The following is a 288358-nucleotide window of genomic DNA, read 5'->3' as shown; positions in this document are numbered from 1 at the left end:
CATTTAAAGTTATTTATAATTCCACATCCAAACACAACTACGGTTAGCGTTGTGGTGTACGGTGCTTACTTCCATTCTTTTCTTTGTATGAATTTGCTTTATCAATTAGTGGAAAATTTGACATATATTCAAATTTGTATTCTGCCTTTTTGTATTAACATTCAGGATATATTTTGTGTTGCTACCACATTTCTGTGTAATGTTTTTTTAGATTGACAAATTTGTGATGGAAAAAATGAATGACTTTTATACAAAATGCAACAAAGGTGTTTATCGGGACACCGTGGGTGACCTGCTGAAGTTCATCCGGAATTTGGGAGAGCACATCAATGAAGCAAAGAATCGACAGTAAGTCATGTATGAGGAGTCATGTATGAGATGAGATGAGAATAATTGAAAAATAATTTATATCTGCTAATTTGATAGAAAGAAGAAAAGTTATTTTGATGAAAGCCATTCCTCCTTCTGTGTGGAAAAGGGCCATCACAAGGGTCTTACAGTCAACAGTGGACATGCCCTGCAGGTTCTCCTCTTCCTTTTCAATTTTTGCTGAGCCCCCTTTAACAGTAGGCTAGCAATTCTTGTGTGAAGAAACACAGGGGACTGCGTGGCTGGGTAAAGCGAATGTAGCATTAGAAGAGTAGCCCTGTGTTAATCCAATTAGCTTTCGCTACCAAAATTCTTAGCTCTAAACTCACAAAATACTTGCAGTTTTGAGGGATTTTTTGGATTTCAGCATTGTAGATAAGGGATTGTGGGATAGTATTATGTTCATTTTATGGATAATAAAACTAAGGTTCATAAAACTTAAGTTGCCAAAGTTTAGTCCATTAGTTGGAGAGTCAGGAGATGAATCTTGCTCTGTCAGATTCCAAAGTCCTCATTTATTCTGCTATAGAAACCAGGGGAGCAAAAAAGATTTCCAGGGCCATATGCTATAAAGGGGGGATGCAGAGTTTGGGGCAAGCATATCAAAATATTTATGTTTCATTTCAGGATGAAGTCAATAATTGGAGAACCTTCCCAGTATTTTCAGGAGAAATTTCCCGATCTGGTCATGTATGTCTATAGGAAACTACAGAACACAGAATACACAAAGCATTTTCCAAAAACTCACATCTAAATAAGCCTAGGTGTGATGGAGGTGGTGGTGGTGAGCAGGCTGGCCCGCCCTAGGGCCTCTTGAATTCAGGGAAGTACTTTTTTACTGTGTAATCCTGGGCGAGTCACAACTCTCTGGGCCTCTTGACATTTTTTTTTTTTTTTTTTTTGCCCACACCACGTGGCATGTGGGATCTTAGTTCCCCTACCAGGGACTGAAGCCATGCCCCCTGTAGTGGAAGCATGGAGTCCCAACCACTGGACCACCAGGGAATTCCCTGAGCCTTTTGACTAACCTGGTTGCTTGTGAGCAATGAATTGGATAGCTGATGTGTCAGTTCCTGGTGCCGTGCTCAGCATTCTCCACGTTTATAACAAAAAAAAGCATATGCTCAAACTACTCTAGTCCTTTTTAAGGGTCAAGCTTAGTGGCAGGAGCTGGGAGAGCATCCTGCTAAGATTCCTCTTGTCAACTGCACCAAAGGAGTGAGTTCCTAAACCTCTAATGCTTTATGTTTTACATCAATTATCTCATGTAATTCTCCCAACAACCTTGCAAGATAAGATTAATATCCCCTTTTAGGAACTGAAGAGCCTGAGAGACTCAGGGAAATTGAACTACTTGCCCCAGATTATACAACTTGCACAGAGCGCGGTATAAATGGACACGGTGTTATTGTTACCTCTCACTCGGCACCTTAGAACTTAATTGCTAGCTCAGAGCTCTTCTACATGAGACCCAAAAGGTCAAATGGGCTCTGGGTGGCTCATTCATTCATTCAATATTTGTTGAGCACTAACTAGTATAAGTCTAAGCACCAACTGGATGAAATGCACTCCTTCTAGAATCACCTGTGTTGGTTTTCTATTATGTCAAGGCTGTATTTCTCAACTGTAAGAAATCTTGCCCTTCAGGGGCCATTGGGCAGTTAAAATGTCTGTCAAAGCTGAGGGTAGGGGGTTGTACTGGCATCTAGTAGATAGAGGTCAGGGATGCTGCTGAACGTTCTATGATATGCACAGGATAGCACCCCCGAAACACAGAATTATCCGGAAGAACAGAATTATCAGTGACACTGAGGTTGAGAAATTCTGCCTTAGCGGGCTGTGCTACCTTTGAACTGGCTGGGAGCCCAGGACTGTGGATTGTGTGGCTCACCTCACAGAGGACTGACTCGAGTTTGATGTCTTGCTTTTTGATCTGCAGTGAGACAGTTCCAGTTTCACCCCCTCAGGAAGTCCTCTGAGTGCCCTCACTTTCCACACCCCTGTCTGAGTGTCCTCTCCGGCTCCCTAGCACCCATGGCCACACCAGAGCATGTTTCTCTCCACCCAGGGCATGATTCTTCCCCACTGGAATGACATATATATATATATATATATATATATATATATAAAATTGGCTCCTTAGGGCCAATGACATATATATTTTTTGATGTGTATCGTACAGCCTAGCAAAATGTCTGCCACATGGTAATGACCAATAAATATTCATTGAAAAATGAATGATCCATCTTCATACATGAGTAATAATGCTAGGACACATTTTGATGGTGTTTTATAGGTTATAAATTACACCTGCATATTTTACTTCTTTTAGTTTTCAAAATAATCCTGTAAGATAAGTGTTGTGATCCTCATTTTGCAGATGAGGAAACTAAGGTTAGAGACATGTTGATTTACTCTAATGCATAGGAAGTGTCACTGTCTGAATTTGAAAAGATTTTCTGGCATGAAGTCTGATGTTCTTTCCATTTATCCTCACTGTGGTGGTGAAGATGAAGCTTTGTAATGAGAGGAGCTGTGAGAAAAAACAGTGTCTTAGGTTCTTTCTGAAAAGGAGATGGTCTTGACTTCCCTGGTGGTCCCGTGGTTAAGGCTCTGCACTTCCAGCGCAGGGGGTGCGGGTTCGATCCCTGGTTGGGGACTAAGATACCATATGCCGCAGGGCATGGCCAAAAATAAATAAATAAATAGAATTTACAAAGGAGGTTGTCTAAAAAGGGTGTCACTGAATGAAATTAACAAGTACTGGAAGAAACAAACTGAAAACTTTTCTTTAAGGTTTTAGGAGCAGCAAGGTTGCTTTAAGTTTTAAAAGTAAGATTTGTTTTTCTGATTTGTAGTGAGTACTTCGAGATGACAATCAAATGCCCATTTGTAAAGCATATTCAATAAAACTTTGAATTACCTGAATGTCTGATTTTCTCTGAGTGACATTTCTACTTTAGAGAGTAGTGATATCTACAGTAGAAAATGCTCAGTGATTAATTCCTGGGTAAGTTTTAAGAAAGGCACCCTGCTCTTTAAAAATGGGAAAAGGAGCCTCATTTCAGCCCTCCATTAATTCGGGCACAATACACACCTTGGGGGCCCTTGTAGAAAAGGAAGGGTCTGATCAGTGCTCTCTACTTTAATCCTCTAAGGGTTTCTGTGGACATGTTGCAAATATTTCTTATTCAGTTGCCATTATCACAAACATTTAATTGAGCTTGTAGTTCATGTTAGGTACTGTGTTAGGCAAAGTGATTCTGTGCTTGGGCTTGTCAAGCAGAAGTGCCAGTTACACAGAGACGAGGGGAGCTTGCCTGCCTAGAATGCACTGAACAAGCAACACAGGAGAGGAAAATTATGGTAAGAATAATAGTTACCACCTCTTGAGCGCCTACTGCTTTCCAGAGCCTAATGCTTTTATATCTGACATCCCATAACAAACACGACAATGCCATAAGATGTAATTATTCCCATTTTACAGAAGAGGCAACTAACGCTCAGAAAGGATTGCTAAGTTGCCCAAGTTCGTATGGGTAGTAAGTGGAAGAGCCAGGGTGCAAACCCCGGTCTGCAAGTCCAAAGGGTGTGGTTTTTCTGGAGAGCCAAAGATGGGGGGTTCAGGTAGGCTGGATGGTCTTTGTGAGAATGTGTATCGGGGCTTTCATCCATTCCTTCCTATTAAAGCCTAGGAGGTCAAGGTTACCCATGGCCTTCATGGCAACCAAATCCAATGGTCATTCTCTGTCTTCGTCAACCTCACACCACAGTTGATTCAGCTGACTACTCTTTGGCTCTTGCACCTGTCTTCTTTAGCACCTGCAGCACCACACTCACCTGCTTCTCCTCCCCAATGGTTGCTCCTCCACAGTGTCCTTTGCCAGCTGCTTCTCTGCTCAACCCCTAAACCTTGAGTGCCCCTGAATTAATCCTCAAGCAATTCACTTTTCCTCTTTTCTCCGTGGATGATCTTTTCAAGTGCCGTGACAAGTATCGTCATAAATAGACAGATGATATCCATGTCCTGAAATTTATCCACATAATTGCCTACAAATTATCAGTCTTGTTTGCTTCTTTTTTCCCATACGCCCTACATCCAATCTATTAATAAGTCCAGTTGGTTCTCTCGCCAAAATAAATTCTAAATCTGTTCACAACCTTTTTGCGTCTGCTGTGCTCAAGCTACCGTCATTTCTCATTTGGACTGAAGCATGAGCCTTGTAACTGACTCTTGTGCTTTCATCCTCATGCCCCATCTTTTCTCCACAAAGTGATCTTGAAAAAATAGTCCATGGTGAGAAAGTGAAATGAGCTCTTCCCCCGGTCCCTCTTTCAGCCTTGCACATGGCCAGACCCCCACTAGCTCAGTGTGAGTGAGGAAAGATGTGACCAGTGAGATGAGTTGGGCCCTGATTATGTGGTGCTTTTGAAGCTAGGCACCAGACCCTCTAGTGACATTCATCAAGTGACATGGGATGGACATAGAAGTATGTGTACAATCCGCAGATCAAAGTTACCCTCCATCGAAGGCCCCTTGCCTTCTATGGTCCCTAGCTGACAGCGATGTTCCCAATACATATCAATGTATTGAAGGAGGGAGGTGACTACAATGGGCGATTTGTTACAACATTTTACTCAGTGGGATCTCCGGAATCTTAACGTTCCCTGGTTTCCTTTCTCCTTTGGCTAGTTGAGCTGAGAATCAAGTTGTCAAATCAACCCTAGATGGAAATCTTATTCATTCATTCTTTCAACAAATATTTATTATGTGCCTACTAAGTGCCGAGTACCATTCTAAGGGTTTGGGATACATCCACAAACAGAACAAAAATCCCCGCCCTCAAGGAGCTTATACTCTAGCAGAGGAGAGAGACAATATACAATAAGCATAATAAATACATCCTCTAGTGAGAATGAAAGTTATAAGCATTACAGGAAAAAAGGAAAGGAGGATGTAGGGAGAGCTAGGGCAGGGGTGGATGAGTGGGCATTGGGCCATCAGGGTAGCCTTCAATGGGGAGGTGAGAACTGCCCAGAGACTTGAGGTGAAGGGAGGTCCATGTGAATACATGGAGGAGGAGCCTTCCAGGCAGCGTGAACAGCCAGTGCAAAGCCTTGAACTGGGAATGTGTCCACTATGTCTGAGGAACTGCAGGGAGGCCAATCTGGCTGCAGTGAGGGAGCAAGAGAGAAGCAGGAGATGAGGTCAGAAAGGCAATGGCGCCAGGTCTCTAGGACCTGGAAAGGCATTTTAGGGGCGCTGGATTTCACACTGAGATGGGAGCCATTGGTGGTGGTGGTGGGGAGGGTCAGCGAGCAGAGGAGTGACATGAACTAACGGAAGTTTTAAAAAGCTCACACGGGCTGCTGGGAGCAGAGAACAAGAGCAGCAGTGAGGAGACTGATTCAGAGATGATTTCAATAGCCAGGCGAGAAATGATGGTGGCTTAGGCCAGGTGATAACAGTGAAGGTGGTGCTACCTTTGATTCTGAACATATTGTAGGCAATTTGGCCGTCATTAACTCTCTCATGTCTGGCTGCAATGAGACAAACAGCCCAGCCCATCAGACTCCTGCTTGTTGCTCTTGGTTCCGATTTTTCAGCCTAAGATTTCGCCACAACACAGCCTGAGCCAACCATACATCTAAGGCTATGAAGGCAGCCCGTATCTGTACCTTACTGTAGGACTGACAGGCACGAGATGCTGTGCAACCTAGCTGCCCAGGTTTCTCCACACACACACCCTCTGGCTTACCTCCTTCTGGGGACCGAACGAAACTGATGAATTCCTGACAGAATGTAATGGAAACACAAGTTGGTTTTACAGGAGAAAGGTAATCGGTATTTTTCCAACCAGGTCAATAATCCTTTGTACTTTTCAATCTAGAGTCCAAACAAATAAGGAACAGAAAAGAGAAATGGAACTGAATTGCTAAGAAATGCAGCTTAGCAAGGACAATAAATAACCTCATGCTTGTAGTATTTGGCCCAGAGGAGAGGTGTGTTGATTAAAAATAGTATCTAAGGGAGGTGGAGACTGGGGTTGAGGTTCTCAAAGGACTGATTGGTAGGAAAGGAAAGGCTTGTTTTTTCATCAGAAAAATCTTTCTCATTCCTGGGTGAGGTTGTTTAAGAAAAGGTCAAAGTAAAAAAAAAAAAAATCTAAGTTTTGTTTGAGAGAAGAGAAGCAGGAGAGATGTTGGTCTGTTGTGTCAAGTCATAACTCTGCTCAACTTGCTTCTTTGTAAGCACACTTACAATTTCTCACAAGCTCCCAACCCATATCACCTACACAACACAACAAAAACACACAAACACTCACACATAACATCATTTAGAATATGGGACGGATCCCTGAAGGATGTAACTACCAGAGAAAAGAAAAGAAAAGAAAATTGTAAGTCTTGGAGTTCTCCTAAGGAAACCAAATATAAGAGTCCAAGTGGAGTGTCTTTCTCAGCTCTCCAGATCCCAGAGAAAAATAAAACCTTGTTGTGAGAATGGCTGAGTGATCTTTCTGATGCCATATGTCACAGGTAGGGCATGAGGAAGCCATTGATGAGTCCAAGGTCTACAGAGTGGAAAAGGAGAGCAGGAAGGGGGGAAAAGGAGAAGAGAAAGACAGTGAACAAGGACAAGGAAAAAACATATAAAGAGAAAAAATGATTGGGAGAAAGATATGTCTCATGGTCAAGCAGTCATTAGGAACTTTCGAGTGTCATCTTGACTTGAGCTACACCTTACAATGCAAATAATTGCTATGTGGCCCATTGGCTGCACTGCCTATCTCACACCCATGGCAAGCATTGCCAATCAATTCTCAGACTCCTTCTGGCTTAGGTGTGGCCTCTGAGTTCTTCTCAACACAGTCCTCCAAGCATCTACTACCAAACGACCACAGTGGACACGAGAGGTTAATCCCTTTTGCTAACCATGGACTAAAATATAGAGGAAAGAACTCACCAGCAGTTGCTTGCCCAAGTGGTAAAAATGCAAAAAGCAGAAATGTCTACCTGGCTTGATGCTGTTTGTCCTACTTACCTGCTTTATAGTTTCTTCCACAGTCACCCTCAGGAGCTCCTATCCCCCTCTCTCTCCAAATACACACATCAAATTCAGCTGCCTCTTCCCCCATCCCGAACCATACACCATTCAAGAATCATACTCACCAAGTCATGGGGTATTTCTGGCCACAAGCTCCACTATGAATTTTCAAGAGTGTAAAATGGTGTCTGACAAAAGACCTGCAAAAGAAAGCTAAGAAACAGCCAAAGGGGTCTAGAGTTTCTCTTCATGAAAATGTCACAGTCCATCTGCAGCCACGGGCGAAGAGAGGTTCCATTGCGTTCCTATTTCAAGGGACATTAATTCTTAACTTTATTGCACTGAATCAACTTGCTTTGTGCAAAACAACCAAGAAAGATTAAACCGCAAGATTCACTTATCTTTTGGCTCCATTCTGCCCCGACCTGGGAGTTATCTTGCCCGTGTGCAAAGGCCAAAGCTCATGACATTAAAAGGTATTTATTTTGTGTATTGCATTATTCATTTCCACAGGACTTAGAAAGAGCAAAGCCTTAAAGCCTTTTCATAAAGAGAAATACCTTTGGATTTGCCTAAATTCTTTAAGTGGAGAAAGTAGAGAGAACAGAGGATGTGAGGATTAAAGGTACAAATTACTTAGGGGGGCATTAAGAGTGTCCAAAATTGATGGAAAATTCTAGGCTACTGTCCTCTTTTGTCAAGGAGAAGGGTCTGTGACCTAGGCAGTTTTGGGACTAATGTGAAAGGGCTTCTATGTTTACAGGTAGCTGTGCTTAGCGGTCTCACTGTAGGCATCAGAATATCTCAAAGTGCCCCCAAAGTATTTGTGATAAACCAGAGGGGCTAAAGTGGACTCTCAGCACAGCACGTCATCCTGACCATCTCCCCGAGACCGGCAGCCCCAAGCTTTTGTCAGTCTGCGGCCCCCTCCTTCTCTTCCCTTGTCCTTGGCTGTATCGATGGAAGGTGATGGTGTTGCCTGCACTTCACAAATATCGGTCTATGAAGGAGACTCAATCCTTCGTGACCCCTCCCTGCTCTGCACTCAGTGTTGGACAAGACACGCCCTGCCTGGCTTGTGAAGTTACCTTTATGGGATGTGCAGTGGGACTGTGAAATCGTGAGATTTTGTGGGAGTAGTGCGTGGGAGCATTTTCACCATGTGACATTTGTGCCATTCAGGGCAGGAGGCTGATGAGGAAAACATGCCAGGCCTGGAGCCACAGGACCTGGTCACTCTAGGACTGCCCCAGATTTGCCAAGTGATCTTAGGCAAGTCATTTAACTTCTGAGACTCATCTGTAAGGAGGGAGTGATGTTGACCTGACAGGGTGATTATGGAAATTAAATGGTAGAAATTTGTAAATTGACAGCAACACTCAACATGAAATACCACTGTCTTCCTAAATAGACCACAGCCACCTAAATGGCCAGGACATTCTCAGGATTCTACTTCCCACATTACGTTCGCCATTTCTATAACATTATTGTGGGCTGCATAATTAAGTTGACAAACTGATTAGCTAAAATGCCTTAAGGTTACTTCTGAAACCTTTCATTAAGACAGTGGCAGATGCTAGAGTATGAGTGCGGATCACCCCCAAACACCTGCTCTTCGAGGCTTTTTCCTCCTTCCCTTTTTTACCATGTCACTGGCACCACCATCCACCCAGGCACCCAAGCCTGCTACCCTGATCCCTCTCTTCTTGTTACCACTTCTCTCTGACATTCAAAGTGATAGGTCCTGCGTTTCGCTTTGTGAAAAATCTCTCCTATTTATCCATCCTCTTCATCATTTTGCCTTTAGACTCTCATCACCTCTCACCTAGACTCTTGAAACAATCTCCTGACTAGTTTCCCTGTCTCCACTGTGGCCCCTTGACAGCGCTATCCATGGCCAGACTTCTGCAGAAATAATTTTCCTAGATGAAAGTCTGATCATGTCACTCCTTTACCTAAACCTCTGATGATTTTCTATTGCCCTCAGAATAATGTCCAGACTCCTAAGCTCGGCCTACCTACTCTCGGAGGCCTGGCTCTGCGCCTCATCTCTTGCTATGTCTGCCTCTCACAACTTTTTCTTCAGCCTTAGAGTTTCCCCCAAGGTGCCATAGGACTGTATTCCATGGTGCCTTTTCTTACTCTGTCCTGTCCCTAAGGCCCCTGCTTCTCTTGATACTCAACCCCCGTCTTTTCCTCTTGCTTCTTTATCCACCCTTCCCTCCCCATCTTCGTCCCCAGACAATTGTCAATAACTAGTCTTCTTTCCAGGCTTGGCTTGTGTGACCTCTTCACTGGCACCTTTCTGACTCCTCCAGGTAGGAGTGGCCTCTTCCTCCAATGTACCCCACTGCCTCCTAGAGACTTCAATCATGTCACTCACAACCCTTTGCGCACTCACATTAGACTGGAATTCCTTGAAGACACAGATGGTATCATTAATATCTGTGTCGCCAGGACTAAGCTCAGTGTCTAGCACAAAGTGGCCACCCAATAGCTGTTTGTGGAACAATAGTGTTTTTTTCCTAGTTTTGTGAAATTTCACCTATTAACGGGCAGCATCCATGGAAAAAGGTGCACTGAGATGAGCAACTATTTATAAGGCACCAGCATTCAGATGTAACCAAATATTTAAACCAAAAAAGAAGCAGGATTAGTGTAGGTTTGGTTTGAAGAATATTTTGATATTTTAGGTTTGTTTTAGTTACATAGATTGAGAATATATATAAATTTGGTTTCAGTTAACAACTCAGCAATTGCTATCTGACAAACACCGGGTGAAGGGAGTAGAGCAGAATGAATAATCCATGGTCCTTCTCCTGGAGGAATTCACAACTTCACAGTCCAGTGGGGCAGATACACACATATAACACAAGAAAGGTGCAAAGTGCCAAGGGGCACAGAGGCAGGGAGAAATAAGTTCCTATTGGGAGGACCTAGGAACTCCTTAAGCAGAGCAGGATTTAACTAGAGATCTGAAAAATGGTTAAGAGTTTGGTGAGTGAAACTATGGAAACTAAGAACACAGCCAAGGAGAAGCGTAGAGGTGGGAGAACGCCAGGTGTGCTTTGCACGGGTAGAGCGGCCATCACTGCAGCACTGGGTACCAGCAAAGGGTGTGATGAAAGATAACTGTGTACAGGCAAAGGCGATCAAGGAGGCTAGGGATTTAGGATTTCATTATATCAATAATTGGAACTCCTGGAGATTTTAGAGGATTTTCTACTTCATATTTATTTGCTCAAATTGAAATAGTTTTGATTTGGTAAGAAGTTTATTTTTAAAAGAATGCTGGAGAGGGTGTGGAGAAAAGGGAACCCTCTTGCACTGTTGGTGGGAATGTAAATTGATACAGCCATTATGAGGAACAGTATGGAGGTTCCTTAAGAAACTAAAAATAGAATTACCATATAACCCAGCAATCCCACTACTGGGCATATACTCAGAGGAAACCATAATTCAAAAAGACACATGCACCCCATGTTCATTGTAGCACTATTTACAATAGCCAGGTCATGGAAGCAACCTAAATGCCCATTGACAGACAAATGGATAAAGAAGATGTGGTACATATATACAATGGAATATTACTCAGCCATAAAAAGGAATGAAATTTTGGGTCATTTGTAGAGACGTGGATGAATCTAGAGACTGTCATACAGAGTGCAGTAAGTCAGAAACAGAAAAACAAATATCATATTAACGCATATATATGGAACCTAGAAAAATGGTACAGATGAACCTGTTTGCAGGACAGAAATAGAGACACAGATGTAGAGAACAAACGTATAGACACCAAGGGGGAAAAGTTGGATGGAGGTGGTGGTGGTGGTGGTGGTGGTATGAATTGGGAGATTGGGATTGACATATATAGACTGATGTGTATAAAATGGAAAACTAATAATAACCTGCTGTATAAAAAAAAACAAAACTTTTAAAAAAGGCACTTAGCTCAGTAAGAGTCACTATTCAGCTGTAGATGAAACATTTGGATTTAAGTCTGAGAATGCTTACTAGGAGAGAAAGAAATGTGTTGAAAAATCAGCAAAGGTTTCAGCCTGTAGCAGAATTATAAGACTTGTAGAACCAATTACTTCTATATGGGGAGAAAAAAAACCTCTCATAAGCAGGATTGCTTTGAGGATGGGAAAATGAAGCAATTGAATGGATCATTTCACAAGGGTAAATCTCAGCATGATGATGGCTTTTAGGGTCATCTAACTCAATATCTCCCCTCTCCAGGACCCTCGTCTGCAACATCGCATTGCTTAAACACTCCCAGCTGTGGGGAGCTCCCCGCCTCACAGGACTGCCCGTTCCATTTATGCAGAGAGAAAATAGTTTCATAAGATCTTTCCTACCGTGAACTGCCTTCTTTTACCTTCTTTCCGTTTGTTGAAACTCTGCCCTCTGAAGCTTGATTGAATTCATCTAAGTCCTCTTTTAATGGACAGAGATCCCATATTTACAAAGTCATTACAACCTTCTGCCTACCTTCACCCCCTCTGGCTAGTCACTAAGCATTTCTTCAATTATTCATCACATGACCTCCTTTCCATCTGGTTCTCTTCTCCTTGGCTAGAGGGGCACCCACAACTCAAGCATTCCACATCCTTCTCAGGGAGGAGCATAAGACAACTATTACCCATGTTCTATGTTATATTAGCATGGTCGGAAACGGGGTTAGCTTTTCTCACGTTACACTATTAACTCCACCATCTTTAATTTATGCAGTCACTTTTCAGAAACCAAGTCAAATTTCATCTTGTAGGTTTGGGCCCAACATTAAAGCCCCAAAAGAGGTTTTCTGAATATATTGGTAATGCAACATATTTATTATTTCTCTCAAGCTTGATCATTGTGCTGCCCAAGTTAATCTCAGGAAATAAGTGTTGACTGTCTCAAAGTCAAGCATAGAGACCACAGGTAGACTAGCTGGTCTCTCTAAGTTTACTCTAATTCACTGTCTCTGCTTTTTAGTGTATAATGTCAACTCTTTAATAGTAATTTAATTGTTCTATCAAGGGCCCAGCATTTTCCCATCATACCTAAAGTGTATAATGAAAGACTTACAGGGCTTCCATGGTGGCACAGTGGTTAAGAATCTGCCTGTCAATGCAGGGGACATGGGTTTGAGCCCTGGTCCGGGAAGACGCCACATGCCGTGGAACAACTAAGCCTGTGCACCACAACTGCTGAGCCTGTGCTCTAGAGCCTGTGAGCCACAACTACTGAGCCTGCGTGCCACAACTACTGAAGCCCGTGCGCCTAGAGCCCGTGCCCTGCAACGAGACAAACCACTGTATTGAGAAGCCCACACTGCAACAAAGAGTAGCCCGTGCTCGCCACAACTGGAGAACGCCTGCACAGCAACAAAGACCCAACACACCCCAAAATAAATAAATAAATAAATTTATTTATTTAAAAAAACCCAAAACACTTATAAAATGAGAAACCTAAATATTATACACTAGTCCTATCTCTCAGTCCAGCTAAATATCTGGTGAGAAGAGTATGTGCCACTCCTCTAGGGTGAAGTTGTAATAACATAAGAAAACTAAACAATCCCTTTCATTATTTTTCCTAATGACACTTTGGTGGTTATTGTCATCTTACAATAGAAACAGAAATAGAAACCCAGACAATCAAACACTATTATAACAGAACTGATGCCAGTTCCTGCCCTCTGCTCCATAGATGTCTTTTTTTTTCGGTACCTAGTGTTGTAAACATTTATGTGTTTTTGTCTGTCTTCCTCCTCAGCCTTCTGCTCATCTTTTTATGAGAATTCCCTGATTCTTTTTTTTTTAACATCTTTATTGGAGTATAGTCGCTTTACAATGGTGTGTCAGTTTCTGCTTCATAACAAAGCGAATCAGTTATACATATACATATGTCCCCATATCTCTTTCCTCTTGCATCTCTCTCCCTCCCACCCTCCCTATTCCACCCTTCTAGGTGGTCACAAAACACCAAGCTGATCTCCCTGTGCTATGCGGCTGCTTCCCGCTAGCTATCTATTTTACATTTGGTAGTGTATATATGTCCATGCCACTCTCTCACTTTGTCCCAGCTTACCCTTCCCCCTGCCCATATCCTCAAGTCCATTCTCTAGTAGGTCTGCATCTTTATTCCCATCTTGCCCCTAGGTTCTTCATGACCATATTTTTTTCTTTTTTTTTTTAGATTCTATATATATGTGTTAGCATATGGTATTTGTTTTTCTCTTTCTTACTGACTTCACTCTGTATGACAGTCTCTAAATCCAACCACGTCTCAACAAATGACCCAGTTTCATTTCTTTTCATGGCTGAGTAATATTCCATTGTATATATGTACCACAACTTCTTTATCCATTCGTCTGTCGATGGGCATTTAGGTTGCTTTCATGACTTGGCTATTGTAAATAGTGCTGCAATGAACATTGGGGTGCATGTGTCTTTTTGAATTATGGTTTTCTCTGGGTATATGCCCAGTAGTGGGATTGCTGGATCATATGGTAATTCTATTTTTAGTTTTTTAAGGAACCTCCATACTGTTCTCCATAGTGGCTGTATCAATTTACATTCCCACCAACAGTGCAAGAGGGTTCTGTTTTCTTAACAGCCTCTCCAGCATTTATTGTTTGTAGATTTTTTGATGATGGCCATTCTGACTGGTGTGAGATGATATCTCATTGTAGTTTTCATTTGCATTTCTCTAATGATTAATGATGTTGAGCATTCTTTCATGTGCTTGTTGGCAATCTTTATGTCTTCTTTGGAGAAATGTCTATTTAGGTCTTCTGCCCATTTTTGGATTGGTTTGTTTGCTTTTTTGATATTGAGCTTCATGAGCTGCTTGTAAAATTTGGAGATTAATTCTTTGTCAGTTGCTTCATTTGCAAATATTTTCTCCCATTCTGAGGGTTGTCTTCATCTTGTATATGGTTTCCTTTGTTGTGCAAAAGATTTCAAGTTTCATTAGGTCCCATTTGTTTGTTTTTGGTTTTATTTCCATTTCTCTAGGAGGTGGGTCAAAAAGGATCTTGCTGTGATTTATGTCACAGAGTGTTCTGCCTATGTTTTCCTCTAAGTGTTTGATAGTGTCTGGCCTTACATTTAGGTCTTTAATCCATTTTGAGTTTATTTTTGTATATGGTGTTAGGGAGTGCTCCAATTTCATTCTCTTACATGTAGCTATCCAGCTTCCCCAGCACCACTTATTGAACAGGCTGTCTTTTCTCCACTGTATACTCTTGCCTCCTTTATCAAAGAAAAGGTGACCATATGTGCGTGGGTTTATCTCTGGGCTTTCTATCCTGTTCCATTGATCTATCTTTCTGTTTTTGTGCCAGTACCATACTGTCTTGATTATTGTAGCTTTGTAGTATAGTCTGAAGTCAGGGAGCCTGATTCCTCCAGCTCCGTTTTTCGTTCTCAAGATCGTTTTGGCTATTTGGAGTCTTTTGCATTTCCATACAAATTGTGAAATTTTTTGTTCTAGTTTTGTGAAAAATGCCAGTGGTAGTTTGACAGGGATTGCATTGAATCTGTAGATTGTTTTGGGTAGTCATTTTCACAATGTTGATTCTTCCAATCCAAGAACATAGTATATCTCTCCATCTATTTGTATCATCTTTAATTTTTTTCATCAGTGTCTTATAATTTTCTGCATACAGGTCTTTTTTCTCCTTAGGTAGGTTTATTCCTACATATTTTATTCTTTTTGTTGCAATGGTAAATGGGAGTGTTTTCTTAATTTCACTTTCAGATTTTTCATCATTAGTGTATAGGAATGTAAGAGATTTCTGTGCATTAAATTTGTATTCTGCTACTTTACCAAATTCATTGATTAGCTCTAGTAGTTTTCTGGTAGCATCTTTAGGATTCTCTATGTATAGCATCATGTCATCTGCAAACAGTGACAGCTTCACTTCTTCTTTTCCGATTTGGATTCCTTTTATTTCTTTTTCTTCACTGATTGCTGTGGCTAAAACCTCCAAAACTATGTTGAATAATAGTGGTGAGAGTGGGCAAGCTTGTCTCGTTCCTGATCTTAGTGGGAATGGTTTCAATTTTTCACCATTGAGAACAATGTTGGCTGTTGGTTTGTCATATATGGCCTTTATTATGTTGAGGAAAGTTCCCTTTATGCCACTTTCTGGAGGGTTTTTATCATAAATGGGTGTTGAATTTTGTCGAAAGCTTTCTCTGCATCTATTGAGATGATCATATGGCTTTTCTCCTTCAATTTGTTAATATGGCTTATCACATTGATTGACTTGCATATATTGAAGAATCCTTGCATTCCTGTAATAAACCCCACTTGGTCATGGTGTATGATCCTTTTAAAGTGCCGTTGGATTCTGTTTGCTAGTATTTTGTTAAGGATTTTTGCATCTAAGTTCATCAGCGATATTGGCCTGTAGTTTTCTTTCTTAGTGACATCTTTGTCTGGTTTTGGTATCAGGGTGATGGTGGCCTCATAGAACGAGTTTGGGAGTGTTCTTCCCTCTGCTATATTTTGGAAGAGTTTGAGAAGGATAGGTGTTAGCTCTTCTCTAAATGTTTGATAGAATTCGCCTGTGAAGCCATCTGGTCCTGGGCTTTTGTTTGTTGGAAGATTTTTAATCACAGTTTCAATTTCAGTGCCTGTGATTGGTCTGTTCATATTTTCTATTGCTTCCTGGTTCAGTCTCGGAAGGTTGTGCATTTCTAAGAATTTGTCCATTTCTTCCAGGTTGTCCATTTTATTGGCATATAGTTGCTTGTAGTCATCTCTCATGATCCTTTGTTATTTCTGCAGTGTCAGTTGTTACTTCTCCTTTTTCATTTCTAATTCTATTGATTTGAGTGTTCTCCCTTTTTTTCTAGATGAGTCTGGCTAATGGTTTGTCAATTTTGTTTATCTTTGCAAAGTACCAGCTTTTAGTTTCATTGATCTTTGGTATTGTTTCCTTCACTTCTTTTTCATTTATTTCGGATCTGATCTTTATGATTTCTTTCCTTCTGCTAACTGTGGGGTATTTCTGTTCTTCTTTCTCAAATTGCTTTAGCTGTAAGTTTAGGTGGAAATAAAAACAAAAACAAACAAATGGGACCTAATGAAACTTAAAAGCTTTTGCACAGCAAAGGAAACCATAAACAAGATAAAAAGACAACCCTTTGAATGGGAGAAAATATTTGCAAATGAAGCAACTGACAAAGGGTTAATTTCCAAAATTTACAAGCTGCTCATGAAGCTCAATATCAAAAAAACAAACAAACCAATCCAAAAATGGGCTGAAGACCTAAACAGACATTTCTCCAAAGAAGATATACAGACTGCCAACAAACACATGAAAGGATGCTCAACATCACTAATCATTAGAGAAATGCAAATCAAAGCTACCTGTCAGAATGGCCATCAACAAAAATCTACAAAAATAAATGCTGGAGAGGCTGTGGAGAAAAGGAAACCTTCTTGCACTGTTGGTGGGAATGTAAATTGATACAGCCACTATGGAGAACAGTATGGAGGTTCCTTAAGAAACTAAAAATAGAACTACCATATGACCCAGCAATCCCATTATGGGGCATATACCCTGAGAAAACCATATTTCAAAGAGATTCAGGTACCACAATGTTCATTGCAGCTCTATTTACAATACCCAGGGCATGGAAGCAACCTAAGTGTCCATCGACAGATGAATGGATAAAGAAGATGTGGCACATATATACAATGGAATATTACTCAGCCATAAAAAGAAATAAAATTGAGTTATTTGTAGTGAGGTGGATGGTCCTAGAGACTGTCATACAGAGTGAAGTAAGTCAGAAAGAGAAAAACAAATACCGTATGCTAACATATATATATATATATATATATATATATGGAACCTAAGGGAAAAAAAAGGTTCTGAAGAACCTAGGGGAAGGACAGGAATAAAGATGCAGATGTAGAGAATGGACTTGAGGACATGAGAAGGCGGAAGGGTAAGCTGGGACGAAGTAAGAGAATGGCAATGGGCATATACACACTACCAAATGTAAAATAGCTAGTTAGCGGGAAGCAGCCACATAGCACAGGGAGATCAGCTCACTGCTTTGTGACCACCAAGAGGGGTGGGATAGGGAGGGTGGGAGGGAGATAAAAGAGGGAGGAGGTATGGGGATATCTGTATATGTATAACTGATTCACTTTGTTATAAAGCAGAAACTAACACACCATTGTAAAGCAATTATACTCCAATAAAGATGTTAAAACATAAAAATAAAAGCATAGTGTCTTAAGAAATGTGGGTATATATCAGTGCTGTATAGAACACTCTTCTAGGAAGAGAACTAAAAGAATTTCCTTTGCTCAGGTTATGATCTCTATTTTCCAAAGGAAGTGATAATCTAAGGAATAAAAGGTGATTATTAAACTATTCAGAGTTTCACCCTGAATTGTCTTAAGATGTGTGCATGTGTGTGTGTTACCCTGATTAATGAATGAGGTAATTGATGATTGAAGAAGCATGGTAGGCTACAAACTCATCTTGGAACACATGAAACATCAAGACACACATGCAAATATATTGTACTTTTAAAAAAATGTGTGCTATTTTGTGTATGTTGTTTTTTGTACAATAAAATGCGTAGATTTTGTTTTGCATTTTAAAATCTGACATTAAATTTACAAGAGCCTTTTTAAGTTCTTAGGAGAAACTTCTTTGTTAGGTTTGTAAATCTGCCTTGTTAGGTATGTAAAGTATTTTTAAAAATCATATTTTCACCTTATAATATGAAATGCCTAAGGAATTTTAGTTAACAAAATATAGAAGTGGTATCTGTTTAGGAAAATTTGATTTATCAAATGTATGATTTTATTGAAAAATAAGGAAAAAGTGAAAGCAATTTAAAATAAAATTACATTTAAAAGTAACTGTATATGCCAAGTTTAAAAGCTTAACAATTAGTTTATAAATGTGTACCATAATACGTTGAATATTGATTATAACACAGCAATTGCCAGCATTTTGTGGTTGGCACCACGCTCCACTGGAAGAGCCCATTAATAATCGTCTACCTTACATCTGAAATGCAAATTAACGAACTTTCCATAAAACAATTTGTGTGGTTTTTCCTTAGCCACCCTTCCTAGGGGATAGGAACTCAAGAGTTTTCTCTAGTACCATCGGGCCATGAAATCCCATCACTGGAACTGCAGTGCTGGGCTTATGAGTACAGGAACATATGACCTCAGAGTGCCTGCCCTGAAATCCTCTAACAAACTCCTGCGTATCCCTCAAAACCCAGATCAGAATTAAATTGACATTTCATCCATGTTACACCTGTACTAGATGCTTTATTTACCCATTCACCAACTATTTATTGTATGCCTATGGAATGAGCTAAATGAGCATTTTGATGATTTTTATAGAGTTGCTAAAAAACAGCCATTTTAGCTCAAGCATTTTGACACTGCTGTGTTTTTGAGACACACAAACATATATATCTATATATTTATGTATATACAGCTATCTGTATCTATCTATCTATCTATATATCCATCTATGTATCTGTGTATGTAGATCTATACATATATACTCTATATCAGTTGAATTTTATGCTTATTCATGTCCACACATCTAAGTTTAATAGGAAACAAACAGACCTTCATTATGCTTACTAGATGCTCGGAAAACACTGGCTTATGTATTTTTCTACCTTCCTCTTCATCCTTCCCTCATTTCTTTTAAAATTGATACCTCAGCACAAATGGAGAGCAAGGGCCCTTTCCTAGCTCATGCAAAGATGGTGCCCTCTGGTGGATGGTGGTAGAAATTACACCGCTCTCTCCAGAATTCTGTTTGGGTTTTTTATTTTTCTTTTTTTCCCAGATTTATCTTCAGTTGATTTTACATTCCAGCGTCATTAGGATTACTGTCAGAGTGCTCATACCTACTGTGATATGAGGAATGCAGAAAGTTCCTTATCACCCAAACAGCAGCCCTGCCCATTCCACCATTATATCAGGCCTCAGTAACGATCCTTTGTGGCTTTGAAGGTCCCTGCTACTATTTATTATTTTACCTCAAAGGTACACATTGTGAGACATAATAATATTTTGAGGCATTAATTTACTACAAGAGATGAGCTCATCAGTATCTGATCTCAAAAGTACTCAGAAGCAAGACAGATCTGTCAAAAAGTGGCTTAGGTATCTCTTCAACTTCTACCTTTGTAGAGAGAAAATACCTTAAAATAGTAATATTTTGTCTGTTCGTTTCTGCCCTTGTATATAACTTTTCTCCCTATTAGTGAAAGGCATTGCCTCAAGATGAGGTCAGATTGCAATACCAAAAAAATAAAGTCAATTGTTAGGTTAAAATAAATCGAAAATATGCTTTTAATATGAAGAAGAGGAGGCCTGCATGAAGTAGAAAACAGTTTTGTCAAATCACTAGGAACGAATATAGAGGAAAACCAGACTCCCTGCCACCCCAAACTCAAGGCACTAGGGGAGTTCGAACGAGGCCACAGGAAGGAGGAGCTGCAAGGCTGGGCAAGGCCTGAAAAGGTACCCAAGGTTGTGGGTAAGAAACAGGGAGCTGGGACCCAGAGGTGACAACCAGTAACAGAGAAGAACCTCCAGGGGAAAGTGCAGAGCTCCACAGTCACCAGGAGCAAGGAGAAGCACAGAAGCTGAACTAATGTCTGGGGAATATTTTATTTCCACCCCGGGGACCATGGCTCATCTCCCGTGGACAGCATCATTACTTGATCATCCCCCTGGTGCAGGGTGTAAGCCTCCCGTGGAGAGCTGCCCGCTGCTCACACACTGCACTTTCAGCACATGCATGCCAGCCTGCATCCTGAGACACTGCTGAGCCCCCTGTAGATAACACTTGGTAGTACCTCCATCCTTTGCAATGTTCAGAATGCTCACAGATCCCCAAAACCAGAGAGTAGAGGCTCTTAACAGCCAGACAACAATTTACCCCTGCTACACCTTAACTTTTGAACAAGAAAATTAACACGGAAGAATAGCGCCAGAACCAAAGGAAAAGGGTTACATCTTGTTTTCCTAGGAACTAGAAGTAAGGGGGAAACTAGAAGGATAATGGCTCTCTAGAATCCTTGTCCCAGCCTCATTCTGTTCGAAGCATAAATATTTTAGCCGTGACCACAAGTAGGGAAGCTTAGATTCTCCACATCCTGGGGACAGCAGGGAGAAAAGCAGAATGGGTCACATAAAGACATTCTTTTGCAAGATCCCAATACTTGAACTCTACCCGCACAGAATTCTATTCCCTTTGACTCGCAGCTATAGCATTATGTGACATGGCTAAATGTCTACCTACATTAAGCCACTTTGTTACAACTTTGGAGTTTTAGGTTATCATCTATAAGTCTACTTCATAGAATAGTAGTGAGGATTAAAAAGACAAATATGCAGAATAAACAAGCCATTGGATTTTGTATTGGAGTATAATTGCTTTATAACGTTGTGTTAGTTTCTGCAGTTAGCTGATACAATGAACTATATCAGCTATATATATATATATATATATATATATATATATATATATATATATATATATATATATATCCCTTCCCTTTTGGACCTCCCTCCCCTCCCATCCCATCCATCTAGGTCATCACAGAGCACTGAGCTAAGCTCCCTGTGCTATACAGCATTTTCCCACTAGCTATCTATTTTACACATGGTACTGTATTTATGTCAAACCTAATCTCCCAATTCATCCCACCCTCTCCTTCCCCTACCCTGTGTCCACATGTCCATTCTCTACGTCTACATTTCTATTCCTGCACTGCAAATAGGTTCATCTGTATCACTTTTCTAGATTCCACATATATGCATTAATATACGATATATGTTTTTCTCTTTCTGGCTTACTTCACTCTGTAAGACAGTGTCCATCCACATCTCTACAAATGACCCAATTTCCTTTCCTTTTATGGCTGAGTAATAGTCCATTATATATATGGACCACATCTTCTTTATCCATTTGTTTATCGATGGGCATTTGAGTTGCTTCCATGACCCAGGTACTGTAAATAGTGCTGCAATGAACATCGGGGTACATGTGACTTTTTGAATTATGGTTTTCTCAGGGTATATGCACAGTAGTGGGATTTTGGGTCATATGGTAGTTCTATTTTTAGTTTTTTTAGCAACCTCCCTACTGTTCTCCACGGTAGCTGTATCAAGTTACATTCCCACCAACAGTGCAAGAAGGTTCCCTTTTCTCCACACGCTCTCGGCAGTTAGTTTGATGATGGCCATCCTGACTGGTGTGAGGTGATACCTCACTGTGGTTTTGATTTGCATTTCTCTAATGATTAGTGATGTTGAGCATCTTTTCACGTGCCTCGTAGCCATCTGTATGTCTTCTTTGGTGAAATGTTTATTTTGGTCTTCCACCCATTTTTGGATTGGGCTGTTTGTTTTTTGATATTGAGCTGCATGAGCTGTTTGTATATTTTGGAGATTAATCCTTTGTCCATTGTTTCATTTGCAAATCTTTTCTTCCATTCTGAGGGTTGTCTTTTCATCTTGTTTATGGTTTCCTTTGCTGTGCAAAAGCTTGTAAGTTTCATTAGGTCCCATTTGCTTATTTTTGTTTTTATTTCCGTTACTCTAGGAGGTAGGTTATAAAAGATCTTGCTGTCATTTATGTCAGAGTGTTTTTCCTGTGTTTTCCTATAAAAGTTTTACAGGGTCTGGTCTTATATTTAGGTCTTTAATCCATTTTGAGTTTATTTTTGTGTATGGTGTTAGGGAGTGTTCTAATTTCATTCTTTTACGTGCAGCTATCCAGTTTTCGCAGCACCACTTATTGAAGGGGCTGTCTTTTCTCCATGGTATATTCTTGCCTCCTTTGTCATAGACTAAGTGACCATAGGTGCATGGGTTTATCTCTAGGCTTTCTGTCCTGTACCATTGATCTATATTTCTGTTTCTGTGCCAGTACCATACTGTCTTGATTACTGTAGCTTTCTAGAATAGTCTGAAGTCAGGGAACCTGATTCCTTTGACTCCATTTTTCTTTCTCAAGATTGCTTTGGCTAGTTGGGGTCTTTTTTGTTTCCATACAAATTGTAAAATTTTTTGTTCTAGTTCTTTGAAAAATGCCAGTGGTAATTTGATATGGATTGCATTGAACATGTAAATTGCTTTAGGTTGTTTAGTCATTTTCACAATATTGATTCTTCCAATCCAAGAACATGGTATACCTCTCCATCTGTTTGTGTCATCTTTGATTTCCTTCATCAGTGTTTTATAGTTTTCTGAATACAGGTCTTTTGCCTCTTTAGGTAGATTTATTCCTAGGTGTTTTATTCTTTTTGTTGCAATGGTAAATGGGATCGGTTCCTTAATTTTTCTTTCTGATCTTTCAATGTTAGTGAATAGGAATTCAAGAGATTTCTGTGCATCAATGTTGTATCCTGCAAATTTTCCAGATTCATTGATTAGTTCTAGTAGTTTTCTGGTGGCATCTTTAGGATTTTTTACATATAGTGTCATGTCATCTGCAAGCAGTGACAGTTTTACTTTTTCTTTTCCAACTTGTATTCTTTCTATTTCTTTTCCTTCTCTGATTGTCATGGCTAGGAGTTGAAGAACTATGTCGAATAATAGTGGCAAGAGTGGATATCCTTGCCTTGTTCTTGATCGTAGAGGAAATGCTTTCAATTTTTCACCATTGAGAATGAAATTTGCTGTGAGTTTTTCATTTATGGCCTTTATTATGTTGAGGTAGGTTCCCTCTATGCCCACTTTCTGGAGAGTTTTTATCATAAATTGGTGTTAAATTTTGTTAAAAGCTCTTCTGCATCTATTGACGTGATCACATGGCTTTTTATCCTTTAATTTGTTAATATGGTGTATCACATTGATTGATTTGTGTATATTGAGGAATGCTTGCATCCCTGGGATAAATCTCACTTGATCATGGTGTGTGATCCTTTTAATGTGTTGTTGGATTCTCTTTGCTACTATTTTGTTGAGGATTGCTGTGTCTATGTTCATCAGTGGTATTGGTCTGTATTTTTCTTTTTTTGTGATATCTTTGTCTGGTTTTGCTATCAGGGTGATGGTGGCCTCATAGAATGAGTTTGGGAGTGTGTTCCTCCCTCTGCAAATTTTTGGAAGACTTTGAGAAGGATGGGTGTTAGCTCTTCTCTAAATGTTTGAAAGAATTCACCTGTGAAGCCATCTGATCCTGGACTTTTGTTTGTTGGAAGATTTTTAATTACAGTTTCAATTTCCTTACTTTTGATTTGTTTGTTTATATTTTCTAATTCTTCCTGGTTCAGTCTTGGAAAGTTGTACCGAGACTGAACCAGGAAGTTGCTTGTAGTAGTCTCTTAGGATGCTTTGTATTTCTGTGGTGTCTGTTGTAACTTCTCCTTTTTCATTTCTAATTGTATTGATTTGAGGCCTCTCCCTTTTTTTGTTAATGAGTCTGGCTAAAGGTTTATCAATTTTACTTATCTCCTCTAAGAACCAACTTTTAATTTTATTCATCTTTGCTATTGTTTTCTTCTTTTTCTATTTAATTTATTTCTGCTGTGACCTTTATGATTTCTTTTCTTCTACTAACTTTGGCTTTTCTTTGTTCTCTTTCTAGTTGCTTTATGTGTAAGGTTAGGTTGTTTATTAGAGATTTTTCTTGTTTTCAGTTTCAGAAACAGAAAAAGTATTCCCTTTTTCAGTTGTAATAGATACTGATAAATGTCCCATCAAAGTGGTGGTACTAATTTTTATTCAACCTCACAGCCCATTAATCAACAAGTTCTCAGATTCTCCTTCCTAAGTAACTTTTCTGGTCAGTTCCTTTCACTCCATCCCCACCCACCGCCCTTGTTCAGGCATCACCAACCCTGCATTGTTGCAATATCCTTAACGAGGTTCCAGTCTTCATTGATTCCTATCCACATTACAGCCACAGTGAATGAAGACCTAATCTTGGGAATAAAGATCTAATCATGCCACTGGCTAATCTGAATTCTCTAGTGGCATCCCCTTGACTTGTGGATAAAATCCACGTCCTTAGAATGAGCTTCAAGTCCCCTCGTGTTTTGGCCTGGCCTCATTTCCTCTCCCTTCCCACATTCTCTCCAGGCATATCAGAAGCTTCCAGCTCGGTCTGAAATGGGCTTCCTATTGCACATTTTTTCTCTATCAGAGAAACTCTGCCTTTCCTTCAAGGCTTAGCTCAAGCACTGCCTCCTCTCAACTGGGAAGGATATCTCTCCATGCAACTTCTAGCCATCTCTATCGGTACACTTGTCACCCTGTTTCACCAGTCTTTTATTACTGGGAAGTCTTTGAAGTAGGAAACCATATCCTGTCTTGTCTCTTTAGAATCTAGCCCTATGCCTGGAGGTGCTCAATGGATGTTTGTTGGATGAATGAATACATGAACACATAAACACGTGAGCTCCACCATAAAATGCTTATGTTATAGTAATAAAGACAGAACAGATACATACAAATGATGCAAGTCACTAATGCTAAGAGTGAAATACCAAATGAGTGGAACTATTGACCAGAGCTATGCAATTACAAGGGAGAATTCACCCCAGCTGTCAAAGGCAGGGCAAATTGGATCATTCCCAAAGAACAGCTGGAGAGACTAACATAGGTGTGTTCAAAGTTTATCTTGACTCCTTTCTCCTCAATTAAACACAGAAGAGGCCGAATGAAAGGGTGTGGATGACTTGGCATAATTATAACTTCCCAGAGACATAGACCCCTTTTGCGTAAACCAGTGTTTTTCAACCCTTTTTTCATTTTTGTCCTCCTTAAGGAAGCTTTTCAACATATGTTCCCTTATCTCGTCCCCCCCGCCGCATGAAAATTTAATAACGAAATATACTGTCTATCTGTTTTATGTCCTATAGCCCTCTGGAAAGCCACACATCGTTGTAATATCTAAAATCACAAATGTGTACTTCCTTGGGGGTCATAATGCCCCCTTTGAGAGCACATGGTGTAAACCAAAGGCAGAGCGTGATCCCAGCAAAGAGCTTGGTGGCGCAGCACAGAGCTCATCTTCAAACACACTGGTCTTCAAGAAATGTGTTCTTAGCAATAGGCAGTGAGGGTTCTTTAGTGAGAGGCAGACTAGATGGCCTCAGAGGCACTTCCAAATTCTACATATGGAGCTGTCAGAACCCAGAGATCTCAGGGGGAATGTCCTGGTATTTAATTAGAAAACTAATGTAATTTGGAAAGAAAGTAATTAGGAAATTCATGTTCTATTACAGGGACTTGAATGAAAATCGTTTTCCTCTTACTCTTCTCCAGTCAATAACCAGGGTGACAACTATAGGAGAGAGGGAAGTGTTATCTAAAAGGATGAAAGGGATAAGCATACCTCTGGTTTAGGGACTTGTAGCCCAAAATAGATGAAATGTAAATCAGGAGACTGAGCTTGCCCAAATGTGGTGGAAGCAAGGAGCTCCCTTCTATTCAGCCACACATAGCACCGATGGGGTATCCAACTAGGACGGGGAAGGAGCAGCTGTCAAACTCACTAACTGACGTTCTGTGATCTGCAAGTAAGGCCTCCTCCGGAGACAACACTCCTGGTACTGTGGTGGACACTTGGCCACTCACTGGCTTACCCTCAGGGACAGCGTCTGATGGGCACTTGTCTCAACAGTAAAGTATGCGTCTTGCTGCACATCAGAATCATCTCAGGAGAGCTTTTCTAAAATACAGAGTACTAAGTTTCGTATGACCCTACCAAATAAAGGCTCTGGGCTGGGGCCCAGGAATCTGCAGTTTGAATCATCCCCCCCTCTCCCACCACTGGTGATCCCAATGCAAGGGCATCTTTCACCTGATGTTTGGAGACCATTGCCTTCGACTGGAAAGCACCACCCTGGTCATCAGGTCACACCTGGAAGCTATCTTCCTGCCCTCACTGACCCACAGACTCACACAGGAGTGTGGGGCAACATCTTTGTAAAAGCAGAACCCAAAAGGATTTCCCAAGAAAGGCTAGCATGCAGGAGGAAATGGAGGGAGGGGGAGGGAGGTGGCTAAGAGGGGATGGAGAGGGAAGGGAGAAGGAAGGGAGGGTGGAGGAGAGAAAGAGAGATGGAGAAGGCTGAGGGAGAACATGGAGAACTCCGCAGAAAGAAGACAAAGAGGGTGAACGCAGACCAGACCCTGGAAAGGAGAGGTGAGGAAAGGAGGAAACAAGGGAGCCAGAGGCCTGTGCTTTCCTCTCAAGGTGGGAGAGAAGTAAAAAGTCCTCATGTCCAGGCCAAGGAGATAGTACCAGTTGGTGATTAAGAAAATGTGTGTTTGGCCAATTGCTAGGCGGGTGTTCTAAGACAAGGTACTTACTTTCTCTAACATTCATTCTCCTCACAGGTAAATGTGGAATTGTAATCGTGAGGACTCCATGAATAGTGCATCTTAAAGCAGGTTATAAATATAAAGCACTTTAAGTTGTTAATCTTAGGGCTGGATGAGACCATTGGGTCTATTTCCTCCAAACCCCTCTTTTCACAGAAGAAGAAACCGAAACCCAGAGACAAGTGACCCACAGGGTCAGTGACAAAGTATATGGTGAAATACTCGGTCACCAGCTGTCAAGAGGTACGAGAGAACTCCAGCCCACCCTCAGGCAAAATGGGAGGTAAGTGGGCGAAAGCTGTGAGCCTCTTTCCCAATCAGCCCCCTCGGCTGACGGCCCCCAGGCCACAGGAGAGCACAGCACTCGGGCCAGCCCACGAGCTGGATCTTGGTCCGTCCCACCCTGCCCACCCCCTCAGCAGTCTTGTCAAGAGGAGAGGCCAAAGGAGGCATCCCCAGAATTGGGGGACGAGGAGAGTCAGCAGCAAAGAAGCAGAATGGTCCCTGCAGGAGCACCCCACCCTAAGAGGTACTGGGCACCACACACATGTCCACCATTAAAATGCTCACTTGAATGTACCCTCAAGACTGGAATGCAGCTAGAAAAAGCAAGAATAAAATCAGTTATTTTGAAGCTGGGCTTCGTGGTAGAAGGATGTGTTGGCTGAAGGGGAGTGGCTGGTCAATATGGAGTCCAGAAACACATATAGTTAGAAGCAAGAATTTATCGTCTTCATCCAGTGCTAACCAAGGAGAAAGACTGTACTAGGGAGGAAATAAGTATTACAGAAATGAAATCCTTTTGGAGAAGGGGCAACTTGTCAAGCTTTTCCTTTACATGCTTTATTTTCCTCGCGAATACATTTAGTTATCTATGTTCTGAGTCAATGTTCTGAGCTAAGCTATCCCTTGCTACTTTGATCTCAGGTGAGGGGCAGGGTGGGGGGCGGAACGTGGATGGGTGGGGGCGGGGAGCATCTCATAAGCAGGCACAAGTAATTCAGTCACTGCAGAGACATATCCTTTAATGTTAATGAATACACGGGGCTTCTGGTTTATAAGCATCGGTCAGTCTTTCGGAACCTAAACACACTGATAAACGTGAGTTTCTGGATCTGTAAAGCTGAGGTCTTGGTCCTACTCAGGATTTATCCTGCCTTGCTGCGAGCCCCAAGCCCTGCCCCACCCTACTTGCCACCATCTCAGCTACAACAATACTCTAATACTGCCCAGATCACACACTTACATTTAAGGGAAACACCCCAGAAACACCAGTGCCTTAACCCATTTCACTTCAACAAATGTGTATTAACCAGCTATAATCAGCCAGACACTACACTAAAAGCCGGTATTAAAAAGATGAGTAAGACATGGCACCTGCCTTCAGGGAACTTGGAGGCAGAACCTTGCCACTGCAAGTGTGGTCCATAGGCCACCAGTGTCAGCATCACCGCACAGCTCGTTAGAAATGCAGATTCCGAGGCCCTACGCCAGACCTCCTGATTCTGAATCTGTATTTCACTACGATCTCCAAGTGATTTGTATGCATATAAAGTTTGAGAAGCGCTGATCTAGTAGCAAAGATTCAACTAAAGCCATCTTGAATTAAACTTTATGACGATGAAGTAAACTAAGTATGGTGGGAACATCGAGAAGGGTTTGGTTAATTCTGAGGGAGAAGTAGCCATTTGCACTGAAATTGAACTGGCCAACAAGTTGGGGCTGGGGGCAACTGAGAGTAGGTAGGAGCACTCACTGTGGAAAAGGGCATGAACAAAGCTGTGAATGTGCATTTTGTGTCGGTGGGGGAGGGGGTGGTGACGGGGAGGGTAGGCCATGTGCAGAGCCGGACTGGGACAGACTGGAAGAAAGGTCTTTCAAGGGCTCCTAAATCTCACCCCAGGATGGATGGCTGCCCAGCCTATAGGTGCCGTGTTCTTTGCACCGCCCTTGTTACCAGCCCTCCATGCTAGGATCTGACCAGTGCCTGGACAGGGAGAGGCCTCTTCCCAACTTCTGGCCCTCAGTGATCCCTTGGGGATGGGGGGCTGATATTTGCAGACAGCAAAGGATGCCGAGTCTCCGATCTCACGCCAGGACACCTGGTCCCTGGCAACAGCTCTGCAGAACGACCTTGGTAGGAAGTGGATGCACAGATTCCCACGGACCCCACGGATTACTGGCAGCCCAAAGAGCCTCTGAAGAGAGGGCTTCCCCCTTATTCAGCTCGTAAGAGAAGCTGACTCTGGAGAAAGTTGAGAAAGTAATGACATGTTATGGAAGAGGATTGAGTCAGAGTCTGGAGGCTGGCTTCCAGTTCCGACCTGGCCTCTAGCTGTATAACCATGAGGAAGTCTCTGGGTCTCAGCTGTAAAATGAAGAAGATGGACAAGGTGATTCCCAGGTCCTTTCCAGCCCTGATAGTCTGTGATTCTGGAACCTTCCAGTTTTAGAAAGGTCTGCCATGTTCCCCTTTTTCAGACTACTTGGATTCTTGTGGAATTTACTGCTGAGTGGCAAAAATAAAACATCCTAAGGACAGGATCTCCATCCAACTAACAAGGGCATCTGGATTATATTGTCCATTGGGTTACATTTAGAGGACTAAATAGATAGATAGATAGATAGATAGATAGATGACACACAGGCAGATGGGTAGATAGATAAATTATGAAACTGACATTAAACCTCTACCATGGGTTGTGTTTGGCAACTGAGTTCAGCACCCAAAATGCAAAACCTTTCATTCTGGCCAAAATGTTGTCATATATATTTGGAGAAATATGACACATATTAACAAAGAAGAAAGCACTATATAATTTCATAATAAAGTGTTCTGTTAATGATAATTGTTAACGTTTTACAGTGCTAAACACTTTATAGGAATTTCCTCATTTATCTCCCTCAAATCTGTAAGGTAATAAGTCATGTAATATGTTTTTGCCTGTAAACAATAGAAAACCCTGATGATGCTGGCCTAAGCATTAAGGAATTTATTCTCTCACTTAACAAGAACTCCAGAGGTAGTGTAGCTCCAGAGCTGGTTAATACAGTGACTGAATGAAATCATCAAGGGTCCAGTTCATTTCTCGTTTTTCTCTCTGCCATTCTCATTGGCCTTGTCCTCAGATTAGCGACCATAATCGTTTCAAGATGCTGTCACACTTAAAGATGCCGTATCCTCATAGAACGTCCAGAGGCAGAAAAGACAGCTCTATCATATACATAAAGTATTCCTTTATGATGGGGGAGCACTTTACCAGAAGAACCTGAGCAGGCTTCCCCTCGCATCTCCCTGCCTGGGCTTGCATTTCACGCCCACCCCTAAACCCACCACCAGCGAGGGAATCACTGCGGGGCTCAGCCTGCTTTACTGTTGTTTTACTCCTTGCCTGTGGTGGGCACGCAGGCCCACCTTCCTCGGAGAGGGAGTGGAGCTAGTGAAAAGAAAAGGAGGGGGTGTTCTACAGGAAAAAAGAAAGGCAAGTGGTTTTAAGGCAAAAAAAGAAAAAATATCATTTTACAGCGTAAGAAATGGAAGTTTCGAGAATTAAGTAACTTGTTCAAAGGCATGCAACTTGCAAGCAGCAGAGTTGGGATTCAAAACAGAGCCCCTACCCTGACACATTCCAAATCAGGTCAAAGTCACCTGCCCCCTGCAGCCTCCTGCATTCCTGATCTCAGCCCCCAGGCAGTTACTCACTCTGGGGTCAGAGGCTTCTTGCCCCATCAAGGTAACAATGCACAGATGTTATTTGCTCTCCCAGCCTTCTCCAGGGCAGGGACTAGATTTCATCCATCTTTTTATTTCTCTTTAATCCTCACCCTCTAACACCATGCTTAGTTTCCTTTTTTTAAAATTAATTAATTAATTTATTTTTGGCTGCCTTGGGTCTTCGTTGCTGCGTGCGGATTTTGTCTAATCGTGGCGAGCGGGGGCTACTCTTCGTTGCGGTGCGCGGGCTTCTCACTGCGGTAGCTTCTCTTGTTGTGGGGCACGGGCCATAGGCACGTGGGCTCAGTAGTTGTGGCACGCAGGGTCCGTAGCTATGACTCGCGGGCTCTAGAATGGAGGCTCAGTAGTTGTGGCGCACGGGCTTAGTTGCTCCGCGGCATGTGGGATCTTCCCGGCCGGGAAGTGGGATGTGGGGATTAAACCCTTCTGCTATATTGCCAAAAAATGGAAGTCCTTGGACTAGCTGTTCAAGAAAAGCTCATTTTCTAATTCATTTATGCAAATGAATTACTTTTTAGTGACAATAAAACCTGTTTATTTGCCATCAAGTTGTCTAGAAAACTGGAATTAAATTCGGCATTTAGTTTCAGTTTTTAAAATAATTTTAGACATGGATATTGCTAAAATATGTTGAAACTTCTCTGCTACCTTTAATAAGGGATGGTGAAAACAACTGAAGTTTTTATTTTTTATGGCTCAGTTAGTTATCTTGTTGTGCTATCACATAGGAAGGAACACCATGAGGTAGGGGGTGGGATACAGAGGGAGCTCTGTGATTATCTACACTTAACCCCAAACTGGTAAAATCGTTCAAGTTTTGTTTTGCTTGTCAGAGTTTTTTCTCTTAGGCTACCAGCTAGCTCTTCTCTGCTGTCAATATGTCAATTTTCTCTTCAATCAACATACTATTTCTAACTTATGACCTAATAAATGAATCAGGAAGATACACTTATTAACATTGCATATAAAAGAAGAGCGAATTGGCGCTGAGTGAGGTTTCCAGGTGCCTCTCTGCGTGATTGCCACTGCTTGAACTTTAGAACGTTGATTCCAGCTAAAGTGTTTAAGGGGGCTCTTTTCTCTTGGACCTTCTCTGTATTCTGGATACTTGAGGTTTCCCATCTATAATCTTCCAGAAGTGAGTCAAGTATAAGTATGGACATTATTCTCAGAGATTCCACTCTTTAACACCTAACTCCATGTGTAAAGGTGTGGATCTGAGCACTCTTTCATCTTTCCTTTCTGTGTTCCCTCCCTCTCCCGGCTAATATTGCCCTGTCCCCTTCTCTCTAAGCATTCATGCCAGCAGCATATCGTCAGGAAATAAAATTGGCCTCTGAATTTCCACCACTCAGTCGAATTCCTAATTTTTCTTAGGACGTAAATTTGGAACGTCAAATGGCTGCTCTGAACCTCAATCACCTGATTAAAAAGAGTGATAATTCTTCTTAGATGGGAAAACTGAAGGTGGTAATGCTGTGAAAGCATTTCCTAAAAGTATCGTCATTAAACAGTGTAACCTTCTCACATGTCCTTGCTAACAATTATTGACAATTATTCTGTGACAGACACTGAATTAGGCTTCATAGTGTTTTCTCATTTAATCTTCACCAAAAAATCCTAATTTATGCTACAATAATGCTAATTTTATCCTCATTTTGAGAAAGAGGAAACGTGCTTAGAAAGGCTAATTAACCCAAGTTGATGCAGGTAGTAAGTGTTAGAGTTAAGGTTTAAGCTCAGGCAGGAGGACACCAGACCCCCAATCTGAGTCTCCATACAATGGCAGAATTCAGATATCTTGTCTGGTGGGAGGAATCAGGGAAAGAGGAGGGGTGAATTAGGGGAGCAGATTAGCAAAGGCCCCTCAGACCACAGCCCCACCGGTGGCTATCTCTCCATCATTCTCCATTCAGGCCCAGGCAGCCCTGGCCCCGCATTCCCACGACAGCTTTCAGAGTCCCACTTCAAGAATGATTCAAACTCCCTTCCAGGTAGAGGTCGGACCACCTCCCTCACAGGCCATGCTGAATTTCTCTGGATTCCTGTATGTAGCTGGCATTGCAGCTTTTCGGTGGTGAAGTGGGGCAAGCAAGGCCCTAACACCCATGGAAACACATCTGTGTCTCCATCATGCCAGCCAGCACTTGCTGACCTAAGAGAAAGCTATAGCTCTATAGAGTTCCACATCTCTCCAAGCTGCTGATGGAGCCCAACGTCACTGGTTTACAAGCACTTTCTTTGCCTGCTCCTTCCCTCTGGCTATGCACCTGCCTGATCTCTCTATGTGAAAAGCCCCAGGATCAAAAAGGATATTGAGTCATTACCTAATAATCTAACAATCTAAAGAATTCAGCAATGACTGCAATCTCCTGTGAGAGCTTTCCTTGTAGCTTGGACCATGTAAACAAAGTAGGATTACCAAAGAGGGGACTATAATCTGGGGCTAAGTGGGATCTAACTAGGTGGAACTGTCACGTTCTGGCCAAAAAGTACTGGCGCTTCTCTCCATTTACCCCATCGTTTATTGACTCCTCACAACTGGATGGCATTTAAACATAAACTAATGGCATAACCCTTCCTTTGCAACACTCTCTGTGGGTAGCAGATCCTTACAATAAGCGTCACCCTATTTGACAGATAAAGTAATTGAGGTTTAAGGACTTGTCAGAGGTCACATAGGCAGGAGGTGAAAGACTGGGATTCAAACCCAGGTTCAGCTGGGACCAAAGCCTGGTGCTTGCCCCAGGACCACATTGCCTCTTGGACTGACCGTCACCACTCATTCCCTGGGTAATTTGACTGTGCCAACCATGCCTGGTCAGAATCTCAATACCATACGTGATAAGATGAATAATCCTACCTCTAAAATACCCAGCCGGCTAGCTGTTTTCTCGCCCTGATTCATTGGAATGAAGAGGCATTGTTAAAGCATATATTAGGCCCCTGCCTGAGAAACAGAGCCTGCTGCTAACAGGCAGCTGACAGCAGTGCCTGGCTTTCTGCAGACACAGGCTGCTTTAAAGCCAGCATCAAATGCACTCATTCAGGAGGACCCCTTCTTCCCACCCCTCCTTAGATCCCTGGTGAGTTTCTATTCCCCATTAATCTTTATCCCAAGAATTGTATTCCCAGGATGGCCCTAACTCAGGAAGGAAACTGAAGGTTGGATTAGCATAAAAATATGTGCTTTTCATTAGATTGTCCGCAGGCAGCATGAGTTGTAACCTGCCCAACTTCAACACTTGGAATAGAAGCATAGCTCACAGTCTGAGAAATACAGTCAGTGCTAGATTCCCACTATGCCCCTGACTGTTCGGGATCTCTGGCTCCCTACTGGTGCATCAGACCCAAAATAAATGCCACAGTCTGGCATTCAAGGTTTTCTGTCTGCTGTCTCCAGGGCTCCCTAGTCAAGCCTGGCTGCTCCGCCCAAAGCTCCCCGGCTTGGCAGGCAGCTGCCCCCAGCGCCTCTCCATCTTGGTGCCTTGGCTTATGCCTGAAACACCCTCTCATCTCCATCCTCCCCTTCTAAGCCCATCATTCCTTTTAAGACTCACAAGTCTCCAGGAATGTCTTCCTGACCAGCCCCTATGTCTGCATGTCTTTCCATTAGCCCTTACTCGGTAGACCTCCCATGGGTCATCAAGCCCTTCTTTGGCCAACATTTTCTGAGCCCTTTCTGTGTGCTAGGCACTGGGATAAGTGCTTTGCGTATGATCCTCTTGCTCTGCTCCCGTTTACAGGAAACCTCCTCAAAGAAGTTGTTTAAACTTGTGTCTCAATTCCTGTCCCCTCATGCTCTTTTGAACCAACTTCAAACAGACCTTGTCCCCACCTCTCTGCTGAAATTGTTCTTTTCAAGGTCACTGATGATTTCTACACTGCTAAATCCAATGATCACTTTCCAATCCTCTTCCTGGTTGACGTTTCAACAGGATTTGATGTAAGCATCGGACTCTATCATACCTTCTCATGTTGAGTAAGTTTTACTAAAGAGAAGTTAGATAATACCCCACCAAAATTGTCTATTTCTTCCTATTTAACCTTAAGAAATAAAGGCTGAATATAAATACACACACTCCCCTACAATTACTATAATTGTTTCAGCTGCAACTGTAATCTCATATGAGGTGTGACTACTCAAATAATGGGTCTTGCTGCTAACAATGTATTTTTCCCCCCAAATGGTAACTTTCGATAATATTCTGAACAAAGCAAAGTACAATGTTCCTTTGATTTAAATGATTAAATATTAAGCATATATTGCCATACTAAAAAGAATTTGTTTTTTTTTGTGTGTGTGTTACACGGGCCTCTCACTGTTGTGGCCTCTCCCGTTGCGGAGCACAGGCTCTGGATGCGCAGGCTCAGCGGCCATGGCTCACGGGCCCAGCTGCTCCGCGGCATGTGGGATCTTCCCGGACCGGGCCACGAACCCATGTCCCCTGCATCATCAGGCGGACTCTCAACCACTGCGCCACCAGGGAAGCCCTATAAAGAATATTTTGTAAAGTAGAAAGAGAGTCGAGGTTCAAATAATTCAAAGAATTATAATTTTTTTCATTTCAGTGAATGCTTGACAAAACATTCAAAGTTGTGTGGGACATGAGATCGTTCTCTTTGTGTGATACTTGTCTCGCACATTGCAGGATATCGAATAGCCCTGGCTCCTGCCTATGAAGTGCCAGTAGCACCCCCAGGCATTGCAAAAGCCAACAGTGCCCCTTAAGAATTCCACAATGCTGCTTCAGGGGTGACACCATGTGGGGAGACAATTGTCCTGCACTCCTGAACAGCTCATGAGCAGAGATGCCGACTAGCTTTATTCCGGACTGTCTTTCCAAGGATCTTTGTGTAGCAAACAGCTTTGGAACATACAGATAGTGTCCGTCTCCGAGCAAAGGATAGGCGTGCCTATTGCCTGTTACAAAAGCTTCAGGCTCCCTCAGCCTGGGGTTCCTTTCCTGTCATGCAACCCACTGTGTGTTTGCAGGCACCTCTGGCCCTCTCCACATTGCCTTAGGCAACTGAGACTCAGGGAACAGGGCAGGGAAGGGTGGGTACTCTGGCTACTGCTGTTGCTGAGAGTAATAATGTCCTTTGTCTGTGACCCCAGGAACTCATGTTTTCTGCCAGCATCCGTGAGGCTGGGGTAAGCTGACCTTAAATAGGGTCAAACTCAGATCCTTCACACTTCCTGACAATCACTCCACTGAAAATCAGAACTCTACACTAACTCCCATTTCTGTACACTAGTCCTGACCCCTTCCTGAAGTCCAGACACTTATAACCAATTACCATCAACACTTGAACGTGCAACAGGCATCTCAAACTTAAAGTGCCCCCCAATACACTCCTTAACTTTCCCCCAAATCCTTTTCTTCCTGAAGCCTTTATCATCTCAACGGAAAGCAAATTCATCTTTTCTTGCCTCAGGTTGAAAATCTTGGCGTTGGGGTTTGGGGAGGTGCTTTCCTTTCTCTTGTATCACACATCTAGTCAGTCTCTTAGTCCTCTTGACGCTGCCTTCAAAAACCATACAAACTCTGAGCACTTCTCACCGTCTTCACCTCTCTCACCCTGGTCCACACCACCATCACCTGCCATCTGGATAACTGCCATCGTCTTAACTGGTCCCTTCCCCAGACAGTGCATGACTCACTAGCTCATGTCACTTCTTTCAGGTCTCTGCTCAAATGTCACCATTATCGCACAGGTTTTCACGTATGACCCCATTTAAAATAGCATCCCCTTGCAGGCCTGGTGAATCCTATTCCCTTTCTCTGCTCTATTTTTCTCTCTAGACTTTACTAGCATCTCATATATACATACATTGCTTGCTTATCTTTTATGATCTATTTCCTGCCATTAAAATGTCACTGTCTGTTGAATGGGTGAATCGATCGATACAATGTTCACAGCACACCCCTAGAATTCCAAAAGGAAAATTTGCAATAGTTGCTAGAACTGAACTGCTCATAACCTGTGTGGAGGGAGAGGATTAAATGCCATGAAACAACTGACAAACAAAACCTGAAACCAGGAAGCCTAGGGTCAGATCCTAGTTACATCGTTGGCTAGCTCTGTACTACTGGGTAAGACAATAACACTGACCTACAGTTATTTCATTTGTCGAACAAGTACATTCCCTGCTCATCTCGTGGGTTGCGGTGATTGTCAAACTTAGTAAGTTATCCTCCAAAGCTCTGCAAACTGTAAAGGACTGTAGGATTTGTTTTTTGCTGTTTATCTTTAAAACATACCACATTTTTCATTCCCATTGTCGCAGTTACAGCCTGTATGATCTTGATCGGCAAGCATTCCTGTGCTTTGTTGTACACCTGGATTGTCTCAAGCAGTTCTGTCTGTTTTACATGCCTTTGCCCCGCCCTTGCCATTTGCCCTGACCCAGATCCCCTGCTACAAAGACTCCAGGTCCTAAGATGGAATGTCTTTCCCATCCCTATACTGCTTTGGAATGGTACTGTCAGGCTTCTCAGGGTGTGAGTGTTATTAAAGGTGTTACTGCTCCTTAGCAGCTCCTAGGTTGCAGGTATTGGGCCTATTCACTTTTGTGACTCCCTGACTCCTAACACAGTGTGGTTATAGCACAGCCTCTACTTGGCTGAATGAGCTCAACATGTCAGGGAGCAAGCTGGAAGCAATTTATGATTTCTCACTGACATTCTCTGTAAAGAAATCACCACTTTCCAATCTCTTGTCAACCTCAGCTTCTTACATGGGCTGCGTGATGGACAAAAGCCAGCAGTGTGACTCCAAGCCTCCCTTAGAAAGTCTTTCATAGGGGCTCTAGCCTCTACCCTTGGAATGACAGCAGGCTTTCCCATCAACGGTTGTATTACTAACCATTGAAGCCTCTGCCGAAACTTAGAGACAAGAGTGAGTTACAGTGAAGATCTTATTTCAAGCATTTGTTGAATTGAATACCAAAAATTCAAAATGACAAGATATACCTCCAAACGAGGTGTATGACACTTGAGACGAGTCCAGAAGACCTACTCTGCTAGGAACAGAGCAGCTGATGAACTCTTAAGCTCCTTTCTGGAAATGTCTTCAAACAGAAGACTGGGAAAGCAGTGAAGGAAATGTCTTTGAAAGAAGAGCTCTTTGGTGATGCGGATGTGAGAAGACACTTGGAAAAGATGCTCATGCCATCCTGCAGTTTGTAACAAGATGGGAACAGTTCAGTCCTGGACCCAAGGGCCCTTTGATGACAGGGAGGAACTACCTCTGCTAGGGACTGCCTGTGGCAATCCTAAACCTCCTCAGTTAACCCTCAGTATTGACCTGCCGATCCCTCCTTTTTTTGCCCCCAAATTCCATGTCCCAGTAGAAGTTCCTGGGAATCTGCTTCTCACCAGTGTAGGGACCTCCGTGAAGGGGAGAAACAGAAACAGGCATGAGGGACACTAACTTCCCTTATTCAAGCACATACAACGATCTACACACTTGCCTATTTTAAGCCATTTAATCTTTACAATTATTCTGAGGAGTACACAGAACTAGCCCCATGGGGAAACCGAGGCTCAGGTTGCTGAAGACATTGTCCCATGAAAACACAGCTAGAAGAAACAGGGGACGTACAATTTGCTGTTCCCAGAACCTTCCCTGGACTGCCCTGCTGGCACTCACCCTGTGTGCTCCACCTGAAAGACCGCTGCTCATCTCTACTGGTCCAGAGCCCACTCTTCTTAAAGGGGCAGCTCTCATCTAATTACCTGCATACAGCAGTCTTGGTTCCTTCCAAGGTGGAAACAGCGGCTTCTTCTTCCATCAGATGAAACTTTGTACCTTTTATCCAACATGTCACAGTCCCCCGCCTCCTGCCCCCAACGTGGCCATTTGTGTACATCTTAGTTCCTCTACTAGAAGAAACAATCCTTGTGGGCTATGACAGTGTCTTATTCACCTTGGTATTACTCAAAGCATATAATCAAAGCATTAGAGCAAGTTTCTTGCTCATAGTAGGTATTCAACACATGTTCGTTGAATGAGGAACACAGAGACATTGTAAAAGGTGAAATCCCAGGTATTCTGGTCCCAGAGCCCCTTGTTTTCAGCTCAGATGAACAAGATCTGAGGGTTCGCTGTCATCAAAAGCAAACGCTGGCCCAATTCCAGAGGGCATCTACCCCTTCCTGGCTTCTGCTTCAAAGTTTCCCCTAAGTCCCAGTCGCAGCCCTCTTGATCTTTCCCTGTTTGCTCATTAAAGTTAATTTGGGACATGAAAAGATCCAGGACTGAATATTTCACTCAGGCCAGGTCTCCTTAATACAGCAACTGCAGACAAAACGTACCAAGATGGCAGAGGTTATCAGTACGAGGCCAGTGCACGGAGCACCTGTTTACACCCTGGACCCTCTGTTCATGGATATAGATCTTCAGTCAGCTTTGGGATGCTAAGAATAGCAGGAGAAGTAGATTATGTCTCTTCATAGAGATGTCAAGAGTCTTCAAGAAGTTCCACAGCTCTCCTTCTGGGAGGGATTAAGAAAATGCCGATTTGTGTGAAAATGGTCTTATGTTGAGTCCTGGGTATGGAGGAAGATCATTGTTAAGAATATCAGTTGTTGGGACGTCCCTGGCAGTCCAGTGGTTAAGACTCCATGCTTCCCTTGCAAGGGGGCACAGCTTTGATCCCTGGCTGGGGAACTAAGGTCCCCCATGCCGCATGGCGCAGCCAAAGAAAAAAGAAGAAAAGGAATATCAGTTATCATCTTCCGAGTTCTTACAGTGTGGCGAGGATTGTGCTGAGTATTTTCACATGGATTACCTCTTCCAATCCTCCCAGTAATCCGTATTATAATTGGCCTTGTATTTCTTATGAGGAAAGCATGGCCTAGAGAAGTTAAGTTACTGGACTGAGATCTTATAGCTATCGGACGACAGGGAAGGTGACAAAGCTGAGATTCCAGCTGTAGAATCCTAGCTTTTAAGAAATCAGAGTGGTGAAATGGGGTAAAAGAATGACTGGAAATAGAGAGACCAGGAATCTGGTCACCATTTCCCCCTAAATAGCAGAGCTTTGGTTTCTCTATGAAAAATAAGAAAGAGCTTTGTCACCTGTCTTGTCTAAGGATGGGCGTTGTGGGGTAGGGGGTTGGAGAGCAGAGAAGGGAAAAGAAAAGGGAGGGAGAGAGAGAAGGAGGGAGGGAAGCGTGGGGTTGTTGCCTAGAAGGGAGTGATTGTGTAACCCCACAGTATTTCCTTTTTAACTAGTGACCAAAACACCCAGAAAACTTCAGAAAGCTAAATGCTCAGGGAGAGGCGGTACAAAGGGAAGCCATGCACGTGACACTGTGATGAGTGAACCAGGGAGGAGAAACCTCCAGTATTCTCTTTCGTTCTTGCCGGCGCTCTTGGGAGCTGTGGAGCTGCTGTGAGCGGAAGTGGCCCTCTGTGTAGGCAAAGGCCATTGCTCCGCTGAGTATTCACCATCAGCAAGGAGCCAGTGCACGTTTCTGGGTAGCCCAGCTCTGCCTAGATTGGACTGCAGGTGTCCAAAAAGGCTGTTTTAGGTTGCTCCTAATGATATCTCCAGCACCTCAGAGCTGTAGATCTAAGGGACAGAGTGGACACTCAGGGACAAGCAGACACCAGTCATCTCCCGACCACCACATTTCTCTCCACCTCTTGGCCATTTCCGGCAGCTGATTGCCAGTGGCCGGAGGAGAGAGAACAGCAGCACTGAGCCCACAGCAGTGTGAGGGTGCAGGTGGCATGCATGAGGACCAGGGGCCCCTCTTCAGGTCCCGTCCGGGTTGCGCAGGCCCCACCTTGGCCAGGCACCAAGGCTGCATGGTGTTCATTAAAATAGGAACCTCCTGACCAAGACTTTGAAGATAGGAATCACCCATCCCAAACCAGACACGGCCCACCAGTTGTCAGGAGGAAGCCAAAGATGGTGAATGATTAGCAGAGCTGGCAGACAGCTCCAGAGTCTGTGGACACCGAGTGCCTCGAAAGAGTTTCCTGAGGAAAACTCAGCTTGACCACAGGAGCCCACGGACGTCCTTCATGGCCTGGCTGCTCCATGGCGAGACTCCCCCTCAGACCTGTCTCCCTGACCACCACCCCACGTGCTTGAGGGGCCCCAGGCACAGCCACTGCCACTTGTCTGGCATGAAATGCCAGGATGAGCCAGAATGCCTTCAGGAATTCAGTACATATGAATTTACTAAATGTTTGAGATAATCTTGCCCTCACAAAGCTTATGATATAGTTAAAGGTGTAGTAGACTCAGACACGCACAGGAAATACACAAATTACACACTAATGAGAGAATGTCACGCTGAATGAGGGGTTGATTGCAGATTAGAATAGTTCCATGACAGGAGGTGTTCCTGGGGGAGGTTCAAGGTTGGCCAGAATCATCCCTGGATATGTCTTAGAAAACTGCCAGAAACTCAGGGAAGGTTCTAGTGTCAAGTACTTTCAAAAGCCTTTATACCAACTTGAAAGGAATCCGTCAGTTCTTATCGTTGCAGGGCCGACATGGCTAAGAACCCAGTGCTGTACGGGGTGTGTTGTAGAGTGGCAGGGCCAATTAAAGGCCTGCTCCCCCTGTCTCTAGCGCTAAGACAAGGCCCTGTGGAGGAAGGCATGGGACCTTGAGATCTGGAATGGGGAAACAGGAGAGGCTGAGGTTTGAACTCCCGAATTCCATAGGACCTCTATTTCTGATGGAGGAAACCCGTCTTCCCACTTGAGAGAAAATGTCTTCCTCTGCATAAACACCTTTCAGTGACTGCACCCGGGAGGATCCCGTCACCGGGGGATGCCAGTCTTTGTAGGCCCTACTCCCACCACTCTTAATACCTGCATGTCCCTAACAAGAGTAGATCCCAGCACAGCCCAGACAAGGGGTACAAGACCTGCCCTGAGGTGAGAGAGGGAATTGACCCACTAAAAGTGTAACAAGACCTCACCAATCAGCATCGGCAAGAGTATGGGGAACGTGAATGTGAATGAATTCTAAAGGTGTTTGACTATGTAGAGTGCAATTGAAGAGTTGATTGAGCCTCATTTATCAATATGAGTTGACTCTCCTGAGATTCTAGGTTTAATACGTGGCTTGAGCATCTGGGAATGGTATAAATATCGATAGTTGGCTAGTTTGGCCAATTGAAACCTGGGCTCAATGGCGGCCTACAGTCAGCAAAGTTGACATACTGGAACTTCTCTGGCAAACTCTAGAGAAGCACTGCCAAGCAGAACATTCTGCAAGGATGAGAAGTTCCTAAAATCTGTGCTGTCCACTATGATAACTTCTAGCCACTTGTGGCTATTGAGAACTTGAAATGTGGTCAGTGCAACTAGGGAAGTGACTTTTTCATTGTAATAGATTGAAATTTAACTAGCCACATGTGGACAGTGGCCACTGTAGCAAATGGTGCAGTGCTAGTGTAAAGAGCCTGAAGGCTCAGGAAATGGCAAGGTGACTTCTTTTTGAGCTGAGTCCACTCTCGCTGCATCTCATGGGTTTTGGTACATAGAGCGCTTTCACTGTCATTCACTTCTGAATAATTCTACCATTTATATTGTCATTATTACTTTATTTATTTTTTATTTAACCCAAAAGTTATCTGGAAAACATTTCTCTTTTTATTTCTATCGGTTTTATTTTATGCATATAGAGGCCGCAGTGTTAACGCATTACAATTGATAATTGTTATATCTTCTTTGTACTTGAAGGTGACAGAAAGGACAAAATATATTTGTCCCTTTTTTTTTTTTTTTTTTTTTTTTTTAACATCTTTATTGGGGTATAATTGCTTTACAATGGTGTGTTAGTTTCTGATTTATAACAAAGTGAATCAGCTATACATATACATGTGCTCCCATGTGTCTTCCCTCCTGCATCTCCCTCCCTCCCACTCTCCCCCTCCCACCCCTCCAGGCTGTCCCAAAGCCCCGAGCTAATATCCCTGTGCCTTGCGGCTGCTTCCCCCCAGCTATCCACCCCACCACGTTTGTTAGTGTGTATATGTCCATGACTCTCTCTCGCCCTGTCAAAACTCACCCTTCCCCCTCCCCATATCCCCAAGTCCGCTCTCCAGTAGGTCTGCGCCTCCATTCCCGTCTTATCCCTAGGTTCTTCATGACATTTTTTCCCCTCAAATTCCATATATATGTGTTAGCATACGGTATCTGTCTTTGTCTTTCTGACTTACTTCACTCTGTATGACAGACTCTAGGTCTATCCATCTCATTACAAATATCTCAATTTCATTTCTTTTTAAGGCTGAGTAATATTCCATTGTGTATATGTGCCACATCTTCTTTATCCATTCGTCCGATGATGGGCGCTTAGGTTCTTTCCATCTCCGGGCTATTGTAAATAGAGCTGCAATGAACATTTTGGTACATGACTCCTTTTGAATTTTGGTTTTCTCAGGGTATATGCCCAGTAGTGGGATTGCTGGGTCATATGGTAGTTCTATTTGTAGTTTTTTAAGGAACCTCCATACTGTTCTCCATAGCGGCTGAACCAATTCACATTCCCACCAGCAGTGCAAGAGTGTCCCCTTTTCTCCACACCCTCTCCAGCATTTATTGTTTCTAGATTTTTTGATGATGGCCATTCTGACTGGTGTGAGATGATATCTCATTGTAGTTTTGATTTGCATTTCTCTAATGATTAATGAGGTTGAGCATTCTTTCATGTGTTTGTTGGCATTCTGTATATCTTCTTTGGAGAAATGTCTGTTTAGGTCTTCTGCCCATTTTTGGATGGGGTTGTTTGTTTTTTTGTTATTGAGCTGCATGAGCTGCTTGTAAATTTTGGAGATTAATCCTTTGTCAGTTGCTTCATTTGCAAATGTTTTCTCCCATTCTGAGGGTTGTCTTTTGGTCTTGATTATGGTTTCCTTTGCTGTGCAAAAGCTTTGAAGTTTCATTAGGTCCCATTTGTTTATTTTTGTTTTTATTTCCATTACTCTAGGAGGTGGGTCAGAAAGGATCTTGCTGTGATTTATGTCATAGAGTGTTCTTCCTATGTTTTCCTCTAAGAGTTTGATAGTTTCTGGCCTTACATTTAGGTCTTTAATCCATTTTGAGCTTATTTTTGTGTATGGTGTTAGGGAGTGATCTAATCTCATACTTTTACATGTACCTGTCCAGTTTTCCCAGCACCATTTATTGAAGAGGCTGTCCTTTCTCCACTGCACATTCCTGCCTCCTTTATCAAAGATAAGGTGTCCATATGTGCATGGGTTTATCTCTGGGCTTTCTATCCTGTTCCACTGATCTATCTTTCTGTTTTTGTGCCAGTACCATACTGTCTTGATTACTGTTGCTTTGTAGTATAGTCTGAAGTCAGGGAGCCTGATTCCTCCAGCTCCTTTTTTCGTTCTCAAAATTGCTTTGGCTATTCGGGGTCTTTTGTGTTTCCATACAAATTGCGAAATTTTTTGTTCTAGTTCTGTGAAAAATGCCAGTGGTAGTTTAATAGGGATTGCATTGAATCTGTAGATTGCTTTGGGTAGTAGAGTCATTTTCACAATGTTGATTCTTCCCATCCAAGAACATGGTATATCTCTCCATCTATTTGTATCATCTTTAATTTCTTTCATCAGTGTCTTATAATTTTCTGCATACAGGTCTTTCGTATCCTTAGGTAGGTTTATTCCTAGATATTTTATTCGTTTTGTTGCAATGGTAAATGGGAGTGTTTTCTTGATTTCACTTTCAGATTTTTCATCATTAGTATATAGGAATGCCAGAGATTTCTGTGCATTAATTTTGTATCCTGCTACTTTACCAAATTCATTGATTAGCTCTAGTAGTTTTCTGGTAGCATCTTTAGGATTCTCTATGTATAGTATCATGTCATCTGCAAACAGTGACAGCTTTACTTCTTCTTTTCCGATGTGGATTCCTTTTATTTCCTTTTCTTCTCTGATTGCTGTGGCTAAAACTTCCAAAACTATGTTGAATAAGAGTGGTGAGAGTGGGCAACCTTGTCTTGTTCCTGATCTTAGTGGAAATGCTTTCAGTTTTTCACCATTGAGGATGATGTTTGCTGTGGGCTTGTCATATATGGCCTTTATTATGTTGAGGAAAGTTCCCTCTATGCCCACTTTCTGGAGGGTTTTTATCATAAATGGGTGTTGAATTTTGTCAAAATCTTTCTCTGCATCTATTGAGATGATCATATGGTTTTTCTCCTTCAATTTGTTAATATGGTTTATCACATTGATAGATTTGCGTATATTGAAGAATCCTTGCATTCCTGGAATAAACCCCACTTGATCATGGCGTATGATCCTTTTAATGTGCTGTTGGATTCTGTTTGCTAGTATTTTGTTGAGGATTTTTGCATCTATGTTCATCAGTGATATTGGCCTGTAGTTTTCTTTCTTTGTGACATCCTTGTCTGGTTTTGGTATCAAGGTGATGGTGGCCTCGTAGAAGGAATTTGGGAGTGTTCCTCCCTCTGCTATATTTTGGAAGAGTTCGAGAAGGATAGGTGTTAGCTCTTCTCTAAACGTTTGATAGAATTCACCTGTGAAGCCATCTGGTCCTGGGCTTTTGTTTGTTGGAAGATTTTTAATCACACTTTCAATTTCAGTGCTTGTGATTGGTCTGTTCATATTTTCTATTTCTTCCTGATTCAGTCTTGGCAGGTTGTGCATTTCTAAGAATTTGTCCATTTCTTCCAGATTGTCCATTTTATTGGCATAGAGTTGCTTGTAGTAATCTCTCATGATTTTTTTTATTTCTGCAGTGTCAGTTGTTATTTCTCCTTTCTCATTTCTAATTCTATTGATTTGAGTCTTCTCCCTTTTTTTCTTGATGAGTCTAGCTAGTGGTTTATCTATTTTGTTTATCTTCTCAAAGAACCAGCTTTTAGTTTTATTGATCTTTGCTATCGTTTCCTTCATTTCTTTTTCATTTATTTCTGATCTGATTTTTATGATTTCTTTCCTTCTGCTAGCTTTGGGGCTTTTTTGTTCTTCTTTCTCTAATTGCTTGAGGTGCAAGGTTAGGTTGTTTATTCGAGATGTTTCCTGCTTCTTAAGGTGGGCTTGTATTGCTATAAACTTCCCCCTTAGAACTGCTTTTGCTGCATCCCATAGGTTTTGGGTCGTTGTGTCTCCATTGTCATTTGTTTCTAGGTATTTTTTTATTTCCTCTTTAATTTCTTCAGTGATCACTTCATTATTAAGTAGTGTATTGTTTAGCCTCCATGTGCTTGTATATTTTACAGATCTTTTCCTGTAATTGATATCTAGTCTCATGGCGTTGTGGTCAGAAAAGATACTTGATACAATTTCAATTTTCTTAAATTTACCAAGGCTTGATTTGTGACCCAAGATATGATCTATCCTGGAGAATGTTCCATGAGCACTTGAGAAAAATGTGTAATCTGTTGTTTTTGGATGGAGTGTCCTATAAATATCAATTAAGTCCATCTTGTTTAATGTATCATTTAAAGCTTGTGTTTCCTTATTTATTTTCATTTTGGATGATCTGTCCATGGGTGAAAGTGGGGTGTTAAAGTCCCCTACTATGAATGTGTTACTGTCTATTTCCCCTTTTATGGCTGTTAGTATTTGCCTTACGTATTGAGGTGCTCCTATGTTGGGTGCATAAATATTTACAATTGTTATATCTTCTTCTTGGATCGATCCCTTGATCATTATGTAGTGTCCTTCTTTATCCCTTTTAATAGTCCTTATTTTAAAGTCTATTTTGTCTGATATGAGAATTGCTACTCCAGCTTTCTTTTGGTTTCCATTTGCATGGAATATCTTTTTCCATCCCCTTACTTTCAGTCTGTATGTGTCTCTAGGTCTGAGGTGGGTCTCTTGTAGACAGCATATATAAGGGTCTTGTTTTTGTATCCATTCAGCCAATCTGTGTCTTTTGGTGGGAGCATTTAGTCCATTTACATTTAAGGTAATTATCGATATGTATGTTCCTATTCCCATTTTCTATATTGTTTTGGGTTCGTTATTATAGGTCGTTTCCTTCTTTTGCATTTCTTATCTAGAGGAGTTCCTTTAGCATTTGTTGTAAAGCTGGTTTGGTGGTGCTGAACTCTCTCAGCTTTTGCTTGTCTGTAAAGGTTTTAATTTCTCCATCAAATCTGAATGAGATCCTTGCTGGGTAGAGTAGTCTTGGTTGCAGGTTTTTCTCCTTCATCACTTTCAGTATGTCCTGCCACTCCCTTCTGGCTTGTAGGGTTTCTGCTGAGAGATCAGCTGTTAACCTTATGGGGATTCCCTTGTGTGTTATTTGTTGTTTTTCCCTTGCTGCTTTTAATATGCTTTCTTTGTATTTAATTTTTGATAGTTTGATTAATATGTGTCTTGGCGTATTTCTCCTTGTATTTATCCTGTATGGGACTCTCTGTGCTTCCTGGACTTGATTAACTATTTCCTTGCCCATATTAGGGAAGTTTTCAACTATAATCTCTTCAAATATTTTCTCAGTCCCTTTCTTTTTTTCTTCTTCTTCTGGAACCCCTATAATTCGAATGTTGGTGCGTTTAATGTTGTCCCAGAGCTCTCTGAGACTGTCCTCAGTTCTTTTCATTCTTTTTTCTTTATTCTGCTCTGCAGTAGTTATTTCCACTACTTTATCTTCCAGGTCACTTATCCGTTCTTCTGCCTCAGTTATTCTGCTATTGATCCTATCTAGAGTACTTTTAATTTCATTTATTGCGTTGTTCATCGTTGCTTGTTTCATCTTTATGTCTTCTAGGTCCTTGTTAACTGTTTCTTGCATTTTGTCTATTCTACTTCCAAGATTTCGGATCATCCTTACTATCATTATTCTGAATTCTTTTTCAGGTAGATTGCCTATTTCCTCTTCATTTGTTAGGTCTGGTGGGTTTTTATCTTGCTCCTTCATCTGCTGTGTGTTTTTCTGTCTTCTCATTTTGCTTATCTTACTGTGTTTGGGGTCTCCTTTTTGCAGGCTGCACGCTCGTAGTTCCCGTTGTTTTTGATGTCTGTCTCCAGTGGCTAAGGTTGTTTCAGCGGGTTGTGTAGGCTTCCTGGTGGAGGGGACTAGTGCCTGTGTTGTGCTGGATGAGGCTCGGTCTTGTCTCTCTAGTGGGCAGATTCACGTCTGGTGGTGTGTTTTGGGGTGTCTGTGGCCTTGTTATGATTTTAGGCAGCCTCTCTGCTAATGGGTGGGGTTGTGTTCCTGTTTTGCTAGTTGTTTGGCATAGGTTGTCCAGCACTGTGGCTTGCTGGTCGTTGAGTGAAGCTGGGTGCTGGTGTTAAGATGGAGGTCTCTGGGAGATGTCCACCGTTTAATATTATGTGGAGCTGGGAGGTCTCTTGTTGATCAGTTTCCTGAAGTTGGCTCTCCTACCTCAGAGGCAGAGCCCTGCCTCCTGGGCTGGAGCACCAAGAGCCTTTCATCCACACGGCTCAGAATAAAAGGGAGGAAAAGTAGAGAGAATTATTAGAAGTATGAGGAAAGAAAGAAGGAAAGGAGGAAAGGAAGGAAGGAAGAAAGAAGCAAAGAAGGAAAGAAAGGAGGGAGGGAGGGAGGAAGGAAGGAAGGAAGGAGGGAAAGAAGGGGAAAATGTAGAGAGAATTATTAGAAGTTTGAGGAAAGAAAGAGGGAAAGGAGGAAAGGAAGGAAGGAAGAAAGAAGCAAAGAAGGAAAGAAAGGAGGGAGGGAGGGAGGGAGGAAGGAAGGAAAGAAGGAGGGAAAGAAGGAGAAAATGTAGAGAGAATTAGTAGAAGTTTGAGGAAAGAGAGAAGGAAAGGAGGAAAGGAAGGAAGGAAGAAAGAAGCAAAGAAGGAAAGAAAGGAGGGAGGGAGGGAGGAAGGAAGGAAGGTAGGAGGGAAAGAAGGAGAAAATGTAGAGAGAATTAGTAGAAGTTTGAGGAAAGAAAGAAGGAAAGGAGGAAAGGAGGAAAGGAAGGAAGGAAGAAAGAAGCAAAGAAGGAAAGAAAGGAGGGAGGGAGGGAGGAAGGGAGGAAGGAAGGAAGGAAAGAAGGAAAAAAGACAGAAAGAAAGAAGATACAGTAAAAATAAAATAAAGTATAATATAGTTATTGTACTAAAAAATATTTAGAACAAAAAAAAAAAAAAAAAAAGAAAAAAAAGAAAAAAAAAAAAAAAAAAAGAACAGATAGAACCCTAGGACAAATGCTGGAAACAAAGCTATACAGAGAAAATCTTACACAGAAGCATACACATACGTGTTCACAAAGAGAGGCAAAGTGGGAAAAATCATAAATCCTGCTCCCAGAGACCACCTCCTCAACCTGGGGTGATTCGCTGTCTAAAGGAGGGAAGGAAGGAAGGAAAGAAAGAAAGAACGAAGGTAAAGTACAATAAAGTTATTACAATTAAAATTAATTATTAAGAAAAAAAAATTTTTTTTTTTTTTAAAAAAAAAACCATGGACGGATAGAGCCCTAGGACAAATGTTGGAAGCAAAGCTATACAGAGAAAATCTTACACAGAAGCATACACATACACGTTCACAAAGAGAGGCAAAGGGGGAAAAATCCTAAATCCTGCTCCCAGAGACCACCTCCTCAACCTGGGGTGATTTGCTGTCTAAAGGAGGGAAGGAAGGAAGGAAAGAAAGAAAGAAAGAACGAAGGTAAAGTACAATAAAGTTATTGCAATTAAAATTAATTATTAAGAAAGAAAAAAAAATTTTTTTTTTTTTTAAAAAAAAAACCATGGACGGATAGAGCCCTAGGACAAATGTTGGAAGCAAAGCTATACAGAGAAAATCTTACACAGAAGCATACACATACACGTTCACAAAGAGAGGCAAAGGGGGAAAAATCCTAAATCCTGCTCCCAGAGACCACCTCCTCAACCTGGGGTGATTTGCTGTCTAAAGGAGGGAAGGAAGGAAGGAAAGAAAGAAAGAAAGAACGAAGGTAAAGTACAATAAAGTTATTGCAATTAAAATTAATTATTAAGAAAGAAAAAACTTTTTTTTTTTTTTTAAAAAACCATGGAAGGATAGAGCCCTAGGACAACTATTGGGAGCAAAGCTATACAGAGAAAATCTTACACAGAAGCATACACCTACACGTTCACAAAGAGAGGCAAAGGGGGAAAAATCATAAATCCTGCTCCCAGAGACCACCTCCTCAATTTGGGGTGATTAGTTGTCTAAAGGAGGGAAGGAAGGAAGGAAAGAAAGAAAGAAAGAACGAAGGTAAAGTTCAATAAAGTTATTACAATTAAAATTAATTATTAAAAAAAAAATTTTTTTTTTTTTTAAAAAAAAAAAACCCATGGACGGATAGAGCCCTAGGACAAATGGTGGAAACAAGAGTATACAGACAAAATCTCACACAGAAGCATACATGCCCACATTCACAAAAAGAGGAAAAGGGAAAAAAATCACCGATCTCGCTCCTAAATTCCCCCTCTTCAATTTGGGCTCACTCCCTGTCTATTCAGGTATTCCACAATGCAGGGCACATCAAGTTGATTGTGGAGCTTCAATCCGCCGCCTCCGCGGCTGCCGGGAGAGACCTCCCCCTCTCCTCCCTGCTCTCACAGCTCACAGGAGCTCAGCTTTGTACCCGGCCCTGCCCCTGCGCGCTGATCGCTGGAGGGCGTCTGTTTTTTTTGCTCAGACAGGACGGGGTTAAAGGAGCCGCTGATTCGGGAGCTCCGGCTCACTCAGGCCAGGGGTTGGGGGATGGGGGAAGGCGGGGCACTGCGTGCGGGGCGGGCCTGCGGCGGCAGAGGCAGCGTGACGCTGCGGCAGAGGCCGGCGTGACGCTGCACCAGCCTGAGACCCGCCGTGCGGGAAGCTGTCCCCAGATCCCGGGAACCCGGCAGTGGCGGCCTGCACAGGCTCCGCGGAAGAGGGGCGCGGAGAGTGACCTGTGCTCGCACACAGCCCCCCTGGTGGCGGCAGCAGCAGCCCCAGCGTCTCCCGCCCGTCTCTGGGCTCCGCAGTTTCAGCCGCGGCTCGCGCCCGTCTCTGGGGCTCGCGCTTCCCGCCGCCGCTCGCGCCCGTCTCGGGGGCTCGCGCTTCCCGCCGCGGCTCGCGCCCTTCTCGGGGGCTCGCGCCCTCAGCCGAGGCTCGCGCCCGTCTCTGGGGTTTGCGCTTTTTAGCCGCGGCTCGCGCCCTTCTCTGGAGTTCCTTTAAGCAGCGCTCTTAAACCCCTCTCCTCGCGCGCCAGGAAACAAAGAGGGAAGAAAAAGTCTCTTGCCTCTTCGGCCGGTGCAGGCTTTTCCCCGAGCTCCCTCCCGGCTAGTCGTGGCGCACCAACCCCTCCAGGCTATGCTCAAGCCGCCAACCCCAGTCCTCTCCCCGCGCTCCGTCCAAAACCGAAACCCGAGCCTCAGCTCGCAGCCCCGCCCGCCCCGGCGGGTAAGCAGACAAGCCTCTCGGGTTGGTGAGTGCCGGTCGGCACCGATCGTCTGTGCAGGAATCCCCCCGCTTTGCCCTCCGCACCCGTCGCTGTGCTCCACTCCGCGGTCCCGAAGCTCCCCCCTCCGCCTCCCGCAGTCTCCGCCCGCGGAGGGGCTTCCTAGTGTGTGGAAACTTTTCCTCCTTTACAGCTCCCTCCCACTGGTGCAGGTGCCGTCCTTATTCTTTTGTCTCTGTTTTTTCTTTTTTCTTTTGCCCTACCCAGGTACGTGGGGAGTTTCTTGCCTTTTGGGAGCTCTGAGGTCTTCTGCCAGCCTTCAGTAGGTGTTCGGTAGGAGTTGTTCCACGTGTATATGTATTTCTGGTGTATCCGTGAGGAGGAAGGCGATCTCCACGTCTTACTCTTCCGCCATCTTCCCGCCCACCTATTTGTCCCTTTTAATGTTAGTGATTCTCATCTTTAGTGTTCTTTTGTCGGATGTTAGTATTATAACATCTATTTTCTTTTATTATTTTTCTAGTCTACTTTAATGCCTATGTTTTCAGCCTTTCTGTGCCCAGTTGTTTAAGCCTATGTCTTATAATCAGCATATAGCTTGACTTTGTATTTTGACCTGTTCTGAAAATCTATTACTTTGACGGGAATTTAAGATACTTACATTTACCGTGATCATTGATATATTTGGACTTATTTGTAGAATTTTATTTTATGCTTGCATCGTTTCTTATTTTAGTCCTGATCCCAGTTCCGCTTTTAAAAATATTTCCATAGGAGTGAGTAACTTACATTGACTAGAATTACAATTTCTTCGAAAACAAATATATGTCTGTTAGAATCAAAGGCAATGGGCACTTGAGACTGGTGATACTTTACTGTGCTTCTGTGTTCGTCCACTTTCCTCACGCTCTGGCTCCAGTTTGTAAACTTTACAGACCATCCCGTTGAATCCTGAAACCTTGACATGCCATGTAGGCATGTCACAAAGGCAAAGTCGTCCTTGGGTTCTCACGGCACCAACTGTTTATGCGACAACCTCTGTTCTTTCATTCCTCAAATAAATCAGTTTTATATGTGAAATTTCACAAAAGCCAAGGCCTTACCCCACTCTTCAGAGCAGCACCATCTAAGGGAGCAGTTATTGGTTCGTATCTTTTCTGCCTGCTAAAAACTACACTTTGAGACATCCTAAGACACAATAGGATGTGGTGGTTAGTAGTCCAGACCCTGGGGCTATTCTGCCATGGCTGGAATCTCAGCTTTGTCACCTTCCCTGTCCTCCGATAGCTGTAAGATCTCAGTCCAGTAACTTAACTTCTCTAGGCCATGCTTTCCTCATAAGAAATACAAGGCCAATTATAATACCACTTGGAGGATTACTGGGAGGATTGGAAGAGGTAATCCATGTGAAAACACTCAGCACAATCCTCGCCACACTGTAAGAACTCGGAAGATGATAACTGATATTCCTTTTCTTCTTTTTTCTTTGGCTGCGCCATGCGGCATGGGGGACCTTAGTTCCCCAGCCAGGGATCAAAGCTGTGCCCCCTTGCAAGGGAAGCGTGGAGTCTTAACCACCGGACTGCCAGGGACGTCCCAACAACTGATATTCTTAACAATGATCTTCCTCCATACCCAGGACTCAACATAAGACCATTTTCACACAAATCGGCATTTTCTTAATCCCTCCCAGAAGGAGAGCTGTGGAACTTCTTGAAGACTCTTGACATCTCTATGAAGAGACATAATCTACTTCTCCTGCTATTCTTAGCATCCCAAAGCTGACTGAAGATCTATATCCATGAACAGAGGGTCCAGGGTGTAAACAGGTGCTCCGTGCACTGGCCTCGTACTGATAACCTCTGCCATCTTGGTACGTTTTGTCTGCAGTTGCTGTATTAAGGAGACCTGGCCTGAGTGAAATATTCAGTCCTGGATCTTTTCATGTCCCAAATTAACTTTAATGAGCAAACAGGGAAAGATCAAGAGGGCTGCGACTGGGACTTAGGGGAAACTTTGAAGCAGAAGCCAGGAAGGGGTAGATGCCCTCTGGAATTGGGCCAGCGTTTGCTTTTGATGACAGCGAACCCTCAGATCTTGTTCATCTGAGCTGAAAACAAGGGAATCTGGGACCAGAATACCTGAGATTTCACCTTTTACAATGTCTCTGTGTTCCTCATTCAACAAACATGTGTTGAATACCTACTATGAGCAAGAAACTTGCTCTAATGCTTTGATTATATGCTTTGGGTAATACCAAGGTGAATAAGACACTGTCATAGCCCACAAGGATTGTTTCTTCTAGTAGAGGAAATAAGATGTATACAAATGGCCACGCTGGGGGCGGGGGGTGGGGAGGACTGTGATATGTCGGATAAAAGGTACAAAGTTCCATCTGATGGAAGAAGAAGCTGCTGCTTCCACCTTGGAAGGAACCAACACTGCTGTAGGCAGGTAATTAGATAAGAGCTGCCCCTTTAAGAAGAGTGGGCTATGGAACAGTAGAGATGAGCAGCGGTCTTTCAGGTGGAGCACACAGGGTGAGTGCCAGCAGGGCAGTCCAGGGAAGGTTCTGGGAACAGCAAATTGTACGTCCCCTGTTTCTTCTAGCTGTGTTTTCATGGGACAATGTCTTCAGCAACCTGAGCCTCGGTTTCCCCATGGGGCTAGTTCTGTGTACTCTTCAGAATAATTGTAAAGATTAAATGGCTTAAAATAGGCAAGTGTGTAGATCGTTGTATGTGCTTGAATAATGGAAGTTAGTGTCCCTCATGCCTGTTTCTGTTTCTCCCCTTCACGGCGGTCCCTACGCTGGTGAGAAGCAGATTCCCAGGAACTTCTACTGGGACATGGAATTTGGGGACAAAAAAGGGAGGGATTGGCAGGTCAATACTGAGGGTTAACTGAGGAGGTTTAGGATTGCCACAGGCAGTCCCTAGCAGAGGTAGTTCCTCCCTGTCATCAAAGGGCCCTCGGGTCCAGGACTGAACTGTTCCCATCTTGTTACAAACTGTAGGATGGCATGAGCATCTTTTCCAAGTGTCTTCTCACATCCGCATCACCAAAGAGCTCTTCTTTCAAAGATATTTCCTTCACTGCTTTCCCAGTCTTCTGTTTGAAGACATTTCCAGAAAGGAGCTTAAGAGTTCATCAGCTGTTCTGTTCCTAGCAGAGTAGGTCTTCTGGACTCGTCTCAAGTATCATACACCTTGTTTTGAGGTATATCTTGTCATTTTGATTTTTTGGTATTCAATTCAACAAATGCTTGAAATAAGATCTTCACTGTAACTCACTCTTGTCTCTAAGTTTCTGCAGAGGCTTCAATGGTTAGTGATACAACCGTTGATGGGAAAGCCTGCTGTCATTCCAAGGGGAGATGCTAGAGCCCCTATGAAAGACTTTCTAAGGGAGGCTTGGAGTCACGCTGCTGCCTTTTGTCCATCACGCAGCCCATGTAAGAAGCTGAGGTTGACAAGAGATTGGGAAGTGGCGATTTCTTTACAGAGAATGTCAGTGAGAAATCATAAATTGCTTCCAGCTTGCTCCCTGACATGTTGAGCTCATTCAGCCAAGTAGAGGCTGTGCTATAACCACACTGTGTTAGGAGTCAGGGAGTCACAAAAGTGAATAGGCCCAATACCTGCAACCTAGGAGCTGCTAAGGAGCAGTAACACCTTTAATAACACTCACACCCTGAGAAGCCTGACAGTACCATTCCAAAGCAGTATAGGGATGGGAAAGACATTCCATCTTAGGACCTGGAGTCTTTGTAGCAGGGGATCTGGGTCAGGGCAAATGGCAAGGGCGGGGCAAAGGCATGTAAAACAGACAGAACTGCTTGAGACAATCCAGGTGTACAACAAAGCACAGGAATGCTTGCCGATCAAGATCATACAGGCTGTAACTGCGACAATGGGAATGAAAAATGTGGTATGTTTTAAAGATAAACAGCAAAAAACAAATCCTACAGTCCTTTACAGTTTGCAGAGCTTTGGAGGATAACTTACTAAGTTTGACAATCACCGCAACCCACGAGATGAGCAGGGAATGTACTTGTTCGACAAATGAAATTACTGTAGGTCAGTGTTATTGTCTTACCCAGTAGTACAGAGCTAGCCAACGATGTAACTAGGATCTGACCCTAGGCTTCCTGGTTTCAGGTTTTGTTTGTCAGTTGTTTCATGGCATTTAATCCTCTCCCTCCACACAGGTTATGAGCAGTTCAGTTCTAGCAACTATTGCAAATTTTCCTTTTGGAATTCTAGGGGTGTGCTGTGAACATTGTATCGATCGATTCACCCATTCAACAGACAGTGACATTTTAATGGCAGGAAATAGATCATAAAAGATAAGCAAGCAATGTATGTATATATGAGATGCTAGTAAAGTCTAGAGAGAAAAATAGAGCAGAGAAAGGGAATAGGATTCACCAGGCCTGCAAGGGGATGCTATTTTAAATGGGGTCATACGTGAAAACCTGTGCGATAATGGTGACATTTGAGCAGAGACCTGAAAGAAGTGACATGAGCTAGTGAGTCATGCACTGTCTGGGGAAGGGACCAGTTAAGACGATGGCAGTTATCCAGATGGCAGGTGATGGTGGTGTGGACCAGGGTGAGAGAGGTGAAGATGGTGAGAAGTGCTCAGAGTTGGTATGGTTTTTGAAGGCAGCGTCAAGAGGACTAAGAGACTGACTAGATGTGTGATACAAGAGAAAGGAAAGCACCTCCCCAAACCCCAACGCCAAGATTTTCAACCTGAGGCAAGAAAAGATGAATTTGCTTTCCGTTGAGATGATAAAGGCTTCAGGAAGAAAAGGATTTGGGGGAAAGTTAAGGAGTGTATTGGGGGGCACTTTAAGTTTGAGATGCCTGTTGCACGTTCAAGTGTTGATGGTAATTGGTTATAAGTGTCTGGACTTCAGGAAGGGGTCAGGACTAGTGTACAGAAATGGGAGTTAGTGTAGAGTTCTGATTTTCAGTGGAGTGATTGTCAGGAAGTGTGAAGGATCTGAGTTTGACCCTATTTAAGGTCAGCTTACCCCAGCCTCACGGATGCTGGCAGAAAACATGAGTTCCTGGGGTCACAGACAAAAGACATTATTACTCTCAGCAATAGCAGTAGCCAGAGTACCTGCCCTTCCCTGCCCTGTTCCCTGAGTCTCAGTTGCCTAAGGCAATGTGGAGAGGGCCAGAGGTGCCTGCAAACACACAGTGGGTTGCATGACAGGAAAGGAACCCCAGGCTGAGGGAGCCTGAAGCTTTTGTAACAGGCAATAGGCACGCCTATCCTTTGCTCGGAGACGGACACTATCTGTATGTTCCAAAGCTGTTTGCTACACAAAGATCCTTGGAAAGACAGTCCGGAATAAAGCCAGTCAGCATCTCTGCGCATGAGCTGTTCAGGCGTGCAGGACAATTGTCTCCCCACATAGTGTCACCCCTGAAGCAGCATTGTGGAATTCTTAAGGGGCACTGTTGGCTTTTGCAATGCCTGGGGGTGCTACTGGCACTTCATAGGCAGGAGCCAGGGCTATTCGATATCCTGCAATGTGCGAGACAAGTATCACACAAAGAGAACGATCTCATGTCCCACACAACTTTGAATGTTTTGTCAAGCATTCACTGAAATGAAAAAAATTATAATTCTTTGAATTATTTGAACCTCGACTCTCTTTCTACTTTACAAAATATTCTTTATAGGGCTTCCCTGGTGGCTCAGTGGTTGAGAGTCCGCCTGATGATGCAGGGGACACGGGTTCGTGCCCCGGTCCGGGAAGATCCCACATGCCGCGGAGCGGCTGGGCCCGTGAGCCATGGCCGCTGAGCCTGCGCATCCAGAGCCTGTGCTCCGCAACAGGAGAGGCCACAACAGTGAGAGGCCCGCGTAACACACACAAAAAAAACAAACAAAAAAACAAATTCATTTTAGTATGGCAATATACGCTTAATATTTAATCATTTAAATCAAAGGAACATTGTACTTTGCTTTGTTCAGAATATTATCAAAAGTTACCATTTGGGGGAAAAAATACATTGTTAGCAGCAAGACCCAATATTTGAGTAGTCACACCTCATATGAGATTACAGTTGCAGCTGAAACAATTATAGTAATTGTAGGGGAGTGTGTGTATTTATATTCAGCCTTTATTTCTTAAGGTCAAATAGGAAGAAATAGACAATTTTGGTGGGGTGTTATCTAACTTCTCTTTAGTAAAACTTACTCAACATGAGAAGGTATGATAGAGTCCGATGCTTGCATCAAATCCTGTTGAAACGTCAACCAGGAAGAGGATTGGAAAGTGATCATTGGATCTAGCAGTGTAGAAATCATCAGTGACCTTGAAAAGAACAATTTCAGCAGAGAGGTGGGGACAAGGTCTGTTTGAAGATGGTTCAAAAGAGCATGAGGGGACAGGAATTGAGACACAAGTTTAAACAACTTCTTTGAGGAGGTTTCCTGTAAACGGGAGCAGAGCAAGAGGATCATATGCAAAGCACTTATCCCAGTGCCTAGCACACAGAAAGGGCTCAGAAAATGTTGGCCAAAGAAGGGCTTGATGACCCATGGGAGGTCTACCGAGTAAGGGCTAATGGAAAGACATGCAGACATAGGGGCTGGTCAGGAAGACATTCCTGGAGACTTGTGAGTCTTAAAAGGAATGATGGGCTTAGAAGGGGAGGATGGAGATGAGAGGGTGTTTCAGGCGTAAGCCAAGGCACCAAGGTGGGGAGGAGCTGGGGGCAGCTGCCTGCCAAGCCGGGGAGCTTTGGGCGGAGCAGCCAGGCTTGACTAGGGAGCCCTGGAGACAGCGGACTGAAGACCTTGAATGCCAGACTGTGGCATTTATTTTGGGTCTGATGCACCAGTAGGGAGCCAGAGATCCCGAACAGTCAGGGGCATAGTGGGAATCTAGCACTGACTGTATTTCTCAGACTGTGAGCTATGCTTCTATTCCAAGTGTTGAAGTTGGGCAGGTTACAACTCATGCTGCCTGCGGACAATCTAATGAAAAGCACATATTTTTATGCTAATCCAACCTTCAGTTTCCTTCCTGAGTTAGGGCCATCCTGGGAATACAATTCTTGGGATAAAGATTAATGGGGAATAGAAACTCACCAGGGATCTAAGGAGGGGTGGGAAGAAGGGGTCCTCCTGAATGAGTGCATTTGATGCTGGCTTTAAAGCAGCCTGTGTCTGCAGAAAGCCAGGCACTGCTGTCAGCTGCCTGTTAGCAGCAGACTCTGGTTTCTCAGGCAGGGGCCTAATATATGCTTTAACAATGCCTCTTCATTCCAATGAATCAGGGCGAGAAAACGGCTAGCCGGCTGGGTATTTTAGAGATAGGATTATTCATCTTATCACGTATGGTATTGAGATTCTGACCAGGCATGGTTGGCACAGTCAAGTTACCCAGGGAATGAGTGGTGACGGTCAGTCCAAGAGGCAATGTGGTCCTGGAGCAAGCACCAGGCTTTGGTCCCAGCTGAACCTGGGTTTGAATCCCAGTCTTTCACCTCCTGCCTATGTGACCTCTGACAAGTCCTTAAACCTCAATTACTTTATCTGTCAAATAGGGTGACGCTTATTGTAAGGATCTGCTACCCACAGAGAGTGTTGCAAAGGAAGGGTTATGCCATTAGTTTATGTTTAAATGCCATCCAGTTGTGAGGAGTCAATAAATGATGGGGTAAATGGAGAGAAGCGCCAGTACTTTTTGGCCAGAACGTGACAGTTCCACCTAGTTAGATCCCACTTAGCCCCAGATTATAGTCCCCTCTTTGGTAATCCTACTTTGTTTACATGGTCCAAGCTACAAGGAAAGCTCTCACAGGAGATTGCAGTCATTGCTGAATTCTTTAGATTGTTAGATTATTAGGTAATGACTCAATATCCTTTTTGATCCTGGGGCTTTTCACATAGAGAGATCAGGCAGGTGCATAGCCAGAGGGAAGGAGCAGGCAAAGAAAGTGCTTGTAAACTAGTGACGTTGGGCTCCATCAGCAGCTTGGAGAGATGTGGAACTCTATAGAGCTATAGCTTTCTCTTAGGTCAGCAAGTGCTGGCTGGCATGATGGAGACACAGATGTGTTTCCATGGGTGTTAGGGCCTTGCTTGCCCCACTTCACCACCGAAAAGCTGCAATGCCAGCTACATACAGGAATCCAGAGAAATTCAGCATGGCCTGTGAGGGAGGTGGTCCGACCTCTACCTGGAAGGGAGTTTGAATCATTCTTGAAGTGGGACTCTGAAAGCTGTCGTGGGAATGCGGGGCCAGGGCTGCCCTGGGCCTGAATGGAGAATGATGGAGAGATAGCCACCGGTGGGGCTGTGGTCTGAGGGGCCTTGGCTAATCTGCTCCCCTAATTCACCCCTCCTCTTTCCCTGCTCCCCCCACCAGACAAGATATCTGAATTCTGCCATTGTATGGAGACTCAGATTGGGGGTCTGGTGTCCTCCTGCCTGAGCTTAAACCTTAACTCTAACACTTACTACCTGCATCAACTTGGGTTAATTAGCCTTTCTAAGCATCAGTTTCCTCTTTCTCAAAATGAGGATAAAATTAGCATTATTGTAGCATAAATTAGGATTTTTTGGTGAAGATTAAATGAGAAAAATCTATGAAGCTAATTCAGTGTCTGTCACAGAATAATTGTCAATAATTGTTAGCAAGGATATGTGAGAAGGTTCCACTGTTTAATGACAATACTTTTAGGAAATGCTTTCACAGCATTACCACCTTCAGTTTTCCCATCTAAGAAGAATTATCACTCTTTTTAATCAGGTGATTGAGGTTCAGAGCAGCCATTTGACGTTCCAAATTTACGTCCTAAGAAAAATTAGGAATTCGACTGAGTGGTGGAAATTCAGAGGCCAATTTTATTTCCTGACGATATGCTGCTGGCATGAATGCTTAGAGAGAATGGGACAGGGCAATATTAGCCGGGAGAGGGAGGGAACACAGAAAGGAAGGATGAAAGAGCGCTCAGATCCACACTTTTACACATGGAGTTAGGTGTTAAAGAGTGGAATCTCTGAGCATAATGTCCGTACTTATACTTGACTCACTTCTGGAAGATTATAGATGGGAAACCTCAAGTATCCAGAATACAGAGAAGGTCCAAGAGAAAAGAGCCCCCTTAAACACTTCAGCTGGAATCAACGTTCTAAAGTTCAAGCAGTGGCAATCACGCAGAGAGGCACCTGGAAACCTCACTCAGCGCCAATTCGCTCTTCTTTTATATGCAATGTTAATAAGTGTATCTTCCTGATTCATTTATTAGGTCATAAGTTAGAAATAGTATGTTGATTGAAGAGAAAATTGACATATTGACAGCAGAGAAGAGCTAGCTGGTAGCCTAAGAGAAAAAACTCTGACAAGCAAAACAAAACTTAAACGATTTTACCAGTTTGGGGATAAGTGTAGATAATCACAGTGCTCCCTCTGTATCCCACCCCCACCTCATGGTGTTCCTTCCTATGTGATAGCACAACAAGATAACTAACTGAGCCATAAAAAATAAAAACTTCAGTTGTTTTCACCATCCCTTATTAAAGGTAGCAGAGAAGTTTCAACATATTTTAGCAATATCCATGTCTAAAATTATTTTAAAAACTGAAACTAAATGCCGAATTTAATTCCAGTTTTCTAGACAACTTGATGGCAAATAAACAGGTTTTATTGTCACTAAAAAGTAATTCATTTGCATAAATGAATTAGAAAATGAGCTTTTCTTGAACAGCTAGTCCAAGGACTTCCATTTTTTGGCAATATAGCAGAAGGGTTTAATCCCCACATCCCACTTCCCGGCCGGGAAGATCCCACATGCCGCGGAGCAACTAAGCCCATGCACCACAACTACTGAGCCTCCATTCTAGAGCCCGCGAGTCATAGCTACGGACCCTGCGTGCCACAACTACTGAGCCCACGTGCCTATGGCCCGTGCCCCACAACAAGAGAAGCTACCGCAGTGAGAAGCCCGCGCACCGCAACGAAGAGTAGCCCCCGCTCGCCACGATTAGACAAAATCCGCACGCAGCAACGAAGACCCAAGGCAGCCAAAAATAAATTAATTAATTAATTTTAAAAAAAGGAAACTAAGCATGGTGTTAGAGGGTGAGGATTAAAGAGAAATAAAAAGATGGATGAAATCTAGTCCCTGCCCTGGAGAAGGCTGGGAGAGCAAATAACATCTGTGCATTGTTACCTTGATGGGGCAAGAAGCCTCTGACCCCAGAGTGAGTAACTGCCTGGGGGCTGAGATCAGGAATGCAGGAGGCTGCAGGGGGCAGGTGACTTTGACCTGATTTGGAATGTGTCAGGGTAGGGGCTCTGTTTTGAATCCCAACTCTGCTGCTTGCAAGTTGCATGCCTTTGAACAAGTTACTTAATTCTCGAAACTTCCATTTCTTACGCTGTAAAATGATATTTTTTCTTTTTTTGCCTTAAAACCACTTGCCTTTCTTTTTTCCTGTAGAACACCCCCTCCTTTTCTTTTCACTAGCTCCACTCCCTCTCCGAGGAAGGTGGGCCTGCGTGCCCACCACAGGCAAGGAGTAAAACAACAGTAAAGCAGGCTGAGCCCCGCAGTGATTCCCTCGCTGGTGGTGGGTTTAGGGGTGGGCGTGAAATTCAAGCCCAGGCAGGGAGATGCGAGGGGAAGCCTGCTCTGGTTCTTCTGGTAAAGTGCTCCCCCATGATAAAGGAATATTTTATGTATGGTAGAGCTGTCTTATCTGCCTCTGGACATTCTATGAGGATATGGCATCTTTAAGTGTGACAGCATCTTGAAACGATTATGGTCGCTAATCTGAGGACAAGGCCAATGAGAATGGCAGAGAGAAAAACGAGAAATGAACTGGACCCTTGATGATTTCATTCAGTCACTGTATTAACCAGCTCTGGAGCTACACTACCTCTGGAGTTCTTGTTAAGTGAGAGAATAAATTCCTTAATGCTTAGGCCAGCATCATCAGGGTTTTCTATTATTTACAGGCAAAAACATATTACATGACTTATTACCTTACAGATTTGAGGGAGATAAATGAGGAAATTCCTATAAAGTGTTTAGCACTGTAAAATGTTAACAATTATCATTAACAGAACACTTTATTATGAAATTATATAGTGCTTTCTTCTTTGTTAATATGTGTCATATTTCTCCAAATATATATGACAACATTTTGGCCAGAATGAAAGGTTTTGCATTTTGGGTGCTGAACTCAGTTGCCAAACACAACCCATGGTAGAGGTTTAATGTCAGTTTCATAATTTATCTATCTACCCATCTGCCTGTGTGTCATCTATCTATCTATCTATCTATCTATCTAGTCCTCTAAATGTAACCCAATGGACAATATAATCCAGATGCCCTTGTTAGTTGGATGGAGATCCTGTCCTTAGGATGTTTTATTTTTGCCACTCAGCAGTAAATTCCACAAGAATCCAAGTAGTCTGAAAAAGGGGAACATGGCAGACCTTTCTAAAACTGGAAGGTTCCAGAATCACAGACTATCAGGGCTGGAAAGGACCTGGGAATCACCTTGTCCATCTTCTTCATTTTACAGCTGAGACCCAGAGACTTCCTCATGGTTATACAGCTAGAGGCCAGGTCGGAACTGGAAGCCAGCCTCCAGACTCTGACTCAATCCTCTTCCATAACATGTCATTACTTTCTCAACTTTCTCCAGAGTCAGCTTCTCTTACGAGCTGAATAAGGGGGAAGCCCTCTCTTCGGAGGCTCTTTGGGCTGCCAGTAATCCGTGGGGTCCGTGGGAATCTGTGCATCCACTTCCTACCAAGGTCGTTCTGCAGAGCTGTTGCCAGGGACCAGGTGTCCTGGCGTGAGATCGGAGACTCGGCATCCTTTGCTGTCTGCAAACATCAGCCCCCCATCCCCAAGGGGTCACTGAGGGCCAGAAGTTGGGAAGAGGCCTCTCCCTGTCCAGGCACTGGTCAGATCCTAGCATGGAGGGCTGGTAACAAGGGCAGTGCAAAGAACACGGCACCTATAGGCTGGGCAGCCATCCATCCTGGGGTGAGATTTAGGAGCCCTTGAAAGACCTTTCTTCCAGTCTGTCCCAGTCCGGCTCTGCACATGGCCTACCCTCCCCGTCACCACCCCCTCCCCCACCGACACAAAATGCACATTCACAGCTTTGTTCATGCCCTTTTCCACAGTGAGTGCTCCTACCTACTCTCAGTTGCCCCCAGCCCCAACTTGTTGGCCAGTTCAATTTCAGTGCAAATGGCTACTTCTCCCTCAGAATTAACCAAACCCTTCTCGATGTTCCCACCATACTTAGTTTACTTCATCGTCATAAAGTTTAATTCAAGATGGCTTTAGTTGAATCTTTGCTACTAGATCAGCGCTTCTCAAACTTTATATGCATACAAATCACTTGGAGATCTTAGTGAAATACAGATTCAGAATCAGTAGGTCTGGCGTAGGGCCTCGGAATCTGCATTTCTAACGAGCTGTGCGGTGATGCTGACACTGGTGGCCTATGGACCACACTTGCAGTGGCAAGGTTCTGCCTCCAAGTTCCCTGAAGGCAGGTGCCATGTCTTACTCATCTTTTTAATACCGGCTTTTAGTGTAGTGTCTGGCTGATTATAGCTGGTTAATACACATTTGTTGAAGTGAAATGGGTTAAGGCACTGGTGTTTCTGAGGTGTTTCCCTTAAATGTAAGTGTGTGATCTGGGCAGTATTAGAGTATTGTTGTAGCTGAGATGGTGGCAAGTAGGGTGGGGCAGGGCTTGGGGCTCGCAGCAAGGCAGGATAAATCCTGAGTAGGACCAAGACCTCAGCTTTACAGATCCAGAAACTCATGTTTATCAGTGTGTTTAGGTTCCGAAAGACTGACCGATGCTTATAAACCAGAAGCCCCGTGTATTCATTAACATTAAAGGATATGTCTCTGCAGTGACTGAATTACTTGTGCCTGCTTATGAGATGCTCCCCGCCCCCACCCATCCACGCTCCGCCCCCCACCCTGCCCCTCACCTGAGATCAAAGTAGCAAGGGATAGCTTAGCTCAGAACATTGACTCAGAACATAGATAACTAAATGTATTCGCGGGGAAAATAAAGCATGTAAAGGAAAAGCTTGACAAGTTGCCCCTTCTCCAAAAGGATTTCATTTCTGTAATACCTATTTCCTCCCCAGTACAGTCTTTCTCCTTGGTTAGCACTGGATGAAGACGATAAATTCTTGCTTCTAACTATATGTGTTTCTGGACTCCATATTGACCAGCCACTCCCCTTCAGCCAACACATCCTTCTACCACGAAGCCCAGCCTCAGAATAACTGATTTTATTCTTGCTTTTCCCAGCTGCATTCCAGTCTTGAGGGTACATTCAAGTGAGCATTTTAATGGTGGACATGTGTGTGGTGCCCAGTACCTCTTAGGGTGGGGTGCTCCTGCAGGGACCATTCTGCTTCTTTGCTGCTGACTCTCCTCGTCCCCCAATTCTGGGGATGCCTCCTTTGGCCTCTCCTCTTGACAAGACTGCTGAGGGGGTGGGCAAGGTGGGACGGACCAAGATCCAGCTCGTGGGCTGGCCCGAGTGCTGTGCTCTCCTGTGGCCTGGGGGGCCGTCAGCCGAGGGGGCTGATTGGGAAAGAGGCTCACAGCTTTCGCCCACTTACCTCCCATTTTGCCTGAGGGTGGGCTGGAGTTCTCTCGTACCTCTTGACAGCTGGTGACCGAGTATTTCACCATATACTTTGTCACTGACCCTGTGGGTCACTTGTCTCTGGGTTTCGGTTTCTTCTTCTGTGAAAAGAGGGGTTTGGAGGAAATAGACCCAATGGTCTCATCCAGCCCTAAGATTAACAACTTAAAGTGCTTTATATTTATAACCTGCTTTAAGATGCACTATTCATGGAGTCCTCACGATTACAATTCCACATTTACCTGTGAGGAGAATGAATGTTAGAGAAAGTAAGTACCTTGTCTTAGAACACCCGCCTAGCAATTGGCCAAACACACATTTTCTTAATCACCAACTGGTACTATCTCCTTGGCCTGGACATGAGGACTTTTTACTTCTCTCCCACCTTGAGAGGAAAGCACAGGCCTCTGGCTCCCTTGTTTCTTCCTTTCCTCACCTCTCCTTTCCAGGGTCTGCTGTGCGTTCACCCTCTTTGTCTTCTTTCTGCGGAGTTCTCCATGTTCCCCCTCAGCCTTCTCCATCTCTCTTTCTCTCCTCCACCCTCCCTTCCTTCTCCCTTCCCTCTCCATCCCCCTCTTAGCCACCTCCCTCCCCCTCCCTCCATTTCCTCCTACATGCTAGCCTTTCTTGGGAAATCCTTTTGGGTTCTGCTTTTACAAAGATGTTGCTCCACACTCCTGTGTGAGTCTGTGGGTCAGTGAGGGCAGGAAGATAGCTTCCAGGTGTGACCTGATGACCAGGGTGGTGCTTTCCAGTCGAAGGCAATGGTCTCCAAACATCAGGTGAAAGATGCCCTTGCATTGGGATCACCAGTGGTGGGAGAGGGGGGGATGATTCAAACTGCAGATTCCTGGGCCCCAGCCCAGAGCCTTTATTTGGTAGGGTCATACGAAACTTAGTACTCTGTATTTTAGAAAAGCTCTCCTGAGATGATTCTGATGTGCAGCAAGACGCATACTTTACTGTTGAGACAAGTGCCCATCAGACGCTGTCCCTGAGGGTAAGCCAGTGAGTGGCCAAGTGTCCACCACAGTACCAGGAGTGTTGTCTCCGGAGGAGGCCTTACTTGCAGATCACAGAACGTCAGTTAGTGAGTTTGACAGCTGCTCCTTCCCCGTCCTAGTTGGATACCCCATCGGTGCTATGTGTGGCTGAATAGAAGGGAGCTCCTTGCTTCCACCACATTTGGGCAAGCTCAGTCTCCTGATTTACATTTCATCTATTTTGGGCTACAAGTCCCTAAACCAGAGGTATGCTTATCCCTTTCATCCTTTTAGATAACACTTCCCTCTCTCCTATAGTTGTCACCCTGGTTATTGACTGGAGAAGAGTAAGAGGAAAACGATTTTCATTCAAGTCCCTGTAATAGAACATGAATTTCCTAATTACTTTCTTTCCAAATTACATTAGTTTTCTAATTAAATACCAGGACATTCCCCCTGAGATCTCTGGGTTCTGACAGCTCCATATGTAGAATTTGGAAGTGCCTCTGAGGCCATCTAGTCTGCCTCTCACTAAAGAACCCTCACTGCCTATTGCTAAGAACACATTTCTTGAAGACCAGTGTGTTTGAAGATGAGCTCTGTGCTGCGCCACCAAGCTCTTTGCTGGGATCACGCTCTGCCTTTGGTTTACACCATGTGCTCTCAAAGGGGGCATTATGACCCCCAAGGAAGTACACATTTGTGATTTTAGATATTACAACGATGTGTGGCTTTCCAGAGGGCTATAGGACATAAAACAGATAGACAGTATATTTCGTTATTAAATTTTCATGCGGTGGGGGGGACGAGATAAGGGAACATATGTTGAAAAGCTTCCTTAAGGAGGACAAAAATGAAAAAAGGGTTGAAAAACACTGGTTTACGCAAAAGGGGTCTATGTCTCTGGGAAGTTATAATTATGCCAAGTCATCCACACCCTTTCATTCGGCCTCTTCTGTGTTTAATTGAGGAGAAAGGAGTCAAGATAAACTTTGAACACACCTATGTTAGTCTCTCCAGCTGTTCTTTGGGAATGATCCAATTTGCCCTGCCTTTGACAGCTGGGGTGAATTCTCCCTTATAATTGCATAGCTCTGGTCATTTGTTCCACTCATTTGGTATTTCACTCTTAGCATTAGTGACTTGCATCATTTGTATGTATCTGTTCTGTCTTTATTACTATAACATAAGCATTTTATGGTGGAGCTCACGTGTTTATGTGTTCATGTATTCATTCATCCAACAAACATCCATTGAGCACCTCCAGGCATAGGGCTAGATTCTAAAGAGACAAGACAGGATATGGTTTCCTACTTCAAAGACTTCCCAGTAATAAAAGACTGGTGAAACAGGGTGACAGGTGTGCCGATAGAGATGGCTAGAAGTTGCATGGAGAGATATCCTTCCCAGTTGAGAGGAGGCAGTGCTTGAGCTAAGCCTTGAAGGAAAGGCAGAGTTTCTCTGATAGAGAAAAAATGTGTAATAGGAAGCCCATTTCAGACCGAGCTGGAAGCTTCTGATATGCCTGGAGAGAATGTGGGAAGGGAGAGGAAATGAGGCCAGGCCAAAACACGAGGGGACTTGAAGCTCATTCTAAGGGCGTGGATTTTATCCACAAGTCAAGGGGATGCCACTAGAGAATTCAGATTAGCCAGTGGCATGATTAGATCTTTATTCCCAAGATTAGGCCTTCATTCACTGTGGCTGTAATGTGGATAGGAATCAATGAAGACTGGAACCTCGTTAAGGATATTGCAACAATGCAGGGTTGGTGATGCCTGAACAAGGGCGGTGGGTGGGGATGGAGTGAAAGGAACTGACCAGAAAAGTTACTTAGGAAGGAGAATCTGAGAACTTGTTGATTAATGGGCTGTGAGGTTGAGTAAAAATTAGTACCACCACTTTGATGGGACATTTATCAGTATCTATTACAACTGAAAAAGGGAATACTTTTTCTGTTTCTGAAACTGAACACAAGAAAAATCTCAAATAAACAATCTAACCTTACACATAAAGCAACTAGAAAGAGAACAAAGAAAAGCCAAAGTTAGTAGAAGAAAAGAAATCATAAAGGTCACAGCAGAAATAAATTAAATAGAAAAAGAAGAAAACAATAGCAAAGATGAATAAAATTCAAAGTTGGTTCTTAGAGGAGATAAATAAAATTGATAAACCTTTAGCCAGACTCATTAACCAAAAAAGGGAGAGGCCTCAAATCAATACAATTAGAAATGAAAAAGGAGAAGTTACAACAGACACCACAGAAATACAAAGCATCCTAAGAGACTACTACAAGCAACTTCCTGGTTCAGTCTTGGTACAACTTTCCAAGACTGAACCAGGAAGAATTAGAAAATATAAACAAACAAATCAAAAGTAAGGAAATTGAAACGGTAATTAAAAATCTTCCAACAAACAAAAGTCCTGGATCAGATGGCTTCACAGGTGAATTCTTTCAAACATTTAGAGAAGAGCTAACACCTATCCTTCTCAAAGTCTTCCAAAAATTTGCAGAGGGAGGAACACACTCCCAAACTCATTCTATGAGGCCACCATCACCCTGATAGCAAAACCAGACAAAGATATCACAAAAAAAGAAAAATACAGACCAATACCACTGATGAACATAGACACAGCAATCCTCAACAAAATAGTAGCAAAGAGAATCCAACAACACATTAAAAGGATCACACACCATGATCAAGTGAGATTTATCCCAGGGATGCAAGCATTCTTCAATATACACAAATCAATCAATGTGATACACCATATTAACAAATTAAAGGATAAAAAGCCATGTGATCATGTCAATAGATGCAGAAGAGCTTTTAACAAAATTTAACACCAATTTATGATAAAAACTCTCCAGAAAGTGGGCATAGAGGGAACCTACCTCAACATAATAAAGGCCATAAATGACAAACTCACAGCAAATGTCATTCTCAATGGTGAAAAACTGAAAGCATTTCCTCTACGATCAGGAACAAGGAAAGGATATCCACTCTTGCCACTATTATTTGACATAGTTCTTCAACTCCTAGCCATGGCAATCAGAGAAGGAAAAGAAATAGAAAGAATGCAAGTTGGACAAGAAAAAGTAAAACTGTCACTGCTTGCAGATGACATGACACTATATGTAAAAAATCCTAAAGATGCCACCAGAAAACTACTAGAACTAATCAATGAATCTGGAAAATTTGCAGGATACAACATTGATGCACAGAAATCTCTTGAATTCCTATTCACTAACATTGAAAGATCAGAAAGAAAAATTAAGGAACCAATCCCATTTACCATTGCAACAAAAAGAATAAAACACCTAGGAATAAATCTACCTAAGGAAGCAAAAGACCTGTATTCAGAAAACTATAAAACACTGATGAAGGAAATCAAAGATGACACAAACAGATGGAGAGGTATACCATGTTCTTGGATTGGAAGAATCAATATTGTGAATATGACTAAACCACCTAAAGCAATTTACATGTTCAATGCAATCCGTATCAAATTACCACTGGCATTTTTCAAAGAACTAGAACAAAAAATTTTACAATTTGTATGGAAACAAAAAAGACCCCAACTAGCCAAAGCAATCTTGAGAAAGAAAAATGGAGTCAAAGGAATCAGGTTCCCTGACTTCAGACTATTCTAGAAAGCTACAGTAATCAAGACAGTATGGTACTGGCACAAAAACAGAAATATAGATCAATGGTACAGGACAGAAAGCCTAGAGATAAACCCATGCACCTATGGTCACTTAATCTATGACAAAGGAGGCAAGAATATACCATGGAGAAAAGACAGCCCCTTCAATAAGTGGTGCTGCGAAAACTGGATAGCTGCACGTAAAAGAATGAAATTAGAACACTCCCTAACACCATACACAAAAATAAACTCAAAATGGATTAAAGACCTAAATATAAGACCAGACCCTGTAAAACTTTTATAGGAAAACACAGGAAAAATACTCTGACATAAATGACAGCAAGATCTTTTATAACCTACCTCCTAGAGTAACGGAAATAAAAACAAAAATAAGCAAATGGGACCTAATGAAACTTACAAGCTTTTGCACAGCAAAGGAAACCATAAACAAGATGAAAAGACAACCCTCAGAATGGAAGAAAAGATTTGCAAATGAAACAATGGACAAAGGATTAATCTCCAAAATATACAAACAGCTCATGCAGCTCAATATCAAAAAACAAACAGCCCAATCCAAAAATGGGTGGAAGACCAAAATAGACATTTCACCAAAGAAGACATACAGATGGCTACGAGGCACATGAAAAGATGCTCAACATCACTAATCATTAGAGAAATGCAAATCAAAACCACAGTGAGGTATCACCTCACACCAGTCAGGATGGCCATCATCAAACTAACTGCCGAGAGCGTGTGGAGAAAAGGGAACCTTCTTGCACTGTTGGTGGGAATGTAACTTGATACAGCTACCGTGGAGAACAGTAGGGAGGTTGCTAAAAAAACTAAAAATAGAACTACCATATGACCCAAAATCCCACTACTGTGCATATACCCTGAGAAAACCATAATTCAAAAAGTCACATGTACCCCGATGTTCATTGCAGCACTATTTACAGTACCTGGGTCATGGAAGCAACTCAAATGCCCATCGATAAACAAATGGATAAAGAAGATGTGGTCCATATATATAATGGACTATTACTCAGCCATAAAAGGAAAGGAAATTGGGTCATTTGTAGAGATGTGGATGGACACTGTCTTACAGAGTGAAGTAAGCCAGAAAGAGAAAAACATATATCGTATATTAATGCATATATGTGGAATCTAGAAAAGTGATACAGATGAACCTATTTGCAGTGCAGGAATAGAAATGTAGACGTAGAGAATGGACATGTGGACACAGGGTAGGGGAAGGAGAGGGTGGGATGAATTGGGAGATTAGGTTTGACATAAATACAGTACCATGTGTAAAATAGATAGCTAGTGGGAAAATGCTGTATAGCACAGGGAGCTCAGCTCAGTGCTCTGTGATGACCTAGATGGGTGGGATGGGAGGGGAGGGAGGTCCAAAAGGGAAGGGATATATATAGAGAGAGAGATAGATAGATAGATATAGATATAGATATATGGCTGATATAGTTCATTGTACAGCAGAAACTAACACAACATTATAAAGCAATTATACTCCAATACAAAATCCAATGGCTTGTTTATTCTGCATGTTCTTGTTTTTAGTCCTCACTACTATTCTATGAAGTAGACTTATAGATGATAACCTAAAACTCCAAAGTTGTAACAAAGTGGCTTAATGTAGGTAGACATTTAGCCATGTCACATAATGCTATAGCTGCAAGTCAAAGGGAATAGAATTCTGTGCGGGTAGAGTTCAAGTATCGGGATCTTGCAAAAGAATGGCTTTATGTGACCCATTCTGCTTTTCTCCCTGCTGTCCCCAGGATGTGGAGAATCTAAGCTTCCCTACTTGTGGTCACGGCTAAAATATTTATGCTTCGAACAGAGTGAGGCTGGGACAAGGATTCTAGAGAGCCATTATCCTTCTAGTTTCCCCCTTACTTCTAGTTCCTAGGAAAACAAGATGTAACCCTTTTCCTTTGGTTCTGGCGTTATTCTTCCGTGTTAATTTTTCTTGTTCAAAAGTTAAGGTGTAGCAGGGGTAAATTGTTGTCTGGCTGTTAAGAGCCTCTACTCTCTGGTTTTGGGGATCTGTGAGCATTCTGACGATTGCAAAGGAGGGAGGTACTCCCCAGTGTTATCTACAGGGGGCTCAGCAGTGTCTCAGGATGCAGGCTGGCATGCATGTGCTGAAAGTGCAGTGTGTGAGCAGCGGGCAGCTCTCCACGGGAGGCTTACACCTTGCACCAGTGGGATGATCAGGTAATGATGCTGTCCACGGGAGATGAGCCATGGTCCCCGGGGTGGAAATAAAATATTCCCCAGACATTAGTTCAGCTTCTGTGCTTCTCCTTGCTCCTGGTGACTGTGGAGCTCTGCACTTTTCCGTGGAGGTTCTTCTCTGTTTCTGGTTGTCACCTCTGGGTCCCATCCCCCTGTTTCTTACCCACAACCTTGGGTAACTTTTCAGGCCTTGCCCAGCCTTGCAGCTCCTCCTTCCTGTGGCCTCATTCGAACTCCTCTAGTGCCTTGAGTTTGGGGTGGCAGGGAGTCTGGTTTTCCTCTATATTCGTTCCTAGTGATTTGACAAAACTCTGTTTTCTACTTCATGCAGGCCTCCTCTTCTTCATATTAAAAGCATATTTTCGATTTATTTTAACCTAACAATTGACTTTATTTTTTTGGTATTGCAATCTGACCTCATCTTGAGGCAATGCCTTTCACTAATAGGGAGAAAAGTTATATACAAGGGCAGAAACGAACAGACAAAATATTACTATTTTAAGGTATTTTCTCTCTACAAAGGTAGAAGTTGAAGAGATACCTAAGCCACTTTTTGACAGATCTGTCTTGCTTCTGAGTACTTTTGAGATCAGATACTGATGAGCTCATCTCTTGTAGTAAATTAATGCCTCAAAATATTATTATGTCTCACAATGTGTACCTTTGAGGTAAAATAATAAATAGTAGCAGGGACCTTCAAAGCCACAAAGGATCGTTACTGAGGCCTGATATAATGGTGGAATGGGCAGGGCTGCTGTTTGGGTGATAAGGAACTTTCTGCATTCCTCATATCACAGTAGGTATGAGCACTCTGACAGTAATCCTAATGACGCTGGAATGTAAAATCAACTGAAGATAAATCTGGGAAAAAAAGAAAAATAAAAAACCCAAACAGAATTCTGGAGAGAGCGGTGTAATTTCTACCACCATCCACCAGAGGGCACCATCTTTGCATGAGCTAGGAAAGGGCCCTTGCTCTCCATTTGTGCTGAGGTATCAATTTTAAAAGAAATGAGGGAAGGATGAAGAGGAAGGTAGAAAAATACATAAGCCAGTGTTTTCCGAGCATCTAGTAAGCATAATGAAGGTCTGTTTGTTTCCTATTAAACTTAGATGTGTGGACATGAATAAGCATAAAATTCAACTGATATAGAGTATATATGTATAGATCTACATACACAGATACATAGATGGATATATAGATAGATAGATAGATACAGATAGCTGTATATACATAAATATATAGATATATATGTTTGTGTGTCTCAAAAACACAGTAGTGTCAAAACGCTTGAGCTAAAATGGCTGTTTTTTAGCAACTCTATAAAAATCAGCAAAATGCTCATTTAGCTCATCACATAGGCATACAATAAATAGTTGGTGAATGAGTAAATAAAGCATCTAGTACAGGTGTAACATGGATGAAATGTCAATTTAATTCTGATCTGGGTTTTGAGGGATACGCAGGAGTTTGTTAGAGGAGTTCAGGGGAGGCACTCTGAGATCATACGTTCCTGTACTCATAAGCCCAGCAGTGCAGCTCAAGTGATGGGATTTCATGGCCCGATGGTACCAGAGAAAACTCTTGAGTTCCTGCCCCCTAGGAAGGATGGCTAAGGAAGAGCCACACAAATTGTTTTATGGAAAGTTCGTTAATTTGCATTTCAGGTGAAAGGTAGAAGATTATTAATGGGCTCTTCCAATGGAGCGCGGTGCCAACCACAAAATGCTGGCAATTGCTGTGTTGTAATCAATATTCAACATATTATGGTACACATTTGTAAACTAATTGTTAAGCTTTTAAACTTGGCATGTAGAATTACTTTTAAATATAATTTTATTTTAAATTGCTTTCACTTTTTCCTCATTTTTTAATAAAATCATACATTTGATAAATCAAATTTTCCTAAACAGATACCATTTCCATATTTTGTTAACTAAAATTCCTTAGGCTTTTCATATTATGGGCTGAAAATATGATTTTAAAAAATACTTTACAGGGCTTCCCTGGTGGCGCAGTGGTTGAGAGTCCGCCTGCCGATGCAGGGGACACAGGTTCGCGCCCCGGTCCGGGAGGATCCCACATGCCGCGGAGCAGCTGGGCCCGTGAGCCATGGCCGCTGAGCCTGCGCGTCCGGAGCCTGTGCTCCGTAACGGGAGAGGCCACAGCAGTGAGAGGCCAGCGTACCGCAAAAAAAAAAAAAAAAAAAAAAAAAAAAAAAAAAAATACTTTACATACCTAACAAGGCAGATTTACAAACCTAACAAAAAAGTTTCTTCTAAGAACTTAAAAAGGCTCTTGTAAATTTAATGTCAGATTTTAAAATGCAAAACAAAATTTAAGCATTTTATTGTACAAAAAACAGCATACACAAAATAGCACACATTTTTTTTTAAAGTACAATATATTTGCATGTGTGTCTTGATGTTTCATGTGTTCCAAGATGAGTTTGTAACCTACCATGCTTCTTCAATCATCAATTGCCTCATTCATTAATCAGGGTAACACACACACATGCACACATCTTTCCTTAGATTATCACTTCCTTTGGAAAAGAGAGATCATAACCTGGGGAAAGGAAATTCTTTTAGTTCTCTTCCTAGAAGAGTGGTCTATACAGCACTGATATATACCCACATTCCTTAAGACATATGCTTTTATTTTTATTAACATCGTTATTGGAGTATAATTGCTTTACAGTGGTGTGTTAGATTCTGCTTTATAACAAAGTGAATGAGTTATACATATACATATATCCCCATATCTCCTCCCTCTTGCATGCCCCTCCCACCCTTCCCATCCCACCCTCCCTATCCTACCCCTCTAGGTGGTCACAAATCACTGAGCTGATCTCCCTGTGCTATGTGGCTGCTTCCCACTAAGTAGCTATTTTACATTTGGTAGTGTGTTTATGCCCATGCCATTCTCTTACTACGTCCCAGCTTACCCTTCCCACTTCTCGTGTCCTCAAGTCCATTCTCTACATCTGCATCTTTATTCCTGTCCTGTCCCTAGGTTCTTCAGAACCATTTTTTTTCTAGATTCCATATATATGTGTTAACATATGGTATTTGTTCTTCTCTTTCTGACTTACTTCACTCTGTATGACAGACTCTAGGTCCAACCACCTCACTACAAAAAACTCAATTTAGTTTCTTTTTATGGCTAATAGTCCATTGTCTATATGTGCCACATCTTCTTTATCCATTCATCTGTCAATGGGCACTTAGGTTGCTTCCATGCCCTGGCTGTTGTAAATAGAGCTGCAATGAACATTGTCGTTCCTGAATCTTTTTGAATTACGGTTTTCTCAGGGTATATGCCCCGTAGTGGGATTGCTGGGTCATATGGTAGTTCTATTTTTAGTTTCTTAAGGAACCTCCATACTGTTCTCCATAGTGGCTGTATCAATTTACATTCCCACCAACAGTGCAAGAGGGTTTCCTCTTCTCCACAGCCTCTCCAGCATTTATTGTTTGTAGATTTTTTGTTGATGGCCATTCTGACAGGTAGTTTTGATTTGCATTTCTCTAATGATTAGTGATGTTGAGCATTCTTTCATGTGTTTGTTGGCAGTCTGTATATCTTCTTTGGAGAAATGTCTGTTTAGGTCTTCAGCCCATTTTTGGATTGGGTTGTTTTTCTGATATTGAGCTGCATGAGCAGCTTGTAAATTTTGGAAATTAATCCTTTGTCAGTTGCTTCATTTGCAAATATTTTCTCCCATTCTGAGGGTTGTCTTTTTATCTTGTTTATGGTTTCCTTTGCTGTGCAAAAACTTTTAAGTTTCATTAGGTCTCATTTGTTTATTTTTATTTCCACCTAAACTTACAGCTAAAGCAATTAGAGAAAGAAGAACAGAAAAACCCCACAGTTAGCAGAAGGAAAGAAATCATAAAAATCTGATCCGAAATAAATGAAAAAGAAATGAAGGAAACAATACCAAAGATCAATGAAACTAAAAGCTGGTACTTTGCAAAGATAAACAAAATTGATAAACCATTAGCCAGACTCATCTAGAAAAAAAGGGAGAACACTCAAATCAATAGAATTAGAAATGAAAAAGAAGTAACAACTGACACTGCAGAAATACAAAGGATCGTGAGAGATTATTACAAGCAAGTATATGCCAATAAAATGGACAACCTGAAAGAAATGGACTAATTCTTAGAAATGCACAACCTTCCAAGACTGAACCAGGAAGAAATAGATAATACAAACAGACCAATCACCAGCACTGAAATTGAGACTGTGGTTAAAAATCTTCCAACAAACAAAAGCCCTGGACTAAATGGCTTCATAGGTGAAGTCTATCAAACATTTAGAGCAGAGCTAACACCTATCCTTCTCAGACTCTTCCAAAATATAGCAGAGGGAGGAACACTCCCAAACTCATTCTACGAGGCCACCATCACTCTGATACCAAAACCAGACAAAGATGTCACAAAGAAAGAAATCTACAGGCTAATATCACTGATGAACATAGATGCAAAAATCCTCAACAAAATACTAGCCAACAGAATCCAACAGCACATTAAAAGGATCATACACCACGATCAAGTGGGGTTTATTCCAGGAAGGCAAGGATTCTTCAATATACTCAAATCAATCAATGTGATACACCATATTAACAAATTAAAGGAGAAAAACCATATGATCATCTCAATAGATGCAGAAAAAGCTTTCGACAAAGTTCAACACCCATTAATGATAAGACACTATGCTTTTAGACTTGTCTTCAATGAAGTTATGTGAAGCCACCCTCTACTCCTAATCACTGCCCTGCTATCTTCCCTGCAGCTCAAAGAGGCTGACTACTGGAGCTATTAGCAACCAAATGGAGTGTTGTCACCCCAATAATAGCAAGGACTAAAAGCCAACAATGCTGGCTAGAGGCTTGAATTACATGATAGTTACATCCCTGATCCTTTCAAGACCTTCTAGTTCCCAAAGTGAAAGGGTACCAGATGTCTCCCTTACTTGTGTGATGATAAGAATCACCTGGGGTGCTTGCTAAACACATTCATTGGGCTTCCCTGGCGGCGCAGTGGTTAAGAATCCGCCTGCCAGTGCAGGAGACACGGGTTCAAGCCCTGGTCCGGGAAGATCCCACAGGCTGCGGAGCAACTAACCCCGTGCACCACAACTATAGAGCCTGCAAGCCACAACTACCGAGCCCGCATGCCTAGAGCCCATGCTCTGCAACAAGAGAAGCCACAGCAATGAGAAGGCTGCGCACCGCAAGAAGCAGAAGCCCCCACTTGCCACAAAAAGAGAAAGCCCGCGCACAGCAACAAAGACGCAACATGGCCAAAAATAAATAAATAAACAAATAATAAAACAAAACAAAAAACACATACATTACCATGTCCATGCTCTGACAACTCTAGCTTAGAAGAGCCTGGGTGAGGCTCAAGTGTTTTGTATATTTTACAAGTGCCCCAGATGATTATTATTATCAGGCAAATATAAAATATATTGTTTTTTAAAAAATTATACCTAAGTTCATGTCTCAGCTCTACCACTTACCAGTTGTGTGTTGGAGCGGATCTAGTGTGCAATGATTTCCCAAAGCTCTGGGCATCTCCTTTACTCCAGTGAACCCTTACCCTGGAAATGGCGGCAGATCTCTGGCAAAAGTTAAGAAGAGACTCCCAGGAAATACTTGCAAAAATATTACAAGGTTCTTCCTAAGGGGCAAAATGCTTTCTTTTCATTTAAGAGCTTCTAGTTCTGACTCAGGACTGAAAATTGGATGAGGGGTCTGGAATTCTACCTGACGGCTCATTTTTGGTTCGTATTCATATTAATTCATTCACTCAAATATTTACTGAGCACTTCCACGTGACAGAAACTGCTCTAGATGTTGGGGATGCATCACTTGAAAAAAGGGTAAAAAATTCCTGCCACCATGTAGTTTATGTTCTCAAGTAGAATCTCACTGAGGCTGCCACACAGTTTTTCCAAGGGACCCTATGATCATTTGCCACCACAAAGAATCTGTGTGTTGGATCATTCTGATATCCATACACCATAGCTGCTATTATGATATCCACATATACTTTGGTGGTTAGCACCACCTCCCATTGCAATCAAAGGTAATTTTCAACTACAGCATCTTCTTTCAGCCTTTGTGGACACCTCCACTGTGCCACTACTGCTGGCACCATCACCAATGAGCCTTTGCTGTAATAAGCGCCACCATGCATAATCTCTCATTGCCCCTAAGCTTTTTCCTTTTGCTTTTTAAAATTATTATAATTATTATTGTTTATTGGAGTATAACTGCTTTGAGTCACCCCTTCAAGATGAAGAGCCCTGGATGGAGGATCTGACTGCTGAGTCTAGGACAGGTGCCTGTGTCCTTGCGGCCAGGACAGGAGAGGGACTGTCCGGCCCCTCTGGCAGGAGACAGTCCCTCCAAGACTCACACAATTTTTCAGCCCAAATAAGAAGGATGGTCAGAGACTGAGTGACCAAAACAAAGCTACACAAAACCCTAATAAATGCACTTGCCCCTGGCCCACTCAGTGTTCAGGAGCCTCTTTGGGCTAATTTACAGGGATCCTAGGACAGTGTAAGGAGGGATCTAAATGTGGCAAATCAGACCCAAACCCGGGACTACCCAAAATCATTTGCCTCTCCTTCAAGTGAACAAGAACTTACTCTGCAAACCCATTTGAAGGCAATAAAAAATGAGTATCAAAAGTTAATTTCCACATTAAAATCTTCTGAACACTTGTCTTATAACCAGCTGTTCTCTGTGAGCAAACTCATGCTGAGCTCCACATTTCCAACTTGCTACCAATGTTTTAGACCTTGCTAGAAATTACTTCCGCCTCCTTTCTCTTCAGTTATTATTGTCCTTCATCTCTAAAGCTCTTTCTATGTGGATCAAAAGTGTTCTGCTCTTTTCTTTGAGCTACTCATGATCCCAGAAGTAGGCCTGGCCCAGTTTACAATAGAAAATCATTATACCATCCTGAGAAAAATTAAAATGAAAGAATTATAACTTCTTTCCCATATTGCCTCTTGCTTGCCTCTATTTTTCTGGAGTGACTGGTCTAGATGAATGAGGGATTGATCAGGGTTAGAACATTTCTGGTCAAAATTGGTCACGGAAAATCTGCAGTTCTTTTGTATGCTATGATTTGATGAAAATATTAAATGACTTTGTCTTAGTCTTATGGTAAAATTCTTAGATATGTGGGGTACCTTTTTCTAAGTAGCTCCTTTCCATATAGATATTGTTTATGTCTTCCTTTATAACATCTGTGGGAAAGAAAGTCTAATTAAACATATAAGGATACGCACAAGAAGTGGCAGGAGAAATTATACAGAAAAACACATCATTGTGAGCAAGTCCAAGAGACTTATTTCTAAGCCCATTAAAACATGTTTTTCATGTGAAAGGGAGGTTTGATTTACTGGCACATTTGAAATAAGATGGGCTCTTGAATCACATAGGCAGAGTCCAATCTCAGTGTTGCACTTACTATCTTTCGTTGAAAAGGAGGTGATGATAATCCCTATTTTGCATGGCTGAGAATGGAATGAGAATCAAGTATAAACACCTCATCTAATTCTTCCTCATGGAAGGCATTCAGCTAATGTTTATTCAATCTTTTTTCAAAGCCAGTGGATAGTAACCCACAGCCAACCAGAGGAAACTATTTGGGAAGGAAGAGAAGGGGTGGAAAACAGCATGGATATTAGGTTGAATTTTCCAGCTTCTCTGAGAGACAAGTCATTAAACATTCACTGTGTACCTGTTAAATTTCTAGCAGGATATTGGATCCAAAAGACACGTGAGAAATGAATGAACAGATTCCTACTCCCTCGAAGCATAAAATCAAGTTAAAAAGACAGAACTTAAACTCAGGATCTAGAATTAGACAACAATTTTAAAGAAACTGTCGAACCACACCAAACAGTATGGACTAAAGCCCTAAGTATGGGAAGAGTCTGTACGGTTAAGGGAATCCAGAAGATTAGGTAACGTAAAGACTTATTTTCAGACTGAGGTCTCTACCAGAGGTATAGAATCTGGAACCCCTAGGAGAAAGTGTCATTGTGCATTCATAAGGAGCAGGGTTCTGTTGACTGGGGGCTAATTCTGCTCCTAATCAATCACAGTGGCAGGAAGAGCAAGGCCACATGAGCAATGCTGGTGAGTCTCTGAGAGGGATGTCTCCGTGGCTTTGAGCCCCCCAAATAAGGCAAACCACTCACCTTCGTGGTTGTTGACAGGAATGAGTCAGTCATTCAGGGCCACCACATGTAGATTTTATGTTATTCATAACAGTTGTTTTTCTTCTCTTTTCTCCCTTTAACCCACCTTATGCCACCACATCTTTTAGGATCAGATAGAGTCCCATTCATAAGACAACTAAGGCAACTAGGCGGGATAAGTAAGAGGGAAGAATTAAAATGCATATTGGCCCATTTTGTGTCATACCGCCTCCAGGGAGAAGGCTAGCATGAGGTTTGGGGTTATCCAACAATTTCTTTGTTACCACATCAGTATCACTATTGTGTGGAACGAATGTTGAAAGCCTGCTCAGATTATTATGAAGTTTGAAGGCAAAACAGGTGAGAATGGAAAAACAAGAATGGAGAAATAGGACAGGGAAGTGGAGGATATGGAGAGCCTTGTTCCTATATCCTGTGAAGACTGTATTGTTAATGCCAAGCACTGCTCTCAGTCAAGCCCCTTGTCACCAACAGTATGTGTGACTATAGAAAACAATCGATTGAGAAATTTATCCAAAGCCTTGCTTTCCTGCACTCAGATCGTCTCAACAATCTTATTCAGCAAATCCATGCCAGGATTTATGAATAATAACAAATGAACAAAAGTCCAAACGATTGAAGATCTTTTCTTGAAAGAATAATTCATTCAACATTTACAGAACTTAGACACTGTGCAAACACTCTTAGTGTCTAGAGGAAGAAAGATGAAAAGACAGAAATCCCACCTCTCATGGAGCTCAGTCTGTTGAGGCAGACAGTTGAGGAATACTCCTCCACTGCATAGGGGAGTATTGAGAGAGAGAGAGAGAGAGAGAAACAGAGCAACAGGAATCAAAGATGATTTTCAAGTTTCTGGTTTAGACAATTGGATGGTGGTTCCAGTAACTGAGACTGGGAAAACAGGAAAAGGAGAAGGTTGGGAAGGAAAATTATCAGATCAGCTTTGAAAACGTTGAGATGAAAGTGCTTGACAGGTGTCCATGTGGAGATGTCCCATAGCTCATTGGATATTTAAAACTAGAGCCAAAGAAAGAAGTCTGGACTGAGAACATAGATTTTGAAATTATCCATGTGGAATAGATAAATTAAATCAGGGAATTATCATAAAAAGATGAGCAGAGGGCTGAGGAGGAGGAAGATAGAAAAAAACACATAAATATTTACAACACTAGGTAGCAAAAGAAAAAGACATCTATGGATCAGGGGGCAAGAACGGGCATCAGTTCTGTTACAATCGTGTTTGATTGTCTGGGTTTCTATTTCTATTTCTATTATTAGAAGACAATAACCACCAAAGTGTCATTAGGAAAAGTAATGAAGGGGATTATTTAGTTTTCTTATGTTATTACAACTTCACCCAGGTGGAGTGCCATGTACTTTTCTCACCAGACATTTAGCTAGCTGAGAGATAGGACTAGTGTATAATATTTAAGTTTCTCATTATATGAGTGGGTTTTTTTTTATAATTTTATTTATTTATTTTTGGCTGCGTTCAGTCTTCGTTGCTGTGCACGGGCTTTCTCTAGTTGCGGTGAGCAGGGGCTACTCTTTGTTGCAGTGCATGGGCTTCTCAATACAGTGGCCTGTCTTGTTGTGGAGCATGGGCTCTAGGCAGGTGGCCGTCAGTAGTTGCGGCACACGGGCTCAGTAGTTGTGGCTCGCGGGCTCTAGAGCACAGGCTCAGTGGTTGTGACTCACGGGCTTAGTTGCTCTGTGGCATGTGGGATCTTCCTGGATCAGGGTTCAACCAGCGTCCCCTGCATTGGCAGGTGGATTCTTAACCACTGGGCCACCAGGGAAGCCCCGTAAGTCTTTCATTATACACTTTAGGTATGATGGAAAAATGCTGGGCCATTGATAGAACAATTAACTTACTATTTACCAGTTGACATTATACACTAAAATTAGGGGCAGTGAATTAGAATGAACCTAGAGAGGCCACCTTGTCCACCTGTGGTATCTATGCTTGGTTTTGAGGCAGTCAACATTTATTTCCTTAGATTAACTTGGGAAGCACAATGATCAAGCTTGAGAGAAATAATAAATATGTTGCATTACCGATATATTCAAAAAAGCCTCTTTTGGGGGCTTTAATTTTGGGCCCAAACTGACAAGTTGAAATTTGACTTGATTTCTGAAAAGTGACTGCACAAATTAAAGATGGTGAAAGCTAACCCCATTTCTGGCCATGCTAATATAACATAGAACATGGGTAATTGTTGTCTTATGCTCCTCCCTGAGAAGGATGTGGAATGCTTGAGTTGTGGGTGCCCCTCTAGCCAAGGAGAAGAGAACCAGATGGAAAGGAGGTCATGTGATGAATAATTGAAGAAATGCTTAGTGACTAGCCAGAGGGGGCGAAGGTAGGCAGAAGGTTGTAATGACTTTGTAAATATGGGATCTCTGTCCATTAAAAGAGGACTTAGATGAATTCAATCAAGCTTCAGAGGGCAGAGTTTCAACAAACGGAAAGAAGGTAAAAGAAGGCAGTTCACGGTAGGAAAGATCTTATGAAACTATTTTCTCTCTTCATAAATGGAACGGGCAGTCCTGTGAGGCGGGGAGCTCCCCACAGCTGGGAGTGTTTAAGCAATGCGATGTTGCAGACGAGGGTCCTGGAGAGGGGAGATATTGAGTTAGATGACCCTAAAAGCCATCGTCATGCTGAGATTTACCCTTGTGAAATGATCCATTCAATTGCTTCATTTTCCCATCCTCAAAGCAATCCTGCTTATGAGAGATTTTTTTCTCCCCATATAGAGATGATTGGTTCCACATATCTTATAATTCTTCTAGAGGATGAAACTTTTGCTGATTTTTCAACACATCTCTTTCTCTCCTAGTAGGCATTCTCAGACTTAAATCCAAATGTTTCATCTACAGCTGAATAGTGACTCTTACTGAGCTGAGTGCCTTTTTTTTTTAATTTTATATTATTTATTTTTTATACAGCAGGTTCTTATTAGTTATCCATTTTATACATAATAGTCTATATATGTCAGTACGAATCTCCCAATTCATCCCACCACCACCACCACCCCCAGCCACTTTACCCCCTTGGTGTCTATACGTTTGTTCTCTACATCTGTGTCTCTATTTCTGCCCTGCAAACAGGTTCATCTGTACCATTTTTCTAGGTTCCATATATATGCGTTAATATATGATATTTGTTTTTCTGTTTCTGGCTTACTTCACTCTGTATGACAGTCTCTAGATTCATCCACGTCTCTACAAATGACCCAAAATTTCATTCCTTTTTATGGCTGAGTAATATTCCATTGTATATATGTGCCACATCTTCTTTATCCATTCATCTGTCAATGGACACTTAGGTTGCTTCCATGCCCTGGGTATTGTACATAGAGCTACAATGAATATTGTGGTACCTGAATCTTTTTGAAATATGGTTTTCTCAGGGTATATGCCCAGTAGTGGGATTGCTGGGTCATCTGGTAGTTCTATTTTTAGTTTCTTAAGGAACCTCCATACTGTTCCTCATAATGGCTGTATCAATTTACATTCCCACCAACAGTGCAAGAGGGTTCCCTTTTCTCCACACCCTCTCCAGCATTCTTTTAAAAATAAACTTCTTACCAAATCAAAACTATTTCAATTTGAGCAAATAAATATGAAGTAGAAAATCCTCTAAAATCTCCAGGAGTTCCAATTATTGATATAATGAAATCCTAAATCCCCAGCCTCCTCGATCACCTTTGCCTGTACACAGTTATCTTTCATCACACCCTTTGCTGGTACCCAGTGCTGCAGTGATGGCCGCTCTACCCCTGCAAAGCACACCTGGCATTCTCCCACCTCTACGCTTCTCCTTGGCTGTGTTCTTAGTTTCCATAGTTTCACTCACCAAACTCTTAACCATTTTTCAGATCTCTAGTTAAATCCTGCTCTGCTTAAGGAGTTCCTAGGTCCTCCCAATAGGAACTTATTTCTCCCTGCCTCTGTGCCCCTTGGCACCTTGCACCTTTCTTGTGTTATATGTGTGTATCTGCCCCACTGGACTGTGAAGTTGTGAATTCCTCCAGGAGAAGGACCATGGACTATTCATTCTGCTCTACTCCCTTCACCCGGTGTTTGGCAGATAGCAATTGCTGAGTTGTTAACTGAAACCCAATTTATATATATTCTCAATCTATGCAACTAAAACAAACCTCAAATACCAAAATATTCTTCAAACCAAACCTACACTAATCCTGCTTCTTTTTTGGCTTAAATATTTGGTTACATCTGAATGCTGGTGCCTTATAAATAGTTGCTCATCTCAGTGCACCTTTTTCCATGGATGCTGCCTGTTAAAAGGTGAAATTTCACAAAACTAGGAAAAAAACACTATTATTCCACAAACAGCTATTGGGTGGCCACTTTGTGCTAGACACTGAGCTTAGTCCTGGCAACACAGATATTAATGATACCATCTGTGTCTTCAAGGAATTCCAGTCTAATGTGAGTGCGCAAAGGGTTGTGAGTGACATGATTGAAGTCTCTAGGAGGTAGTGGGGTACATTGGAGGAAGAGGCCACTCCTACCTGGAGGAGTCAGAAAGGTGCCAGTGAAGAGGTCACACAAGCCAAGCCTGGAAAGAAGACTAGTTATTGACAATTGTCTGGGGACGAAGATGGGGAGGGAAGGGTGGATAAAGAAGCAAGAGGAAAAGACTGGGGGGTTGAGTATCAAGAGAAGCAGGGGCCTTAGGGACAGGACAGAGTAAGTAAAGGCACCATGGAATACAGTCCTATGGCACCTTGGGGGAAACTCTAAGGCTGAAGAAAAAGTTGTGAGAGGCAGACATAGCAAGAGATGAGGCGCAGAGCCAGGCCTGCGAGAGTAGGTAGGCCGAGCTTAGGAGTTTGGACATCATTCTGAGGTTAGGAGAAAATCATCATAGGTTTAGGTAAACGAGTGACATGATCAGACTTTCATCTAGGAAAATTATTTCTGCAGAAGTCTGGCCATGGATAGAGCTGGCAGGGGACCTCAGTGGAGGCAGGGAAACTAGTCAGGAGATTGTTTCAAGAGTCTAGGTGAGAGGTGATGAGAGTCTAAAGGCAAAATGATGAAGAGGATGGATAAATAGGAGAGATTTTTCACAAAGCGAAATGCAGGACCTATCACTTTGAATGTCAGACAGAAGTGGTAACAAGAAGAGAGGGATCAGGGTAGCAGGCTTGGGTGCCTGGGTGGATGGTGGTGCCAGCAACATGGTAAAAAAGGGAAGGAGGAAAAGGCCTCGAAGAGCAGGTGTTTGGGGGTGATCCTCACTCATACTCTAGCATCTGCCACTGTCTTAATGAAAGGTTTCAGAAGTAACCTTAAGGCATTTTAGCTAATCAGTTTGTCAACTTAATTATGCAGCCCACAATAATGTTATAGAAATGGCGAACGTAATGTGGGAAGTAGAATCCTGAGAACGTCCTGGCCATTTAGGTGGCTGTGGTCTATTTAGGAAGACAGTGGTATTTCATGTTGAGTGTTGCTGTCAATTTACAAATTTCTACCATTTAATTTCCATAATCACCCTGTCAGGTCAACATCACTCCCTCCTTACAGATGAGTCTCAGAAGTTAAATGACTTGCCTAAGATCACTTGGCAAATCTGGGGCAGTCCTAGAGTGACCAGGTCCTGTGGCTCCAGGCCTGGCGTGTTTTCCTCATCAGCCTCCTGCCCTGAATGGCACAAATGTCACATGGTGAAAATGCTCCCACGCACTACTCCCACAAAATCTCACGATTTCACAGTCCCACTGCACATCCCATAAAGGTAACTTCACAAGCCAGGCAGGGCGTGTCTTGTCCAACACTGAGTGCAGAGCAGGGAGGGGTCACGAAGGATTGAGTCTCCTTCATAGACCGATATTTGTGAAGTGCAGGCAACACCATCACCTTCCATCGATACAGCCAAGGACAAGGGAAGAGAAGGAGGGGGCCGCAGACTGACAAAAGCTTGGGGCTGCCGGTCTCGGGGAGATGGTCAGGATGACGTGCTGTGCTGAGAGTCCACTTTAGCCCCTCTGGTTTATCACAAATACTTTGGGGGCACTTTGAGATATTCTGATGCCTACAGTGAGACCGCTAAGCACAGCTACCTGTAAACATAGAAGCCCTTTCACATTAGTCCCAAAACTGCCTAGGTCACAGACCCTTCTCCTTGACAAAAGAGGACAGTAGCCTAGAATTTTCTATCAATTTTGGACACTCTTAATGCCCCCCTAAGTAATTTGTACCTTTAATCCTCACATCCTCTGTTCTCTCTCCTTTCTCCAGTTAAAGAATTTAGGCAAATCCAAAGGTATTTCTCTTTATGAAAAGGCTTTAAGCCTTTGCTCTTTCTAAGTCCTGTGGAAATGAATAATGCAATACACAAAATAAATACCTTTTAATGTCATGAGCTTTGGCCTTTGCACACGGGCAAGATAACTCCCAGGTCGGGGCAGAATGGAGCCAAAAGATAAGTGAATCTTGCGGTTTAATCTTTCTTGGTTGTTTTGCACAAAGCAAGTTGATTCAGTGCAATAAAGTTAAGAATTAATGTCCCTTGAAATAGGAACGCAATGGAACCTCTCTTCGCCCGTGGCTGCAGATGGACTGTGACATTTTCATGAAGAGAAACTCTAGACCCCTTTGGCTCTTTCTTAGCTTTCTTTTGCAGGTCTTTGGTCAGACACCATTTTACACTCTTGAAAATTCATAGTGGAGCTTGTGGCCAGATATACCCCATGACTTGGTGAGTATGATTCTTGAATGGTGTATGGTTTGGGATGGGGGAAGAGGCAGCTGAATTTGATGTGTGGATTCGGAGAGGGAGACGGATAGGAGCTCCTGAGGGTGACTGTGGAAGAAACTATAAAGCAGGTAAGTAGGACAAACAGCATCAAGCCAGGTAGACATTTCTGCTTTTTACATTTTTACCATTTGGGCAAGCAACTGCTGGTGAGTTCTTTCCTCTGTGTTTTAGTCCATGGTTAGCAAAAGGGATTAAACTCTCATGTCGACTGTGGTGGTTGGGTAGTAGATACTTGGAGGACTGTGTTGAGAAGAACTCTGAGGCCACACCTATGCCAGAAAGTGTTGAGATGTCCTGCTTTCTGTTCTATTGGGTCCAGTAGTTGATGAGTCTAGGAAGCTGGCAGCACTGGCTGACATTCCTGTTCATCATAATTAAATTTCATGGAGGAACAAATCCTAGTTTAAAGGTGAAATTCTGGATCACCATGGATCAGGCAGGGAAGAACTAGACCGACTGTCTCACAGTTTGTCACTCAGACTTCTGCCCTGGCAAAGCTGTGAAACAGGGAATGCAGTCTTTGGCACCTTTTGGCTCCAGTGTCCTCTGCAGGCTGCTCTGAGACATGATCTAGGAAATGTTCTTTTACCCCTGATCTTTATTTTTTGGACAAAACCTAAATGTCTAATGATTTATTCTCAGAGTCTCGTGGTTTTCCCTAAACTGACAGTTTTTCTAACAACCAAAAAAAACTCATGAAAGACTCCTGTGTATTAAGTCCCTTTTTTCCATGCCTCCCATCAGCTCCTGCATTAGGACGTTTCTGGAGGTGATGCCTTAAGCCAAAGGAGTGGCTGAAGGTGATGTTGGAGGCACTAGAGCAAGCTGGTGGTTGGGGGTGGGGGGATCAGAGGCCACATGCAGATGCAGCCGCTGAGGGGCAAGATTGGGGTGCAGCTTGGTGCCTATCCTATCCTGTCCGACCCACAGGTGAAGAGCTGGTGGATTTCTGGATTCTTGCTGAGAAGATCCTGAGCATAGATGAGGTGGACATGGAAGTGAGAGACTACTACCTGTCCCTCCTCTTCATGCTGAAGGCCACCCATCTGCAGGAAAGCTCACGGGTGGTGACTCTCTACAACATGAACATCAGTGAGAATTATAAAGCATATCCGAAGTGAAATCCCTGGGAGATATAAGAAAAAAATCAATCCAGTGTCTGATAGTCCCCAGTCTCTTGCCTTGCAGACTGCTACCCTCTCCATCAGGGATATCAGTGGGAACCCCAACCCTAAACAGGGAAGGGCTTGAGAGAGACCAGTTGTCCTGAAGCTGGTATGTGCCTGTTCCTGAGATAGTACTTGTCAGTGAAGGGTGGCTGGCAAGAACGAAGGGGAATTGGGACAGGGTAATTGAATAGCTCCTGCACTTCTAAGCCTGCATGGCGTGTTTTTGTTGTTGGTTTGTTTTATTTTTCAATTGGGATTCTTGAGAACAAACTACAGTCCACAGGCCAAATGCAGTACATGTGGCCTAGGAGCTAAGAGTGTTTTTGTGTTTTTAGAGGCTTAAAGGAGAAGAAGACTGTACAACAGAGATTATATATGGGTTACAAAGCATAAAATACTTACTACTGGCTCTTTACCGAAAAAAGTTTGCCAACCCCTTCCCTAGAACATCAGGTTCATTCAAATGTATTTATTTATTTACTGAGAAGGTGTTCCTAACCCAAATACAAATGTGTTCCAGAAGACTCGCTGTTTGGGCTTTGTCACACTCCTCTTTATTCATGTAGATAACTGAGAATTGATGACATTAAAATCAGGGCTAGTTGGGATTTTTTCAATTTGTCCAGTCCAAACTCTTTCCTTCAGTCAGATCTAACTTTGAGAAACCCCATTCAGAGGTACATGTTTCCTGTTCTTGAACATGTTTTTGTGTACCTCTTGCTTTCCTTTACAATAACTTTCAGTAGTCTGAAAAGTAACTTGAGGAATCCCACAAAACGGTTATTTCTCTGGGGAAGAAGGAAGGTAACCAGAAGAAGGGGTCACTGTGTGTTGAACAAACCCTAAAAACATGTTCACTATATATCTGACCTGTCTACACCCCAGGACACAAAAACATTTGGAAAAATTCAAAAACCTCACCATTCCACATCATTTTCATCCTTTATCTTTCTTTCCAGAGGCCCTTCTGAAACTTTCCGTCTGGCATCCCAACCAGTCAACCACCAGGAGGGAAATCCTGAGTCACAAGCAAAAAGTGGCTCTGTTCAAACTCCAAGCTATTGGCTCCCAAACTTTTACACCCACGCTAAGACGATCATGGCCAAGGAGGAATTGTGCCAGGCTCTGATGCAGGAATACGAGACTTGCCTGTACAGTATCTGCTATACCCACGTAGGAGGGCTCCCTCTGAGTATGAGCATCAAGAAGGGGCACCACCCCCAGAAGCGGTACTCGAGCGGGAAGGCCAAGAGGAAGATGTGGCAGTTGACAGACCATGGCTCTTGGTCTCTGGAAGTGAGTACCAGCCCAGATATCAACACTTTGCTCCCCCAGGAGCTGTTTCCTCAAGGCAAGTTGGTTATACAAATGCCTTCCCCGAAAGAGACCTCTTTAAAGGAGAGAATTATCAGTTTCTGGGAAAAGGATATTCTCTGTGCCAAGAAGTCCAATGTGAAGAACAAAGCCAAGAGCCACCTCCACATGGAGGGCCTCTCTGAGACATCATTCTTTACCCACCTGAGGACTGTCACCCCCATCATCAATTACTCCCCCCACATGACAATTAAGAAGGCCGTGGAGCAAAACCTCTCCTTGGGGTACAGCCACTGGGCCTTGTGTGCTGATGCCTTGCAGGGAGTCCCTTTTGGGACCACCCGAAGAAGCAAAATTTGAAAGTGGAGGTCCAACTCCTGGACCTATGGCAGGACCTGCACGATTTCCTCAGTGTCCTGATGAGTAACAGGAAGACTGGGAAAGCCATCTTTTGGCACATGCTGGGCAACCGGATCTGTGAGCTCTGCCTTAATGAGCAGATTGGTCTACGCCTACCACTAAAATCCCAAACCATCAAAGGCCTGAAGGAGCTGCTGCCATCTGGGGACGTGAACACCTCTGGATTCCCAGAGCCCAGAAGGAGATCGGCAATGCAGGCCATGCCTCACAGAAATGGGTCGGTATCTGGAAGATTAGGTCAAGACTGACCAAAAATCCTATCTGGCCATCTATCCTGGCTAACTTAATGATATAACTACCCACACAACACTTTCCATACTGAAGAGTTGGTTGATCACTTAGGAGCAAGTTATATAAATTCCCAAGAAGAGCCAAAACTCCAAAGTAGGATGGAGGCAGAGGAGTGGTCTTCAATTCCCCCTTATAGGGAGTCACCCAAAACTGTGAACCTCAGACTGTTCTATTGAGGGAAGTTTTAAGAACTCTGTTCTAAACCTCATGTACTGAAATACAGGGTCTCTGTTTCCTAGACTAGCCATCACGGAAATGGCCAAATGGGAGGGTTTATTCTTTATTATTATTTTTTTGCGGTACGTGGGCTTCTCACTGTTGTGGCCCCTCGCGTTGTGGAGCACAGGCTCCTCCCTGACCGGGGCACGAACCCGTGTCCCCTGCATCGGCAGGCGGACTCTCAACCACTGCGCCACCAGGGAAGCCCGGGAGGGTTTATTCTTATCCCCAAACAGTAGATAAAAGCATGGGACTATCCTGGAGACACAGGAAGTAATAGTTTGATGATTGTAAGTCAAGATCTTGGCAGAAAACAAATGGTGGAGCTAAATTGGTAACAGATGAGAGCTTAATAAAAAGGCACTACTTACAAAGGAGGGTAGGGAAACCACAGGGATACCCCGTGCAATACCCCAGGGCCAGTAAGGGTGGGCCACCTTCATCACTCTTAGGCCTGAAGAGTGGAAGAGAGGGAGCAGTTACCAGAACCAGGGGATAAAGAGCTGTGTAGAGTGGAGCACTGGTCAGGAGCTGTGACTGTCAGTAGAGGGACGTCTGGAAGGATCGGGGTGGGGGGGGTGGGGGAATAGGTATTCCAAGCTCACTCTCCACCTTTTGTTTCCCTTTTCCTACCAGCTCCGGATATATCCAATGAGAGGTCAAGGGAGTGTGTTAATGTGTCCATACAGGTTAATTTCCCCAGGCACAAGCAGGGTGAAGAAGGGTAGAGAGTGGATCTGGAGGGCAATGGCTATGAACAAAGAGCTATTTGGTGCATTATAACATATTTACCTGATACGCACACTCATTACCTCCTTTGGGCTTCTTAGCTCCTCCAAGCAGCAGACAGGGTAGTATTATTGACACTACTACACAACTGAGGAAAATGAGGCTTAGAGAGGGTGTGTGGATTATCCCAAAGGCATGCAGCAGACTAGCGGAGGAATCAGGGTTAGAACTCAGGAGTCCTTGGCTCTAAATCCAGCACAATTTCTAATGCACCTTAATTATCCAGGGTTGCACATCTGGGCAGTGTAGGGATGAGATTAGTCCAGTGGGTCCACAGCCAAAGCTGTTTGCACAGTTCTCGAGTAGTAGAAGCTCCAGAGAAGTCCTCCCTCCCCTCCCTTCCCCACCCTTTGTAGAGGCATTTGGGGCTAAAGGCTTAGATAGGCTGTGCTTTCTGGATCAGCAAATCCACACAGTAAAGCTCCCTCTCTAGGCCTTTGGTCTTCAGCAAAGATATTGAAGGTATTTGTGTTATCGATAATGCTGGACTATCACAGTTTCTAAGATTAAAAATCTTGATATCATCTATGACTCTCCTCTTTGTCTCATACTCACATCTAGTCTACCAGTAAATCCAGTTGGTTCAACCTTAAAAATATATCCAGAGTCTGGTATTCTTCCCCTCACCTGTTACAACCACTCTCATCCAAGTCCTGTCCAAACTCGCCTGGATCACTACAGCGGCCTCCTACCTGATGCCTCTGGGTCTGCTTTTGGCCCTCAGCAGGTTCATTCCCAGTGTGGCCACAGTGATTCTGCCAGAACATAAACTGTGTAATTTAACTGAAAGTAAGTAAAGGAAAGTCAGAGAGGACCTTGAAAAGAGATGGCTGTCTCCAGTAAAAGCCCTTGCTAAAACCAAGGTCTACACTATCTGTCCTCTGCCTCTCCTCTCTGGCTTCATCTTCCTCTGCCTCTGTGCTCATCACATTGGCTAAAGCCAGACACACCCCTAGCTCAGTTGTGCTGCTCCTGCTGTATGTAACGTGCAGATTCCTGCACGGCTGAGTCCCCCACGCCCTCAGGTCTTTACTCAAGTCATCTCATGAGGCCTTCCCTGCCCACTTGATATAAAACTTCAACCCTATCTCCATTTCACTTTTCTCCTTAGCACTTATCACGATCTGGATCAATGCATCCATCCTTCCACACATACATACATACACTTTGCCTGCATTCATGTATAATACATGTATAATCCTTACAATGCACATGTATGCATTTGTGTATACAATGTACACCTATCATATACACATATAATACACTTGTACTATATTTCAAATAAATACACTATATATGTTATGTATGTTATATATATTGTGTTATATATATGTATATATAAATACATATATATTTAACTTAATTTGCTTATTTTCCTTCTCCCTATGAGGGCAGAAGTTTTCATCTGATTCGTCACAACTGTCTCCACAGCATCTAGAAAACTACTGGCAGTGCAGTGTTTAGTTCTCAGTAGGGCTGATAGACAGTCAAATGCCAACAAACATTTGTTGAATCAATCAGTCCTAGTTGGAGATGACCCTTCTTTGGGCTTTTCCACAATCTTTTCTGGTCTGAGACACCTGTCTCAGCGAGAACTCTGATTTTCATCCACCTGTTCAACCATCCTCCAATTATACAATCAGCTTTTGTTGAATGCTGATAGCATGCCAGTTAATATGTCTATATCCTGACTTTTGACTCACTGATGTGGAAACAGAGTCCACGTGGAATAGAGGAAATTACTCTAGAATTTGTCGTAATTCTAGAGAATTGGGACAAAATCATATTTTGTTATTATATTTGTGAATTCAATAAGTTTATACTTATGTTGAGAATACTCTAGTGTAAAAGATAAATAAGCAGAGAGAAAAGGGTGTGAACCTGGAAGACGCAGCATCAGCCTTAAAGTCTGCTCTTGCTTCTAACCAAAGAGGGGAAGATTGAGAGATGGTGCTGAAGATGTCTGGGGTATGCAGTTTCATAGACACTGATCGGAGACCAAGTAGGATGACAAGAAATTTAACTAAAATTTCCTTAATTAAATAAAATCTAATGGAAAATAGATTCATAGTTACCAGAGGCTGGGGGAAAGGAAAATGGGGAGTTGTTTCTTAATTAATACAGAGTTTCCATTTGGGGTGATAAAAGGTTTTGGAAATAGATGGTGGTGATTGTTGCATAATGATGCATGTAATTAACGCCACTGAATTGTACACTTAAAAATGGTTAAGGGCTTCCCTGGTGGCGCAGTGGTTGAGAGTCCGCCTGCCGATGCAGGGGACGCGGGTTCGTGCCCCGGTCTGGGAGGATCCCACGTGCCGCGGAGCGGCTGGGCCCGTGAGCCATGGCCGCTGAGCCTGCGCGTCCGGAGCCTGTCCTCCGCAACGGGAGAGGCCACAGCAGTGAGAGGCCCGCGTAACGCATAAAAAAAAAAAAAAAAAAAAAAAAATGGTTAAAATGGCAAATTCATGCTATATATATTTTTTTTTTTTAATTTTTTTTTTTTTTTTTTGTGGTACGCGGGCCTCTCACTGCTGTGGCCTCTCCCGTTGCGGAGCACAGGCTCCGGACGCGCAGGCTCAGTGGCCGTGGCTCATGGGCCCAGCCGCTCCGCGGCATGTGGGATCCTCCCGGACCGGGGCACGAACCGGCGTCCCCTGCATCGACAGGCGGACTCTCAACCACTGCGCCACCAGGGAAGCCCGCTATATATATTTTACAACAATAAAAAGTTTCTTTTTGAAAGAAAGTAAAAGATACAAAGGACACTGAGTTTTAGTGAGGAGAGCAGACAGCAGTGAATTTGAATTCTAGCTTCTCCACTTTCAAATAATTTGATCTTAAGCAGAAGGCTGCCGGGCCCCTTTGATCCTTGTCTCCTCATCAGTATAATGGGGATCATAATGGCTCCCTCAAAGAAAGACACTGTGTATTTAGTGTCTGGCAAGTGGTAGTACACAAATGTTCACCTCTTACGACCCTTAATCAGAACCATAGAACCTTAGAATAGGACGAAGCCCTCGAGGTTCCCTCAGCCTCCCCTCTCATTGTACAGATGATAGAGCAGGGTCTAAGGTCCCACTGCTGTTTCCTGACAAGTTTGGAGCCAGTGTCCAGATTCCCCCAGTCTACGGCAGAGTCAGCAAACTTCAGTCTGGGAGCCAAATCCAGCTTACCTCCTGTATTTGAATAATCAGTGAGCTAAGAGTGGTTTTACATTTTTTAAATGATAGAAAAATATCAAAAGAAGAATTCATCATGCCACATGGGTATTATATGAAATTCAAATTTCAGTGTCCATAAATAAAGTTTTATTGCAACACAGCTATGCCCATTTGTTTACATGTTGTCATGTGCTCTAACTACACAGTTGAATCATTGCAACAGAGACCGTTTGGTCTGTGACCCACGCAGACTAAAATATTTACTATCTAGCTCTTTACACACTGTTCTGAGGAGAGACCAAGAAGGTTTACCAAGTGATGGACAAACACAGTTCTGAAGGAAACACTAATACATTCTAACAAAAAACAATTACAGAAAAATAAAATATAGGGACTTCCCTGGTGGCACAGTGGTTAAGAATCTGCCTGCCAATGCAGGGGACATGGGTTTGATCCCTGGTCAAGGAAGATCCCACATACCGCGGAGCAACTAAGCCTGTGTGCCACAACTACTGAGCCGGAGCTCTAGAGCCCACAGGCAACAACTACTGAGCCTGTGGGCAACAACTACTGAAGCCCGCGTGCCTTAGATCCCATGCTCCACAACAAGAGAGGCCACTGCAATAAGAGAAGAAGAGAAGCCTGTGCACCACAATGAAGAGTAGCCCCCGCTCGCCGCAACTAGGGAAAGACCGCACCCAGCAATGAAGACCCAAAGCAGCAATAAATAAATAAATAAATTTAAAAAAAGAAGAAAAAGAAAAATAGTTCAAATTTTATTTAGGTCTTCTGCCCATTTTTGGATGGGATTGTTCGTTTTTTTGTTATTGAGCTGCATGAGCTGCTTGTAAATTTTGGAGATTAATCCTTTGTCAGTTGCTTCATTTGCAAATATTTTCTCCCATTCTGAGGGTTGTCTTTTGGTCTTGTTTATGGTTTCATTTGCTGTGCAAAAGCTTTGAAGTTTCATTAGGTCCCATTTGTTTATTTTTGGTTTTATTTCCATTTCTCTAGGAGGTGGGTCAAAAAGGATCTTGCTGTGATTTATGTCATAGAGTATTCTGCCTATGTTTTCCTCTAAGAGTTTGATAGTTTCTGGCCTTACATTTAGGTCTTTAATCCATTTTGAGCTTATTTTTGTGTATGGTGTTAGGGAGTGATCTAATCTCATACTTTTACATGTACCTGTCCAGTTTTCCCAGCACCACTTATTGAAGAGGCTGTCCTTTCTCCACTGTACATTCCTGCCTCCTTTATCAAAGATAAGGTGACCATATATGCATGGGTTTATCTCTGGGCTTTCTATCCTGTTCCTTTGATCTATCTTTCTGTTTTTGTGCCAGTACCATACTGCCTTGATTACTGAAGCTTTGTAGTATAGTCTGAAGTCAGGGAGCCTGATTCCTCCAGCTCCGTTTTTTGTTCTCAAGATTGATTCTGCTATTCGGGGTCTTTATTTCTCCAAAGAAGATATACAGACTGCCAACAAACACATGAAAGAATGCTCAACATCATTAATCATTAGAGAAATGCAAATCAAAACTACAATGAGATATCATCTCACACCAGTCAGAATGGCCATCATCAAAAAATCTAGAAACAATAAATGCTGGAGAGGGTGTGGAGAAAAGGGAACACTCTCGCACTGCTGGTGGGGATGTGAATTGGTACAGCCACTATGGAGAACAGTATGGAGGTTCCTTAAAAATCTACAAATAGAATTACCATATGACCCAGCAATCCCACTCCTGGGCATACACCCTGAGAAAACCATAATTCAAAAAGAGTCATGTACCAAAATGTTCATTGCAGCTCTATTTACAATAGCCCAGAGATGGAAACAACCTAAGTGTCCATCATCGGATGAATGGATAAAGAAGAAGTGGCACATATATACAATGGAATATTACTCAGCCACAAAAAGAATGAAATAATGCCATTTGCAGCAACATGGATGAACCTAGAGAGTATCATGTTAAATGAAGTTAAGTCAGAAAGAGAAAGACAAATACCATACAATATCACTTATATGTGGAATCTAAAATGTGATAAAAATGAACTTATTTACAAAGCAGAAACAGACTCAGAGACATGGAATACAAAGTTATGTTTACCAAAGGGGAAAGGAGGTGGAGGAGGGATAAATTAGGAGTTTGGGTTTAGCAGATACAAACTATTCAATACTATATATAAAATAAATAAACAACAAACTCCTATTGTATAGCACAATATATGTAACGTACACTCAAAATCAATACCCAGATTATATAGACAAAACATTAATAGGCAAACAGAAACACAACTTAGTACAAAAAAATAGTAGGATATATAAGTAACTATGACTCAGAAGAAGAGCAAATGATTAATAAAGATTAAAAATATGTTAACCTAAGGACTTCCCTGGTGGCACATTGGTTAAGAATCCACCTGCCAATGCAGGTGACATGGGTTTGATCCTTGGTCTGGGAAGATCCCACATGCTGTGGAGCAACTAAGCCCACGCACCACAACTACTAAGCCTGCGCTCTAGAACCGACGAGCCACAACCACTGAGCCCTAGTGACACAACTACTGAAGCCCGCGTGCCTAGAGGCCATGCTCCGCAACAAGAGAAGCCACCACAATGGGAAGCCTGTGCACCGCAACGAAGAGTAGCCCCTGCTCACTGCAGCTAGAGAAAGCCCGTGCGCAGCAACGAAGACCCAACACAGCCAGAAATAAATAAATAAATGAATAGGCAGACTGAAATAGAGCTGTTCAAAACACAAATAAAAAACTAGTTTTTTGAATTTTATTTTATTTAATTTTTTATACAGCAGGTTCTTATTAGTCATCAAAAAATTATTTTAAAAAATGTTAACCTAAACAATTTTGAGAAAAACAGATTTAAATAAAGTAGGATCTTTTTTTCACCATCAGGTTGCCAAAAATTGTCACAAGTTTTGAAGAAACAATATTATCTACTGCCGGAGAAGATTAGGGAAAAAGGAATTATCGTACACTGTAGGTGGAAATATGAACTGGTCTACATTTCCTTGAAGTCAGCTTGGCAGACTTTTGGTGTGCCAGAATTTAAAGTGCATATATCCTTCAAGCAAACAATTCCACTTCCTGCTACCTGCAGTGGACATTTGTCATGTGAACCTAACAACATCTTTGAAATAGCCTCCCAACACTTTCATCAGTTTCCACATTGTCAGGCCTGCCTTCCTGATAGATTTCTGTTTTTAACCCCTGACCTCCCTTGTAGCCAGCTAGGGTACAGGCATGTGACCAGTTAGACACACCCACTTAAGATTTCAACTGAGAATTGAGCAATGTAAGAAAACTGAATCTGCATGGGGTCTCTATTCTGTAATAAGAGTAGTGGCAAAGATGGCAGCCTCTGTTCATCACCAAGCTGGTTTGCCCTGTGGTTCTGAAGTCAGTGCCAGAAGCAAAAACCTAAACCCATCTGACAGTGAAGTCCTGGGCATTGGTCCTTCAAACTTAACCTGGAGCCTTTCTCCAGCCTTCCTAATGATTCTGTGAACTAACATCTATTTTAATAAATTTCTTTCCCTTAAACTAGCCAGAATGGATTCTTGTCTGTAGCTAAGAACTCTTTCACAGTGTCTATTCTAGAAATACTCACATATCTACACAAAAAACATGTACAAGAATAGTCACTGAAGCACTGTGTCCATAGGTAGCTTTATTTATTTTTTATAAATTAATTTGTTTTTATTTATTCATTTTTGGCTGCATTGGGTCTGCATTGCTGTGCTGGCTTTCTCTAGTTGCAGCAAGCAGAGGCTACTCTTTGTTGCGGTGCGTGGGCTTCTTATCGCGGTGGCTTCTCTTGTTGCACAGCACAGCCTCTAGGCATGCGGGATTCAGTAGTTGTGGCATGCAGGCTCAGTAGTTGTGGCTCGTGGGCTCTAGAGCGCAGGCTCAGTAGTTGTGGAGCATGGGCTTTGTTGTTCCATGGCATGTGGGATCTTCCCAGACCAGGGATAGAACCTGTGTCCCCTGCATTGGAAGGTGGATTCTTAACCACTGTGCCACAAGGGAAGTCCCCATAGATAACTTTAAATAATAAATGTTCACCAGTAGGGGAATGGGTAAATAAATTATGGGGTACTATGAACTAGTGAAAAGGAATAGGGGAGATCTGTGTCTTAAAAGATCTCCAAGATGCAGTGAAAAAAGTTAAATGCAGAAAATATGGGGCATATGATCCAGGTTTTGGAGACAGTTGTGTTCTTGTTAACTTCAGAAAGTCTTAAATTTTCTCCTTACACCTGTCAAGAATGGCTAGGACCATAGAGCAATCAAGAGAGAGGACATCTTGATGGGTGTGACTTGCTTTACTTAACATACCCTACAGCAGATTTTATCTCCATTTGAATAATGATCCAATTGGATTTTAACCTATAATTAATGTGACTATATAATTTATTATTTAAACTTGGACACAAGAGAGAAAAGATGCAAAATTAACCCTTCCACTGAAACAACAGGTAAACACCAAACTACTCCAGGTAAATCAGGATCTATGGTTACCCTACCGTAACCTAAAAAGAGATGTGCCGTATATTTTCAATTTGCCCCTCCAAATCCATCTTTCACCTCCACCCTTCTCCCTCTCCCAGGAGACTGCCCTGGTCTGTAACACATCATTGAGCCCCCTTATCCTCTGGCTTCGGGCAGCACTTGGCCAATGACCAGCCCCAGCAGGCGGATGGAAAGAATAGTGAGATTAGGGTAGTATCCTCTTAGCTACTATCTCTGGGGTCACCTCAGGCTGGCTGTACCCTGCCACCACAACACCATCAGTATTAGTTTCCCAGACTGCCACAACAAATGACCACAAACGTGGTGGCTTAAAACAACAGGAATTTACGCTCTCACAGTTATGGATGCCGAAGTCCAACATCAAGGTGTAGGCAGTACTGGTTCCTTCCGGAGGCTCTAGGAGGCTCTGTGCCATGCTTCTCTCCTAGCTTCTGATGGCTGCTGGAAATCCTCAGTGTTCCTTGGCTTGTAGACGCATCACTCCAAGCTCTGCCTCCACCTTCACATTGCTCCTCTGTGTGCCTCTGTGTCTCAAAAATCCCTCCGCCTTTCTCTTATAAGCTCATCTGTCATTGGTTTAGAGCTCACCCTAAATCCAGGATGATCTCACCTCGAGATCCTTAATTATATCTACAAAGACCCCTTTTCCAAATAAGGTCATGTTCACCGGTTCTGGGATTAGGACTTGGAAGTATCTTCTTAGGGGCCATCATGCAACCCACAACACTGTACTTGCACATACCCAGGAACTTCGCTCATCCCATGTCTCTTGGGGCCTAGAGGTAGTAATAGCTCCAACAGTTACTCAACTATTCCTTGTGGTGTCCTTACACTGTACCCATGTCTATGTAAGAAGTACCTTTATCAAACCTTCCTTGAACTATCCCAACTTGGGTTGCCATCAATTTTCTGTTAGGACCCTATCTGAAACATCAGTGGAGTACTTGCACAGGAGGCCATAAGCCTTAAACAGAATTTACTCCCAGATATTTGGAACAATGACAAGAGAAAAAAATTTACAACTGAATTTCACAAAAGTGCACATACAACGAAGGAGATTAATTTGTAAATTTGCAGGTAATACATTAAGGAGGTCTTCCAAATTCAATCAAGATGACCAAATGATTAATTAATTCATTTAAAAAATCCTAAAATAGCTACTATTTTCCAGGTACTGTGAAGGTATTAGCAATATAATAATGAGAAAGATACAAAGATGTGCACAATTGTATTGCAACTTACAGTAATGAACAAAAACAAGGATTGGATGGTCTGGTAAGCAGAACTCTAGATGGCCCCCAAGATTCCTGCCCCTGGTATACATGCTCTGTACCCTCCCCTTGAGGGTGAGTGGGACCAGAGAATATAATGGAATATCACTCCCATGATTAGTTACTGATCAGTTGAGTTACGAAGTAGTGAAAAAGAAGTTTGTCCTGAATGGGTCTGACCTAGTCAGGTGAATCATCTAGGAGATGTACTCCAGTTGGCCTGGAAGAAAGCAAACAGCCATGCTGTGAACTTCCACTGAGGGCCACATGGCAAGGAACTGTGGGCAACCACTAACAGCCAGCAAGAAATGGGAGCTTCAGTCCTAGAACAGCAAGGAGCTGAATTTCAGAAACAGCCAGTGAGCTTGCAAGAGGATCCTGAGCCAGACAACACCTTGATATCAGCTTGGTGAGAGTTTGAGCAGAGGACTCAACTAACCCATATTGGATTCCTGACCCATGGAAACTGTGAGATAATAAATTTGTGTTGTTTAAGCTCCTAATTTTATGTTAATTTGTGGCATAGCAATAGGAAACCAATTACAGGTGGTATTAGTTTGGCGTGAAGCACTGGTCAGTGAGGAGAAACACCGTATCTCATTAAGATGTGCGGCCCTGTTATTGGAAGATTGTATCCAAAATGAAGCAGAGGTCCTAATGAGAATAAGAAGCTTCAGGACCACCAAGATATTGTGCTCCGTATCCAGAATCATAAGGCACCTTTGTGAACTCACTTTCCTGGGCCCCAGAAGCAGTGGCTTGGACAGGGTATGTGAGAATTCTAGACTTTGGGATACTGGAGGCAGAGGAGGGAGTTGGATGGGAGTAATCAACTTAACCCTTCAGGTAGTTTACATCAAAGGTGATGGCCAAGAGTTGCATATACATGAGCTCTCAGTGGGCCTGTTAGAGGCCTGGTAGACAATGTAGTTTCATTAACTGATTTCAAACAGATAAACCCTTAAATCATACTGGCTTAACACAGCAGAAGGTTATTTCTCCCACATTCATAAAATTAAATGCCAACACTTCTAGTTAGTAGGCAGCCTTTCACCTGGTCCTTCAGAAGCCAGACTCTTCCCATCTTGCAACTTTGTCCTCTAGTGCCTCACAATCTTCTGTATTCAGCCAGCAGATACGGAGAAAGAAAGGGTGAAGAATGAGGAGAGAGGTTTCTATGGGCCACGTCTTGAAGTGCTGTACATCACTTCCACACACATTCCACTGGCCCAGACTCAATCACTGAACACGCAAGTAACATGGTCCCTGGCTAGATGGCAACTTCCCAACAACACCCTACATTGTGGGAGGGGAGCAAAGATATTCAGTGGGGAGATAGATGTGTCTCCCACAGGGAATTTTGAAATTTACAGTGGGGTTCCCAAATTGCAGAGTTAAGAATCCTGCACAAGAGGGCACGAAGGTTAACTCCTGATTTGGGGATGCAGATTCCGGTTTGGAAGAGGATTGATCTATGGAGAAACAGACTCTGGGTCCTTGAGTTCTCTCCTCAGCCACAGGTGTGAGTTAATACCATAGTCATAAGGGAAGAAATAGGTATAACAGAGGTAAGGTGAGTATGTGCTTCCACCTTGCCAAAAGTTTCCAGAAGAAAAAGAAATTTGCAGCTGTTGAAATGTGATCACCAAAAGTAACTGAAATCTATTATATGAACTATGAAACCTAAGTCATGGTTATGCAATGAGGTATAAAACTCCCATTATAGGAAATTTCAAAGAGGAAAATTATGAGCTGGTGTGCCAGGAGAAATAAAGCAAATATGTCCTTTCAAACTAAGAAATGAGAATGTTGTTTTCCATCTCTCATGAGCTTTGTTTTGGTAAGTTAGTGACAAACCCCAAGGTTTAGTAACCCCTACTTGAAATAAGATGAAAGTTTGGCACATAAACAAATGGGCTCTGACCTTGTTCTGATTCCATGGACCCACTCCCTGTGTAGTTCTGCTCAAGCACCTACCTCTGGCTTTCTCCCTTCCTGTGGTGTATTTCTGCCTAGCAGCAAGGTGAGTTGTAATCATTTTTTGATGATGATGATGATAATGGTGCCCCTCCCAAACAGAAAGGAAGTAAATTAAAAGATGCTTTTGGAAAGCACCATACTAAAATCCTGCAAACATTAAGTTTATAGTATAGCTGTCTAGATGCCATTTCTGAAGAAACCTCTACCTCCACCATGAACTATTCCTTTCACTAAAACTAAAATTCACTCGACATGTCATTCTATACTGTCTAAATCTGTGTATATCAATATAGCAGCCACTAACCACATGTAGCTATTGAGCATGTAATATGGCTCTTCTGAAATGAGATGCACTGTACATGTTAAACATAACACTGGTGGGACTTCCCTGGCAGTACAGTGGTTAAGACTCGGTGCTTTCACTGTGGTGGGCCCGGGTTCAATCTCTGTTCGGGGAACTAAGACCCCACAAGTCCTGACGCACGGCCAAAAACAAAAAAACAAAACATTGTAGTTTGTAGACTTAGTATGAAAAATGGAATCAAAAGTACTTCATTTATAAAAAAAAATACTTCATTTATAACTTTTATATTAATTACATGTTGAAATGATATGTGGGCATATTGAGTTAAATATCTCATTAAAATTAATTTCATCTTTTTATGTTTTTAATGTTGCTGTTAGAAAATTTGTTTTTGCTTTTTAATTCTTTATCGAAGTATAGTTGATTTATAATGTGTTAGTTTCTGGTGTACAGCAGATAAATTCATATATATATTATATATATGTTCTTTTTCATATTCTTTTATATATATATAAAATATATTATATTTTATACAATAAAAATATAATATATATAAAAATATATATTTCATATTCTTTTTCAATTCATATATATATTATATATATGTTCTTTTTCATATTCTTTTCCATTACAGTTTATTACAGGATATTGAATATAGTTCCCTGAGCTATACAGTACGAGTTTGTTGTTTATCTATTTTATATAGTTTGTATCTGCTAAACCCAAACTCCTAATTTATCCCTCCTCCACCTCCTTTCCCCTTTGGTAAGCGTAACTTTGTTTTCCATGTCTCTGAGTCTGTTTCTGCTTTGTAAATAAGTGCATTTTTATCATATTTTAGATTCCACATATAAGTGATACCATATGGTATTTGTCGTTCTCCTTCTGATTTACTTCATTTAACCTGATAATCTCTAGGTTCATCCATGTTGCTGCAAATGGCATTATTTCATTCTTTTTTGTGGCTGAGTAATATTCCATTGTGTATGTACATATGTGTATGTGTATATATATATATATATATATACACACACACACCCTACATCTTCTTTATCCATTCATCTGTCAATGGACATTTAAGTTGCTTCAATGTCTTGGCTATTGTAAATAGTGCTGCTATGAATGTTGGAGTACATGTATCTTTTGAAATTATAGTTTTCTATATGCCCAGGAGTGGGGTTACTGCATCATATGGCAGCTCTACTTTTAGCTTTTTAAAGAACCTCCATACTGTTTTTCATAGTAGGTGTACCAATTTACATTCTCACTAACAGCAAAGGAGGGTTCCCTTTTTTCTACACCCTCTCCAGCATTTGTTATTTGTAGACTTTTTAATGATGGCTATTCTGACCGTGTGAGGTGATACCTCACTGTAGTTTTGATTTGCATTTCTCTAATAATTAGTGATGTTGAGCATCTTTTCATATACCTATTGGCCATCTGTATGTCTTCTTTTGGTGAAATGTCCATTTTTTGATTGGGTTGTTTGTTCTTTTGCTATTGAATTGTATGAACTGTTTGTATATTTTGGAAATTAAGCCCTTGTTGGTCGACACATTTGCAAATATTTTCTCCCAGTCCATAGGTTGTCTTTTTGCTTCATTTATGGTTTCCTTTGCTGTGCAAAGGCTTATAAGTTCGATTAGGTCCCATTTGTTTATTTTTGCTTTCACTTCTATTGCCATGGGAGACTGACCTAAGAAAACTTTACTATGATTTATGTCAGAGAATGTTTTGCCTATGTTCTCTTCTAGGAGTTTTACAGTATCATGTCTTATATCTAAGTCTTTAAGCCATTTTGAGTTTATTTTTGTGTATGTTGTGAGGGAGTGCTAACTTCATTGATTTACATGTGGCTGTCCAGCTTTTCCCCACTTGCTGAAGAGACTGTCTTTTCTCCATTGCATATTCTTGCCTCTTTTGTTGAAGATTAATTGATCATAGGTGTGTTGGGCTTTCTGTCTCATCCATTGATCCATGTCTGTTTTCTGTGCCAATACCACAGTGTTTTGATTGCTGTAGCTCTGTAGTTTTGTCTGAAGTCTGGGAGGGTTATGTATCCAGCTTTGTTCTTTTTCCTCAGGATTTCCTTGGCAATTCTGGATCTTTTATGCTTCCATATAAATTTTAGGATTACTCGTTCTAATTCTGTGAAAAATGTCATGGGTAATTTGATAAGGATCACATTAAACCTGTAGATTGCTTTGGGTAGTATGGCCATTTTAACAATATGAAATCTTCCAGTCCAAGAGCATAGGATATCTTTCCATTTATTTGTGTCCTCTTCAGTTTCCCTTATCATTATTTTATAGTTCTTGGCACATAGGTCTTTCACCTCCTTGGTCAGGTTTATTCCTAAGTATTTTTTTTGGATGCGATTTTAAAAGGGATTTTTTTTTTAACTTTCTCATATTTCATTATTAGTGTAAAGAAATGCAACAGATTTCTGCATGTTAATCTTGTATCCTGTTATCTTGCTGAATTCATTTATTAGTTCTAGTAGTTTTTGTGTGGAGTCTTTAGGGTTTTCTATATATACTATCATGTCATTTACATATAGTGACAATTTTACTTTTTCTCTTCCAATTTGGATACCTTTTATTTCTTTTTCTTGTCTGATTACTGTGACTAGGACTACCAATACTATGTTGAATAGAAGTGGTGAGAGTGGGCATCTTTACCTCCTTCCAGATTTTAGTGGGAAGGCTTTCAGCTTTTCACCATTGAGTATTAGGCTGGCCATGGGTTTGTCATAAATGTATTTTATTACGTTGAGATATGTACCCACTTTGGTAAGAGTTTTCATCATGAATGGATGTTGAATTTTATCAAATGCTTTAGAAAATTAAAAATTACATACATGACATTTGATTTCTATGGAACCAAGGTAGTCTAAATAGTTCTCTATATGTTGTGTGTTTGTGTATGTGTGTTTGAGTGTGTGTAGAGATGTGTGCCTTCAAATTGTAAGCCCTTTGTGGATAAGAACTACATCATATACTTTTTTATATGCCTGCTGTATTCAGCAGAATCCACAGCAGCTAGTAAATTCACATGTACTGAATTCCTGAAGGCATTCTGGCTCATCCTGGCATTTCATGCCAGACAAGTGGCAGTGGCTGTGCCTGGGGCCCCTCAAGAACATGGCGGTGGGGGAAACAGGTCTGAGGGGGAGTTTCGCCATGGAGCAGCCAGGCCATGAAGGACCTCTGTGGGCTCCTGTGGTCAAGCTGAGTTTGTCTTAGGAAACTCTTTCCAGGTACTTGGTGTCCACAGACTCTGGAGCTGTCTGCCAGCTCTGCTAATCATTCACCACCCTTCGCTTCCTTGTTGGCTACTTGTGGGCAGTGAGTGTCTGGTTTGGGATGGGCGATTCCTATCTTCAAAGTCTTGGTCAGGATGTTCACGTTTTAATGAACAACATGCAGCCCTGGTGCCTGGCCAAGGTGGGGCCTGAGCAACCCGGACGGGACCTTAAGTGGGGCCCCTTGTCCTCATATGTTCCACTTTCAACCTCACATTGCTCTGGGGTCAGTGCTGCTGTTCCCGCTCCTCTTCTGACCCCTGACTCACAGCTGCAGGAACAACTGGGGAGAGGGGGATAGGAGCTGGAGAAAGCTCTACTGCACCCACCTTACTAGGGCCACAGCCTCGAAGTACTAGAAGCAACATTAAAAGCAACCAAATGTGGCTCCTCTTGAGGCCTGTAACCACATGCTTCCTGTCCCGGTCCTGCTGATACATAGAGGAGCGATGGACCCTGTGCCTCTCCCAGAGCAAATCCAAGAACCTAAGAGAATCCCTCGGGTTCTCTCCTCCTGACGACTTCAGAAGCGTCACTCAGATTCTCCCTTTGAATCTCTTACCTCTGAGCATTGAGCACTACAGAGCTCTCCCAGTGTTTTGATAATTCACCAAAAGGGAGAAGACAGAAGATAAACATGTTCACTTCTGTGCAACCATATTCATGCCCTTTTATTTTCACTTTAATAGAAAGTTAAGTTCAACACTCAGCTTTTTTTAGATGAGGGGTATGACATGCAGCAAATCAAGGGGAACTGGAGTGAGAAGGCAGATTTCTGACTTCCATCGATGCATTTTCCATTCTTCATGCTGCTTTCTTAGAACTGTGTTTCTACACCTCAGTGGTAAAAATGGTCACCTCCAGATTATGAAATTAGATGATTTGTAACGTTCTTCTTTTTGCTGATGCATTTTATCTGACTTTTCTATAACGACTGTATATTAATTGAATAAAAATACTTAATTTTAAAATTTAAAGTTAGAAAATTCCCCCAGAAAGATGAATTAAGTTTTGCTTTTCTAATTTCCCTTCACACTCAAATCCCTAGCCCCACCAGACCTCTAAATAGCAAGAAGAAATGTGAATTATTGTCATCCTCAAGGTCAGAAAGAGATTTAACTTTTTCTGGAATTAAGTGGACTTGCGGAAGTGTAGGTAGTTGGGTAGGCGTGAGGTCTCAGAGGCAGTGCTGTGACCTGTAAGTTCTCCTCCTCTTCACTAGGGGCACTGTCAGCATACAGGTGCTGCCTCTCTGCCCCACAGCATTACTTGTACCGTAAGGACAGATGATTATGCAGAAAACTGTGATGTCAGTACCATTCACGTTGAGCAGTGAACTTCTCCCCTCAGCATTATTATAACCCCCAGAGAAATTCCTATTCCATGTACCTTCCACAGTAAACCCAGAACCACTATGAGCTTCACATTATCTGTACTTTGTTCTTCACCATCCTCTCTGCCTTATACTCAGCTGGCTGTTACCCAATACCTAGGACTCTGTCTTCTGAGGTGCATTAGACACTAGCGGAGTCATAGATAAATGAAGCTGATGGGCTAATTCACATTAGAATCCAAATGGCCAACACTAGCTCACTGGAGTCACTCCTCTCAACGGTATCTACATTTTAGGGATTACACCTTAATCCCTTGCATCAGTTAGGGATAGATGGGAATATGGATTTCTTATGGATATTAGACCTTACACATTTGTAGTGAGGAAGTCTATGGAAGGCTCTTGCCTTTCTGTGTGATGGGGTGGAGGCCATTTCAGCTCAAATTGGCAGCAGTCAGGAAGAAGTACATTACATGAAGTTGGGGAAGAGTAAGGACAAACTGCAGCTTACGAAGATAGACTGAAGCCTCTGTCTTCCTCTCATCACCTCATACTTCAGTGGCAGGTGGCCTGCAGAAGCAGCTGGTGCCCTTCGCACAAAGAGAAGCTGAGGGAGCTGTAGGCCTGGCTGTCCATGCCAAAAGGTTGAGCCAGCAGATCAGTAACTGAACGCGTGAACTGCAGTGGCGCCTGGTACCCTACACCTTCAGAGTGTCTTAGGTTGCTTCATTTCCGTCTTTAGGTTCTCTAAACTTCTCTTGCAGCCAACTCAATCTGGAATCATAGAGGGAAGGTAACTCTAGGAAACATGGCTCAAGCTTAGTTAGGTTGACACAGTACAAAATACCCACTGTTCCTGAAATCAGTATCAAAAGTTAGCTTTTCAGATCCATTTACTGGCCAGTAGAAATGCTGAAGTGGGGAGACAAAGGTGGGGGGGTGAAAAGATAAGGGGAAGAGAGGAAGGGACCTTTCTCGGTGATCCTCAGAACGTGTCTATAAAAGAAGAAAAGCCAGATAGGTACGAAACATGCTCATATATCCAAATGTTTTTAAATATATTTGTCCAGAAAGAAAACTTTGTAATCAGGCCAAAGTTATGTCTGAGAGATACCAAAGGAAACCTGAGGATTTGTGAGTGCCCAGGCTTCCTCTGGAGACCATGGCAACCCCTAACCCCATCCCATGCTTCTGTGCCCTTCTCTGAATGCTGGGCAGTACCAGGGGAAGGAAGCCATAGGAGAAAGGGACAAGTATGACCAGAAGCACCCCAAGGGCCCTAGAGGCCCCTAAAGGCACATTCACCAGCTGTCTTCTTTGGCTGAAGCCAGTTAGTCCCCAACGTCCCAGAATGGAATGGAGCAATGAGGCTTTACACCACCAAAGTCGTAGGCTTGTTTCAAGAAGCATTTCCTCTCTGTGGGGGAGCAGTGGGTGGGGCGAAATGATAAAAGTTGGTGGAAGGCAATTCCTTCCAAAGTCCAGATCTTGAAGTGGCCCCAGAAGGTGTGGACGTGCCTTGGTTTTACTCTTCTCACCTTCTTTAGAGGGATTTCTAGTTCAATGGGAACCTTTATCGGTCATGCGTACCCAGGGCTGTTTCTACTCTCATATGGACTGTATCAAGCAGTAGTGGTCTCCAAAGCTGTGATATTCAGTGACTCCTTCCTGTATCCTTCATCACCTCCCAGGAATAAGGGGAGATGGGCCAGGCTGTGGAAAATATCCTACGGTGGTTTGCTGAAGACGCTGGCTGGCTCCGGCTTGTGAGTGTGAGATAAGCTGCATGAAGAGAGGGCTGACACTGATGAACGGGCAGCTGCCCCTGAGAGTTATGTACGCCAAAGAGTGGCAGCACGTCACCATGTACGTCCTTCTCACCCTCAACGGCTGTGTAGAGGTCGTGAGCAAGAACTTGCTGCCTCAGCACTGTGTGCCCCTAGAAGAAGGGACCTTGGTGCTGACTTTCTATGTGCTCCTGCTGTTGCTGGTGTCACATGTTCAGGACTCAGCAGGGGTGGAGCTGCAGGTTCACTCTGTGCTCATCTTGGTGGTGTTGCTGCTGATGCTGGTGTTGACCGTACAGCTGTGGGTTCCCGACACGTTTCAACTCTCAGTGATCGAGACCTTTCTGTTTCAGATCATGGGCTTCTGGCTGGTACAGGCCGGCTTCATTCTGTACAAACCAGGCACCGGCTACCTGGGGCAGGATGATGACATCATTGACATCATGTTTGTCCCCACCTTCTTCTGCTGGCATGTGATGATCGATGCTTTGTGCCTGTTGGGAATCTATGGTGTCTCTTCCTTTTGGCATTGTTGTTACCTTCCCAGCTGGAAGCTAACAGGGTCCAGAGAAGCTCCATGTTACACGACCACCATGGGACCTCTCTACAAATTGTTGCGGGAAGGGGATCAATCAGAGTCTGACAGACTCTCAGCCTCTAGCTGGGTCTTAAATGTCTGGGCTCAGATCCTAGTGAGGGCTGAGGATAACAACTGTTGTGACCAAGTTTTCTGATCCCTGCTATTTTCCCTTAATTCTTGGTCCGTAGACTCTTTCCAATTACCTTTGTTGGGGGAACCCCTTTTTTGTCTACCTCTCATACACACTGATGTCAGATGATGAAAAAGCACAGGTGCTGCCAGCTGCCCATTTCTAGTCATTTGAGGCCTAATTTTATAATGATAAACCTCAAGTAATCAATTGATATCCCCCACACAATATCTCTAAAATATCCAGTGTAGGTAATAAACTTGCATGCTATTAATTTACTATAGTATTTGAGATGTAACAGAGAAGCCCTCCCCTTGAAGGCCAGCCAAGAAAAGAATTCTCAAACACTCTTAAGGTTGGGGGGAGAAAATTGCAATTCTCACAAAATTCCACCAGAGGGCACTATATTCACATCACCCCAGCCAAGCCTCTAACTCTCCAACCCAGTAAAAAGTCTCCTAAGAACCGGTTCAAAAAAAGTGGGGGGAGGGGAAAGGAGGTCAGGAAAAATATAGAGCCAAGTGTACGTATTGTCCAAATATCCAGAAAATGTACCCAAGCGCTGTTTGCTTCCCGCTAATATTTGGCGTGGAAATGTGAAATAAACAAGGATTCAAATCAACTAATGGGATAGGAGTGAGGGAGGATGAGCTGTGGATCCAGTTGAGGATATCTTTGGGAAAAGTACCAACTCAAGGACACACTCTGATCCTAGTCAGTTTTTGACCACAATGCTAAATTTCCTAAACTTCTAAATAAGCTTCAATAATGTTCCAATCAATCTAGAGAACAAAGATAAATCCACACATACCTTGAGAATAGGAAGAAAATTTCTCTGTGAAGATCCCAGATTCACAAAACAACGAAAGAGGTTATTAAATACACAAAATGATCTCCAGAGATTCCTTTAAAAAGAACCTGTCATACAGCACTTTTCCCCCTGGTAATCTAGTTATTCACAAAGAATATATTGAATGTCCATTGTATGTAAGGCACTGGGTAAGCCACTATGCAGGATTCAGAGGTAAACTAGTTGGTTCCTGGACTGGGTACTTTCCTTAGCGGGTACAGTAGGGATTTCGGAGTTTAGAGGTGGTGGCCCAGGAATGCATCATCCACAGCCCGAGAAGGCTGAAGGAAGGGAAACAGGAAAAGGCTCTCAAGGGAATTGCACCTTGTAAGCATATTAGCCTGTGAAATACTTGCACTAAGGTGAATCCAGCTAGCTACTGCAAGTGAGCACGTCCTCAGCTTCCTCACTGGTCAGCTAGAATGATTTGAAGGTTCATTCTAGAATTATACAGCTGTAATTTTCTCAGTAGCACTTATTTTACCATGTCGTTAGCTAAGATGAACTTAATTCCTCCCAACTCTCCAAGCAGTTTCCTATTAGAGACAAGATTTGGGGTAGGGCTCAGACCCAAACCTTCAATCATAAGGTGTAGGCTGGGAAACGAAGAGTTCTCTATATTTGAATGGTTTCCAGGGGCCTTCAACAAAACTCAAATCAGACAAAAAAAAAAAAAAAAGCTGAGACTTGAATTTCTGAGCTTAAGAATATCAAACAATCAGAAAAGAGATAAAGAACAATTCCTCTGGGTTCAGTGTTAGGTACCAAATTGACGTAAAACCTGGTCTTTCCTTCTTTAATTGTGTACTGTGAAATTTGAAGGCTTGGTCAATTGCAGCTTTTCCCCAAAATGTGCTTTAAGAGTAATGACATCAACTTCCAAGGCTGTTTCTTTTTCTTTTGTTTTATTTTTGTTTTGCTTTAAGATATACAATGGTCTATTCTTTTGGAAAGAACTGGCGTTGGTTTATTGAAAAAAAAAATTTATAATTCTGGGTTGGGTTTCCAGGGTGTTCCTCAAGCCTGAGTCTCAGCTATGTGTCTTTAGTCTAAGTTAAGGGTTTTGTTCAATGCCTACTGAAATCATTCAAATGTTGGAAAAACTCCATTTCCCAAACTACATGTTCTGGTTGAAGGTTTGAGTACATTTGAGCCTTACCCCAAATCTTCTCTCCAATGAGTGCAAGGCAACCAACCACACAGGCCCTGGGAAGGCACGCTCAGATCACTAGATTAAGGGCTTACGACCTGCAGAGTGAGAACGGGTCCTTTAAAAGAGAGTGAAAGAAATTGAGAGAACTCACAGGTAAAGCCCACCCAAGACAAGGCCTTTATTTCAAGCAGCAGAACAACACTGAAGAAATGCTTTTTTTCAGTCCCCAGTCATTTCTGCAGATTTGGAACCAAATTTTTACCTGTGATATTTCTCTCCCACTCCACCCACCCCTTGGACACAGCTGCTCTATCATAAGAGAGGAAAAACCTGACTTCAAAGCACACGTAACAGAATCCCCTGTGTGCTTTGATACTGGGTGTACCAAGAGACAGAAGAGTTCATCCGTTCAAGTGCTCTAATGCTTTTTAGGGAGCGAGTGGAGAATGTGGGCGGGTAGCAATTTAGGGAAGAAGGAGAAAGAGAACAAAGGGCAGCAGACACAGCAAAGTCAAACAGGATCAAACAGTCCATTCTACTTCTAACTTCTCTAAAAGTACAGTCTGGGTTTCTGGGGGCGAACCAGTTAGTTTAAGGACTTGCTTCTGCTTTTTCTTCCCTCATACTCTTTTAAGGTTCCCTGAACAATCACTGGACTCATTTGGGCCCTAATTCGGTTGGGTTAAGTAAGTATGGTGCTGACCAAGGGGGACAAGGCTTCTTGTTCTGCCTGAAAAAGTCAGTAGTCATGTACCACCTTCCTAACCCTCACAAAGTACGCCCCCGTCACGTGAATGGATCAAAGCAAATCCATTTCCATTCTTGGAAAAGCAGCTCAAAGCACATGTTCTCTTGATGGTGCCGCTGTCATTTCTGTGTGGTCAACAAACATCGGTTATTGACCACTCACCCTGGACACTCCTGGGGGACACTAAGATGAATAAGCTGCTCAGGGAGGTTAAGACACCAGCAAGGGCGGCAGGCACCCACAGACTAGAAGCTTTAAGAACTGCACATGCTTCCTACTTTTCCATTTTCTATTCTGTGTGCCATCCCCACCTCGGGTGCTGGTGGTGACGAGTACAGTAAAAAGCTCTGGCTCACTTCTGGCAGTTTGGCAACTGGAAATTAACATTTTTTCAAACAAGAACATGACTCTTCCCCTCCCTCACGCCCCCTCCTCAACAATTTAAACTCAAGACCTCACAGAAAGAAACGGAATGAAGACATCTCAGTTTGCTACCAGGTCTAAGCCCACTCTCATAAAACCAACGGTAGAGCATTACATGAAGTTAGGAAGTTGTACTTCACAGGTTGTGGTGGGGAAAGAAAGAATCCAATCCCATCAGATTATCTTGACCTATAATAATTATTATTGCCCTTTTCTAAAAATTTACTATATGCATGTGCCATCACAATTAATCCTTACAATATTACAAGGTAGCCGTTATTCTTATTTTGGAGGCAAGGAATCTGAGGCTCTAGGGCTAAGTATCTACCCCAACACAAAGCTGGTAAGAAGTAAAGCCCAGATCTGAACCTGCGTTGCCTGAACTGAAGCCCAGCTTTTAACCATCATATCGAAGGATCACATAAAGGATGGAATCCCTTACACTTGCAAGGCGACTGACCTGGTCCACAATGTTACCTGTCTGAAACATACCAAAAGCCCCTGTTTGAGATGAATCTTGCATCTCTCATTTTAAATCACTACAGTGTTAGACACACTCTCACAGGGAAGGGATGTTGACCAAAGAAGCCAAGTTATGTGTGTGTGGTCACAGGCAACATTTCTTTTCCATATTTGTGGTACAAAAAATAACCAGAAGTGCAAACTTCTTCCCTTCCTCTTCCAAAGGCCCTGGAAACATGACTTCTTAGTCTTCAAATAGAAAACCTCGAAGTCTCAAATACTGGGGCTCTTGAAAGATGCAATAAAGGCTAGACACCATCAGATGGATTCAGGCAATAAAAATAGTATGATCAAGTAATAGCACTGGTAGAAATGAAAACATTATATTCACGTGTGTGTTGTGTATGTGTTGTATACGTATATATATAGTTATTGTGTATCTGTTGACAAGCATCCACTTCAAGACTGTGTTCACATACACATACACGTTTTCTCAACTATCATAGTAAGGCTATAAGGAGGAGGAGGAAGGGGTACTGATTCTCATTTTCCATATTACAAAAACATGCAGTAAATTACTTGACAAACAAAAACAGACAGAATTCGTTTCAGGAATTCTAAATTTTTGACATACCCTGAGCTTCGAAGAGGAGACGCCAAGACTTCACCTTCCTTTCAGTTGTCCTCGGGAAACAGTTTGCACACAGAATTTCAAATCTGATGGGCAACTCTTAAGGTCCTTTCTTGAACCGCTTTACTGAACAGAATTTCAAATCTGATGGGCGACTCTTAAGGTACTTTCTTGAACCACTCTATTTATTTTTTTAATTAATTTTATTTATTTTGGCTGCGTTGGGTCTTTGCTGCTGCGCACGGGCTTTCTCTAGCTGCAGAGAGCGGGGGCTACTATTTATTGCGGTGCGCGGGCTTCTCATTGCAGTGGCTTCTCTTATTGCAGAGCACGGGCTCTAGGCGCGTGGTCTTCAGTAGTTGTGGCTCATGGGCTCAGTAGTTGTGGCTCGTGGGCTGTAGGGTGCAGGCTCAGTAGTTGTGGCTCAAGGGCTCTGGAGCGCAGGCTCGGTAGTTGTGGCGCACGGGCTTAGTTGCTCCGCGGCATGTGGTATCTTCCCGGACCAAAGCTCGAACCTGTGTCCCCTGCATTGGCAGGCGGATTCTTAACCACTGCACCACCAGGGAAGTTCCGCTTTATTTATAGATGAGGGAACTTGGGCCCAGAGGCTGCGAGAGTTGCCTCAGGTGTGGCAGAGGCAGAATCAGGTCTCCCGACTTGTGTCTCCGCCCGCCAGGATCCCTTCTATGGAATGAGACAAAACACAGCACTTTCACTACCAATGTGAGATCCTAGACTTCTGTTCACATCCCCAAACCCGCCGAGAGACCTCCGGCAGCCCCCTGTCTGCGCCGCCCCCTCCGACGCCTGGCCACGGCTGCGGCGAGCCCAGGGCTTCCCCCACCCCGCGAGCTCCCTCACAAACTTGACCCGAGGGCCGGGAAAGGGGGCCGGGGGTTCTCTAACAACAAAAGGCAAAAGCGGGTGCCCGTGGGTCAGAATTTCCTCTGGGAGCTCTGGGGCGTGCAGTGTGACCTAGTAAAACAGAGAACTCTCCCGCAAAATATCCGACCTGAGTGCAATACTGGGCTGCGGGGCCGGCCCCAAGCCGGGCGGGCGGGGGCGCCGCGTCGCTGCGCGGCAGCCCGGGCGGTCGGGGTCCTTCCCGACAGGCACTGGGCCCTCCGCCGCCGCCGCCGCCGCCGCCGCCCCGCCCTTCCTCGCTCCCCTCCCCCACACCCCCTTCCCCCACCGCCCTTTCTCTTTCTTTCTTTCCCGGGCCGGCTCGCCCCCACCCCGGCGGCGCCCGCTCGGCGGCTCGCCCAATGGCCGAGTTGCCGGGACGCGCATCAGCTGATCCGCCCGGGCTCCGGGCCTCTGGGAGCCAATCAGGGCGCCGGGGCGGCCCCGGCTGCAGATAAAGCGTGCTGGGCCGCAAGACTGCCCTGCAGAGCTGAGAATGGGAGAAGAGCCGGCTGTGTAAGCAGTTCTTCCGGCCTCCTCGCCTCTCCTCTCCGCACCTCGCTCTCGCGGCCTGCCCACCCTGCCGCCTGCTCGCCGCATAGGTAAGCGCCTGGCCGGCCCGGGGGGCTCGGAAGTGTCGCGAGCCGCCGCGCTCTGACCGATCGGCTGAGCTCGGTTCGGCCCCTTCCCACCTCCAGCCTCTACTCTGCGCCCCGGCCTGCGGGCCCTCCCGCTTGCTTCCGCCGCCCGTGCCTCCCGGCGGGTCTGGGTCGGCGATGGCGGGGCGCGCGAGTCGCCAGGGCTTCGAGAAGGGCGGGGAGTTGTTTTGATCTTCCTTCAGCTGCTTGCAGCCCCAAGCGCCGCCCCTGGATGTCGCTCGGCAGGGCGAGCTGTGGAGGCACTGCCCGGGCCCGGCGCCCCCGGCTCGGCCATGTGGTGTGCGTGGTGGATGGAGTGGTCCCCTGCTGGAGCCTCGCTCTCTTCCTCCGCGGAGGCGGGCCCTGGGGCGGTCGTCGCGGTTAGCCGCCTGCGCGGAGGCGACGGGCAGTGAGCGTCTGTGTTGCGGCCCGCTCCCGCCGCGGGCTCCCGGGGGCCTACCCCTGTGACTGAACAATGGGGAGCCCGGGATGCGGCATGGCCGGCGGGCGCGGCGGGTGGAGAGGACTGGCCGGCCGGACAGGGGCAGCAGCGGCACGCTGTCCCTCAGGCGGATGTCCCCATCCCCCGCCCCTCCTAGCCCTGTCCTTGGAGAGGGATGGCCCCCTCGGCTAGGCCCTGAGATCCAGACGGGGGCCCAAGGGGCGGGGCGCCGATTTTCGGGACCTTTCTGTGGGAAAGGGCTGCTCTCAAAGTGGATTATCCTAACCACCCCGGGGGCGGGAAGCGGGGATCCTCCCCTGGCCGCAAATCCGTGAAGAAGACCACGAACGAAGGTGACGACCTGGAGTCTCGGTCCTCGGGGTCCCCCTCCAACTGCTTCGGCTTCGTCGCCTACTCAGTGAACGCCAGAGAGAAACCGCGAGTCAAGATCGAGACGTTGACCCACCAGCCTTAGCATTCCAGCTCGTCCCGGTCCGATCCCTACCGCTCTCCAACTCCCTCTCCCTCTCCGTCTCCCTCGCCCAGAAAGCTCCGGTGCCTGGACCAGCGAGAGCCGGAGACCCACGAGAGGCGCGAACGCCACTCGAAAAGGAGAAAGGCTAAGGAGGGCATCGATACCGTTGACCTTATGTGGCTGGGGTGAGTGAGGAGCAGGGATGAGGACCCCGGCTCCCACTGCAGCTGCAGAAACAGCTAAAAACTGCAGAATCCCATCCCTCCCAGCACCCACCACGTAATCTTGGCACCTCGGCGGCACCAGTTGATATAGTAGACTAGGCTGTTGGCATTGCAACTCGTCACCAAAAAGAGCAGGATCTGAGGCTTAAAAAGAGACAGCGTGGTTTGAAATTGGAGGTGTGACAGGTTGGGGACGAAAGCCAGAGACCGGGTTATAGCTTTTAGTGGGAGCTGAAAGGGTCAGGGATTGCTCCCTCTGGCTTTTAAAGGCAGGATGGGCGTCGGGGGTGGGATTTGACTGACCAAGTCTTCTACAGGGAGCAGGCAAAGGTAGTGGTTGTCTGGTAACACTGTTTGACAGACAGCTTCTCCGCTTTGGGGGGGGGGGGGAGGGTGAGGCTGTTGGAGGGAGAAGCAGTTATGTTTTCAGCTGGGCAAACATGGACGGTTGCCCATAGAAACTTTGCCACTGTACTTCAGAAAGTTACCCAAGTCATTGGAGGAGAACAGTGTGTTCCCTTTCCAGCCACCCTGGGCTGTCGACAGCAGAGGGAGGAGTAGAACGTTTCCTCTTAATGTTGAGGTTTGGTTTTGTGGCTTCAGTGTCTCTTCTTTCAGGGGTTTTGCGGTGGAGCCTCGCAGTTTTTAGCATGCCTCAGCTTTTGAAACCCCAGAGCTTTTTGATTTAGAAGTGGGAATTTCTTAATTACTTGAAAAGCTCTCTGGTGGAATCTGGTCAAACTTAAATCTCCTGTCTGAAGTGAGAACTTTGCCTCAGACTGATGCAAATTATGCCATCGTGTATCTTAGAATCCAACTTGGATTGGCTATTTTTACATCTTGGTAATTGTGATAACTGCTGTTCTTCTAGGAAGCCACCAGTCTCTTAAATCTTCTAGCTAGCCCCCTTGTTTCATCCTACCAACTAAATGGGGGGGGGGTGTTTGTTTTTTGGAAGGGTGGAGGAATCTTCAAAAGCACTCTTTACTGAGATATCCTCTGGGGTGTAAGGAAAAGGGAAGACTTAACCCAGAGATCATAGCAGCCAAGCCTTTCTGTGACTGGATTTTACTTGGAGACGATGTCTGTTTGGCAGACTTTCTGTTTCAGAACTTTTGTATCTTCATTGTGTTTTGGGGTTTTTTTCTCCCTCTAGTATCTTAGGGTGAAAAATGAAACAATTCCTCTACCTCTGATAAACTGCAAAAAGTAGAGCTTAGTGCTCACAAGTTTAGATTCTGGCTTGAGGAAGCTTATAAGGAGACTTTTGTCTAGTATAAAAGTTTAATCTCCCTGAAAGCAAGTTAAATAGGGAGGGGCCACCACTCCCGCTGCTTCTTGATTTAGTTGTCCTTATTGCGTCAGAGGATCTGTTTGGAGTTGGTGTTCTTATTTTATTTTGTCTCTCTCCAGAACACCTTCCACCATGGCCACCTCGGCGAGCTCCCACTTGAACAAAGGCATCAAGCAGGTGTACATGTCCCTGCCTCAGGGTGAGAAAGTCCAAGCTATGTATATCTGGATTGATGGTACTGGAGAAGGACTGCGCTGCAAGACCCGGACCCTGGACTGTGAGCCCAAGTGTATAGAAGGTGAGAGACTGAGCTGGCTGGGAGCAGCGTGAGGGTGGGCGGCAGCCTGAGACCAAGCCACTAGATTTGGCCTCTGTTTGTGAAGCTTTTCGAAGGCGGGACTTTTCAGACTTCATTCAACCAACATTAAGCTCCTACACTGCCTCCAAGCATAACAGCAATGGACCCCTTCATTTAAATGAAATCTTGCGTGTAAGCCAGTATATTGAAGGAAAAGAGACTAAGTCTGGGGGCGAGAGGGGTTGGAAACTTTGTTTACTTGGGCAGTCCTACTTAATTGGCCCTAAGGTACGGCCAGGAACCCAGTTTGAAAACCACCTGACTATGCCATCTACTTTACAAACTCTTTGAATGCTGTTTCAGACTCATGTGTCACTGAGGTTCTACATGCAAAACAAACACCCTAAAGTGGTCTCTAGGACCAGCCGTCATTAGTTTTTAGTTGATGCCACTTCTGGAAATTCTTCAGCTGGCTGATTGCTTATCCTACAGGAGCTATTATATGAGTTGTGACAACCTCATTCTTTTGGTCTAGAACAAACCGTAGCCACTCTCCTTCTGGAAAGGGACCGTGGTCCATCATCTTTTACCTGCTTTTAGGTTAGGTTACTCTTCTGATAATGTTCACATTTGAGCGAATGAATGAATGACTGTAATATAAAGCATATACTGTGCACCTGCTATGTGGCAGGTATTGGATAGGCCCTGGGAATACAAGATGAGAGTCTGGTCTCTGCCTTGGGAGACCTCATAGGCAACTGGAGTGATGAAGGAACTGGCCTTTAAAACATAGTGTGGATACGTGACATGGGAGCGCCATTGAATAAGTCATCCGGCTGGTGTCTGTTTCCTCATCTGTTAAAATAAGGACACCACTTGAACTAGGACAGTCCGTCACACAGTGGGCGGAGGAATTAGAGAAAGAAGCAACAGAGTTGGCTCTCAGAGAATCTTTATTTCTCCGATTTCAATACTTTAAATGAGGACTGACTGACTGACTGGTGATATCCAGTTTGTCTCCTTGGTGTCCAGTAGACTTATTTACAGAGGAAACGTCATTCTTAGGTTGTTCTTGTGACTGTTACTTCTTTTAGGAAAGTGATGCGGTGGTCTTACTTGGAACTCAGATAGGAAGGACTGTAGGGCTACCTGCAAACATCAGGGTTTGCGTGTAATAGTGGCAGTCATGCATGCCTCACGGGCTTTCTGGACAAGAGAGTATAGATCTTGTGAAGATCTGAAAAGTTCCTGTGCGTTTTAACTATAATTTCCCCCTCTCTTTTTTACCCCAGAGTTGCCGGAGTGGAATTTTGATGGCTCTAGTACTTTTCAATCCGAAGGCTCCAACAGTGACATGTATCTCGTCCCTGCTGCCATGTTTCGGGACCCTTTCCGCAAGGACCCCAACAAGCTGGTGTTCTGTGAAGTCTTCAAGTACAACCGAAAGCCTGCAGGTGTGTATAGGATAGGTATGGATACCCCAGTCCATGAATTGTAAAGGTGGGCGGGAGAGGATATTCCAAAATCGGTATTGGAAAGACAAGCTTATCTCAGAGCTGTCTTAGAAGTCTGAAGGATTGGACATGGACCTCTCCGTCCTGAACTTCCTTGTTCAGAGAGGTTGTATGGTCCATCCTCCCATTGTTGGTTCCATAAAACGACATTGGATTCTTCTAAATCTGCTGGGGGAGTGCCGCATGTCACAGTCGTCCTGCTTGTAGATTTTAAGAACACGGATTCTGAAGTGAGAATGTTGGGTTTGAGTTCTAGATCTGCCACTTATTTGGTATGAGCTTGGGCAAGTTATTTTTCTCCTATACTTTTCACTTCCCCGATTTTAAAATGGGGAAAATAATGAAATCCGTCTCATAAAGTTGTTTAGAGGATTAATTGAGTTAATATGTGCAAATGATTGAGAAGAATTGTATGTTAAATATTGGTTGCCTTTTCATTCCAGAGAGCTTGTCTTCTTTCTCTGTCCACTGACTAAAATAAGAGCATCTTGGTTCACTGATAACATACGTTTGCCTTGAGGTTTGCTGTAACTGCACCTTTGGTTTTTGTCTGGCATACCCATTGCTCCCAGTTCTCCACCATTCACCTTTTTAAGCTCAGCTGGAGTCTCACTTCCATGAAGTCTCTTGCTACACTCAGCCAGTGAGACTTTTTGGCAAGTCACTTAGTGACTCTGGACCTTACTTGTCTTTGTTTTGAGAGGCATTATCAAATTGTGGTAAAGGGCCTGAGCTCTGAAGTCGACAAGCAGGGTTTCCTGACCTTGCTGCTTGTGCTGTACCCTGGGCAGGCTACCTACCATCTCTGAGCCTCATTTTCTCGTTTGTGAAAATGGAGACTCGTAATACCTACCTCAGGGCTGTTAGGAAAACGAAGTTGGGGGTTTTCTTTGATGTAACGTAGAGATCTTAAAATGGTTCCTGGGACATAGTGAAACAGCCATAATGAGTCTATAAAGTTCCGGTCTGGGTTAGAAATTGTTCCCAGTTGAGCTCGTCGCATTTTATTTTATTTTTATTTTTTTGTACTAAGCAGTACTATAGAACTTAGCACTTTATCTGCTCTCCTGGAATGTAAAGCTCTTAATAGGCAAATGATTCTCTCAATAAAAATTGTAGATTTGGCTCTAAATGCTTGAGAAACTAGGAATAAGTCTGACAGCTAGAAGCAGTTCTTTTGTGAATAGAGGGTTTACGTGCCTGACATTTGGTATTTGGGAAGGAGCCAGCTTGCAGATAAGGTGAAAACTTGCTCTGTTCTGGATCCACTCCCATGTGACTCTGTTGTAACCCAGTTTAGTTATAAATAAAGCCTTTTGAGAGTCTCCCTGCAGATATATAATCATAGCTTCTCTCATCGTCCCCTTTTACACCGACCGACCGGGGCACAGAAAGGTTAACACTGGGTCAATTCAGCTTACAATCAACATCTCAAGTACCTGGAGTCCAAGGAGTATTTCCCACCAATGCAGGGATTCAGTACATTTGTCCATATGTCTCTAATAGTGCGTTGACTCTTTCTTTTTCCTAGAGACCAATTTAAGGCACACCTGTAAACGGATAATGGACATGGTGAGCAACCAGCGCCCCTGGTTTGGAATGGAGCAGGAATATACTCTCATGGGCACAGATGGGCATCCCTTTGGTTGGCCTTCCAACGGCTTCCCTGGGCCCCAAGGTAAGTCCCCTTGGTGAGGGGTGAATCTTGCTCCTCCCCAAGTGCTTAATTAGCAAGGAAAGTCTCTCTCCCCAGAGATGGGAGTGAATCCTTGTGGATCAAAAAGCTAAGGGAGTATCTGTGAGATTGGCTGAAATAATACCGTAAAGAGAGAGAGCCCTCGTGCTACCCAAATCCAGACGTGGATGTTGAGACATGAACATTGCGGGAAAACCTTTGGCCCTACCGAGAATGTGGCCAGGAGGGCCCCCTGCACTCCACTCCTGCACCTCCAGGTGAAGGCAGGGATGGTGATTCCAGAGAGCAAGTGTTGAGAGCTTTCTGACTTCTGACTTTGGGCCGTGCATCTCACATAGATAGGAATTTTCTTGATGTCCTGCCTCTTGACCTTCCATCTTGACGCCTCTGCAGGTCCCTACTACTGTGGTGTGGGAGCAGACAAAGCCTATGGCAGGGATATCGTGGAGGCTCACTACCGGGCCTGCTTGTATGCCGGCATCAAGATCGGGGGCACGAATGCCGAGGTCATGCCTGCCCAGGTAAATGGCTCTAGTCCGTCACCTTCCCCACCTAGAGGCGAGTGGGGACTTTTGCTAGCAAGTGCTGCTATGGGGCCCCGCTCCTTAACCCAAAGTCCTCAAGGTGGCTTGGAGTAGGGGTAAGAAGGGTGCACGTGTCAGAGCTTCTGGTTGGGGGGTGAGCAGTGGGTTTTGCTTTAAAGGCCAGTCTTCTCGTTCTCTCTAGTGGGAATTCCAGATAGGGCCCTGTGAAGGAATCGACATGGGAGATCATCTCTGGGTGGCCCGCTTCATCTTGCATCGTGTGTGTGAAGACTTCGGAGTGATTGCCACCTTTGATCCTAAGCCCATTCCTGGGAACTGGAATGGTGCCGGCTGCCACACCAACTTCAGCACCAAGGCCATGCGAGAGGAGAATGGTCTGAAGTGAGTGCCGCCTCCTGCTGGGGCTGTTTCACTCTCTTTGCAAGAATACTTGCCAAGGGTTTGATGTATCGGGGATGAGTCAGCCGCCTTCTCAGTTCGTACCTTAGCCCTTGGCTTCAAAAATTGTCTTCTGATCCTGTCATTTTGTTTCTATTTGAAAAGTACCCCAAAAATACTCTAGGAGTAGGATTCAAGGATGGTGATAGGGGAAAGTTGACACAGATGAATGCATTTGAAAGTCTTTAGTAAGAACTAAATTAGTAACCGTACAGGCTTATGAATGAATTCAATGCCTGTGGGTGGGAGAAAGTCCTTGATTGGGATCTTTTCATTCAACAAATGCCATCTACTGCATGTCTAGCACTCTTCTGAGCACTAAGAGACACAGGTTACAAGGCAAAGTGCTGCCCTTGTGGAGAATTTGTTCTCCTGGGGCCATGTTTTGGTGAAGTAGACCCTGGACAACAGTCTTTGGTAGATGAGTCATTCCATTCTTGGATCCACACCTGCTCCTCTGCCCTTGAAGGGTGGGTTTCCTGGTGGCAGGTTGGACCCTCATCTTAACTGTCTCCTCCAGGTACATTGAGGAGGCCATCGAGAAACTAAGCAAGCGACACCAGTACCACATCCGAGCCTACGATCCCAAGGGGGGCCTGGACAACGCCCGGCGCCTAACTGGATTCCACGAAACCTCCAACATCAACGACTTCTCTGCCGGCGTGGCCAACCGTGGCGCTAGCATCCGCATTCCCCGGACTGTCGGCCAGGAGAAGAAGGGTTACTTTGAAGACCGTCGCCCCTCTGCCAACTGTGACCCCTTTGCGGTGACAGAAGCCCTCATCCGCACGTGTCTTCTCAACGAAACTGGCGACGAGCCCTTCCAGTACAAAAACTAAGTGGACTAGACTTGCAGCCGTCAAAACCCCTCCTAATCCTACATCCTGCTGCCACTCTTGCCCCTCTCACCTGTTATAATAGCTGTTAACTCAAAGGGTGGGATGTCAAGGTCTTTTTTTATTCCTCACTCTTGCTTTCTTTGGCCAGGATAGAGGGGTCAAGTTCTTAATCTCCTCACAACCACCTACCCCCCCACCATTTTTTTTCCTATCACTGAAGCTTTCTAGTGCGTTAGTCGGGGTGGGGTTGGGGAAACATAACCACTGCTTCCATTTAATCAGGTGTGTTTGTCCAATAGGCATAGCTATCCGGACAGAGAGCATAGTATTTGTGAAGGGAGGGGGAAGACTTTCTCTGCGTGGTAGCTGAGTGGGGGGCAGGGGGCATGATTCTGTGGTAAGGTTAGGATTTCCCTTTCTTGGTGAGAAATTCCATTACTTATAAGGTTATAACCAACTTTCTATTAAAAGTGAGAATTAGGGGAGAAGGAATGGTGGGAAATCAGGTAGGAAAATGCCCTACATCTCCTAGTGTGGTGCTTCCCTTGCCTGGGGCTGAATGCCCTGACAAGCTCAGCATAAATGGATGGATAGCCCTACCTTAAAAGAAAGAGTTCCATGTTGTTTGGTCCTCCATTTATAACACAAAGCAGAGTAGTATTTTTATATTTAAATGTAAAAACAAAAAAATTATATATACGGGTGTGCAGATAAATGTGTGTTTTCTCTTTAGCAAGTAAAAACCATTCTGGTCACAGGGAGCCAAATTTGAGTTGAGTAGTCTGGTCTCCTTTTGGTGGGGGGAGGGGGGTGCTTGACAAGTTGGCTACCGGGCTCTCATCCCCTCACTACCACTTCAGGGCTTCTCTGCCCTGCTCACCCTTCTGGGGAGGCTGGCACGGCTTGGCTGTCAGCCCGCGGGAGCAGCAGTCACCTGAGCCCTGGGTCTTTGGTTCAAAAGACACACATGTACTTGTACACACAGGGGTTTGGAAATATGAGTTGGCTGGTCAACTTGAGCATGTTACTGACAAGGGGGTTTGGGGGTTATTTTCTGGTGGGACTAGCATGTCAGTCACTAAAGCAGGCCTTTTGATATATTAAAAAAAAATTTTTTTAAAGCAAAACAAGTTTAGATTTTAATCGTATTTGTAGGGTTTCTAAGTCTTTGTTTTACAGAATTGCTTGTTTGCTTCAGCTGTCTTCTTCCCATGTCTGCTGTTGGAGAGATGAGGACAGGTCTGGAGTCAAAACACTTGTAATTTTGTGTCCTGGTGTCTATTCTCTGAGTGTGAAATATTCCCTTCCTTTGTTTAGATTCCTGAGGAGTTTTTTTTTTTTTTTTCTTTTATAATAAAAACAAACCCCACCTTTGTCCCTACGTCTCCCCTACTGTTTCTGGCTGTTTTTGTGTTGGCTGCAGCAGGCAGGCTATGGTTTTTTCTTACCATGACAACTTCTAATTGCCATGTACATACAGTATGTTCAGAGTCAGATAACTACTCATTGTAAACAAACTGTGTTAACTGCCCAGAGCAGCTCTTATAAACCAACCTAACATTTATAAGATCTCTTCTGACTTGATTCTTTGTGATTCTTTTAAATCGCTATGTGCCTCTTCATTCCCTTTTACTACCAAAAAAAGGGGAGTTTTTTAAAAGAGGCAAAGTAAGTTCAGGTTTACCTGTTCTTGGAATTAAAAAAAAAAATCTTTCCTGAGTCTTGTTGCCAACGAGATCTTTCCCATGCTTTGGGAATTTGGATATGTGGGTTAAGGCATATCCCAGCCTTAGAATTTTGCAGTAGGGTACAAACACCAGCCGCCCCCTGCCTGTACTCCAGAGCTTGCCTTTGACCTATCGTGCTGTCACATTGTTCTGAATACCCCTCTGCCTTAATTTTATAGCAGCCTGAAGTGTTTAGTGTGCTTTCAACTGGTCTCACTATCCCTACTGGTCTCCATTTCATCCTGTGCCCAGCTGCCAGTGATTCATCTAAATAGCAAATATTGACCACGTTGCTACGCTGGTTAAAGCCTTTTTTTTTTTTTTTTGCGGTACGCAGGCCTCTCACTGCTGTGGCCTCTCCCGTTGCGGAGCACAGGCTCTGGATGCGCAGGCTCAGCGGCCATGGCTCACGGGCCCAACTGCTCCGTGGCACGTGGTGTCCTCCCGGACCGGGGCACGAACCCGTGTCCCCTGCATCGGCAGGCAGACTCTCAACCACTGCGCCACCAGGAAAGCCCTGGTTAAAGCCTTTTGAGGCTGCCTGTGCTGAGGGCAAGCCAGCCCCAGACATGCCTTGGATATGCTTTTCCTTGCAGCACCAGACCAGTGAGCTGCTTGTGATACCCTCAAAAGCACTATGTTGACACCTCAGTGCCTTTGCTCCCTGTCCCTTAACCTGGAAATTCTTCCACCTCGTCCTGGCTTCTTCCTACCCTAGTTTCATTTCCACATCAGGCTGGGTAGGAGCTCCCTCCCGCTCTCCGGTGCTGTGCACATACCTCTAGCAAAAGCACTTATTCATCCTTTGTCCTTGTAAGGTACCAAGTATCGTGGGCAATCGTAATTAGCTTTTTAAAAAGTAGCGTCCTCTATCAGTTTGGAGGTAGCTGGTGCCTGTTACAGCAAATTTATTATAGAGATGGGTTTTCTTTGGGCAAGTGCTTATTGCTCTAGTCTTAGGTGATCCTAGATATCTGCATTTTTTTTTTCTAGGTTATATCCCATTTTCAAAGTAGGATGATCTTACCTGTTGGTTTGCTGGGAGTGGTCCCAGTTTGCACCATGTTTTGGCATGATTTAAGAGTGCCCTCTTGCTCTCGGTGTTTTCCAGGTTTTGCTGATAAATTATTTATTTCAACTGAAGCTCTATTTCCCTCTCTCCAGCCGAAGTTGGCTTCCCTTCCCTGGGTCACCAGCACAGTTCTTGGTGAGGGGGTATTCTGCACAGCACAAGCACTACATTAAGGAAATAACCTGAGCACTTTGCTTGTGTGCTCATTGTAAGCAATTCTCTGACAGACTACATAGAAAGGAATTCTCAATGTGATCAGGATTTAGGTGGAAACAACTAGTATATTTCCTTCTCCAACCTCTTACATAGAGTTAGCTTTGACCTACAGGTCGCAGTGCAATCCCCTTGTATTTCTAAGGTGTTTTTTATAGCTCATTTAGCAGACACTAGGTTACGTGATAACTTTATCAGTGATAGATTAAACAGAATGACCAAGCCTTCAGCCTTAAAGAGACAGGCCAGTATTCACAAAAGGAGTTTCTCCATTTTAAACACGAGTTCCCTTAATTCCATCCTACCAGTTATTGGATAAGAGCTAAATGACAACACAAGCTAGAAGAAGAACGTCAAGGAGTTGATAAAGGATTCCAAGGAGTTCCTTGGATGGTTATTACTGGGATCATTTAACAAGCCAGATCTGCGCTGCTGGGTAGAATTTTACCCTAGTGGATAAAAGAACTTCCTAAACAAATACTTGGTGCTGGGGCTCCAAATATCTCGCCAAAGGCTGCACTTAGGTAATTCCAGCTACTCCTTGGCCCTTACACCAATAAAAGTACAAAGTTTGAAAAGTAACTTGCTATCGCAAAGAAAGCCCTTCACTCACTAGACTTTTTGATTGTAAACTTCATGAAGGCAGGGATTCTGTTTTTCTTTCTCAGGGCTGTATCCCGACCTGTCATGGTGCCTGCAGGGCTTGTTTCATGAATTATTTTTAAGTACCAGTTTTGCAAGCTTTAAGCCCACAATTCTATTGGGTGGTGTTAAACCCACGAGGTCTTGGTGGTTTGGCTGTGTTTTAACTCTGGTCATGGCACTAAGGTGAAGTTCTGTTTTACTGAATTTTTAATGACTGCTGGCGTGGTTGGTTCTGGCTGGAGTCAGGCTGCCAAGAGCCTCATGTTGCTTTATGAGTAGTGGCAAGTTACCGTGTCATTCCAAAGGCTTCAGGTAGATTGCTACTGTAACCAATTTGACTTGATTAGAGCCCTATCATTTTATAGGCTTTAGCTCAATCACCACCTACTCATTAAAAAAAAAGGTCAACTTGATTTTATCATATGCAGATATATGCACATATATAAAATATAGACACATACCATATTGGGACATATGCATATATGTACACATTAGAACACAATCTAGGTACCCTACACGAACCTTCTGCAAAAGCTATAGCACCTTATAAAGGAGACAGGAACTTAAGAATATCTCTTCCAGAAGCAGTACATATTCAAGCAGATTCACTGGTCTGAAAAGCTGTCACTAGGAGTAGGGGGCAGGACATAGATGCTCAAAGCATGGTTCTACCGCCAACCCTTTCTAATTCTACCCTCTCCTGTGCTTAATGGACAAGAAGTTTTGGGGCACTGTCAACTAATTGTTTATCTATGATTCACTGCCTGGAGCCCCTCTGAAATAAAGGGGGTGGTGTCCTAGTCCCATGTTACAGAGGAAGTGTCTGCAGTTCCTATTGTTATTTGATGACTTTCTTTTGCAGGGCCTTGGACCTCAGCAAGTTGTCCTCTTTCTCATGGATTTCAGATTAAGTTACTTGCATTGTCTTGAGGTTGTGACTGTCTCAGCTTCCTCTACTCCTCCACCTTATGGCATAGTCAGCAGATCTATAGGCTTGCACACTCGTCAAATCTAAACTCCGCATGACAGCCTTTCTGCACTTGCCTTTCAAGAAAGATTCAGAATAACTCCTCCTTTGTGACTATTATTCTGCTCTACTGACGTTAAATGGAAGAGGCATTCAAGATACCTCCAAAATTTAATAGATATAATGTGGACCAAATAGGCACTACTTTTTGGTGTTTTGGTGCAAACATAGGAATGAGGGTATCAACTGAATAGAAATTCTTCCTCTTCTTCATGCCCCTCCCTCTTACAGCTAAAAGAGTGTCATTGGCATCATGAAACAGTATGAGACTTCAGGACATATTGCTATGTATACTAGCTTATCCTCGAATGATTTTTTGAGCTGTTTTGATAACTCCTCAAATAATGCTATATAATGAAGTACAGTATCATACTGGTAGAAGGGAGGAAAGAGGATTGGGGGAGGGGCAGAGAAGTGAGTTGTCTGGTCTCTGGCAAGGAATTTGTGATATGTTAAGAGAGACAGTATAGTAGGAGAATCCACTTCCCCAGGGCTTTGTTTATAAGAGAGGATCATGAAATGAATGTACTGGGTTTCTCCTCCCCAAATAACCTACCTCCAGACTCATTCCTAGGTGGGCTTAGGAACCAGAAACTGCCACCCTATTAACATCTTTACATAAATACATTATGGCCTAACCTACTTAAGGCACTGTAGCCATGTAAGCCTTTGGTAAATGTTTGTCGAATTAACTGGAAAGGTCATTATCTGTGTCAGTGGCTAAAAGAAGTGAATAGAGGGTGGAGGATGGGGGTGGGAGGGCAGTTTATCACAAGCATGAATCTTAGATGTTTATGATTTGTGTATGAGCTTCCTTACTCCTGCAGTTCATCCCAAATTACCTGGTCCAGAAATAGTCTCCTCTCCCTGGTCCCAAATGCAGGGCCTTCAAGGATGATCACCCCAACCGCTCTATCCTGGAAACAGCTGAGACTTGCAGGTTCCTCCCTTCCCTAAGGAGGGAACAGTTGGGAACACATTGATACCTAGACTATCTGGCATTAAATGATTCATTTCTACAGAAATTGACACCATCCTAATAGAATCAGCCTGAGATAAGCTATGGACATCCATGAAATTCCTTCTGGATTTAGAATTCCATGCAGTGAACCATGTTCTACCGTGAAATGAAGCAGTTAAGGGTTACATTTGCTTTCTTGGAGGATGACTGCTTTCAATGTACAGTTATTTATTTGTGATCAAGGTTCACAGCTAAATTCAGAAAGTCAGGGATGTTGGAGAAGTCTGAAAGAAATGAACAAGTCACACCTTGACACAATGTTTCTTTGGGGGTAAAAAATATGAGGCAACATTTTAGTATGAGGAATGACAGGAACAGTTAACCTATTTAAAACTCATTTCTTCTAGGTTAGAGAGAACACTTTCTCTCTGTTTGAAGACTCCTGCTTCATGTACAGGAATCTTAAAGCTGGATGACAATCTTTCCCAGGAAAATTAGCCCAGTACTCTCCATCCCTGAGGGCTATATATAATTTGAAAGCATTGAAGTGTGTTACCCATCATTGCATAACAAATTACTCCAAAAATATAGCAGCTGAAAACAGCAAATATTTATTATCTGATACGGTGTCCTGGGGTCAGGAATCCGGGAGTGATGAAGCTGGGTGGTTCTGCCTCAGAGTTTCTTTGGAGGTTGAGTCAAACTGTCAGAGCTGCAGTTTATGAAGATGTGACTGCACTACAGGATCTGTCCCCAAGCTCAGTCACATGACTGGGTAGGAGGCTATAGTTCCTTGCCACACAGGCCTCTCCACAGTGCCACTCGTGACACATCTTTCTTCAGAGTGAGTGAAGCAAGAAAGAAAATGAAAGCAAGAGAGAGAGAGATGGAAGACACAGTCTTTTTATAACCTAATCTTAGAAGTGATATCCCATCACTTTTTTTTTGCGGTACGCGGGCCTCGCACTGTTGTGGCCTCTCTCGTTGCGGAGCACAGGCTCCAGCCACGCAGGCCCAGCGGCCATGGCTCACGGGCCCAGCGGCATGTGGGATCCTCCCGGATCGGGTCACGAACCCGCGTCCCCTGCATTGGTAGGCGGACTCTCAACCACTGCGCCACCAGGGAAGCCCCTCCCATCACTTTTGCTGTGCTCTATATGCTGGAACTGAGTCACGAAATTCAGTCCACGCTTAGAGGAAGGAAAAGCTCCACCTCTTGAGCTTAGGCCAATCTTTAAATGTATCACGGTGAGCAGCTTTGGCCCTAAGACAATAGTAAAGATTAAAATATTATCCTGGGGAGAAAGTCTTTTATTTACAGTTTCTGGTTTCATTTCTTTGATTCCTGTTTTTAATGATTCTCTCTTGTCTGTCAGAGAGTGGAATTAAGGATTTCCAGTCCAATGCCTGCACTTAATTGGGAGCGAGGAATAATTTGGATATGTCTTTCCCTTTCTCCATCCCAAACCGCAGGAAGGTCCTCTGGGAGCTATACAGGGAACACGGAGCAGGCAAGAAAATAGAGGCAATGTTTCCAGGGACCAAAAATGCCCCCAAGTGTGTGTGCATATAAAGTAAATTCCCAGACTGGACTCCTATAGGCCTTCCAAAGCCAGGTGCAACCTCTCCATTCATATTAGCTCCACTACAAGCCCAAACCTGCATGCTCCTCTGTGAGATATCGCCTTCCTGTCAAAGATGCCCTTGATGGTCATTGTAATCCACATTTCACCTGGATTAAAATGTTTGGAGAAGATATATACACAGTGTGATTGATTCCCCTTTAGCCTGGGCTAAACTTTCTCTAATCCTAAAAAATGACATTATGGATCAGCCCTTCTCCTGATCCATATACTTAGGAAAAAAAGGCGAGTCCTCAGCAGAATGAATACAAACCCAGAAACCGCAAAAAAAACTATGTTCTTAGCACAGCATTCCCAGGAGAGACCCCTGGGGAGGGCTTGCATTAATATTTCTGCCTGAATAATCAAGATCTGGGAGCCAGGGACATCTCCCAGGGGACGAGGTTAACTTAAGTCACTTCTGGGAGCTTGAAACTATTGATATGGACCTGCCGTTTGTCCTCCCATCTATTGAGAAACCAAGAAATACATCTAGGGGCTAGTAAACTAGTGTGTATTGTGCAAAGTTTTCAGCAGAGACGCCAACTTAGAATTCCAGAGGTGGTGACAGAGTATGGAAAGGATGGAAGGTTCCTGTCCTAGTTCACACGTTTATTTAACCATTGAGTCTGTCTTTGCCACCACTCACTGCAGCCCCACCTTCCCTTGTCTCTGACCTGTTCTGCCTCTGCCTTCTGGAAAGCTCCAAGACCTGACTGAGTTCATCTCAAGAGAGACTCAGCTGTCTGGTGCCCTCAGAGCACGCAAGCCCTTTTCTGCTGACCCTCCTTGCGAAGAATCCAAGAAAACCCAGAAGTGCCGAGCACCAGGTGCTTTTTTTTTTTTTTCATCTGGGTTTCACCCAGCCTGGCATGGCAGGCGGCAGGGTTATTTTGCTTTCATAAGCCATGTTATGTAACTAAAATTTTGAATAGTGACACTGAGCCAACTGAGATGTCACACAGAAGGGGAGGGGAAGAGCAATCAAAGAAGTGGAGAGAGAATACGGAAAGAGAGTAAGAATGGAGGAGCAGAGAAGAGAGAAAAACTGGAAGGGAGAGTGGGGATAAGGAGACTATTTATTTCTCCTGCCTGTTCGTATGTTCTTGGTCTCCAGTGACAGGATATGCTACCTGAAAAGTTCTCCTCCCCTCATTAGAGCTGGGCTGGAGGCCTCCTTCAGGTCCCAGTCTGTGGAAAACCTTGCTGAGTGCCAGCTGTCTGCAGGCATCACCCCGGGGCCCACTGGTGTCCTATTGGAGGCTGCAGCTGCCTGGCATGGTGTAGCACAGAGTGTTCTAAGTGGAAGACAAACAGGCATGACACTGTCTCCAATCATGCAGCCTCCAAGACAATTCCAGGCTGACTGCGGGAGTCAGGGGCTGGTGAGTAGAAAAGCCCCAGAGGGTTCTGGAGACCTGAGGCCTTTTTCTTCTGCCATATTTCAGAAGATTAGAGCCTACTCTCACCCGCTTCCAGGAGCTTGGGTAGACATCAGGAGCAGGTATCAAAGAAGGCTAAAGGGTTTTGAATTTGTACCCACAAAATGTCACTTTGTTTCACTTACTACAGATTAGATCTGAAGCCAAGGGAATTCCCTGGCGGTTCAGTGGTTAGGACTCCAAGTTTCCAATGCGGGGGGCCTGGGTTTGATCCCTGGTTAGGGAACTAAGACCCTACAAGCCGTGGTGTGGCATGGCCAAAAAATGAAAAAAGATCTGAAGCCAAAAGTAGTGATACTGAGGTAGGGATGGCCCACATCTCCATCCCAGGCATCCAAAGAATCCTCTTTGCTTGTCAATGCATGCTCATTGGAAGTTTCACTGACCTTTGGCACACAAAGATGCTGGTGCAGGAATTTCAATCCTAGAATCAGAGGTGGAAGTCAGCCTAGGGCAAATCACCCTAAACTTTATTTTGGGTTATTCCTTTCTTGGACACTCTGGTTTAAACATACAAATAGAAGCAGTTATGGATAGATACAGATGCCTCCCTAAAATAAGCTTTATTTATAATTTCAGTGTGTTCAGAGTCTGCCTGAAGCCTACCCAGGGATTCAGGTTAAAAACTCCTGCCCAACGGCTGATTTTGTGCAGGCTTCCAGGTTTAGAAACTGTTTTTACAGCATTCATTATAGGCTGTCATGTACTTTATGCTCAAACTCTCTAGGGCAGGGAGATCTCACTATATCATAAGGAAGCCCTTTCCATTTATGCAATACTTTATGCTTTTCTTTATGATGAGGTAGAAGTTGCTTCTCTGTAGTTGTTGTTTGTTCTTTCCTTTCTTTTTTCTTTTCTTTTCATCTTTATCCTCATTCTGCCCTCTGAAATTACACAGACCCAGGAGGCTAATCTTTCTCAGATGAAAATTCTTCAGAGTTGAAGACAGGACTCATGTCTCCATTGAGTCGTTTCTTTTTCACATTGAACATTCCCAGTTACTTCTGTCCTGCAATGACTTCTAGATCCTTCCCCAGCCTGTTCTCATTCCTCTAGATATTTTCTGGATCACTGATCCAGTTCTAAAAGGCTGATTCTCTAGGACAATTCTAATGGATATGATTTTTAAACTGGTGTCTTGGACATCCCTGATGGCACAGTGGTTAAGAATCCGACTGCCAATGCAGGGGACATGGGTTTGTGCCCTGGTCCGGGAAGATCCCACCTGCCATGGAGCAACTAAGCCCCTGCGCCACAACTACTGAGCCTGAGCTCTAGAGCCCACAAGCCACAACTACTGAGCCCACGTGCCGTAAGTACTGAAGCCCACGCCGAGAGCCCATACTCTGCAACAAAGAGAAGCCACCGCAATGAGAAGCCCGCGCAATGCAATGAAGAGTAGCCCCCACTCACCGCAACTAGAGAAAGCCCACACACAGCAACGAGGACCCAACACAGCCAAAAATAAATAAATTTAAATTAAAAAAATTTTTAAATAAAAAGCTTGCCAGTCTCACTACCAAAATTTGTATTTTAAAAAATTAGGGCAGCGTTCACCCAGTGTATAGTATCCTGTCTACCCTTGTGCTAAGGTTACTGAGGGTGGTTCCAAGAGCACTTTACCAGGTAGTCCTCCCCTCCCCCACCCCCAGCCGACCCCACAGCTTGGCCAACGGTTAGCTGGGATTTTTGTTTCTTTGCCTCAGGGGAAGGTTGGGTTGCTGGGTGGAAACCGAAGCTGGGTGGAAATCTGAAGCTACAGGGGAGACTACTTCCCCAGTAGTCCTTAAATGAAAGCTCAAACACTTTAAATCTTACTGGGGGAGGGCACAGAGGGCTCTCCAAGAAAGGGAGCCTCTGAGAAGACTTAAAGGAAATACTCCCCAAGACATAAGGGACATTGATATTGTTTTGGGGGTCCAGGAAGGGGGCAGGTTTCACCTGAAGAGGCTGGGTCAGAGTGGCGAGGAGGCCACCTGCTTCCGGGTACCATGGGCAGTGATATCGCGAGCAGCAGCCACTTGCCACCTTTTCCTTGTGTTCTGGGCACCAGGTAGTTCTCCTGAATTTATTTCCAGCTCTGGGCAGGGCCAGGGACCCAGCAATGCAGGCTCGGAGTGCAGTGAGGGCTCCATTGAAAGGAGGGGCACAGGGCAGCTCTTTGGTCATCAGGGCAGCCTGGAGACTTGTCCCTGAGTTTAGAGAACAGGGACACTTTTTACATAGCTTGTAAATCTATTTGGAATGGCTGAGTAGAGATTCTGATGGAGGTTATGAGATTGCTGAAGCCACCTCAATACCACTACTATTGGCCTCAGATGAAGTAAAATACCATTTTATGGGTGTAAATTCAGAACCCTCTACCTCATCTTTGGCATTCTTTCTGATATCTATCCAAGTTCCTAGTAGATACTCAATAAGTGTTGTTGAATGCATGGATAAATTCAGGGGCTTTTTGTTTGTTCTTTTTGGCCCTGCTGCTCAGCTTGTGAGATCTTAGTTCCCTGACCAGGGATCGAACTGTGCCCCCTGCAGTGGAAGCTCAGAGTCTTAACCATTGGACAGCCAGGGAATTCCCATGTGGATGAATTCTTAATGGAGCTGAGCTACTCATTTATATTCCTTTATCTTTTCAGCATGTGCTTTAAAAAAAGTATAAACTCAGGACTTCCCTGGTGATGCAGTGGTTAAGAATCTGCCTGCCAGTGCAGAGGACATGGGTTTGAGCCCTGGTCTGGGAAGATCCCATATGCTGTGGAGCAACTGAGCCCGTGTACCACAACTACTGAGCCTGCATGCCACAACTACTGAAGCCCGCGCGCCTAGAGCCCGTGCTCCACCACAAGAGAAGCCACTGCAATGAGAAGCCTGCACACCGCAACGAAGGGTAGCCCCTCCTCGCCGCAACTAGAGAAAACCCGTGTGCAGCAACGAAGACCCAACGCAGCCAAAAATAAATAAATAAAAATAAATTTTAAAAAATATAAACTTTACAAAAATCTCTATAATAAAAGACTATCGGTAAAGGATTTTTTTTCCCTATTGGTAATTACTGCATGCCAGGTGCTGCTGACTCACTTAATTGCACAACAATCCTATGAGCTGCTGTTGCTATTATTATTCCCATTTTGCAGATAAACAAGTTGAGGCACATAAAGATTAAGTCACTTGCTAAAGGCCACACACAAGTAAGAGGCATAGTTAGGATCTGATCCCAGACAGTCTAGTTCCACAGCTTCCTGGGACTCTGGTCTGTCATCCTTAAAATGGTAGTGATAGCTGTCCTGTGCCCACCACTACGGCTGCACGGACACAGTGAATGTGGAAGTGCTTTGTAACTTGCACTATGTGGCACTGGCGTACAGTAATTTTAGCTACGAGAGTAACAGAGCCCTTTCTCTTGTTGTAACTTTCTGTGATGTGGCCACAGTTTTATTTTAGAGCCTGTGTTCTTGGCTCCTGCTCCATTGCCTTTGTGTCTCAGAAAGGGAACATTTCTAACTCAGGTTAAGTTTGACTTCTTGGTTGCCTCGGTGTGTTCCTCTGAAACCTTTCCTAAGAAGTCGAGATGGTGTAACTCACAGAAGCAATCACCTTAGGACACATCTAAATTGAGATCAAGCACAGACGCTCACAGACACAGTTCAAAGTTATGGCGGTTTGATGCTGAGATGCTGAGTGTGGTTCCCAGGAAATAGCTTGCTGGGGCCACTCTCACTGCTTGGGTGGGGTGTGTGCTGCTCTACAAAGGAGGCTCCGGCAAAACAAACACTGAACCCTACTTTCACTTTTCCACGTTTTTTGTAAAAGCAAAAATCCTCTTCGGATTTATTTCAGTTAGCAAAAACAGGTACTACCGTAGGTCTTTCCTAAAATCGGAGAGGTGTAAAGGTACCTGGAATAAAGTGAACTTTTTTTTAGAAATTTTATTGATTGATTGATTTTTGGCTGCATTGGGTCTTCGTTGCTGTGCGTGGGCTTTCTCTGTTTGCGGCGAGAGGGGGCTACTCTTCGTTCCAGTTCGTGGGCTTCTTTTTTTTTTTTGCGGTACGCGAGCCTCTCACTGTTGTGGCCTCTCCCGTTGTGGAGCACAGGCTCCGGACGCACAGGCTCAGCGGCCATGGCTCACGGGCCCAGCCGCTCCACGGCATGTGGGATCTTCCCGGACCGGGGCACGAACCCGTGTCCCCTGCATCGGCAGGCGGACTCCCAACCACTGCGCCACCAGGGAAGCCCCGTGGGCTTCTTATTGCTGTGGTTTCTCTTGTTGCGGAGCACGGGGCTCTGGGCGCACGGGCTTCAGTAGTTGCAGCACACGGGCTCAGTTGTTGTGGCTCACGGGCTCTAGAGAGCAGGCTTGCTATTTCTGGCACACGGGCTTAGTTGCTCCGCGGCATGTGAGATCTTCCAGACCGGGGATCGAACCCGTGTCCCCTGCATTGGCAGGCGGATTCTTAACCACTGCGCCACCAGGGAAGTCCCTAAAGTGAACTTTTGAAAACTGGGGGATACCTGTATGTGAAATCCATTTAACTTTTCCTTTGTGATATGAAAAGACTAAGTGTAATGATAATAACTCTATAGTTTTGTTTTTTTTTCTTTTCTGGCTATACCTCACAGCATGCAGGACCAGGCCAGGGATCGAACCCGCGCCCCTGCATTGGAAGGGGGGTCTTAACCACTGGACCGCCAGGGAAGTCCCTCTACTGTATTCTTAAAGAACTGCAACAAGGGTTAAAATGACCAGATGGATGAAGAAGAAAAACAAACAGCTTGAATTTTCCACTATGATTCTCACAGTTTCCTGAGCTCTTCACACCTAAGGACATACTAGCTAACGGGCAACCTTCAGGACATCCCTAATAGGCAGGTGGACATGAGGTTCAAGTAAAGAAAGGAGCAAGGAAACTAAGTGTGATGTCCCTGAGAAAAATGATTAATAGATCTACAATTGCTATACAGCTAGTGTATTCGTTGACCATATAATTCTTGCTTTCAAAAGGCAAAGGACTTATTTGTATGCTGTCTGTTTTTAATTGGTGGGGATACATGAGACTAAACCAGAGCCAACCTTTCACTTCCCCTCTACCTTTTCCTCAAACATCACAATCATATAAAAGATCGTCCTGTAAAATTCCAAACTAACCAAAGAGTTCTGTGTTCCCAGCAGCATCTTCTTTCCACAACTGCAGTCATGCGGCAAATTATAAACTTTCAGAATTAGGGACCCCACCGTAGACCTAACTACATAATAATCTCCAGAGGAGGGAGAGAGGGAGTACATATTTTTAAGAACCATTCCAGATGACTCTTCTCAGTCAAGTTTAGGAAATACCTCTGAGCTTCGGAGTGCCGGGCCAAGCCCAGATTTTGGACTCAAAGGACCTAGTTCACTCTCCATCTGGCATCAATTTTCTCAAACTCATCAAGTGTAATTTTCTACACTTGTAAAGCGGGACTCATAATACCTCAAGCTTCACAAGGGAGCTTGTTGCTACAAAGCCTACTCTCCTCACTCAGACATTAGGAATATTCTGGAGTGTACTTTGAACTGATTACCCAATACGAATTCCATCCCTCAGCCTTTATCGCAGGGTCTCTTATATCCATGCTGTCCCACACATTCCCTAATGTGGACCAATTTATTCCTCCCTTCCTCACATCTGACCCCTCCACTGTGCTTGCTAGAACGCCTGGCTTGTGATCAGCAGACTTTCTATACATATAGTCCTAGCTTATTCCTTCCATTTCATTGCCTGGACTAAGGCTCCCCTTCAGGGCTAGTTGGATATGAGTCCGGAGCTCTTGGTTCCCAGATGTTTCTGTGAGTTCTTAGCCCTTTCTCATTCCCTACATCTCACCTGGCCTTTCCTTTTCAATCTCTTTCACTGGTTCCTCCTCCTCCCTTGACTGGCTCCAATGTCTGCATTTTGGAGAGTTTCTAGGGCTCTATCCTAGACTCTTTTTTTAATGTATATCCCTCCCCTGGTAACCCTCAGACTACATGTCCCAACTTTTACCTCCAGCCTAGATCTTTCCCTTGAGCTCTTGACTTCTATATCCAACTACATACTTGAGAACCTCACTTGGTTATCAATAAGAATCTAAAACTCAAGTATGTCCAACAAAGAGCTCTTCATTTCAGAGCACCATTTCTAAGACTCTTCCTCCTCTTCTCTCTGGTACCAGTCATTGTTGCCCCAAACCTAGCAACTGATCTTGCTTCTTCCTCTTCATTTACGGCATGCTCTTTCCCCATCTTGTCTATCAGCAAATCCTCTATGTTTTATTTACAAATGTATTGTGAATCCTCCCATTTTTATCTATCTCCACCATTACATTCCTAGTCCAAGTCACCATCATCTCTCACTGGTCCTTCCACTTAAGCCTTGCAAATGGTCTTCCTCCTTCAACTCTAAGCTCTGATGAATGCATTTCCCAACAGCAACCAGGGAATTCTTTCAAAAACCCAACCTGGATTATGTCTCATCTCTTCTAACACTTTTTAATGGTTTCACATTGTTGTTATGGAATTCAAGCTCCATTCTGTTGTCTCTTAGGTCTTGCTTTGATCTGGACCCTTCCTGCTTCTCCAACTTCATCTTAGACCAGTCCACCCTCACTCCCTCTGCTCAGTCCCTCCGTTCTGCTTTCTGTTCTGTGAACACACCAAGATGGTGACCTCTGGGTGTGCTGCTTCTTCATTCAGAAGAGGTGCTTCCTCAAATTCCAAGCAGAGCTGTCTTTTTCGTAAGTCTCAGCTCAACTGCCACCTTCTCAGAAAAGCCTTCCCTAACCATACTCTCTAAACCCTCTACTCTGGCCTCTGCTTTATTCTAGCACATCCATCTTAACATTTCTTTCATCACAAGTATCATAATTAGCATAACATTATAATGCTAATCTATTTATCTGTGTGTTGATTATCTGTATTCCTTATGATAACTAGTATTTTCAATATGAGATACTAGAAAGAGTTTGGGATGGAATTCAATGCAAGGCATAGGTTAATTTTAGGTCTCATTACTTACCTACTATATGATCTTGGCAATTTACTTTCTCTCTGTCTTATTTTTCTCATTAGTAGATGGGATTAACATAGCAATATAAAGTCATTACAATTAATGAGCTAACATCCATGAAGGGCTAAGCAAAGTTTTTCCCGTTACTATGCACTGGACGTGGCATTTTTAAAGACGTTCACTTTCACAAAATTACTTCCCAAGTAAAATCATTTTAAGGTTTACCTAAGGGCTTCCCTGGTGGCGCAGTGGTTGAGAGTCCGCCTGCCGATGCAGGGGACGCGGGTTCGTGCCCCGGTCCGGGAGGATCCCACATGCCGCGGAGCGGCTGGGCCCGTGAGCCATGGCCGCTGAGCCTGCGCGTCCGGAGCCTGTGCTCCACAACAGGAGAGAGACCACAACAGTGAGAGGCCTGCGTACCGCAAAAAAGGAAGAATTACTTAAGAAGTTTTTTTCTATAGTTCACCTCCCATTTTTATGATATGAATCAGGGAATGCTCTGGGCACCTGTATCTTGCAAACCAGTAGAATGGACACAAGGGCCCTCACTCTTGGAGAACAGACACTAGGGAAAGAAGGCAAAGCTTTATGGACCCACACAGTAAAAACTTCAGAGCCAGACAAGCCCAGTGAGGCCCAGGGAAGGCCTTGGAGAGATTCAGTGGAGACAAGGTAGTACTATAAAGTAGATCCATGCAAGCGCTGGACTTCTGAGGCTCAGAAAGAGGGCTGGCCATTGGACCTTCGGTTGTTTAGTGATTTGTTCAAAAGTTTGTATTGCTTTCTTTACTCCTAGGAGCTAAGCTCCAAAGGTAGAGACACTATCCCTTCTGTTTCATTTAAATTCTGACTTTCTCCCACCTCCTTTAGACTATGTCTATGTGGAAGGTAATTTTGCATAAAAGGAAAAATAAACAAATACTAGAATTAAAAACAGAAGTCCTGGGTCTGGGCACTGGTTCTGTCAGATACAATGTGGAAAGGTTCTGGGTCTTATGGCAGGTTGGGAATCACCAGCAGTCTCTCAGACATTGTTACTGGAGGTGGAAGTTGGGACATCCTTTTGGGAGGGCAATCTGGCAATTTAAATTACTATTTCCCATACGTGTACCACAGTGTTCATTGCAGCTCTATTTACAATAGCCCGGAGATGGAAACAACCTAAGCGCCCATCATCGGATGAATGGATAAAGAAGATGTGGCACATATACACAATGGAATATTACTCAGCCATAAAAAGAAATGAAATTGGGTTATTTGTAATGAGGTGGATGGACCTAGAGTCTGTCATACAGAGTGAAGTAAGTCAGAAAGAGAAAAACAAATACCGTATGCTAACACACACATATGGAATCTAAAAAAACAGTACTGATGAACCTAGTGGCAGGGCAGAAATAAAGACGCAGACGTAGAGAATGGACTTGAGGACACAGTGGGGAAGCTGGGACGATGTGAGAGAGTAGCATTGACATAAATACACTACCAAATGTAAAATAGATGGCTACTGGGAAGCAGCTGCATAGCACAGGGAGATCAGCTCGGTGCTTTGTGACCACCTAGAGGGGTGGGATAGGGAGGGTGGGAGGGAGGCTCAAGAGGGAGGGGATATGGGGATATATGTATACATATAGCTGATTCACTTTGTTGTACAATAGAAACTAACACAACATTGTAAAGCAATTATACTCCAATAAAGATATTTAAAAAAACTTAAAAAAAATTACTATTTCCAATGCACATATCCTTTTGACACAGCAAATATCCTTCTAGAAATATATATGCTTGTATATATGCATAAATACATGTAAGGAAAGATCATTGCCCTACTGTTTATATTAGCAAAATATTGAAACCAAGTGGTTAGATAAGTAAGGCCCATTCATAGGTATTACGCAGCTGTTAAGAAGAAAGAAGGAGGTCTATGTGTACTGATAGGGAAATTGGACCTATATTGTTAAGTGAAAAAGCAAAGGTGGGAGCACACCAAAAGCAGACACACACACTCCCAGGCACAATTATATGCTTATATTCGTAAATTATTCCTGGTAAAATTTTCAAGTACTGATGGTGACTTCCTTGAGACAAGGATAAGAGCAAATTGTTTGTGGTTGCTTTTCTCTGCAGTTTGGAGTTTTAAAAAAATCATGCATTTATCATCTTTTCAGAAGAAAAAGTCTACACTCTTCAGCCCCATGGCCGTAAGTCTACAGCACTGAGTCAGTGAAGGAGTGATGTCTGATCCTTTTACCTTTGGGCAAATCATTTAATCTTGCTGAGATTTTTCATCACCTACAACATGTTTGCTCGTTAGCCTCCCTTTCTGTCCTTGCCACAGTAGGTAGAGCCGTGGGCACATCGTCTCTTGTGGCTTGGGTTTCCTTTCTTAGGCCAGGAAAGTTGCTGCAGATGCCACAGCTATTTAAATCAACTGACCTTTCCTGCTAAGGCTGCAGGGCAGCCTCTATCTTAGGCTGGGGATGACTAAAGTTGCTGATGATGGAGGCTGCTGACGGTGGGTGTGTTGGGAGGTGGGGCAGGGGTGGGGCCATTCTTTCCTCAGACCCTTCTGACCTACTGGCTCTCATGCTCTGCAAATTTCTCTTGACAAGAGATGCCTGCCAGCCAGACTGGTAATCTCTGGGAAGATAGAAATAGCAGGGCTCACGGCTCCACCTCCCATTCTTTGGGAAGGGGACTTTGGCCTGAAGTCTTTTTTCACTTTTGCCAGAGTTTTAATTCCCTTTATTGCCTTGGCCGCCCCAAGCCCTCTCCTGAGGGTGATGGAGCTTTGTCAAAGCAGTAGGCTGGGCTTGCATGCTTTCCAGAGGACACGATCTAGAGAAACACCCAAGAACATTTCATTGTCTCCTTAAGAGGTGCTGTCAGGATGTCATTGTCCCACCTGGTTCCTTCAAGTCAAGTGACCTCACTAAGGAAAGTCATGTGATTTAACCACCTCCATTCACAATTTCCATCAGCTCTACTGCGAACTCCTATCCTCATCACACAATCTAAACAAAAGTCATTCCAGGGAGTAAAGCACTCCACGCATACTACCACACCCACTAGAAAACTCTTCCTAGAATTAAGTAAACTTGCCCAGGGTTCAGCACCTGGCATGATTTCCACAAATACCGTTATGGTATGAGAAGCAGCTTACACAGAGCTCCATTCGACCCTCAGAACTTTTATTTATAAAAAACTTTTACAAAGTGTTTTTAATTTTTGACCACATTATGTGGCATGTGGGATCTCAGTTCCCCGACCAGGGATCGAATCCGCACCCCCTGCAGTGGAGGCACAGAGTCTTAAGCCACTGGACGGCCATGGAAGTACCAAAGTGTTAGCTTTATATATCAACTAGTCTGGGCCATGGTGCCTGCCCGTGGTTTCTGTGAAGGTGTTTTTGGATGAGATTAACATTTCAATTGGTGGACTTTGAGAAAAGCAGTTTACCCTTAATAATGTGGGTGGGTCTCCTCTAATCTGTTGAAGTGGGACAAAGAGTAACTTCCCAGAGCAAGGAGGGACTTTGCTGTGACTCAAACTGGAACTCTTCCCTCAATCTCCACCCCCTTTGGGTTTGCCAAGCCTCCATGATCCTGTGAGCCAGTTCCTGAAAATAAACCTCTCTCTCTCCCTCCCTCTCTCTCCCTGTCTCTGTCTCTCTCTCTGTCTCTCACTCTCATATATATATTTTATATATTTATATATTATATATTATATTTATTATAGATATACATATATATATTTGTATTTACAATTTTGTCCTAGAAGAAAATAAAACCTAATTAGGTTTTATCAGCATCTTACCAAAGTCAAAACCAAAAAAAAAGCACACATTGAAAAAAACTGGAAAAAATATGTTAAAGTTAAATGGTAGAACTATGGGTGATTTTCCTACATTTTAAAATGTTTAGTAATGAGAATGTAGGACTTTGTAATGAAAATGTTAAAAATTAATTTTTTAATAGGGAGGTTTATGTTATGACAAGATAGAAGTTTTAAGTAAAACAAACAAAAAAAAAGGGTGTGCTTCCTAAGCAAATAGAGCTTCAAATCAAATATCCCAGAGCTCTCTTTCAACCATGCTGCCACTAAGACCCTGTAGCTAGGAATCTTGCTGAGGTTTTCCCTGAGAGCTGGGGCTGCCCGTCTCCCAAGATTCAGATGTGACCAACAGTCTATGAAGGCCAACTACATGCCAAACTTGAGCTGGGTGCACTTGCTCACTGCACGTGTTCATCTGATTCTCACAACTCCTCTACGTGAGAGGTAAGTTATTCTCAACAGATGAAGAAACTGAGGTTCCAGGACTTCCCTGGTAGCACAGTGGTTAAGAACCCGCCTGCCAATGCAGGGGACATGGGTTCGAGCCCTGGTCCAGGAAGATCCCACATGCCATGGAGCAACTAAGCCCATGAGCCACAACTACTGAGCCCGCGTGCTGCAACTCCTGAAGCCTGCTAGCCTAGAGCCTGTGCTCCGTCACAGGAGAAGCCACTGCAACGAGAAGCCCGTGCACTGCAACCAAGAGTAGCCCCCACTTGCCGCAACTAGAGAGTCTGCTCAGCAACTGAACTCAACGCAGCCAAAAAGAAAAAAAAAAAGAAACTGAGGTTCCAAGAAATGATGTGATTTCCTTAAGGCCTCACAGTTAGTTAAGTGGCAGAGCCAGGATCTGAACCCTAATTTCCTAACTCCAGCCTCAGTGCTCTTGCCTCTATCATGGCTGTCTTTTCCGGGATCCCAGGAGATGTGGGAGAGGGCAATACGCAGAGTCTGGTTCATTCTACAGCAGCTTTTGTACTGGAGGAGGTGTAATGTGAAAAAATGCATATGATCAAAGTTTTGCATACCATTTCCCCGGGCTTGTCATCCCCGCCTCACCAAGTCTCTAGGAAACCCACATTCCAACTTTCTGTTCCAAACAAGAGAGGGAGACGAGGCCAGTTCACCCCGGGAGCTCAGCAGAGGCTTAGGCCCTGATCCTCGTTGGCTCATGTCTCAGCCCCTGCCTGGCCTCCATGGTGGCCATCTGCCCTTTACTCGTACTCTGCCATTTTCTTCACACCACAGGAAACCAGCCTTCTCTCCTGCCTCTATCCGAACATGAACACAGGAGAAAGGCAAGGACATCCTATTGACATTGAAAGGAGATGGTAGGCGGGGGTGGTGGTGGTGGGGGTGTGGATAGTACTGTCGAGGAAGCAGAGGGATGGGGGGTGGTGGAGGTAGCTTGGGAGAGTGGAGAAAAAGCTACTGAGGAAGCAATGGAATAAAAAGTGGTTAAGAGAGCACAGACTCTCTGGAGGCAGATTATGTGGGTTCAAACCCCAGCTCTGCAGCTTACTGTCTCTGTGTGACCTCAGATGAATTACTTTGCCTCAGAATATCCACTTGATAGGGCTGATGTAAAAATTAAATGAATTAGTGGATGGAAAGTGTAAAGTTCCTGGTATATGTGCTCTGTGTTTGCTTTTATAATACCCAAACTAGCTGTGTGACTTGGGCTACTCACTTCCTCTCTCTGACCTTCAGTTTTCTCATTTATAAAGTAAAGGGGTTGGATTAGGTGGTCCAAATTCCTTTCTCACTTTCAAGTTTTAGGCTGCTGACCTCTCTTTAGTCATTAGGAAATATTCTCAAGTTTCTATTGAGAGCTGGCTCTGTGTCTCGTCCTTTAAATGATCACAGTACCGTTGTCACTTGGCATTTACCATTATAACATGTCTTTGGACATTAAAAATGTTTCATTTTTAAGATTGTCTAGCTGCAGTTCAAATTCTCTAGGAGATCCTAAAAGCAAAAAGGATTAAAGGACCCTAAGAGCAAACAAAAGGATAGGAGGCACCCAAGGAGATGGGGTGGCAGTGCAGGCATGGCTGCAGCCTGCCACCATCTAAAATTCCCACTCTGTGTGCCCCTTCGGTCCTGCTGGCTACCTCTCTTGCCTGGACCTCCCTTCTTTCCTCAACTCCACCGTGTTGTTAAAGCTGCTGCTACCATATTTGTTTCTTTCCTCACTGCCAGACTTTAGGAAACAATGGCCAACCCCACCTGCCTACACGGCCTGGCCGACTGGCCACACCACCATATTCCCGGGCCTCTCTGAGTAGCTCCACCCAGTTGACTCCTTCTCAAAAGGTTCCTCCCCTTTCATGTCAGTGACTGACACTTTGGTCTCCTTTTGACATTCAAACAGCCTCCAGTCTAGTCTAGCTCTAGTCTGGCTGACCCTTGGCTGAGCCCAGGTCTAGGGTGTGGTCAGGCTCCGGGAAATCCCATCAGGGGAGATTTGGCCCATCTGAAAAGACTAAGATTGCCTTGGGGAATATAATCCATTTCAAGGGTGTGTGCCATTCCTTTCCCTTCTCCTAAGCTCTTTTTTTCCACCCCTGAAATGTCCCCTTCCCTTGCCTGCTTTTGAAATAAATGTTCAGGGAGCTGCCCAGGCAGGTTCAAAACCAACAGCTGCCCAAGCACCAGCTCTTCCCCCACACTTGCTGCTGCTATATGTAGAGTGGGATCTATGGCCCTAAATGCTGGAGTCAAATTGCAGGTACTCAGCTCTTTAGCAGCCTGTCCTTCTGCCCTGTGTTTTTGCTTAGGGGGATCTGAAACCCGCGCACCCCCGCCCCCTTCATTCCATGTTTCCCCGAGGCTTTGAGGGCTGTGGCTCTATCTGATGCCCAGTGTGTCTGGCACATGCTCTGGGCCTGGTGGTCCCAGGGAACCTTGGAGTGGAGCAGCAATTCTCTTACATTTTCAAAGCCATGCTAGGCTAATGCCTTTCAGGGACCTCTATTCTTTCCCCAAAATGAACCTCTCCAGAGTCCCGTGTGTTTGTTAGACAACACTTGTCAGCATGGAACCGAACTGTGGGCTTAACCAAAAGGTTTATTTTTCTCACAGAACAAGAAGTTGCAGGTAGTGGCCCAGGCTATGCAGCAATGCCAGGATGTAATTAAGGTACCAAACTCCTTAGATGTTTTTGCTCCACCATCCTTAGTAAGTGGCTCTTCTCATGGCCTAAAGATGGCTTTTGCATCTCCCAGCATTATTGAGAAAGGATGCTACCTTCTCCTTTTCTCTGCTTTTAAGTATGAAAGCAACTATTTTAACTAAATGAGTGATCCATAAATTCACAGGCCTTGTAAAAATTTAGAAAATTACAGAGAAGGCTAAAGGCATCCCTTCACCGTTCCTTTTCCCAGTCCCTGGAAGTGAATATTGTTATCACTTTTTGGTTTTCCTTCAGACCTTTTCCTGCATATTGCATACACGTATATGTGCACATGGAAAATACAAAGTTTTAAAATAATTTTACTTGTATCATATTGTATGGATAATCCTTCAACTTTATTTTTCTTTCCAATTCAACCATAAATTTTGGCAATCTATTCTTTTATTACATGTAGCTTTCTCAAGTTGTCTTTTATTTTCTTTTTCCAAACCGCTTCCTGGTATTTCCTACTATGAATACATAATGCTCTAGTTTCTTTAGCCAGTCAATCCCCTATTAATTGACATATAGGTCATTTCCAACTTAGGATACTGCAGAACAATGACGCAAAGATTATCCTTATACATATGCCTCTTTTGTACATGTAGATACCATAAAATGAAATTTCTGGGTTTTAGGATGCACGTATTTTTAAAAAAATATTTATTTATTTGGTTGCACTAGGTGTTAATTGCGGTATGCAAACTCTTAGTTACAGCATGCATGTGGGATCGAACCCGGGCCTCTGCATTGGGAGCGTGGAGTCTTATCCACTGCGCCACCAGGAATGTCCCAGGCATTTTAAATCTTTACAGATATTGCCAAGTAACCCTCTCCTCCCCCGCAGAGAGAGCCATATCTAAGAATTTGGTTTGTTCATCTTTAACTCCGTTCTACCTTTGGGTCTAGCATGGTCTAAGCTCAATAAATGTCTGTTAAATTGCATGCTCCACCAAGATTTTATATGGAGATTACACAGGCAATTAGCTACTCCTCCCTTAGACTGCTTTCTCTGTTAAAAGTACATTCTATTGAGTCTTATGTTCTCTCTCTCTCTTTTTTATTTATTTATTTATTTTTGTGGGATCTTACTTCCCCAACCAGGGATTGAACCTGGGTCCTTGGCAGTGAAAGCATGGAGTCCTAACCCCTGGACCGCCAGGGAATTCCCCTCTCTCTCTTTACCATTAAATTACTTTGGTTCTTTCCTATCCCTAAGATCCAGGGAGAACAAACCTAATTCCTGTTTCATGTGACATGCCCAGCCTGTATCAGACTGAAGATTCCTGCTTCCCCCTCCCCCATGCCCATTTTTAATTTTTCAGGGTTTTTGTGAAGATAAATGAGATAATCTTTGTGAAAGTAGTCTGAGTTCTCTTCAAGGCTGGAATGTAACTATGGCAACAACATGTCCCCAGTTTTTGAGGACAGATTCGTTTCTATCTGATGAACTCTTATTTCATACATTTAAGTTTTTGAATATGTAATACATTCACAGGGCTCAAAAATTCAAAAGTACAAAAGGGTATACATTGAAAAGTCTTGCTGCCATCCTTATCCCTCCCCCCCATCCTTTTAGTTACTGACTTCTGTCTCCATGCCCCCCACGTAACCACCTTAATTCATTTTTGGATAGCATTCCATAATTTCCTTATTTAAGTCCTTACAGATGTATGTTTCCCCACTGTGTCCCCCCATCCTGCTCCTCACTTCTTTCTGTTTACATGTATATCTTGAAGATATTTCCATATGAAAACATAGAGTGCTTCCCAATGATTACTTTTGCCTTTTTCTATTAATAGAAAATTTAAAACTTAGTATATAGAAAAGTTAACCTTTCATATAACCTCCATCCAGCTTCAACAACTATTGACAATTCGCCAATTTTTAAATCTACTCTTCTTTTAAAATTTTTGTTGTAGGATCCTAAAGCATATCATATTTCTATTTTCATCTTTATTATTTTTAATGGATACACAAATACTCTGATATAAAGATATGCACCATAGTTTAATTTAGCAGTCCTTCACTGATGGATATTTGTTTCCATAGTATAATTCTTTTTAATAAATGGGATTATATCTACATATGTATATATGTGTGTATATATATATATATATATATAAATACAGATATAGATAAACACATACATACACATGTAGTATATTTTTTACTGTTTAAAATGTTCACATAAATTCACTACTCAGAAAAGGAAAATTTTTATCAAACCATGGCTTCAATTTGGAGTTCATAAAATAGAATCACTGCAGAACCTGAACAGCAACTATGGGGTTTCTAATCTGCTCTTCTCAAAATGCTGCAGGATCTTTGATTTTAAGTATTAAAATCATATTAACACTCTTCTCGCAATTTCATGATTAAGAAAGCTATGGATTTCCTGAATTTTATTTTCTCTTTTTTCTTTTCAAGGCTTTTCTCAACTTACCCAGACTTTGTCCAGTTTCTCAACCTCAGCACTACTGACATATTGCATAACTTTTTTGCTTATCCAATTGTTCTGTGAATTGCAGGATGATTAGCATCATCCCTGGTCTCTATCCACTACATGCCAATAGCACTTCCCACCCCCCTCCATTTTAACAATCAAATGTCCCAGACACTGCCAAATCAAGTGTCCCAGACACTGCCAAATGTCCCCTGGGGAGCAATTTCCCGACCTTGAGAACTATTGCTTCAGACTTAGAGCAAATGGAGGAAAATTGGGCAAGATGGCCAGTAGCAAACATAGAAACACATCATGCTCTACTAGCTGATATCCAAACAAAAACAAGTAAACTGAATTATGCTTCTGTTTCATTTTCCATTCTGAGCTAATTACTTCTTTGTTTATCTAATCAAAAAGTTCTAACTTAACTAGTTTAAACAACGTTTGAGGATATTATTAGAAGCAGAGGGCTAATGAATGAATTTTCTAATTCCTCTTTCCAGCCAGTGACCTTGGTTAATATTTCTTAGCAGTGACATGTCTCGAGTACTGTTTATCTTTTTACCTCTGATAAGTCATATTTTGTGTATTTATTTTGTGATTTAAAGCTGTATTTTCCATTGAATGCCTCAAAGTGAACTCTATGAAGTTGAAACATTTTTTATATGTGAATTTATATATAAGTCTTGATTAATTTCTGCATCAAAAGTTCTCTGTTGTGGTCTAGGTGGCTCTCAAGATGTGTATTCAGTTTTAGAATTGGATACTGACTTCAGATGAGAAAATGGAAGAGGAGTATGGAGTCTCCTTTATCCTCCTTTTTGAGAAACAACTTGTCTTCTTTGCAGAGGGAAGAATGTAACCAATTTTTCTCAGCCTAGACTATAAACATGCTGTCAGATGCCTAGAAATCCTGCCTAGCTAGCCAGGGTCAGTTCACTTTCCTACTTTTCTATGAGTTCCTGCACCTGCTAAGCCACACTGGCCAGTCTCATCCTCTTTGCTCTGACAGAGTTTTAAAACTCTGCCTGACATCATGGTGAGGTGTGGACACATGTCCCGTTTTGTTTGTTTTTTTAAATGAAACTGTGTGACTTTATTAATTTACTTGTTTATATTTTGGCCATGCTGCGCAGCTTGCAGGATCTCAGTTCCCTGACCAGGGATTGAACCCGAGCCACAGCAGTGAAAGCACCTAATCTTAACCACTAGACCACCAGGGAACTCTCCACATGTCCCCTCTTAACCTGTCACCTCCTCCATTTGATTGTGAGCAGCTTAAGGGCATGAACTCATTTATATGATATGCCCAGTATCTGTTATCTTACTTGGCACACACTATTTGCCAAGTAAATCTCAGTTTAGTTTGAATTAGTTAAATAATTGAACCCTTTCCCCTCAAATCTTCTGACTGCTTGAGGAGCATTTATTGCTTATTCCTTTTGGAGTTTATGCCTTTGGGATATTCCTTCTATGCCCAGTGACCAGCGTTGCTGTGTTGCTATCAGTGAAAGATGACATTCATTATCATCATCATCATCATCATTACTATTAATAAGAGTCTCTTATGTGCCAGATATTTTACACATAATCTCATCTGTTATTTTGTAATTACGTTGCAAAGTAGGCATTCTTATACCCATTTTTCAGATGCATTAGAAAGCAGAAGCTGGGACTTCCCTGGTGGTGCAGTGCTTAAGAATTTGCCCGCCAATGCCGGGAACACGGGTTCGAGCCCTGGGCCAGGAAGATCACATGCCACGGAGCAACTAAGCCCGAGTGCCACAACTACTGAAGCCCACGCGCTCTAAGGCTCACGTGCTACAACTACTGAAGGCTACTGGCCTAGAGCCAGTGTTCCACAACAAGAGAAGCCACCACAATGAGAAGTCTGTGCACTGCAACGAAATGTAGCCCCCGCTCACCACAACTAAAGAAAGCCCACACTCAGCAAAGAAGACCCAATGCAGCCAAAAAAAAAAAAAAAGAAAGCTGAAGCTCAGAAAAGTTAAGAAACGTACCCAAGGTCACCCAACTCATAAGTGGACAAGTTAGAGTACAAACTCAAATGTCTGATCTCTAAATATTTGCTCTTTCCATGTGTCATTTCACTATGTGATCAAGGAGAATCTCTGGGGGAGAACCCATATGGGGTAAAAGCTTTGGTCAAACAGGACATTCAAAACCTTGGTGGTCTCTTAGATTTCTCCTCCACAGGAGAGAGTCCTTTATCTGTTAGGGTTAGAAGGTCGTGGGTCTCCTGCTTGGAGAATTAGTTTGCTCACAGTAAGGCAGGGATCCACTGGAAGGGTCATCTGGGGTCATAAGAATCCTCCGGCATGTTCCAGCCTTATTTCCTCCTGTCCTGTAGGTCATAGCTCTGGCATTGTGCAAGGAGGGGTATGAGCATTTTGGAAGAGAGCATCTGAGGCAAAGCCGGCGGGAGTAGCAGGGGTGGGGCAGACCCTGAGAACAGCAAAGCCCTAATGAGGCCTTTTCCATGCCTACTGCTCAGTGACCTCTTGAGCAATTCTTTTTGTAGTTTTTTCTATTCCTTTGCTCCTGGTCTATCTTGGATAGGGTGACTATGTAACATTGTCCAAACTAAGACAATTTTGAGAAGAGGACAATATTAATAATAATGCTGGGATATCAGAACCTCCTGGGGAAACCAGGATGCATGATCTCTCTATTTAGTTTGTAATCTTTTTATTTTTTTGGCTGCATAAAGTGGCATGTGGGATCTTAGTTCCCTGACCAGGGATGGAACCTAGGCCACAGCAGTGAAAGCACTGAGTCCTAACCACGGGACCACCACAGAATTCCCTGGTCTCTCTATTTTTGAAGTCCTATTTCCATAACATTTCAGAAACCTTTCAGAGGTGAATGTCCCTGACACCCTTGAACACAGAGAACACATCTGTATAGGCTAGATAGGAAATGTCATAAGGCAGTAAAAATTGACGGGGCCTTTTCCAAACTACATGACCTTGGATAAGCCACTCAATTTCACTGAACTCAGTTTCCTCATGTATGTAAGAGCATAATGGTATTTATCTCAGGGGGGCTTACATGGAATAAGTAAGATATCATAGATACTATCTGCATAGTAATCCCTTTCTCAGCTGAGTTGGGAACCCTTGTGGCTTTGGGGTGATGGTGGGGACCCCTGAATATTTGGTCCAAGGTCAGGGGATCTCTGGAAACCTTGAGAGATGGTCTGAATTTCACGTTCCTGTGATCTGAGGATTCTTGGCCCACCCTTAGTTAATGAAAGTGGGGCCCACTCATTTTTACTGGTTAAAGAATATTCATCCACCAGCTGGGAATAAGAAAGGAAAAAAAGAAAAGAAAAAAGAGCTTCAAAAACGTGCGTTTTGTACTGCCCTGGAGATAGGGCAGAGAAGGGTCCGGGGAGACTCTGACATGATCCCACCCATAACAACGTGGAGAGAGTATGAGAGTTCATCTTGGTTGCTGTGTTTGCACTTTCTGTACAAATAGGAACTGAATAAATAGGAAGTGAAGGAAAGAGCTGAGATCCTAAGCTTAGGGCTGGAAATGACCTCAGTTTTGGCCTTTTACCTGTTTTCTTGGCCCTGACAAATAGGCTTGCAGTTTCCTGATTGGACAATGATCCGTCAGGCATCCAAGCTCAGGGAGCATTTTCCAAGACTAATTAGAGTTTAGGAGAGACTTTTCCTGGTAAAATGGCCTCCACCTTAGGTTTCCTTGTCCTGAGGGGAGGAGAGAGGGAGGCCTTGCTTGCCTGAGACCTACTAGTTTTGCTTAGAAGGGAAGACTGTTGAGTGCCATGCTTGCTTGGTCGGTCCTGACTTCATTAGTTTTGCTGGAACAGCTACAAGATGGGCCACATGACATCTGTTCCCTGAGAGTAAGCTGAGAATACCACGTAAATAATGGTCACGAATTCCATCCAAAGAGACAAGGACACAAGTGACTCCGCTTACTGGGCTTCGAACAAAACACAGCAGGCCTGGGCTGGCACCCGGGGGGCTGGGAGATTGTCATGAATTCTCATCTTCCCTACCTTTGAGCTCCTTCTCAAGGCCTGGGGCTGTGTCTCTCTTTTCAGCCCTCCAGGCTCCTCTGCTCTTCCAGTGGGATGAGGACCAGATGTGCTGAAATGCTGGAAGGCACATGGGGCGCTGCGATGCTATTTCTGGCTTGGGCTGAACTCACAAGTCCTAGAAAGAATGTTTCTGACACGACTTGCCTTCTGAGAATTCATGATGCTCTGCCTGGTTGTTCCTGGTACTCATTCAGACAATAAGCTTGTGGACCGTGGCATCCAGAGGGGCCAGGGCAGAAGGGTGATAGAGGTGGTGACCCAGCACACACCGAAGCAGCTTTCTAGTGGCTGGCTCAGAGCAAGCCACACCCTTGGCTGCTTCATTTATTTATTCATTTGTGCATTTATTAAGCAACTATACTTGTCAGACATTGTTCTGGGAACTTGACAGGCGTAAGAGAAAAGATCAGACTTAACATTCCTGCTTTCATGGATTTTATATTCTAGCAAGGGGAATATAGATAGTAAATAATAGGTATCATAAATAAGTGAAATGTTTAATGTTAGAAGATGTTAAATGCTATAGAAAAAAGAAAGAGCAGAGCAAAGGAGACCAGGAGTGCCAGTGGGGATGTTGCACTATTAGCCAGTGTGGTCAGATTAGATGTCATTGAGAAAGTCTTCCTTCAAAGACCTGAAGGAAGTGGTTAACTTAGGTTATAGCTGAGGGAAGAGTGATCAAAGTAGAGTTAACTTCTAGAGCAAAGGTGCAAAGATGGAAGATGTCTGGACTGTTCAATGAACAGCAAGGAAACCAGCGTAGCTGGAGGGGAAACAGCTAAGAGGGGAAGAATAGAAGAAGGGTTCAAAGAAGTGAGGAGTATGGGGGGAGGCACTGACCTTACAGGGTCTTGTAAGCCATTGTAAAGACCTTGGCTTTCACTTTAAGTGAAATGGGAAGTCATTTCAGGATTTTTGAGAAGTGGCATGATCTGACATGATTCAAAAGGATCATTCTGGTAAGATGGCAGCAGCAGTGGTGGCATACTTTTTAGATGTTTCTGAATCTCCACATAAAAACAGACAGAGAAACTAGAATGAAAATTATAAACCCTTGGACGTCATTTAGCTCAAAACTAGGTGACACTCAGCTTGGTGCTCTCTGATGACCTAGATAGGTGGGATTGGGGGGTGGAGGTGGGGTGGGAGGGAGGCCCAAGAGGGAGGGGATATACGTATGCATATAGCTGATTCACTTCATTGTACAGCAGAAACTAACACAACACTGTAAAGCAACTATACTCCAATTAAAAAAACCCCAAAAAACTAGGTGACAAGGTGTTTTCACAACTCCCCAAAAAAGAAATGGACAGAACAAATCACCAAAAGCCACAAGACCTGCATAGTATCAGCTTCTCTGCAGAGGAAAGGAAGGGATTTGATGGACCTGAGGACAGGAGAATCACAAAATAGCCAACAGTTATTCACTGGAAGACACAGGAGGCCAGTCTGAGAACAGCATTCGGCTGGTGGGGGACTTCAGGGCCTGCGTTAAGGTCAGGGCTGGAGCACACCAGTCCCGTTGAACTTTTGAAACTGCCCATTCCAGGCTCCCTCCCTGGACACAGTCCTGTTTGAGGAGAACCTGCTGGGAGTGGATTCAAAATACAACAAAATAGGACAACAGAGATGCAGAAAGAGAAGCCAAGTGGTAGAGGAAAATGGAACCAGGAAATCTCAGAAAAAAAGCCACCATGGCTCATTTTGTTTTGGTTTGCTTGGTTTTCAATATTGCCCAAAACAACAGAGGAGGAGGTTCTTCGAAATTAGAGAAGCTATCTGAACCAAGGCTCCTTCTAACAATTCTAGAAAATTTAACTCACATCAAAATGAGCAACAGAAAAGTATCAAATTTAAGTCCATACAAAACGGTTATAAGAAAAACAGAATATGGATCATGAAATCATGCCAGAAAGGCGTGCTCAAAAAGCAAAAAATCAAAGCAGTAGTATATATTTTTTCAAAATGAAATAAAAGATGCTAATAAAATGTCTTACATTTGAATTAGAGAAACGGAAATCAAAATTACATAAGCTCAGAAATGATGTGGCAAAACTCAAGAACTAATCAGAAATGAAAAGAAAAAAATTGAAATAAATATCATAATAGAAAGACCACAAAAGCAAATTAAAAAAAAAAAAAACCTTAACAGAAATAGAAGGTAAAAAGGCAGAACACTTCTAAATATCAAAAAGTAATGGGGCTTCCCTGTGGCGCAGTGGTTAAGAATCTGCCTGCCAATGCAGGGGACACAGGTTCGTGCCCTGGTCTGGGAAGATCCCACATGCCTCCAAGCAACTAAGCCCGCGCACCACAACTACTGAGCCTGCACGCTAGAGCCCATGAGCCACAACTGCTGAGCCCGTGAGCCACAACTACTGAAGCCCATGTACCTAGCGCCTGTGCTCTGCAACAAGAAAAGCCACCGCAATGAGAAACCCGCGCACCGCAACAAGGAGTTGCCCCCACTCACCGCAACTAGAGAAAGCCCACGCACGGCAATGGAGACCCAAAGCAGCCAAAGATAAATAAATAAATAAATTTATATATTAAAAAAAAGAAGTAACGAAGAAGATAAGGATTTGAGAGAATGTGACAAATATTTCAGATTGGTAAAAAGATACAAAATAAAGGTAATGGGAGTCCTGAAGAAGAAAACCAGAGCAAGGAAACTAAACACTATAACTTAAGAAAATTTGCCTAAATTGCAAAAAAAAAAAGAAAAAAAGATTTAAAACTACATATTGGAAGAGCATATAATGTGCTGGAGAATAAACATATCTTAGTAAAATTTTTAGATTGTGAAGAAAGTGAAATGAGCATGTTACTTATAAGGGAAAGAAAATTTGTTTATCATCAGACTTTTTCACAGCAATGCATTATGCTAGAAGCAAGTGGAGTACCATTTTTAAGGTACTCAAGGAAAGTAAATATGAACTGAGGATACTAAATCCAGCTAAATTTACCTTAAAATAGAAAGGCCCTGACAAATCTATCAACATGCAAGAGCTCAAGGAATATTGTTCCCATGAGCCCTTCCTAAAGAATTTTCTAAAAAATGTGCTTCAGACAACCACAATGACTTAGGAATAATTAATATAAGGACTGTTGGTCAATATTAAATATACAGTTACTTGTAGAATTAGATTAAATGAGAGTTAAAAGGCGTAAGGCATAGTGAATGCAATAGCTATATGCTCTGACACCGTAAATTTAATATAACCATTAACAAATAAGAAAGAAGAGAATAGGAATGGCATCAGCAAAAGCGATTGAAGGGCGGGGGTGGAAAAAATATTCTTACAAAGGAAAATATATCCTTTCTACCGCTTCTCAGGAATGTCTCCTACCCTAGCCAGTCTTCTATTTTCATCTATAAAGGGGCCTGACTGAAAGGAGCTTTGCTTTCGCAGTGAAGTTCAAACAGCCACCCACCCACATTTTTCTAGCCCACAGGCTGTTTCCCTGCCCAACAAACATTGTCCTGTGTCACTGCACTGTTGTCTGTGGCGCTAACAATATCCTGAAGACATATCTTAGACAGTTCAGGAGTTCACATTTTTATGAAGTTTCTCATTTGCCACCTGTGTTCTTTTTGGCCTGGCTTAACATTCCCCAGCCCTGGAGAACAGGCTTCAAGGAAATCGTGCGGACTGATTTAAAGCTAGAGGTCCTTGTTCCTGTTGTTCTCTTTAATCTGTGTCTGTAATCCCTAGCAATCCTGACATGGCATGTACCCTCTCACGATCTCCTGGGTCCCCAGCGACTTCCTGGCACAGATAGACTCAGGGTCCCCAGGACTACCACCTCCCGTGCCCTCCACTGCCCTGTGCCTTGCCTCTTTCTTCCCTGCCCCTGGAGCTTGAGCCTGATGTCCAAACACTGAGAATCCCACTTGTTATGTAAGTTTCCTGGTCCCTGAACTGGGTGACTCAGCACGGCATGGTGCCCCGCTGTTTCCCAGCCTGGGGCAGCACGCTAGCAAGCTGCAGTGGAAAACAGGCCTGCTGATGGGGTCCAGCCCTGCAGCCTTCCTTCCCAGTGTGTCTGCTGAGCCCAGGAAACCCATGGGAACCACCTGAGGGCTGTAGCACACTAACCCATGGGTGGAGTTCTCCAGCTCCCTGCCCACTTCCTGTTTCATCCTCACTCATCTTTGGCTGAGCATCACAGAAGCTGCACATTTGGTTCCCCTCTGCCCTGAGGCTGCCACTTTCTGGGTCCTTGTTAAGAACTGAATGGTCCTTGTTAAGAACAAAATTTGCATGGTGAAGCCCTAACCCCCCAATGTTAAGAGGTGTTAAGAGGTGGGCCTTTGGGAGGTGTTTAGTTTAGATGAGGTCATGAAGGTTGAGAGTCCCTCTCCTTCTCTGCCATGTGAGGACACAGCAAGAAGGTGGCCATCTGAGAGCCAGGAAGAGGGTCCTCATCAGAAACCCACCCTGCTGGCACCCTGATCTTGAACTTCTAGCCTCCAGAACTGTGAGAAAATTAATTTGTTTCAGCCTGAGCTAAGACAGTCCCACTGACTTGAGCCCTCACCTCTGAGTTCTATCAAGGCTCAGGCAGGCAGCAATGTTGGTGCAGGAGGAGGTCCCTTGGGTGCGGTTCGCCTGGACCCAGACTCTATCTCTCCTCTGCCCCAGGTCCCAAGCACAAAGGAGGAAACCCACTGGGAACACTGGTCATAGAGAGGACAGACTTTGGCTGATTTTGGTCTTGGGTCTGGTTCTTCCTCATTTCCCTTTCCTGCAGGCATATAATTGAGTTTTCTTTCCCTTCTAGGACAGGGACAGGTGCTGGCATCCTGCTAACTGTTGGATTAGGAGCCAGAGACCCCAGATTCTAGTACAGGTTTTGCCACTAATCAGGTGTTCAGGGTTATAGGCAGCACGCTTTTTCTCTCTGTGCCCCGGGGATTCATCTGAGCGACACCCGCCTTAGAACTATTACTTGTTCATTAATAAAAATTGTGTGCCGGCTCTTCTAGTGTTGGGATATGGTGCCAAACAAGATAGCTATGATTGCTGCCCTCCTGGAGCCTGCATTCCAGAGTGAGGGGCACGAAGGAAATAGGTAAATAAGACAATTACTGATAGTGACAAATGCTCTGAGGGAGATAAAGAGAATGATGAAATAGACAGCCACTGGGAGGAGGTGACATTTATTTAAAAGACTCCTCCACCTGCAAACTGAGAAGGCGCTAGCCCTGCCACCAGGGAAGAGCATTTCAGGCAGAGCTCTGAGCTAACAAAAGTAAACATGCTCTACAAACTGTATAGTGCAATGCAGATATCAAGTTTAATAGGAGTTAAATCGCCTTCATCCTCTGTGGCTTTGCCGCATATTCCTTGATCACAGCCTGGAGTTGGCACCACTGGCCAGTGTCTGGAAAGCAGTGTGAGGACAATTTAAGTCCCAGAGTGTGGTAAAAAGAAGGGTGGACTGAGTTCTGCTCTCTTTGAGGACGTGATGATCCAGTCTATGTAGGCAGACCCTTCTCCTCCCACAGACTCGTGTCCCCAAATGCTTCAGTTCTCTGTCACCGTGCTTGCAACATTCAGCTGGCATTTATGGAGCACCTTCTGAGAGACAGGGACTCTCCCCTCCTCCAAGCAGGAACTCGGGCCTGTGGGAGGCCCCTTCTCCCAGCCTGTCCATGTTAGGGTCCATGTTGCCTGCTGTCCACTTGGTTTATTATTTTGCTGTCCAGCTAGATCCTAAGCATGTGGCTCCGAGCATGCTGCGATTGTAAACTGATGCCATTTACCACCCAGAGGGGCCATTTGGGGCTGGAGTGTTTCCACGTGTGTCTTCTCTCTGTGGACAAATATCCAGGGGCATGTGGAGCAGTCATGTGGTGCATCGCCCTCAGGGCACCCCGGCAGAAAAGTTCCCCAGCTGACCGAGTGAGCCAGCCTCAGCACAGTGGCACAGCAGGGCTGCTGCTTCACATCCTTTCTGGGCACGTCCCCTCAGAGCCAGGGACGCTGGACAGAGTGCCATAACACCAGGGTCTCCACCTGCTAAGCGTGGAAGCTGCTCTGCAGTTTTATGTTCTTTTGGTGCTAACATTCTCTAGCTGTGTGACTTTAGGGGGACAGTGGTTTTCAAACTCCAGCGGGCATCAGAATTCTCTAAGAGGTTATAGAAGCATAGCTCCTTGGACCTGCTAAATCAGTAGCTCATTGAGTAGCAGTGCAGGAATGTTCGTTTTTAACAGGCACTGAAGAGCGATTCTGACTGCAGGTAAACTGCAGCTGAGGAAACATGGCTGTTTAAAGACATAATTCAGTTCACTCCTCCCTTAAAGGACTAATGGTTCCTCAGGGAGCCTTGAAGCCAGGCTGCCTAACAGGGTCTATGCAGGCAGCAAAGGTGACAGTGCCTCCTCTCAGGTGGCACCGATGCTTCACAGAGTGCAGGGCTCAAGAGTGTGTGCTAATGTCGGCTGAATGGATGAAGGGCCCAGAGATGCAGAGAGATGGGAAGGGCAGCTGGGGGTGGGCTGTTAATTATGTTTGTGCTGCCAGAATGCAAGTTCCAAAAAAGTAGGGAAGTAAGAATAATAATTCTTAATTATTCCCAGGGCCTGATCCATACTGAAAATGCTAAATGAATTAATGACACCACCACTCTCCCTTGGGAAAGAGAGAATGTCTAAAAGCCCAGTGAAATAGACCTACCATATCTAATGAAATTCCCTAATTCCCCAAATACTTGATTTAAATAGACTCCCATAGGATCAGCATTGTGTGATTAAAAACCAAGTTCAGGGGACTTCCCCGGCAGTCCAGTGAATAAGTCTCCACACTCCCAACGCAGGGGTCCAAGGTTAAATTGCTGGTCAGGGAACTAGACCCTGCATGCCGCAACTAAAGATCCTGCGTGCTGCAACTAAGACCTGGCACAACCAGGTAAATAAATCAATAATAAATAAATAAATATTAAAAAATAAATCAGGTTAAGACTTCAAGGTTTTTAAAATTTATTTATTTTATTTATTTTATTTTTTGTCTGCGGTGGGTCTTCGTTGCTGTGCGCGGGCTTCCTTTAGTTGTGGCGAGCGGGGGCTACTCTTCTTTGCAGTGCACAGGCTTCTCATTGAGGTGGCTTCTCTTGTTGCAGAGCACGGGCTATAGGCATGCGGGCTTCAGTAGTTGTGGCTCACGGCCTCTAGAGCACAGGCTCAGTACTTGTGGCACACGGGCTTTGTTACTCCGCAGCATCTGGGATCTTCCCGGACCAGGGCTTGAACCCGTGTCCCCTGCATTGGCAGGAGGATTCTGAGCCACTGATCCAGGACTTCAAGCCCCATGACGTCAAGATATTTTTGATACCCAGTGACAGGCAAACACATCAACTGGGCATAACAAAGTGAGTCATGCAATTTCTATTGTAATGAGAAAGGATGGAGTAGCTGATTTCCCATTCTTCCCCTTAAAACACCAGGGCCAGAACAGCTGGGCCATTAGGAAAAGTTACTAAATAACAAACCTCATTAGAAGCAAAGAAAGAGTAAATTAAACTGATAATGGAAAACCATTTTAGAACCACCAGGTGGACAAAAAGTAAAGAGTCTGACAATAGCAAGTGTCAGCAAGGATGTTAGTATGATAAAAACTAGTTGACTGAGGATGGTCAACCACTTTGGAAGAAGAGTACACATCCTCAAGCAAAGTTGCAAATGTGCCTTCATGTTTTATGACTCAGCATTCCCACTTCTAGGGAGTTACTCCATTCTTGCACGTATACAAGAAACATATAAGAATGCTCACAGCAGCACTGTTTTATATGGCAAAAACCTGAAACAAGCAGCCCAAACGTACATCAATGGTAGAATAAAGAAACCATTAAGCACATACAATGGCAAACTATATGGCCGTGAAAATAAATGAACTACAGTCGTGCATCAATATAAATGAAATTCAGTAGTATAGTACTGATTGAAAAAAGCCAAGTCACAGAAGAATTTACACTATGATTCCCCTGATTTAAAGATCAATAACAGGACTTCCCTGGTGGTGAAGTGGTTAAGAATCCACCTGTCAATGCAGGGAACACGGGTTTGATCCCTGATCCGGGAAGATCCCATGTGCCTCAGAGCAACTAAGCCCGTGTACCACAACGACTGAGCCGGCACTCCACGAGCCACAACTGTTGAGCCCGCATGCCACAACTACTGAGGCCCGTGTGCCTAGAGCCCATGCTCCGCAACAAGAGAAACCACCACAATGAGAAGCCCGCGCACCACAGAGAAGAGTAGCCCCTGCTCTCCACAGCTAGAGAAAGCCCGCACACAGCAACGAAGACCCAATGCAACCAAAAAATAAATAAAATAGATTCTTTAAAAATAAATAAAGATCAATAACAGAACAAACAAAACAGGTTATCAAATTTGGGCAAAACTCTATGTTCTAGAATCTTTGGGGTTTCTTTCCCTGGAATTCCCTTCCTTATTTTATTTAAGAACTTCTCATTCTTTCCTCAAGATAAAACTTAAAGGCATCATCTATGATGCCTTCCCCAAAGGCTCCAAGTAAAGCTATTGCCCACCTCTCTGTCCTGACATATCTTTCCCTTGCACATACACTGTCACAGCTCTTGTCACATCATGTTGGCACAAATGTTGGCAATGTCTGAGCCAGTCGTGTGCTGGTAGCTGGTTACTAACTGGATTTCCATGGCTATCTTTCTATCTATCTACCTATCTATCTATCTATCCATCTATCATCTATCTACCTGCATATAAATTTATTACAAATTTTACTGATATAAAGGGTATATAACACATAATCTATAAATAATAATAAAATATTCAGTCTCCTTATGTGAATTCTATGTAGCCAAATTGATTCTCACAGAATGTTTTTTATTGTCTGCAGAATCTTGAATGCATAGCCAGCCTTACATTAATTAATAAGAAAAAGTAAAATAATAAAGACATTAGGACTTCATTTGTTCGTTTGCTGATGACTTTGCTGAAATGGATGATAACTTTTGAGTACTGGAAGAATATTTCCTCAATTTTCTGAGCCATTTACAATGTAGTAGCTATAGACATGAGACACTTTGAGTTTTTATCTGCATTCTTAACATTTTCTCCATCGCTCAGGTCTGACAGCCAACCAAACAAGAAATGAAGCACTGATTTGTAGTGTTTGCCAATTTCCATGGTGTAAATTCTCCCACCATGGAAAATTCAGGGTTTTAGGGTGATGTTGAATGAAGAGTTGGAAAGAGATGCATGGGAGCATAGCATTATACATACTTGTACCACATAGACACAGTACAGGTAAGTCATCACAGGAGCATAGATAACAGTGAAATGTAGTAAATAGTAAAAGACCCAAATGAAGCTATAAGTAATTAGGAAGTGATGAGTACTACTTTTGCTTGTAATATAATTTACTTAATGGTAAGTTTATATAATTTTAAAAATAATGGCTGTGTTTAACAACTGGCTCTTAAAATTCCTGAAAATGTAACCACCAGCATTTGTATAGCATTTGTCTGCATGAGTCAGCTCCAGCAAGTGTCACTGTGTGTCTCCCAACCGAAATGTAGCTCCTGTGTGGTGTGGATGTGCCTTATTAGTTTTGTCTCCCAGTGACTATCATAGTCCATGGAACATAAGAGTCATTTAATAAAAATTGGACAAATGAATGAATGAACTCATACACTGCAGGCCATTTTGCAAAAATTCTGGGAGTGTAAGTGGCTTAGTTCTGGTATCACACAACATCTAGGACTTCTGAGTCTCCTTTTTGTTAAGGGTCTCCCAGCTCTAGGAAGCATTCTCATATGCTCACACCCAGAGAACAGTGCAGGTGTGCACCTGACTTATATGGCAGGGAGAAGGGTCTGTAACTGGCAACTAGAAGAGTGCAGGGAGAGCCCAGGACTCTACCTGAAAGAAAAATTTGTAAGATATAAGTTCAAAGGCAGGCTGGGTGCCATGTGCTGAAAAATGTGTGTTTAAGAGGCAGAGGTGAAGGGGAAGGGGTGCCATCTGAATTTCCTCTTGTGGCTTTGAAACACAGCATGTAGGCTTTCCCCCTAGTGATTTACTGTCCTCATGATCAAATTGCCTGTTTGGCTCAGTGAGCCTTAAAAGAGGTTGTTTACCCTTGGCCCACCATAGCAAGAACTAAGGACAGTAGTTTGTTCCTAGAAGAAACCCATCTGAAATTAAATACTATGTTTTGGGCTTTTTGTCTGTTTTAAGGGTCAGACCCAGGAGCAAAACCAATAGCTGAACACATCCTTGGTTCTGGCAATGCACCCAGAACAGAAACCAGCCTACATGACTCCCTTCATGAGCTCCCACTGCTGTCGGAGTAAAATCTAACTGCAATCTGACTGCAGCCGACCGTGCCAAGCCCCTAGTATATTTCTACCTCTCTGCCTTCTTTCTTGTCCTCTGAAACCCTGCGCTCTTTCTTTCCTTGGTGGTTTGACATTGCTGCCCCTGCTGTCTGAATAGTTCTTCTTCTGGTTCCTTAAAAGGATGGCTTATCCTCGTGCTGCAGATCTCAGCTTAGATGTTACCAACTTACAGAAGCCCTTGCTGACCTAATTCACCCCCCTCATTTATTTGCCTACGAGCCTATTTCCTTCGTCACGCTCACAGCAGTGTTTAATTATCTGGTTTATTTGTTTATTGCTGCTTCTCCCATTAATGTCCTTTCCTTCTAGTTAAGGACCTTGTCTGTCTTGAACATTACTCTAGCCAAGGCCTTCAGCAAATATTTGTAGAATGAGTGAACGAAAATGTAAAAGAGGATTCCTCAAGACAGGGGTTCTCAAACTTCAGCATGTAAGGGAATCCATGGAAAGGCTTTTTAACACAAGATTATTTGACCTTCACTCCCAAGGTTTCTGATCCTGAACATCTGAATGAGCTGAGGGGTTTCCAACAAGTTTCCAAATGCTGCTGGTCCAGGGACCATAGTCTGAGAGACACTGCACACCCCCATCTGTACCCCATTAAAATGTATCTGTTGACCAGTCACAGGAGGAGCCTGGGAGGGGGGAGTTCATGTTGAGGGAGAGGAGAAATCAAGACAAGTTGACCTCAGAGGTACCGTGGAAAAGGTAAGGGGCTCCAGGACAATGGTTGGGTCTCTTTCTACTCAGAGATCCTGGACTTCGGAGATAAAAGGCTGCTTTTCCAATGAGGAAGCCATGGTGGATAAACAGATCTTTCCTTCCTCGGCTGCCAGAACAAGCAGGGCTAAATAGTGGTTTGTAGGCTCCCAAACTGTACACCCATCATATTCTTGACTTGCAGTGGTGATTTGTGCTCTAAGTGAGTTCTGCCTCCAACAATCCCCAAAGACCTAACCCAAAGGTTAAAAAGTGGAAAAAGGGGGAATTCCCATCTTCATCCAAAGTCAGCTTTTCCCAAAGGGTACTCTGAAGAATATTTGTTCCATAGAGTCACACCATGACAAAAGCCTTCCATAGTCAGATGAAATGAGAGGATTCTGAAAGCCATATCCCTTTCTCAGAGATCCAGAGGACATGTCTGAGAAGTCTTGTGGTCAAGAAATCAACTTAAGATCATTAAACTCAGTCTTGGGAAATAGGACCAAAGAGCATTTTTGCTTATAACACATGTTTTGTGGCACATACTTAGAGAAGCGCTGCTTTTGAATGCCTTCTTTCTTCAAAGAGAGGAACTTTGTTTTGTTGGTGATGGCAACTTCATGTAGGCATACAAGACCAATCTGATACACACGCGCGCGCGCGCGCACACACACACACACACACACACACACACACACACACACACACGCAAGGCTGCCTCCAGCCTCAATCCCTAGATAGGCAGGAGAGGAAGTATCCAGAATGACCACTTCAGTTCTCTTTCCTTCCAGATGTGAAGCTGCCCCAAGGTATGACATTAATTGCTGCCTGGGTGGGGCACAGGGGCTGCTTTCTGTTTGTTTGTTTGTTTTGCGGTACGAGGGCCTCTCACTGTTGTGGCCTCTCCCAGTTGCGGAGCACAGGCTCAGGACGCGCAGGCTCAGCGGCCATGGCTCACGGGCCCAGCCGCTCCGCGGCATGTGGGATCCTCCCGGACCGGGCACGAACCTGTGTCCCCTGCATTGGCAGGCGGACTCTCAACCACTGCGCCACCAGGGAAGCCTGGGGCTGCTTTTTAATGGGGCAGTTCAGGTGGGTGGAGGAGGAGGAAGCTCTGGGCATAAGTGATAGGCAGCCAGGAAAGTGCTGGCCTAGGGAACAGCAAGTGGAATTTTCCTCTGGAAATCCTTTTGAACTAAGTGGATTTGAATGTTGCACCCCTGGTTGCTTAGATCCCGTGGCTAAGTGATTTTGTCTTCATTTTCCAGTAATGATTAACATTGCTGTAGTCACTGCAGTTTGGGGACAGTTTATTTAACTGTGGTGATGGAAACGAGGAGAAAACCCTTCCCCAACCCCCTCAGCAAAATCTGCTTTCCACTTCTGACTGTTGGTGGGAAGAGGAAGGACACTAAAATGTTCCTGTGTTTGGAAGGATTGTTCTGCCTTTTCTTAAATCAAATACTTCTCAGTGTCTTATTATATTCTTGTAACAAAGCACCCATCTGGGGCTGATGGGTGACGTTTCCATTAGTCATGCTAGTGAAACTCCGCTAGGAAATGGTGTTTTTAGATTAGGAAGCAGAGGCTGATAGGCCCAAATCTTTTGGGGGCAGGAGTGGGGAAGAATGGGGTGCCTTGTCTCCTAACCTGTTGGAGACCTCTGACACCACCTGGCAAGCTGTCTGGGTTCCACATTTCACTTTGAATAAACAAGTGGGATGTGATAACCAAGTGGGGTCAAAGAGTCATGGCTTATAGGATGTAATGCCACGTACCCAGCCCCTGAATTGCAGGGGAGCACTGCACCTCCTACCCCCAGCAACCAACCAACGCTAAAAAGCATGGCTCTGTAGTGTGATTTTTTATTTTGTTTCCAAGAGCTTTTCTCTCTCTCCCTCCCTTCTTTCCTTCCTTCCTTCCTCCCTTGCCTCTCTCCTTCCTTCCTTCTTTCCTTTCTCTCAATGAAAGAGGAAAGGATAACAAAATATTGCTCATTTGAGAGAGGTAACAATAGAAAGCCATCAGAATCTGCATCTGGGAGTAAGGGGAGAGCTTCCTCTTCCATGACACAGCGGATGCCTAGAATGTCAAAATAAGGAGGGACCTCAGGCATTGTCCTGACCCATCCTGTCAAAGAAGATGGAGGCCAAATGCTGAGCTCTTGCACAGGACTCTTCATCACAACACTGCCCCTTTCTACTGCTCCAGGCTAGAAGTGGGAATACAGTTTGTTAGGCAATGTCACCAGTTCTGCTGCAGCTCTCTCTGAAGCATGGCATGCATGACATGACACTTTTTGGAAACTTTGAGCTGGAGCATCCTCTGGATCGTGCTGAGGACTTGGTCAGCTTGGTCATATTCGTGGGTGCACAGGGTGGGCTGAGATAGGGATGAGATGACCACCTGCAAATAAAGGCTGCTTATCCTAAAACCTAAAGGTATTGAAAACATGCTTGATGCATTTCTGAGCACTCTGCCAAAGTAAGTCTGCCAAAATTATAATGTTTGAGGTTTCTACGATGGAGAAAGAGGGACACAGAGCAAGGTGTGGAATACCCCAGGCACAGGAAAACCCACCAGGACTCCGACATCATTTGAAGCCCCTGTGTAACTCCATCTCTCATGAGGTGATGGCTGAGTTTAAATGCTGGGCCTCATAGTTTCATGTCATTCGATGCTATGGAACCACTGATGAAAAGCATGGCAGTGTTTCTTCTAGATAGTTTATTCCTTATTCTTGTGACAGTGGGATAAATGTAGACTTTTTTATCATTGGGAATATTATCAAGTATCAATTATTTGTTAACCATATTCTTAAAGTTAATATGCAATGACGGGGACTTCCCTGGTGGTCCAGTGGTTAAGAATCTGCCTTTCAATGCAGGGGATGCGAGTTCAATCTCTGGTTGGGGAACTAAGATCCCACATGCCGTGGGGCAACTAGGCCCGCGGACGGCGACTACTGAGCCTGAGCACTCTGGAGCCTGTGCGTCACAACTAAAGAGAAGCCCGCGTGCTGTGATGAAAGATCCCACATGTCACAATGAAGATCCCGTGTGCTGCAACTAAGACCCGATGCAGCCAAATAAAGTAATTAATTAATTTAAAAAATCTTAAAAAAATATGCAGTGATGGGAACTGTTAATTATACCCGTGACTACAGTAGTAAAAGTCATTTTTAAGGTAGAGTATAGAGATCGAGTGATGGAGGGGGTAGGGAGGATAAGAGCAAGGAAAGGGGAAAAGACACAGAGACAAGAGAGTTTTGCGGGTGATTGAGGTTGTTGAAGTTTGTGTCTCTAAACTCTCAACCAAGTCCTCATCTAATCATGTATGTTGTTTCCTCTGGATCTAAAGTAATAACAACGTATGAACAAGAATTAAAAAGCCTGGGAAAGTGCATTTCCCAGAGCAGGGGTATGAATATGTGGTTTAGCGCCTCAAAGTGAATCCCCATGTTGGGACTGACTCATACCAGGCAGAACACAACTTGACATGTTCCTCAGTTACAGCTGCAAAGAAGGGTGGCTATCAGGAACCTAAGATTGCTCAGGACATAGACACCACTAAATGCTAGGGCTGGGAGGACTTTGTAGGTCATCTAGTCCTTTCTTCTGCCTTCCAGCTCTCAGACAATGAGTCATTTGGTTGAAGGAGGGGGTGGGTGGGTAGGGGGGAACTCCTGCCTCTGATTTTGTCCTAAATATCCCAGAAATGAGAATGATGTCTTGGCCACCAAGATGCTATCAATCTGTTCTAGTGTTTATTTATTTATTATTATATTTTAAAATATTTATTTATTTTTTGGTTGTGTTGGGTCTTTGTTGCTGCGTGCGGGCTTTCTCTAGTTGCGGCAAGTGGGGGCTACTCTTCGTTGTGGTGTGTGGCCTTCTCATTGCAGTGGCTTCACTTGTTGCGGAGCATGGGCTCTAGGCACACGGGCTTCAGTAGTTGCAGCACGCGGGCTCAGTAGTTGTGGTGCATGGGCTTTGCTGCTCCGTGGCATGTGGGATATTCCTGGACCAGGGCTCAAACCTGTGTCCTCTGCATTGGCAGGCGGATTCTTAACCACTGCGCCACCAGGGAAGTCCCTAGTGTTTAGTTTTAAAGGGACGCAGTGCATGGATAAGAGTGATTCATATTATCGAGGGCACATAATGTTGTGTCTGACACCCTGCTGAGCACATGCAATGCATCCTACCTCATTTAATACTCACACCAGCCCTAATGAGTCAGGCACTTCATTATACAGATCAAGAGACCAACACAGAAAGAGTAAATAACTTACTCTAGATCACAGTTAGCAAGTGGCCGAGCTAGGGCTCAGACCCAATTATGCCTGATTCACACTTCAAACTCTTAACAGTCCTATTCTATTCCCCATTGGCAAGGAAGTCCTACCATTATGAAAAGTTTCTCTTTATATGCTGAAAAATTGGTTTTGATTTATGGGTGAAGAGACCTTTCCCTTACAAGTAATAAGAGGTTCATTATTAGGGTTGCTAGATTTAGCAAATAAAAATATAGAATGCCAAGTGTTTTTCATTTTCTTTTTTTAAAATTTTTTTTCTATTTGTTTTATTTATTTATTTATTTTTGGCTGTGTTGGGTCTTCGTTGCTGCACGCAGGCTTTCTCTAGTTGCGGTGAGTGGGGCTACTCTTCGTGGCAGTGTGCGGGCTTCTCATTGCGGTGGCTTCTCTTGTTGCGGAGCATGGGCTCTAGGCACTCAGGATTCAGTAGCTGCAGCACGCAGGCTCAGTAGTTGTGGCACAGGGGCTTAGTTGCTCCGCAGTATGTGGGATCTTCCCGGACCAGGGCACAAACCCCAATCCCCTGTGTTGGCAGGTGGATTCTTAACCACTGGGCCACCAGGGAAGCCCTGAATTTCTGATAGATAATTAATTTTGTAGCTTAAATATTTTTAGTATAAGTACATCCCAAATATTACAAGGAATAGGCTTCACACTAAAAAACTATTCTTTGTTTATCTGAAATTCAAATTTACTGGGCATCCTGTGTCTTATCTGGCATCCATATTCATAATGAATGAGACCAGGTTGGTGAGTTTAGTCTCTCTGTAGGACACTTTATGTTGCTCTGTTCCATGGCTGACCCCTCTCTACTGGGAACCTCTTCATCCAAGGCTTCTGTGAACCCCTCAGTCCCATAGTCCCTCATTGTCTATGTATATCATAGATTAATTTATTTATTTTAAAATATTTTTATTATTAAATGGTTGATACATACAGAAGAATATATGTAACATGTTCTAGTTAACAATTGCTGAGTCAAAGGTTATAGGCACGTCTAGCATTGCAAGATAAGGTTAATTGTTTTCCAACATGATGGTACAAATATTATTCTTCCATTGGTATACATTAGTTCCCTTTGTTCAGTATCCTCACTGCACATGGGGTATCATCAGTCTTTTAAACTTTTGCCTTTGTAGTGGGTGAGAAGTGCCCTCCCACTGTGATTTCAATTTGCATTTATTTCCCTGATTTCTAATGAGTTTGAGCATCTTTTCACAAATTCACTGTCTCTTCTTCTTTTTCTTATTTTTTCTCAGATTTTTGCATTCCAACTATGTGCTGGGGTCTGAAAGTCCATTGTTTTCAGGAGGAGACTCAGAGATAGTAACTCAGGAGAAGATTAAACAGAGAAGACTCCAGATACAGAGTGCACACTGGTCCTCAGTGAGAAGAAGGAGGAAAGTATGCTTTGTATGCAACACTACCTGAGGCCTGGAAACCCCTCTGTTGCCCAACCAGCACATAGCTCCTGCCCACTGGCAGCCAGGTGTTGTAGAAACTATTTCCAAGCCAGACAGACGTGGATTTAAATTCTATTTCCTCGCTATGTAACAGCAAGTTACTTTCTTTCTCTGAGTCTCAGTTTTCTTATCTATAAAATTGGTATGGAAAAACATGCCTTGCAGGGTTGCTCTAGGATTAAAGATAGGAAATGGAAAGGACTGTCAGGTAGGGCCTCAACCCATGTTGCTTTCTACCAGGCTTCTTTGTTTTAAGAACTGACCAGAAGAAAAACACCTCAAGAGAACCAATATTCTGTTCCAAAAAATTGTCAGGAACTTTGCACTTAAGATCTTATTTGTGGCAAAGGTAAGCCTAGGGTTTCTCTGAGAATCAAAAGGTTGGGTAGATTTTGGAGACATTCTGACTTGATGACTCCTTTCCAGGCGGTTCTGGGAGTAGATCGTCAGAGAGCTGTGCCAGCCATCATCCTGATGCTCCTTCAGAGGGAGATTCCACCATCACCCAGATGCCTGACTCAGTGTCTCACAATCTTTCTGTAGTTTAGAGTTCTTCCCAGTGTCTTACATAGAATCTCTCCTGCTTCAGCAAAGACTGTGCTCTCGCCAGAGTGAGGGAGCTGTGCCATGAGACAGATGTTTGAACTACATAGCAACTCTGCCAGCTGCTTCACTGGCCTGGTTCACAAGTTATTATATTATGGGATGTTGGGCCTAGGCCACACCTCTTAATTCACATGAGAAAACAAGGTCCAGAGAGATCTGTTATGGCTATGATACTACAGCTAGTAAGGGGCAAGACCTGTGTTTCAACTCAAGTTTTCTGAGTCACAAACTTAGGATTATTTTTTTCCCTTTCACCGAGGGTCTCTTTTTACTTGGTCTGTGTCCAAAGGCGACCCAGAATCCTTTGGTCATCCAAGGGCCACTTTCAGACATCTTAGCCCAGGAGTCAGGAGACCCTAGTCCCAATCTTGGTCCTCTTCAGAATTGCTTCTGTGGAGAATGCAGTGACAAAAGAGCTTTTGTTTATGTGCTTTTGAGGGATATCAAGTGTTATGGGTGATGCAGGAATATCCTTTGGAAACTAGAGTCTTTGCATGGGACGATTCAATTATATATATAATTTTTTTAATGGAGAGAGGAGTTATAAATTTCATCCAATTTAAAAAAAGGGGCCCAGGACCTCAAAAAAGGCTAAGTAATGCATTCATTAATCTTTCATTCAGCAAATATTTTTCAGGTGCCTACTGTGTGTGAGGTACTCTACTAGGCCCAGAGAATATAATAGAAATATAATAGATGTGATCCCTACTCTCATAGCACTTACATTCTAGTGAGGGAGGCAAATGATAAATAATAACATGAAATAACACCTGAACAGGTTCAGAACTACTGGTCTAGCTAGACTTTGTCTTTCTCTCTGGACTCAAATATAGAGGTTTCCTCAACTGAGAAAGCCAAACCCCACTGGAAGCAGACTCAGTTTGACTTCTCAGTTGTAATTTGAAGGTATGTAGTTAAGTCCCTAAGTCTCCTGACTCTTCTCCAGGTTAACAGGGTTGCTTTGTGCAGCCAGGCTGATTAGATTAACCCTTCATTCCTCCCAGCCTCCCAGGCAGGCAGGATAATTCCAGGTCTCTAGAAATGAAAGACAAGTCTGTTTGGCTAGGATCAGCCACGTACTTTCCCCTTGCAGAATCTCCCTGCTGATTACAACTGCTGCTTGTGCAAGACTAAATGATCTGAAAGCCCCAGAAAGGCAAACCACCAAGAAGCTTTGGTGAATTTTTAAACTTTGTGGAGTCTCATAATGAGGATATTGTTCACAGTTTTATCTCAGATCAGGTTTTTGTGCACCGCTGAGTGGATTTTCACGTGTGCACCTCTACTGTTTAAAAATGCAAGTGAGTTGGACTTCCCTGGTGGTCCAGTGGTTAAGACTCTGCTCTTCCACTGCAGGGGGGCACAGGTTTGATCCCTGGTTTGGGAAGTTCCTCATGCCATGTGGTGCGGCCAAAAAGAAAAAAATATATATATATACAAGTGATTTTATATATATATACAAGTGATACAACCCCCCTGCCCCCATTTCCAATCCTGAACAAACTCATAGAATTGTTGCTAGTTTTGAATTGGTGTTTTCCTAAATTCAGCTTTGGGGGTTGGTAGTAGAAAGGAGTGACCTGCTGAAAGTGTTACAACTCAATGGCAAAGTGGCAATCCAACTCTAGGACACCTGATTTCTGGGTCCCTGTTCTCCAGGCACTAGATTAGATCCAAGGGCCTGGCTCAGATTACACATGCACGTGCACACAATATTATCAGAATGCTGTTGAGGGTGGATTAGAATGTTCAGTCCTTACTAATTCTAGGGAAAGTGTCACACTGCCAACTGAAAGGCCAATTCTGATTAAAAGAAAAACAGACTCTGTCAATGAAACTGGAGTGCATGGTCATTACACTTTGAAAACACAAGTATAGGAAATTAAAAAAAAAAAGAAGTTGGGGAAGGTTATGGATATCATCTGGAGGGTGTAAATGAAAGGTTAATGATGATGTACAATTAAGGTTACCAGGTCAGTACCTAAAGTCCTATCGGTGGTCCAAAGGGAGTCTGAATTGGTTTGAACTCGTTGATGGCTTCTCTGTTCCTTTCTTCATACCGCCATCCTCTACTCCATGTCTCCCTCCCATCCGTTCATATCTTGGATCTGGTGGGGAAGTGACATTCCCTTTTCCTGAGAGTCTCTCTGAGGATGGACTTCAGGTCATGGTATTATTAGCCTTAGAAATGAGTTAGCTTTGAGGGGTCTCCCTTAGACAATATCGTCCTCCTCAATCCCCCAGCAAAAGCATGGGAAAGAGTCAGAAAAGGAGGGACTTCCCTGGTGGTCCAGTGCTTAAGAATCCACCTTCCAACGCAGGGGACTTGGGTTCCATCCCTGGTCAGGGAACTAAGATTCCGCATTCCATGGGGCAACTAAGCCTGTGCGCTCTAGAGCCTGCGTGCCGCAACTAGAGAGACGCCCGCATGCCGCAATGGAGATCCTGTGTGCCGCAACTAAGACCCAATGCAGGGCTTCCCTGGTGGCACAGTGGTTAAGAGTCTGCCTGACTATGCAGGGGACATGGGTTCGAACCCTGGCCTGGGAAGATCCCACATGCCGCGAAGCAACTAAGCCTGTGCACCAAAACTACTGAGCCTGCGCTCTAGAGCCTGCATGCCACACTACTGAAGCCCGCGTGCCTAGAGTCCGTGCTCCGCAACAAGAGAAGCCACTGCAATGAGAAGCCTGTGCACCGCAACAAAGAGTAGCCCCTGCTCGCTGCAACCAGAGAAAGCCCACACACAGCAACAAAGACCCAATGCAGCCAAAAATAAAAATAAATAAAGTAAATAAATTTATTTTTTTAAAAAACCAATGCAGCCAAATAAATAAATAAATATTAAAAAAACCCAAACAAACAAAAACGAGTCAGAAAAGGAAATGTGCCTGAACTGGAGAGAAAGTCAGACTTCCTTCCCAGGAAGCTATTGGTTACTTCTGGAGAGCCAGGCCCAGGATTTATGCCCATTGCTGAGAAAGTGTCATGGCACAGACTGAAATAACTAGGCACAGTGTCCTCCCATCTTGTAAGTCCGTGCAGCATTGGTTCCTGGACTAGGGGTGTGTGTGTGTGTGTGTGTGTGTGTGTGTGTGTGTGTGTGTGTGTGTGTGTGTGTGTGTGTGTGTGTTGAGGGGCCAGGGAGAGAGCCTGAAAGATAAACTGAACAGGGACTCTTTTTTCATTGCTATTGTCTCAGTCAATTCCAGGATTTAAACGCAGGCCCATTATGCCTCCTATTCAGTTCTCCTGGGAAATGCCATCTGTTGCGGGTACTTATTTCTGGGCAGCAAAAATGCCATTAGTTCGATTTTGGTGTAGCTGCTATGTGGCATACCTCCCACCAGCCTCGTCCCAGGCGTCAGGGAACAAGGGTAGGGCTCAGGCATTTGCCACCATCCAGTTCTCCCTCTTTTTTATGTTGTGCCTATTAACCCAGCTTTCTGTAAACACCCCTCATTTCCTTGACCCACATATACACAGCCAAACCCTCCCTTAGTTTTCAAGCCATGACATGATTTAAATGCTTCTGTGAATTCCATATCAAGTGTACTAAGGCTTAACATTTGCTTGGAGTAAATAAGGAAGTGCTGTTAGGAAATTCATTCCTTAGGATCTTATTTATGTCTTAAACAAGACCAGCACCTTTTGTTATTACAGCTGTTCTTCAGTGTGGTGCACATAGGCTTGCCTTTCTGACCCTTTTTGTTTGTTTGTTTTCTTTCTTTTGGCCACAGTGCTGGGCTTGAGGAATCTTAGTTCCCAGACCAGGCATTGAACCCAGACCCCAGGCAGTGAAAGCACCGAGTCCTAACCACTGGACCACTAGGGAATTCCCTCTGACCCCTTATTTTGAATGCATTGTTGGCTGACACTCACCCCTAGAAGAAATTTCTACCCTTTTTCTGATCGTTAGGACAAATTCACATGCCAGTTTAGGCTGGTTCACCTGCTCAATACTGAGTGATTTGAATGGGGCCGTCTTCTCTGCACTTCACTGGCCACAATGCACAGACACACTCCACTCAGGAATGTAGTCCTGGGAATTCCCTGGTGGTCCAATGGTTAGGACTCCGATCTTTCACTGCCTGGGGGGGGCCCGGGGTTCCATCCCTGCTGGAGGAACTAAGATCCTGCAAGCCCTGAGGCACGGCCAGAAAAAAAAAAAAAAAAAAGGAAGGAATGTAGTCCTGGCATGGGAGCTCAGGAATTCCTTAAAGATTTCAGGAGCGCATGAACACAAGCCAACAGAGAGGAGTGATGCATATGCTGGCTTGAAATTCTGGAGACAAATTCCTGTTCAAAGCCCAGGAAAGCTAGTTTTCTGGCTAAAGTCTTAGGGAGATGGGAAATTCTGGGGATGTGGGTTAACAGAGGCCAGGGCTAGGGATGAGAGGGGGAAGGAAGCCATGTGCTCAAGACAAAGTCATAGGTGACATTCTTGATTTTTCTCTCCTTCTCACCCCTCATAACCAGTCTATTAGCAAGTCTGGCAGTCCCACCTTCAAAGCTTGTCCTGAAGTCCCTTCTATCTGTTTACCCTCACTGCCATCACCCTAGCCAAGCTTCTGCCATCTCTCATCTAGTCAACCAGATTACCTCCTCCAACTAGTTTTTGTGCATCTCTCTTGCTAATTTCTAATTAATTCTCCATGCAGATGATAGAGAAATCATTTATAAGTGCAAATTAGATCATATTACTTCCCTGCTTAAATCCCATCTCAGCTAGAATTACATCCAGCTCTCCTCCAAGGCCTACAAGCCCCATGTGCTCTGGGGTTTGCTCACCTCTTCAAAGTCCTCTCACTCCGTTCTCCCCCACTGACACTGCCCTCTAGCCACACCGAAAACATTACTTGCCAAGCATTTGATGCCTAGGGACCTTTGCTCTGACAGCGCTCTCTGCCTGGCATGCTCTGCTCACTTCTTCACCTGGCTGGTCCATTTTTACCTTGCAGGTACCCACTGCGATGCTTCCCATGAGAGGCCCACGATGACTTCATCTAAAGTAGCAATACTCCCCATCCCTACCCCTCAGTGGCTATCTCATCACCATTATTTCACTTCTAGCATTTCTCATAATCTAAAATCATCTTCTTTATTAATCTCTTTACATATTTATTTTCTAACTTTCCCACTTGTATGACGGCAAGAGAGATTTCTATCTAGATCTGTGTTGTCTAGTATGGTAACCACTAGACCCACGTGTGGCTACTGGGAACTTGAGATGTGGCTAGTCTAAATTGAGATGTGCTTAAAGTATAAAATACATGTCAGAATTTGAAGATTTAGTATGAAAATATCATATTGATAAGTTTATACTGATTACATGTTGAAATGATAATATTCTGGAAATACTAGTTTAAATAAATTATATAAAAAAATTTTTTTAAACATTTTTTTTCTTTAATATTTATTTATTTGGTTGCACCGGGTCTTAGTTGCAGCAGGCGGGCTCCTTAGTTGCAGCTCAAGGGCCCCTTTTTAGTTGTGGCTCGAGGGCTCCTTAGTTGTGGCATGTGAACTCTTAGTTGTGGCATGCATGTGGTATCTAGTTCCCTGACCAGGGATCGAACCTGGGCCCCCTGCATTGGGAGCGTGGAGTCTTAACCACTGCTCCACCAGGGAAGTCCCTGTTATAAAAATTAACATTGCTATTTTTTATCTTTTTTTAAACTTTATAATGTGTCTACTAAAACATTTTAATAGCATTCATGACTCACATTATTCTTCTATTGGCCAGGACTAATCTGGATCACCAAAACGCTCCTCAACTGCATTAAATACTTGTTTACTGAATGGTTATTTGCTTCCACTCTCTCTTTGAAATTTACCAAAGAGAAGTCAAATGTTTTTCATTTCCTCCTTCCATCTGTTCCAAATTAGGAGAAAGACAAAACAAAGCTCAATACCAACAACAACACCATCAACAGAAGAAATCCCCTGAGCCATTTAGCTCCTAGCAGCAAGCCAAGGAAGGCAAACTGGGATTAGGGAACAAAAGGGTAACCTGGGATGGTGGCTGGATGGGGTGAGCAGTTTCAGCAGCCAGAGATCTTCCCTTAGGCCTAGGAGGTAACACAAGCAATTTTCCCAGGATCATCTTGACACAAGCAATAAAACAAGTTAACAAGGCAGAAGGTCACTGAACCTGGTCTCAGCCAGTCCTGATGCAGCTCTCCCCTAACATGTAAGCAAAGTGGCTGGCAGAGAAGTCTCCTCATTCATCAGCCCGCCTCAAAAGCACATCTTCCTGCTTGTATTGTGGGAGGAGTTGCAGAGTTTGGAGAGTCAAAGTGGAGTGGGGGAAGGGAAATAACTGTGGGGATAGGAAAAACCCTACTGATTTTTTTCCAGCTTTCCTTTTAAGGGCTTCTGGAGACAAAAGGGGATTAAAACTTCAAGTTAGGGAGAAGAAAAAACTCATAGTTAACTGATTAGGTGGGTTTATCTGATTAATCCTGGGGAGTCTGGGTCATGATTCAATGCAACAAAATTTACCAAAGTATGGAAATTTAAAAACGTTTTGAAGCCAGATGCCCTACCCCGACAGGGTAATGGGTGGGATAGGATGGGAAGGAATGAGACAGAGCTAGGAACTGCCTTGTTCTGGGAACAAAAAAAGGTGAAAGAGCCCCCAGGCCAAGTGGAGTTGGAGTAAGACTTTGCCCTTACTTTCTTTCAGTTCCACTCATTAATTCATTCATTCCACAAATATTGAGTGCCTACAGTGTGTTAGGCCTTTGCTAGCACTATGAGTTGGACTTCTAGAGTTGTTGACTGTCCTTTGAGAAACCACAAATATTACCTTAAAATCCTTAAGTCGGTAAGAAAGTGCTTCAACTGAATGAGCAGGCAGGTGGATCTTCCACTTACTCCTTTTATCCCTTCTCCCTAGTAATCTGCAATCCCAACCACTCCATCCCTCTGCTATTTGCTGAAGTTGTTTCCACTAAATTTCCCAATGACCTCCATTTTGCCAAAACCATATCCACTTGCATCTGTGGAGTATTTTTTTAATATAAATTTATTTATTTATATTTATTTTTGGCTGCGTTGGGTCTTCGTTGTTGTGCTCGGGCTTTCTCTAGTTGTGGTGAGCAGGGGCTACTCTTTGTTGCAGTGCACGGGCTTCTCATTGTTGTGGTTTCTCTTGTTGCGGAGCAAGAGCTCTAGGCGCATGGGCTTCAGTAGTTGTGGCACACGGGCTCAGTAGCTGTGGCTCGCAGGCTCTAGAGCGCAGGCTCAGTAGTTGTGGTGCATGGGCTTAGTTGCTCCGCGGACCAGGGCTTGAACCCATGTCCCCTGCATTGGTAGGAAAATTCTTAACCACTGTGCCACCAGGGAAGCCCCCACCTGTGGAGTATTGACATCTCTTGAAATTCTGTCTTCCTTTGGTTTTTTCCTTTTCATTGGTTCTCCTCCTTCATTTAAAGCTGCTCATCTTTTAATCTCTTTCACCTTCTTTGGCTGACTTTTGAAATGAAAAGGAGTCCTCAGGAGTCCTTGGCTTTCTCCTTTTCTCACTCTATTCATAGTTCTTGGGCATCAATAACCAAAATAACAGCTTCATCTACCATATAGACATGGATTGGGCTCTCAAAACTGCATCAGGCCCTTATCGCTCATCACACTTGTAGTCACATGTGATAAACTGCCTGCTAGACCTTCATTGGATGAACTTAACCCCTAAGCCAGTTATTCTCCTGTTATCCTTATCTTGAGGACTGACACTACCAAAAACCTGTGTCTGTTTAGACTTATGCTCCCTGTCACATCATTCATTCAATAGATTGATTCCTTCCTTACTAGATCCTAGACACTGGGCCCTGTGCTAAAGGGTACAGAGATAAGTAAGATACAACCCCTGCCCACAACGGACTGGGCACTTGGAGACAGGTAAACAATCAGAGAAGTATACTGTAAGACATCATCAGAAGGAAGTGAAAAAATAGAAACACATTTAAGATGCAAAACACAGGGACTTCCCTGGCGGTCTGGTTGTTAAGACTCCGAGCTTCCACTGCAAGGGGCATGGGTTCACTTCCTTGTTGAGGAACTAAGATCCTGCGTGCCACTTGGTGTGGCCAAAAAATTTAAAAAAAAAAAAAAAGATGCAAGACACAGAGAAAGCACAGTAGAGGGACTAACTGGGAGATGGAATATGAGGAAGTGCTTCCTTGAGGAGATGATGCCTGAGATGGGTTTTGAAAGACAAATGGAAATATAATTTGCATGACAAGCAAGGAGTTATGGTATTTTTAGGCATTGAGAATAGTATGTAAAAGGCATGAGTACGTGAAACCAAATAGCATATCTGATAACACATGAGCAGTGTGATATTGATGGGAATGTAAAGTACATGGCAAAGGGATATTTGGTAGGAGGTGAACTTGGAGTAGTAGGTAGGGACCAAATCATAAGGGATCTGTATAATAATAAGAACAATAAAGGCTACAATTAACAAAGCAGACTTTACCTATAAGACCACTAGTGCTTAATCGGCTCTATGTTATTATTCACACACTACAGCAAGGAAGCCAAGGGGCTACATATCTGGTATGGTTTAGCTGAAATTCACACCCAGGATTCTTTGACTCCAAAGTCTAGGCCCTTGGTCATACATCTTGCTGCATGTGCATGATGCTAAAATGTCCTTACCTCATGGAGCTTATAACATAGTGCAGGGTGAAGGATATGGGGGGTTGGGGCAAGGATGGGAGATGGCTTCTGTGCCTGTTTGCAGGGTCAGGAACTAGGATGAAGCTGGCTTAGCCACAGCTGGTGGTGGGCTGGGTCTTGCTTGCTCTAGGAAGTCCACACCCCTGGGTGGTGTACAGTTCTGAAGAAAGTCAAAATATTCTTACTTCTATAATAGTTCTTTCCCTTGGCTTCCCATGCCCTCCTCACCTGCTTCCTTACCACCACTCTCCCACCCTCAGCAATCATCTTCAACACCATCCAAATTTGACCTCATCCATTCCTACTTAAAATCCTCCTCTGGATTCTCATTGACTTTGCTGACACACAAACCCTTCCTGGTGAGGGTTCTGCCCACCCCCTTTAGCTCTGTCTTCCACCTGTGACTCAGTCACACTGCATGGTCTGCTATCCCACCCTTCTGTATCTTCCCAGGTGCTATAATTGTGCCTGGAATGCTTTCCCCTTACCTGACTTCCTAATCCCATACCTAACCTTCAGGATGGTGTACATATCACCTCCTCCAGGAAGCCTTTCCTGACTTCCCCTGGCTGGTCTAAAAGCCCCTCTTTGGTGCCCCCAGCATAATTTATATATTCTTTACTATCTATGCACTTCTTTCTATTGTCTTCTAATTGTGTTAGATTCAACTCTTAGTCTGGCTTCTTCCTAACCACTTGACCTTATGCAGGTTATTCAAACTCTTGATTCCTCAATTTACTCATCTATAAAAGGGGGTGAAAATGTCATTTCTCATAAATGTGCTCTGAAGATTCAAGATATTTAAAACATTAAAATGTATTACATGGGGCTTCCCTGGTGGCACAGTGGTTAAGAGTCTGCCTGCCAATGCAGGGGACACGGGTTCAAGCCCTGTTCTGGGAAGATCCCACATGCCACGGAGCAACTAAGCCTGTGCGCCACAACTACTGAGTCTGCGCTCTAGAGCCCACGAGTCACAACTACTGAGCCCACGTGCCTAGAGCCTGTGCTCCACAACAAGATAAGCCACTGCAATGAGAAGCCCGTGCACCGCAATGAAGAGTAGCCCCCGCTCACCGCAACTAGAGAAAGCCCACGCACAGCAACAGAGACCCAACACAGCCAAAAATATAAATAAATAAATAAATAAATGTTTATTAAAATAAGTGTATTACAACATATGTTAAATATATTATATATCAGAATATAGTATTTTATGTTAAATATATTATATATTATATATCAAAACATATATTAAAATTCTCTGTATAGTGTAAGCACTAAATAAATGTCACTGTTATTCTACCTGTTACAATTGCTCATCCATACTAGACTCTAAGTGGCTTGAAGGCAATGATTTATTTAATATCTAGTATACTGCCTGGCATCTGGGAGGTGTTCAGTAGACATTTGGGTTTTATATCCTTCTCCTGTTTTCAATGTTGGCTTTGCCACTTCAGGTTCTCAATTCAATATATTTTTTTTTCTTTTTAAAAATTGAGTAAGATGAGAAGAAAAGGGGGACGGGATATTTGCATTTACTTATAGAGATTTCTTAACCCTGGGCTGTGGTCCAGCCCCCAAGGGACTGCAGGGAGATGTTATTTCTGTAGATAAGAGAGCTTTGGCGCCTACCCTAGTCTTTCCCACTGTTCCACCTCCTTCCCTGCAGAGATCCCTTCCTACTTATACTGCCTTCTCTGTCCATTCCTGGCGCTTTGAAGATTTTCAAAGAATGTGGTGGTAGTGGTGGTGTATGGGGAGAAGGGGAGTTTGTAGGTAGCTTGGGGGGGAAATCCAACTTTCTGAGGCAGTCCCAAGAGAAATGAAAAAAGATGAGGTTGTACACTTTCCCTAAGGGCCTGGAGGCTTGGAGAGCGTTATCTGAACCTGATCTTGTAAGGCAGAGGGGCAATCATTCTTTTCCATGTTTTTGTTGAGCATTTGGAAGTCCTAAAAATAGAGAGCTCATTCATCAGATAAGGACTCAGGGTGGGTGGGAAGCTGCACTAGATGAAGTAATCATTGTAACCAAATTTTCAAAACCAATATAGAACAAACTATGGCATAAAAGAATTGTTTAAATTCTGATTTGTGATTTTATTTACGTAAAGATCATGAGAAGATATAAAATAATGAAATTGCCTTGAATGAATGGTCTTTATTAAGGACCATAATTACACAAAAGTAAAAAGTACAGTCAAAAATATTTTAATGTTTGTAGCATTTCACAACAACGAAGACTTAATTCAAGTCTTTTGCTCACTATTGCATTGAGTTGTCTGTTTTCATTCTTACTGATTTCCAAGAGTTCTTTAAGAATTCTGGCTATGATTGCAAATATCTTTTCTCATTCAGTGGCTTGCCTTTTCATTCTTTTAATGGTGTCCTTTCATGAACAGAATATTTAAATTTTAAGGGAGTCTACATTATCACTCTTTTCCTTTATGGATAGCCTTTTTTTGTGTTCTGTTTGAGAAGTCTTTGACTGCCCCAAGGTCATGGCAATATTATATGTCTTCTTCTAGAAGCTATATTAGAGAATGTTCAGATGGCTAACAAGCTCGTGAAAAGATGCTTGACATCATTATTCACCAGAGAAATACAAATGAAAACTGTAAAGAGGTATATCTATACCAGAATGGTATATATATATATATATATATATATATATATATATATATATATATATATAAAATGAAAAAGTACAATACCAAGTGTTAGAGAGGATGTGAGCAACTGGAACGTTCATGCTCTACTGGTGGGTGGGTAAACCTACACAGTAAATTAGCACAGTCACACGGGAAAACTTTTACTGAAGTTGAACATAAGCTTACCCTATGGTTTAACAATTTCACACCTAGGTTTGGACCCAATGGAAACTCAGACATACGTGCATCCAAACCGAAAAGTGCTCACAGCAGTTTTGTTCATCAAAGCCTCATATTGGAAACAATCCACATGGCTGTCAATAGTACTGTAGAATGGACAAGTGCATGTAGCATATATAGTCAATGGAACATTATACAGAAATGAAAAAAAACCCCAGCAAACTATTATTGCATGCAAAAACATATATAATTCTCAGCCACATAATATTGAGCAAACATATCCAGACATAAAAGAGGACATACTGTATGATTGCATTTATATAAGTTCAAGAACAAGAAAACCTAATCTGTGGTGAAAGAAGTCAGGATATTGGTTATCTTTGGTGGGGGTGGGAGCAGGGGTTGATTAGAAAGGGGCAGAGGGAGGCCTCTGGGTGTAGATAATATGCTCTTGCTTGATCTGTGTGGCAGCTTTAAGGTTGTATATGTTTGTAAAAATTGATCCAGTGTCACTCAGAGATTTGGGCATTTTACTTCAATATAAAAAGTTAAGGGACTTCCCTGGTGATGCAGTGGTTAAGAATCCGCCTGCCAATGCAGTGGACACGGGTTCGTGCCCTGGTCCGGGAAGATACCACATGCTGCGGAGCAACTAAGCCCATGCACCACAACTACTGAGCCTGCGTTCTAGAGCCTGCAAGCCACAACTACTGAGTCCGTGAGCCACAACTACTGAAGCCCGCATGCCTAGAGCCTGTGCTCCACAACAAAGAGAAGCCACCACAATGAGAAGCTCACACACTGCAAAGAAGGGTAGCCCCTGCTCGCCACAACTAGAGAGAAAGCCCGTGTGCAGCAACGAAGACCCCAACACAGCCAAAAATAATTAATTAATTAGTTAATTAATTTAAAAAGTTAAGAAAAATGTTATTTAATAAAATATTTGAGTTGTGATTTTTACCATTCATTGACAACAGAAGTTGAAAGAATATTACTTTGATTATATTTGTGTGTCAAAGAATAAAGGTTACTCAGTCATAATATTTACTGATGGATTCATTCGGATATTGTTGGCAGGACTCTATGAGGGCTGGGATATTTAAATTTGATATAGCACCAGAAAATACAAGGAGTAGAGTTGGAGGACATCTAACATCCCTCTGGAAGGTATAATGAATTGTCTGAGATCACATATAGTAATAATAATATTAGCCTTTGATTATAAAAGCAAGAAGATATAAAGACTTGTTTGAAGTATGTATAACAATAATAGCATTGTCCTTTGATTATAAAGGGTATACTATGGAGAATATTTTGAGTTTTTTCCAGAAGTGTTGACTGAATTGAAATTGACTTTGCAATCTTCTGCATAGAACATTCCAAATACTTGGTTCTTGCATTATACTTTTCAAAAAGTTTTCCATGTATTATGTGATATGCTACTTACATGTTCAGTGAATAAATGAATGAATAAATGAACAAAAGAGCACACCATTCACTTTTTTGTGCCTAGTACTAGGATCATAGTAGTGAAAAGTCAGACCCGTTCTCTGCCCTGATGGGTGCCTAATCTTCTAGGAGGAGAGACTGACCTTAAGCAAGCATAGGCATGGAAGTGCTAGGAAAGGGACATATCGTCTGATCTAGGAGGTCCAACCTAGCCTCAGGGATCGCAAAGAGTTTTGTGAGGCACCTGACACATAACCTGAGATGAGTTTAAGCTTGCTAGATAAAGTGGGAAAATGGAGGTAGTTTGGGCAGAGGGTTAGCATATTCCAAAGTTACAAGAATACAGAGCAGCATGCTTTGGAAGAAAAAAAAGCCCAGTGGGTTGGAAAGGAGAATTTGAGGAGTTATCTGGGAGCCATTAGATGTGGAGGGCCCTGTTTGCCCTGTTTAAAATATGGGACTTAATCCTGGGACAAGGTGAAGCCACTCCAGGTTTTAAGCAAACTTATATTTATAAATTTAATATTTATATTTTAGGAAAATCAGACTTGAAAAGGGACAACGCTCTCCTTTTGGTAGGTTCTGTGGATAAGAAGTACAGCTGGAACTAGATAGCAGCTCTCCAGGGGCCTGATCTCTTACCACGCTCTATTCTCTGCTCTTTGTTGGTCTCAGACTAAAGTGAAAAAGGAACCTTGCGTTAGAAGTGAAGCTTAAGAGCACAGCTGGCCCCCTTTTCCTTCTTTACTTGTATCAATACCATGCCATAAGCTGGAGAGAAAGGAGGGCTGACTTCTTGCGTGGACTCATGGCAGAACCCTTTACAGAGGAACCTATCCTTGTAGGTTCACACACAGCAAGACTTTTTAATCCTTTTCATTGATTTTATCTAGAAATACTTTTGAGGTAAAAGCAAAAATCCCTCAAATAGTGTTTCCATAAGGCCCACTTGGAATTCTGTGAAAGGATAAATGTCACCTAGGAGAGTTGTAAAAGTCACTTGGTCTATATCCAGAACACAGTGCCCAGGGTTAGTAAATTGGAAAGCAGAGGGATTTTCCAGGACAGACAATTGTTTTTTGAGAGGAAAAAAGAGAAGAGTTACAGAAATATCACTTCTTGAAGGTCCACTCTATGCTCCTCGTCCTTACTTCTTCAGATCCACGGACAATTGCACCCACAGGAATTTGCTTTCTGTTCCTACTGCTCTATAGAAACTGCTCCTGTCCAGCTCATCAATGACTACCATTTTTTGCAAACCCAGCAGCTTCTTTTTGGTGCTTATGCAAAACCAATAATCTGTCCTGAAAAATACCTCTGCTTTTCAAATCCTGTGCACTGAGTTCTGGAAACAGACAGATTGATTTTTATAACTCTCTGTGGTGACACTTAGTGTTTCACAGGATTCCAAGTGGGGTTATGGGAACCCATTATTTGAGGAGTTTTTGCTCTTTGCATTTTCATTCTGTTGACCTTCCTCTTCTGTGCAGGAGAAACTTTCACAGTTCTCTTCTCCATGGCTTTGGTGATGCTCCTCATTCCAGGTTCTCCTTTTAGTTTCCCATCTCTGATTGGTGTCTCTAGCTTTGCACCCCATTAAATGCTAGTACTCCCCAGGGTTCTAATTGTAATTTTCTTTTTCCTTTCATATTTGCTGAATAATGTCCTCTACTTTCATACATCATTGACTGATGATTCTCAAATGTATATTTCTAGCTCCTACATCTTCAGGGTTCTAATTGTAATTTTTTTCCCTTTCATATTTGCTGAATAATGTCCTCTATTTCATACATCATTGACTGATGATTCTTTCTTTCTTTCGGGCTGCGTTGGGTCTTCATTGCTGCACATGGGCTTTCTCTACCTGCGGTGAGCGGGGCTACTCTTCGATGCGGTGCAAGGGTTTCTCATTGTGGTGGCTTCACTTGTTGTGGAGCACGGGCTCTAGGTGCGCAGGCTTCAGTAGTTGTGGCACGCGGGCACAGTAGCTGTGGCTCGCAGGCTGTAGAGTGGAGGATCAGTAGTTGTGGCGCACGGGCTTAGTTGCTCCATGGCATGTGGGATCTTCCCAGACCACGGCTCAAACCCGTGTCCCCTGTATTGGCAGGCGGGTTCTTAACCACTGTGCCACCAGGGAAGTCCTGACTGATGATTCTTAAACGTATATTTATAGCCCCTACATCTTCTGGGCTCTCGACTTAGAGTGTCAATGATCACCTACTGGATTTCTTCACCTGGATGAACTAAAATCGTGCCATCTTCCACAAGTTAACTATGCCCAAGGATCACCCACATCCCAAGTAGAACTCCAGCATTTTCTGTTTCAGTTAATAGCATTAATATCTGCCTTGGGCAGATTCTGGATTCACTCCAGAATCCCAGGATTTGTTCTTCAACTCCTTTCTCTACCTCACCTAAGAGCTCAATATGTCATGAATTCCTGTTACCACTGTATCCAAGATCTTTCTTCCTGCCACACTTCTCCAACACCCATGACTTGTTTTGTTTTGTTTTTAAACTTTTTATTTTATATTGGAGTATAGTTGATTAACAACTCATGACTTGTTCTTAACCCAGGATCTCTCTATACTAGTGCATCCCTCCCTGTTGCTACCAATAATCACTTTTAAAGAGCACATCTAATGATCTCGCTCCCTTCTTTTAAGTCTATGAAGTCTCTGAAGGTTACCCATCTAGAATAAAGTGTTACCCCCGACTATGGTACACAGGGTCATCCACACTCTAGTGTCAGCTTATTTCCCATGGGTCACCCCCTCTGTTGAACATGCCCTTGGTGCCCTGCCCCTGCTTTTGCCCTTGCTGTTCCCCTGTACCCTCATGACTTCACCCTTTCTTCACCCCTAACAAACTCTTCTCCACTCTTCAAAGCTGTCACCTCCCTGTGACTTTTCCTGATGCTCCTCTTCAATATCCCAATAGATGAAATCATTTTCTTTGCTCCCTTGGTACTTTGAACATGCCTCTATTATAGCAGCTATTGCATTGTTTCATAACTATTTGCCTTATTGCTTCTCTCTTCCTCTCTCAGGGATCTTTCCTTATTCACCACTATAATCCCCAAGTGCCTGGCCTATAGTAAGCACTCAACAATGTATACGTTTTAATGCTTCTTCCCTTTTTTGTTTCTGACCTCTTTCCAGTAAACTGATTAAAGGTATAGACAAAGCCCAACTCATATTTTCCCAGCTGAGCCAGTGCTAATGGACACAGAAGGCATGAGAAATAGTAATAAGAGTGAAAGATCAAGGGCTAGGAGAACAAAGAACACACTGAGTCTTTTCAGTAGGGGTGACTGGGATTGCACTACCCCCAATGCTTGCTCAGAAAATAACAGTAATGCTTTATTGCCAGGTCCTATCTTACACTTTCCAGCATGTAGGCCAGCTGGTGTTAACAACAGCATGGTGAATGAGCCAAATGGTGTGTGTGTGCGCTGGTAGGCATTTTTGTGGTGACAGAGGGGAAGGTGTTATCTTTAGTTGGGAGGTGGGAAGCACGGCTGGAATTGGGCTACTGATCTTCTAATGCACGGCGGACTAACTATTTTGTATTTTAGGCTTTGTGGGTCCTTTGCAAAAGCAGCTATAGAAGATACGTAACAAACGATCGTGACTGTGTTCCCGAAAAACCTTACTCATGAACACTGTAATGTGAATTTCATATACCGTTCACGTGTTGTAAAATAGTCTTCTTCTTTTGATTTTTTTCCCAACCATTTAAACATGGAAAAACCATTCTTAGCTCTCAGGCCATACAAAAGTAGGCATCAGGCAGGATGTGTCCACAGGCCACAGTTTGCTACTACTGCCCTGGTGCTTAGTCCACTACTACACTACCCGGAGTAGCTTTATTGGGACCAAAGCCACATGGAGAGTGCTGACTTTATCATAGGACCATAGTAGCCTCACCAAGAGCTGGGCTCTGCGCTTCATATGCTCTCTCATTTATTTCTTACAAAAATCCCAGGAGCAAGGAACTAGGATCATCCCTACTTTACAGGGACTCAAACTGGTCACCCAGCCCGTTAACTGTCAGAGTCAGGCTTTTGAAGGTCTGTCTGGTTCTGAGGTATGTGTTCTGACCACTGCATCAGACTGCCTTCTGTGGCAAAGTGTCAGTGCTGTGGAAACCATATGTGAAGGCTTATGTTTTTCAAGAACACAGATATATTTTATCAAAAAGAGGTCGGGTTTCCAAAAGATAAAATGGGGGACAAAGATGACCATGGGAAGATTGGCTCCGAATCCCCCAAGACTTAATGACTTTTCTGAACTTGTTATCTAGTTCTTTCCCCCAGAAATTTGGAGGAATGCACAAATCATCTCAGTCTCCACAGGGACCCTCCCCTCATTGCTTCCCACTACCCTCCACTAACCCGCCCTCCACACACACACGCGCACACCCACACACACCATCTTAGGCGTGCATGTTAAACTACTGTCAAGCAACCTATTTGGCATTAGTATCTAAAGAACAGATGTCAACCTATTGTCACTGCTTCCAGTGGGCCCTGCCAGGTGAGTGCAAAGGTGGGCATCGCCCAGCAGTGCCTGCACTTTCCTGCCTTCTGCTTCCATAGTTTCTCTTCCTTGGACACCCACCCACTTGGAACCCAATACTGAGGGCAGCTCAAGGGTGGGCCGTACTAGCACTGTAATGGGGGTGGTGGGGAGCTGGGTGCCCTCAGCTGCCCTCTCCACACTTCTGAAAAGTCTACTCCAAGCTTTTTCCCTCCTCCCCACCCAGCCCCACCTCCCCCACTTCCTCCCTGACCTCACAAGCTACTTCCCTCTTCAAGAACCGGGTGTGGCTGTCACCCTCACAGCAGGAGCTGCAAGCCCTGGAGAAACAAGCTCAGATTGTCAGGGGGTGGTGGAATTAAGTTGGGGGTGGGGGTGGGAGCTAGAGTTTGGGTGAGGAAGATAAAAGGAACACAAAAGGGAACTTAAGGGGCTTCCCTGGTGGCGCAGTGGTTGAGAGTCCGCCTGCCGATGCAGGGGACACGGGTTCGTGCCCCGGTCTGGGAGGATCCCACATGCCGCGGAGCGGCTGGGCCCCGTGAGCCATGGCCACTGAGCCTGCGTGTCCGGAGCCTGCGTTTGCAACGGGAGAGGCCACAACAGTGAGAGGCCCGCGTACCGCAAAAAAGGGGGAAAAAAAAAAAAGGGGGAATTTAAGATGTCTGGCCGTGAGTAGAGGGGGTTGGAGCCAGAGGAGGAGGTGGAGTGTGTCTGAGCTGAAGTGAACCTTGCCTCCTGTCGCTGGTTTTCTCCCAGGCCTTCTCTGCATCCTTGGAGGTCCTTGGAAATCTGCCAGCCCCTGAACAGGGCAGTTTCAATTCTGTATTAGAAACCCCCTTCTTGGCTCCTTTGCCTCATTCCCCTCCTACTCTTGATCTCCTCCCTTTCCCATTTTGCTAATGAATCTTTTGGGAGGAAGCTCTCGGGGTGCGCTGGGGGTAGGGGCACAGCTGTGGAGCCATTGGTGACCTCTTAGCTTACGTCTGAACTTGGTTCCTACAGACCTATGTGCCTGAACTACCTCTGTTGTGTGGTTTTCAACTCACCATCTGCCCTTAAATAAGGGTAATGGCCTTTGCCGGATGCTGTGCTGGACAACAGGAAGGAGGGCTGGGCCGGCCGTGAGGTAGGAAGATCTGAAGCCTTTGTACTCAGGTCACTCAGCTTTCAGTGAGGCTTCTTGATGGGATCAGGTCAAGGCAAGGCGATCTACATTAAAAACAAATTTAAAAATTCATCCCATCCACCATTACTAGAGTCACATTTGTTCATAGTAAAAAACCTCGGACAGCACAGAAACATAAAGACAAATAGGAAGCAAAATGACCCATAATTCACAATGCTGGGAAAATTTCTCCAGGCATTTTGATGTATTTCCTTCTACTCTTTGCTCAATGCATATCTTTGTCTCTATCTCTACCTATAATATATGGTATCTACCATTTGAAAGCCTGCTTTTTTTTTTTCCTATTGGCTTTTTTTTTTGAGTATTTCCCCATTAAAAATTCTTCTAAAGCAATGATTGACATTTAACGAAGAGATATTTGCCTTCCAAGACTAGACAATGTTCATATGCAGGAATTCATTTTGAATTATTATTGACGACATTAACATCCCCACTCAACACTACACACACACACTTCTGTCTGAAGGCTTATCAGGAAGTCAGGTGGATCAAATACTCCTCACTATGAGGGGCAGACTCTCCAGATGGGATTTGTAGGCTTGGGGTGGGGTGGAAGCCCGGGGGTGGGAGGTAAGCACACAGGGATTGTTTATAGCTGCTCATTCCCCCTCTTGAAGGCCCCACTCCTTAAGCGGAGAACTTCATCTGGGATGGACTGTGCTGGGACCAGGGCATATGTTTTGATGTTCAAGCAAGCAAAATGATTCAACATGAACTCTGCCCAAATAAAAATGGATCAGACAGGGAGTTTTATCTGTTTTCCTGGGAGTGCTGACATTCTCCACATCGTGGTTTATTTTCCTGCTTCCCTGGGCTGCCCTTAATCTGTCACACACTCCAGAACAGAAGCATCCTTTCTGTGGAGATGGTGGCCAGCACAGCCCTAAAGGCCACCAGCACAGCCTATGTGTCCAGTCCCCTAGGGCACAGTTCTTGGTAATATTTTGGATTTGGTGGGGCGAGCAGAGGGTAGGAGAATGGGGGTATAGGTGGGAATTATGGCTGACAGCAACTGTGAACCCATCTGCAAGAAACCTGACACAAGCAGCAAGTGAGAGTTCCCAAGGAATGGTTCTGAGGGCCAAGTTTCTCAGCTTGGAGGGTCAGCAGCTCATTCATGCAGCTTTCGACACCACTGGAGGTTGGAAAGAAGCGAGAGGAAAAATGAGAGTAAAGGTGAAGGAATAGGAGCAGGGCTTGATCACCAAGAAGCCAACTGTCATGCTCAGGTATCCAAAAACAAGGGAACCCAATATTTAATATTTCATAAAGAACATTCATGTATTGCCTGGAGGTTAGGGTAATGTGGACAAGGGGAAGGTGATTAAGACCTTAATTATTTCCAGTTATTAGGACCTCAACAAGTCCTAATGGACAGAAAGGAGATGGGAAAGGAGGAAAAAGAGAAAGTTGGAGGATAAAAGGAGAGAACGAAAAGCAAGGATAGAATCCATTTACAAATATGTATTAAGTGTTAATTACGGTGTAGGCTTTGTGCTAGAAACTAGGAACATAGAATTAAAATTTTCAAGCTGTGCCTTCAAGGGATGGCATACCACAGAAAATGTGTTTCCTAAGCCCTGCCCTAGTGATTGCTTCTAGAGATCTTTGTTGTTTGGATGAGTCATATGGAGTCAGAGGCTGTGTACAGATTTCTGGGCTCCAGATGCCATGCTGGTCGTATTCACTGTGTTGGCTCCTGAACTAACATCCTTTCATGGCTGCCTGTTCTTCAGTCTCCACCTTTAGATGGAATGTGTTCTAGAGCCATGGGGAGGGGCTGCAACTCTATAAGGAAGACCAAAGAAATGTCAAATATCTTCATTTAAATAGAGTCTGGCACGTTCACCATTTATTTATTCATTTGTTCATTTTTCAAACTTAGAGATCACACCTTATTGCTAAAGGTGAGATTAAAAAGAATATATCCAATGGACACCTTATCTTTGATAAAGGTGGCAGGAATGTACAGTGGAGAAAGGACAGCCTCTTCAATAAATGGTGCTGGGAAAACTGGACAGGTACATGTAAAAGTATGAGATTAGATCACTCCCTAACACCATACACAAAAATAAGCTCAAAATGGATTAAAGACCTAAATGTAAGGCCAGAAACTATCAAACTCTTAGAGGAAAACATAGGCAGAACGCTCTATGACATAAATCACAGCAAGATCCTTTCTGACCCACCTCCTAGAGTAATGGAAATAAAAACAAAAATAAACAAATGGGACCTAATGAAACTTCAAAGCTTTTGCACAGCAAAGGAAACCATAATCAAGACCAAAAGACAACCCTCAGAATGGGAGAAAATATTTGCAAATGAAGCAACTGACAAAGGATTAATCTCCAAAATTTACAAGCAGCTCATGCAGCTCAATATCAAAAAAACAAACAACCCAATCCAAAAATGGGCAGAAGACCTAAATAGACATTTCTCCAAAGAAGATATACAGACTGCCAACAAACACATGAAAGAATGCTCAACATCATTAATCATTAGAGAAATGCAAATCAAAACTACAATGAGATATCATCTCACACCAGTCAGAATGGCCATCATCAAAAAATCTATAAACAATAAATGCTGGAGAGGGTGTGGAGAAAAGGGAACACTCTTGCACTGCTGGTGGGAATGTGAATTGGTTCAGCCACTATGGAGAACAGTATGGAGGTTCCTTAAAAAACTACAAATAGAATTACCATATGACCCAGCAATCCCACTACTGGGCATATACCCTGAGAAAACCAAAATTCAAAAAGAGTCATGTACCAAAATGTTCATTGCAGCTCTATTTACAATAGCCCGGAGATGGAAACAACCTAAGCGCCCATCATCGGATGAATGGATAAAGAAGATGTGGCACATATATACAATGGAATATTACTCAGCCTTAAAAAGAAATGAAATTGAGCTATTTGTAATGAGATGGATAGACCTAGAGTCTGTCATACAGAGTGAAGTAAGTCAGAAAGAAAAAGACAAATACCGTATGCTAACACATAGATATGGAATTTAAGGAAAAAAAATGTCATGAAGAACCTAGGGGTAAGACAGGAATAAAGACGCAGACCTACTGGAGAACGGACTTGAGGCTGTGGGGAGGAGGAAGGGTGAGCTTTGACAGGGCGAGAGAGAGTCATGGACATGTACACACTAACAAACGTAGTAAGGTAGATAGCTGGGGGGAAGCAGCCGCAAGGCACAGGGATATTAGCTCGTGCTTTGTGACAGCCTGGAGGGGTGGGATAGGGAGAGTGGGAGGGAGGGAGACGCAAGAGGGAAGACATATGGGAACATATGTATATGTATAACTGATTCACTTTGTTATAAAGCAGAAACTAACACACCATTGTAAAGCAATTATACCCCAATAAAGATGTTTAAAAAAAAAAAAGAATATATCCAGCCATTTCTTTTCCATAGCACTTTATTTTATTTTTTTTGCCTCACAGCATGTGGGATCTTAGTTACTTGACTAGACATCGAACCCGTGCCCCCTGCAGTGGAAAGACGGAGTCTTAACCACTGGACTGCCAGGGAAATCCCTCTATAGCACTTTAAAACACAGGAAAAGCTGTTATGACAGCCTCTCCCTGTGGCATTAATGATCTTAGTAACAAGTTAGACCTTAGACCAGATTAAGAAGGGAGGTAGAACCATTCTTGAATCACTGAACACTGGGGACTATATAGCCTCAAGGTGAAACCCCTCTAGGTTGAGCGTTGGGGACAGATGTGGGAAATCTGCTTAGAGCTTCTTACTCTTGGCTCTGATTGGTACCCAGTGGCTCATTACCTGGGCAGAATCACGGAAGGTGTGTGTGATGCTGCTGAATTCATGCTCCGCACCATCGGCTGCCTTTACCATCAAAGGCTCTTGGGAGACCGGGCTGCTGTCATGTAAGGCTTGAGTTACAGAGATGAAGAGGATGCATTCCCTGCCCTTGCGTTACAGCCTAGGAGAAGAAGCAGGAAGGTAAACAAATGATTGGAATTTGAAGCAGAATAAAGTGAGTTCTGAACTGTGGAAGGGGCAGTGGGCTGTGGGAACTCAGACGTAAGGGCATTTAATTATCATGCAGGATTACAGAAAATTTCATGGAGACGATATTCATTTCAGGTGGACCTTCAAGGATAAGTAAGATTTCACAGGTAGAAAAGATGGAAGGACATTTTCCAGGCTAAGGGAGTTACATGGAAATATGAAAGCATGCAATGGGTTCCAGGAGAAGCAACTCTTGGGAGGTAGCTTGAAGGGAGAGGGAATGCATGGAGTGATGAAGTAAAAGTCATGGGTAGGGCATGAGACCCACAGGAAGAAACTCAGCAACCTTCCCATGGATGTTCAGATGGAAGGCAGTGCAGGACCATTGAAAGAGTGTGGTATTCTAAGCGAGGCACACCAGAGTTTGCCTCTCGACTCTAGCTCACTGTTGCTGACTGACACTGAACAAATTATCTCACTCACATCTTTGATCCTTATTTTCATAATGTATAAACTGAAGATGTTATTCTTACCTCTCAGACTGATGTGAAGTTTAAATGGTATGATGTTCAGAAAATGCCAAACAAGTGCACATGATAGACCTTCATTAAATGTAGCCCCTTTGTTTACCCCCTCAGGTGGAATAAATTAGAAAATGTAGTTGTGCATCAAAAGGTTGTCTGTACTGTCATTCATTTTACAAATTATCGACCACCTACTATGTGTTAGGTCCTGTGCTAGGTGATGCAGGATATCCAAGATGCAAGCTCTCAAGGAGAGAATAATACAGCTGGGGGGATGATATACAAAGAGTCAAAGTTAGGTAATAGTCTGAGATAACTAGCTGAGAGCCATCCTAAGCTGTCTGTGATTGATGAATGAATGAGCGTCCAGACAGTGAACACTGTGAGTGAAGTACAGGTGGACAAAGGGCAGTGTGAGGTCACTGAGGGCTGGGGGATTGGGTGGCTGGAATTGTGTCAAGGAGCAGAAGAAATGTGAGCCAGACCTCAAACACGGTTAGCATTTGGTGAAGCAGAGGAAAGGAAGAATTTTGCTACATGGTAAAAAACCACCCATGGAGCAAGGTGAACTTAGGGTGCAGTCTGGTTGGATTGTAGGAGGAGCCCTGGGAGGTAAGGCTGAGATGGGGGTGGAGGTCAGATTATGGAAAGCACTGGAAGTCAGGCTAGGGACTTCAATTTCCATTATAGACAATGTCTTTTTCATTGTGTGCTCTAGGCCACACTATCTGATCTGCCCACCAGATGCACGCTGATCTGTCCCCAGCCACAACTTGTATTTTTTATGCCACTTATTCTCTAGTATTATTGCCTTATCTTATTTTCTCTGTCGGATATATGTGTCACACTGTGCACAAAGCAAGATTGTAAGTTTCATAGGACAGGTCACATAAGAATTTCCTAACTTGACATGACTCAGAGTGGTAGCACACCTTAGAAGCTGAGAGGAAAGGAAGGCTTAGGGATACCCATCGAGAAGCTGAGGTCATACGGTGGTGATGGCTTGTAGGAAGTCCCAGCCACTGCATGGGCACCATAATCAGCGCATTTGTCATCTCTTCAATGTTGATCTTAATGCTCTTGGTGTTGCCTTCATGGTTTGGCCCTCTAGTTAGAGCAATATCTCTATGGACTATATTTGATGTACTTCCCATCCATTAATACAGAATCCTCAAATACTAGTGGAGGGGACACTTTTATGATAAAGGGTCTTAGACCTTCCAGATTCTTTTGAGCTTTGCCTGGTCAAGCCCCTTGACTTTCCTGGAAAAATCAACCAATCATTTAACAAGAGAACTGCTATGTGACCCTAACCCTCTTACCCTCTAGAAATCCCTGTCCTTTGATATTCCCAGCTGCCTTTCTCAGCTTATTCCCGAGGAGGAGATCAACCAGGAACCTTGGGAATCAGATGACCAAGGGTGGACAGCAGAACTACAGAGCAAACCTGGCCTGCACCAGTGTTTGCTTTGGTTTAAAGAGTTACTGGGGAGAGTATACTAACCTTTTGTTTTGCAGGAGCTTTGCTTTCCTGGTAAATAGCTGTTTTTTAATAGCAATTTCTCCATGTGACCAGTTGAACAGATTCCTAAAATAGACCTGATTCACTTCTTTGTGGATCAGCCAGGATGGCAGCAGTGACATCTGGGTCACTGGTCCCACTCGCATGCCAGAACAATGGCCAATCAGGAGTGTGTGGGTTCTTTATGCAGGACACAGCTGTTCCTTCCTCTCGCTGCCTCCTGAAGCTGTAGCCTTTGGTAGCCCTGATCACCACCAAGTGCTAGAGTCCTCAGATGAGTGTTTGCCGCCCCAGACACTGCTAGACAACCTCACTATGGGGCTTGTGCATGAGTGGTCTCTGGAGTAAATTACTTTGGCTCTACAGACGCTTTTTAACTTGGTTTTCCATGAAACAACAGCAGCTAAACTGGGGTGTGGGTGAATATGGGACTGGAAAGAAGCCATACCTAGTTGTTCCTATAAGGAACAAGGACATTGAGAGGTAGGGGGAGTCTGTAGCTGGTTGGTTGATTTAGGTCACAGCCAAGCTCTCAAGGCCCAGCAAAGGGTGGCTATCATTTTTTCCTTCCTCTTCCCCTTATACATATTTTCACTGGAATAAGACTAGCTCTCTACAGACACCCCCAAGTCACATTACATACATGCATCTTGTGCCAGTTTCCCCCTCTGGTTCTATGTCTTCTATGTTTGTGCTGTTCTTTTCTCCTAATAAGTCCTTCCCTTTCCTCTGTATCTATTCAAATCTTTCCCATCCTTCAAAGTCCGACACAAACCTACTCAACATGACCCATGAGCCTTATTTTGGATGCTTGAAAATGAGGGTGTCTAAAAACATAATGGCCTTTGCGTGCATTTCTCTTTCATTTAGTTGCTGACCAAGGGAGTCTGACTTTAACCCCTCTGATGTTTAGTTTGAACAAGTCAAATTAGTAAACGTTAAATGAGCATCTGCTAAGTACACTTCACTCTGCTGGATCCTGGTAATGAGACCTGAGGCCCTGCTCCTGGAGAAGAGAGTCGAGAAGCCTTTATTAGTTGCCTTCTTAGCCCTAATGGGAAGTGACCATGATAGATAAGAGCAGTAGCCACAGGCTGTTCAGGGCAAGAATAAAAACAAGGAAGGGATACTAAGGGGTCAGAGGGTCAGAAGCGGGAATGAAGGACTTCAGGTTCCAAGAACACAAACTTGTTGGTTCTCAAACTGGTTGGCCTGAGGTGACTCAAATGACCAATTACACAAGTGACACAGTAGTCACCAGAACAAGATGAGATCTCCAAGTGAGGGGAGCCAGACCCAAACTCTTTCTGGGGAGCAGCCAAACATTCAATAGTCATGGAACCAAGTCAGCAAAAGTCCCTGAGAAGAGCTAAATTTATCCAGGTTGCTGGAGATGATTGAGGGCATGAACTTCAGGGAAAGAAATACAAATGAGGAAACACTTATATGCCAGGGAGAGAGAACAGAAAAGATGGTACCCATGGCTGGTGAATCACAGCAGCAAAAGAGGGAAGTCTCATCAATGCTGACCAGTATACATCACAGTATGTGGGGGACGAGGCTGGGGTGGGGGGTGGGAGGGGTTGTCTTTAACTGACACACTTGAGCCTTCCCGAGGATTTAAAGATGACAGAAGACCAGGAACCTCATCAAGCTTCCACTACCTCTAATGACAGATAGAAATGCAATATTTTCTCAAAGAACCGGGTGAACAGCTGAGAGTTACAAAAGCATGTCAGCTCATACCCAATGGTTGACGCATGCAATGCTCAGGGTGCAATATCTTGGTGACATGATGGTAGAATCCCTACTAATGGTCCACAGAGAAAATGCTGAGATCATTGTCAGCTTGGGCAATGTGTCTAATTTGCAAGGAGTTGCAGGAAAGCCAAGATTATTAAGTGTTATCTTGCCCATTCAAGGGTGGCTTTCAAGGGGAAGATGAGCAGAAGGAAGTAGGAGGTGAGGGAGCGCTTGTTGAGTACCCACTGGTACCTTTTCATAAATACTATCTCATTCGATCCTTTGAGGTAAGCATCTTCCCCATTTTAAAGATGAAGAAAGCAAGACTCATGGGGTTTACATAACTCTCACAAGATCACACTGATTAATTGTTAAAGTCAGGGTTCAACCTTAGGCTGTGTAGCTCCAAAGCCTGGGCTCTTTCTTCTCCACTACAGTGCTTTCCAGCTCTCTCTACTCCCTTTGGGTATGAAATCCCAGCCAGGGAGAGCCTCCAGGGAGGGCCTAGTGTAATTAGGACATGGGGGAGGAGATCTGGAACTCCTTGCTCATAAAACCTACTGGATCTTGGATCAATCAAAAACTAACAATCAACCAACAACCCCTTCCAGGCCAACTCAACACTTTCCTACTTAGAATTTCTATTTTTCTAAAATGACATTTCCCTGAGAAATACACTTAACTAGGTGAAAGATGCATGTCATTGCCTTTTTCCCTTTGCTTTTAGCATATGATAACCTTTTTGGTCATGTCCAGTCTCCTTGGCCGTTCTCCTTATCACAGAGCAAGTGCATGTTTACCCAACCTTTATACCACATGGCTCTGAGCAGCACATGCTCTGATCTGGACCAGGTTCATTTGGCAGAGGGGTAGATGGCCTTCCATTGACCCTTCCAGGAAACACCTGTCCTCCCCAGGTTTCCCTGGGGCCCCCGCTAGTGGCAACAGTGCTACAATGGGGGCAGAGGGGGCAGCAGCTTACTTTTCCACAGGAAGTCCAAAACTTGTTCCACCAACTTCTCCAGGATGAACCTGGAGAAGTTTGAATGCCTTTGCTCACCCTTAAATTCTCCCACTTCCTTCCTTCTATAACTTCAAGCACTGGCTAAAGATACTGATGACACACGTTTAACACTCAGGAGAAAAAGCAGCAATGAGTTTAAGACGTATAAGATGGTTACTCAGAGACAGGTATAGGTTCCAGGCACTGCTTGTATTCTCCTTTACTCTTCCTGTCCTAAGGCTGGTGTTCCTTAGGATCTTGTCTTGGGCATCTTCTCTTTTCAGCGTACTCATTCTCCCGAGGCAATCTCATTCTTCAGTGTGACAGTGATCACCACCTAACTTGTCGATGACTCTGAAATCTCTCACCTCAGACCCCAATATCCACCTGTCCACTGGACACCTCTATCTGGAAATCCCTCAGGACATAGTGGGTGCTCAATAAGTCATTGTTGAATTCATGGACCATCTAAACCCTAAAGGTTGGCAGCTCAGGGAGAGGTAAGCCTCTGACTTGTTGGATTTTATATCTCCCCTTTTACTGTTGTTGCTTTGTGAGGCAGCCTGGAGTGGTGGAAGGATCACAAGTCTCAGAACTACAACTGTGTCCAGATCCTGATCTTGTTCTAAAATCTATATCTATTTATCTGTCTGAAGGCTACAGGTCAAACTCTGAGGTTGGCAGTATGGAGTCCCATCCAGGGTTCTAGATCCAGTTCTGATATGAGTAAGCTGCGTAGCTTTGGACAATCTCTTTGCCTCTCTGGTTCTCTGGGGACAGTTGAACTGGATGATTTCTAAGGTCCTTTCTAACACTTACCTTTCAGTGTAAAGCATTCTATCACCTCTGGATAGGATGGGTTTTTTTCTGACTAATTAGCTGATAGTTTTTGCTGGAAGGGGATATTATAAATCTCAGCAAGTTGGCAAATTTCATTCTGTTTTTCTATAGCTTTGTGTAGATCTCTCTGAATGAGGCTGAGAACTAGCTGTTGGCTTCAACACTGTTCAACATTCAGGCTTCTATCATAGTAGATGTACACGTAGCTGGCTTAAAGATCAAGGTAAAAAAATCTCTTTCCACACAGACACCTATTTTTGTCTAACTCATCCCTTTCCCTCTTCCCGAAATGAGGACTGGCAGAAGCAGCTGTTGCCTGAGCATACCGGGCGGGGGTTTGTCTGAACGGGTGACTGTGGTAAGGAGCTGTAACTCCAGGTTGGTAACTGCTTGATAAGATGCCAGATGTACAAACGATGCATCTAAGTGAGTTGTTATTTTTCCAGCATTCACCTTGGTAGGTGCATAGTTATTCTAAAACTGTCTGGGGGCTACTATATATTTCGGAGAATAAATTAATTTAAAATTTAATTGAAGCGACATAGGCCCTGAGTTGGAACAAGTCAAATGTGCTAAAGATACTTATCAACCCAGTAGCCCAGTGGCCTCCTGACCACCTTCCCCCACATTCTGCTCCCTAGAGGCAATTACACTCATCTTCCAGCTCTTTCTTGTGATATGTACTTCCATTTTTCTTTTTCCAGTACGCGGGCCTATCACTGTTGTGGCCTCTCCTGTTGCGGAGCACAGTCTCCGGACGTGCAGGCTCAGCGGCCATGGCTCACGGGCCCAGCCGCTCTGCGGCATGTGGGATCTTCCCGGACCGGGGCACGAACCCGTGTCCCCTGCATCGGCAGGTGGACTCTCAACCACTGCGCCACCAGGGAAGCCCATATTTTAAAATAATATACTCATCCTGCTGTCACTTGATTAATGATTTGACATTATTTTTAAATTTTTACTGTAAATGAGGTATTAGATTTCTCATACCCTCTTTTTTTTCTCTAATGCTTCCAATTCCTATTCCTCCTACAGAGAATTAAAAACAATATTCAGGGTTTACATTATTATTATCACTGATAGACTGTGCATGCCAAGCCTAAGGACTATGATTTCAACCTTTTGCTTTTTCAGGTAATTCACGGTAACCTACTCCCTTCTCCTCCTCCTCCTCCTCCTTGTACTCATCCTCCTCCTTCTCCTCCACTTCCTCTTCCTCTTCTTCTACCAATTACCTTGGTATCTATGGCTAAATTCCCCTACATCATTCAACATCCACTCTATATACATTTCCATGTGGTCAAACCAGGTGTCAGTGGAGGATGGAGATAATTTTGCGTTTGTCTTGAAGCTTGTTATGTGTCCAGCTTCATTTTTTTTCTGTAGCTCTTGCTCCAGGAGGCTCTGTCCTCCAACTCCTCTTTGGGCTTGCTCTCCAGGCTCACTGAAAACCTGACCACATGGAAATTCCCTTCATAGTCATCCCGAGAATTTCCTCTATCTTTCTCTTCTGCTGCATCTCCCATTTCCTGGATCCCATGCCTTCTTCTCAGTTTACATCTTCATTTTGGTGGGGCACACTCACTAAGAATTCCTGAGAAAGCATACATCGGCAATGTTTTGAAATCATGCTTATATGAAAATGTCTATTATATGCTCACATTTAATTAAGACTTTTAGTTGGGAATAGTTGAAAATAATTTTCCTTCAAAAAATTTTTTTGTCTACTAGCTTAGGCTAGTGCTGATGTTGAGAAGTTTACTACTATTCTTATATCTCATTTCTTTGTCTGTAACTTACTTTTCTCTGTAGAAGCTTTTGTTTATCCCTGGTATGTTGAAATTCTATGATTTTATACATTAGTGTGAGCCTTTTTAAATTCATTATGTTGTGCACTTGATGGGCCCTTTCAGTCTGGGACTTCGGATTCTTCGATTTCTTGTATTATACCTTTGATAATTTCTTCTCTATTATTTATTTTTTCTTTTCTTTTTCTTTCTGGAACTATCACTAGTCAGAAAAATAACTCCCTGGCTTCTCTTATTTTTAAAAGATATTTTTATCCATCACTGTACACATTTTCTCTTACCTTTTGGAAGAGTCCTTCAATTTTATTTTTTACATCTTCCACTGAGTTTATTGTATCTTTAGTTCTCAAGCACTTTTTCTTATTTTCATGGTTCCTTTTGCTGTTGTTTTGCATCTTCTGCTTGTTGCATAGATATAAACTTTCCCTTACCTCTCTGAAGTTAGTTTTTTCTGTTTTTTTCTGTTTCACGGTAGTTTTCTGTTTTCGGAATTGCCTCTGCTTCCTCCAAGTTGCTTTATTACTGTTTGTTATTATTTTCATCTTTCATGTTGGAGGGTTTCCTTAAGCATCTGAAGTTTCCTGGTTGTCTGCTCTTATTTAAGAGTGAGGTCTGTCAACTGGTAGGCTACATTTTACAGTCATCAGGTGACAAGTGGGCTTTTCACACACAGCTGGTCATATTCAGAAGACAGAAAATGCAGTGCAAAGGCCACAGGGGTGGAATTGAAACAGGGGTCAATGAATTAGTATGGTAAAAGTTCAGTGCTTTTCCCTCTCATTTAGGGTGACTGTTTCATTCTTGAACTTTAGAAATCATCAAAGGGATTAATAAGTTATTATCCCTTTGAGGTCATTTCAAATGCTGTCCAAATCTTGGAACTAGATTCAAGGTTGGAACTGCAGCTCACTGAGCCTGAAAAGCACCCTCTTTGGGGGGTGGGCACAAACAATCAGCTGGAAAAGATGAAAAGAAAGATTACTTGGATATTATGACTATCCAGGGAATTGGGATTGATGCAACTGTGGCAAGCAAGAGTGAGACTATACAGATATAAAATCCTAATGTTATATGATCTTTCTGTTTGACTTTCAAGGGAGCAGCTTATTGCAATATCACTACAGGATCACTGCTGTTGACTAGGAAGCTGTCTACAATAGGACAGTCATATGGGAATGGAGAAATTACAGATACCACTGTCTTTAAATAAGTTGAAATTTCTTCTCCCTGCTCTGAAAACAAGCTTTCGTATTTTAAAGGAAAAGTGCCAGATCTGTACTTCCTCAATTCCAGCCATGGCATGCCATGAAAAGGCGTCAAGTCCATCCTGGAACCCAAGGGAAATGCTTTCCTCTCTTTAATCTATCTAATTATTTATCCATCCAACCAACCTTATCCTATCTACTTGTTGAGACCAAGTTTGAGAAGCTTTGCTTAACTGTCTAATTCTACAGATTTCTCCTTTCCCTGAATACCTGCAACATAGCTATCAGCTTCATGCATTCTAGCATATAATAGTTCACGACTTAGATTGTCCTCAGGAGCAGTCACGAGCACAAATGACTCCCAAGGGCGAGCAGATAATGTAAATGACGTCTTCTCAATGAGTCAGCTCATAGGGAATTCTGGGGACCGGAGTGAACTGGAGAATGGGCGCTCTCAGTAATGGGCAGTCACACCTTCACTGCAGTCAATTGCTGCCTGGCAGTAATGCAGGTTAGAAGTCATATACCTTCTAGTTTTTCGAGAGGAGCCAGATATCCAGCTTTTCGTGTGATCTTTTAAAATAATGGTTCAATTGAACAAAAACACAGTGTAGGACAAGCACAGTGGGTGTTTCATGCTGTAGGTTTGTTTCCTCTGACATAAGTTTTCTCTCTTCAGGGGGTGATGAGCTTCTTGAGCTCATTGTTTCTGAGTCTCCCCACAGCAGCTCATGCATTAGCCAGCATGCATAATAGGTACCTGGTAAATGACTGTCCAACTTTGCAGAATACCATGCTGAAGCCAAGCAAAATTTTTGCCTCAGCTGACTCTCTGTAGCCTATAGGTGGTGCAAAGAAAAATCTTCCCCTAAAACTCGTTTATGTATTAAAGCTCTCCACCCTGCCCCCTGAATCTGGTGAGTCTTGATGTATTTGTCTGGCAGGTTTAAATAAGGTATTAATGTGTTCTCTGCCATCTTTACATAAAACCCTCTCTCAGCCTCATCTTTCCATTCTTCTATAGCTACCACTAATAGTGTAAACTCACTACCTCTTTTTTTTTATCATTTCATTCGTATCCTTCCACACTCCTTAGGAATCACTCTCAATAATAAGTGACCTCTTTGATATTACATGCGGTGATGCTAATCAATGCTTCTCATCCTCTAATCTGCCTTGAATCAGGCTATAGCATTTGATGCTGTTGATTATTTCCTACTTCTCAAAATTCCTTTGTTCCTTACCCTTTGGGGGCTCTACTGCCTCCTGAATTTTCTTGCATCTTCCTAGATACTCCTCATCAGACTCCTTTCCTGCCCAATTCCCAAAATGCCAGTTTTCTGCAGGTTTTATTCCAGGCCCTCTCCCTTCTCCCTCCACACATTCACCCCGAATGACCTTATCCTCTCCTATGACTCTCCCCCACCATGAGTGCTGATGACGCCCAGTTCTACCATCTCCGCTCCAGACTCATCTAATCAGCTGCCTTCTGGCAGTGTCTGTCTCTGTTGATACTTCAAACTCACACGTCCAAGGCTGAGCTCATCTCTACTCTGCCCCTGCATATCCTCTTCCTGCATCCCTGTTCTTGGTGAAAGGCATGCCATCCACCTAGTGGCTCACACATGAATTTCACAACTCCCTCCCAGTGCTGGCTTTTCCAATAAGCATGAAAAGGCACGTGCGTGAAACACCAAGAAAACAAAACCAGGATGCCAAAGAATTATTTGGAAAGAGTTTAGTGCTTTCAAACAGTATCAACGTAGCCATTCTAAAATAAAACAGAAAATGTTTGGAATTCCATACACCTATTTTATTTTGAATGATGTATACACAGGAGGCTGATTGGGCATAAATTTTTCAGGGCTGAGAACCAGTACGTAAGTTCTTACTACAACCCTGATCATGCTCACCCAACCCCTCTCCACACCCAATTTGTTCCTAAGCCCTGTTGACTTTGTCTCATTAACAACAATTGAGCCAACTCTAATGGAATGTTGGGGCTTTTGCTGTCTGCTACCCGGCTTGCTACGGCAGCCCCTTAACTGGCTCTTCCTTCCCATCTGTCCTTCACAGAAGATGTATCTTCTTCACAGAGGAAATATCTGCTTCCTGTATGTCACTCTCCTGTGTAAAATCTTTTCATTGACACTTAGTACCTTCAAGGGAAGTTCCAACCACTTGCCATGGCCCTGCACACCCTGCTTCCCCGCATTTGGCCTCCTCAACTCCATGCGCTACTTCACTTCTAGCCTTGGCCCTGGATTGTCCATGGTTACTCCACCCCCTGCACCCCTCCATGTCCCTGAACCTGAGGAAAGGGTCTGCATGAGAAGTGAAAAAAAAAAAAAAAAATCAGAAGAATCTAAACCTCTGGTCTCCAGAAAAGAAAAGAACATCCCAGCCCCCTCCATCTCTTAAACGTTTCTAAAGAAGAAATGAGCAAACATAGAGAAAGACCTCAGCCAAGAAATCATTTCCTTCTTCCCTTGGGATTGTCTTGTGGTCATAGCTCTTGCTCATCAAATGCAATTAGATGCATTACTGGGGCCACATGCAGAAGAGGGTCATTGTCTTCTTTCTCTCAATGCCCTGCTCAGTGTGAGCATCTTCACGTCACCAGCCACGAGCCAGCCACTCAGCTGATAGAACTCGTGTTTGCTGTAAACAGGGACTGGGAGAACACTCGCCTCCAGCCAAGGCTCAGCCCTGGCTGGGGAGGATGGCATTACTCACTGGAGCCCCATCCATTCCTCTCCCCAACATTGTTTGCCCATTTTCACCAGGGGACTAAAATGGGGATGGAGGGGGAGGCGGGAGAACACAGAGGAATGGGGCTGTTTGTTTTTTACTTGGTGTTAACAATACAACATCTGTTCCCCAGCCTGGCAGCTGGACCAAAGCAAAATGATGTGAGCATTCATTGGCCTCTGGATCAGGGGGTGGAGTGGGAGACGGAAGGAGGGAGGGGTGTGGCAAGGGCCAAAGCCTCCCTGAACAATACCAACAGCAACACTAATGAGAATATCTTCCATACCACTTGGCAGGCGGGTCCATGGAACCCACAGAGCTGGGTAACTTGATGTTCTGGCTGTTCCACATGCTGTAGCTAATGTACCTAAGAGTGATCTATGTGCCTTTTAAAAGAATCACCCAATTAAAAGGATAGTGTTTACCTGGGAAATATCTGTTTTGGCTCATGCACTTTGACAGAAAATGTCTTTGTTTACCTAAGAGTGAGGCTGAGGGAGGTGAGGCTGAGAGAGGTGGAGAGCAAACAAGGAGAATGAGAGATGGAGGGAGAGCAGCTATGACAACGAACGACCCACATCCTCCAGGTTTCCCTCCTCCCTTCCTCCTGTTCCGTCTCGTTCTCTGATGCTGAATTCTGCCATGCTCCACAACTCAGGCAGTAGGCCTCGTCTCCCTTCTCTCTACATTTGCCCTCAGTGTTTTCATCTAGTCTAGTGATTATACATCTCATCTAAATACTGACCATTCCCAATTTATACCTCTAGCACCAACCTATTCCCTGCTTTCCAGCCTCATATATCCAACTGCCTGCTTGTTATCTCCAATCAGATATCTAAAAGTATACCCAGCCAAGCATCCCCCAAATGAGATTCTGACGTCCTCCGTCTCCCAAACTTGCTCTTCCACAGTCTTCCTCTTCTCAGTTAATGGCAACTTCATTCTTCCTTGACTCTCCTCTTCCTCTCACATCCCACAACAAAACAGTTGGCAAATCCTGTTGACCTGACCTTCAAAATGGAACCCAGAACCCAATCACTTCTCCCCACTTCAACCACTGTCACCCCACTCCAAGTCATCATTAGTGCTTATCTAGATCATGATAACAGCCTCCAGACTGCTCTGCTTCCACCTATGACCTCCTTTCCCAGTCCATCCAGTCTATTCTCAACACAGCAGTCAGAGCCCTCCCATAAAACTGTAGTTTAGATCAGGTCAATCTTCCACTCAGACTCCCCAACAGATCCCCTTCTCACTCAGAGTAGAAGCCAAAATTCTTACAGTGGCCTGCGAGGTTCTCTGTGACTTCTCATGCTGTTAACTCTGCTTCAGAACGTACCAGGCACAGTCCCAGGACTTTTCCTGAACTGCTCTTCTCTCTGAGTTTTGCTTATCTTACTCTCTCATTTTTAGGTCTTTATCTCAGCATCTTCTAACCTCCTTTCTTAGTTTATTTTTCTCTATAACACTGATCTCATCTAACAGGTTATATCTTCACTTATTTATTTTGCTCATTGCCTCTTCCCAGTGATGATGCAAATGGTACAAGAGTCTAAGACAGTCACCAACCAGAACTACAAATACTCTCCATTCTAGGTGCAACAAGAGTTGAATTTTGTTCCAAGGAAGAATAATGCTCTTTGTTTTGTTTCTGGTTCATGATGATGTTCAGCATTTTTGTTTGACTTTTTTTGACCAAAGCAGTATATTCATCTCATGCTCGTTGCTGGCTCAGAATTAGAAAAATTCATCAGCACATGGAATAGGCACACAATAGTGAGACTCCTCAATTAACGCCTCCATCATAATCAGGATATGAAGATCAGTATCTGTAAGATTCTTTTCATTGGGTTTATTATCATATTTTTATAGCCTTTTATTACAGCAAACTGCCAAGTGATTTCTTTCTTTTTAAATTCCTGTCTAAACTTCATTGCAGTGTATAATATAAAATAATATTAAGAGGTAGCAATATTAACTTTACAGTATTAAATCCATCTTCCTTTCCATCCATAGATCAGGAGAAATAGGAAAAGTGCTGTACTCCCATCTCTGCTAGTCAAAGCAAATATTTAATATAAAACTTCTTGGTTCCATCTGAAAAGCTGACAGACCTCTGAGTAATAGGTCTTATATCTTAATAGCTCTTGAGACAGTTGCAGGAAGAAATGGTTGAAGGTGGTGGTAATAAAGTAGAGATTCCTTAAAATTAGTAACAGTTTCAAACCGAATGAAATAACAGTTTAGATTCAGTTGGGAGAACATTTTGATGTTCCAGGTTTATTCAGCTTCAGTTGTTTTCAAAAAAATCAGAAATTTTAACACAGCTAAAACAGTTTCTCTAAGTGTTCTTTAAAAATACTTCTGGCATTTTGTGAAGAGAAAGTGTAAGTTTATTTTAGCTAAAGGGATGTCAAAGGCTCTTCTAAATTTGATTATCAAATGACAGTCTGTCAAGTATTTGAAGACTTTCTCATGGAAGTCTGCAATTTTCTTGGGTAAATATCTTAGCTTCCTTCCAACTATTTCTTATATGGCAGGGCTGCCCTATTCTGGGTATTGTGTCTAGTTGTCATTCAGTGTGCCTGTTAATCTGCGAGTGTGGCACCAAGAATTGAATTTACTACTTCGCATGTGGATTGACCTGGACAAAATAAAGTGGTACTTCTACAGTCCCTCTTTGGAATTTTTTTAACTTCTATAAATCCTAGCCACATCAACATTAGTTTGTCAACCACATCACAATATTGATTCATAATATCTTGTAGTCAACTAAAACCTCTAAAATATCTGCTGTTATTTCTTTCTCTTAAACAAGAGTAATTTTTTTTACATTTTTATTTTGAAATAATGATAGATTCTCAGGAAATTGCAAAGATAGTACAAAGAGATCCCAAGTACCGTTCCTCCAGTTTCACCCAATGGTTCCTACTTACTTAACTATAATAACAAAACCAGGAAACTGATATTGGTGCAACGTGTGGGCATAGTTCTTTGCCGTTCTAGCTATTTTTTTGACCTAAAAAATCGAAGTTCATCAAATAACAAACACTGTAACTACATAAGTTTCTTCAGATGCCATCCTCTTTCTCCTGTATTGGAATAATTTATATTGTCAGAGTTGAATTTTTTAGAACTTCTCACTTCACTTTCCTCTCTTAACATTTCTTAATACTTCCCCTGACAAAAAACCAACCAACAAACCAATAAAAACAAAACAAAAACAAAAACAAAACAGAAAACCAACCCTCCTCTCTCAGCATCCTATATCAGTAAAATGGTACAACCACTCACTCAATTACTCAAACTAAAATTCTTGGAGACATTGTTGCTCCTCTCCTTCACTTATACCCTATATCCAATTCATTAGCAAATCCTATCAATTTTACTTTAAAAATTTATCTTGAAGCTGTTTCTTTTCACACGCATTATGACCACCTTGGTCTAAGCCGCCATCACTCTGGCCACCACTGTGGCCTCCTAACTGACCTCTCAGTCCCAGGCTTGCCACCCTAGAGTCTATTCTCCACAGAAAACACAGAGAGATCCCTTAAAGAACTAAACTGAGCCATTAACACTACTCTGCTCAACACCTCCAGTGGCTAAATACTTATTTACATATACAGCACTTATTGTATGCCAAGAATGTTAGTGCTTTTTTTTTTTTTTTTTTTTTTTTGCGGTACGCGGGCCTCTCACTGCTGTGGCCTCTCCCGTTGCGGAGCACAGGCTCTGGATGCGCAGGCTCAGCGGCCATCGCTCACGGGCCCAGCCGCTCCGCGGCATGTGGGATCTTCCCGGACCAGGGCACGAACCCGTGTCCCCTGCATTGTCAGGTGGACTCTCAACCACTGCACCAGCAGGGAAGCCCTGTTAGTGTTTTAAATGTACGAACTCATTTAATCCTAACAACAACCCTCTAAGGCAGGTTCTAGTATGATCTACATCGTATAGATAAAGAATTTCTGACACAGAGAGGTTAAGTGACTTCCCCAAAGGCACACAGCTATTATGTGGAAGAGCCAGGATGAGACATGGGCAGGCCGGCTGGAGAGGGCACACTCTGCTATTCTGCCTTGTGCCTTTGGAGGAAGACATGATGTGGAGCCCACACTTATAGGGTGGGAGTTATGGTCCACCTCCTTGAGGAAGGATTATTTACATAAATTATTTGGAATTCTTCTTCATGGAAGAGTCACCTCTTCTCCATTTATTTGTTTGTTGAATCATTTATTTATATCAGTGTGAACTCAGAGATATTCATTTTACACCTTGGGTTATAATTCAGTACTGCTTTGTTTTGTTGCTCAATTTATTCCAGTTCTGGCCATTGGGAATGCTTTCAGTTTGCTTCTGTGTCCCTTTGACACACCCCCATTAGTGTGGGTTTTTTTGTTTTTGAGCACTTCCTTACTTCCTGACACTATAAGATGTTTCAAGCTTATTTTGTATATTTCTTGCCCTAGTTCTAGAATCAGCCATTTCTCCAAAGAGCTTGCTCAAACTACTTTTAAATTATATACTTATTTATATATTTGTATTTTATTCCTCTCTCCCCTGACTATACCGCAAGTTCCATGAGGACAGGAACTTTGCTTTATCCAATGCTGTATTCTAGCCATAGAGTGCCTAGTAATTATCAGTCAATTTTGTATGTGTTCAGTCCATTTTGTTAAATCAATTTCTGACATGGGACCAGTGTTCTTTTTTCTCTGAACTTTAATTTGCTCTCCAGAAGTTGGGAATATGCAACTCACCATTTACTTGTTTGCCTCTTCATGGTTATTTTCCCCTAAATTTTCCCTCATCTCTGCAATCCTGATGACTTTTTACTTGTTGATCAAAATTAAGTCTAGAATAGCAGTTCCTTCATTGCTTCCTCATGTGCAAGAGTTCAGAGGAGTTCTGTTTTAAGAAAAAGAATGAGGCTTACAGTAGATTTCCGGATAACTGAAAATAATTCCTCATCACATCTATATTTTCTATCCTGTGTTAGAATAGCATCATTCTCAGTCCAGCCATGTTGCTACTACTGGTTATCCTTGTCTTTAGACTTCCCCAGATGGTCCCCTTTGGGCTTTCATCTTTGACTTCATGGATACTCGAGACTTGCTGTATCTGCTAGGTCCAGGAAATCTACAAAAGCATACCCTTCCATGGCCATGTTGCAGTTACCAGACACTGTCCACTAAGTCTCTAGAAAATCCTTAAGACTGCATTACATTCTTTTAATTAATTTATTAATTAATTTATTTTTGGCTGCATTGGGTCTTTGTTGTGCACGGGCTTTCTCTAGTTGCGGCGAGCAGGGGCTACTCTTCGTTGAGGTGTGCGGGCTTCTCATTGCAGTGGCTTCTCTTGTTGCAGAGCACGGGCTCTAGGCGTTCACGAGCTTCAGTAGTTGTGGCACGCAGGTTCAGTAGTTGTGGCTCATGGGCTCTAGAGCGCAGGCTCAGTAGTTGTGGTACACAGGCTTAGTTGCTCTGCGGCATGTGGGATCTTCCCGGACCAGGGCTCAAACCCGTGTCCCCTGCACTGGCAGGCAGGTTCTTAACCATTGTGTCACCAGGGAAGTCCAAGATTGCGTTACATTCTTATATGAAAATTTCCAGTTTATTTTGTTATTTAAACTCTGGTATTATTACTGAACTCTATTACAGTCATCCCTCATTATCTGCAGAGGATTGGTTCTAGGACCCCCATTCATAGCAATATCCAAGGATGCTCAAGACCCTTACATAACATGGGGTAGTATTTGCATATAGTCTATGCACGTCCTCCTGTATACTTTAAATCATCACCACAGTATTTATGATACCTAGTACAATGTAAATTCTGTGTAAATAGTTGCTAGCTCGTGGCAAAGTCAAGCTTTGCTTTTTATAACTTTCTGTAAAATGGAGCTCGTAAAGGTGTCTAGCCCTTTGTATTAGCAACTGTGCCAATGTGTCTATTCAATCATAATAAATAATTTACTTCAAATATATTCCAGGGACTTCCCTGGTGGTCCAGTGGTTAAGACTCCGTGCTTCCACTGCAGGGGGCATGGGTTCGATCATGGTTGGGGAACTAAGATCCTGCATGCCATGGTGTGGCCAAAAAAAAAAACCAGAACAGCAGCAACAAAACCAAATATATTCCAAAATACCACCTTTTTATTAATTCACAGAGTTTCCTTCCAAATAATGCAAATTGGTGGAATTTTTTTTTTTTCTTTGCGGTACGCGGGTCTCTCACTGTTGCAGCCTCTCCCGCTGCAGAGCACAGGCTCCGGATGCACAGGCTCAGCGGCCATGGCTCACGGGCCCAGCCGATCCACGGCATGTGGGATCCTCCCGGACAGGGGCATGAACCCGTGTCCCCTGCATCGGCATGCGGACTCTCAACAACTGCGCCACCAGGGAAACCCAGTGGAATTTTTCACATCTATAAAAATGATTTTCTTTTTTTTTGAGGCAGACAATGGTGGCAAATTTTTATCTGAATCTATTGAGGATGGCATAATGGCCTTTGGTTGCAGCAAGCAAGAATGCTGTCAGACAGAAAGGGGAACTGGACGCAAGTGCAGATAAAACTATTCATGGTAAGTTCCCCTTGTCCCCTGCCCGAGCTGACCTGACACTAAATAAGAGTCTTGGAGACGCCTTGCAGTGACTGCTGTAAGGGTGCTGCTAAGGATATGCCCATCATATTGCTCAGTGTCCCTTTTATGAGGACCCTTCAGAAAAAGCTTTTCCTAGTTTTAGTATAAGCTCAATTATTCAACCAATATTCACTGAGGCTCCTCCTAAGTGCCAGACTCTGTCCTAAGAGGTGCAGGCCAGGTCTTGTGCTCATGATTTTCTGTAATGGGAGAGACACACAGTAAACATATTATCAAATAAGTGAGTTAAAATTTTTCATGTAGTGATTAGGGGCTATGAGAAAAAAAAAGCAGGGTGAAGCAATCTCACATTGGGCTTAGGGGAAGAGGAGCCGTTTTCAAGTGGGCAGTTAGAAATCACTTCTCCGAGATGGGACTTTAGGCTGAGGCCTGAATGACGAGAACAAGGCAGATGTGTGAAGATCTGAGGAAAGAGGAAAAACAGGTGCAAAGTTCTCGAGTCAGGAATGACCTTGGTGTGTTCAAGGAACAGAAAGGAGGCCAGGGTGGCTGACGTGTGGTGAGGAAGCAGGGGGTTGGGAGCTGCTGAGATTGAAGGCCCAGAAGGACCTGGGCATTGGGCTTCCTAGGTGAAGAGGAAGTTGCCAGAGCTGAGAAACACACCTGGGCTGCTCTGCCGTGTGTATCTCTGGGTCCCATGAACGGATATCTTAACCCACTTCCTGTTCTCATCTCCTGTTCAACAGCTTTGGGCCAGATTTGTGACCTTTGGTGAGTGCCTCGGAGCCTGAGTTGCATATTAACTTCATTCACGGCACCATCTCGTGCCCAACTCTTGTGTGTCCTTTTTCTTTCTAATACTTCTTATTGTAGCTAGTTCTGGTTTATGTCATGTTTTGGGTGAGTCACTTCCTGTTTTGTTTTGGATGAAGATGGGCGGACAGTGCATACACACAAAAACAATGGTGGAGGGAGGGGGTAGCAACATCTCCTTCACGGAGTCTTCAGAACGGGATGGATTTTGATCTATCCAGCTGAACTTAGAGGCTGTCGCCCCTGTCTTTGACTTTCTGCTCCTTGGATTTTAGCGTGACGCTATGGGTTTGGAAGAGACTACTATTCGTTAGCCACCTCTCTAAGGAGGAAAGAAGAAAGAGAGGGAGGGATGCCACCAGGAATTTTTACCTGAGGCCACCTCAAGAGATATAAGATGGGTCCCGATGGAAACAGGAAATGTATTTCAGATCCCAGATACCTAAGAGGCCACAGCAGTCAGTTCCAAGAAAGTGTACATTAATTCCATAAACTCTGTAGAGTAAAGGGACAAAAAGAACTGGGAATGTCAGGAATTTCCCTCAAAAGTTACCTGGAATTGCTGTGGACTTCTCAGAGTGTTGTGGTCTCCACAGGCCCTTCACTCAGCGGTGATTCCAGGTGTGGCAGAGCCATCCCAGGCTGACCACTGTCCCCTGGTCATCTCTAGCTCTTGGCTAAACCAGACTTGAGGTTTTGAGAAGATACACAGGCCAGGGATCTCGTCACGTTGTGGTAACTACCATGTTCTTCCCTGTTAAACGATCATCTAAAAAAAAAAAGGTAAGCACTCAGAGTGGGTGTATGATGGGGGGTGGGGCAGGGAAGAGTCACTTACAGATTCTCTCCAGGATAGGGGACAAAGACGAAGGCCTGAGATCATTCTACAGGCAATAAAGTAGCATATCTGTTTTGCTTTAAAATAACTATCTTTCTCTAAAAGTAATGCTAACCTGAGTCAAATTTGCCTCCATTCACTTCCTCCATAAATATTTCCTGAGTGCTGATTAGGTGCCAGGCACTTTTCTGGGCGTGGGGATACACCACTGACATTGCAAGCATCTTCTCCCTCCAAGGTGATCGGGGCCTTCTGCCTGTGATGACCACAATCCTGTCAATGTTCCCTGTCGCCCTGAACTTGCTGATTCCCTCTTGAATAATTGTACTCAATGAGCTGTACAAGGAGCTCATGAAGGAGGAGCTGGGTGAAAGCAGGGAAAGAATCTGGGTATTAGTTCTTGCAATACTCTACCACGACGATGTCTGATTGAGAGAGCTGCATGCCCATGTGGCTAATTCCACAGTGGCTTGGGCCTCTTCCAACCCACTCTACGCCCTCCTTGCAAACTTTACATGAGCTTACATGTAAATTTTTCAAGTCGTCACCTCCTTTCCCTGTACCCTCCCCCTCCAAAAAAAGGTAGAGGGTACATTTCTTCCTCATTATTTTGCCTTTTCATGCCCCTCCTTACAACTGGCCTCTACCACAACTGGCAGCAGAAGCGCTGACCTATCATGAGAAAGACTTTCTGGGGGATGTGTGGCCTGGGCAGCAGCAGCAGGAAGTACAGGAAATCTCATGAGACAGTCTGTTCTTGAACACTTGCCCGTCTTCTTCTGCAGACTCATGAGGTAAAGAGAAGCATTCGAGTTACTGGGGAGGTAACTGAAATGGAGTCGCAGTTCTTAACTGTTTGAGGTTCACCCATAACTGGTAAAATAACCGCAGGGCATGACCGTTAGACTCCAGCCAAGCCTGCGGCCATTGTGCTGTATGTTGAGATACTTTTGATTCTAACGGTTCTAAGCACCCAGGGAGCCCAGCAGTTATAACTAGCAGTGAAAGTCATAAAGCCAGGCTTTGTCTGCAAGCACTATAATGTGCTGGCTCGTGGTAAGATGCTGCTATGGAGTCCTGGGGCGGTCACGTGAGAGGGGAGGCATAGTGGTCTGTTTTCTTGGGGAAAATGAGAGCTGCTTCCAAGAGGAAGGGCAAGGAGGCTGAGTCATAGATCAGAGCTGACTTCTGTGGAAGACTCAGCATGGGGCCCTGTGATGGCTCTTGTGCTTTTCTGGATGATTTAGCTAACTGATCACACACAAATGTGAGTTCTGGGATGAAGACACTGGCCCCAAGCCCCAGACTTCTAAAAGTTACATCACTTGTTACTAAGAAAAAGGGAGAAAGAGAGAGAGCGAGCGAGAACAAGACAGACAGACAGAGAGAGAAAGAAAGAAAAGAAAGAAAGAAGCTTTCTCTGCCACATCTCTGGCAAGTGCTGTCTCCTGATACAGCAAGGTCCATTCTTAGAAATGGCCAGGCTTCACTGCCAGGGTTTGCTGAAAGCACTGTGTTAAAGCCAGCACAGAAAGACCGGCCCCAGGCTGAATGCTCTGACCCATCCAAATCCACCCAGGCACATGCCCAAATACCACACCCTGTCTTTTGTTTTTGGTCACATCTGATCCTCTGGTGCACACCTTGGGACACTGGAAATTCTAGGATGGTTTGCCTCTGTCTTACATACACCAAAACCACCAGGCCAGGCACAGTGGCTTCCTTAGAGATAGCATCTAATGAACCCAGTGGATGACTTCTTCAAGCAAGTTGGCAGGTCAACCTAATTTGGAGGAAGGAAGAGAAGCAGGCCAAAATATGGCCAGAGATCAGAGATGGGCCCTGGACCAACCATCACCAACCTAGGATTCTAAAAGCCCCCTCTGCTACTTCTCTTGCCTGAAGGGGAACTCCTCCCTAGGCTGAAAACGTGAAGAGCAGAGCTGGGTATTGTCAGAGGCTGGGTGGATTACAGCCTGGAACAGGGCCTGCCAGTCAGGGGACCAGGACTGGGGTCCCAGCACTATGATCAGGTGAAGATTATCATCTGACTTGCCCACTGGCCATGTTGATAAGGCCCCCCAGCCTGGTTGTGGCCGGGGTGAGAGGGTTCCTACTCTGCTCCTAATTTGGATGGAAGGTATCACATGACTGATTTATAAAATGCAATTGATGCTATGTAAGCTCAAAACACTTAATATGTCTTTCTAAGCTCAGATATGGTTATTGGAGTATAGTCGTTTTACAATGTTCTGTTAGTTTCTACTGTACAGCAAAGTGAAGGAGAGGTCCCTGTGCTATACAGCAGGTTCTTATTAGTTATCTATTTTATACATATTAGTGTATATATGTCAATCCCAACCTCCCAATTCATCTCACCCCCCACCCCCCATATCCCTAGGATTATTATTAAAAGTTGCTTTTTTTGGTGTTTTAAGGTAAAATCTTCTTATAAGTAACACCATCATCATAAAAAGGTCAGAATAAGTGAGGGATGCGTTGGGAGTTTGGGATTGACATGTACGCCCTGCTATGTTTAAAATACATAACCAAGAAGGACCTACTGTATAGCACAGGGAAGCTGCTCGATACTCTGTAATAACCTAAATGGGAAAAATTTTTGAAAAAGAATAGATACATGTATATGTATAACTGAATCACTTTGCTGTACACCTGAAACTAACACAACATTGTTAATCAACTATACTCTAATATAAAATTTTTTTTAAAAAGGTCCGAATAAAATTTAAAATTTCAAGTCCCTACCTATGGCCAATTTATTTCTAAGTAACATCCAGAGTAACAATATTCCCATAAAAATGTTGGCTTGTGTAATACTTTCACCTGCCTTATCTGGTCCTTATGATCACATGAGTAAATTGGCCCAACTCTACCATCCCCACTTTACAGTGTGGAGGAGCAGTGGATGTGGGAGCACATCTCTCCTGCCAAGGAAGGACCCAGCCGAAGGGCACGCGACTGACCAGCAGACAGCCTCTCACTGTCAGCTCCTTCGGAGTGGCCTCAGCGGCCAAGATCCACCTCACCTGAGGCACACCCTTCTCAGAGGTGACTGAGTGAGGAGGGGTAGAAAAGCCCAGCACTTCAGCCCCCTGCACGATGACCACAGTGGGCAACGCTCACCCCAGATCTCCCTGCCCGGGTCAGCCCAGGTTCTGTCAGATCTACATTGCAGGTTGACTGCTTCCTCCGCCCAGCTCTGCTTCTTCCCCCCATCCTCTCACAGGTGTTGAACCCCAAAAATATCTGCACCCTAAACTCCATCTTAACATTGTCCAAAGAACCCAACCTTCGAGTATGGATGCCAAAAAGGCAAGGGTGTGAAATGAGATTTCACTGGCTGGACCCCTCACTGCCTGGTTGGCAAACTTGTCACTGGTGGTGAGTGAAGCACACACAGCCCCCCTGCATGAGGTGGTTATTCACTCGTTCAAACGTTAACTTCTGTGAATTGGGAAGGTGTACTGGTGGCAGGGGATGCACTAACCTGTGCAGATACTCCAGGTGTCTGCAGTGTGTGGAGGGAAGGATGATATTGTTGGATGGTTATTACTAAGCGCCACTGGTGCTCTGCATGAAGATGAAGATCAGATGAAGAGTCACAGGCAATTGAAAGCCAGGTGTGGAAGCCAGATGGCCTCTTTGGTTGCCCTGCAGAGGAAGAATGGAGAAAGACAAGGACCAAGCCCATGACTTAAGAGTGCCTGAACTTCAAAGACAGTTAAATGCCCAACCGAGGCAGATCTGCTATGCCAAGTTCAGGGCACTGGTTGGAAAAACCTGAGACCCTAGCACAGTGCATGTGGGGACACTTGGGTGGATCGTCCCTCCACAGGACCCATCCCTACCTCCCTCATGGCCTCTAGGTTTGAGTCACAGGATAGCACAGCTGGAAATGTACCAGGCCTGATGAGGAAGGAGAGAGCCTATGCCTCAAAGGAGTTGGAAAAACTGAACAGAAGATACTGGTAGAAGCCAAGGGACCATATGTATAATTAAGTTCTGTGGGTGTTTGATCAAGGGAGCTGAAATATACAGATAGGGAAGGGTTTATAGGATTGAGGGAAGCCTCCTGAGATACAAGACTGAACACCCTGGCAAGGAACCCAGGAGATAGTGTGAACTTGCTACTCGGATGGCTCCTAGAAGCATAAAGAAAAAGTGATGGTACACATTGAGAGAAACTGAAATGCTAGAATTGTGGTGGCAGATAGTAGAGGAAGGGATCAAAACGCTATGGTGGTGGGGGGGACTTCCCTGGTGGTCCAGTGGGTTTAGCTACACGCTCTCAATGTAAGGGGCCCAGGTTCAATCCCTGGTAGGGAACTAGATCCCGCATGCATGCCGCAACTGAGAAGCCCACATGCTGCAACTAAAAAAAGATCCCGCATGCCTCAGTGAAGATCCCTCATGCCACAACTAAGACCTGGCACAGCCAAAATATATAAACAAACAAATAAATATTTTAAAAAAGCTATGGGGCTGGTCATGTGACAGTGAGTATAGTAGGTATGGCTGGATGATCCACTGAATGCTTATGTTTCAGAGGAATGCCCAAAGGACACACCATTCCACAAGGCCTTTGGGATGTGCTAGGGGAAAGTTAAACAGTGGACCCCCTCTGAAGGCCAGGGGCTGATGGTAGCAGAAACTGTTACAGACCTTGGCTTGCTCATAGCAGTAGGGATGATGGGACATTGAAATAATAAAGGTCAGGAGACAGCATTTAACTGCCAAAGTTAAAAGTTTGTAATTATTAAAAAGACTGATGAGGTCAGAGTGGCAGCAAAGGAGGCCTGATCCACAGAGAGTTATGGCAACAGTTAACAGAACATGGGGGTCCTAGGAGAAAAGAGATGGAAAGTTGACAAGGATATTACTCAGACTGTATTAGCAGAAAAAATCTAGCATGGGTGATTGGCAGATTGTGTATGAGAGGAGGGTGGTCATCCCAATACTAAGTCACCACTCCTTGCACAGCCCCTAGATAGGATCCAGTTTTCAGACCTGGAACACACTGTCTGATGAGGTGGCTGGGTCTCCAGGCAACAATCTGGAGGATGCTGCAACACCATGACAAGTGAACAGAGTGTTTCTCTAGTCCTTTTCCAAAAGGATCTATAGCTATTTATTTGAGTAACTGTGTCCTGGGCACAGGGTCTGAATTGACATTGCTATGCAGAGACCTGCAGTATAATTGTGGTCCTTCTGGAGGGCACCTGAGGTCAGATATTCAATACAGTCCTAGCCAAAGTTCTGCTTAGAGTAGGCCCACTGAGTGTGCAGACCCACCTGTTGTCACTTCCTTAACCCTTAAGTGTAAAATTAGGATTGACATACTTGGTCCAACTCCCACATTGGGTCCTTAGCTTATGGGGTAAGAGTTATTATAGTGGAGAAGGCCAAGTGGAAGTATATGAAACTGCCTCTTCCCGAGATAGTAAATAAAATTTTAAAAACCACTATTGCATCCCAGGGGGGATGGCAGAGATAAGTGTCATCCTTAAGTGTCCAAAGGATTCAGGAGCAGTGGTTCCTAGAATATCTCCATGTGAGTCACCAGTCTGGCCACTGCAAAAACTAGATGAATCCTGGAGGGTGACTGCAGATTATTACCAACTCAAATAAGGAGTAGCCTGATTACAGCACAGCTGCTGTTCCAGATTAGGTCTTTCTGCTAGAACAGGCTAATATAGCCTCAGGTTCATGGTATATCGTCATTGATTTGGTACATGCATTCTTTTTAATCCCATTTAAAAAAGAGGATCGGAAGCAGTTTTCATGTTGCTCCAGGGCTATGTTAACTCTCCTGACTTTTGTCCTAACAAAGTCCAAAGACAGCTCTACTGTCTGGACATTCTATAGTACTGATCCATTATATTGATGATATTATGTTAATCAGGCTGGATGAGCAACAGATGGCTAGCACACGTGCACTTTAGAGAGTAGAAAATAAACCCTATGTAGATTCAGGTTCCTGTCACTTCTGTACAATTTTTGGAGGTCTAGTAGTAAGGAATGTGCTGGGAAATCCCTTTCAAAATAAAATATAAATTATTGCATCACATACCTCCTACTATAAAAAAGGAAGCACAACACCCAGGGGGCCTTTTGGGGTTCCAGAGGCAGCATATTCCACTCCTAGGAATGGAGGACATGAAAGGATGCCAGATTTGAGTGAGGCTCAGAGCAGACAAAAGCCCAGTGGCAGGTCCAGGCAGCAATACAAGCATTTCTGCCACTTGGACCATATGATCCAGCAGACCCACTGGTGTTAGAGGCATCCTTGGTAAGGAAAGGTGCCATTTGGAATGTGTGGAAAGCCCTAGAAGGAGAGTCACATGGATCAAGGCCATGCAATTTGCAGTAGATGATTATATGCCTTTTTAAAAAACAACTCCAGGTGTGGTACTGGGCCCTGGAAGAAATGCTTGACCATGTGAGACCAAGTGACCATGAGTCTAGGACTATTCATCTTGAGCTGAATCCTGTTATACCCATGAAGTCATAAGGCCAAGTGGGCCCCCGAATAACTCATCATAAAAGAGAAGTGGTTCATCTGGGACTGAGCACACGCAGGCTACATAACAGAGCTCCCCCGCACCGCACACTCATCACTGTTGCATCCACGCCTCTCCCTCAGCTCACACCCAGGGGTGTGAAGGGTGATTTTTTTTTTTTTTTTGCGGTACGCGGGCCTCTCACTGTTGTGGCCTCTCCCGTTGTGGAGCACAGGCTCTGGACGCGCAGGCTCAGCAGCCATGGCTCATAGGCCCAGCCGCTCCGCAGCATGTGGGATCTTCCCGGACCCCGGGCACGAACCCGTGTCCCCTGCATTGGCAGGCGGACTCTCAGCCACTGCACCACCAGGAAAGCCCTGGGGTGATTCTTAACAACTAACTGAAGGAGGATCGAAAAGCGCAAGCTTGCATATGAATGGATTGGCTGGGTATTTCTGTGAAAGTTGAATGTTGATGACAGCTGCAGGACAGTCTCACTCAGGCTTGGCCTTGAAAAAGGCAGGGGCAAGAGAAAGTCCTCCCAATGAACAGAGCTCTAAGCAGTGCCCATGGTCATTCACTTTGTGGCAAGAGAAGGGGTCTGAGGTTAGAATATACGTGGACTAATGTACTGGAGTATAATTCTAGCAGGAATGATCCCCGATGTCTCACCCAGCCTCATAATTTGCATTTATAGCAGCCTGGTCAAGCTTTGGGCAGGGGAAGGAGGATATTTTTTTTCAATTAGACACTTGATTGGTGATATAATTTAAATATTTCAGATTGCAATTCATCCATAAGCAGATAGAGGAGAATGAAAAACTGGGCAGAGATTTTCCAAGAAACTTATTTAACCAACAATTGCCATTTTTTATCATGGAAAGAAAGACTGGCCTACAGAAGCCTTGCCCCTTGTCCACTTCTGGTTCTGTAGCTACCACAAAATACCCCCAAATCCAGGAAAACCTAGTCAAAAAGGACCGAGGGACCCGGAGGAGAAGGCCCTTGTTGCCATACATTCTTGCAAAATTAAACTGGCTTGTCAACCTGCAAGAATAATGATGAGAACATAGTGATAACATTTAAAATAAAGTAAAACTGTTATCTTTAACCTTTACTTTAGATGAGAAATACTTGGTGGGGTGGTGCCTTTAAAAGACACGTGGGCTCTATTCCCTGAGGTTCAGAGATGCAATTGCTCTGAGGAGGGGGCAGCCTGGTGGGTAAACACCAAAGAAGACCTTGACCTAACCTAGCACCAGGTGATTTCTATCCCCACAGAAGAATATACGTTTGGCAGGGGGTGGGGTGGAGAGAGGGAGGCCTAAAAGAACCATTGAAAAGAGATCTACAGAAACCAGTAAACCGAAGCCCATTTTAAAATGACAACTCATGAGCCTCTATATTCCACAAAGATCCTGTGAACCTTTTGAAACACACCATGATATTAAATCCACAATTCATGTATTAATACCAATTTGTTTGCTAATAATTAGACAATAAAAAGGTTATTGTTTTACAATGTCTTCAATCTGGGTTCTGTAAATGGGCAAGCAAATTCCTACTGGATGTGCCAATCAGAAAAAGAAGTCTACTGTTTTGTTGATTTATTCCCTCCCAGAGGGCTTCTGAGAAAGCCCACCCCGTCAGTGCAGAACTACATGTTGGCAGCCCAGTAGAGAGATGAGCATTAGTCCAGGAGCTAGGTGACTTGGATCTTTGTCTGTTTTTGATACCGACTTAGCGAGCTATTTACCTGAGATCCTTTTTCATCTGTAAAATGGAGATAATAATGATTATTTTAATAACTTGAAAGGTAGTTGTTATTTTATTATTACATTATTATCATTCCACATGTAACTTGACCCAGTGGGTCTTATTCTTGTTTTACAAAAGGACAGTTTGGGAAATTACTCTTTTTATTATAATCTTCATGACCAATGTCCTTATTTTTATTTTGGTTGGCATCATTATTTCTGTAGCAAAAAACCAGAAGAAGTGCCAAATAGGTGACCCCAGCGAAATGGCCTCAACGATACAGTTATCTAAAGGATCCTTCTCTCCCACGTTATACAACAGTACGTTTTATTACATTGTCTATACTCTTATACCATGGAAATACCCGCTTCAAGGCCTAAGGAAAAGCCAGTGACTTCAGTACTCATGACCCCAACTGCAGAATGTCCTTAGAGGGTTGTTAGCATGGAATGAGAGTGAATATGAAGACACTTTGTAAACTATGAGGCACTAGACATGTGTGGGTGATGGTGATGACAGTGGTGGTTATAGAGATGATGGTGTTAATGACAGTGATACAGACCAATTTGTTAACCTTGAATAAATAGGTAAGGACATGAACTGCTGGTCCCCACTCGAGTAGTAGATGTACTAAAGGAGACAGGGCAGCCTCTGGAAAAAGGCTAAGTCATGTAGAGTGAAACACAGAGCTGGCTGGTTATAAAGTCCTATAGTTCTAAAACTCTATCCTATCCCTTTCAAATCTGAGAAATGCCAAACAACTCCCTGGTAGTATTCATTGGGTTTTCTTCCCCTGCATGCTTCTTTCTAGATAGTTCACTTCAGGCTTTGTCATGCATATCTCTTGTTCAGCAAAGTCCCTCCTCCTGCACAATCTCAGCGAGTACCACTCTCTGGACCATAGGATGGGTGTCAACATTGGCCAAAGGGCAGAGTGTAGAAAGGAAGGGGCAGGACAGTGAGGAAGACTTGTCTACTCATCCCCAGGAAAGTTTCATGAATTACTTGTCCTTACAACCCACTGACTGCTCTTTTTCTAATGGTTAAACTCTTTGAGACAGTAACACAGAAGCTTCCACTTTGGTGGAGAAGATAGACATAGTAAAGCATTATAAAAGTACACATAAGTACCCCCAGTGCTCAGAGCAGGCTGCTACAATTCCATTTTAATTGGAAGATGAAAGGACTTCCCTGGCGGTCCAGTGGTTAAAACTCTGGGTTTCCACTGCAGGGGGTGTGGGTTCCACCCCTGGCTGGGGAACTAAGATCCCGCATGCCGCACAGCCAAAAAAATTAATTAATTAATTAAAAAAATTGGAAGATAAAAAAAGATTTCATAGAGGAATAGGAGTGGGGACAAATTTTAAAAACTGGATTGAAAACTAAATAAATGTGAGGGATTTGTTAACCATCCAGAGGTTCACTTTTTTTTCCCCCAAACAGGAGAAGAAAAGTATCATCATCCTTGTCCCGGGGCTTCTCCCACATCTTTTGGATCCCTTAGTCTGGCAGTTGAAAATTTCTTTCTCTAATAGTTGAGGAGCTTTTCCTCCAGAGAGCCATTCTGTCTGCCTGCTACTGCTCAAGGTATCTTTGACCAAAAGAACTGCATAGAGGACAAGATGTCAGTTCTTCAGGATCAGGGCTGGAGGTCAGAGGTAAAAGATCCATAAGTCTGTACCTCTCCCAAGCCATGAGCTATCTCCTTGGATTAGCTCAGAGCAGTGAATGGCCATGGGCGCATGACCATCGGGTCATCCCAGCCTTGTGGAACTTGATCAGTGACATAACTATGCCCTGCTGCTGACAATCCCTCTCTTTAGAAAGACATGGGGTGGTTGTGAGAACTCTTACAACTTGCTGTGGGACCATTGGGTAGATAACACCCCATCTGCCTTCATCACAACACTTGACCCTTAATCCTTCGATGATGCTTTTATCAGAGATTTTTTTTTTTTAATCTCTGGAGACCTTCCCAAACTCTACTGAGTTTCATGTTGTTGGTTTCATCTCACCCTGTGTGTTCTAGCCATTAGTGTCTGGCCCTTCTTTTAGAGCAGACTTTCTCATGAGAGTTTTGGGCGCTAGAAGTAGATATTCTTCAGATTGACTCTTTTTCTAGGGAGATTAGGCAGGAGTCTAAGAATGTAAATAGACAGGCCCAAGAGAACGCTTTGTGTATGACTGGATCCCAGGGCATCATGGGCTGCATTGGGTGGGGGATGGAGCTTGACCAGAAACCTGGTGAAAGTTCATTCTCCCCTGAAGCCCCACTGGCTCACTGCATAATGAAATGATGGCTCAAATAGTCTGTCTCCTCCACAGTCAACAAGGCCTCTTGCAGCAGACTGCTCAGGCATACCTCCTCATGTGCTCCCACATCCTATCTGCCGTGCGCTTCCTCTTCTCCCATGGACTCTTCACACGTTCAATGCCTGAGAAGCCACTTGAGGACCCTTCAGCACCACAGCTGCCAGTTCCCTCCATGACAGCGCTGATATCTGTGCAGGTGTTGCTGTCTGCCCGCCCCCACCCCCGGCCCTTACCCCGTGTCCCCAAAGCTGTGTAGACCAAGGAGCTGTTACAGTCTCAGAAGACCTTAGTCCTCAGTATGTCTAAAACACCGCAGCCTCAGCACAGAAGCAAACAGAATGCTCTTCCTTTCCACTTTCAGTTACCCTAGCATCAGAATCCTGCTTTTTATATCTCCTCCAACGTTGAAAACTGGCTGTTGTAGCTTCAGCTTGTAGCTTCTCTTTCCCTGGGGCCAAGGGCGAGATTGGCTAATGTCTGAGATACCCATTCCCACTCCTGCCACATAAATCCCTTCCAAAGTGACTCTTGCCAACCTTTCTGTGACACACACTCAGGCAGGTCTGAATCCCTGAAATGGGCACCATTTAGGCTGCAGTGGGGGACCCTGTATGCTATTTAAAGAAACAAACAAAAAAAGAAACAGAAATCCCAGGAATCGTGAAGCTATTCATCTTGAAGACTATTCATGGAAGCAGGGAAATTAAACATGACATCCTTGAATATATACCCTCCACAGAGCAGCTTGGCCTATTGTTTCCCTCATAATGACAATTTACCTCTGGGAGGTTGAGAGCCGGGCACTCTGCTGGATCAGGTATCGGGGAGGAAATGAGAACAAAGCTATATTGTCAGGAAGCTTGAGGGCTGACACAAACATAGCAGTGCTCCAAAAAATTATTGTTGAAAATGTTTCCTCCATAGCTGCCTGCGGTTATTCAACCTAATCTTCAGTCAGACTGGACCTGGAGAGGAAAACTACTCCTATGTGCTGCTATTCCATTAAGGAGAGAAACATAAAGACATAAATAAGAAGAGTGGTGTGAGCCATTCCCATTGTTCTGTCTTCCCTTTCTGCTCCCTCTTCGACATCACTTTCCAAGACTCAAGTGTTCTCTTAGCTCTAAGGGCTGTTGTCATTAGGAGAAAATATTGATTTGACTTACATGCCTTTCTTCCTTTTGTGGAACTCCTACCTGCTCACCTGCTCATTTGATTACCTGGGGACCTGATGAGAGTAGAAAATCCCAGAGACAAAACCAGGGCCCAAGATGGAGTGTATAGAATCTTTAGAAGCGAATTGTTGGGCTAGAAAAATTGTCAAGGTGGAATCTAAAATGGGATCTGTCATCAATAAAATCCTTTGGCCCTTCTGCTTCTTTAGATAATCCCATGGATACCCCAAAGTAGATTTAAGTGCCCAACTAAAGGACACGGGGGATTATTGTGGATGTGTGAGGCTCATTGTGAGCAAGATAAAGTTTCTCTAAAGTCTTGACCTGTCAGCACTTCTGGCTGAATTTTTCTGTGGCAGCTGTAAATCAATTCCTTTCTTAAGAGTGCAGGAGAAGCTGTGAAGAATCCTGCAAAGAGTGAAGATGAAATATGGAAGGAGAAAAGGGACAGAACTGTACTAATAAGCTAGTCATGACAGATGGCTTTGGGGATTCATTCATTCGTTCATTTTTCATTCATTTATCCACCCAGTCACTCAACACATATTCACAGAACCGTTTACTGTGTGCTAAGCATTATATTGTTGGGGGCAGATCAGTGAATAAAATAGGGAAGATTGCTGCTTTCTTGGAGCTTTTGCCTGGTAAGGGAGACAGACTAATACGACACAAATTATGTAACTGTAATTGTGGTAAGTGTTAGGAGGCAGAGGCACAGGGTGCTATGAAAGCAAATAACAGGGTGGCGATGGTTCAAAAAAATTTCCATGAGGAAAGCTGAGCCCTGGAGGATTAGCCAGATGAAAGAGAGGGGGAGTTTGGGGAAATGACCTAATCAGGAAATAATAGCACGAATGAAGGAAGAGTCAGGTGAAAAAAAAGAATCTTAAAAAAACAGTCATCTGTAAAAAGCAAATGAGCAAAACTCAATGAAGAGAAGGCAAAACAAATAAAGCCAAACCACAGTGGGGCAAATATCTGCTCCAAAAAGCTGCAGTGGCGGCAGGGGAGTGGGTGCAGGGTCTCCTCCATCCATCTGGCTTCCGTCTCTCCCACACTGATAGCAAAAGGCATTTTGTGGAAGCACAAGGTCAAGTCCTCCACTACTGCATCCCTAAGATGTTACCCTAAGGCAGATAGATGCCATGAATTCTTTGTAAAATTAATATGGTTATCAAATGACAGAATGGCAAAGTTGGAGGTGGGGATAAAACTAAAATTACTGGGCACCCATGATGTGGCAGGTAATGTCTAAGCCCTTCATGTGTATTTTCTCATTTAACATTCAAATAGACCTCCATGGTGGATAGCAACATTTTATAGTCTAAAGAGAACTGCAGTCTGGATAAGGTAAGTCACTTGCTCAGAGAGTTAAGGATGGAGATAAACCAGCTCCAGCTGGTCTAACTCTTACATCTGACCATACTCCCACTCTTCTTTGCAACCTAATTAGAACCCATAGAGCTTGTCTGGTCCCAGCCTGTTCTTTTGCAAGGGGACCTGGAGCTCACAAAGGTTCAGAGACTCATGTAAGGCCTTGGGATTAGAGGCCAGTGTAGGATTAGACCTCTGGTTCCCATTGCTAATCCATACATCTTCCCCATTTCTTGTTGTTTTGTTAAATGTAATAAAAACACACAGTTGAGAATTATCAGGATAGAATGCCAAAACTACACAAAAATTCATCATCATTTTTCTTGAGTTATATCCCCTTTTCCCTGGAAAGCTTCAGTGTCAAAATATGTAGTGGAAACTTCCTATCAAAAAAATAAAAACCCCACTAAATGATATATTTTGTAATGAAGCAATCATACCTTAATTTAGGATTTTTGTATTTTGAACTCTATTAAAGCAGGACGTGTTTGCATTAAGCAGCTGATTTGTGCATTTTATACAATATTCTTCAACATTCATCTAATAAAATGGAAAGTCTTAAATAAAGTATATTTAATCAATTAGCTTCTCTAATAAAATCTCATATCCAGGATAATATCTTGGCTCATACACTGAATAATGAAACAATACTGTGGAACAGGAAGATAAAAAAATGGTAACCATTTGCTCCAACAGAGAGGAATTCTACATTTGTTATTATAGAGTTGCTTCTAATTAGGTTTAACTTTGAACATGTCGCTCACTCTTCTGGCCTTGGATTCTGCATTGGAGAAATGTAGGGATTAGACCTGATGGTCTGTAAGATTCCTTTTAGATTTGAACTTCAATGAGACAATGGGTCTTGGAGGTGTATTTACAACTAGCCCACCCTTTCCTCCTCCACAGCCCTCAGCCATCATTCTCATCAGCTGTCCCTTAACTTTTGATTTCCAGCCCTTCCCTACTGGGTCTTAGAAATGCTAAATTAGGAACTTCTGACATTTTCAATTCCTGGGCCTGAGCGCCCCCTAGGCACACAGAGAAAAATTGTAGCTCTGGGAGAAGACGGTGTCTCACTATGGTCAGCATCAAACCCTTGCACTTCCCTGTATGTACTCTGAGGCAAGAACACTGGGGCAGGGAGGGAGCTAGGAAGGACAAGAGGGAGTGGGTGGCAAGCTCCGTCATCAACCACACATTGCAGGGGCTCTGTGCGGCTGTCCCCCTAACAACAGGTACATTCAGAATGGAAGGAGGTGAGCTAGAGGTAGAGCAGACCCTGCCCCGTGGAAGGAAGTCAGGGGTCACATAGTGAATGTATCAGGCTAAAGAGTAGTTACTGGAAAAACTGTACTGTTCAACTAAATCCATTAGCAGAAAATGATCCAAAGGTTACTAAATAAACATCAATTATTTGTATTGCTTACGTTGCCTTCCTGTTCCTATAAATATCATGCATGCATATCACTGGATTTCATCTTTGTGTATTTACCTTTTCTGCTGCTTTTCTTATTTCTGGTACTGTTTTGTATACATACCTCCCACATTCACAGTCCACATAAATATTACCTTAAACCTTTTGTAATATGGCTAAACCATAGTGAGGCACTTATTGAGAAGAAAATTTATGCCTGTGTATATGTATGTGGTATTAAGTGTTCACTGTGTATGTTTGTGGGTGTGTATGTTTGGGATGTATGTATTATATGTGATAGTATGTGTCTGCTGTGTGTCTCAGTATGTATATGTGGTATATGTTCATGTGTGTGGTATGGTATGTGTATTTGTGTGTATATGTTTGTGGCATATGTATTTGTGCCTGTGTGTGTGTACATGGTGTATGTATGTGAATGTCTCTGTGTTTGTGTGTGGTGAAGTGTGTGGAGGGTTTTGTGATGGGTGTGGTGTGTATGTGTGTCTCTGTGTGTTTGTATGTGTGGTTTGTAGTGTGTATGTGCCTGTGTGTGTATGTGGTGAATCTCTGTGTGTGGAGGTGTGTGTGGTATGTATGTCTGTGTGTGTGTTGTGTACATCTGTGTGTACATATGTGTGTATATTTGTGGTGCATATGTTTCTGTGTGTGATATGTGGTGTGTATGTTCGTGTCCCTCCGTGTGTGTATGTTTGTGTTTCTGTGCCTGTGTGTGTGTTCACTCCTGTATGGGGACTTCAGTCCCACAGGTCTTGGTCCTGGGCCCTTCTCTCAGACCTCAGCATCTGTGCCAGAATACAGATACAGAGACTTCCTAGGCACTCACATGGACTGCGGTTTGTGTCCGGAGAGAGTGGAGAAAGCATGTCCTATTGCAGGTGTTTATAAGCCTGCACAGTTGTGTGCCTGGGTGTGTGATATGCCAACTGCTTCTGCAGAGGACAGGTGTCTGCAGTTATCAGCAGAGACAGGACCCTCAGGAAGCAATTACCACATGCACCAGGCTGCTTGAATTCCTGGGGGTCTGTTTCTCCTCTAAGATCATACTTTCATTCTCTATTAAAAGAAAAAGAAAAGGCAAAAATAAAAATCTCTTGGGTGAATCAGTCAGTCATTGTTATTAGGCCCTTCCATCTCGACATCCTCTGATCCTAGAAGCACTCAAATCCACCAAATGGCTTTTCCCCTATATTCTGGCTTCAGTTCTCTGTGGGACTTGCACACACAGCTCCAACTCCGTCCACCACATGGGCACCTCTTTTGTGTCTCTCTTATCATTGTCGGCCTTCTGCCTTCCTGACCTGGATCAGACCCAGAAGGTGAAGAAGACTGAAGCCACAGTATCTAGGTTTAATTCTCTGTTTAAATCCCTGATAATTAATTCCTCTAATGTTCATTGAGTAGGTGTGGCCACATGCTGGGTTAGGCATGCAAGGTACAGTGATGGGAAGAATAATACGGTAGTTAAGAGTGAGGGCTCCAGAATAATATAGAACCTGTTTACCTCCCATCCTCACCTCTTAATCTGTGACCTTTGACAAAGCAACTTCCTTAAGGCTCTGCTGCCTTATTTGTGAAATAAGTACATACCTCACTGGATGGCTGTGAGGTTAACCTGGCATGAAGTACATAGAAGAGTGCCAGGAATGCAATAGTCCACACATGTTAGCTCTTGTGTGGACTGGCTCACAGACCTTCATTCCAGCCTCCCAGGTAGAGGGAGACGTTGGGAAGCCAAGCACCATGTTTTCTGGATGTCTTTGCAGTCAGAGTTCTAGATGCAAACTGCCTTCCATCATGTAGACGCACTCAGCATAAGAAGTGCAAGGCATAATCTGCTCCCTTTTGTGACATGTGAAATAAAATGGAGTCACTTATGTCAAGGGGTCTTAAAATGGAGCTGGGAGGTTATTAAGGAGGTGAACCTTATGCATGTCCTCACTGGGTGGAACCATGAAGGTTTGAACTGAAACCACGAAAATTCCAAGGACTCTATAAGAACACCTGAAAACTGTCATAGTAACAAACTTCTACCTTCCTCTAGTGATAGCCTTAGCATGAAATCATGATTAGCCAAGACTAGCTTCCACCTCCAACTCCAATTAAGACTTTGTAATGCAGACCTCCCATCTTTGCCTTTATTTTGTTTTTATTTATTTATTTTTTGCTTTGAATATCCAGCTTCTAATACTTGTTTCTTTAAAAAAAATTTTTTATTGAAGTATAGTTGATTTACAATATTGTGTTAGTTTCAAGTGTACACACAGTGATTCAGATATATATATATATAAATACATATATAAATATATATCTTTTTCAGATTCTTTTCCCTTATAGGTTATTATAAAATACTGAGTATAGTTCCTGGTGCTATACAGAAGGCCCTTGTTGGTTATCTATTTTAGTGTGTATATGTTAATCCCAAACTCCTAATTTATCACCCCTCTCCCTTTCCCCTTTGGTAACCATAAGTTTGATTTCTATGTCTGTTGTTCTAGTTCTGTTTCATATATAAGTTCATTTGTATCTTTTTTTTTTTAGATTTCACATATAAGCAATATCATGTGATACCTGTCTTTGTCTGGCTTACTTCACTTAGTATGATAATCTCTAGGTCATTCCATGTTGCTGCAAATGGCATTATTTCATTCTTTTTTTATGGCTGAATAATAATCCATTGCATATATATGTATACACACACACACACACATACACATACACACACCACACATCTTCTTTATCCTTTCATCTGTCAATGGATATTTAGATTGCTTCCATGTCTTGGCTGTTCTGTTCTATTCTATTCTATTCTGTTCTCCATACTGTTCTCCATAGTGGCTATACCAATTTATATTCCCACCAACAGTGTAGGAGGGTTCCTTTTTCACCACATCCTCTCCAGCATTTATTATTTGTAGACTTTTTGATGATGACCATTCTGACTGGAGTGAGGTGATACCTCACAGTAGTTTTGATTTGCATTACTAATAATTAGCAATGTTGAGCATCTTTTCATGTGCCTTTTGGCCACCTGTATGTCTTCTTTGGAGAAATGTCTATTTAGATCTTCTGCCCTTCTTTGCCTTTAAAAGCCCCTGAACTTTACTCAGTGTCCCTACTAGGGACACTGGGTTGTTACCGAAATCTGTGTGCCCGAATTGCAATTCTTTGATCCTAAATAATCAAGCTTTTTGCTTGATTATTGTCTCTGAGGTTTATTTAGGTTGACCCTCTTTTAGCCGTTTTTGCTGGCAACCAAAGTTGTGGAAATGTGAGAGTTTTCTGCAGTGGTGCTCTGGAGTCCATTTTCCAGCTTCTTGGGCATTGAAAGGCAGGGACTGTAGCAGAGGTAGCTTCAGGATTCTAGCACAGCTCCCGAGGTGCCCCAGAGGTGGTAACTCCCCTGACTGGTCATTTCTGTGTTGTTTTGGAAGCTGTTTCTGGAGCCCCAGCCTAGAATCGGCTCCTTCAACCCTTCTACTAACTTTGCAAGCACATTATTCCTTTATAAACTCCATTTCCAATCATTAAATTAAATCCTATTTAATATAAATAAAGCAATTTCTATTTCATGCCCTGAATTCTGATGGATACAACTATTATTATTTGTATGTGTTATTAATATTAATATATTATATTATCTTGTCATAAATAATATATAATATATCATTATATATTATGCACATTAATATAGTATTTGTATATATTAAATAATATTAAAATAATAACAGCTACCAAATATTGGTTATACTATAGGTCCAAACGTTTACAGATGTTATCTAATTGCACTGTCCCAGCAAAAGCACACAGTCTTTAAGGGACCCAATCAGGGTGTGAACCTAGATCTTTCTGCCACCTAGATCAGGTGCCTAACCACTGCACCCTACGGTTCCTTCTCTGGTGGAGCTCTTGGTGCAGTGAGGATGGCTACCATGCACTGTAAGAAATGCTGAAAAGAGCTGTGGGCCCAGGGCTGTGAGAGCCCAGAAGAGAAAATGTCTAATTCTGCCTGGGCCTTAGAAGTCCACGATGGTGTCTGTTTTCCACCTTGGCAAGGGGTCACGACCTCTAGATTCCTTAATATGTTGGGGGACCCTGCCTCAAAGATCCAGTGGCCTGTTTCTCAAGTAATAATGACTTAAGAACCCCAAATCTGCTTGTTTGCAAAGGTAACTGTCTGCTCTTGCATCCAGGTGAGTCATTGCAGGCCCTGGGACATTCAGACTCCTTTGTGGTACACATTCTAGCTGGCAGCTGGAGAAGCACATAAGCAGAGAGTTCGGCCAGCCTGGGGCAGATGTGTACACTCACCTTCCGGGCGGCTCTCTCCCTGTTTCACACAAGACTTCTCTGCAGCAACACCTTCTTGCTGGGAATGCCTCAGTTTCAGAGACCTTGCCTTATTCAGGTCTGTACCTCTCGCATCGAGCATATTGCAGATGCTCGGAGAATGAACACATGAATAAATGAATGAAGAAACCCCAGCCTGCAGCTAAGCCGGGCTACCTGGAGAGCTGGATTCTTTGCATTCTATTCTCAGCTCTTTTCTGTCCCTGCTTCTGGTTGCCATGGTTCACTCACGTGCCTGGCCTTGCAAGGACTGCACTACTCTCATGCTCTTCCCAGCATCTGAAACACTGGGGTTTGACTTTAATTGATGCTTCTTTTTTTTTTTTTTTTTTGCGGTACGCGGGCCTCTCACTGTTGTGGCCTCTCCCGTTGCAGAGCACAGGCTCCGGATGCGCAGGCTCAGTGTCCATGGCTCACGGGCCCAGCCGCTCTGCGGCATGTGGGATCTTCCCGGACCGGGGCATGAACCCGTGTCCTCTGCATCGGCAGGCGGACTCTCAACCACTGCGCCACCAGGGAAGCCCTTGATGCTTCTTTTAATTCCATGAAATGAGCTATATCTTCATGGGTTGTAATAATTTTCCTTCACTCAATTTAGAAGCTTATGTGCAAAAACAAAAGCTTATGGCTTCCAGTGTGTGTCTGAAAGGTCTCTTGATCCAGAAACAAACAAGACCTTTTTTCAGCTGAAGGACTGATGAGAGTTTCTATCTGTAAGTGGAAGGTTCATCCCAGTAGCCAGTTATAGCTGACCTTTTCTTTTTGGGGGTCTGGGGACCCGGGGCTATACAAATCTTTGCATTTGCATGCTTTACAATTCACAACAGGTTTTTTTATTAAAAAAAAAAAGCTCCCATTGATCAAGATATGCAGAGCAGGTATTATCCCTATTTCAAAAGAGTAGCTTTTGAAGCCAGAGTCACACAGCTTTAAGTGGCAGAGTCAACCCATGACTCTGAATCAGTGCATTTTCCACTTTTCCTTGGAACTAAATCTTTCCCAGAGCTGTGGGTTCCACTGAGCGGGTGGGGGCCAGGCACAGGGAGTCTGACTTCCTGGCTCTCGCCTCCCTCATTTCCAGGATTCACTATCATCCCTTAATTTTCAGGTTTTGGGTCTTGTAAAATGCTATGAATTAGACAATTAGAAGCCTAATTCTGGAACACATTTTCAAATTCCTAGCCTTCGGGTAATTGGATCCTCTGCCTTCACATTCAGCCAACACCCACGACCACACCTTCAGCAGAGCCCTGGGTAGGGGTGCAGGGAACTGCAGGAGATTCTGGTCCCAGAACAACTTTTAAATGATGTCAGACAAAGACCGCCACAGACACACACTTCAAATAGTCTTAGGTCACAAGCACCTGAAATACCACGGTATTTTATAGGGGGCACAAAAAGGGGGCTAAGAAAGTATGCAGCTTCTAGAAGATGAGATGACAGAAAGTTACAGTGGAGGTGACAAAGCACTCTTAAAATAATGATACCAAACATTGCATGCATACAGTGCTTGACAATGTTATAAGCTTTCTCATCTATATCATTTCATATAATTCTCAGAATAACAGCCTTATCAAGCGGCAGAGGAGACATTAGGATACCAGTTTAAGAAATTAAATCTGAAGCTTGGGCTTGAGGTCTTCTGACCCCAAATCCAGCTCCCTCATGAAAATTAGGACCAATATGATATAAGGTTATTTCAATTTTTTAAAAAGTCTATAGTCCAAGTTACATGCTTCTGCCGCTTACCTGTGTATGCAGGCGTTTACTCTCCTGCAAATTCCCCCTTGATTAGTTCTGGGAGTCCCTAAGTTCTGGGAGTCCCTAAGAGGTTTCTCATATGCGTTCAGCAAGAAGACCACTCACAGAAGTTTTGCTGCCGGTGACTGTTCCAGTTCTGGCTGGACCCCATGAAGGTCACAGCACCCTAGGCCACTGATCAGGACCCACCCCAGCACTGTCATTGCCTCTCTGGAGCTGTGCTCTTTCCTGCAACTTCATCAGACCCACCAGTTTCTGCTAGTACTCGTTTCCAGTCCTCAGGCTGTCAAGGATATCTGGTGCTCTGTGGCAGTGTAGGGGACCTCCCTCTTTGTGGAATCATGCTTTGTCAGAGACTCCCAAAGCAGTGTTGTTATGACTGCAGTGTGATACAGGGTTTAACTGAGCAGCTATGTCAGTTTTTATGTATCCGGGGGTGACCTTGGGACAGGTGCATTTAACAGCCACAGAGCTCTACTGGATTCCACTGGGTGTCTCCACAACAGGGCTGTCTATCAGTCAGTCTGAACTTAGGAACTGAATGGAGTAAAGTACATTTTCAGTTAAACCTTTGTTGTTCAAAACTAAAGACTCAAGCAGATTTGGGTAGCCCATCATTCTTCAATACCTAAGTGCTCTTATTTGGATAGATGGGAACGCTAGTCATAAGCCCTCTGATATGTCAGGCTTGTAGTTGTAGACACAAGTGATCCAGTGACATATAAGGTGGATGCAATTCCTACTCTATTGGATCTTACCCTCTGGAAGGTCAAGGTCATAGCACCAAGTTCTTTGTTTATCTAGGATGAGTTCTTTCCTGGGAGACTTATCTGGATTGTTCACTCCCCTCCTACACACCTCCCTACCATCTCACCTTCCCAACTTGCAAGTAAACATTGTTTTAATTAAATTTTTATTCTGAGATGATTGTAGATTCATTTGCAATTGTAATAAATAATATGGAGAGATCCTGTGTACCATCTACTTCATTTCCCCCATCTTGTAAAACGATGGTACAATACCACAGTCAGAATTGACATCAACACAGCCAGACACAGAAAATTTCCACATCCACCACAAGAATCCCTCATATCACTCTGGCATAGCCAACTCCACCTCCTTCCCCCATCCCTGATCTCTGGCAATCTGTTCTCCATTCCTGTAATTTTGTCGTTTTGAGAATATTATATAAATGGAATCATACAGCGTGTGCCTTTTTGGAATTGACTTCTCTTCACTCAGTGTAAGTCCCTAATTATCTGGAGATTCACTGAAGTTCTTTTATCAATAGTTCATTCCTTTTTATGGCTGAGCAGTATTCCATGGTGCAGATGTGCCATCGTTTGTTTATCTAGTCACCTACTGAAGGACATCTGAGTTGTTTCCAGGTTTTGATTATTATGAATAAAACTGCTCTTTATAGGTTTTTATGTGAATATAAAATTTCATTTCTCTGGGACAAATGCCCAGCAGTGCAATTGCTAGGTTGTAGGGTAGTTGCAGGTTTCGTGTTGTAAGAAGTTGCCACATAGTTTTCTAGAGTTGTGGGACCATTGTCTGTCACCACTAGCAATGTGGGAGGAATCCAGTTTCTCCACATCTTCATCAGAAAGTAAACTTTTAACTGACTACCCCACCAAATCACCAGACCCTCCCAGACAGGTTGAAATTCACCCAGGGGGCACAGCCTGAGATTGTTTATTTGTTTGTTTGTTTCTCCCAGAGGGCTCTTTAGACTCTGTGCAAATTTGACTTCTACCCAGCATGTCCCACCGTTTCCCTGGACATGTCCAGACATGCCTGAAGCCTCAGAGGGGTCAGCAAAAACTGTCAGCTCAAGCTACATGTCCCTCTGCATATAGTGAGATGTTTAGGGGTTTTATCCCCAGAGCCTCTTCTAAAGAACTGCCTCTCCCCATATCCCCTGCTGGGGAAAGGTAGGACCCAGATACCAGTTTGTCCCCATCCACCGGACCCAAGGGAGGCTGTCTGTGACTTGTGTAGAGTCAATCCCATTCTTTCCCTTGGTGTCTACTATGTGTCTGGCACTGTTCTAGGTGCTGTAGATAAAATAGTGAACCATTGGGATTTCCCTGGCAGTCCAGCAGTTAAGACTCCATGCTTCCAATGCAGGGGATGTGAGTTTGATCCCTGGTCAGGGAATTAAGATTCCCTATGCCACATGGTGCGGCCAAAAAAAGAGAAAAATATGAAGGGGAAATAGACAATAAAGAAGCAGGATGATTTCAGATGCTGATAAATACAACAGAGCCTACACCCAGGGCAACGTGATAGAGTCTCCAAGGAACTCAGCTTTTTCAGTATTAGAATTCCTACTTTTTTTCAAAGCTAATTATTTATATTTTTTTCTGTAATATGTTTTCTGATCCTAAGATCCCAGAGTTGACTTTTGCTATCAACAATTCCTTTTATCCATTAAAGATCATTTTATAATTTGGTTTTTTGAATTAAAAAACAATTTTCCAAATAGGGAATGGAGCACTACAGATGCAGTGAAAATACTTTCTTCTTTAATTTCAACACCATATTTTTGTGAATACAGCCAAAGACTGCAGGCTTTTGGAAGGTTCTGTTCTTGTCCATTTCTTGTTCTGTGAATTAATATTCCCAGGTCCTTTCCAAGCAAATACTGTAAAGTCAAACCCCTCACATCCTGTACTAACTAGTTCCGAGCTATTTACGTAGATATACATCAAACTTGTTAGCCTCAGACTGCCAGATATTTCTGCCACTTGAGTCTGTTTTGAACAAATCAGGCGTCTACCAGGCATCAGGTTATCTGTGAATGTGATAACGTGCACTCTTAGATCAAATTTCATCTTCAGGTGTTAAGAGTACAGAACATCGAGGCACGCTTGGCCTTCAGACCGGCATAGTCCACTTATACTCTATGGGCTTAGTTGCTCAGTGAGTTAGGAAGTCATCTTAGGCTTCCCCATCTTGCCCATGAAAGCATTACCCATGAGAGCTTTGATAAGATATTTTGCTCAGATCAAGCTACGGTACATTACCTGTTTGGTAATCCCATCAATAAAGCAAATGAGAGTTTGATGAGACTTGTTCTTAATGATCCCATGTTGGTTTCCAGCTTTTCAGTCCTGTTTGTAATATTACACCATCTGCCTCAAGCAGTTAGCCTAGACTTTTTCTGGTTCTTCCTGCTCTGAACACGACTGAAACAAAAATCTTTGCTGTCCTTAAGCTTCTTGAAATCTCGGCTTCTTCTGACATTGGTCTTTGGATGTTCCATCTTTTGTGCTCATGTTTATAACATCTGAGTGCCCTGAGCAGCCAAATTGTTAACTTCCATGTATTATTTTTGGCATGTTCATGCACAGATGCACAGCAGCTTGAATGACTTATGACTGTATTAATAAAAATGTTATTTTTAAATAATCTTCCAAGTCCCTTGACATGTTCCGTCTTCTGGAGTCATTAGCCACAGGATCATCCTCTCTTCTCTGTTTATTTTATCATACCCACTTTCCTAAGCCTTAATGTGCAAGGCTGATTCTTCCTAGACTTCTCTTTCTTAACTATATGGTCTTTAAAATGGCATGGTTACTTTTCACCAATCTTAAGAGGCCTGGTTAACAATATGGGCTTCGGAGTCAGGTAGATCTGGGTTGGATTCTCAGGTACTTTATTGCTAGCTAAGTAACCTTGCACTCATTAACTTCTTTAACGCTCAGTTTCCTCATGTGTGAACTGGGGATAGTTTCATAGCTTGTGAGAACATTAAAGGAAGTAATGTTTGACACATAGTGAACACCCAATAAATGATATTAAGGGCTCAACAAATGTAAGCTATTGTTATTTGTATTATCTTTGTACATTAGGATTGCATCTGGAGTGTCATTTCCTCAAAATGTTACTTCTACTTTCTTCAGGAAGGAAAGAATTTACCAGATCCTTGCTTTTGGAGTATAAGTCTTCCCGGTGTTCAGATAGATTTCCTTCTCCATTGCTATTGTCTCTTATTGTGTTAGTTTCCTAATCTGATTTGCAAAATGTCCTCCACATCCTTAAATGCTTCCACAGTTTGATCATTCCATTTCTCTATTCTTTAATCCTCATCTAAAAGTGTCTATTCTGCTTTACAAATGTCCCTAAATGTAAATAATTCTATTATATGTTGCAATTTTTCCACCCTTCAATTAGTTGTCCTTCTTTTGGGTGGTGGATGCTATCACATGATGCATGCCTTAACATGGCAGAGAATATACTCTAGCCTAGAGTCACTTTTTAAAAAGCCAAATACTTCTTTTTAAAAGCATGATTTCCTTTTGATATGAATTATCACATTAGCTTTTATTATCTATGCTTAGCTCATATCTGAGATCATATGTTTTGCTGCCACATCTTTCTCCTCTTGTTTTCTCCTGAGATCAGCTGGGAATCTTCACCACTGTTCTTTTCATTTAACACCTGAGTCTTCAGTTTTATCTGAATCCTTTTCTCCCTCCTCATCAAATGTTAATGGAAAACCCTCTTGTTCAGTTTATGAACTACCTGTCAAACTCTTCCTTCCTGTCCTGTCTCTTGCCAAGAGTCCATTGCTCTATTATTATAAGCCATGGTCCAGGAAAATCAAACCTGTTTTTCAACTCGTTTATGAAGCTAGCAGTTCCCTTCCAATATCTCCTTTTCTCTTTCAAGGTTATTACTTTCAACTGAAATATGAGCTTAAAAGATCTTCATTGCCCTTCAAATGCCCATTTCCTATTCATGATTTTGCAGCCATCTGAGATGCACCAGCAAATGTCTTTGTGCTGTATTTTCTCTTTCCATGAAGATTGGTGGGAGCAGGCAGTGGTCAACAGGCTTGGCGACCCTTGGCAGGCTCTCTTACGTTTCAGGTGCCCGTGTCAAAAAACAACAAACCTCCAGAGTTTCCTATTGGGATCTCCTTGCTCAACTCCATTTCAGCCACACTGGCCTCCTTGCTGGTTCTTAAATACACTGGGTGTGGTTCTGCCCTGGGGTCTTTGCACCAGATATCTCCCAGACATCTGCAAGACTCACTGCCTCACCTCCTTTGTCTATGTCCCTCTGCCCTATGTTTCAATAAGGCCTACCCTGACCACCTTATTTAAAATCACAAACTGCGCTGCTCTGCTACCTCTATGTTACATTCCCTATCTTCCTTACACAGCTCCATTTTTTTCCACAGTACATATCACCTCCTAATATATGAGACAATTGACAAATTTATTATAGTTACTGTGATTGTCTGATACCCCCTCTGCCTCCCCTTCCTACTGGAATATAAGCTCCATGGAACAGAGATTTATACATCCTGGAAACTTACAACAGCCCTTTATACATACAGATGTTCAGTCAATATCTGCTGAATGACACTCAGGATTCAATGGCAAATTACAGTTCAAATCCACCACCTGCCTTCTTTCCTGTTTTCATTCCTTTACTTTTTTTTCCTTCTAAAATAAGATTCTTTAAAATATAAAAATAATACTAAAGTTTGGAAGTAAAAATTAGGAAAAAAAGGAAAATCATAAATGGTAAAAATAAAGTTAAACATAATCTTATCGCCTAGAGGTAAACGTTGATAACCATTGTTAACACTGAATATTTTTTCCAGTTTTTTAAAACTGGATGTGTGTTTATACATAACTGAAACATGCTACTGTACATGTTATATAAGCAATACTCTACATAGTATTTATACACACAGTATTTATATGCAATGTATTTATACATACATTACTATGTAAATAATACCGTACATAGAGCTTGGTATTCTGATTAATATTAGAGGGAAAGTGTTTTTTTCCTGTTTTCTTGGTGCCCTGCAGGCTCTCAGAACAAAGTCACCCCATTTCTCTGCCTTCAGTAAAGAAGAACCTAACCTAACCCTAACTTAGCCCTAACCCTAATCCTTAATGGCTCTCCTAGACTAGGACTTCTTCCTATTGGGTCTTGGGAGAACATGAGATGGTCTTAAAGCTTTATTTTGTTTTACCCACTATGAAACTTCTTTGAGATCAACCTTTTAAATGGTTCTATTCTAGTTCATCATTTAGACTTGGCATTTGCCATTCTCACCCTTTTTCTTTAGTGAAAAAATATAATTTTGTTCTAGGCCGCAGTTTACTGAGCCAAAGGACTATATTTCTACGTCTTCCTTGCAGCTAGTAGTCCATGTTACTGAGTCCTGGCCAATGACATGTAAGTAGAAGTGTGTTGTGGGACTTATGGGAGGGCAGCCATAGGCATGGTGGTTGGGGTTGTCATAGCCATCATGAACTTTAAATTGACCTTGAGGATGGAAGTCACTTGCTTGGATGTTAGAACAGAAAGTAGGCTACCTACTTTAGATTCCTTTTACACTGTCCAAGAAACAAATATCTATCTTGTTTCAGTAAGTATTATTTGGGGCATTAGTGAAATTCAAGTCAAAATACCAAGAGGATTTTTATCTATTCGACACTTGGTAGGCTGTTTGAAAATCTATATGGAAAAGTAGAGGGAGAATAGCCAAAACATTTATGAAAAGTACTATAATGTAGATGGACTATGAGATATCAATACTTATTACAAATTAGAGTATATAGCTAAAACAGTTTTTTCTTTATGAAAATAGACAAATTGATCAAAGTAATAAAATAGAAATCCAAGAAACAGCAACGAATATATAGAATCCTTATTTATGAGAGAATAGGCATGGCTTATCATAGGGGAGATGATGGATTATTCAGTAAACAAATTGGGATGATTAGCTATTCATATGGAAAAATAACAAAGTTGGAGCATTATCTCACACTCTACACAGCAAAAAATCAATTCTTAGTAGATTAAATACTTAAATATGGATACACATAAAATTTTAATGTGAAAGAGAGAATCGCAAAATTTTTAGAATATAGAAGAATCTTTGTGAACTCAGTGGAAGGAAACATTTCCTAAATAAAACACAAAACTTGCTAGCCAGAAAAGAAAGGATTTCTAAATTTAATTACCTTAAAATTTAAAAAACCTGTTATCAAATAACATCAGAAAGGAAAAGACAAGTTATAATCTGAGTGAAGATATTTGTAACTCATCTAATTGACAAAATATTAGAATCCAGAGAACATAAGATAAAGCAATATAAAAAATATAACCCAACAGAAAAATGGGCATCAGACATGAACAGGCATTTCCATTAAAAAAATGCAAATATCATATAAACATCTGACAACATGTTCAACAACACTAGCAAATAAATAAATGCTAATTAAGAAAACAATGAAATACCATATACACCTACTAGATTGGCAAAAATTAAGATATGTGTTAATGTCAAGTGTTGATGGGAATGTAGAACAAAGGAAAAGTTTAGACACTGCTGGTGACAATTTAAATTGATACAACCACTTTGGGAACAGTTTCCCACACCTTATGACTCAGCAATCCATTCCTAACTATATGCCCCAGAAACCCTTATGCACTTGCGTACCAGGGGCCATGTTACAAGAACATTCATATCAGTATTGTCTGTAATAGCCAAAATGTCTTATGGCAGGAAAATGAATAAATATATTGTAGTGTAGTCATACCTTGGACTACTACACTGCATGAAAAATAAAAACTTCCACTCCACACAATAATATGAATTAATTTTAGAAACTTGATGTTTAAAAGAAAGTAGATGCCAGATGTTGACACACGTACGTCCCTCCCCACACTTCTTTTTCATATTTAAAGACAATTTTTTAGAGAAGTTTTAGGTTCACAGCAAAAATAAGGGGAAGGTACAGAGATTTTCCATATACCTCTGTCCCCACTCATGTGTAGCCTTTTGCATTATCAACATCCCAGAGTACTACATTTGGTACAATTGATGAACCTACACGAACACATCATTATCACCCAAAGTCCACCAGTTACATTAGGATTCATTCTTTTTTTTTTTTTTTTTTTTTTTTTTTTTTTTTTTTTTTTTTGTGGTATGCGGGCCTCTCACTGTTGTGGCCTCTCCCGTTGCGGGGCACAGGCTCCGGACGCGCAGGCCCAGCGGCCATGGCTCACGGGCCCAGCCGCTCCGCGGCATGTGGGATCTTACCGGACCGGGGCACGAATCCAGGTCCCCTGCATCGGCAGGTGGACTCTCAACCACTGTGCCACCAGGGAAGCCCCTAGGATTCATTCTTGATGTTGTACATTCTGTGGGTTTGGACATGGACATTCATATAAGATTTAATTCTAACATATATAAATAAAGCTTACCTCAAGAAAAAATCAACAACATTAGCTGAAAGAAAGCAGATGGAATAAAATAGTAAAGATAAAAGCAAAAATTAATGAGTCAAAAATAGAAAATAAGTAAAACTAATAAATTAATAATGCTGGTTCTTAAAAAAGTAAATGAAATGGGTAAACCATTAGCTGATCCAATAAAAAATGAGAAAGCATACTATAAAAAATTAAACAGGAAACGTTTTTAAAAATGGCATTAACTTGAAAAAGTCTGTGTAAATAAATTTGGAAATCCCGATAACACAGATAATTTCTTAGGAAAATACTCTTTCCCAAATTGACCTGCATAAAGAGAGAAACCTTAAGCAGACACATTTCCATAGGAGAAAGAAAGAAAGTGATCAAGACATTACCCTACAAAAAAAACACAACACCCGGATTATTTAACAGGAGAATTTTTACCAACACTTCATTTCTAGTTTAGCTCCAACATGTAAAGAGCTGTTACTCCCCTCCTTACAACAAGAAAAATGCTGAATGCACAAACTAAAAATCAATGGATTTTCTTCAATCCATCAAAGAATTGAAGTCATAGGGCAAATGTCCACCCTGTAATTTGGAGAGACATGCAAGTACAGATATCACAGCCAAGATCAAAGTCATTCAAGCCATTAACTGGTAGAAACATTTAATGGTAATTTTGACTAATTGCTGGGGGCTGAGCATAGACTAGCTCGAGAGTTAGACATTCCTAGGGGCCCAGGCTTAGGGAGGATTCCACACTTTTGAGGGATTTATACCTCCAGGTTCTCACATTGAAGACTGAAGAAAAATATCCTTTGGTTTCTAGCAGGGGGAAGGGAAAAATAACCATTTAAAGATGTGCCCAGGGCTTCCCTGGTGGCGCAATGGTTAAGAATCCAACTGCCGGGCTTCCCTGGTGGCGCAGTGGTTGAGTCCGCCTGCCAATGCAGGGGACAGGGGTTCCCCGGTCCGGGAAGATCCCACATGCCGCGGAGCGGCTCGGCCCGTGAGCCATGGCCGCTGACCCTGCGTGTCCAGAACTTGTTCTCCGCAACGGGAGAGGCCACAATAGTGAGAGGTCCGCGTACCGCAAAAAAAAAAAAAAAAAAAAAGTATCCAACTGCCAATGCAGGGGACATGGGTTTGAGCCCTGGTCTGGGAAGATCCCACATGCCACAGAGCAACCAAGCCTGTGCACCACAACTACTGAGCCTGCGCTCTACAGCCCATGAGCCACAACTACTGAAGCCCGCGCGCTTACAGCCCATGCTCTGCAACAAGAGAAGCCACTGCAGTGAGAAGCCCCCCCACCACAACGAAGACCCAACACAGCCAAAAATAAATAAATAAAATTATTAAAAATAATAATAAAAAATAAATAAAAATGTGCCCAGAGTGAAAGAAAACATTTTGAAATATTTCAAAGAAAACATTTTGAAATATTCTCCATACCAAAGTTCTGCCCTCCAGGGGAATCTACTTTCCCAGAACCTTATCTTACTGGGAGAGAGGGTAAGCTCCAGCACTCTCTACCCTTTCTGTCTGAGGAAAAGAAAAAAAAATGATGAGACACATTTCTGAAGGGCAGAGCCCAGCGACTCAGGCCTGTTAATCATAAGATTATAGAACACTTATCCTCTCCAACACATTAACAGGGCTCCAATATAATAGTGGAGTACAACTGAGAGAGCTGTAAGATGAAGACTTAATTTAAGAAGGAGTTCTTAGTGAAACCCAAAGAAAACAAGGGAGGAAAACAAAAAAACAAAAGACCAGGAATTCTCAGTGCTACTTAAATGCCAGCGTAGAGAAAAAAAGTCCAAATTCTATATACCTATACCTGAACTAATGCAAAAATCCTGAAATAAAGTATTAGTGAACAGAATCTTTTAGCACATTAAGAAAACAATACATATGTATCAGGTGGAGTTTTTTTCAGGAATATAAAAATGATAGGATAAATGCAAGGATGGTTCAATATTATGAAATCCATTAATATAATTCATTATACTATTTGTTATAAGCTAAATATTATTTTAGCATCTCTGTAGATTATTAAAAAGACTTTTGACAAAATTCAACACCCATTCCTGATGAAAACTCCAAATAACATAGAAATTGATAGAACTTCAACATAATAAAACATAAAACCCACACCTAAAGTTAAGCTATTCTGTGACCATGAATTGGAAGTCTTAATATTGTTAATTTCCATTGAGGAAAACAATATGGAGTTTCCGCAAATAGCTAAAAATAGAACTACCATATAATCCAGCAATTCCACTCCTGGGTGTATATCTGAAGAAAATGAAAACACTAATTTGAAAAGATATATGCACCCCAATGTTCACAGCAGCATTATATACAATTGCCAAGATACAGAAGAAACCTAAATGTCCAACAACAAATGAATGGATTAAAAAAAGTATACATGTATATGATACACACACACACACACACACACACACAAAATGGAATACTACTCAGCAATAAAAAGAATGAAATTTTGCCATTTGCAGCAACATGGATGGACTTGGAGGGTATTATGCTAAGTGAAATGTCAGACATAGAAAGACAAATACTGTATGGTATCACTTATAGGTAGAATGTAAAAAATACAACAAGCTAGTGAATATAGCAAAAAAGAAACAGACTCACAGATATAGAGAAAAAACTAGCGGTTACCAGTGGGGGGACAGAAGGGAGAAGGGGCAATACAGGGGTAGGGGTTTAGGAAGTACAAACTATTATGTATAAAATAAACTACAAGGATAGATTGTACAGCACAGGGAATACAGCCAATATTTTGTAATAACTATAAATGGAGTATAACCTTTAAAAATTGTGAATCACTATATTGTACACCTGTAACATATATAATATTGTACATGAACTACACTTCAATAAAAAAAGAAATCAGGTTCAGAAAATTTTTAAAAAGAGAATATATCTAGTGTTATAAATTGAATTATGTCTTTCAAAAAGATCTGTCCTAATCCCCAATACCTCTGAATGTGACCTTATTTGCCAATAGGGTCCTTGTAGATGTAATTAGGTTAAATGATGTCATACTGGAGTAGGGTGGGCCCTTAATCCAATATGGCTGTGTCCTTATACAAGAGGAAGCAGAGACACATGGAAAAGATAACCATGCTACATTAGAGGCAAAGACTGGAGTGATGCATCTACAAACTAAGGAACACCAAGGATCGCAGGCAAACTCCAGGAGCTAGACAAGGCAAAGATCCTCTCCTACAGGTTTCAGAAGGAGCACAGCTCTGCCAACACCTTGATTTTGGACTTCTAACCCCCAGAAACGAGACAATACATTTCTGTTATTTTAAGCTACCCAGTTTTGTGGTAGTTTGTTAAGGAAGCCCTGGGAAATCTAGTAACATTTATGCATATATGTATGAATTTTTAAAAACTTATTTTTGCAAAAAAGAAATTCACAATGGGTAAACCAGAAACTAAATGAAAGTGATTTCCTTTAGGGTATGTGTGGCTACAAGATGGAAGGGGTTGGGATGGCAAGAAGACAACTAGAAGCATGCCTTTTTAAGCTTTGGCCTTTGAAACTTGCAAATGTTTTATATAATAAAAGAATAAAATACAATCAAAAAGAGTGTAGAAAAACAAACCCCCAAATTGAATATCATCAGAAACCATTAACTACCAATGAAATTGATAATAAAACCACACAAAGAATTATTTCATGTAACTTTGGAACACAGTTACTCTAGCTATACATCTTTAGTGCGATATATTCAAAGTACAAAAAAGTAAAGCTTTGTATCCCCAAAGGCAGATTATGAGTGGCATTCTGAGTCTGATCAAAGGGACCTTCTTCAACTTACCTACCTCCTCCTGGATAAGATGCTGCTGTGATTGGAGAATGTTTTGTAATTCAGCTGCGATACAGATGCCAGGGAAATTGGGTTAACTCCATTTCTTGCAGCTCAGTTGGACTTCCTTGGTTTCCACAAATGCAGAAGCCTGACCTTATGCTAGAAATAATCAAGCCCCACACTCCTGGCTGAAATGGCAAGAGAGTGCATGGTGCCTAGAAAGGACAAAAGGGAGGTGCTGCAGGCACAGGTCGATATTCCATCGGCACTGGGGGCTCTACCTCCAGGAAATAGAAGCAGTCTCTACACGGGGCAGAGCTACCATGAAGGTTGGAATTGCACTATTTAGTTTGTGGTTGAGGCAGAGGTTGAAAGTCCTAATAGCATCTAGCAGCACAGCGTACAAGGTCTTAGGAAGCTTAATTTGCTGAAGCAAAAAAACAACACTCACACTCCAAGTTCTTGGGAAGTGTTTAGGAGTCTTCTAAGGAGTTGCTTCCTCTTTTGTCATCTTTACCAGTTTGGTTCCTGGGCCCTTTCTCTCTGACTCCTCTGGCTTCACTTGGCCAGGTTTTTGCCATCTGAATATTCAAAATACTCAAATTCCTGGTTCAGTCTTGGAAGGTGTACCTTTCTAAGAATTTGTCCATTTCTTCCAGGTTGTCCATTTTATTAGCATAGAGTTGCTTGTAGTAACCTCTCATGATCCTTTGTATTTCTGCAGTGTCAGTTGTAACTTCTCCTTTTTCATTTCTAATTTTATTGATTTGAGTCCTCTCCCTCTTTTTCTTGATGAGTCTGGCTAATGGTTTATCAATTTTGTTTCTCTTCTCAAAGAACCAGCTTTTAGTTTTATTGATCTTTGCTATTGTTTTCTTTGTTTCTATTTCATTTATTTCTGCTCTGATATTTATGATTTCTTTCCTTCTACTAACTCTGGGTTTTGTTTGCTCTTCTTTCTCTAGTTCCTTTAGGTGTAAGGTTAGATTGTTTATTTGAGATTTTTCTTATTTCTTGAGGTAGGCTTGTATTGCTAAAAACTTCCCTCTTAGAACTGCTTTCACTGCATCCCATAGATTTTGGGTTGTTGTATTTTCCTATGTTCATCCATTTTTTTCCGGAGTTCCCTGAAAATCTTTATGATCATTACTTGGGACCCCAATGTTCGAATCAGATCTGACTGTCATAGAGAATTACTGTACTCTGCTAGAGGCCCAGGATCTTAGGGTTGTTAAGAATCCTAATGATTATCGGTTACTTCCAAAAGATCCTGAAACCATCTATACAGTTCCTGCTGAAGGATTACTGCTTGAATACCTTGTATGCTGGGAAACTCATTATCTTATAAGGCAGCCAGGCCATTAATTCATTAATTAAATATTTATTGAATGCATTCCCTAGGCAGGCACTAGGACTACAAGGTGACAAAAACTTAGGCCCAGTACTTAAGAAGTTTATAATTCAGAACAAACTTCTCTTCTGTGTTTGTTCATTTGTTTGTTTGTTAAACAGGACCATATACTTTGCTTCTGCTAATGGTACTAATCACTACTCTGCATTCCACAGGTCACCCAGCATCTGGGTGAATTACAGGCACAGTGCAATAGTCCTCTCTCAGACTCAATCAACCTCACCCTAATTATTCCTAGAAAAGTGCATTGTAATTCCCCTGGGGCATTTAGAAAGGGCTTACACAGCATTTTTCCAAACCCTCTTCTCCCCAGAGGACTTTTACAGTCAGTCATTTTCTAGTTGACAAATTGCTTCTCCTCTGCCTTTCCATTTTAGGTTTCCAAATTCTACCTCTAGGTCCATTTCAAAACCTGTAATTAGATCACTCAGGGGCTGAGCTGCTGTGGAGTGTCTGTGTCCTTCTCCATATTCATCTTGGAACAAACCCACACCAGAACTCACTTTTCATTGCAAAATTTGCCTGTGCTTCTTATTCCAAAACCATTGCATCTGAAAAATGGCCACCCATCTCAAAGCCACCGTCTACTTTGTGTTACCAATTCAAAACATAAATTGTGTCTAGAAACCAGGGTGCTTTCAAAATTGTTTTGGAAGGTATTCTAGAAGGTCAGTTTAAAACTGTCAGGATTATCTTCCCTGACCACTCTCCTCCACTCCAGCCCCCAGCTCTCTTCATTCTCCCTCATTTAGAGTCCTAGGTCAGACCACAGATCAGCTTAATCTTTGCTCTCAGCTTCACCAGAAAGAATTCCTGTCTGATTAATGTGTCAAACTTCGCTGTAAAGTGGGAATTTGCAGATTAATAAGCAAAAGTTATTTCTCAATGTCCCAATTTCAACTTTTAGGCAAAACCCATTGTGTTTTTAAGCTCCATTTAGCACTCAGTTCCTTCTACTGGTCTGTCCTGTTCTAACCAGCCCTGGGATGTTCTAGTGATGTGAGGGGAACCAAGCAATTCGTGCCCACTGGGTACCTGATCTATACCAGTCCGTTAAGTCCTCTACACAATCCTGGGAGACTGGCTCTACTATCTCAATGCCAAAGATAATGAAATGAGGCAGAATCAGGTCGAGTCACCTGTCTAAGACCTCCAAGCTGGCAAGTGGAAAACAAATTCACATATGTCTGACTCCAAAGCCAAAGCTTTTTCTACTGCTTCAGCTAATGAACTTCCTTATTTGAAGGTTGGAACTATTCAGGCAAATAACTTTGGACAAGCAATTAACCCCCTCTGAACATCAGGTTCCTTCCCAAATGAAGAAGTTGGACTAAATGGATGCTAGGGTCCTTTTATCTCTTACATGCTCTGTGTTCCTACTGCACTCGGGCTAGCTGATTCTGGAGGAAGAACTTATACCAAACTTAAGCCACAGCAACAGCAGTAATATCAACACTAACCATTTATTGAGTGCCTACCCTATATGAGGTGAATTATAACTTTACTTATTTTAATCCTTCTAGTACATTCTACATATCATCCCTATTTTATAGATGAGGATGACAGAAGTTAGAAACATGCCCAAAATCACACGGCCAATAGAAGCAAACCCAGGGGTATCTGATTTCCAAGCCCATGCTCATGGGCCCACTATGCTATGTTTTGGGAGAGGCAGGGGACATAAGGAGGGCAGGCATTGTGAGAAATGGTCATTTAGTGATACAGAAATGTATACACCTGGCAGAATGATCAGACGTAACTCAGTTGGGATGAGGAAGGGTGTTCAGATATCCAGGTAATTAAATCCCTGTCCTAGTCTCTGCCACTTTGCTCCCAGCTCTAGGCAGATGTGTTCCTTGCTTCCATGCACAGAATGTTGCCCTGGCAGGCACTTGGCCTGGGAGAGCTTTGCTTGGTACTGAGTCTTGCTCCCAGAGGACACTTAGACCCAAAGTCACTAAAACTTTCATCTCACTGTTGTTGTTTTTAATCTCATCTTATTACTGGGTCCAAGATTTTCTGACCTCTCTGAACTTCAGCCAAAACTGCCAGACCCCCAGCCCAAGCCTTACCATGGCCAGTACTTTTCTGGGGCTGCCTGAGTCTCGGTATGCAATAAGTAGGGCTTCCGGGAGTATGAAATCATCACAGCTATAATGGAAAAGAAATAAAAATGGGTCTCTGAAGAATAAGCAAGGGTCCATCAAGGGTTATTCTAAGCTGGTCAGCTGACTGAGAAGGACTGGCCAGTTATGAGGGAGGGCCTGGGCGTGGTATGAAGGCTGCCATCTGTGGGCATAAAAGTCCCACAGCCCCTGGGGAAGGAGGTCAATTCAGATTTACAAAGGCCAGTGCATGGATGGCCTGGTGGAGCACAGGCATGGACTTTGGGACCAGGTAAACCTGGATTTGGATACTACTTGGCTACTTCCCTTTTCTGGCTCCAATGTACAGCCCCAGTCAATAAAATGAGGATGACTATAACTTCACAGTGTGGCTATAAACATTAGAAATAATCCCCACAGTACTTTAAGCACACTGGAGAAACAGAAAGGAGGCAGTGCCTGTTATCCTTACTCTGAAGGAAACAGTATGAGAAAGGCTTTTTTCCTGCCATGAGTACACCATTTTTCATGCTGTTTTGCTTGTCCAAAAATTGGGGCGTGACCATTTGGTGAGTAAAAGCTGACAATACTTACTGGGCACTAAAATTCAGAATGAAGTAAGTCTCTGGAATAAAAAACCAGCTTCTTGAGACTGCTGGAAGACACCACTCAGAGCTTCAGTGGAGGAGTCATACAGCTTTTCACATGGGGAATTTTTAAAACCTGCCTTTTCCCCACTTCAAACTAGAGATCTAATTATTGCCTGAAGACCACTATTATCCAAGAGAATAAAGGAATAATAGGTCAAAACCAGAAAAGGGAAAGGACAAATCACTCATAGTAAAAAAGAAAGTCACCTGTGAAATGGGGCAGAATGGTGACCATGTAGGATAAGAAATGGACCCACCAGTCATGCAGGTTAAGGGCTTTGTCCCAGAATTTTCAATAGTGACCCCTTTAATTCTCAGAGATGTCCCAGTGTGAACGATAAATTCTTTGGTCACCTAGTAGTCATGTGGAATCTAGAATATCACTCACACATTTATGTGATGGGAGGGGGAAACTATACATGCTATTTGGGCTACAAATCCCCAGGCAGGTGGACACTTAGAGAAGGAACTTCCAGAACCTTGTTCTCTAAGCCCAAACATTCTTCATATTTTTACTAAGTACCTCTGATTTTTTACTTAAGCCCATTTGCTGGCTGGTGAAATGAAGTAAAGAAAATAAGAGAGTGTGGGATGAGGCAGAGAGGGGAGAAAAAGCCCAAGAAATCATAGGATCGTCAGTTGTTTTACACTATGAAATCAAATAGGGAAATGGATTGAATGACTGTGCTTGTCTGTGGCAGCTCTGTTTGTCTTTCTGGAAGGCAGAAGTATTGCTTAGGGAGTGGAGAGCATTAGTCAGCAGCTTGGCTTGGCCTGACTCAGTGGCCCCTTTGAACACTCTCTTGTTCTAGGGTTCCTGGGAAGTGTTCTAAAGGAGCTCACCAGTTTCTGACCATTGCACACTTGACCGTCTGAGGATTTGGTATTTGTCCAAGTTCCACTGGAAGTGAGGATGTGTATGTGTGTGTCTGGTGGGTGGTGTGCATGTACCGCCCTGATCCAGGAAGTGCACAAAGGCAACCCCCCCACTCCGGCCACACCCAGCTGGCCCCCTGTGTTCTATTTTAAAAGCCCCAGCATAGCCTGATCTGAGGTCTGTCCATTCCATCCCCTCCTTGTTTACTGGAACATTGGGTCACTGCAGTGCAGTTGGAATGCAATCTCTGGGCAATTCAGCAAGGCCAAGGCAGGCCCTACCAGGCGTCATGTCATTGCACTGTTTTTCCTCCCCTCCCACTGAGTGTTCTTGGAAGTTCTGAGCCAGGGTCAGTATGTATCTCCAGAGATGCATTCCAAATTCCCAGCTGCTTGCAACTCAGCAAGTCTCACTGTCCCTCCTTTTAAAATCCAGGTGCCCTAAAAGGTTAGAAGAAACCTGCACCAAGGGGTGTCCCAGACTCCTGATGTGTTAGCTACTGCCTACTGTCACACAGACTTCAGACAGTGTCCCCCCTAAAAAGCAAAGAGGAAAATCATCTCTGTTGAGATGGCTTTGTGACCCAGCAAACTTGCCTCTAGTCTGTGCATCTGTCCTAGCTGAGGGGAATTGGGGGCAGCTTTGCTGCCTTTTTTCCTCCTGAGTACAGGTTTCATGGGATTCTTTACCACCCTGAACTCCCAGTGATCTATCCCAGACCTCCTCCTTATTTCCCTCCAAACTTCCTGCCTCCTTAATTTCTTCCCTGCAGTGTTTTCTCTCCTCATCATGATCGGTTTATCCCTTCCTGGACTAGAGGAAATAATGGGGGACGGGAGAAATAGCCAAACACATCAATTATGTAAAAATCATATTTGTCTCATTAAGGGTGAAAATGGTACCTATGCCTTTTAGATTTGTTCTTGCTCTTGAATTATATATTGATTTTTAGGAATTTTTAAAAATTTAATTTATTTTTGGCTGTGTTGGGTCTTGGTTGCTGTGCGCGGGCTTTCTCTAGTTGCGGTGAGCAGGGGCTACTCTTCATTGCAGTGCACAGGCTTCTCATTGTGGTGGCTTCTCTTGTTGCGGAGCACGGGCTCTAGGCGCGCAGGCTTCAGTAGTTGCAGCACGTGGGCTCAGTACTTGTGGCACGTGGGCTCTAGAGGACAGGCTCAGTAGTTTTGGCTCACGGGCTTAGTTGCTCCGTGGCATGTGGGATCTTCCCAGACCAGGGATCGAACCCGTGTCCCGCTGCACTGGCAGGCGGATTCTTAACCACTGCGCCACCAGGGAAGTCCCTTGATCCTTCAGGATTGAGCGCTGGCTCCCCAAGTGTGGTTCCCTGACCTGTAGCAGCAGCCTCACCTGGGAACTTGTTGGAAATGCACATTCACAGGCCCTAGACCATACCTGCTGAATCAGAAACTCTTGAGCTAAAGCCCAGTAATCTGAGTTTTCACAAGCCCTCCATGTGACACTGATGTGTGCAAAAGTTTGTGAACCGCTAGGGTAGAGGATTCTCCATGCGGTTGGGGGCAGGGGAGGTTTGAGGTTTCCCTCTGCTTTCCAGATGTCAGAATCAGTGTGAGGAGAATAGAGCCTGTGCCATGCTCCTGAGGGCTGGCTCGTGCACCTTGCTTCTCAGGCAGGGGCAGGTGTGAGAGTGAATGTGAGGAGAAGCACTGAGAGGTGGTGGTAACACTATTGGATGCCCTCAGTGAGCTGGCTTCATGGGCCAACCCTTTGGATGGGGTCTGGAGCTTCCTGATCTTCTTGTGTCCAGCACCCCTCTAAGAGCGTGTCATGTAAACCATCACTCAGCTTCTCACCTGCTCTCAGGCAACTAAGCCAACCACTAGTTATAGATGGAAATTGTAGAGTTTATTACTTTTATTTTTTTCTTGTATTAAATCAAGCACTAACTAGAAACATGCTCTTCATCTTGCCAATTCTTTCCTTTCTATTCTCCAGAAGAGCCCCTAAGATTATTAAGAGGATTGGGATCTATGAGTCTAGACTGGCGACATCCAGCTCAGTAGCTTCTAGCTACATGTGGCCATTGAGCAATTGAATTGTGGGTAGTCTGAATTGAGACATGCTGAAAGCTTAAATACACATCATATTGCAAAGGTATAGTAAAAAAAAAGTGTAAATTATTTCATAAATTTTTTTAATATCGATTACATGTTGAAATTGTAAATTGGATGTATTGGGTTACATAAAATATATTAACATTAATTTCATCTATTTATTTTTATCTTTTAAAATGTGGCTATTGGAAAAATTAAAATTATAAATGTGGCTCATATTTGTGACTCACATTTTATTTCCATGGGGCAGTGCTGGTCTAGTTAGCTGGGGGCTCTGATCAAACCCAGGATTTGTTTTTTTTTTTTGGCTGCGTAGGGTCTTTGTTGCTCCGTGCAAGCTTTCTCTAGTTGCAGTGAGCGGGGGCTACTCTTCGTTGTGGTGCACAGGCTTCTCATTGTGGTGGCTTCTCTTGTTGCGGAGCATGGGCCCTAGAGCCGCATGGGCTTCAGTAGTTGCAGCACGTGGGCTCAGTAGTTGTGGCACATGGGCTCAGTAGTTGTGGCTCACGGGCTCTAGAGCGCAGGATCGGTAGTTGTGGCACATGGGCTTAGTTGCTCCATGGCATGTGGTATCTTCCTGGACCAGGAATCAAACCCATGTCTCCTGCATTGGCAGGCAGATTCTTAACTACTGAGCCACCAGGGAAGTCCAAACCCAGAATTTTAAGTAAGACTAGTGGATAGGCCAGGAGCAAATACAAGGGAGCATGTATAAACTATAACATGTACAGCATGTTAGGTAAGGCAATGTAGCCTAAAGCATGGCAACTGACCTCCTGAACCTTGGAGCTAGACATACTAGGGTTGTCTAGATTCTGCCACTTACTCAGTCAAGTAACTTAACCTCTCTGAATTCCAGTTTTCTCATCTGTAAAATGAATTGTCTTGCTTCCTAACTCAAAGTGCTTTTGCAAGAATTAGTTAAGACAATGACTGTAAAAGCCTGAATATTATTCCCAGCTGTTAATAAGTACTCAATAAATATAACTCTCCTTAAGTAAGAAGAAATTGTATTACTAGATGGTATTAGGTACTCATTGTGGAACCTTCATTTTGGAGGGTCCTTAACATTTTAGATGGATTTTCCTCTATCTGGAAGGGTTTGTGTATCATCCTACTCAAAATATGGGGTGAATATGTTACCTTTTCAGTGCTTCCTCAGCTGGAAATCCACAGCTGGCTATGGACCCCTCCCCACCACTTCGTACTGTGATACTTAAGTTCCTCACAGTGAAAAACCGGATTACATAGAGGATTGCTCCTGGACAGAGACCCTGGTTTGTTATGGTTACAAAACTTGACAGTTTATATGGCATAGACTGGATGGACTCTGACAGCAACAGAAGACAGTGTCCTTCCTGAATGAGGGAAATAGAGTCTCTTCACTAGGAAATATAGTACTCCAGGTGAGTAAAGTCAGGGTTCGGTGGTAATGGGAAGGGAATGCTATGGTTCTGGCTTTTAAGATTTATGGATGAGCCCTGAAAGAAGTGTTTTAGTCCTTCTGTTCATAAGAGCACAGAACATCTAGTTTAGACTTTCCCAAAGACAAGGCATAGCTCTCACAAGTTTACATGGAGGCAAGGATGAGATAAAAGGGTAATAGTAAGATGAAAAGACAGTGGAAAAAACAAACAAAAAGGTGCTGCCTGGCTCCACTCTGAAAGACCCTAAAAGCGTACAGTCAAAGTAGCATATCTCCAGGTGCAAAGTCTCAGAGATCCCAGAACACTGACACCATGATAAAACCTCTAACTGTTCCTTAGGCGTTAAAAAAAAAGATCCTGAGTTTCCAGCCATGGCTACTATTCAAAACAACTACAAGAATGAAGAAGCAGAGAAGAAGCAAGATGCTTCCATGCAAGACTGAGTGTTCTGGATATCTGCTCTAGGCAGTGTTCAATCTTGAGAAAAGAAACAAAGTGGTGTGCTTGGCTGAGAAAGGGATTAAAGAGTCTTTGGTCTCTTTCTGAATTGTACTACTTAATTTATCATCATCATTGTCATCGTCAACACAGCGCTTCCTACATGCCAGAAACTTTGCTTTCCCTGATTGATCTCATTTAATTCTCCTGAAAGCTCTATGAGGTAAGTACTATTATTATGCCATCTTCATGAATGAGGAAACAGAAGCTTAGAGACATTAAGTAACTTGCTCAAAGTTACACACACCCCTGTCCTGGGCTTGCTGGGACTTCCATGCTCAATAAACAGAGAGGCAAACTGAAAGTGCCTTATTATAAATCACAAAGGGAATCCCTAGATCAGAAGTTCTGAACCCTATCTCAACCCTAGGGCCCCTTTTTTATAAGAAATCTTTTATAACACCACATTTACTATCCTGAAATGAAATTCAGATTATATAACCCACCTAACACACTACATTTGAAAATCAATATTTAGTCATAAAGAGACATTAAATGAGTGTATATTATAATAAAGTAGTATACATTGCAATACCTAAATATTCAAGCATGATGAAATCATCAGATGCTGGCACCTATGTATAGAATCACCATGGAAACCACAGCTACAAATGCTGACAATTCAAATACCACAAGTAGTACTGATATTGGTCATATGTTTATCTGGCAAGATAAGAAACTCCTAGTAAATTTCTAAATAAATAAAGTACAATTTTACCTTGATTTATATGTTGATTATATTCTGGGAAAATTCAGTGTGTATTAATTAAAAACATGCAAATAATACTTTGTGTTTATATGTAAGGTGGAGTTAAGTTCCAGATCATATAAATTTTTCAACTGTGTCAGTATCTGGTAGGACATTCAAAGGGTGGGACAATGTTTTTATTGGGAGGGAATTGTTCTAGGCATTATAAGATATTATGACATTATGACATCTAACCCATATCTCTGCCAAGAGAAATGCCAGTAATATCTCTGCCCCAATTATTGGGCCACCAGAGAGACTCCTTGTAAATTTCCAAACACCTTAGGAAAATAGTCCTCAACCCTGGCTTTAACTCAGATACTGACACTAGGGCAGCATCTGCAGAGCCTCTGATATAGTTGGTCAGGGCCAATGCCTGGTCATAAGGGTTTTTAAAAACTGCTCAGTTGATCCTGTGCAGTAGCCAAGGCTGAGAACCATGCTGTAAGGGAGGTTCTGCTCTTTTGAGCATCGTTGCCTTAGCTGAGTCAGATCACCAGAACATCGACCTGACAGGTTTTCTTTCTGCCTCATGGAGTTATTTCCTGTCAGATAGAGCCCAAGGGCCTCCTAACCTAAGGATCAACCTTTCTAATTATAAGGTGGGACAGCGGGTATGTGGCTCTAGGCTCTGAAAAGTCAAAGACCTACTTTCAAGAAATCCCAAGAGATGGGTAAATGATTAATCGTTTACTTCCACATTTAGAACAAACAGAAAAACATAGTTTAACTAAATTAAAAAACAAATCAACCAGTGACTGATTATTTAGGAAATAAACTTGTACTACATTGTGACCAAACACCTTCTAGAACCTCTAGTCATCCCTCCTTAGGCCTAACTTGGGCCTTTAACTTTGTAGGAAAAATAAATTTATAGTCTTTCTTCAGTTGTCTACTAAACCCTAAATCAGGAACGGTAGATACATTTATCTCCAGTGCTAACTGTAAACAGATCAGATTTGTCTGCCTGGAGAGGACTTTGAAGTCTGATCCAGGCTAACTGAACAGTGCTGTGGTGGGTTGGTTAGTGATACCTGTCATGGGCACAGGATGGGGAGAGGAAAGGAAGTGCCCCATTCCTCCCATAGACCCTAGTGGAAGAGGCACATTTCTCAAAAATAACAGGTGATCTTCTCAGTCCTGGTCAGCTTTTGGAACCTGAGTGGATTTTATTACCATCATCATCATCATCCAGTGAGTTTCCATTTATTGAGGTATAGCTATGCACTGCACACTTATTACCTCATTAATCCTTACAACTCTACAAGATAGGCATTTTCATCACAGTCTGCGATCCCACAGCTCATGGAAGGAACTAATCATCTAATCTGTGGTTGCTTGACGTTCAACTCCCACAGTACAATAAATAATATGGAGTGAAATGTGGCCTCAGACCATTCTCCAAAGCTCTAATGTTCTTTATCCTGCATCCACATCCCCAGGATTCTGGCTCAAATGATACAAGATTCAACAAATACCAAATGATAATACACATACTTATTTCTCAGTATTTTCCCATTATTTCCTGGTACTGCATCCTGTCCATGTACTTAAGCAAAAAACTTAAAACATATGGCAAGGATGTTTGTGTTAATAAACTTTCTCTGCTTTGTGTTTTTCCTTTGTTGAAAACATTTTTAAAATGTTCATTTTCCTGTGACAGTCCAGTATAATAGAGGGAATCCAATTCATTGCCATAATTCAACACCTAGAAGGGTGTTGGCACATAATAGACATTTAATAACTATTTTAAATGAATTAATCAATGCAATTGACATTTTTGTCAAAGAGTAAATGATTTTTATGAAATTAAAATGTTTAATTTTGATGAAATCCAATTCATCAATTTTTCCTTTTATGATTTATTTTTTATTTTAAACAGTTGACTTTTTTTAAAATATATTTTTTAAAGTTTTATTTATTTATTTTTTTGGCCACGCAGCTTGTGGGGTCTTAGTTCCCTGACCAGGGATCGAACCCTAGGCCCTCGCCCTCAGAAGTGAGAGTGTGGATCCCTAACCACTGGACCACCAGAGAATTCCCCTTTTATGGTTTATTTTTTGTGTGTTAAATCTAAGAAGTTTTGGCCTTACCTAAGGTCACAAAAATTTTCACCTATGTTTTCTTCTAGAAGTCTTATAGTATTAGCTTTTACATCTAGGCCTATGATCCATTTAATCCATTTTTGATTATTAAGATTTGTGTAGAGCTTAGGGTCAGCTCTCTAAACACATCTTCATCTGCTCGGCACTGAAGAGGCAGGTGAAGCAGTTTAAAAGTATGGATATAATGCTTCCTGTCTTAGAACATGGTCTAAAAGTTGTTTTTCCAGAAAAGTGTCTCATGGCAATGTCAAATTTATCGTTTCACTCTTTCTCGTAAGTAGGGGTGTGTCCCTCCTTTTCTTCCCCTCTCTTCTACAGTCTCCAGAAACAGAAAACTCTAGTTTCTCTTTCTGTTTCAGAATAACAATGTCACAAGTAGAAAAGGAAGTATTAATCAATACTTTTTTTTTACCATCTTATTTGGAGTATAATTGCTTTACAATGGTGTGCTAGTTTCTGCTTTATAACAAAGTGAATCAGTTAGACATATACATACGTTCCCACATCTCTTCCCTCTTGCGTCTCCCTCCCTCCCACCCTCCCTATCCCACCCCTCTAGGTGGTCACAAAGCACTGAGCTGATCTCCCTGTGCTATGCGGCTTCTTCCCACTACCTATCTGTTTTACATTTGGTAATGTATATACGTCCATGCCACTCTCTCACTTCGTCCCAGCTTACCCTTCCCCCTCCCTGTGTCCTCAAATCCATTCTCTGCGTCTGCGTCTTTATTCCTGTCCTGCCCCTAGGTTCTTCAGAACAATTTTTTTTTTTTAGATTCCATATATATGTGTTAGCATAGAGTCTTTCCACGCTTCATCTACTTAACCAGATAGATAACAGCCCCGAGCAGCACTCTTTCAAGTAAACCCTGAGAGGCCTTCGCAGGCCGGTGGTGGCTACCGCGCTTGCCGCTGAGGGCGGGACGGAGGGCGTACCTGAGCGTGTGCGAGCGAGGGAAGGGGCGAGCGGGCGAGCCAGCGGCCGGCGCCCTCCTCTTGAAGCACCAATCAGGCCCCGCGCCGCCCTGCCGCTCCGAGCCGAGGCCACGCTGAGCCGAGCTGGGTCGGGTCCGGGCCGTGCCGCTCACCGTGTACCGTGTGCGGATGGAACTCCTCGAGGTGACCTTTTCCCTCCAGGTGACCTTTCCCCTCCAGGTGACCTTTCCCCTCCAGGTGACCTTTTCCCTCCAGGTCGACGCTGACTTGGAGCTGCGCAACTTCCGCGCCGTGCGATCTCGAGTCGGCATCCCAGCCGCCGAGGGCCAGATCGTCTCCACTGAGAGGGCCCCCCCAGACCACCAGGGATTACTGGCTGCTTAAGTCTTAAAAGATGGCCACGTTGGGATTTTAACGAAAGAAGGAGAATGCAGACCCTTGACTTTCCGTGCAGTTCCCAAACTTACCCCGAATAGACTTGCGTAGTTTATCAAAAGGCTTTCTTCAAAGGAATATGATTGGATATTTTCAGTCAGCAGTACTTCCCAAAGTGAGAAGTGTGAAAGGAGAGGGGAGATATGCTAAGAGCCATTTTATTTTGAGGTACTTCTTTTTTACATCTTTATTGGAGTATAATTGCTTTACAATGGTGTTAGTTTCTGCTTTATAACAAAGTGAATCAGTTATACATATACATATGTTCCCATATCTCTTCCCTCTTGCGTCTCTCTCCCTCCCACCCTCCCTATCCCACCCCTCCAGGCAGTTACAAAGCACCGAGCTGATCTCCCTGTGCTATGTGGCTGCTTCCCACTAGCTATCTACCTTACGTTTGGTAGTGTATATATGTCCATGCCTCTCTCGCTTTGTCACAGCTTACCCTTCCCCCTTCCCATATCCTCAAGTCCATTCTCTAGTAGGTCTGTGTCTTTATTCCTGTCTTACGCCTAGGTTCTTCATGGCATTTTTTTTTCTTAAATTCCGTATATATGTGTTAGCATACGGTATTTGTCTTTCTCTTTCTGACTTACTTCACTTTGTATGACAGACTCTAGGTCTATCCACCTCATTACAAATAGCTCAATTTCGTTTCTTTTTATGGCTGAGTAATATTCCATTGTATATATGTACCACATCTTTATCCATTCATCTGATGACAGACACTTAGGTTGTTTCCATCTCCGGGCTATTGTAAATAGAGCTACAATGAACAATTTGGTACATGACTCTTTTTGAATTATGGTTTTCTCAGGGCATATGCCCAGTAGTGGGATTGCTGGGTCATATGGTAGTCCTATTTGTAGTTTTTTAAGGAACCTCCATACTGTTCTCCATAGTGGCTGTACCAATTCACATCCCCACCAGCAGTGCAAGAGTGTTTCCTTTTCTCCACACCCTCTCCAGCATTTATGGTTTCCAGATTTTTTGATGATGGCCATCTGACTGGTGTGAGATGATATCTCATTGTAGTTTTGATTTGCATTTCTCTAATGATTAATGATGTTGAGCATTCTTTCATGTGTTTGTTGGCAGTCTGTATATCTTCTTTGGAGAAATGTCTATTTAGGTCTTCTGCCCATTTTTGGATTGGGTTGTTTGTTTTTCTGTTATTGAGCTGTATGAGCTGCTTATAAATTTTGGAGATTAATCCTTTGTCAGTTGCTTCATCTGCAAATATTTTCTCCCATTCTGAGGGTTGTCTTTTGGTCTTGTTTATGGTTTCCTTTGCTGTGTAAAAGCTTTGAAGTTTCATTAGGTCCCATTTGTTTATTTTTGTTTTTATTTCCATTTCTCTAGGAGGTGGGTCAAAAAGGATCTTGCTGTGATTTATGTCATAGAGCGTTCTGTCTATGTTTTCCTCTAAGAGTTTGATAGTTTCTGGCCTTACATTTAGGTCTTTAATCCATTTTGAGCTTATTTTTGTGTATGGTGTTAGGGAGTGATCTAATCTCATACTTTTACATGTACCTGTCCAGTTTTCCCAGCACCACTTATTGAAGAGGCTGTCCTTTCTCCACTGTACATTCCTGCCTCCTTTATCAAAGATAAGGTGACCATATGTGTGTGGGTTTATTTGTATGGAAACACAAAAGACCCCAAATAGCCAAAGCTTCTTTTTATAGCCTATTTTACTCATGTGTATAAAAAACCCACCTCCTAATAAAAATCAACGTTCATAAGAAAAAAAGAAACAAAAGACAAACAAAAAAAACCAACTCTGGGAAGTGCCAGCCACCAGGAACCCAGCAGTCCCACTCATCTCCTGGAAAAATAGCTTCATCAGGGCTTGGACAGTCCAGCCTTGTTCTGATACCTTTTGCTGGCCAACTCCCCCACGAGCTGTCCTTGCTGGAGGAATGCAGTCCACCCTGGCAGATGCTCTGCTCAGAGGAGATCTTGAGAAATCTTCTAGGATCCTGGTGGAGCAGCAACAGGACCGAGCCTGGAGAGAGCAAGAAAGGATTCATCTCTTTTCTGCAGATCCTTTTGATCTTGGAGCTCAGGCAAAGATAGAAGAAGATATAAGGCAACAGAACATTGAGGAAAACATGACAATAGCTATGGAAGAGGGTCTGGAAAGTTTTTGCTGAGTAGTGGTGCTTTATATTAACTGCAAAGTGAATGGACATCCTTTGAAAGCCTTTGTTGATTCAGGTGCCCAGATGACCAGTATGAGCCAAGCTTATGCAGAAAGGTGTAATATTGGGTTGGACAAAAAAATGCCTTCGGTTTTTAAGTAAAACTAAAAGACACATTTTCACCAAGGACTTTATTGAACAATGTATTCACCCTTTTGTTCCACTACCTTTTGCCATTTTTCAGGCAACTTCATAATTCCATCTTCCCAAAACGTTTTATCTTTTTGAGCAAAGAATTGTTCCCGGTACCTTTTACAGTCTTCCAGGGAATTGAATTTTTTTCCATTAAGAGAATTTTGTAAAGACCTAAATAAATGGAAATCTGAAGGTGCAATGTCTGGTGAATACGGTAGATGAATTGGAATTTCCCAGCCAAGCTGTAACAGTTTTTGTCTGGTCATCAAAGAAACATGTGGTCTTGCGTTATCCTCATGGAAGATTATGCATTTTCTGTTGACTAGTTCTGGATGCTTTTTGTCGAGTGCTGCTTTCAGTTGGTCTAATTGAGAGCAGTACTTTTTGGAATTAATTGTTTGGTTTTCCAGAAGGAGCTCATAATAGAGGACTCCCTCCCAGTCCCACCATATGCACAACATCACCTTCTTTGGAAGACGACCGGCCTTTGATGTGGTTGGTGGTGGTTCATTTCACTTGCTCCACGATTTCTTCTGTTCCACGTTATTGTACAGTATCCACTTTTCATCGCCCGTCACAATTTGTTTTAAAAACAGAACATTTTCATTACGTTTCAATAGAGAATTGCATGCGGAAATACAGTCAAGAAGATTTTTTTCACTTAACTTATGTGGAACCCAGACATCAAAGTGATTAACATAACCAAGTTGGTGTAATGATTTTCAACGCTTGATTTGGATATTTTGAGTATGTCGGCTATCTCCTGCGTGGTATAGTGTTGACTGTTCTCAATTAATGTCTTGATTTGATCGCTATCAACTTCAACTGGTCTACCCAACTGTGGAGCATACTCCAGCGAGAAATTTCCAGCACAAAACTTCACAAACCTCTTTTGACATATTCTTCAGTCACAGCACCTTCTCCATACACTGCACAAATCATTTTTTTTTTTGCGTTTCAGTTGCGTTTTTGCCTTTCTTGAAGTAATCAAGCATAATATGCCAAAAATTAATCTTCAGTATTGAACTGGGTACACAAAAATTCATCAATTTTGATGTCTTTTTTAAAATGCGTGCTGCTGTGACAGCTGTCACATACAATCTAACAAAATTGTTTAGAATGACGTTAAAGACAACTAAGTACTACTAGAGCCATCTTACAGAAAAAACCGAATGAACCTTTTGGCCAGCCCAAAATAATGAGGCTGATGGACCGTTGGTGGACACCCAGAAGATTACTGGAAGGGTACATCTAATTCAGGTAAAAATTGAAGGCGATTTCTTGGCGTATTCCTTCTCTATACTTGAGGAAGAGCCCATGGACATGGTTCTGGCACTGGACATGCTGAAATGGCATCAGTGTTCCACTGACCTCAAGAAAAATGTACTCGTGATCAGCACCACAGGCTCACAGACCACCTTCCTTCTGGAGAGGGAGTTACCAGAGTGTGCCCAGTTGGCATACGTGGCCAGGCAAGAGGAAATACGTCCAAAGGAGGTTGCAGACCAAGAATTAGCAGAAGCCCTTCAGAAATCTGTAGAGGATGCAGAGCGTCAGAAGTCATGATGCATGTCGTGTGTGTGTACTGCAGCTGGAGTGGGCCCCAGAAGAGAGAAAAGGTGGATTTAACCATAAAGCCCATCCTTCAGGACAGAGTCCTGAGATTGGTAATCCTACAAGTCTCGCTCACTCTGTCTCTGCTTCAGTCTACGCCATCAAGCCCAGTGACCCAGACAGCATTGAACCTAAAGCTGTGAAGGCTTTGGAGGCTTCAGCTGAATTCCAGATAAGCTCTGAAAAGAAAGAACATCTTCCTCTACAGGATCTTTCTGATTGTGCTTCCTCAACAGACAATGCTCAGCAAACCAGAGTCCAGCTACGCCTTTGCAGAATACACTTGAAGAAGTCATTGTTGCAGAAATCTAGAGAAATCTGCTGAAAGAAGCACCCAGGGCCTCAAATCTCATCTCCACACAAGACAGGAAGCTAGATTATTTGTCACAGCTTACTAGGATGCAAGAACCACAGAGGCTTATCAGTGAAAATGGTTGACCTCCAGAATATCAGTACCTGATTCAGGTAAATGGCCTTCAGCAGCATGAAGAATCGAGGAATGAACAGCATGAGGTTAAACAACAAAATGCTCCACATAACCAAGAACATCTTTATAACAGAGGGGACCTTGAAATTCTTGGAGAAAAACAACAAAGAAGAGTTGATTTGGAAGCTACAATGAAAGGAGACAGTTTACAGCAGAATGGGGACCTTCCAGGTACAGAGAAAAATATTCTACCTTCAAGATGCTTTGGCTGCTCAAATTCAGAAACACTTGTGGAAGTAGGTACAGTAGAACAGTCCCTAGTTGCTGTGCTTATTTCAGCTGGCAGTCAAAATACCAGTGTCGAGAACATCGGTGCATCTGATCTCACCTTAGATAATCCCTTGGTGGAAGTAGAAACATCAGAATGTAACCTTTCCTCTGAAATATTGAGTAATTCCATTTCCACTCAGGATTTACAGCTTCTAGAAAGTAATGTTGAAATGTCTGGAACAAATAAAGAATATGGGAATTGCCCTCATCTTTAAGTCTCTGTGGCAGTTGTCAGCCCTCTGCAGAGTCAACAGAGGAATCTTGCTCATCTATAACAGCAGCCTTGAAGGAACTTCATGAACTTTTGGTCATTAATAGTAAACCAGCTTGAGAAAACACATCTGAAGAAGTTATCTGTCAATCAGAGATAGTAACTAAGGGCCAAACAGGTATTAAGGACCTTTCTGAAAGATGGTCCCCAAATGAGCATCTTACAGCTACCCAGAGTGAACAGTGTTCACAAGTCTCCTTTCATCAGGCCATATCTGTATCAGTGAAGACAGAAGAATTAACAGACACTTCAACTGATGCTGGAGTAGAAGATGTAGAAAATATTAACTTCAGGGGTCCGTGTGATAGCCTGTTAACTGATAAGGAAGGTGTCCCCAAATCTAGGGAATCAATAAATGAGAGCAGTTCTGTCACTCTAGCCTCAGCTAAAATGTCTAATTAACTACACTGCACCTTAGGTGTAGAAATTTCACCTAGACTTTTAGCAAGTGAGGAGGATGCGCTCAATCAGACTTCTGAGCAAACTGAGTCCTTATCATCCAGTATCACGTTGGTTAAAGATTCAGGTCAGGGCACACAGAATCCAGTGACAGACAGGCCTGAGACCAGAGAAAATGTTCTGCAGCTGCAGGGCCACTTCTAGAATTTGAGCCACCTACCAGCCATCCATCATCAAGTCCCTCTTTTCTTACACAATTAATTTTTCCTGCTGCAGACATTGACCAGATTCTCCGTGCTGGCTTTCCTTTGCAGGAAACTCTTGGGGCTTTGCATCGAGTTGGTGGAAATGCAGACCTTGCACTTATTGTTTTGCTAGCAAAGAACATTGTAGTTCCTACATAACCGTGGAAAAGTGGGCTAGACATTACTCCATTCCCTTAAAAAAAAGCGACACACATGCACACACACACTCACTGCGTATACAGTATATGTAGAAACCTGCAAGCAGAATGTTGAGCCAGATTTTTTTTTAATATTTTTTTTGGCCAAAGTAATTTTTGATCTCTCGACTGGATTTGTCTGTTTGTCTAGATGGATTGTCTATTTGATGGATTTGTCTATTCTGTTTGTTAAAATTTGGGCCTTTTAAAATGTATTGGCAGTATGTGCATACAAAAGCTTTTTATTATCATTAAGATAATGTAATCTGGAATAAAATTGATGGTATTGTGTATAGCATAAAAAGTAAAAATAAAAATAAAACAAAGTAAATCCTACATTGTCTGCAAAATCATCCAGGGCTTGAGGAACAGACAGACCACCAAGAGTAAGCTGAGGCCTATGGATGGGAAAGGGTGAGAGGTCAAGGACCCGCTATTCTGGTCAACCTCTAGCTATTTCAACTCTGAGCTGTGATACCACATGAACAAGACCTCTCTGTTTAGGGACTTTCATGGGGAATCAGGGGAAGGGGATGTCTTAAGAAGGATCTTGTCCTCTGAATTCATACAGCTCCTGAGAAGACTTGATTTCATAGCTGGAATGGCAAACAAGGTTCTGTCTGCTTACAATTCCAATTGCACATTTATACCATATTTTTATTTCTCTGACCTTCTGGGAAGGACTGAGAAAAAGGAAATGGACTTTGTTAGATCTTCATTAGATATATGGAAAAAACGTTTGCTTCTCACAGTTGAGCTTGTGTCCTTTACTGTTTGTTTCACATACTCATGCTCTGGATCACTCTATTTGCAGGAAGGACATCCCCTGAGCTTTCAAATCCTACTTACCTATTGACCAAAATCTAACCCAAGTGTTTTTCTATGAATCCAACTCCTCAGGCATTCTTAGTGATCTCTCTATTTCCTAGTCTTATAAAAGGGCACCAATACCAGAAATAGCCAGGAGCTAGGAGAGATGCTGGGTGTATATAGAAAAATGAGACACAATACATACCTATAAGGAAACTTGCAGCCTAGTGAAGGGGTCAGATGCAGCAATAGCTTATTATAACACAGTGCTGTGGTAAGAGATGTGCATAGACAGCTATGGAAGACAAAGGTTGGGCATCTAATACAGAGTACAGTATGGAGTCAGGGATGATTTTCTGGAGGAGGCAATAGGTTTTGTTGAGTTTTGAGATTAACTTGGTATAGACTATCAACGGAGTGGTTCCAGGCAAATCTGTTTAAAGCACAGAGGCATGAGATGGCATGGGAAATCCAGAGAACTACAGGTAGTTCAGTAACCCATAACCAGACCCTCTTAGCTCACTTTTATTTTATTTTTATTTCTATTTTTTATTTTTTATGGTAGGTCCTTTTTGGTTATCTATTTTAAATATAACAGTGTGTACATGTCAATCCCAAGCTCCCAATTTATCCCCCCCCTCAACCCTTCCCCACTGGTAACCATAAGTTCATTCTCTAAGTTTGTGAGTCTGTTTCTGTTTTGTAAATAAGCTCATTTGTATCATTTTTTTAAGATTCTGCATATAAGTGATATCATATGATATTTGTCTTTCTCTTTCTGACTTACTTCACTTAGCCTGATAACCTCCAGGTCCATCCATGTTGCTGCAAATGGCATTATTTCATTCTTTTTAATGGCTGAGTAATATTCCATTGTACAATATGTACCATATCTTCTTTATCCATTCATCTGTCGATGGACATTTAGGTTTCAGCTCACTTTTAACCAGTTTCCTTTAACTTTTTTCAAAGGAAATTAGGAGGGCTCTTCGATGGCAACATGCAATTCCTCATCTCAATTGTCCCAAGCAAGTCTATTCCTTGGCCTCTGACTCAGTTCAACAAAATTGTGCAAAAATTTAGAAATCTTCTACTGTTACACAGGTCCCTGGGGGGTATCACTCCCTCTCCTTAGCAGTTTATCACAGGACCTCACAAAATATCTGCTCCTTGAGTTGTTCTGACAATTCTATCCTCTACACCTTGCTAGATTTCTAGTGATGTGTTAGAAAGCCTTACAGATTGGCTCCCTGAGGGGACTAGCCACCCTTAAGACAGCTCCAAGAGTGGCTGGAACATAAAATATAAGAGAGAAGTGGCAAGAAATTTGGTTAGGTGGAATATGAGTGGGAAACCAGATTATGAAAATCTTTGAAAGTAGACAGAGGGGCCAAAGGAAAATTAGACTGTTGACCTATAAACTGAGCCACACAGATGAAAACTTGCTTATTCTAATTGCTCTAAGGTACAAGCTGGTCCCTCCTACTGAATTATACATACATTTCCTGAGGGCAGAAGTCCTGCCTAATATTTCCTCTATGATTCTACATACATGTTCAAGCACATAGGAAGGAGTACAAAATATGTTGGTCAGTGGATTCGAATGGGCTACCAAGTGAGGCTGCATAGATTTTTAGAAAGGGATACCTTGCATTGCATAGAGTCAGATTTTCAAAGGCAGGGAGGGGTAGAGTTTGTATGTTTATTTGGAGTCTGAGATCCTCTCCAATTACTCCAGCCTATTCTAAATGGCTGTTTCTCTCAATTTTCCACCCTCTCCGCCACTAGGAGGCAGCATAATTTCCCTTTGCCCTCTGGGACAAAGATTCTCTATCCCATACTACATAGTACAAACATACATACATAATACACACAAAAATATATGTTTCACCTGAAGCTTTGACCTTGATTGACTGGAAGAATGTTGCCTGGTGTTTTGGCCAGTTGGCCCCAACGCTCAAGGCAGAGGGTTCTAGAAAAACACTCTGACCTCCAACTATCCCTGAAGGAGCTGCCCCAATGAAAACTACTTTCTATGAAGCATCTGAATGGTACATTAATTCTGCAAGCAACAACTGGCAAACTCAAACATTACAGAATCCTATATTGAGTAAAGAGGGTTTGGATGGGTTGGCAGTCCTCTCCTGTTGAGTTTTATGCAACCTTGGACCCCTAGGGAGTTTCCACAGAAAATCAGTTCAGGATGTGCCGGCCTTGTTTGTTGTAGCTTTCTGTTTATTTCTTAGTGGTTGCAATATAGTGGCACTTGTGTTTATGCCAGCAGCCTGAAGCCTTTTAGCAAACTAGAAATATAATGCCCTATTAAGAAGCCAAAGTATGTTCCAAGCATATTTTTCTCAAGGCCCGTGTTTTCAGGATTACTTCTGCCTTGGTGACAGTGAAACTTAAGGAAAGCTATTTAATTTGATCATCACTGTCAATGTGCCAGTTAAACGGTGTCGGGGTGTCTCAGGCTGTCCTGGAAAAGATTTGTCAATCACTTTAGCAGAACTGCTCAAAGCTTGTGACATCCGAGGGTTTCAGGTTATTTCTGAGTCACAAGACGGGACAGCCAAAGCCAAGAACATGGTCAGCCTCACTCAGACACGCAGCTTGTCAAAGTCAAGTCTTGGGCTGGCCTCCTGCTTAAGCCCCTTTAAGAAAGATTTGCTTTGACAGGTGACTAGTGCAAAGACCAAGATTATAAGCTACCGTATGTGTGTGGGGAGCAGAGACCATGCAAAATTTTAGGAAGAAATTCAGCTTCTCTTCCTTTGAGCTTTGCTGAAATCTCTCCAGAGTTTTCAAAGGCAAAGTCAGCACTGTTCCTTTCATAAGCATGTATTGAGTCTGAACTCTTGCCAGGGCCTAGGACACAAGGGAAAATGAGACCTAGAATGTAGATTTGGCCATCACACCTGTTGCAAATGGGCTTGCACTGGGCTAAGGGACACAGCCAAAGACAAATACTTTCCATGTGACACATTCATGATAATAAATAATAAAAAATAAATGAAATACTACTTTTAAAAAGGAAATAAACATTAAAGCAAAACAGAAACATTGACTTGGACTTTTGGAGCTGCTATTATAATGGAAGAGTCACACATGTATATAATAAAAGAGATGATTATAATGTACAGAATTGCCACCCATATAAGTATTTTCTAAATTGCTATGAGAATGCAGAAGAAGGAGTTATTGACAGGAGTTTAACTCTCTTCCCACTGAAAATTTGCAATACTAATGACAGAGAAAGCCTGGTGGAATCACCTACCAGGAAGACAGTGGCCTTGATTCAGACAAATCTTATTCATTCACTCAGCAAATATTTATGGAGCACTTATCATGTGTTGTTAGGTTCTTGGGATACCTCAATTAACAAAAGGGAAGAAGATTCCTGTCCTTATATTCTAGCAAAGAAAACAGGCAATGACCAATAAAAACACTTCCTCTTTTTAATTGTTTTATTTCTAATTTTTTAATTGAAGTACAGTTGATTTACAATGTTGTGTTAATTTCTGCTGTACAGCAAAGTGATTCGGTTATACATATATACATTCTTTTTCATATTCTTTTCCATTATGGTGTATCACAGGATATTGAATATAGTTCCCAGTGCTATACAATAGGACCTTGTTGTTTATCCATCCTATATATAATAGTTTGCATCTGCTAATCGCAACCTCCCACTCCGTCCCTCCCCCAACCACCTCTCCCTTGGCAACCACAAGTCTGTTATCTATGTCCCTGAGTCTGTTTCTGTTTCATAGATAGGTTCATTTGTGTCATATTTTAGATTCCACATATAAGTGATATCATATGGTATTTGTCTTTCTCTTTCTGACTTACTTCACTTAGTATGATAATCTCTAGCTGCATCCATGTTGCTGCAAATGGAATTATTTTGTTCCTTTTTATGGCTGAGTAATATTCCATTGTATATATGTACCACATCGTCTTTATCCATTCATCTGTCGATGGATATTTAGGTTGTTTCCATGTCTTGGCTATTGTGAATAGTGCAAAAGCACTCCCTCTTAAGTAACATGAAATCTTATTGGTTTTTTGTTGCCATCAACTACTAAAAGCCATAGGACATCATAGCTCTTGATCCTGAAGTCTCACTAAAATAATAGAATCCAACAGTATGTTAGAATGATGATTGCCCCAGATAGATCCTGAAGACAGTTTTAGAATTAATGTGAGCCAGTTGTGTGCTGGTAAATGCTTAACAATTGGCTCTCAGAAATAAATAACAAAAAATAAGGCCCTCATTTGTAGTATCTGCCACTTTTTATGGTATAAGTACTCTCACTGTGGCCCTTTCAAATTAACAATGAGATATTACTGAACACAGAGTTGGAGAAAAAACACATACAATGACTCTTAAGAGCCAGTGCAACCTGGCTCCAGCACACCACTGATTGAGGGCTCATAGGATAATGAAACCTCCCACATGCAAGAGACCTCAAAGTCCATGGACAAATGTTTCTTGTTCATGGTGTATTGCAATCATTTCTGACAGAGGTGTCACAAGTGAATTGCTACAGATACTGTATTTCCTTAAATCACTTCATTGATTCAAAAAAAGCTTTTGGGGAAAAAAGAAACATTAAACCTACACAGAATTTATTTTATTTACCAACTAGAGCACATTCAGTACTTAAAGGTTCTTCTTATTTACTTTTGGCCATGGGCAGCAATGCAGAGCATTGTAGTGAGAAGCTGCTATTCTGGGGAGCTTTACTGCTTTTGCAGACTTAATATTGACCTTGAAATTGAGACATATTAAAGAATACCTGGGTTTGGTCTACATTTCTTATTGGCTTAAGCAGATATTTTGTTTTCTTCTTAAATTATGTATTGAGGATTGTTAAACAGTTAGTTCCTCTTGAAAATCAGCCAGGAGATTTTGCCAGATCCATGTTTGGAGTCTGAGTCCTTTGTGATGGATTAGTCAGTTCCATCAAGTTATTCCACTTGGATGTTTGCTGCCTCTAATTTCATTGTGTGTGTCTCAACAACAAAATAAAACCCTGCTGGGGTCTAAAGGACACTTGGTTGTTGCTTTACCAAAAAATGTGAAGGGTGTTCACTCCTCTTTTGACAAACTTTGATTCACTTTTCCTAGGCGTGTCTGCCTGAACTTATGCACTAGGAACTTTTTCATTTTAAGGCTGAAATGTGCGGAAATATTTTGGTGAAATTTTATGCAAATTTAGAGAACTACATTAAGTAAAATTCAACCAAGCACCACATGTAGTCTAACTTTGGAATTGCGAAAAAGAAAAAAAGTAAAAATATGAAGATATAATACAACTACAAAAACATAACCTTTGACAATTAAAATAATATTCATTAAGTTATGTGTCAACATTTATAAGAGGTGCACTGTTGTTGGCTTTCAGGATGGAAGGAGGCAGCCACAAGCCAAGGAATGTGGGCAGCATTTAGAAGCTAGAAAAGGCAAGGAAACAGATTCTCCCTTAGAGCCTCTGGAAGGAACGCAGGCCTGGTGACACCTTGATCTTAGCCCAGTGAGACCCATATCAGATTTCTAACCTATGCAACTGTAAGATAATAAATTTGTGTTGTTTTAAGCCACTAGGTTTGTGGTAATTTTTTACAGCAGCCATAGGAAATGAATGCATATGTGCTTCTCTACATTTTCCAGTCTCTCTACAGAGAGAACATGAGCAGGGCTGTGAGACTAGCTCTGGCTCTTGGAACGGGGGTGGATGTGATTTGCACCCTAACTAAGCAATGCGCCATAATCTCTCTCTTTGCCTGGTTGGGCAGCCAAATGCAGAAGGTCAGTAGAGTATTCCAAGGAGGCTGTAGTGGACGGCAGAGCCACTGTTTGCAAGGAGCCTTCAATCTGAAGTCACCATTTGGAAGTGTTGCCTAAGGGGGCTGCCTCAACCAAACGCAGGAGGGCTAAAATCCCCTGAGTCTCCAGAGTTCATGTTTCCTGCAGCAGAGCTTCTCCTAGTCTAACGCCAGAAGCTCCAAATCAGAGATTCTGGAATTTAAAAAATTTTTTTTACTATTCAAGAACATTGCTGTCTATTTACAAGTGACTGATGCTATGAATTTATTACAATAATGGAATTTTATTTTAAGAATTTGACATGAGTTTTTTTTTTTTTTTAAAGAGTAAACTATTCTAAATGGGCAGTCAGAACTTTGTTGGGCTTCCTTAGCCTTATTTTGTAATTTAGTATTTTTAAAATTTCACATAGCACCTGGAGAGTATTGTAATAAAATGTCCATACTTAGGGCTTGTGAAGTTCTTAAAACCTGTTCTGCTTTCCAGGCCACGGAGGTACCCACCGCCTCACAGTTCAGACAGCTCACTGGTCTCTTACAGGATTTTCTGGCCCTTTCCTAAATATGCTCTCTACTCCCCTAAATTTCTACTTTTGTTCAGAGAGTCCTTTTTCTTGGAATATGTACCCCACCCCCTCCTTCAAGCTCAGCTCAATCCCTTTTCTTTCAAGAAGGCTTTCTAGATTCTCAAAGGAATATGAATTTTCTTCCTCTATGATTCCCTGTATTCTTTCATCATAGTTATTGCATTTGTATCTGTCCTCTCTCCCTCAGTACACACACATACACATACTAAAATATAGCTTCTAGAAGGCAGGTACCATCCCATACTCACTGTTGTCCTCACCATAACATAGTGCTCTAAATGCAGTAAATGTTCAATGCATTTGTAAATTTTAGCAAAACCATCTGTGGCTGGTGGGAGAGTTTTGCTTTGTTTGTTTGTTTGTTTACCAGGCAGGGTCATGTGGTGCCTTTTAAATGATCACATAGGACTGCTCCATTTATATGGAGCAAGGGTCCCCACAATGTACCTTGTTTATCTACCAAAAAAATAAAAATCTGAATGCTTACTCTAAGCCAGGCACTGTGCTGAATGCTGGAGTACTGTGTACCCTGTGTAACTATCATATGTCATCAACTAGCACAGCTGCAAACCACATATAGAATGTACCTACTATGTGCCAGACTTTGTGCAGATGACTCACACCAGCCTGAGCCTCTGGCCAATCCTTCTCTTTCCAGGACTTCTTCCTCTTCAGGAAATCTAGCCTCGCAGCATCTGGAGATTGAACTGCTCATTTGTTAATGTTTGTTTGCACATCAGGATTTTTCACTTTCAGGAACAGTTTGTCTCTCTGGCTCAAATTTCTGTGTTCCCATACCATTATTTATGATGTAACTAAGAATCTATTGTACAAAACTAAACTCAGTTCCATTTTGAAATTGTGCAAGAGATCTACCCCGCCCATTTTCTTTCCATTTAAAATGCAAGAGGGGTGTGTAGGAGCAGTTTATTAAGGGGCCCTGGAGCTAATCCCAGTCCATTATTTCTCCATTTCTTTACAACTCACTGAGAGGGGTCGGGGAGAACAGGGACGGGGAGACTGTTCTTTCCTGACTGATTGTTTGGCCAGATCCACAGGGATCCCTACTTTCCTACACCCGTCAGGGAAGTAGCGTTCAGAGGGTCATCCCAGGGGCAGGGCTGGCTGTGTCGGGCTGTGATGAATGGGAGGTGGTATTTGGCCAACAACAGGGAAAGTGTGATAGGAGACAATAATCATTAGAACATTTAGACATTGAGAATAGGATCCATGTTTGTCTTATGTATCCTGCGTACCAATACAACAGCTTGGCTGAGTAACTGCCCTATAATGTTTAAATGATGTCCAGTGAATGACTGAATGCATGAATGCCATACTCTTGCTTCCTTCTCCAAACACTTTTTATAAAATTATGGCATCTCATTCATGTCTCCTCTATAAATCAGGAGTTTGGTGAGGCATACAGTTTATTTCTTTGGAATCATTTTGCTTAATCACAAAGGCCCCAGGGGTTTGGGCAAGGAAAAAAGCACAGGTTAGGGAGAGAAAGTATGATAGAATCTTCCTAGAGACTTTTCAAATAGGCTAGAGCCCCACTTCCCTGTATGGTTAGTTTCAGGCTTCTAAGCCATCCTTCCAACATGTTGAAAGCTCTTTGAGAACCAAGATCAGCAGTATATGACAACAGTTAAATGCTCTGTAGTCTGGGCTTCCCTGGTGGCGCAGTGGTTGAGAGTCCGCCTGGCGATGCAGGGGACAAGGGTTCGTGCCCCGGTCCGGGAAGATCCCACATGCCGCGGAGCGGCTGGGCCCGTGAGCCATGGCTGCTGAGCCTGCAGGTCCGGAGCCTATACTCCGCAACGGGAGAGGCCCGCGTACCGCAAAAAAAAATAATAAAATAAAAAATAAATAAATGCTCTGCAGTCTATGGCTCTGGGTTCTAATTCTGGTTCTCCACTGACAACAAGGAGCTCATTTAGGCACCCTGCCTTCAATTTCTCATCCATAATATGGGGATGATAATGGTACCTATTTCATAAGATTGCTATGAAGATTAATTTGTGTATTATTCCCATAAAGTACTCAGCCCAGCCCAGGGACATAGTACGCTCTGAATAAATGAGAGCTATTATGATAATTAGCTCAAAACATAGCACACAGAACACCGCAGACATTTTTTGGTTGCCTGACTGAAATGGGATCTAGCTTGGAGGAAGCAGAACAAATTAGAGTCAGACAGTTCATCAGGATTCCTTCTAGATCTGTAGTTCAAGCTTTTCTCTTGCCTTGGTCATTTCTCCAAATGTGAGCACTTCCGGGCTCTTTGCAATGAGGGAAATGGGTATATTTGCAGGGATAATTTACAGTTTAGGGAAGCTCTCTGAAGGGATAGTTTTCAGGACTTGGCTCATTCTTGGCTAAGTACCTTAAAGAACTTGAAGGGTATTGAAGAGCTATTATTCATCTCCCCTGAGGGCAGGTGAGAGGAAATGGAACCCAATGGCAGCTGGCACACTTCCTGCTACACAGGAAGAAATTCCTGGAAGCAATTTAGTCTCCTCAGGAGGGCAGGTAATATCCTTCCAGGAAAAAAATTAATGAACTTTATTGAGGTATAATTTATATACAGCAAATGCATTCGTTTATTGGGTGGAGTTCAATGAGTTTTAACAAATGAATACATTGATGTAATTACTACCACAATCAGGGTTTAACACATTTCCATTGACCCAGAAATTTCCCTCATTCCTTTTTTAGGGCCAACCTCCCTGCATCTTGGGTCCCAGGCAATCACTGATGTGCTTTCTATCATTATTGTGCCTATTCCGGAATTTTATATGAATGGAGTCACATGGTATGTACTCTTCTGTGTGTGGTGACTTTTGCTCATCCATGTTGTTGTATATACCTGTCGTTTGATCACTTTTTTTTAACAGTAATATTTTATTATACGGATATAGCACAGCTTCTTTCACCTATCTATTCACATGTAGATGAACATTTGGGTCGTTTCCAGGTGTGATCATGATAAAGTTGCATTTGGGTGCAAGTCTTTGTGCGTATGTTTTCCAAAATGGCTGCATCATGTTACATTCTCACCGGTAGGTGTATGAGAGTTCCAGCTGCTTCACATCCTCACCAACACTGGGACTTGCAAGAGGTAGAATAATAATAGCCTCCAAAAGATGGCTGTGTCCTCATTCCCCAAACCTGTGAATATGTCACCTTCTGTGGCAAAAGGGATTTTGTAGCTATGACTAAGTTAAGGATCTTGAGCTGGGAAGGTTATCCTGGACTGTCTAGGTGGGCCAATGTAATCATAAGAATCTTTAAAAGATGGAAGACAGGTAGAAGCATGAACAGGCAGTTATGGAGGGAGAGCTAATATCTTTGGTTGCTTTGTGTTAAACACATGGTTTGTCCTACTCATCAGGGGTTGAGCTGAGCCTTTAAACCAGATTTGCCTAGTTTATATGTACATTCACTCTGCTTCTCAGCCTTCCCAGTGCAAGACACTATCAGGACCCCTCTCAAAAGAGGGATAATTGTGGGGTTTGCTGGGTGACACTGGGAAACTGGGGAGAGGGTGACAAAAGGAGCTGAGAAGGGAGTTTTGGGAAACATAATTCCAGGTTAACCAAGTTGACTTGTACAAATCACCCTGTGTGGCAAGCCCTGCAAACCTCTTTCCATGTATTACCCTCAAAAGCAGCAGGGTGCACCATCCGTGGGAGAGCCCAGAGTCTCCGGGCACTAAAATTGCCTGCACGATGCAATCTTGCATTACCTTCAGGCGTAATTCAGAGACTTATTATATGACTAATGTTCACTTACTTTCTTTTTCTTCTGTCAGAAGATTAGAGGAGGGCTTATCATTTCAGTTTTGACCATTGGTTTAAAGTATAAAAATGAACAAACAAGTTAATTCAAAAAAAAACTCTTTACAGACAGGCAAGGTGATAAATTTTTCAAGCATTGGGGCATAGAGGACAGTTAGTGCTGGGCCTGGATTCCATCTAAAACAAAAGGAAGTAAAGTTTAAAAAAAAAAAAAAATCCTTCAGTAGTTGTATGCCAAGGATTCCGGCAAAGACAAAACATCCTGAAAGCTCAGGATGAGTCATCAAATTTGTTTGCCAAGGCTTATCCAGCTAGTAGGGGCTGTACGTTCGTGCAGGGAGAATTCCTGTTTGCAGCTTACTGGTAGCAGTCACCACACCAGTAGGTTCATATTAGCTGCTCACCATCAAAATCAGTTTATGGACAAATGAGACTAACCACAGGGCAAAATTATCTTCAGCTGATTTACAGACATCCAGGAGGACCAGGAGCCCCAAAGTTCAGGGGTCTCCTGCCTGCCTCACTGTGTCCACACTCCTTGCACAGAATCCATTCTTTCCTGCCTCAGCTCAACATCTATCTCTTATTGGTTTCATTGTCATCAGGCTAAGAAATTCTCTCCAGCAACACTGTTAATTTTGCCTAACATGCAAATTCCCATGGATATTTAGAGGAGTAAAGCAGCTTTCCATGAGCATGTATGTGCGCGTGCGTGTGCACACATAGGGCAGAAGAGAGGCGGTGCCCTGAGACGGGCAGGTCAGCCCCCACCCTGGAGCTCATTACGTAATTATTTATCAAGCACCTACCTGTGTACCAGGCACTGTGCTACGTGATGTGGAAACCATGGAAAATAAAATAGGTGACTCATATCTTTTCTGGACAATGCCATTTAAAAACACTCATATTCTCTGTGAAAGTTAATTTGTGCCTATGAGACCTTTATCTGAAAGTGTGAGTTTGGAAAATAGCATGGCATATTTATTCCTCTCTATTTTTCACATTTCACATGCCCTCAGCTCCACCCTATTTCAGTCCTTATCTGGCTTCAGTAGATTAGTCTGTCAGTAGATTAGAGACCAGGGGCCTGTGTGTCATTGTCTATTTCCTTAAAATTATTTGTCATTGACTTTTGGAAAGACAAGACTGAGGGGAGCCATATCCCCAATGTGAAAACTGCAGAAACATCAGTCATGATGTCTTAACGCGTGTAACCAGATGGTAAGTCTCTCATGTCTTTTTTATAGGCTCAGGTTGTAAGTTTCTTTGGAAGACACCATCCATTTATTTTAAAAAATTGAAAAAAAAAATCCCCAAACAATAGAGATAGTGATGTGGATTCATGTGGGACAGAAGCTCTCAAATCATCTCAGACCAGCAGTTTCTCTGAATCAGAGCGATCACCACATTGTTCCATTTTTACTCAGACACTCCCAAACTCCAGGGACTTTGCGGCCATAGTTGCCACAGTTGGGTCTTTCCCAAGGTTCTAGCAGAGAGTCCAGATGAATATTCAATTAAACATGTCTGCCAGCCTCAACCATACTCTCAGTGGAGCCAGGTCATCCAACCTTGCTCCACAAGCGGAGTGTCTCTCCTTTCTCTGTAGATGACGCTTTCAAACCTTCTCCATCCTCCTCACAGGATTGAACCCTCAGCTTTCCCTTCACTTCCTACTTAACAGGAGACACAGAGAAGTAATCAGATGAAACTTCCTTCAGCTTCCTGCCTGTCTTGTGCCTACCCTTTCCCTTTCCTTCCTATTCTGATGGAAGAGGTGCCCACGCCTTCTGAGACTGAAGCTGTGCCGCCGTCCCGCCCCCTCTGGTCTGCTCAGGGACTACACCTTGGTCAGCATCCTCTCTGCTGGCTTCTTTCCACTAGTTTTTACATATACTCTGATTTCTCCCATTTTAAAAAAACAAAACAACAACAACAAACAACTCTGCATATCCAACACGATCCTCCAGCAGCTGCCTTCTCTCTCTCCTCCTGTTCATGCATTTACATCCTCAGCTCCGTCTAGCCCAGTCTAACCTGTTGTAGTTTGGCTTCTGTTCCCATTACTCCACTGAAACTGTTTTGGGGATGGTCTGTGTTAATCACGCAGGGATGCAACTAATCTCCCCTTCCGCTGACACCCGGCTGTCCTTCAGTCCTACTCTCTGGGGCTAGTTGTTGGTTTTTCTGTTTTTTTTTTTTTAATACCCTTGGATGAATCTAGAATAGGTCCATGGCTTTTCTGACCGCTCTTAAATGGTAAGAGACCCTCTGGTCACTCTGAGTTTCACAAACAACTTCATTTCCAATATTAAAATGTCTGGTCCAACTTTTATTTAAGGATACATCTTCTCTCCTTCCTGAGCTCAGGGCAGCTCCAGGTTTGAGAAAGTAGACTGGGGTTGGCTGCCCTTCTCTTTACTCTGTTGACAGTTCCATTCTCCCTATTCCCCACTCCCAGACTTGAAATCTACAGGCTCTGATCCCTCAAAGATTGGAGTGAGGAAAGAGAAGAGATAGGGCTCAGGAAAGATCTCACTTGGCTGGCAATGATGGATTGCAATTTTTCTCTGGATGCAGCAGGGATGTATTTCAATCTGACTTTCTATCAGGGCACTTTGTGGATTCTTTGGAGGAATCTCTCTCCTGTTATTCCATTGAATGGACAAATGCATCCTTTGGCTGGTCACTTAGGATCCCCACTTCCTCTCCCCTCCAAGAGGCTGTCCCAGATGGGGTTTAAGAAACACAGCAGGCTCTCTCCTATGGCCCACATGTGGTGCCAGGAAGCACTCTTTAATCCTTGGCCCTGACAAATCCTAGGAGTGTAAACTGTCAAACACAGCCACTTCTCCTGGCTCTGCCCACAGACCAGGATTCTCCCAACCACAGCTTTCCACATTTAGATGCCTCAGGCATGTGACAGAGGCCTCTGTGCCCTACAAGTTGCAGAAGACACATACCAAGCTTTCCAACTGGTTCCATGGAAGTTCTTCTCACTTGATTTGTGTAAGACGAGGGGAAAGTACTTCCTTTTCTCTCTCCACCTCCCTAAGACTTGCAGGACACAGATGACTCTTCAAAAAACTACCCCCTCTCTCAGCCTCTTTAAACATCCTGTATAAAGTGATCAGCTAATGGTCTAGAAAAATTTCCAGACACCTCCTTTGCAAGTCCAGGATAGGTATTTAGTACCTTACTGTGAAAAATGGGAGTCTCCTTTTAACATTCTCTTGCAACCATATCTCAGCTTTTATCTTATTCCACCTGTAACCAGCCATTATCTCCTGAAATTCAGAGAGGATAACATGAGCAAAGTAAGAAGACACTGAAAATCCAGAGCACATGAGGAGACTTCTATGATTGGCTGTGGCCAAATTCTGGGGCAGGGGAGAATGCATCCTAGAGTAAACCTTCCTTTGAAATGCTGCCTGATTGCTTTTTTACTTAGACTCATTTCTTGGGTCCTCTGAGGCCAGCTCCTCCTCGGTGACATGCCCCAACCAGGAAACAGTGACAGTGGCTAGAGAAGAGTCTCAGATGTGGGCTCTGTCAGTCTGAGAAGGGCTAGGTTAGCCAGGCAAAGAACTCCAATTTTGTCCTGTAGGACCCAGGGAATCTGGGGAGGTATTTTAAGCAGAGGAGCATTATAATCAGACCTGTGTGTGAAAAGGATGACCCTGAATGTGATGTCCTTACTTTTTCTTTATTAGGCACAAGTACTTTTTTTTTTTTTTATTAACCTTTGCTGTGGGGACTGCAACACTCCCAATGAACATTTTTCTGTCCCCACTTGTCTTAGTTTGCTTGGGCTGCCATAATAAAATATCACAGACTGGGTGACTTAACAACAGAAACTTATTTTCTCATGGTTTTGGAGACTGGAAGTTCAAGATCAGGGTACCGGTATGGTTGGTTCCTGGTGAAGGCTGTTTTCCTGGCTTGTAGACAGCTACCTTCTCACTGTGTTCTCATATGACCTTTGCTCGTTGTGTGCATGCAGAGAGAGAGTACTCTGGTCTCTCTACCTCTTCTTCTAAGGACACTAATTCTACCAGGTCAAGGCCCTACTTTCATGGCCTCATTTAACCTTAATTACTTCTGTAAAGGTCCTATCTCCAAATATAGTCACATTGGGGGTTAGAGCTTCAACTTATGAATTTGGAGGAGAAACAGATATTCAGTCCGTAACAATACCCAATAGATTTTTTTTAAATAGTTGGGAATATCAAGCTCTTAACATATTCCAGAAGCTTAAATGAAGTGGGGCCCCATGACATCAATCAAGGTGCAGTAATTAATCAGCAGATAAATGCAAGACCTATTTTAGTCCAGCTGTTGACCAACTTTGATTGTCTCCTTTAACCTGTCCAGAGTATCAGTTTATCCCAGTTAAATTTGTGCTACTTGGATTTCTCCAGGAATTCCTATTTACTCTCCTAAATCTGACTCTGGGGGCTTATTAGGCAGAGTTCAAATTCTGGCTTCCCAAGTGATCCTTATGAATCCAGCTTCCTTGCCATCCTTGCTCCTCAAGCATCCAGAGTTGTATCAGATGCCTCTGTGCCTGGTGTATGTCTATGAACTCTATGGGGAAGCTGGCTGCCGCATTCTGATGGGAAGCAACAGTTACTCATGAGTCTCTGTGCCCTGGTTGGGGCATGTCACCTCAGGGGAGAGGCTGCCTTCATAGGATCCAAGAAACTGAGTCTGAGTCAAAGTGAAAAAACAACCAACTAGCATTTCCAACAGAATGTCGCTTTGAGGTGGCTACATGTGGAAATTAAGTAGGCAAGGGTGAAAAATATATTTCATAAATATTTTTACTTCAGTTTTGTTAATATATCCTATTGGCTTTTCTTTCTTCCTTCCTCTCTTCTTCCTTCCTTCCCTCCTTCCTTCCCCCTCCTTTCCTCCCTCCCTTTCTCCTTTCTCTCTTTCTTTCTTTTAAAAAAACAATAGTTTTGGTGGATTTTAAAAAATGAGGTATGATCTCTGCAATTTAAATAGCAAAACACTGTCTATGAATTACTACATACACCTGACCCATAATAGATTCTAAAAGTTAGTACCCCTGTCATTATTTGTACGATTTATAGAAAACAATAAATAACCACAAAGACCATCTCAATTCCAAAGCATAATTAAAAACTAGTCCTATCCTATAAACGATCTGTATTATTCTTCATTATTCCTTTTCTCCAGAACCAGACTTAAGTATAGTTCCTGATATTTTTCTCTATGTTCTCCCAACCATTGTATGGGTTCAGCCATGCTTTAAAAATACATGTAGGGCTTCCCTGGTGGCGCTAGTGGTTGAGAGTCCGCCTGCCGATGCAGGAGACATGGGTTCGTGCCCCGGTCCGGGAAGATCCCACATGCCGCGGAGCAGCTGGGCCCGTGAGCCGTGGCTGCTGAGCCTGCGCGTCCGGAGCCTGTGCTCCGCAACGGGAGAGGCCACAGCAGTGAGAGGCCCGCGTACCGCAAAAAAAAAAAAAAAAAAAAAAAAAAAAGCTCCACAGAATGAACTAAGTTAGGGTTTGAAAAATATTTAATTACTAGTCTTTGCTATCCAGGCTCCTACAAGGGGACGATTCTTTTTTTTTTTTTTTTTTTTTTTTTGTGGTACGTGGGCCTACTCACTGCTGTGGCCTCTCCCGTTGCGGAGCACAGGCTCCAGACGCGCAGGCTCAGCAGCCACGGCTCACGGGCCCAGCTGCTCCACGGCATGTGGGATCTTCCCGGACCGGGGCACGAACCCATGTCTCCTGCATCGGCAGGCGGACTCTCAACCACTAGCGCCACCAGGGAAGCCCCAGATTCTTAATAGAATTTACTGAACCTACACAACCTCATCTGGATGGGGATACACAAATAAAATCAAAAGCAGTACTCTATGACAACAGGAAACTTTTTTTTTTTACTTTTTTTTTTAATAGATCTTTATTGTAGTATAATTGCTTCACAATACTGTGTTAGTTTCTGTTGCACAACAAAGTGACTCAGCCTTATGCATACTCATGTCCCCACATCCCCTCCCTCTTGAGCCTCCCTCCCACCCTCCCTATCCCACCCCTCTAGGTCATCGCAAAGCACCGAGCCAATCTCCCTGTGCTATGCTGCTGCTTCCCACCAGCCAACTGTTTTACATTTGGTAGTGTATATATGTCGATGCTACTCTCACTTCGCCCCAGCTTTGCCCTCCCACCCCATGTCATCAAGTCCATTCTCTATGTCTACCTCTTTATTCCTGCCCTGCAACTAGGTTCATCAGTACCATTTTTTTTTTTTTTTAGATTCCATATATATACGTTAGCATACGGTATTTGTTTTTCTCTTTCTGACTTACTTCACTTTGTATGACAGACTCTAGGTCCATCCACCTCACTACAAATAATTTAATTTCCTTTCTTTTTATGGCTGAGTAATATTCCATTGTATATGTGCCACATCTTCTTTATCCATTTATCTGTCGATAGACACTTAGGTTGCTTCCATGTCCTGGCTATTGTAAATAGTGTTGCAGTGAACATTGTGGTACATGCCTCTTTTTGAATTATGGTTTTCTCAGGGTATATGCACAGTAGTGGGATTGCTGGGTCATATGGTAATTCATTTTTTAGTTTTTTAAGGAACCTCCATACTGTTTTCCATAGTGGTTGTATCAATTTACATTCCCACCAACAGTGTAGGAGGCTTCCCTTTTCACCACACCCTTTCTAGCATTTATTGTTTCTAGCTTTTTTGATAATGGCCATTCTGACCAGCATGAGGTGATACCTCATTGTAGTTTTGATTGCATTTCTCTAATAATTAGTGATGTTGAGCATCTTTTCATGTGCCTCTTGGCCATCTGTATGTTTTCCTTGATGAAATGTCTATTTAGGTCTTCCACCCATTTTTTACTGGATTGTTTGTTTTTTTGATATTGAGCTCCATAAGCTCTTTGTATATTTTGGAGATTAATCCTTTGTCTGTTGTTTCATTTGCAAATATTTTCTTCCATTCTGAGGGTGCTCTTCTTGGCTGTTCTATGGTTTCCTTTGCTGTGCAAAAGCTTTTAAGTTTAATTAAGTCCCATATGTTTATTTTTGTTTTTATTTCGGTTACTCTAGGAGGTGGGTCAAAAATGATCTTGCTGTGGTTTATGTCAAAGATCTTTCTGTGGTATATGTTTCCTCTAAAAGTTTTGTAGTGTCTGGTCTTACATTTAAGTCTTTAATTCATTTGGAGTTTATTTTTGTGTATGATGTTAGGTTGTGTTCTAATTTCATTCTTTTATATGCAACTGTCCAGTTTTCCCAGCACCATTTATTGAAGGGGCTGTCTTTTCTCCATTGTATGTTCTTGCATCCTTTGTCGTAAATTAGGTGCCCATACATGCGTGAGTTAGTGTCTGGGCATTCTATCCTTTTCCATTGATCTATATTTCTGTTTTTGTGTCAGTACCATACTGTCTTAATTACTGTAGCTTTGTGGTATAGTTTGAAGTCAGGGAGCCTGAGTCCTCCAACTCCGTTTTTCTTTCTCAAGATTGCTTTGGCTATTTGGGGTCTTTTGTGTTTCCATACGAACTGTAAAATTTTTTGTTCTAATTCTGTGAAGAATGCCATTAGTAGTTTGATAGGGATTGCACTGAATCTGTAGATTCTTTTGGGTAGTATAGTCATTTTCACAATGTTGATTCTTCCAATCCAAGAACATGGTATATTTCTCCATCTTTTTATGTCATCTTTGATTTCTTTCATCAGTGTTTTATAGTTTTCTGAGTACAAGTCTTTCACCTCTTTAGGCAGGTTCATTCCTAGGTATTTTATTCTTTTTGTTGCAATGGTAAATGGGAGTGTTTCCTTAATTTCTCTTTCTGATTTTTCATTGTTGGTGTATATGAATGCCAGAGATTTCTGTGCATTAGTTTTGTATCCTGCAACCTTACCAAATTCATTGATTAGTTCTAGTAGTTTTCTGGTGGCATCTTTAGGATTTTCTATGGATAGTATCATGTCATCCACAAACAGTGACAGTTTTATTTCTTCTTTTCCAATTTGGATTCCTTTTATATCTTTTTCTTCTCTGATTGCTGTGGCTAGGACTTCCAAAACTATGTTGAAAAATAGTGGCGAGAGTGAACATCCTTGTCTTGTTCCTGATCTTAGTGGAAGTGCTTTCAGTTTTTCACCATTGAGTATGATACTTGCTGTGGGTTTGTCATATATGGCCTTTATTATATTGAGGTAGGTTCCCTCTATGCCCATTTTCTGGAGAGTATTTTATCATAAATGGGTGTTGAATTTTGTCAAAAGCTTTTTCTGCATCTATTGAGACAATCATATAGTTTTTATTCCTTAATTTTTTAATGTGGTGCATCACATTGATTGATTTGTGTATATTGAAGAATCCTTGCATCCCTGGGATAAATCCCACTTGATTATGGGGTATGATCTTTTTAGTGTACTGTTGGATTCTTTTTGCTAGTATTTTGTTCAGGATTTTTGCATCTATGTTCATCAGTGATATTGGTCTTTAATCTTCTTCTGTCATATCTTTTTCTGGTTTTGGTATCAGGGTGATGGTGCCTTCGTAGAAAGAATTTGGGAGTTTTTCTCCCTCTGCAATATTTTGGAAGAGTTTGAGAAGGATAGGTGTTAGCTCTTCTCTAAATGTTTGATAGAATTCACCTGTGAAGCCATCTGGCCTGGTCTTTTGTTTGTTGGAAGATTTTATTTTATTTTATTAATTAATTAATTAATTTAGTTTTGGCTGCGTTGGGTCTTCATTGCTGTGCACAGCCTTTCTCTAGCTTCAGAGAGTGGGGGGCTACTCTTCGTTGTGGTGCACAGGCTTCTCATTTTGGCTTCTCTTGTTGCAGAGTACGGGCTCTAGGTGCATGGGCATCAGTAGTTGCAGCACGTGGGCTCAATAGTTGTGGCACATGGGCTTAGTTGCTCCACAGCATGTGGGATCTTCCTGGCCCAGGGATCACACCAATGTCCCCTGTGTTGGCAGGTGGATTCTTAACCACTGTGCCACCAGGGAAGTCTGGAAGATTTTTAAATATGGTTTCAATTTCATTACTTGTGATAGGTCTGTTTATATTTTCCAATTCTTCCTGGTTCAGTCTTGGAAAATTATACCTTTCCAAGAATTTGTCCATTTCTTCATGGTTGTCCATTTTATGGGCATATAGTTGTTTGTAGTAGTCTCTTATAATCCTTTGTTTTTCTGCAGTGTCAGTTGTGATTTCTCCTTTTTTAATTCTAATTTTATTGATTTGCATCCTCTCCCTTTTTTTCTTGATGAGTCTGGCTAAGGGTTTATCAATTTTATCTTCTCAAATAGCCAGCTTTTAGTTTTATTGATCTTTGCTGTTGTTTTCTTCATTTCTATTTCATTCATTTCTGTTCTGATCTTTATGATTTCTTTCCTTCTACTGACTTTGGGTTTTCTTTGTTCTTCTTTCTGTAGTTGTTGTAAGTGTAGTGTTAGATTGTCTATTTGAGATTTTTCTTGTTTCTTGAGGTGAGAATGAATTGCTAGAAACTTCCCTCTTAGAACTGCTTTTGCTGTATGCTATAGGTTTTGGGTCATCGTGTTTGCATTGTCATTTGTTTCTATGTATTTTTTAATTTCTTCTTTGATTTCTTCAATGATCTCTTGGTTATTTAGTAGCACACTGTTTAGTCTCCATGTATTTGTGTTTTTTATAGTTTTTTTCCCTGTAATTGATTTCCAATCTAATAGCACTGTGGTCGGAAAAGATGCTTGATATGATTTCAATTTTCTTAAATTTTCTGAGGCTTGATTTGTGACCCAAGATGTGATCTATCCTGGAGAATGTTCCATGTGCACTTGAGAAGAAAGTGTATTCTGCCACTTTTGGGTGGAATGTTTATAAATATCAACTAGATCTATCTGGTCTATTGTGTCATTTAAAGCTTGTGTTTCCTTATTTATTTTCTATTTGGATGATCTGTCCATTGGTGTAAGCGGGGTGTTAAAGTCCCCTACTATTATTGTGTTACTGTCAATTTCTCCTTTCATGGTTGTTAGTATTTGCCTTATGTATTGAGGTGCTCCTATGTTGGGTGCATAAACATTTATAACTGTTATATCTTCTTGGATTGATCCTTTGATCATTATGTAGTGTCTCTCCTTATCTTTTGTAACAGTCTTCATTTTAAAGTCTATTTTGTCTGATACGAGTATTGCTACTCCAGCTTTCTTGTGATTTCCATTTGCATGGAATATCTTTTTCCATCCCTTCACTTTCAGTCTGTATGTGTCCCTAGGTCTGATGTGGGTCTCTTGTAGACAGTATATATATGGGTCTTGTTTTTGTATCCATTCAGCCAGTCTGTATCTTTTGGTTGGGGCATTTAATCCATTTATATTCAAGGTTATTATTGATAAGTATGTTCCTATTACCATTTTCTTAATTGTTTTGGGTTTGTTTTCGTGGGTCTTTTTCTTCCCTTGTGTTTTCAGCTTAAAAAAGTTTCTTTAGCATTTATTGTAAAGCTGGTTTGGTGGTGCTGAATTCTGTTAGCTTTTGCTTGTCTGAAAAGCTTTTGACTTCTCCATTGAATCTGAATGAGATCCTTGCTAGGTAAAGTAATCTTGGTTGCAGGTTTTTCTCTTTAATCACTTTACATATATCCTGCCACTCCCTTCTGACCTGCAGAGTTTTTGCTGAAAAATCAGCTGATAACCTTATGGGGATTCCTGTGTATATTATTTTTTGTTTTTCCCTTGCTGCTTTTAATATTTTTTCTTTGAATTTAATTTTTTTTTAATTCAAACAGAAAATCACAAAAATTATAATCATCCTCATCAATTCACTCAGTCCCATGTAATTAATTTTTTTAATCTTGATCTTTTGTTAGAACTTTTATGAATTCATCAGTTTTCCATTAGAGTTCTGAAAATGCTTATTCATTCAGTTCAGCAGTATAGTCAGTTACCAGAAACCTGTACTTGTCAGTCTTTTCCATGTGAATTTAATTTTTGTTAGTTGGATTAATATGTTTCTTGGTGTGTTTTTCCTAGAGTTTATCCTGTATGGGACTCTGTGCTTCCTGGACTTGGGTGACTATTTCCTTTCCCATGTTAGGGAAGTTTTCAACTATAATCTCTTCAAATGTTTTCTCAGTCCCTTTCTTTTTCTCTTCTTCTTCTGGGACCCCTATGATTTGAATGTTGGTGCATTTAGTGTTGTCCCAGAGGTCTCTGAGATTGTCTTCAATTCTTTTCATTCTTTTTTCTTTATTCTGCTCCTTGGCAGTTACTTCCACCATTTTGTCTTCCAGCTCACTTGTTCATTCTTCTGCCTCAGTTATTCTGTTATTGATTCCTTCTAGTGTATTTTTCATTTCAGTTATTGTGTTGTTCATCTCTGTTTGTTTGTTCTTTAGTTCTTCTAGATCTTTGTTAAACATTTCTTGTATTTTCTCAGTCTGTGCTTCCATTCTATTCCTGAGATTCTGGATCATCTTTACTATCATTACTCTGAATTCTTTCTCAGGTAGATTGCCTGTTTCCTCTTCATTTAATTGGTCTTGTAGGTTTTTACCTTGCTCCTCCATCTGTGAGGAAGGTGGCATTTTTTTGCCATCTCGTTTTTTTTTTGTTTGTTTGTTTTTTTGTGAGTGCAGTTGTGTTCGTGTTTTACTGGTTGTTTGGCCTGAGGCTTCCAACACTGGAGTTTGTAGGCTATTGGGTAGAGCTGGGTCTTGGTGCTGAGATGAGGACCTCCATGAGACCTCACTCCAATGAATATTCCTTGGGGTCTGAGGTTCTCTATTGGTCCAGTGGTTCGGACTTGGAGCTCCCAGCACAGGAACTTCAGCCCTACCCCGGGCTCGTGAACCGAGATCCCGCATGTCTTGTGGGGTGGCAAAAAACAAAAACAAAGTAAAAAATAAAATTAGACTAGGAAACTAACAGATATGTTAGAAAGAATGTAAAAATAAAAATATAGATGAATCAACAACCAGAATGTACATCAGTACCACAATAGTAAAAAAGAAGAGGAGGAAAAAGAAAAAAAAAAAAAGGAGGGAAAAGGCCTTGGCTGTGGAGGGTGGGGCCTAAGCAAGGGTGAGGTTTAGGCAGTGGGTGGGACCAAGGCTCAGGACCCACAGGGCTGGAAAAGGCCCTGGGGGCTGTGGGGGGGGTGAAGCTTAGTCTCAAGGAACAGAAGGGGTCCAGGTGTGCCCCCCACCCCTCTGGTCTCAGAGGGCAGGGGACCTCACCTGGGAGCCCAGCAGGCTTTCTGGGCTCAAGTGGGGGTGGCAAATGCCCTCCCCTCCTCTCCTGCTCCTCTGGTCTGGGATGGCTCCTCCCACCTACCTCTCCTGATCTCCCCAGCCTCAGGGGTGCCAATCCTGTCTAGCCTCCACTTCTTCTCCTGCCTCAGTCCCCCTACATCCTACCAGTTCACTCTGGGGTTCCTCCCGTCTCCTTGGGTATCAGAGTCACCCACTGGCAGCCAGCAGGTGCCTTCGTTGTGGGGAGACGTTAAATCTGGGTCTTCCCACACTGCCATCTTGACTCCGCCTCCTGTATATTTATTTTCTAACTGGCAATATCTTTTTACATTATTTTCTTTCTTTTTTTTTTTTAATGAATTTATTTATTTATTTATTTATGGCTGTGTTGGGTCTTCATTGCTGTGTGCAGGCTTTCTCTATTTGTGGCGAGCGGGGGCTACTCTTTGTTGCAGTGCACAGGCTTCTCATTGTGGTGGCTTCTCTTGTTGCAGAGCATGGGCTCTAGGCACATGGGCTTCAGCAGTTGTGGCACGTGGGCTCACTAGTTGTGGCACCCGGGCTTTGTTGCTCTGCGGCATGTGGGATCTTCCCGGACCAGGGCTTGAACCCATGTCCCCTGCATTGGCAGGCAGAAATTTAACAACTGTGCCACCAGGGAAGTCCCTTATATTATTTTCTTTTATAGTACATTCTCTTTGGTTTGTGATGTAGACAATCACATTATTTGCAAATAATAATTTTCATCCTCCTTTCTTCAACCCTCCTCCCCTTATTTTATTTCACTGACTAGAATCTCCTCATCATTATTAAAATAGCATCAAGATAGCCACCTCCTTACATTCTTTCTGACCTTTAACATGAAGACCCCTATTTTTTCACTATTGAACATGGTGTCGACTATAAGGTCTACATTAGTGTTGTGTCATTTATTGAATTAGTTTTCCTTATCCAGTTTACTAAGAGTTTTGGGGAGGAATGTTTACTAAATGTTTTAATCCTATTCTTGTTGGCACCTGTCAAAATGACATATAGCTTCAGCTTTGTTTTGCTGTTTACTATCGAATTATATATTCCTACCCATAGTTCTACTCCAAGACCACTTAAGAACTTTTATTTCTTATATTTCTCATAACTTGTTTACTTCTAAATTTTTTAGTATTGATATTCACCATAATATTTCACCCTCATCCCCATCAAAGATAAAATAAGCAGATGAAAACCTGTCTAGTGGACACCAACAAATTAAGTACTGTCTAGCTACAAGATTAGAGCAATCGCCCAGAGGATAATTTTAAAAATCCGTAACTTGAGTAGGTTATTTTATCCCAGGAATGGTCAGCCTTCTAGATGTATCTTATTTACTTTTGACATTTAAAAGCATTCTTAAAGGTATTAGCTTGCTCTCCTTCCTCTATCCTATATTTCTTTTTAAAAGAAATCTCCTATAATC

General features: G+C 42.9%; 4 protein-coding genes and 2 pseudogenes across 4 annotated transcripts in view; all 6 read left to right on the top strand.

Annotated features, from left to right (window-relative positions):
- The window catches only part of RNASEL (ribonuclease L), a 12873-nt gene extending 11750 nt beyond the window's left edge, over positions 1-1123 (top strand). The window contains exons 5-6 of the mRNA XM_065894064.1: positions 212-348; positions 997-1123. Of these exons, the coding sequence (XP_065750136.1) occupies positions 212-348; positions 997-1123 (264 nt within the window). The remainder of the gene's footprint in view (positions 1-211; positions 349-996) is intronic.
- A 78446-nt stretch (positions 1124-79569) lies between these two features.
- On the top strand, positions 79570-90332 carry RGSL1 (regulator of G protein signaling like 1). The gene is given in 9 exon segments (XM_065870995.1): positions 79570-79582; positions 82426-82507; positions 86314-86405; positions 87392-87553; positions 88590-88685; positions 88688-89257; positions 89260-89522; positions 89525-89581; positions 90327-90332. Coding segments are annotated over 9 exon segments (1341 nt in total).
- A 17807-nt stretch (positions 90333-108139) lies between these two features.
- On the top strand, positions 108140-109097 carry TEDDM1 (transmembrane epididymal protein 1). The gene is given in 2 exon segments (XM_065870980.1): positions 108140-108342; positions 108344-109097. Coding segments are annotated over 2 exon segments (957 nt in total).
- Positions 109098-117448: 8351 nt separating this feature from the next.
- On the top strand, positions 117449-122646 carry GLUL (glutamate-ammonia ligase). Its single transcript, XM_065877978.1, has 6 exons — positions 117449-117614; positions 118907-119068; positions 120660-120806; positions 121218-121345; positions 121551-121750; positions 122328-122646. The coding sequence occupies exons 1-6, from the start codon at positions 117449-117451 to the stop codon at positions 122644-122646; spliced, it is 1122 nt and encodes a 373-aa protein (XP_065734050.1).
- An 8367-nt stretch (positions 122647-131013) lies between these two features.
- Positions 131014-267096, top strand: LOC136117943 (protein DDI1 homolog 2-like; annotated as a pseudogene).
- Positions 261710-263572, top strand: LOC136132340 (regulatory solute carrier protein family 1 member 1-like; annotated as a pseudogene).
- Positions 267097-288358: the final 21262 nt, after the last annotated feature.

This window comes from Phocoena phocoena, chromosome 1, assembly GCF_963924675.1.
Source record: "Phocoena phocoena chromosome 1, mPhoPho1.1, whole genome shotgun sequence".
In the NCBI taxonomy this organism is placed as follows: domain Eukaryota; kingdom Metazoa; phylum Chordata; class Mammalia; order Artiodactyla; family Phocoenidae; genus Phocoena; species Phocoena phocoena.
Note: the sequence above shows the minus strand (reverse complement) of the source record. Positions and strands in the feature narration are given on the sequence as shown.

What these genes read in the sequence shown, in the direction of transcription:
- GLUL (XM_065877978.1), top strand. Translation starts at nt 117,449, where the DNA reads ATGGCCACCTCGGCGAGCTCCCACTTGAACAAAGGCATCAAGCAGGTG. An exon ending in TGAGCCCAAGTGTATAGAAG is followed by an intron (nt 117,615 to 118,906) that starts GTGAGAGACTGA and finishes TTTTTACCCCAG; the next exon opens with AGTTGCCGGAGTGGAATTTT. An exon ending in CGAGAGGAGAATGGTCTGAA is followed by an intron (nt 121,751 to 122,327) that starts GTGAGTGCCGCC and finishes TGTCTCCTCCAG; the next exon opens with GTACATTGAGGAGGCCATCG.